Raw genomic sequence first — 288,358 nt, forward strand, 5'->3', positions numbered from 1 at the left:
CTGGCTACCTGTCAAAAAGCGCATTACATTCAAAATACTTACCACCGCCCACAAATGTATCAACCTGTCTGCACCCTCATACCTGTCTGATACGCTAGCCAGATCTCACCAACTAGGCAATGCCACACCAACCAACTTAGGGTCCCACGCATCCAACGAGCTAGAGCAGGTGGAATAAGTTTCCCCTACATTGCCCCTGTGCTATGGAACGCACTACCTAGCACGCTCAGAGCAGAAACCTCTCTCACTGCCTTCTGAAAAAATTGAAAACCACCTTGTTTAACTAATTCCTCTTCCTTTGTGCCGTTTACTCTTTTCTCCTCCTCTCCTGAAGCTACTACTCTTCTCTTGCAATTAAGTAATGACTTCACTGTATGTACAACAAGTCATTTTCATATCTGTAACAAGCGGCATAATGCCCTCTGGGCTGCCTGTGCGCTCAACAAATGCAAATAAATAAATAAATAAATAAATAAATAAATAAATAAATAAATAAATACATACCTCTGGTGCAGGTGGGTTGGACAGAACAGAACCCCTTCCAGAAACACTTACCTGCGACGCCACATAGGTCTCATCATCCGAATCAACACCTGAATAGAGGTCTGGGGAGGTGCACCCAGAGACACCCCTTGACAGAATCGTCTGCAGCAAGAGTGGGTTCTCACCCACCACCACACCACGTCCCCCACTGGTGGCCGGTTGTGCCTCAGGTTCCTCCTGGGTCTGCACCATCTCCTCAACCTCACCAGCATCAAGTGCGTCATCCCCTGCAAAAACATGAAAGACAAAAAATGGAAACAGGCATTATCACCATAGCACACAAATAGGCCTGACAAGCTACATAACCAGTACATGATTTAGACATGTCCCACATGACTATAACCCTCCCATGCATGCACTGTCACAGAGTTGGAAGGGGAGGAAAAAGTCTGACACTGATGACACCAAGATGGAAGAGCAACACATTTGCTGCATGCTGGGTAGCACTGCCATCACACATTGGCCTGTGAGTGGCATGTCCTATACACATAAATGACACATGCCATCACACAGATGGCATGTACCATAACCATGGTACATTCCACAAGTACATCCATATGTCAGTGAATGAGTACTGTCACCCATCCATGTGAGATGGACATGAAGAGATGATAAATGCCACATAGTGTGAAAAGATACGCCATGTGCCACACACTGCAACACATCCAGTGTACAAAGATACAGTGATTGCAGGGCCATGTACACATCAATGGTTGTGCACTTCAACATGACAGGAAACAACTAGCATGTTCCACATTCAAACAGGCCCAAAAACATCATGTGATCAGGACAATACTCATTTAGCCTGAATGGTCAAATCATTCAACTACCAAGGTGACACATGTGGGCCTATGTGGGGTTCTTCACTGATAGAAGCATGTCACATATGTCACAATAGGGCTGAGGAATGTGTTGCAAAAGTGGGAGAATTGAAACAATCCGCCTGAAAGAACACTGAAAAATACAAACAATGTTGTTGCATGATGCCACCTCAAGGGCAACTGCCGTAATGTTGCGCTAAATTACTACTGTGGGCAGAAGGGATAGTGTCACACCCAAATTCAAGGCCGCAGAATGTTTTGGATGAAGCACATGGGTGACTACTACTCAGTCAAACACACCCTCACCTGGCACTCAATCAGAACCCGTCACCCAAACAACATACACATGCATTACACACACACGCATGGGCACTCACCGAACAATGTGTCATAATCGGGTGTTCTCCCACACCTCGGATCTGTTCCTCTGTGACGTAGGTCCCAGCAACAGACTCATGTTCAGTGAGTTTGTTGTCTTCTTGTGGAGACCCACAGAGTCAGAGCTGGGGCGGATGGAGCTGCAGCTGCCCCTGCAGCCTCACCACCCTGCATACTTGGGGCAGCAGATGACATAGCAGCCCCAGATCCACGTGGCTAGGTGACAACTTGCACCACCACACGTGGCTTAGACTTGCTGACCTGGAAGTCAGCCAGGGAGTCATCCTGTGCCAGGTCAGGTGCCATAATGGGCTGGTCCAACAAGGGCTGAGCTGGGATGGTCTCAGCCACGTTTCCCTCAACCATGGGGGGGAGCATGGGTGTCCCTGATTGGTCCTCCACACATGGGGGTCTAGGGGCACCCTGCAAATCCTAGCCACGTCCCCTACCGTGCCCACCATGCCCATCTTTTGAAGGTCGGCCACCTTTGCCTCCCTTACCGCTTGGTCGCCTCCCAACCATGGCACTGATGTTGTTGTGCGTATGGGAGGAGCAGGAAACTATTGTCCTGGGCAATTGTGGGTCAAAGGGGTAGGGTTCTAGATGGAATTCGTACCCTAGTGCTCTAACAAGACAGTCTGTGACCCCTGGGGGAAGATGACGGGTCACGCAACGCACAGGCAGCCCAAAAACAAAAATAAACGTGCACGCAACCCCTCGTAGACCACGTGCGTGGATAAATGAACCCGCACTACGCTGTGCCACCCAGAAACACAAAAATAAGCGTATGCGTAATACTCGCAGCCTACAATGACCTCTGAGGGGGTACGCGACACACAGGGCAAGCACAGTTGCTAAGTACGTGCGGAACTCACCATCTGCCTGGAAAAAGAATGTGAAAAATACGCGCGTGTGTGCGTTGGCAACACCCTCGCCAAAAGAAGAATTGTACGCTGTCTGAGGAGACAGGACAAAAGGAGAAGTGAACACTGTTTGAGGAAACAGGCCCAAAAAAAGTAGAAAAATGAAAGCTGTTAGAGGTAACAGGGAGTACGAACTTGAAACACTGTGAAGCAATCGCGTGTGAACCGACAAGAAGTACAGAATCCACCCACTCGCTCTCCACAAAAAGCACGTACAAGGAAATGGCATCCTACACGTACCTTTTAAACCGGTCCACACGTACACGTCACTTACGCGTGTACGTGCCCTTTCCTCCAATTACACGTGTTGACACTCGGACGTGCAGCTTTTCCACGTGTGCTCTGTCATCACGTGCTATGAGGGAAACACCCGCGCGTGTCACGTCACAGACGCGCTTACACGCTAAGGGCCTTTGGTCCAATGAAATCACGTACGTGCGCTGACGCGCTTACGCGCTAAGGGCCTTTCCTCGATTTACACGCTGACGTGCAAGATTTTCATGTGCCAAATCACTCTGTATCAAGCTGGCCACGCGTTCACACACGGAAGACCACGCTCCTGCCCAGAAGGCCGAATTACTGCCCCCGAGAGCCCCAAGCACGCTCCCACCTGCCATCTGCTGCTGCCTGATTGCCTGCTGCCCACATGCCCTACCATTTGCTGCCTGCACGTCAGCCAGGGGTGCTGTTGCTGTGACCACCCCTGCTGGAACCGAAAACTCCCGACTGGGATTCCATCGCTCCACAGCCCAGCCCCAGGACCCAGTTGCCCACCCACTCCTGCCTCTGGGGTTGCCATGTCCAGTGCTACACCATCTGGCGGCACTGGCAACCCCCAGCCAGAGAGGCAGAGGGCCACCAGCTTCACTGCCACCGAAGTTGGTGTCCTGGTGGAGCAAGTCCTGGGGCAGTATGATGCCCTCTTCGGAAGGTTGCGCGCCGACAAGGAAGGATGGACGAGGATCTGGACGGACATTGTGACTGCCATCAACATGGAGGGGTGGCAGTCTGCAAATTCCATCATGTCAAGAAGCGCTGGGAGGACTTCAGGTCCAGGACCCTCAACAAGGCCCGGCGCCTCTTGAAGGCAGCGGATGCTAAGGGGCGCCAGGGCCACCTGTTGGAAGACCAAATGAGGGTCCTGGAACCTGTATGCCCAGCGCTCAACGTCCAGGTCCTTGAGAGGCAGACCCGTCTGGAGTCGAGCGGTACGTGTACATGCATACTGATTGGAAGCTGTGCGTGTAGTGGTGTGCTAGTAGTGTGCAGGTTGCACATCTGGTTTTGTAGGGCCATATATGGATGTGTATGTACAGGACCGTGAGGCTGACACATGCGAGTCCTTTCATGTGTGAGACACATGGATGGTGTATTTGTGGGTAAACATGCAGGCCAAATGCAGATGTGTGAGCACACATGTTTGAATGACTGTGTATGTCAGTTGTCAAGGTTGTGGTGTCACACATGGATGTTGGTTCCAGCTGCATGCATCTGCACTGTGTACATGTGCATATATGTGTATCTGACAAGTGTGCAACTGTCATGCAACATGGATGCATGTGAGACTGATATGTAGAAGACTGATTGCCAGATTTGACATGGATGCCGATCTCATCACTGCGACACTTGGTGGAGGTGTACACATGCATGTAAGTGTGGTGGCGTGTATGCATGTCTAGTGCACTCCCTGTGTCTCATGTGATGTCTGGCTCACCTTTGCCTGCTCATGCTGTTGTATGTGTATGGATGGTGCTGGCTGTTGGGATATGGCTGTGGAATAGCTTTTGTGTGTGATTTGAAATGACATGTGTGTTGGGGATTGTGATGCCATGTCTGAAGTTTGACAATGACACTCGTGTGCAACTGTCATGTGTGTATGAGTCCATTGTACAGTGCCCTGATGCCTGTGTCCTATCTCTCCCTGTCTGCAGCGTTGACTGATGAAGAGGGCGGAGAGGGTGCTGTGGAGCACAGCGGCAGGGATCGCACCGCCAGCCGGAGACGCAAGGCCCGGCTCCCCTCCCAGGTTGTCATCTCGTTGGGGAGTGAGGAGCCCGGTGCCGTGTCCCAGGTCGCAGCTGCTGAGGGGAGGTCCACGAGGCGGAGGTTGGAGTTGGACGCCTCGGCAGCCGAAGGGGCAGCTGAGACCCCACAGGGCTCGATGGAGGAAGATGGCACGGAGTCATTCAGGTTGGTGGGGGGTTTGGTGGAGGAGGAGGCCGTGCAAGGGACAGAGACTGGGTCTGGGGGTGGGGATTCCACGGTGCTAGTGGTGCAGTGCAGGGGCAGGGACAGGAGGCAGCACAGGCCGCCGCAGAGGTGCCTGTGTGTAATCCTGTCCCTGATCCTGTGACTGCATCATCTTGCACCAGCAGGGATACCTACGTCCAGACCCGTTCTCAGGGACGGGATCGGCTTACACCAACTGGCCTTTCTCTCCCTGCGAATGTGGCTATCCGGCACCGGGTTGAGCCTGTCCTGGGTGGGGTGGCGTTGTGTCAACGTGCCATGCGAGCTGACCTGCAGTCTTTTCATGAGGAGACTGCACGTCTTCTCGCATGGCTCGTTGACCGCGTTGACCCACTGGGACAGCTCACCAGGGCCGGATTCCTCCGTTTTCTGGACCTTGTTCCGACCCCCTCCTCAACTGAACCCCCTATGCGCCAGTCGTCCTCCGTGCCATCTTTCCACCCATGTGTCACCTGGGTGCCCTGTGGAGCTGCCTCTGACCCTGTGGCCAGGCTGGTGGAGGACACATCCCTGCCACAGTCGGGAGTCGGACGTCCAGCAGGGGTGGCCACATCAACAACTGCACCCCAGCTGGAGGAGGATGCGCAGGCAGCAGGAGCCAGGGCACAGGCAGAGGCACAGCAGCAGCAGCAACAAGGTGGGAGCCATGATGGCTCGGGGCCTTCAACATCGGAGGGGCAGGCATCGGCCAAAGGGCAGGAGGACCCAGGACGGGAAGTGTCTTCCATATGGCAGCGGTTGGGCCATGCTATAGATGCGGAGCGGCAGCGGGCGGAAGAGGCGTGGCTCACGATGGTCAAGGCAGAGAACTCCATGCATAGGGCCCTGAGGCGTGCCGAGTGCCTCGAGGCCATTTGCAGGGACCTGGAGGTCCAGATGTCATCGTCCCTGCGAACCCTCGGGGCCATGGAAGAGGAACGCCTCCGGGACGTCGAGCAGGAGTTCTATGTTGCCCTGGCCCGGGAAATCAGAAGGTGAGCCGTTGGACTAGCCCGCTGCCATTGTAAATAGTTATATAGTGTTAGGTTTCCTTTTGTTTTTCTTTTCATTTGGGGCGCTTGGACAATGCCCCACCTTTTTGTATATAGTTGTTCATTATGTAGGGTTTTTGTAGGTTTCCTTTCAATGGTTGGGCTCATGGACCCTGGATTTGTACTTTGTATATAGTTCCACAATGGATTTCACTTCATTTGCCATTTTTTTTAACCATGGATCAATGGATTTTTCTTTTTTTTCACTTTGGATTTGATTTGACGGACAGACTCTTTGGACCCATTTGCTTTTGGATTGATTTTTATTATGGTTTTACACCTCTTCTTTTTCATATTTTGGACATGCAGCTTTTTATTTATTATTTACATTATTGTGTGATTTCATTTCATTCCCTTGTTTTTGTGTCAAATACATTTTTATTTGATACTTCATTGTGTGGTATGCTTTCCTTGGTTTCCTGCATGTCACGATGCATGTTTTCTCATTCACTTGCACCCATTGTGTGTGTGTGATGGACATGTATTGATGTGCATACTTGCCATTTGTGATGTTTCATGTGATGGGGATTTCATTGTGGGGTGTATGTAATACTTGGTAGTGTGTTTTGACTGGGGTGGCGTTGGTTGGGATTTGGGTGGCCATTAGGCCCATGATTGTGGATCGTGATGACATGTTGTGGGGGACATGTTGTGGGGGCCTGCTGGCAGGTGCCCTGCACTGCTGGGGGGTGCAGGGGACATGAGTGGGACATGAGTCGGGGCCTGCTGGCAGGTGCCCCGCACTGCTGGGGGGTGGGGTGCAAGGGGACATGAGTGGGGGCCTGCTGGCAGGTGCCCTGCACTGCTGGGGGGTGGGGTGCAAGGGGACATGAGTGTGACATGAGTGGGGGCCTGCTGGCAGGTGCCCCGCACTGCTGGGCGGTGGTGGTGCAAGGGGACATGAGTGGGGGCCTGCTGGCAGGTGCCCCGCACTGCTGTGCAAGGGGACATGAGTGGGGGCCTGCTGGCAGGTGCCCTGCACTGCTGGGGGTGGGGGTGCAGGGGGACATGAGTGGGGGCCTGCTGGCAGGTGCCCTGCACTGCTGGGGGTGCAGGGGGACATGAGTGGGACATGAGTGGGGGCCTGCTGGCAGGTGCCCTGCACTGCTGGGGGTGGGGGTGCAAGGGGACATGAGTGGGGGCCTGCTGGCAGGTGCCCTGCACTGCTGGGGGGTGGGGGTGCAAGGGGACATGAGTGGGACATGAGTGGGGGCCTGCTGGCAGGTGCCCCTCAGTGCTGGGGGGTGAGGGTGCAGAGGGACATGAGTGGGATATGAGTGGGGGCCTGCTGGCAGGTGCCCTGCACTGCTGGGGGGTGGGGGTGCAAGGGGACATGAGTGGGACATGAGTGGGGGCCTGCTGGCCGGTGCCCCACACTGCTGGGGGGTGGGGGTGCAAGGGGACATGAGTGGGGGCCTTCTGGCAGGTGCCCTGCACTGCTGGGGGGTAGTGGTGCAATGGGACATGAGGGGGGGCCTGCTGGCAGGTGCCCCACACTGCTGGGGGGTGGGGGTGCAAGGGGACATGAGTGGGGGCCTTCTGGCAGGTGCCCTGCACTGCTGGGGGGTGGGGGTGCAAGGGGACATGAGTGGGACATGAGTGGGGGCCTGCTGGCAGGTGCCCCTCAGTGCTGGGGGGTGAGGGTGCAGAGGGACATGAGTGGGACATGAGTGGGGGCCTGCTGGCAGGTGCCCTGCACTGCTGGGGGGTGGGGGTGCAAGGGGACATGAGTGGGATATGAGTGGGGGCCTGCTGGCCGGTGCCCTGCACTGCTGGGGGGTGGTGGTGCAAGGGAACATGAGTGGGGGCCTGCTGGCAGGTGCCCCGCACTGCTGTGGGTGCAAGGGGACATGAGTGGGGGCCTGCTGGCAGGTGCCCCACACTGCTGGGGGGTGGGGGGCAAGGGGACATGAGTGGGGGTCTGCTGGTAGGTGCCCTGCACTGCAGGGGGGTGGCTGTGCAGGGGGACATGAGTTGGTGATCAGTGGTGCAAGCGGACAGGTGGCTTGGCTGGGGTGCATGCCCATGGTGGATGGGCTGCCTGCGGGACGTGACCAGGGGTGCGGGGTAGTCCCCTGTGGTGTTGTCTGCCTGCAGGGGCCGTGGAGGGTGTAGAGGGAACACCTGGGAGGACCCACACTGCCAATTCACGTGTAGGACTCCCCGCGCACCCCCAAAATTCACGTACCCCGCTCTGACAGCTAATTCACGTGTGAAACGTCCCGCGCACCCCTGAAATACACGTACCCCACTCGCACAGGGCCTATCGCGTGTGAAACGTCACGCGAACCCCAGTAATACACGTACCCCACTCGTACAGGGCCTATCGCGTGTGAAACTTCCCGCGAACCCCATTAATACACGTACCCTGCTGAAATCGCATGTTAAACTACCCCGCACCCCAGAAATACACGTACCCTGCTGAAATCGTGTGTGGAACTTCCCGCGCACCCCAGTAATACACGTACCCTGCTGAAATCGCATGTTAAACTTCCCCGCACCCCAGAAATACACGTACCCTGCTGAAATCACGTGTGCAACTTCCCGCGCACCCTAGTAATACACGTACCCTGCTGAAATTGCGTGTTAAACTTCCCCGCACCTCAGAAATACACGTACCCTGCTGAAATCGCGTGTGGAACTTCCCACGCACCCCAGTATTACACGTACCCTGCTGAAATCGCGTGTTAAACTTCCCCGCACCCCAGAAATACACGGCCCCTGCTGAAATCGCGTGTGGAACTTCCCGCGCACCCCGGTAATACATGTACCCTGCTGAAATTGCGTGTTAAACTTCCCCGCACCCTAGAAATACACGTACCCTGCTGAAATCGCGTGTGGAACTTCCCGCGCACCCCAGTAATACACGTACCCTGCTGAAATCGCGTGTTAAACTTCCCCGCACCACAGAAATACACATACCCTGCTGAAATCGCGTGTGGAACTTCCCGCGCCCCCCAGTAATACATGTTCCCCGCTTGGCATTTGCTGTTTGGCAGCCCTGTATACTGGTCCAGGGTTAGCGCAGCCCTTTGCGCTGAATTTGGAATTTTGATGGCTTTTCCTTGCGCGAGGGCGTTCTTGGGGGCGGAACTGGCGCTGCTGCAGGGTCGCTGCGCCACTGTGCGCCACGGCTGGTTTTGGAGGCTAAAATCCATGAATACACTGTGCGCAGAAATCGATTTTAGCGCACGCGGCTGGCACAGACATTCGCACGCGCACACTGTGCGCCATCCGCGTGCGCCACATTTGTGCGAAATTCTATGAATTACCCTGATTGTTTTGTGGTCTCAGCCGTTAGGGCTGTTGGCATGATGAATGTGCTAAACTTTATTAGGTGGGCCTTGCCACCGATAAGTAGTCCATGGAGGACTCTGGGCAACAATATGTGGCACTAAGGCATTTGTTGATGGCAAAGCCCAAAGTCCCTTTAGAGAAAGTGGCAGAAACCATCAGGTTACTGCTGATCCTCGACATTTCAAGGACGTTTATGTCACATGATTAATGGAAAGTGTAGATGTATTGCTAATCAATGATGGACAAGAGACTGCATCTTCCCAGGACTGGTGGTCACTTGAAGACCAAGTAAGCTCAGGGTGGTAAAGAGTTCATTTGTGAGCTCTAAAACTATGTAAAAGTGCGTGATTATGTGGGTTTAATTTGGGTTGCTATTTAGGAGACCTGCTGCCATTTTTTTTTTATTACATTGTTACATAGTAAACTGAGTCTGATCCTTGCTTCTGTTCCAAATTCCATTGTGTGAACTATATTTTCCTTCACAATCATAACTACCCTTATCAGCATTGAGAGGTTTCAATTCAAACACAAGATGTGATTTCAGAAATGTAAGCTAATTTGGCAATTTTTCTTTAAGGTATATGCATGAATTGTCCCCCAAAATGGGTGGTTTATGCTTGTGGCCATAACCAAAGCTTAAAAAATACTCTGCTTCTGTAATTTCGCGTCTCTGACGTGATGACGTCATCACGCGATGGCGTGCACTCTATCTCAGGCATCTGGAACTATCAATGGGTTAGCATATAAGTGCTTCATATCCATATCCATCCTTTGGTGGCATTAACTTTGGGAAAGGAGCATGACTCTTTTCTAGTAATTTCAAACACATGGAATTTGTTTAGGATGAGGACATAGCATTAATGTCAAACAAGGCACATGCTGAGTTATTGTTTTTTGTCTCCTACCTTTTTTTCTTCATAAAAATGTTATGTTATTTTGCATTTATATAGCGCCTTATATACCATTGGTATGGTCTGAAGGCGCTGGTAGGTTGAACGCCCTTGGGAACCGAAGTTCGGGTCAGTAGAGAGAGTAGAGAGAGTTCAAAAGTGCATGTGCACACCAGGTATGTGTGCAGCTGGTGCGGAATTCATATGGTAGCTGCTTCTTAGCGGTAGTTGTGGTGGTTGAGAGATCAGGAGTATGTGTTCGCTCTGGCAGGATTTATCCAGACCGAGTGTGGCTGCGTTAGGCCTGAGGAGAACGCCTTGCTGGGGGGTGTGAAACCAGCAGTGTTTACTTAGAGTGATGGGGAGTGAGCAGTAGATGTTGATATGAGAACAGTTATACCGAATGGTGTCATAGTATCTCTGTGTTCTAGTTGAGTGGTGGTGTAAAGAAGAGAGTAGGCGTGGGGTGTGGTATGATATATGCCCTTTCAAATGTTCCCTGCATTCCAAAGCATATTATGTACGTCACGCAATTCTATGCAATCAGGTCCGTTCTATGCATTTTTATTCATTCCAGGCGTTCAGGATTGCCCTACCCACTCCTGTCTGCTCGACACTCTCACGCACTCTAGTCCGCCTTGCATGCTCTAGTCTATCCCTCATTCTCCAGTGTGCCCCACGCATGCACTCCTGTCTTCCCCGCGCATGCACTCCAGTCTACCCCGCGCATGTACTCCTGTCTGCCTATGCACTCTTAAGCAAAATTAAGCAAGAGTGAATCCATTCCTTACCTATTTCCATTGTGAGAACAGGTATTTTGATTTTGAGACCATTGAAGTACATCATGTTTGTATATGGACACAAATGTACATGATCCTTCCAAGAACATGGTTTATTGATTGTACCTAACGTTGAGCGTGACATCGCTTTCCAACCATTGCTTGTTTGTTTAATGATTCATAGATGTTATCCTAGAAGTGCATATTCTGTAACATGTCTCACTTAGATGTTTTCCATTTCTGCTAGACGACGGGTGTGAAGTTAATATGTGATGTTAGGTTTTCTGTGGTTTATCCTTTTTGTGTTGATTTATCTGCACTCAAGGGTCAACACATAACTGTGTATATTATACCATTTACAGTTTGATACCCTGAAGATGGACAATATTGTCCAAAATGTATTGGCCGACACTGCCAACCTCGCCAGTTTTTAGGGAATGGACACACACTAATGAAGGTGTTTTAGAATTGAGATGAAGCAGTGAAGAAGCTTTGTAAATGTATGTTAAGAAGTAGCCTTTGAGCTACAAGGGTGCAACTGGAACTGGGGGAGGTTCCCTTGGTCTTATCATTACTGACAGTCTGTGTGGTTTATTCAAAAGATGTTAGAAGCTGGAAACAGGTTACAGAATAGTACTTGGCGTCTGACATTGCCCACACAATTTTACTACCATTGTCGCAACAAACTCAACAGTCAATGCTTTTGGTCTAATACGACAAAGATGTTTGCTGTTGCTTGCTTGTAACTTCTTTTGGTATGTCAGTTGAGGTAGTGGCGGTTGCCTGGCCAGTGGGAGGTTCCTTCAGAGAAGCCCAAAGTGCATTGATGCACATACCGGAGCTAATTTTGCTCCATGGTGTAACGTGAATAAGGGCGTAAAAGCCTTCCATAATGACTTTTCGCCTTTCATTCATGCCACACCATATTTGCATTCATTTGTATACCGAAGAGGAGGGGCAGCATGCAAATTATATTTCCGCTGCTCCCTTCCTCTCGGCCATGCAAATACTCCGGCATTTCCACCTGCATGCATTTTCATGCGGGTGAAAATGATGGGGATCCCTATGGAGCCCGCCACTTTTTGCACCTGCAAAAAGGAGGCAGACTCCTTCAGGGCCCATTGTCAATGCTGCCTGCCATGTGTGCATGTTAGGCAGCGTTTACTTCATTTGCACGGCGGAGTGCAAAAGTACATTGCAAAAGGCGGCCTACATGCTTGTATGCTGACTTTTGACCTGCACTTTTGCCGTGCAAATGACTGAAATTTAGCAGCAGGGACCTGTGCACGCCAACGTGCAAACGTACAGGTCCCCACTGTCGAAAATGAGCTCCATACTCTTTTGCCTGTCCATTGGTTCCTATGTCTATTGTCACATCGATGGTGTGCATGGTGGACTCCACCATAGCTTTAGTGCGTGTTGCTATAAGATAAGTGTTCTGCGAAGATCAGGCACAGCAACTATGGAAAATACGTGCATCTGGGTGATGTCATATTTTGAACAATAAACTTGAAAACATTCCCAGAATCCTTAGGTGTCCCTCAAAAAATAGGGCAGACGTTGAACTGCCAACCTTTTGACCAGCTTCCTTTTTTAAAAACACACCAAGTGATAGCTTTGTGGCACTTTGTAGAGTAGACTTGTTTAAGAGACTGGGGGTCATTACGAGTTTGGAGGCAGCCATGGCGCCATGGCTGCCTCCAAACTCGTGTCCGGGTCGGGTTCTCAGAATGGGGACTTACCTTGGTCATTCCAACCTTGGAGAACCCGATAAATCCCCATTCTGAAAACCATTCCCCATTCCCTTTCGAGCCCCCATAGGGCTCAATGGGAATGGGGGGGAGCTAATAACCGGCCCGTAAATTATGGACCCGTTATTAGCTCCCTGGTCCCTTATCGGCTCCCGCTAAGGACGGCTGGTTTTACCAGCCGGCCTTATTGGGACCCGCTATGGGACCCCGGAATGCGGCGGTAAGGGGTTAACGGCACCAGCATCCTTACCGGTGCCATTAACCCCTTACCGCCGCACTCATAATGACCCCCAGTGATTGTAAATGTGTGCTGGCTGAAGCGGCGCCTGGCTCACTCAGTGATGGTGACCACACATGATCTGGGGAGGCAGCTCTGTGATATGCGAAGACTGTCACGTGGTGCATGGAGCTGGATGCCCTGGTCAGTTATTCCGGGTCTGTTCTAACTGCTCCTATGTCCTCATCTTCTTCTGCCTCGGCCTGAAGCACTCTTCCTTCAGAAGAAGCTCCAGCAGCCAATCAACTGTTACTGTTTTTTAGATAAGCACACGTTTTCCAAATGTCTCAAACATGCCTTAGTACGTGTCTGGCTTCCCATGATACACAGCTTATTTTACAGAGTGTGAAGATTACACTGTGGGCATTGTTCTTATCAGTGGTAAAATAATCCCGGCCGGGTGAGGTAACATTTTCAAGCTGGCAATGTCAGTGAGGGAGCTTTGTGTTCAGGTGGCGGTGCTGGCTAACACAGAGTTAGACATTGAAGAACCTCTTTTCCGTAGGGTTGTTCGAGGGATGCCTTTTGCTGCCACTGTGCTTCCACCCTTTCTTGTTTTACTAGCCCAGCTGGGGCTTAATCATGTTTCCTCAGGCTCGCAATTGACGCTGGTGGCTACCACTGATGATGTTTGCTGTTTACTGTGCTTCTGTTGCTACTCCTCGCAGATACACCCACCTCCACGGCTAACAGCATCGCTGGTATCTTTGTCATCGCTGGCACGCGCCATTGATTCTTGAATCATTAAAATGAATGATAAAGATTAATAAGAGACCAACAATACCATCATGACTATTAATCATTAATGAAACATACAATGTTAATATAAACTAAAAATGAATGTTAGAAGAAATAATCAAAATTTATATTTTAATCCAACAAAACAGAAATAACTGAAAAATTAAACTAAAAAACATAATTATTAATCTAAAGTAACAATCAAGATTAAACATGATTTAAATACATATTTATAAAAATGTTAAGTAATATTAATCAAAATTATTAAACGAATAAATAAAAATGAATACATACAAAATGTACTTATCACATGAATGCAAATAAGCTCATTGACAATATAATTACAAAAAACTGTAAAACGCTAGATGTATCATGTATATTTGATCAATTCTTTGAAATTTGCACACAATTTAAAGTAAAAGTAAATGGTTTACATTTTATATTTCATTTATATAATGAAAAATAGTTCTAAAATGTTATTAAAAATGTATTATTGTATCTTTACTTGTTATACACCTCCTAGTGGTGTTAGTTGTGGGCGCATACATAGGTGGTCACTTCTGCTCCTCTCTTTTAGCACCTCCCTTTACTCAACCCTTAATTTATATCTTTGTTTTATTTTGTATTTGACCAAACTGTTCACAAACAATAGCAGGCATTTCCTTCAATGAGTACCTCCGTCAGTTTTGTTGGACTTTTGGTACAGCAGCCTCAACTTATTACTCTGCTAAATGTGTCAGGGGAATGTAGTCCTAAATAAATCCCATGATAGAAATAGAAATAAAAAGGCAATGCTTTGATTTGATTTGATTTGATTTATCTATGTGTAACACGCATACCCAGGAGGGGACCAAGCACGAATGCATGTGGGCGCAGAGATATTTCTTACATAATCCATAGCAGTGTTGCGGAGTTCGGCCAACAGTGAAGTCTACACTATGCAAACAGATGGGTTTTCAGTTTTTTTCAGAAAATTGTCAGAGACTCGAGAAGTCGAAGATTCAGAGGAAGCTCGTTCCACATTCGAGGACATAAACAGAGAACCTTCGCTCACCCCAAGTTTTCGTTCTAACCCTTGGGATCTGTAGAAGACGCTGATCTGAAGAACACAGTTGTCTCAGAGGGCAGTATGGCCGAATTTTTTCACTCGATTTGCCGGTGCCAGTCCACGAATGTACCTAAACACTAGACAAAGCACCTTAAAAAGAATCCTCTGAGAAACTGGCAACCAATGTATCTGGCTTCTAAACTGGGAGATTGGAGCTGTTCTGCTCCATGAAAAAATCAGCCTAACGGCGGAATTATGAGCTACTTGAAGTCTCTTTATCTGAAATGTTTACCCCCCCTTCAGGAGGGCATTGCAGTAGTCCAACCTAGCGATGGTTAGTATTCCAACCATAGTTGGTCGGTCTTTAACTGCAATTAATGGCAGTACCGGTTTCAAGATCCTCAGCTGGCTATATCGATTTTACCATCTGGCTGATCTGTGTCCATTCCAGGAACAACTGCCCCCGGGCTCACCACTTAGCATGTTTGAGTGACAGCTAGGCTGAGTGAATGGGGGTTTGCTGCATAAAAGCAGGGCTTTGGGGACTGGAACTTCAGAAGTCGCCACAGGACCTAAGAATCCGATGAGGGAGAAGCTGAGCCGACCTGCCACGACACCACGACCGGTGGAGCCCTGCTGGACAGTCTCACCGCTTTTCCCAACGACAGAGGAGATCTCCCGCCAGAGAGTCTTCTTCCTTTGACTGGTGGGGATAACCAGTTTCACCGTCTTTTCGCTTTCCCGACGTATCTCGTGGCCGCCTTGCCCGTGCTAAGCACCCCGGCAACCGGGATACCACGTTTTACCACGACTGCGAGATAAGGGTACCACCTTTTACTGGAAAACTCCGCGGCTGGTTTCTGCCCTGGTAGTGCAACGACCTGCATCTTTCCTCCACGTCGAGATCTTCTTTTCCCCTGGACGACGACGCAACTTGCAACCACTACCAGGAACAACTGCCACCGCTGGAGGATCCTTCCCACTTAAGGTACTGTGTCCCGCCTGGCTTCCCTTGCAACCAACTGTACGGGGTAGATTTAGCCCCCAGCTTTCAAACCTGGGTTAGCCTGGGACACCCTGGCTAAACTTTTCTAAAGCCTCTCTAAACTCTTTTCTGAACCCTCTGCAAGACTTTCTAAGCCTAGTGTAACTGTGTGATCTTGGGCGCATTTGTGCTCTGCTCTCTCTAAGAGTGGGCCCAGCCTTTGGACTTTGGCTCACCAGTGACTTTTTGCTCTCTGCCTTGCTAATAATGTTCCTGAATCGTAGAGTGGTGTAATCCTGCATATTCTGCCTTTTTCCCTCCCTTTTTCACAACCTTAGTAGAGTGCAATCTAGTTAAGCACTCACCTCTGTATGAAAATAAGTGGTGTCTTACTGTGATTTTCTAATAAGGGCAAAAGGGATGTATGTATCATAATAGTAACTGTGTTTAGAATATTTTACAATAAGAGTGCTGGAGTGTTTCAACTGTGTGTTTTTAAATAAATAATTATATACTTTGATACCAAAGCTCTGGTCAGTGTTTGCTTGTATTATTGTATATGAGTGCCTATTGAGTATACTTTGCATACTGCCTAACTCTTCTTGAGGGAAGTCTGACTGCTCAGCCACAGCTACCAGGTAAATCTGAGTGGTACAGACTGCTACCAATTGGGTTTACTGTTTACTCCTGTAGTCTTAAACTTTTTGCAGTGGTCCCTAAGGGTACTGCACAGGTTTCTGCCTAACATTGCTTGTCAACCGATATTACAACTGTCAATGAGAATTACTGTAATGAGTTTTCAGATTACCTGGACCTGCTGAGATCATTCTTTGGTCTCATTGATTGTTACGCTTAATTCATATCAAATTTTGTGAACAGAAAAAAGGTATTGAGGGTTTTATTGACAAAGAACATAGAGTTTGAGTGGTCGGATGGGTGCTGGAGAAAGTTCAGGAAATTGGAGGAAGAAATTAACAAAGTATCAACTCTTAAGCCATTTTTTCGATGCATGTGTTAGTATAAAAGTTGAAGCTAGCAGGATTGATCTTGGAGGACTGCTGGATCACGTACAAAATGGGTAAGAAGTTACTAATGCATTTGCCTCGCAGGACCTCAAAGGACCAGGAAATAACTAATCCAGTCACATTAGAAAGGGAAGCTTGTGTTGTCTACCGTTGTGTTAAACATTTTAAGACCCGAATATGGGGTCTTCCCATGATGATACACACTGACCCAAGACCCCTGGTGGTATGTTTTCCACCAAGGGACTATGCATGTTATCACCAGGCATTTACTGATGGATGGTGGAGATCATGGTGTATTATGTGAAGACTATTTTCAAGGCGTTAAAAACAAATGCGTGCACTGCTTGTGAAGGCTAACAGAGTGAGGGGACAAGGAATAACATTGTCAGGTTGGCCATGGCACGGGATGAGTGCCTTGTAGGTATGACCAACCCAGCTATTAGACAGGCAGAATGGGTTCAAAGTAACAAAGAGGAAACCAAATGACATCTCATGTGCAAGGGCCTGAAGGAGGGGAGGGAGGGCGTACAGGAGGGTCTCCTCAAATGCAGTCAAGTTTTCAAAGAAAGGGCCAATAAGGACTACGTTGGCCTGGCTCAGGAGGGCTGCTTAGGCCACAGTGGGGCAAGGAAATGTGTGAGGGAAAATGGCATGCTACAAGGAATGTATGGGAGAATACAAGAAACCATACAGAACTCTAGGCGGCGTAAACAGAGTGACTGGACAAAGCAGCTCACCTGCCTGCCTCTAATTCCATTATCAAAACCCCACAAAGTGCTGTCAAAATAGCATTGGACTTTTGAAACACTGGGGGTCAACCCATGAAAACCGATATGTTAACCGGTTTCCTATACGATTTGAAGGACTACCCCTCAAAATGGTTAAGCCTGTATCTCACGATGCCTATGAACATGATTAACGTCATAGGTAGGACTTGCTGAGGAGGGGCTATTTTATTTGATGTGTCATATTTGCTGTTCCTGAACGACAGTGCATGACGCAGCAGGTTTCTGGTGCGTTGTGCAAGGAGTACTAGAACCCAATGGCCAGCTCCTTGCAACTTGGACAACAGTCCAGGAAGAGGAAGCACCATGCTTGAAGCCCATGGTATTGTATACTTTTGGACTCGTCTGTACGCAACATTAATCATCTCATTGGGAAACACGTTAATCAGGTTGTCTTCAAGTTACCTCGGACTCAATGCCTGACTGCTAAGATGTGCAACATCTCTGACTTATTATTATTTTTATTTTTTGATTATTTTTTTATTAGTGTACATAGTTTATTACAAACATTTCACTGTTTTTATTGTCCAAGAGAAGGAAAACAAAAACAAAAGGGAAAGAAAATGCCTTCAAATACATTAAGAGTAACAAGATTAACAAACTAGATGAAATAAAATAAAATAAACACCGTAAAATAGACGCAGTAAAGATAAGCAAGAAGGTTGAATTAATAAAAAATAAAATAAAATCAGCAATCACAGCTGCTTTAAGCAAGTTTCTCTACTATTGTCGATGTTCATCAACTTTCTTGCAACTTTGATCTCATCTCTTCTAGTTTTCTGAATGCAAACTGGAGGAATTCTGTTGTTGCATGGTTTATTTTCTTGTTTCGACATTCATATATTAGTTCCCACCATTTCTTAGCCTCTAGGCCACATAAGCCCATGATACAATCATGCAGATAAGTGATCCTCTGTTCCTTTAATTCCGGGTAGAATAGGGGCAGATGCCTTAACGTTTCACTTTCCAGTTTACACAGTCGGCATTTTATATAACTCGCTCTTTCCCGTATCTTTCGATGGTGGTCTTGTTGTGTAGTACGTTTAGTCTGAATCGTAACAGCAAATCTCTTTGTTGACAATGCAGAAACTTTCTCAGATATTCCGGGGTTACGCTCATCACTCCCCAATTTGTTTTCAACGAGATGTGTGCCCAAGATTCTGCTCTTATTTCTTCAGTTTTTTGCCAGTCATCGGCCCAAATCACTCTCTTTACCAGTGTTGGATTGTCCGTTAAAGTGTTTACCACAATTCCATGTTTAATTAAGATGGCATCACAGTCTTTTTTCCATTCTTCTGGCTCCCACTCTGTGTTTCCAGGTCTATCCATTCTGAGAACTTCGAATTGTGTTGGGCAGTTACTGAGCATAGCCTTTCTGTATAACATTTACTTGTTATATGATATGTAAGCATACAACGAGGTCTCTTTCATTCTTTTTCCATCTCCTGTCGCCCAGCACTGTGATTTCAGTTTTTGCGGCATTCATTTTCAGTTCCTTTTCCGCTACGTATTCCTCCAGTAGATTCAAGGACCTCTGTAGGCCGATCTTAGTCTGGTCTAAAATGATCAGGTCATCGGTGTATAAGAGTCTTCCTACTGGTGAGCCGTTTATTTTAGGTGCAAAGGAGGTTATATTTTACAGTATTGTTTTCAGGTCCTCTATATGGAAGCAGAATAGAGTACCAGCCAAAAGGCATCCCTGTTTTAAACCTTTAATTGTTACAATTTATTTTTTAAAGATTATCACAATGATCCAGCTTTACCTTCATCGACGTGTTAGAATATAGATCTTTTATTGCTATTAGTAACTCGCTAGGGAATCCCGTCATTTCTAACTTTCTCTATAGCAAGTTTCAATTTATGCTATCGAAGGCCTGTTGAAGGTCAATGCTGGCCATGTATAATCTCTGTTTGTTGTTAAATGCTCTTTTATCAGCAATGCCAGTAACAATAGATTTAAACTGCAGCCCACCTGTTCGATGAAGCCTGACTGTCAGATGTCATACGCTTTGGTCTCCTTAATCAATTTCTTTAGCTGAATCAGTAGCAAGGTAGCAAAGATCTTTCCTACACAGTCTAACAGAGCAATTGGGTGATCATTTGATGGATACATTCGGTCTCCCTTTATTTCCATGACTCTGGGATTCTTCCTACTTTAACTATTCTTCTGAATAGGATCTCGCAGTACTCTGACCATTGTTCTGGATTTGTTTTTAGTACTGTGTTCGACAATCCGCGAGGGCCCGGGGTGCGCAATGCGCTTGCTTTGCTGATCAAGGCCTTGATGTCTTCTTTATCGAACTCTAATTTCCACGGCTCAGGTACAATACTGTACTTGTACATTGAGTCATAATTATTTCCTGTTTTGTCAAACTGTTTCTCAAAATGACTTATCCAGGTGCTTTCTGGAATCGGATTTAGTAAGCATGGATCTTTTGAGCTTTGTATCTCATTTAATAATTCCCATACATTTTTACTGTTGGTGTTATTTAGGGCTCTAAACATGTGTTCTGCATCTCCTCGAAGGAGGATTGTTTTATGTGACATTTGCCAATTCTTATATTGTGGTTTTCTTTTTTGATAAGCTCTTTTTTGCTGTTGTTTAGATGGTTTTATTAACCCTAAATCTTTCCTCAGTTGTTTCTTTTGTTTAGCTACTTCTGTATCGTATGTGTGGTTTGCCATAAAATTGTGGTTTCATTGAACATATAAGATTTTCTTCAAAACTCAATAACGTCTGATTATATTCTACTGAGTTTAGTTCCTTGATTTGCCACAGTTTCAAGTCCTTAAGTAGAATTGGGACATCCTTTTGTTTTATCCTTAATAGATTTTTCATCCCGTTTCAAGTTCTAGTCTTACATTCCATACAGATGTTATCACTTTCTTGCCTCTGGATATCATGGCAATAACGAGATCGTGGTTTCTGTGTGAATCTGGTATCACATTCAACCTCAAAGTTCTTTGAAGTACATTTTCTGAGGTGAATATGTAATCTAGTGTTGCTTTTGTTTTACCATTTGATCAGGTTGTGGCTGGCGGTATGCCACCTCTGGTGTTACCATTCAACCTATGAATTCCTCTCGCCTCCATTTCCTCCATCCACCTTTTTCCCCTGAGACATTGGGCCTCATTACGAGTTTGGAGGTAGCCATGGTGCTATTAGCGCCATAGCTGCCTCCAAAATCGTGTCCGGGTCCGGGTTCCTTGAATGAGGAATTACCGGGTCATTCCAACCTTGGAGGACCCAGTAATTCCTCATTCAAAAAACCAATCCCCATTCCCATTCGAGCCCCCATAGGGCTCAATGGGAATGGGGATGGAGCTAATAACGGGCCAGTTATTAGCTCCCTGGTCCCCTTGCAGGACCCGCAAAGGACGTCTGGTCTGACCAGACGTTCTGAGCGGGTCCCGCACGGGAACCACGTAATAGGACGGAATGGGTTTACCGGCACCATTACCGGTGCCGTTAAACCCATTCCGCCCACCTCGTAATGAGGCCCATTTTCTTCCTTTTTGACTTGTTTTTGACTTTGAGTTATTCCACTAATTTTCTAAGAAATTTGCGTTGACCTCGCCGCAAATTATTATATTGATATTACAATGTTTCTCCCTTATTTGGTCGATCCAATCTGTTATCAGATCTAAAAAGTTCCAATAAACATTCAGCAATAATAACACATCACATGCTTGTGAGCGTCAGGGTCTGTGTGTAGTAAAGTTAACTGAATGTATGGGTTTAGATTTATAGATTCAATTACTAACATACATATCCCGTTTTTGATCAATGTCAACAGCCCAGCTGAAGGTCTTCTGCCAACGCCCCCTTTTGCAGGATTGAATAATACAATGTACCCATCTAGTAGAGGGGGCTCTTTTAGCCATGACTCTTGAATACAAACGATTTCCAGATTGCTTATGGGCTGTTTATCTTCATTGAAGAGATGCTGGTATCCCCTGGTATTCCAGCTTCCGATCTTAAATAATTTCCTCAATTTGGGTCTTCTTATGCTAGTTTCCAGATTTCGTCACTAGAGTTCCTGCCACCCAACTCCAATAATCTGTGTCTGTGTCGTCCAATCATCCTGAGTTAGAGCCAGATTGATGATCTATTGGAAACCTGCCTATTATAGCAATCTGAATTTTATTTTGATGATCTTTTTCCTTGAGCATATTTTGGTACTTGGCACTTTCTGTCTCCAAAGTTATCATAGAGTTTGAGTGGCTTGCTTGGTCTTTATTCGGTGTCGGTATTGTTTTCATCTTGTCCTCTTGCTGTGGACTTTCTATAGGTCTATCTTTCTCAAGCTTCATGTTTGAGACCTGAGGATCATCATCTTAAACACTTCTTCCGATCTTAAAGCCAAGCAATTGAAAGTTCTCTGCTGCTTCGATCATTATGGAAGCTGAGACCACATAGTTGAGAGTTAATTCTGCCACGTCATTTCTGGTTTCATTCGGGAAACTCACGGTCAGTATTTCTTTTGATCGGATAGTTCTCAATTGTGGTATGTATTGCAAGAGTTTCATTATAGATGATCTATTGAAGATGAGACCGACTGTGACTCTCGCAATTCTTTCCAAGGTTATCATAGTATTTAAATCTTGGCTGATCACCTTTTTTTCGTTGGATCGAGTTTTCCCGTTTTTTTGTGACATTCGATCGAGTAGGCTGTTCATTGATTTGATGTTGTTAGCACTTGTTTTTGTTGTGTCCATCATTGATTTAGAGAGGAGAGACTTCGGAACAGTGGAAAAAGAGAAAGGGTGCTATTAGCAAGAGTGTGCTTGAGGTTACATCTGTCTCTTTTTCACTCATTGTCAGAAACTCTGGTTCTTCGTTTATTACTTGGGAAGGTAAACAAACCCCATTTGCTTCGTAGATATTGAAATTGTTTATTCTCCTTTCATATTCAAGATTTTTGATTTGATCTTCTGTTTCATATACGGATAAGTCCAGTAAAACTTGCATACTTTTGTCATTTTCACTATGTGCTTCCTTTGATGTATTTTGAAATGCCTTGGGAAAACACTCAGTTTGACTGTGGCTTTATTTGTAGTGTTTGTTTTCAATTGGGAAGGGCCTGAATTAGGGGTTCCAGCTGGTAGGGACATTTTCCTTAGAAAGCTTCAGGAGCCGCAGAACCTCTTTGCATCCTGCTTCCTAACGTTTTTTGTCTTGCACGTGTGTTTAAATCCACTAGTTTTTGTGTTTTTATCATCAGACTTCTTTTGTTCAAAAATCGAGAACGGATTTGTCATATTTGTTTCCTTTCCAGTGTTGGTATTCTCCTGGGTGAACTTAGTGATTTCCGTGTTAGTTAATACGTCAATGCAATCTGACGATGGAATGCTAACCTGGTGATGTATTTGGGCCAGTTTGACTGGTCGAAGGCGCATTTCCCGGGACTGTGGTTTCTTTTGCCAAGATTCCTGGGATTGAAAGGATAGACACTTTGTTCGTTGTATCTGCTATTTTTCCAGGCATTTTTGGATAATCTGTTAAATTTTCTTTGCCAAAGGATGAATCGGATACAATTTCTCTGATTCCTTCCAAAAATATGCGCTTGTCAGATTTTGCAACTTGTAGGAGGTCAATCAATGATTTAAGGACAATGCCTTCCAATTCTTTTTCTCTACTACGTTTTTCCTTGAGTGCCTCCATATCTGATTCAACATATATCATTTTACTATTCATCAGCGCTATTAAAGTGGCCTGATCTCTATAATTATCACTCAGGTTTTCATACATTTTAAGGAAAGGAGCCAGAGTTATTGATACTGCAGAAGTGATTGCTTCTTGCATTTCTTTCACTCATGTGGGTTCGATCAGATCTGTCTCCAAGTTCCTTGGCTTACTGTTCCATTTATAGGAAGTAGATTGTCTTAAAATGTGTCTTTTAGTTTGTTCTCATCTTGAGCTTTCACTGTCATTTGTTTCAGAGGAATCCGAAGAGTCCTCACAAGTTATGGATTTTCTTGAGAGCGATAGTGGGGCCGTGTTGACCATTTTCTTACTATCGCTCTGATTTGTTTGTAAGTGCGTCCTCTGCTAGCATTCGAGGTTAAATTACCATGCAAGTTAGCAGTGCTCAGCGGTATCTGTTTAGAAAGTATGCTCACATTAGAGGTGCTGGTAATTGTTATCCCTCAGTGTGGTGTTGCTTCACGTCTAGAGGGAATGCAAGGTCTACTATTTACCAGGTTGGGTTACTTTAGATTACTTCCATTAGCATCCTCAGATTCGCAATTACACATCTGAGGATCATACTCAAAGGGCATACTACAAGTGTCCAACCGTCTCAGTCTCTTTACTGCCCAACTTTCTGAATCCAGCTGCAACGGCGACTGCGTCCGTTCTGAGGGGCCACCTAGAAGATCGTTATGTTCCTTTGCTGAAAACTTAGTTGCCGTGTTTTTGCCCACAGGCAAGGATGCTATGAACGAGCCGTGAATTTCGCTATTTTTTTCATTACATTAAGCTGAAGTTCGGGCAGTTCTGATGCCTGTTCTGTTTCAAGATCAATTTCAGGTGTGGATCGCATACTCGGCCTAAAGGGTTTGTTAATGCTGTTTGAGATTTTCGGTAGCTCTTTCATCAGCTCGCCGCGGGTCAATGATTTTGGGCACTACATTTCATTGCATATCAATTGGGTGCAAGATAGCAGATCATCTTCTGTAACTTCAATTGCTTTTGATGTTTTAAGTGAGGTTTCTTCTTGGATATCGCTCTGTTTCGTTGGTAATGCGCTCAATTAACTTTTTTCTTGTAGCTGAGCGACAATAGGGGGTACCTTTGCTTTGAAATGCCATTTCAGAGTACCCACGTCGGAGCTGGAGTAGCTTCTCTTGGTTACAGTCCTTTTTGGAATTTTCGGATCGAGTTTTACAGCAATGTTTTGTCCGGTGTGTGAATTACTGGATCCATCTTGGTTTTGTTCCTTTGAGTTTGCCATTGCATTTTGCTTATTAGTCGCGACGTTTGGCTGTGTAGCAGTGCCATCAGCTTGGTTGCTGGAGGATGCAATAGCCACCACATCGAGCTCAGCTCCCTGCTCAGGTAACAACAATGGGCCTCTCTCTGAGTCCGAGCCTGCATGCGTGGGGGCATCCACAGCCGCATGGTGAGCATTGACCACGTCCGTGTCCTGAGCAGAGCGGGGACGAAGCCCAGCTCTGCCTGGACACACACGTCATCGGCAGCCGGCGTCAGAGAAACCATTGCGGGGGTCGAAGGAGTCCCCCAAGTAAGGCTTATGGGAGTAAGGGTCATAGCTGTATCTGCGGTAGGAGTTGTGGCATAGGCAGCAGCAGGGACAGAGGCGGAAGCGGCGACAAAGACGTGCTGTGGTGATTTTGAACTATCTCGCTCCGATGGAACATCACTCGGCCTCGCTTTTTCAATTACATTATGGGTAGAATTGTTAATATGAAATGGTGTCTTGAGCTTTTTACAATAGCTGTTTGGCAATATAACTTTTGCATGTGCATGTGATTCGTGCGAGTCGTGTAAACTTACCGGACTTCTTGTACGCTGACTGTGATTTTCCGGCTCCATTTGAACAGGAGTGTACTTCGGAGGTTGCGCCCACTCCGGCGAACACTCGGCAAACACTCTGCGATGCTCCACGTTCAGAAGTGTATTTTTAAAGCATGAGGGGTGAAACTTCATTGTCACTGAAGGCAGACTTGAACACAGTCTTTCCTTAGTAAAAAACTGTTCCAGGGAACAGCAAAATGGAAAGCAGCCTTCTGCCTTCAAACACTCAGCAAAAACTCAGCAAAAACTCTGCCAATGGAATACAATGAATCTGTGGCATGGGATGAATGCTGTTTATTCGGTTACTAATCTGAGACAGCATATCAAGTGTGCAGAAGTTCAGAATACATCAAATGTTTGACCTCTCGTTGCCCCTAAACAAGCGCTCATTTTTGATCAGATTAAAAGTTCCTTCACATCTTGGTGTCTGTCAGGATATGGACCAAGTATAAAAATCCAAGTGGCATAAACCTCCGTGACTGATCTGAGGGTCTAGCAAGAGTCGAGGCGAGGTGATCTGGCACTCTTTGGCAAGGTATTGGCGTGCAGGAGTTATGTCACCATCCATCCATCCATCCATCCATCCATCCATCCATCACCATGACAAACACAGGCCCGTGGCAGCATGAGAAAATGTGCAAAGCTCAACCACACTGAAGCATCCATTCACTTCGACATTTTGGAATAGGAACATCTAAACACTTCACTCAGGAAGAAGTCCTCTTTATGGTGCTTAACCATGCACATTGCCACCAATACCCTTTGCAACTTTCTCTAATATGGTGCAACAACTCTATGATGTAATTGTGGCTCTGACATGATTTGCACTCTGCTCCACACTGACCCCATTGCTTCCCCAGACAACTTTTATCCCACGGTCCCCCAAGGCACTGAACCCAAACCACAGGGGGTGGGGGGGTTGTGCGGAGAGAGAGAGAGTGAGAAAGAGAAAGAGAAAGAGAAAGAGAGATAGAGAGAGAGAGAGAGAAAGAGACAGAGACAGAGAGAGAGAGAGAGAGAGAGACATCTCCTTCAAGACACACATAGCTAAGAAAACTCAGACAGCCTGGCATCAGTTCTCCCTCCTGCAGAAAGTCAAGCCCTTCCTCCCTCTGGACAGTTTTAGATCCACCGTTCAAGCACTTGTCCTATCCTACCTGGACGGGGCAATGTCATCCTCGAAGGCCTCCCGTCATCCACACTTGTGACCTTGAGAAGTGTCCAGCACGCGGTTGCATGCCTCATCAAGGCTCTACACAAATACGACCACATCACTGCGGCCCTCATTGACCTTCACTGGCTCCCACTGCATGCACAGATCACCTTCAAGTCTTGCTGCATCATCTATACGGCAGTGGCCATCACCTTGTGGAGACACTCAACATCTCTGATGGACAGAGCACCACCATAAGCAAGAACAAGTGCAGCAAAAAGGGAAAGGACCAGAAAACAAGCCTTCTCTGCCTACACCGCAAGACTGTGGAATCTCCTCCCTGTCAGCATCAGATTCACCCCCATACTCCTACAATTCAGAAAAGAACTCAAGACCAACCTCTTCAGGGAGTCTCTCCTCCTCCTCAGCAGTTAATTAGTCCGTCACATCGGCCCTCGCGCCTTCAGACTCGCTAGTTGTCATGCTCTCCTCTCCTTCCCCACTACCCTGTGCAGCTGTACCCCTCCTCTGTGCCCCTCTGTATCCTACCCCGCTGTATATCTGCTCTGTTGTATACCCCTCTAAAGCACTCCATTGTGTATCTGTATTGTTCTATATGATATGATATGATAGTTTATTTATATAGCGCCTATAATGTGTTTCAAAGCGCTTCAAGGCAGGGAATAAGGGAAAATACAATGACATTGTTACAGGACATGAACAGTAAGGACGTGAAATGAGCTATCATACTCGGCCTGACGACATTTCAGATAGTGCAAGAGCTAAGACATAGATAAGGAAGGGAGGGGGAGAGTGGGAAGGAAATGGAAACAGAAACAGACAGGTGACTACCGTACTAGGCCTGATGACATTTCTGGTAGAGCCAGAGGAAAACAAAAGGTGAGGGAGAGTGGTGTAGAAAGGGGTAGGAACAAAACAGGTGACTATTGTCCTAGGCCTGATGACATTTCAGATAGTGCTGGAGGGGAGGGGCATTAAGCGGCAGGGAGAGAAGACAGACGAGGTTGCTATCTTACTAGGTCCAGAGACAATTCTGATACAGTAAGTGCATAGAAGAAAGTAAGGGGAGGAGGGGAGGAGATGGGAAAAGGGAGAAAGGGAGAGGGCGAGAGAACAGAGAGTAAGCAGTCAAAAAGAGTGGAGAAGCAAGAGGGGAGAGCGAATACAATTGCAGAAGTCAGTAGTAACACATAATGTTGCAAGCCAGGATACAAGATGAAAATGGGAACAGCATGATTCTGGGCCACCATGAGTACAAGCTGCAAAGGAAGTCCAGCATGAGAGTTGAGAACAGAGGACGCACTGTAAAACAATGAAGTCCATAAAAGTCAAGTCCAGTATTGGCCAAAAGACGGTGATGGTCAAACCAGAATGTATCAGGAAAGACTCCCGCAGAAGTAGGCTGGATGGGGAGAGAGGGCGAGCAGGGTGTAATAATCAAGCAAAACAGGCAACACCTGTGTGCGAGAAGGGTGTGGGGCACAAGGGAACATCATGGGGGACCATAGAGGGTGGGGATGGCATGTGGGGACAGAGGGAGTAAACACATGTTGGTGCTTGCTTACCTGCTGTCTCAGCAGGGGTTTGGGCCCTGGGTCCTCCTGGTGGGAACAGGTCCAAACAGGAATTGCCCTTTTCTTCATCTGCCCTTCACTTCGGGTGCACAGGCAAGAGACGACCTTCATCTAAGAGTTAAGAGCAAGAAGGAAGAGGCAGGGCTAAGAAGGTGGGTGGGGCTTAGGCCAGGTGACCAAGATCGACTTGCACCTGCTCCATATCTGCAACGGAAAAGAGGCTGGAGGGCTCCTTCAGTAGGGAAAAAGAGCAGCAAACAGGAAGGCACCAGGTGGGCGGGGCTTGCTAAGTGGTGAAAAAGAGTGGCAACCTGGAAGGCGCCAGGTGGGCGGGGCTTAGGCCTGGTGACCTAGATCCACTTGCACCTGCTCCCCATCTGCAAAGGAAAAGAGGCTGGAGAGCTCCTTAAGTAGAGAAAAGGGACAGCAACCAGGAAGGCACCAGGTGGGCGAGGCTTGCTAAGTGGGGAAAAAGAGCGGCAACCTGGAAGGTTCCCAGTGGGAAGGGCTTAGGCCAGGTGACCTAGATCCACTTGCAACTGCTCCCCATCTACAAAGGAAAAGCGGCTAGAGGGTTCCCTAACTAGGGACAAAGTGCAGCAACCAGGAAGGCACAAGGTGGGCGGGGCTTGCTAATTGGAGAAAAATAGCAGAAACCAGAAAGGCACCAGGTGGGTGGGGCTTAGGCCAGGTGACCTAGACCCACTTGCACCTGCTCCCCATCTGTAAAGGAAAATAGGCTTGAAGGATCGTTAAGTAGAGAAAAAGAGTGGCAACCAGCATGGCACCAGGTGGGTGGGGCTTGCTAAGTGGGGAAAAAGAGCAGCAACCTGAAACGTCCCAGTTGGGCGGGGATTAGGCCAGGTGAACTAGATCCACTTGCACCTGGTCCCCATCAGCCAAGGAAAAGAGGCTGGAGGGCTACTTAAGTAGGAAAAAAGAGCGGCAACCAGGAAGGCACAAGGTGGGCGGGGCTTGCTAATTGGAGAAAAATAGCAGAAACCAGAAAGGCACCAGGTGGGTGGGGCTTAGGCCAGGTGACCTAGATCATCTGGCACCTGCTCCCCATCTGCAAAGGAAAAGAGGCTGGAGGGCTCCTTAAGTAGGGAAAAAGAGCGGCAACCAACTAGGCACCAGGTGGGTGGGGCTTGCTTAGTGGGGAAAAAGAGCAGCAACCTGGAACGTGCCAGGTGGGTGGGGCTTAGGGCAGGTGACCTAGATCCTCTTGCACCTGCTCCCCATCTGCAAAGGAAAAGAGGCTGGAGGGCTCCTTAAGTAAGGAAAAAGAGCGGCAACCAGTGGGTCTTGCTAAGTGGGGAAAAAGAGCAGCAACCAGGAAGGTGCCAGGTGGGCGGGGCTTAGGCCAGGTGACCTAGATCACCTTGCACCTGCTCCCCATCTGTAAAGGAAAAGAGGCTGGTGGGCTTCTTAAGTAGGCGAAAAGAGTGGCAACCAGGAAGGCACCAGGTGGGCGGGGCTTGCTAAGTGTGAAAAAAGAGCATCAACCTGGAAGGTGCCAGGTGGGCAGGGATTAGGCCATGTGACCTAGATCACCTTGCACCTGCTCCCCATCTGCAAAGGAAAAGAGGCTGGTGGGCTTCTTAAGTAGGGCAAAAGAGCAGCAACCAGGAAGGCACCAGGTGGGCGGGGCTTAGGCCAGGTGACCAAGATCCATTTGCACCTGCTCCCCATCACCAAAGCAAAAGAGGCTGGAGGGCTCCTTGAGTAGGGAAAAAGAGCGGCAACCAGCATGGCAGCAGGTGCCGCTCTGTAAACCGCTCCGTTGTGTATCTGAATTGTAGTATAGTTCTGCAAAGTGCTCCATTGCTTCTCAGAGCTAGGTCCACACTCTAGAAACACAATAATAATAATAATAATAATAATAATAATAATAATAATAATAATAATAATAATAATACAAGTTACTTGTGCCGTGTCTATCCCTGAGCCTGTTGCTATGGCTGATTTGGTGATTACTCAACAATATTGTCTGAAGAGGGTGTCGGTGCCAATCAGGCGTCGGGGTGTTTCCTAATCAAGGTGACTCTAGAATGCCCCGGATGGAGGTGAATATGCCTAATGGGTTGACAGTGCCTGATCTGGTGAGAGTGCCTGGCGGATCGCTTATTCCACCCTACAACCGCCTTACCACCTTGAGCTGTTGAAGCACCGGGGGCGTGCCAGGAATGCTCTTAACTGAGGGCCAATTGGTGAAATAGCTTTTATTGGCTGCTACAAAGACTTCACTTTTCGCCTCACCAAGGAAGTGCCCGCACCCCTCTCTCCTCGCCCAGGATGTTCTGAGACATCGCCTCCTAAGAAAAGGGACTTGGCAATTGCGTTTATGAGCCAACGAATGCTGCCCATGTACTTTGGGAAACTGGTGGAAACACTTAGCGAATTCGGGGAAAGGTTTAATGTCCAGCAGGAGGGCACTTGCTTAAATGAGTTTGTGATATCTTTCCAGGAAAACAAATGTAGCTTTAATAGAGGACACATAACACAATGTTAAGCCAAGGAGGCTGGTGCCACGCTATTATCTTCGCTTTTGATAGCGGGCTCTAATCAGCTCTCTGTGTTTCATGCGTAGGCTACAGAGGCTGTTGTTTTTTTTAACTGCTGTTAAATACGGGCAATGAATAATGCAGCGCACGAGCCACGTGTGTGTTGTCCCGTCTCTATTTACATCTGTTGGCTCGCGTGCTGATCTGAAATGTCAAACGACAAAGCCAACGCCCCTATTCCGGGACTTTGCCGTTTCAGTTTCCCATCACACGGCATGCGCGTCCATTTAAAAGGAATGACGTGCCACCTCGCTGCTACTGCTGCCCGCCACTGCAGGGGCCAGTCGAGTCCCAGCAAAATATGTTACCTAGTATTGGAGGAGACAGAGAATTCTCAGAGCCGAGGCAGACTGTAGCTCTGACTTGGCCCTGACAGCCAAACAAGAGCTGCGTTTGCATAAAGCAGATTTAATAAGCAGGTGCTAAAGCCGCAGTTGTTTACCAGGAATCTTCATGACACTTAACCCTGATCGTCCTCCAAGTACTTACACCCCCTCAGCACCCCTCCCCCACCCCCCAACATCGAGCGTTGCTGCTTCGACATGTTGGTATCAGGGGCGGAGCCAGCCACAATATTGGGGGGTGGGGGAGTTGCGCTGAATGGCAGTTTTGAAAGCTGGTAGTGTGTGGGGTCATTAAACCTATTTTGCTGTTGATTCCCACCTGGAGCCCAGTAGGCTTAAAATAAAAGTATAAGAGCAGTGAAACTTAAAAATAAAAAGTATGGGAGCACCGCTCCCGCCCAATTCAACCTCGGCCTGCAACACACCAGAGGTGTATCAAGGATTGTGTTACAAGTGAGGCCTTGAGCTAACGTAGTAGGGCTCCCCATAAGTGGAGCTAAAGAGGCTTGTTCTGCCCCCGACCGAATCTGTAGGCGCTACCAAGGGCAGCGAGGAAAAGAGAACCAACCCAGGGTTCTCTCCCAGAGAAAAATGTTTAAATAAGGGTGTTAGGGAGAATCCTCATTTATGGCTAATTTCCCTTACCTAGTGAGTCCCTCAGCAGCTTTGCTGGATTTCTGGGGTTTATTTTTTCCACCTGGTAAGAGTGTGAACCTTTTTCCCACTCCTACATGTGTTTTGCCATGTGTATTTCTACTTTTTGTGTGATCTTGGGCTCTGGAGCCACATCACTCCATGAGCGCAACGTTTTGTGTGTGTTACACAGCACCTTCAGTGCACTGACACAGGGTTGTCGCTAAGACTTCCAACTGACTCAATTTTTCTGGGGCTGACTACTGTCCCCCAGAAACAGGTAAAGTTGCCATTTACTTTATGTAGTCATTTAACCTACAGACCCAGTACACCCCATCTTATATGGAATATTGGAAAGGGTTAACTCTGATCCCTTTTTGTCTGTATCTCCTGGAGCCTTGTTTCGCTCCCTTAACACTAAGACTTGCCTGGTGGTAGTGGTATCTACCCTAACTTTTCTACCTCAATTATAGTATATAAACGTGGTACTGTTTTAGGCTATTGTGTTAGCCTCGAACATAAACCTGCTTCACCAAATATATTTTATTTTGGCTCCGGTCGGGTTTAGTCACCATTTCTTTGTGTTAACATCCTTCTTGTGTTTTACTTTGCGCGGCAAACCCGGTTTGGCTTCTTTGTTCGCCGTCCTTTGGCGGGCTTCTGCGAAGAAGCCCCCCTTTGGCGTCTGGGTGTCTAGGTGGGCTGAATGTGAGGGAGGGGTTTAGTAACCCCCTGCACAGGGTCTCCTTGGAGACCCAAGTGGCACTTTGGGTCCATTGGCTGAGGTGGTTGTCCGGGCTGAACAACCCCCCTGCTGTGTGATTGACAGCCAGGCTGTGTGAATGGGGGATTTTGCCATAAAAGGCAGGACTCTTGGGCTGGAAGTCAGAGTCGCCACTGGAACTACAAGAACCGAAGAGAAGCGGACAAGCAGATGGCTGCTGCAACTTCTGAGTGCCGGTGAAGCCCTCCTGCATTCCTGAGCTATCTACCCTTCAACGACAGAGAAGATCCAGTCCGGAGTCTTCTTCCCTTGAGCCTGGTGGGATCAACCAGCTCACCCTTCTAAAGCCAGAGAATCCTCTCCTGGGTCGAAATCGCTGCACGAAACTGCAGTGTCCCTGATAGCCATCAGAAGAGCCCTCTCCTGTTTTAAAGGAGCGCACCTTTTTTTCACCGTTGCTTTGCTGCTGCTGGCCTTATCCCTGGGTAGTGCAGATTGCTACAGATGTCCTCCTTCTTGTCCCCACAACTGAAGCTTCAGGAACCGTGAGTCTGCAGGAACTACCAGGAACAACTGCCGTGGCACCAGCTTTCTTCATTCGAATAAGGTACTGTGTCCATTTGGTCGTTCTCTCCGTCCAACCTTGAGGAATCGGGGTGAACCCTTTTCCTTGCCGAAGGCTTGTCTTTTCTTCCTTCCCTCTTATAACTTTTGCCTCCCTCTGACAATATCCAAGTACTCCTGGCAACGTTAATCTTAAACTGTTCTAATCGTGTGATCCTCAACAACAGAGCCCTGCTCCATTTGACACTGGCACAGGCCTATTGACTTTATCTGTCTCTTAGAACACGTCCTCTGATTCGAGTGCCTTGACGAAAGTATTGCCTATGATTTTTATCCCCTATTCCTTGGTTTTTATTCAATGTGCTAAATGTGTTTTGACTACGGTTACAATTCTTCCCGCGAGTACGCTTTTCTTTCGTAAGACAGAACTGTCATTACTGTCAAAAAGTGAGCGCTGCTTAACCCCCGGTAACGTCTTTTGTTTCACAACACCGGTCTGTCAAATCCCAATGAACTTTCCTTGAATTGACCGGAACCAAAGGAATTGGTTGTGTGTGGTATATTTAGAGTGTGGTTTTGTTTAATAGAAGTGAAGTGTTTTGTAAACAGATGGTTTAAAAATAAATGTACTTATATTTTTTAACCAGAAACCTTGAGTCAGCGTTTGTTGGAGTCACAGTAATTGTAGTCCTTTGTGTCATCCCTATTACTGCTCATTTGCTCTTGAGATAAGCCTGGCTGCTCCGCTACTGCTACCACTCTAACTGTGTAGTACAGGCTTGTACCAAAGGTGAAATTGTACTACCACTTGTAGACTTAACTGTCTGTTGTGTTCCCTAAGGGCACTGCACAGGATTCTGCTTAACAAAGGGTTTGGAAAGGGCAATGTTACAGTACACTGTCTGGCATACATTAGGTAAAAAGTCACACAGTTTACAATCGGGTTTGTGTGGTAAGACATGAAAAACGTCCATTAGATGCCAAGTCATGAACTATGCACAGGAGCATTTTGAAACACATTCTCAGAATGACTTTGCCCACTCCACTGTATAGTAAAAAACATGTTCATACCGATTGTGCCCAAACACGTCCATTCTGGTGCTCCTATAGATGCCAGTATTCCCACATCAGAAAATGCTCATGTTTGCTTTTCCCATGGTCTAAAGGATGGTTCATGGGTTGCAATGCCCCAGGAGTTTGGAAGGACCTCTTGTGAGTGACCCACGTGTTTTTGTGCACGCAGTTCTCCATTATTTAAATATTTACAGAACATTTTACAATCATTTCTATGTTCAGTACTCTATTCCTTCATGTGACCTTCGTAGAAACTTCAACAAGGATTTCGTGGAATAGGTATTTATTACAAAGACACCGGCTCCTTTAAAAAGTCCAATATATGCTGTATCCCAATGGAAGAACATGCTCTTGTTGTATTGCCTTAATGCCAATAAAAAAAGCCATGCCACAGTAAGAAAACATGCCTTTGCTGGTTAGCAGGTACAATAGCTCAGCAGGTTAATCCTTTGCTGCTGAAATTTGTGTGTGATCTGCAGGTCACAGGTTCAAATGCCAACAAGGCCCACTCAGCCTTTCATCTTTCTGAGGTCAATAAATGAGTAGCAACTTTGGTTGGGTGATCTTTTTATTTAAATATGTTCTCCATACAGTACTTTGGCAAAAGCGCTATAAAAATAGCAAATCATTATCATAACACAAATCCCCAATATACGAGCATTCATCATGTCGTATTTGCCCCCTAATGCCAGTAGAAAATGTCATGCCACAGTAAGAAAACATTGCTTTACGGGCTGCACAAAGGCCCCTGCCACCCATGAAAGAACACTTATCATGCAGTCATAATCCCTACCCTCACGGATCCAGACCAGGTCCAGCAACCCCGGAAGCAGGCATAAAGTTATTTTGGGCAAGGTCAAAAACCCCTGCTAGGGGCTGTTTGGGTGCGGTCCTGGCGCCCATGCGCCAGGTTCACATGGAGAGTCAGTCCTGGCGCCATAGGTGCCAGGCTCATAGAGTAGAACTTACCTGATGCAGATCATGCTGCAAGAGCTCCAAGCCAAATGAGGCTTGGAAGGGACTATTTTACCTAGGGACTATTTTGTTACTCGGGCGGGGCTGGGGAGGAATACTTACCTGGGACTACTTTGGCGGCTATTTAAACCACGCCCAAAGAGCAGCACATGCTTCGTGTTATTCTGCATCCAGCAGCGTAACGCTCACCGTGCCTGCAAGTCTGCATCCAGCCTTCTGCCACGCCCGCCTCGAGTTTGGAGCTCCTAGAAAAAGGGAGAAAGAAGGAGAAAAGGTTAGAACAAGAGCAACACCTTTGATCCTTACCTGAATTCCCGATCCATCGAGCCATCAAGCTGGAAGAAAGAAGTTATTTTATGCGCGTCGCCTCGCATGCTGCAGCGCCGCGATGAACTCACCGGCCTTCGCAGCATCTTCACATTCCACTGCATCCTCCTGCATGTTCCCGCCGCATTCCGGCACCTAAGGAGTAGACAAGAACAGCAAGGTGAGCCAAGGGAATACACAGAGGAATATTAGTAACCCCCCCATAGACTTACCTGATTTTACCACCGGAGGTAGTATTCCCCGAGACTTCATACTTTCTCTCAGTGCCTGAATAAGGGAGAAAGCAACAGGTTACATATTGACATTATTTATCGAACTGTGTTGGAAATACAAATCCTTACCAGAATATTACCGGTTGCCACGAGGAACTCTTCACTAGGGTCAAGCTGCAATCTGCAAGGAATCGGACAAGAGTGAAAGGCAGGCATTTGAACTCTTACAAACTACATACTTTTCGGAGTCAATATTGTTCTGGAACTCACCAATTCCTTCGAGCCAGTGAAGCAACTGGTTACCAACGCGCCCCTGCGCTCAATGCAGGATGGAGAGCTCATCTTTTCAAACCATCAGGTGAGACTATAAGAGGGGATATCAAAGGTGATCCGTGGGGAGAACAGCAGGGGCGTGGGGGGGATTTACACTCAACTCCATGGGTGGTTAATTCCCTTTCTCCATTTGCAGAAGAATATTCCTACAGGCCAAGCAAACGAAGCTAGATGGGCCAGTCCAGTTCATCATCTCGGCCCTACGGGTCACATTGGTGGAGACCGCAGCTGTCCAGTTCAGATCAACGCCTCTTTGGGAGCCAGGTGAGCATAACAGAACACGAAGCCTACCCACAAATTCCCACCCGGGCGTTATGGATACCTCAGAGACTGACCAATTGGCCCAATTACTAGGGGAATTGAGGGCTGAAGTGCCTTCCGCCTGTCAAGAAACCAATGCTCTTAGGAGAGAACTGATTTTGTCAAAGGAGTGAACTGATGACCTTGCTAGGCAACTATTGCAAAACCAGGCTGGACAAGCACCCCTACCTGGTTCCGGGGGAAATTCAGCTCCTGTGTTATCGGGTAACCCTGTGCAAATAAACCTACCTGGAAATATTCCATTAGCTCCACCCGAACGCTTTGCCAGAGATCCCAAAAGGTTCGCCGTGTTTATGAACCAATGCCGCTTGCACTTTTTATGCAGACCTGAAGCCTTCCCAAACGATCAAGCCAAGGTAGCCTTTGTATTGTCATATCTCAGAGGCAGTGCAGCTGATTGGTCAATTCCACTAGTTACTCAGGATGACCCAATTCTTCGGGATTTTCAGGGCTTTCAAACAAGCATGGAAAGACTATTTGCCCGACACTCCCATGGACAGGCCCTGGATAACGAACTTTTGTCCCTACGACAGGGTAACCAGGACCTTCTATCCTACATCGCGACCTTTAATAGGTTGATAGTGGAAACTGGATGGCCGGAGGTAAAACGAATCACATTATTTCATCAAGGGCTTCGAGGAGAACTCAAGGATGCCTTGGCTCAAGTCGTGAACCCACCTCAAGACTGCGCTGAATATATTGACTTAGTGGTCCAGTTAGATCACAGACTTCAGAACAGAAAGGCTGATCGAGCCAAGTTTGAGAATCGGGTGTTGGTCAAAACCCATGCTAACCCCAAAGGAGCAGATGCTTCAGAACCCATGCAAATCGGAGGGGTTAAAGGACCCTTAACCCAGAAGGAGAGAGAAAGGAGACGTCAAATGCAATTGTGTCTATATTGTGGAACTTCTGGGCATTTTCTACAGGATTGCCAAGTAAAACCACCCAAGAAGGTGGTAGGAGCTGCTGATAAAAGCTATATTGAGTCAGACTCGGGAAACGACCACGCCCGACAAGCGTAGAGGTTCGCTTGCCGAGCTTGAAGAAGGATACTCAGACCTCGCATTTCATCATACCAATGGTCCTCATAGATCCAGGGCAGCCATCGCGTATGCACACAGTAAGGGCATACATTGATAGCGGGGCCATAGGAAACTATGTGGACTATGAATTGGCTTCCAGGATGAATCTACCTCTCTGCCGAAAAACCACCTCAGATGTCATCACCACAGTCGATGGAACTGAAATTGTCTCTGGGCCTGTAACTCATTCCACCGCAGAGATGACACTATTGGGTCAGGATGGGCATCGAGAGACTATTGTGTTTGATCTAATCAAAGCCCCACAGTTCCAAATAATACTGGGGATACCTTGGTTGGAAACACATAATCCTTGTATTGATTGGCGAGAGAAGAGAATAACCTTCCTGGATTGTGCACAAACCTGTTACCCAAAGAAAAATCAGAACAAAGGCCTGGCCACAGTAACCACAGCAGTCATGCAAATACCTCCAGAATACCAAGAATTACAGGATGTCTTCCAAAAAGAACAGGCAAACACCTTACCTCCTCACAGATCATACGATTGTCAAATGGATCTCATACCCGGTGCACAACCCCCTTGTAGCAGGATTTATGCCCTTAAGGAACCTGAGAACCTTCACCTATGACAATACGTAGAGCAGTACCTTGCCAATGGCTTTATTCGCCCATCCAAGTCCCCTGCATCTTCAGCTTTGTTCTTCGTGCCCAAAAAGGAAGGTGACCTCAGAACGTGCATAGACTACCGCGCATTGAACCAGATAACTGTTAAGAACCGATACCCATTGCCTCTGATCCCTGAACTACTGGACCAAGTGAAGGACGCTTGTATATACACTAAATTAGATCTCCGGGGGGCATACCATCTGGTACGTGTAAAAGAGGGTGACGAATGGAAGACTGCTTTTCACACTAAGTATGGGTTATTCGAATACCAAGTGATGCCTTTTGGGTTGTGCAATGCACCAGCAGCCTTTCAATACTTCATGAACGATGTCCTTCGTGAACTCATTGACGTTTGTGTTGTCGTATATATCGATGATATTCTAGTATACTCCTCTTCAGAATCTGACCATGTGAAGCACGTCCGAGCAGTCCTTGAAAAATTGCGCCAGCACAAACTATATGCAAAATTAGAAAAATGCGTTTTTCGTGCCACAGAAGTTGAATTCCTTGGGTTTATCCCCACCCCAAAGGGAGTCCGAATGGACTCACGAAAGGTGGACGCAATCCTTAAGTGGCCATCACCAAGCTCAGTTAAAGGAGTACAAAGCATGCTCGGCTCTGCCAATTTCTACCGCAGATTCATCCCAGATTTTTCACATGTCGTACATCCCATCACGGCACTCTTGCGAAAAAATAAACGCTTTATGTGGACTGAAGAAGCTGAAAATGCCTTCCAAGAGCTGAAAGCGAAATTCACGTCTGCACCTATATTAAAGCACCCGCGCCCTGACCTTCCATACATAGTGGAAACTGATGCATCCAGTCTAGCCATGGGAGCTGTCCTGTCTCAAAAGGACCCTGAAACTGGCCAGCTTCACCCAGTAGTATTTTGGTCCAGAAAGTTCTCGGCACCCGAGTTAAACTATGCCGTTACCGACAAGGAGTTATTAGCCATTAAATCCGCCTTCAAGGCTTGGCGGCACTATCTTCTCGGTTCCAGGCATACCATTACTGTGATCACCGATCACCGGAATTTACAGTATTTAAAAACAGCCAAGGCCCAATCGTCACGTCAACTCCGATGGGCATTGTTCTTTGCCGAGTTTGATTTCGTGATAACCTATCGACCAGGTTGTAAGAATGGTAAAGCAGACGCCTTATCCCGAATAGGGATGGGAGAGGCAGAAGTGAACCCAGAACCAGTACCTATAATTTCCGAACAAAGGATTCTTGGCATGACTACTCTACAGACACTAGAGGACATTCAGGTAAAGATCCAGCAACTATTTGATCCTACAGCCCTGCAGGACTGGGTAAAGAAAGGCCCGGACTACTCTGCTACCAATGATCTGCCTTATTACCAAGGGCGGCTATTTCTGTCACACATGGAACTACAAGAGCTAGTCATTTCCCGTTATCATGATACCCTAATGGAGGGGCACCCAGGTATTGCAAAAACTGAAGCTAAAATAAAAAGACAATTCTGGTGGCCCACCTGGCGAAAGGATATTAAATCATTTGTGATGTCTTGTGGCATTTGGGCCCAAAACAAAAGTCAAAAGAAAAAACCAGCTGAACTCTTACAACCTTTAGACATTCCGCCTACACCATGGCACAGCTTATCGTTAGACTTTATTACTGATATACCTCCTTGTAATGGATTTAACACCATTCTAGTTATTGTGTATCTTTTTTCCAAGATGGCCCACTTTATTCCTTTAAAAGGATTACCTTCAGCCTCAATCCTGGCCAAAGAATTCCTCGAAAACATTGTTCGCATACATGGATTTCCGTCCGTGTTGGTCTCTGACCGGGGCAGTCAATTCATTTCACATTTTTGGAAGAAATGTTGTCAATTGGTGCAAATCGACGTGAGCTTATCGACCAGTCACCACCCCCAGACAGATGGTCAAACGGAGAGGACCAACCAGACTCGTGAACAATACCTGCGTTGTATGTTACATCAAACTGAGAGTAATTGGAAGGACATTCTTTGGATCGCAGAATATGCATACAATAATTCAGTAAATTCTGGAACTGGACAAAGCCCCTTTTATACCCTATATGGGCACCATCCTCGAACCTCAGACCTTGACTCACCCCAACACTTATAAATGCCTGCAGTGGACCATCTACACGCTACGATTACACAAGCCTTTAAGGAGGCAACTGCACATTTAAAACAAGCGAAGGAGAAATATAAGAAAGATGCTGATCAGCATAGAAGTGATACTCCACAGTACCAGATAGGGGACCAAGTATGGTTGGCCACAAAACACATACCTCTCAAGGGAACGCGGACCTTTAACCCTAGATATTTGGGACCTTACTCTATTAAGGCCATTATCAACCCGGTGGCCGTCAAGTTGGACTTACCTGCTAATATGCGAATTCACCCCATCTTTCATGTGTCACTTTTGAAGCCAGTGCAACCAGGGACAAGACTAACCAAGCCACCAGACCCCATCCTTATAGACGGGGAACCCGAATTTGAGGTTAAAGACATCCTGGACTCCAAGATGGTGAAGTCAAAACGTTTTTATTTAATCAACTGGAAAGGTTACGGACCACAGGAAAGGTCTTGGGAACCTAGTGACCACGTGCATGCACCTCGATTGGTGAAACGATTCCACCAAAATTTCCAAGACAAACCAAAACCATAGGGACGAACGACTTTAGGAGGGGCCTTGGGGGGGAGTGCTGTCATGATGCCTACCCCCGGGGATCCAGACCAGGTCCAGCAACCCCGGAAGCAGGCATCAAGTTATTTTGGGCAAGCCCAAAAACCCCTGCTAGGGGCTGTTTGGGTGCGGTCCTGGCGCCTATGGCGCCAGGCTCATATGGAGGTCAGTCCTGGCGCCATAGGCGCCAGGCTCATAGAGTAGAACTTACCTGATGCAGACCATGCTGCAAGCTTACCTGATGCAGACCATGCTGCAAGAGCTCCAAGCCAAATGAGGCTTGGAAGGGACTATTTTACCTAGGGACTATTTTTTACTCAGGCGGGGCTGGGGAGGAATACTTACCTGGGACTACTTTGGAGGCTATTTAAACCACGCCCAAAGAGCAGCACATGCTTTGTGTTATTCTGCATCCAGCAGCGTAACGCTCACCGTGCCTGCAAGTCTGCATCCAGCCTTCTGCCACACCCGCCTCGAGTTTGGAGCTCCTAGAAAAAGGGAGAAAGAAGGAGAAAAGGTTAGAACAAGAGCAACACCTTTGATCTTTACCTGAATTCCCGATCCATCGCGCCTTCGAGCTGGAAGAAAGAAGTTATTTTATTTGCGTCGCCTCGTCTGCTGCAGCGGCGCACTGAACTCACCGGCCTTCGCAGAATCTTTACATTCCACCGCATCCTCCTGCATGTTCTCGCCGCATTCTGGCACCTAAGGAGTAGACAAGAACAGCAAGGTGAGCCAAGGGAATACACAGAGGAATATTAGTAACCCCCCATAGACTTACCTGATTTTACCACCGGGGGTACTATTCCTCTTCACGGGTCGGCGCAGCTTCCACTGCATCTTCGCCGAACCCGGGCCCCTAAGGGGAAACAAAAGGACAGCAAGGTGAAACAAAGGGACTATCAAGCTGAACCCTCCTCACCACATTAGAGTTACCTGATTTTACCGTCTCGGATTCCCCGAGACTTCATACTTTCTCTCAGTGCCTGAATAAGGGAGAAAGCAACAGGTTACATATTGACATTATTTATCGAACTGTGTTGGAAATACAAATCCTTACCAAAATATTACCGGTTGCCACGAGGAACTCTTCACTAGGGTCAAGCTGCAATCTTCAAGGAATCGGACAAGAGTGAAAGTCAGGCATTTGAACTCTTACGAACAACATACTTTTCAGAGTCAATATTGTTCTGTAACTCACCAATTCCTTTGAGCCAGTGAAGCAACTGGTTATCAACGCGCCCCTGCGCTCAGTGCAGGATGGAGAGCTCATCTTTTCAAACCATCAGGTGAGACTATAAGAGGGACACCAAAGGTGATCCATGGGGAGAACAGCGGGGGCGTGGGGGAATTTACATTCAACTCCATGGGTGATTAATTCCCTTTCTCCATTTGCAGAAGAATATTCCTACAGGCCAAGCAAACGAAGCTAGGTGGGCCAGTCCAGTCCGTCATCTTGGCCCTACAGGTCACATTGGTGGAGACCGCAGCTGTCCAGTTCAGATCGACGCCTCTGTGGGAGCCAGGTTAGCGTAACCCATGTTTACTTTGACTTTAACACCAGTACAACATTGCCATGCCACAGTAAGGAAACATGTAAGAACACTCACCATGCTGGCTTTACCCTTAATGTGAGGACACAAGTCAATTCCACAGTAGGACACAGCCAGCCCCATTGCAGCAGCCTTCCCCTACTGCAACCCCTCCTTCACATAAGAACACTCAATGTGGCTTTGCTTTGCCTAAAAATGCCAGTAAAACATGCAATGCTCCTGGCAAAAAATGATCATGCACCAATGCGCGCGCCAGGCTCAGACTGCCTATAGGACAATTGGTCAATAACCAAACCAAAAATGCTAAATTCTAGTGTGGGACAGTTTTTTTAGTCAAAGTGGGCCACATTTTTGGCCAATGTGGCCCAGAAAATGAGTTACTTCACTCTGCGGCTAGTATTTTTGACCAGTGTTGCTGGATAAATATTCTTTAATACACAATTTGCATCACATTTTATCAAAAAACTCCCCCTTGGGTATTATTCGAACAGTCTACTATAAAAGGAATGAATTGCCATTTGCCACTCTGGACCACTTTTTCATTGGTGCTCGAAACAATTGTATACCCCAGTCCGAGCCTGGCATGTGTATGTATGTATGTATGTGTGTGTACACACACACACACACACACGCACGCACGCACGCACGCACGCACGCACGCACACACACACACACACACACACACACACACAGAGCATTCTCATGCACACTTGCACCCATGTATACCATTCACGCTGCATTTATTCATACGCATGCACTTAGACACCCCTTCACATACAAACACACACTGGAGAACACACTTACACACACCTTCACATGCATGCATATATACAAGCATACAATCCACACAAACAAAACCGCTTTTTTTCTTCCCTGTTTCCCTCTGGACCCTGTCGGCCCTTCCCTGTCTGCACCTTTGCATCTCACAGGCGATTTAGTTTAACAAAGGAACGCTAATCATTGGGGGCATAGGCTAACTAAAAGTTAAGCCTTTACCTTCCACTTAGGGGGTCTATTGATATCATGTGAACGGAGGATAGCACAGAGGCAACGCGCTGGTCTTGGAAGCAAGACAACGCAGAGCAATATAGATTTGAATCCCAGATCCGCGCTTAGAAACTGAACTCAGGTATGGTATTAGGTGCGTTATAAAAACCCAATTAAATGAATATATCCCCATGGCAGGTTTTCTCCTCTATTTGCTGAGTCATGGTAAAAGACTATTTTCTCACCTTGGAGGACGGTGTATTTATTTACTTTTAAACTTTAAAAGTTTGTAAATAAACCGCTCTCCGAGGTGATAAATGTGACAGCTTTTTGCCATCCAAGCCGGGGCTGGGCCTCACAGCATATTGATGACTGCTGCATCAAAGTGGGAGGGCTTCAGCCCTCCCAAGCCCATGTCTGGCTCCACCCATGGTTGGTATGTCAGGAAGTGGTGAGGTAAGCAAGCTCATTTGTAGGAGGGAGGGGGTGAAAGGAACATTATGGTATGAATTTTGGTGAATCTCTGTGAGTTGGAGGGTGGCCTTCAGAACTAATGTCTGAAATGAGGCAGAGGGATGTGGGGGTAATAAACAGCATCTAGGTATCAGGCGTCAGTGAGCTGGAACATCACTGGAGAACGAGGAGACAACCAGTGGTCGAAGTGAGCGGGAGCAGTTGGCAGCAGTGCTCCTGTGCATTTTTTTTAAATGAGGTTTTACTGTTCCTATACTTTTATTTTAAAAAGGAACCGTTCCAGAATGGTTTTGTTTTAAAATAAAAGTGTAGGAAGCAGTTTCCCCCCACCCCCTCTTCCTCAAAAACCTCAGTTCTGTGCATATGCGTTACCTAAAGGTACTAGGACCAGTAAGTTTGTATGTCCTGTCTCCCACCTTATTTTTCTGTCCCCCCTCCACCCTAGCTGGTTCGAAACTGTAACACTTCATGCACTTGCACAAGGAGAAACGCTGTCAGGCCCAGTATGCTAGGTAGTTGTTCAGGTCATTCGGAAATTCAAGGCCTTAGAATGATTAATGTGTACCCTTGTTCCCTTCCCGCCTTGAAGCGATTTGAAGCACTGCACCTGTGTAGAAGCGCTGTATAAATAAACAATTACAAAACAATTACAATTACAATTTAAACGTGCACTTCAGTGCATTGCACTGAACGTTCCCTTATACAGCAGGTACATTTGTTTGTGGGTTTGTATTGTGTGTAGGAGGGGGCGTGGCAGCGGGGTTTAAGGGGAGCGGGGCAGGCCAGCAGGGAATATAGTTCCACTGCTTCTTTTCATACACTTCGACCACTGGAGACAACACAAAGCATACTGCAAATCTACCTTCCATGTGAGATGGCAAGTACAACGTCTTGTCCACTACAAATGACCCATTCTGCTGTTAATGTCATCTAGAATTTAGATTTATCCAAATTACCAAAGACCCAGTGTTAATGGAACTTGTGTATATTTGTGTGCCATCACGTGGGGTAGAGAGTGATAGGTAGCACCTGTTATCAGCGGTGTCCAGCTGACCAGGCTCTTCAAGACTAAATAGCTCGACCTCAGTCTAGCCTCCTGCCTCCCAATCACAAAACACAAAATCCATACCCGGCGTCCCCCCTCGCCACCTCCCATCACACAAAACCCATACCTGGGATCGTGCCACCCTCACCAGTACTAGTGTCCTGTCTCCCCACGCCCCAAAATACATACCTGGCATTCTGTCTCCTCAACGCCCCCCACAGCACAAAACACATCTTTTGCATCGTGCCTCCTCACACCACACATGCCCAGTAGCTGGCATCTTGCCTTCTAATCACTCATTACAAAGCATCTCATTTTTGGCAGCTACGGCACAGTGAGATTAGATGATTTACACAGGAATGCACTCTTTATGTAAGCCGTGAAGCTGAGGTTTCAGCCCGGACTGCACTTTGGAGACTTGGGGCTTGATTCATAGAAAAAGCGCAAACATCTGGTTAAGTATTGTGTGTTTAAAACAACTTTGCGCCATCTTGCATGCAAACATTTCTTTGTAGGCTCTGCATATTCATGGAAAAATAACCTCAAAGTAACCTGAGGTGCAAGTAGTGGCCGGAACGCCCGTGACACGCCTAAACGCAACCCAAAACCAGCAAAATATACAAACCTTTGCATCTGCCTGGTCCCCACCCTCAAGCACCCCGGCAATACTGCGGGCTGAACCCGCAACCACAGCAGAACCCCCCCCACCGACACTGCGTACGAACCCTTGTCACCCAAAACCGCACCCCGATAATCTGCATACCATTCATGTAACTCAAGGCAGCAGCCGTAAACCCATGTGCAAAACCCCATAATTCATGGCTGCACCTCGCTAATCTGCATACGGTCACCTCTCAACTATGTGCGGTCACCCCTAAATTTTAACATAAACCAAGCCTTTGCGCGTTGGATCCTAGGTGCACAGTGCTCTACGCCCTCCGTTCGTGAGTGCACGAGGTTTGCGATAACTTTTGCCAAAGTGTAGTTGCGCGTTGGAATCCATGGTTAAGTTTGTGCTTGACTGGATATGTGATTACACTGTGTGACCCATCCCTCAACACACCCTCATTATCCATCGTTTTGCAGGCAGAATCAGGAATATATATGTTCCTCCCCTATTTATTTCTTTGGTAGGCCCGTTCCAAACTTTGTGTGGAGTGTCGCGCAAGGTGCTTGATGGCACGCAAAGAGGTGACAGACCCACGCAAAGTCCCGGAAATACTTGCAAAGTCTGATCCATGAATCGCTGAAAGGAGTTTGCATGCTGCTAAGTCATTTTTTAGCATGCTAAAAATTCTAAAAATCAGGCTTTTAATCACATATCCTCTCAGAGGTAGCTTATGAAAAACATTTAAATATTTGTTTTATAATAGCCGGTTTCAAGAACGATGACTTTACAAGTACACAAATCCCATCATAAACCAACCTAACAAAGATGTGAATTCTTATGCTACGCAAAAGAGTAAGATTCTAGTTTTCTTTCCCCACCCTCTTTGGAAAACGACAACTACTGCGATACAAAGTAATAGTCAAAAAGATCTCCTCTGGGTTTTGCAACTATTATTTCAAAACGCAGACACACAGCAACAGAAAACGGGGACAGAGTTTCTTGCTTGTAGATGGAAACAGGCAAGCAATTTCCACAATGTGAAGACAATGCGAGATTCCAAAAATAGCAAACACAATTTATGTGCTGCACAAGGACAAATGATGGAAATAAAGTAGACAGTTTTAAACGGATAGGTTTCTATCGTGAGTGTAGCTGCGCCTAGTGGCTTTACGTACAAATGCAGTGCTCCTGTACATTTCTAGCCACCCAATGTTCCCACTTGGCTCTGCTCACCCAGTTTCCTAGCGCACACCTGCAGACCCCACTATTGTAACGGGTTGTTGATTACGAGACGCTATAGACTCTAGTATAGAGGATTTGCGAACCTTGCTTGGCTTACCAGCATGGCGACTTTAGAGGCAGTGAGGAAAGATTGCATGCCTCCATGAGCAAGGTTCTGTCCTGAGGGTCTCCCATTGTTTCAACCAAGTACAACTTCGTGGCAATTTACTTCTTTGCAAACCCTTCGAATTACTTTGAATTTGGTACACGTATTTAAGGGTTAAGGGGTAAAACGGGGGTTTCGGGGAGAGATGGTAGGGAAGCCCCGAAATTAAAAAAAAAACAAAAAAAAACAACAAACAAATTAAAAGTGATTGCAATGAAGAAAATTGCCATGAAGTGATTTACTTTGTTGTAATAACGTAGAACCGTGCTGAGGGCTGGACTGACAGTCAGACAGCTGCCGCCCGCCCACCTCCGACTAATGTCCCCCCCACCCCCAGTGCGATCAGTAGGCACAGCTTCCGTTTTCCAGCCAGCAAAACTGGAGTCACGCGTTATCCCTCCATTTAGCCAAACTAGCCCATTCGCGTAGTCTATCTGCACTATTGGGGGCGTGGGGGGGGGGGGACTTTAGGTACAAAAGCACATTTTGAGTTCTTATTACCCGATGTTCACACCTGGCTCTGTTCACCCAGTGTCCAGGCATGCACTTTCAGGCCTTGCAATTGAAATTAGTGTCTGGGAAGACATGCGAAAGGATGCGTAGAACCAGCTCAGTGTGACTCCTCGGCAGCATGACTGCTTCAGAAGCAGCCAGGAAAGACGGCATGCCTCCCAGAGCAAGGCTCTGTCCTGAGAGAAGGACTGAAAGTCAGTCGCAGGGAGCAAGCAAGATTGCCTGTTCTGCATGAGCAGGCAGGCAGGCTCAGTCTGCCAGGTCCGACGACACGGAGCCTGGCGGAATGGAGGAGGCACCCCCGATAATCCGGGCGGCGTCCTTCTCGGTCCCCAGCCCCTTCCCCCTTGGAAAGGGGGGGGTGGGGGTTGCCGGGCCAAGGCGGCAAAATTGGGAAAGCCCGCGAAAGAAATGCGCGGCAAGCAAAAGAAATGCCCGCGAAAGCCAAAGCGCGGCAAATAACGAAGAAAGCCCGCGAAGGGCAACAAAGGGAAAGGGGAGGGGTTTCCCCTTCATAAGGAGCGGGGTTCCCGCTACTGACAAGAAAGCAGCTGCAGCCGAGGGACACCCGTGCACTTCCACGGGACTGCAGCAGAGGGTTTTCTTTTCGTTTGCAGTTGGAGGACGACGACCTGCCCCCCATCACAGAAGGGTTTTTCCTGCTCCCGAGTCGGTTGCTGAGCCCAGGCGCGGAAGGGCCAGGTTCCAGTGGAGGTCATGCTCACTATGGCCAGCGAGCAGTTTCCATTGCGAGTGGCGTTCCCTAGGAGGTTTGCGGTCCCATGGAAGGTGCATCGGGTCGCGGAAAGGGAGAGAGAAGGTATGGCTGGAGGGAAAGTAACTAATCCGGAGTTGGGGGGGCCGGGGAGTGGCGGGGCGCTGGGCCATGTTTAAGTTCAGGAGTCCAGGGTCTCAGGCGGGGCTCGTGCTGGCGGCAATGCAGGACAATATAATCAGGTTGCACTGCAGAAGTGGGCTCAAGCGTTGAAGGGAGTGTAAGGTGCACCACCGGCTAGTTGTGATTGCAATCAGGAAGCGGGCCAAGGGTCCCTAGGCTGGCAGCAGGTCAGGCACATGTCCGTTATCTGCTCGGTGGAACAACGCGCCCCAGCAATGATGGAAAACATGTGGTCAAGGTTCTACGACAACAGGGGTCATTTACATGCGTTTCCCAGGTATGTTGGAACGGGGGTGCAAATGCTACGCATTGGTGGCTGTGCTTTCAAGCAAGTCAACAACGGCGCAGCTTTGTCCTAAAGCTAGAAATACCAGGTTTTCGGCAGGTCAGATAGCTCAGCACGTTACTGTGCCTGCGGGGTAGCCTCAGCGTTTTGGGCAAAAGCGCCACGGCTCATGAAAACATGGCCCAGGTTAAATGGAATTATTGAATATAGCTGTTGCCCTCTGTGGGATAAGTTGGTGTCGATGAAGAAAGGAGGCGGTTTATCGGGAGCACGTAACTTCCACCCTCAGCACTGGATTTAAGATTCTGTCGGGCACCAGGGTTGTTTGGTTGGTACGGATGGCACACAAGTGTTCGCAGGGGTTGCTCTTCAAGGCGGATTATGCAGTGGGAGGAATGTATGCCAGAGTTATGTTTTTATTGGTACTAGCACAATGAGGGGGATTAACATTATGCGTATTGTTGGGTTTGCCGTATGTTGGATGACAGATTTAAAGAGGAAAGAAGGTACGGGTGAGAGTATGGACCCCGGCTCCCGCGAATCCTTGCTTTGGGAGGAAGCCTCTGCTATGTAGTGTAATAATGGTCTAACGTTTGGGGTAAATGCACGTGGAAGGACAGTCGCCGATGGGGGCAGGCCTGGCTCTGGGAAGGGTGTTTTACGCTAATAAATGTTAATGTGCGTTCCAGTGGTATTTCTTTATTTAGTGAACGGCGGGACGGAAGGAAGTGTGCAGGCTTTTCTCAGGGCTGCTTTAACCCCGGGGGCGCAAACTGGTGTGACTTGGCGCAGGATATGGTATCTGCTGAGCCATGTGACATAGGCTTTTCAGAAGGAAAAGCCCCGTTTTCAAAATGTTTTTGCACATGAGGAAGATTAATGTGGCAGGGCGAGCGCCGGATAAGCTTGTATCTTCCGCGATCTTTGTTTTTTGGAGTATGGCGTGGGGCACCATGGCGAGGTGTCGGGAAGTTACATTGGAAAGTAGAAGGATGTTTTGAGTTAAAGGGGCCTTTTGCAGCGGTACATGTCATTAATAGATGAAAGATGCCTAACATGTGCAATGGAGTATTTAAACTGTGTTAGCGGAAGCACAGGGTTTAAAAGGGTAATATGGGAAGGGCTTTACATTCCTTTGGCACGTCAAGGACGGTCATTAATACATGGTTAACAGCTAATAGAAAGAATACGTACATTGGTGTTGTTATTAAGCGCATTGTTTCAAGACTGTTGAACCGCGGATAGGCTGCTCTGGTTTATATAAATGTAAGGTGCATGTTGTCTGTTGCCATACAGAGGGGGCCAAGAGTATAGCAGTAGGCAGCACATTACAGCATGCAGGGAATTGGTTCCTGGGCTGCTCGTTGAGGGATAAGTACGCTGATTAATACTCAGCAGCGTGAGTGCACGGGGACTTAGTGCGGTGGCAGGGGTTTATGAGGAATTGACGGTTGCCTTTGGAGTTTATTTTTGAGTAAGTTCCCTCTGCATGGCTCTGAAAAAGGGGTACCACCCAAAGTGGACTGGTGTTCACTGGGTGTGGTAAAATAAGTTGCGTGGGCGCATATTGCTCCTTTGATTGCCGTGAGTCCATGGGTTGGGCCCCTTGAGCTGCACCGCCGGTGGCGGGCTGAGGGTGACAGTACGACACCAAGGGGCTAAAACAAGCATTGGGGGCTCCGCTGATCCTGTTTAAGGTTGGATCATTTCAAATCTGGTTTCAGTAGATTTTCACCATTGTTGGGATTGGAGGTGATTGGAGGATTGCAGTAGGACGCTGTAGGCTAGGCAGCCAGATCGAAGGGTAAGCTGGTATGACACAGGGTATGATAAATGAGCACCACACACCGTGGGTAATAATAAGCAGCGCTCAGATACCCGAGGGTACGCAGCGCTATATAAAGGCTAAATCATGGACAGCACAGCAGCTCTGACATTAGCATAGCCCGAGGCCTTGTTCCAGACCTAGCAACACCCCTGCTGCCGGCGCCGTTAAAAGGAGCCCGCGGTGGAGAATGGCTAGTCGCCCCTCTGGTTTGAATACTAAGAAAGGGGGTTCTAGGCTAAAGAAAGGGGGGTTGTTTGACGCTAGGAGGAGGCAGATTGTGCATCTAGAAATTCTCCTTACTCGGCAATAATGTGCGGTATCAAATGTGTTCATGTGCAGATACAGGTTGAAGATGCCAGAAAGGGAGAAGATCACTAGGCAAGCAGGTCACTGTACAGGGGTGGAATGGTAAAGTTGACCGGGTAGAAAACTGTTAAACTTGGTTTTACTGGACACCTTCAGTGGAGTAAGCGTTGCTGTGTAAGCAGCTAATCCCCCACCAGTGGGCCACAGTAGCTGCTGCCTAAAATGAACAATTGGCATCGTTTATGCAAGGGGGAGCTGCACCCAGTTAGTGGGCAGCCTGGCATAACCGGCTAAGGGCGACACCAGCGCCTGACTTAGCGGTACACCCAATGTGAACATTGTGAAGACCATGGAGGTGGTTGATGCTCCAAAAGGCGGCTACGCATGGTTTGTGCAGAATTCAACCAGGGTAGCTGGTTCAGACTCTGAAATGCACAAGTGGCAGCTCAGGTCATTGTAATGGGTGCCACTGGTACCAGGTCTTATGGGAAGAAATGGGGTGTAAGAATGGTGCGCCAATTTTGCTGTAAAGTCAGACAACTATGGGGAAGGGTCTGTTTCAGATGGGGCCAGCCCGGTATAATTGCACTGGGGGATCAAGGTCCATTTCAGGGTAATGGGGTAAAGAAAATTCCCTGCCTCAATTAGGTCTGGGTACCTCACCCTTTATTGCCCCAAAGGTCCAGTTCACAGCGGTTCAAGTTACTGCCAGGGTTAGGTTCTACTAATAAAGTGGGGGACTAAGCAACAAACAATGGGAGGTGGACATCGACATTAATGAACAGGTCAAGGGCAAATAGTGTTGGGAAACACCGAAAGGCGGGAATTTGAACTCCGAGCGCGAAGAGTTTAGCACTTCTCGGACCGGCGCCCCTTGGGAGCCTAACAGCAGGGGCATCTTGGTGGTAACAACAAAGGCCCAGCTTCCCTCCAAAAAAAATGGAACGTAGCTCTCCCCGCCCGCGGACACCTGTAAGGGCAGGGTAGGCCCAGGCTCAAAAGGTGGGAGTGTGGGGCCTACTGCACACTTGGTGCAAACAAATAGGGGGAAGCAGGCAACATCTTCTGGGGCGAGCAGAGGTGCCCCGGAGCAGGCCCGCCCTTGTTAGCCCCGGAGTAGAATCCAGCACAAAACTCTGGGAAAAGCAAAAAAGAGGAAAGGCGGCACAAGACCGCGGATTCTAGTGGGGCGAGAGGGCTGGGTAAGGGGATGTAAGGCAAAGATGGTGCCTGAAATTCTAAACAAGAAACAAACACGGCGCACCCCCCCAGCATGGGAACTCCTGCAAGGACAGGCAGAGCAAAGATTATGTTGGCTGGGGTGCTTTAGCCAACTAAAAATGGTGAGGAACCTATTGCAGGTGCAGTAGGACGAACAAGTTGGAAAGGTGGCTGGGGCAGAAGTGTCCCAGAGCAGGCACACCCGGGTGCCGCCGTGGTGGAGGCGGACCATGATGGTAAGGTGGCAGGGACAGAAGGGTCCCCGGGCAGGCTCACTTTGGTTAAGGCAGAACAGGTTGGAAAGGGACAAAGACAAAGTGTCCCGGAGCAGGCCCGCCCTGGTTAAGGCGGGGCAGGATGGAAAGGGGACAGAGGCAGAGTGTCCCAGACCAGGCCCGCCCTGGTTGAGGCGGAGCAGGATGGAAAGGGGACAGAGGCAGAGTGTCCCGGAGCAGGCATGCCCTGGTTAAAGGATAGTTCCGGGACTTTCTTTTTATTGTCCCTACGGTTCGGCCATGTGTTTTTAAGCATAAATCGGTAGATCGTAGAAAACTTTCCTATGGACCTTACCTGACTTTTCGGCCATTAACGCACTCGAAATCAGCTGCCATTTTCTGATAATCCTATCATTTCCCCCCATCGCCCTGGCTCACCTGCTTTTGCGGCACTAAATCAAATCCCCCGCCCCTGAAACAGACTTTATCAAAACATTCATATTCCCCGCCTCTATCCGTGACGTGACCGTGCTGCGTAGGCAAACGCGCCCAGGCGTCTTCTACGCGACTACACACAGAACCCGGAAACCAACACAGATCAGCTCACAACAAGGCGCGCCACAATTGGGAATATGAAACTGTACTTTTAAATCAAACCGCAAGATTGTAAATTTGGTAAAATACATTTATTTGACATCAAATGTTTAGAGAATATTCAGCGATTTGCATTTTTATTTGCTCACGTTCCAAAAAGTTCGTTTTGAGGCACGCGATGTTCCTTTGCTGTACACAGGGTCTTAGATCATCTCACAATACAGCGCCACAATTCGAAATATGAAACTGTGGTTTAAAAGCAAACGGCAAGATTGTCCATTTGGCAAAGTACATTTATTGGACATCAAATGTTTAGAGAATATTCTGCGATTTGCATTTTTCTTTGCTCTCGATCCAAAATAGTTCGTCTTGAGGCAAGCGATGTTCGTGTGCAGTACACAGGGTGTTGGTTTACAATAAAATAAGCTCTTCGGTCGCACTGATAATCGCATGGCTGTTCCAACAACGAGGCACTAGGCCACCACAACGGTCTGTATGTTGCATCTAGCCGTTAGTACCGCGTAAGGGCATACTTGTACTTGGCGATCGTCCCATAAAATGGTCAGGGTGGTAACGTTGTTCACTCGGAGAAGCAACTGGCGGTTATAAAAGCCATCCGCCGGTGTCTGGTACTCGTGACACATAAAATAATGAAGGATGTACCTGTTTTAAAAACATAAAAAATGAAATTAGTCTCACCATCAGATCTTTATTAAAATTATTCATTTTATATATTAGATCGGGAAATTATTTCATAGCTAGGACAGTGCAACTGGGTATTATACGTCAAGGGGGGGCTGTAGGATACTAAGACAGTCCCCCAGTGCAGGGGTTGACAGGGAGGCAGTGCAGGTGGAGAGTGGAAGGGCCCAGGACCGAGGTCGCAGACAGTGGACCAGTTGTAGCAGGGGAGAGGGAGAGAGAAAGCAGAAGCAAAGAGGAAGGTTTTGAGGTGCTTCCGTAAAAGGAGATGGTTCTCCTCAAGATAGTGCGCGGTACAAAACAATATGCCACATAGAACGAACAAGTACAACTTAACCCGTCTTTAAAGCTACTGTATAGTAATTAAATTGCGGTATAAACTCATCTAAAGAGTTACTTACATTATATTTGCATTTTCCATTGTGTCTGTGCGTAGGGCAGCCCCGAAATACCACTCCTTCTATGCCGACGTTATTTCTTCTAATGAACGAACATTAAATGGCTTTCGTTTCTGAAATTATATTCATTATCATTTCTTACGTTATTGCCCCACACCCCCAAAAAGAAGTCTTTCGGGATGGTCCCGGCCTGTCAAGGTCAAATAACAATAGAACCTTATACTGAGTCGTGGGCCATTCCGGCACCCGAGAAAAAAATCAAAGCAGCTGACCTTCACTTTGAACGAGCACACATTCCTAGTTAGCTACATTCAGTGTAAGGCCATCTCACAGGACTCACAGAGCAATCACTTTTATTTACACAATACATAGCTACACATATTCAATGGGCCTGCGACATGAGGAGACTCGAGAGAACAGACAATCAAATTACAATCATTTAAACCGTGATGTGTATTTCTCAATGAGCTCTTCTTTAGGTGGACATGGAACAGAGGCAATGTTGGGTGGCAATGCAGTTGTCCCCTGCACAGGTTCGTTCACAACTCCATGTATGTGCCTATCTAGGACATCAACAATAAGTCTCTCAATAAAGTCATATTGCATATCCTCAAACACTGGTTTGATAACCCATTGTTTACTTCTTTTTGTGAAGGCCTTATTGTAGCGAAGCGTCCCTAAAGTTCCGGTCGTCCTACTTTGTTGACGGCCAACATTATGGTTATGTGCCAAGACCGCTAGAAGAGTCCGATTTATCATTCCCTCCATGCCAAAATGCAATCGTTTTGGCCTGTACTTTAGGCACATATTGTGGAACACCTCCAAATCTCCTGTGTGGCAGAATTCCGTGAGTCCCCTCAAATCTCTTGTTATAGTTTTATCAAATACAATCTTTTCAATGGCTTTGTGAGTGGGTGATGAAGGAATCAACCACTTCTTCTTCCGTGCCTCCTCTGTGGACAAATGGCCATGTTCACAATTGTGGAAATGTTGGTTTGTGGTCCAGCAGTGAACGTTGCTACAGTGTAGCATTACTGACCGCCATTTTTCCAGTAGAATTTCCAACGACCCTCCACATGTTTTTGAGCTCCACCAAAGATGGTTGCTGATTGACTTGGACCACTGTGAAATACCTTGCATATCTTTTTTTCTTACCTGCAGCCGACTTTTTTTTATTGATTGTTTGTGCAAGATGCCAAACGTCAAATTGGTGATTTATATTTTTGTACTCTTCTCTCATTGTCTTGGCAATTGAAACGTGTCTGTCCGTGGCTATCAGGTCGATCACCATTCCCCGCGATTGTAGTTCTTGCAATGATGCTACAAAGCCAACTTTCTCCATGGCCACTGAGGATGTACTTTGTGACACCTGCACGACCACCGAACTCACAATTTTCTTACTTTCCATGTCCTGAAAGTGGTAGGTGCAGTACTTGGCTGAAAATCCTGGGCTGTCGCACTGTCCATCACCGGCTAGCCTTAACCGTTTGCCCGCGAATGTACTATCAATAGACATTTTTTCCATTCTCCAAGCTTCGCTAATGGCTGGAAATAGATAATCTGTTTGGTATTTGTAGAACTGAGTTTTCGCAATGAAATGGATTCCCACAAACTGAAAGAAAGACTCTAACTTTTTAAAACTTGAACCACTAAAAAGTTCAGCCGCTGCACAAAGTAGATTGCCTGCTGGCAGTTGCCCCAGCATGGGTTGTGCAGACCATGAGAAAGGATGATATTTTGTACAGGTGGCATGTATTTTAAGGTTAATGCCTCTAATTGCACGAGTCACATTAATCAATGGCTCCCCACATACTTCCCCACCAACCGAATGCCCACATTTCATCCGAATAATAATATCAATCAAACAACTATCGAATACAATGAATTTGGCCTCTTTCCTTATACTGTCACTCTGCATCCCAGCTGGTTCGGCCTGTAACGTTGAGGACATGTCACTCACATGAAAGGTAGAATCTCTGATATCGTCTTCCGCTATGTTCAGTGATATTGATGGTGTTTCATTGTCGTCCACTTCATTCTCTTCCATTGCAACATCTGTTCCTTCTCCGGCGATGGGTGAATAAAACAATTTCTTCAACTTTCTCGCGGTCTTAGTTTATGCGGGTGTGGATTCTGTGAATTGATCTCCGACTGCATCCGAACTACCAGGAGGACATTCACTATCAATGGCTGGATGTGGTATAGCTCCGTTGTCAATCACTTCATATTCTTCCCATTGGCACGATGCATCTCCAGTCTCAAGTCCCTGCCAAAAGGTTTACAAGCAACATCTCTCGTTCGCTTCACTGTCCGTGTAGATCTAGTTCGTACACCCACTCGCAACTAGAGGACAGATTGGAAAAGGGATGTTCAGTTTAAACACAACTTACAGTATTGAACTATTAACAGTGAAAAACAACATAATATAGTGACCAGGACACTAACCTTCTTTTGCTTTCTTTTCTTTGAAACTTTCTTGCCTCGAACTTCAACATCGGGACGCTGTTGCTCCGACTCGTGTGTGCATGTCTCCACTTCCTCTTGCGCTGCAACGACTATATTTTCATGATAAGCACATCCATCACGCACTGACGCTCCATCGACTCCCTGAAACATAGAACTTTCATTAGTATGTATAATAATATTGAAAACACAAAATGTACTTGGGGACCAATACCCACGTACATCTCAATAGCAAAACACGAATGAACGCTTTGTGTAGAACATTCAAACGACAATTATTCACGCATTGTTGATCTAGTTAGATGGAACTGTCAAGATCCATACCTCGGGCTCCTCATAGACTTCCATTGATGATATTATTGAAGATGATGCTTCAGTAACTCCCTGAAACACAGTAATTGCATTAGTATGGTTTTCTATTTTGTTAAAAAGAACATACACTTTGTGCAGGCGTCAACGGCTCATCTAAATAGACCTGCACAAATGATCAGTTGTCTAAAATAAATAATGGATACCTAAATATGATTCGATTTGCTCGATCGTTGGAAGTGTCACCACCCAGATATCTGCATCAACTACTAGGGGTGATGTTCTTGTAGAAGAAGCTCCGTCATCTCCCTGAAACATAGTACTTGCGTTAATAAAGAAGGAAGTATAGCGGATGTAATCACGTCATATGATTTCGCTTGATCGAACTGTCAGTATCCATACCTCGAAATGCATAAGAACATCAAGGGACGATGTAACTGCGGTGCACACTTCTGCAAGCTGTTGCGCCGACCCGTAACTGCATGCTCCCCCTTCTTCTTGGACTAATGCTCCATCGACTCCCTGAAACATGGGACTTTCATTAGTAATGAACACAATATTGAAAAAAGAAGACACATAGGAGGGCGACGACAGAAGGACATATCAATGGCTAAAAACGAAAGAAACATTGTGTGTAACAATCACGCTACAAGAATGCAAGATCTGATGATCTCCATCGATGGAACTGTCCGGAAACGTACCTCGAGCATCTGAGTGACATCAACGGTTGTCGTCAATACGTTGGACTCCTCAGCATCTCCCTGAAAGACAGTACTTGCATTATTTTGGATAACAATAATTATAACTGAAAACAAAGACTAGAGGACGAGTACAAGGGTGTACCATTAGGTAAAATAATCACACGATAAATTAAAACTATTGATTTACATGCCTAAAACAAGTCAGTGGCAGAATAGCTAAGTAAGATTACCCGATAGGCGCTTGAAGTGGCTGATGACTGCAATAACGACACGGATGGAGAATCTTCCGCCTTCATATTGAGTGGATACATAAATGGGGAAATTATTGTTAGCTAATGCTACACACTACCGCAAGGCCGAGAGATAAATACGTAAACTTGACTCACCAGTGGAGGGATGTGGACGAATAGAGTGGGAATAGCGGTTGAGAGCAATTTTCGCCTCGCTCGCGGTGTGTTCTTCTTTATTAGCAATGATGTGGAGTACATGTCTGAGCTAAAGTGCCTGCTGCAGATGCGGTATCGATCACCCCTCTTGTCCGCAAACACTTCTAGGACTCTACTTTCAAGCTCAGACGGTGGATATCCGCAATATCGGACACATTCACTTATCTGATCTATTGTATTAGGGAAAACATGCATTATAGTACCTTCAGATTTATTATGGGTCTTCGAAGGGCAACCGCCAATGGAACAGGCAGGCATTGTGGAAAGTTCTGAAAAGTAAAGATCAACAATTCTCTATGAATACCAATGTGTTAAAAAAATAAATGACACATAAAAGGTTCAATGCAAGGTTCGTTTTGGTTCTTGGAACTATACACGTTATTCACATGCGGATAAGTATTTGAATAACTTTAAAAAAATAGAAAGATAATTTGACTAAACTCAGAAAATGTGACTAGTTCCTTGCATGTACTGTCTTGAACGAAAAGAAATTGGACGCAAAATGATTATGGTACATGGCCTTACCTTGACGAACAAACAGTTAGATGCAGGGATCAGAGTAGTTTCTTGTCGTAGAACAGGGAGCAGTTCACAGGTTGCAAACTGACGAGTTTCCTCAAAGTGGTCACGGAAGTTCACAGAGACGAAGAGCAGATAACCAGCACCTTCACGGGTTGACTAGCAAAGCGCAAAGAAGTTCTCATTAGAATATGAAGTGGGTTATAAAGAATTCGAAACAGGGGTGTGTTTGTGAATGAATGACGTGTATATGTCGTGGCATTATGCGGTTTGCAGGGGGCCATCCAGCGTGAGGGGGGATGCTTGGCAGGAGACACGGGGTCTGGAGGTAGACATGGGAACAACAACCCATGCTCTATAGACCACTTTGAAGTGTACATGGTCTTTGGCACCTCTTGGCCTTTATCGCTCCCTGACAGCTCCACTTGCCAGCACAAGTACCCCGGTGCGAACTGCCTTTGATAGGGCGGGGGGGGGGTGGATTGGGGCGGTGGTCGTGCAGACAAGACACAGGAAGACTCGTGAATGGAGACACACTTATGTGGATTGCAGGGGGCCGTCCAGCGTGAGGGGGGATGCTTGGCAGGAGACACGGGGTCTGGAGGTAGACATGGGAACAACAACCCATGCTCTATAGACCACTTTGAAGTGTACATGGTCTTTGGCACCTCTTGGCCTTTATCGCTCCCTGACAGCTCCACTTGCCAGCACAAGTACCCCGGTGCGAACTGCCTTTGATAGGGCGGGGGGGTGGATTGGGGCGGTGGTCGTGCAAACAAGACTCGTTTGCCGCAGGGCCTCACCAAGGAGAGGCCATCTAACTGCATGTAAGAGGCAGGCTGCAGGATCTAGTACATGGAAGGCAGGGGGGTGAGCTTATAAATACCTCACCCTCCCAGGAGAATATATGGGTGCAGTTCACCCTGGAGACCCTGGATGCCTAGGCAGTTAGTCAGCAGCAGGCTGGCCTGTGGTGGCAAGGCGGCACGGTCCAGAGGGGGTCATCTCTGTACCCGGTGCCCAAAAGGATGATTTATTATGATCAACCATATGGATTATTTACCTATAACCATGTTTTGTATCAATAAAATCCAACGGCCTTCCTTTTATTGCCAACGCTTGAACAAAGTGGTGTGGTAAGTATTTTTGGGGGAGGAGGCAAGGCCGGGAGGCTTGATGCCAACCCGCAAAATGACATATGTATGTCTGCTGCATATGGGTTCAACGGTTATGTGGATTGAAGGTGGGCGGCCAGCGTGAGGGAGGATGCTGGCCAGAGACATGTGGTGTGACAAGACAAGGCACAGGAAGACTATTCAATGGAGACACACTAGATTCATTTAAAAAATCAAAACAACCATTGTTAAAATATATGTTGGGTTTTATTTTAGATCTTAATTTCAATTGAACATAAATAATAAACATTACACATTGTAAAGTTCCGGTTGCAGCACATCCAGGGAAAATCCGCGGTATTGTCCACTGTCGCTGGGGAAATGTTGTCTAATGGCAAGTACCGCACAGGCAGGTATTACTCTCCGAACGCGGTGTCCGAGCCTCCCGTGAAGCCACCAAGTGAAGCAACGATAGGCCACCAGCCTGTACCACCTGTGAAAATGAAAGATGCAAACTGTATTAAAATGACAAAACTTTCTTATCACTGTCGATTCAGGTAAAAAATGTCATTCTGCTTTGAATAAAATTCTATCTAGAAAATGCACAATATGGAACCAATTTACATGCATTCGAATGATATGTAGATGTAATTTTATATGTGGGAGACGACCATGAAATAGTAGTGGCATCACTGACATCACAACCAGAGTATACTTACTCGTTACTCGGATTACGCGGACGAACAGTGCCGCGAAGTTCGTGCATAAGCACCATCATCATCCTCAACATGGTCCGTGAGAGGCAGGCTTCCCTGAACTCTGGCAGCTCGGTGATGCATTGCGGACTTGGCTCGCCTTCCGAAATGTAGGCCAAGCACCCGGAATTTTCACGGCAGCAGCAGTTCTCCTCCTCAGTTGGCATTAGCTCGCACCGATTGCACGTGCACCAGGTGGAGACGCCGTCCATGCGACATGGTCCAGGCTCTTCATCCGTTGACTGGTCCTCCCAACTGCCGTCCGAATCCCCATCGTTTTCGCGTGCTTGCCTTTCCAGTAGTTCTTCCTCGGTGTACTCGGGCTCGTACATATACGGCATTATTGTAGCCATTGTGTGGTAAAGAAAGTAAAATAATTTACAGAGATGGTACAGGTGTTCACAAGGCCTAGAAGCGGCGAAGGTAGCTGACCAGAGCACAGAAACGAGTCACAGAATACTCAAAGTAACACAGAGAGAGTAATGGAATCGAAAATCTGCTGCTGTGTGTTGTGAAACAGTGTGTTTATACTTATAGAGGAAAGAGGCGTCCTGCCATTTCCATGGCGACACTTCATTAGCTGAGGCGCAGCGATTGTTGACACAAAACGTGCTTTGGCGTTGGGAAATGGGCGGTACGCGTCTGCTGATGTCAGGCTCAGGGGCGGGGGATTTGATTTAGTGCCGCAAAAGCAGGTGAGCCACGGCGATGGGGGGAAATGATAGGATTATCAGAAAATGGCGGCTGATTTCGAGTGCGTTAATGGACGAAAAGTCGGGTAAGGTCCATAGGAAAGTTTTCTACGATCTACCGATTTATGCTTAAAAACACATGGCCGAACCGTAGGGACAATAAAAAAGAAGTCCCGGAACTATCCTTTAAGGCGGAGCAGGATGGAAAGGGGGCAGAGGAAAAAAGGGTCCCAGAGCAGGCACGCCCTGGTGAGGCAGAGCAAGAGGGCAAGGGGGCAAGGGCAGAAGTACGGAAATGGCACTGGCCAAAATTGGGGAGAATGAGGGGTGTTTGGTACACATTCTTTTAGGATAGGGGCTGCTACATCAGCGGCGGCAATGGGAATGAGTGAGGCTACAATCAAGCAGATAGGCAGATGGAAATCAGGCTGCTTTAAGAGGTACAGTAGGCTGGAAAAAATGTAATGGTGACAGGCCTTCTTCTTTCTCCCTCTCTGTAGCACCTGCCCGGAAGAAGAAGGTAGCCGTATGGGTGGTAGGACACTCCTTCGTATCCAGGGCAGGGTCCAGCTGGTCAGTGGAACAGGAAGCTCTGACAGCGGGCGAGTTTAGGATCAGGTGGCACGGGGTGCCTGGCATGAAGTGGGCGCTATTACAGGGTCAAGTGCGCAAGCTCTTGGCCAGCAGAGGGAAGCCCGACATCTTGATCGTTCACCTGGGTGGCAATAATTTAACAAGTTTAGGGAGAGGGGCTCTCCTGCGGGAAATGAGGTACTCTTTACATGAGCTGGCAGGACAGCTAGGTGAAACGGAAATAATATGGTCAGAAATCATTCCAAGAAAGGAAGGGAGGGGTGCTGACAGCCACGCCGCAGTAGAGAAGTCCAGGCGAAAACTGAATTGCGCAATGGCTAAATTCTGCAAGGGCAGGGGTTTAGGTCAGATTAGACACAGGCTCATTAACCTAAAAACTCCAGGGTATTTTTCAAATGACGGGGTGCACCTATCATCTTTGGGTATGGACTTATTTTCTGGGATATCCGCATGAAGATCTTAGAAATGTGAGGAAGGAGCAAAGGGGGGAGCCACGGTGGGCGGAAACCCACACGTGGCGTGGCGGTGTTTGGCCAGACAAACACAGGAAACAGCCTCCGGAAGAGCCAGGAGAATGCAGGAAGGGTCTTCGCTCTTCCCAGACCCAAAGCCCCTTGGGAGCCTAAGCGGCAGGGGCGGCGGGGAAGGACAATTACGGCTCAGCTTCCCCCAAAGAAACAGCACTCTCCCCGCCCAGGAGCACCTGCAAGGGCAGGCAGGCTCGGATACTACCAAGGCTGGGAGAGTTGGGCCTACTAATGGACTCTTGGGAAAGGAAAAGGGGGAAGCAAGTTATTGGGACACGGAGTAGTCGCCGCACCTGGCAGACAAAGTTTTCCACAGATATGTACAGTTTGGTTTTATGATTGTGGAATAAATTCTGCGGCCTTCTTATGCCAACAAACAAACAAGTCTCATTCTGCACTTTCTGGGGGGAAAGGGCAATGAGTTATGATTATATGTTGGTTGTCATATGGACGGATGCCGGGGTTATGTGGGTTTCCAGCCAGAGGCTTGAAAGGCAAGTCGAGCTTGAGCCAGCCACGTGGTCCGAACTGGGCCAATTCCCGGGCTTCTAGATTGACATTTTGCATGTATATGAGGTCAGTCTCAAAACTATTTTCATACACATTCTTTTCATCTTGGGTTCATTTATAATCAGCCAACCAAGTGTCCATTTTTTGAGTGTTCCTGTTCTGGACATATGTACGTATGGCATATTTTATTTTCCATGTGAACGTGTTGTTCAATGCTTAGATTTTCCAACCTGATAAAAATGAATGAATCTCAATGTTGGTCTCTTGCTCGCTACGAGGGTCATCTTATTTACAGAATTTCTCGCTTCCACGGCTCTGATTCTCAGCATGGTGGCTGTGGGTGAAAGATGTGGAAAAGGGTCTCTAGGTTTTCGACCGGGTGTGTTGTGTCTGGCTGTGGTGTGTGTCCACATGCAAAGAGTTACTGTGGCCTTGAGGACACAGCACAGCCAGATCTGCACACACCAAATTCCATCCAATTTTTCTATCAGCAGAATTGCCAAGTACCTACTGGTGTTTGGTGTGCCACCCCAGACCTTTCGTAGTTTACCCTTATCTGGCAGCCAATTACCGTCAAGCTAGAAATACTGGTAGAAATCAAACCGGGGGGCCCACAGAGGGGTCACACACAACGAATTACTTTCTTTGACACTAGCAGGAACTCCTCACAAGGCTCAGATCAAGGCTATAACTTTCCGCCTTACTCCTTTCCCCTTCCCCACGCAGCCCTGCATTCTCAATTTGGGGGAGGTAGGCCTTTTTTAGGCAGAGGTCCTATACGAGGACAAGGATGGGACCAATGCTACCAAACCCCCAACTGGTACCAGACACCATGGCGCCCACGACAGTGACGGAGGACCACCTATTGAGAGCACAACAGCTTTCCCTGTCGGTATTTAACCTATCCGGGAAGCAACTTTTCAAAGCTCAGACCAGCGTTTTGACTAAGGGACTATCTTTTGTCCCTACTACAAACTCTGACTGGGTCTCAGTTCAAACAGATATACGTATATTCCTGAGACAAATCAGACTACGTTCCTTCTTTAAGGACTCAGATCCACCAGAACCTGTCATAGATACAGGTCTGAGGTGCCCCTCTACTTTTACACCCTCTGATAATCAAATCCCTAAAGAAATCATAACATTTGAGAAATGTGTCCTTATGGAAGTAAGTAAACTAGAACAGAACAAGCACTCCTAGAGATATTTATTTTTTATTTTATTTATTTGCATTTATAAAGCGCACATCGGCCCTTGGGCATCGTGGCACTGTTACAGGATACTTGCTTAGGCGAACAGCAGTTTGAATATAGCTTACAACAGTTTACAGAGTGTGTTCTCATACATACAATAGAGAAATGCGTTGGTAATGGCATAACATTTGATTATTCATTCGGATATAATCTAACTAATGCAGAGAGGCATGCAATTAGAACACTATCCAATGACCCCAACTCGTAATAAAACCTGCGGATAAAGGTGGTGGCATAGTGGTGTTCAACCAAACACAATATCAGAGTATGGTGATGGAACTCCTAGATGACAGTGAAAATTATAGAAAATTACGAAAGGACCCCAGTGTCGGTCTAAGGAAAGAGCTATTGGATGTTACATCCTTAGCACAACAGAGAGGCTGGCTCAAAAACAAGGAATTTGATTTTCTTAACACCTCAGAATGCCATACACCTGCATTCAATGCTTTACCTAAGATACATAAGGACGCTATTAAGCCACCGGTTCGCCCTATAGTCGCGGGCTGTGGATTGGTCTTAGAACCAATTTGTACATTTATCGACAAATTTCTACAGCCCTTAAGCCAAAGAACTGATACCTGCATCCGAGACAGCCTGCCATTTATTCAATTATATGAAGGAAGAACTTTCAACTCGACACAGGAAATCTTGGTTACTTTAGACATACAGGTGGTATACACCATTATCCCACAAGAGGAGGCGATCCAGTGTATCCGGGAGATATTCATTCATCCTGGAATTACTACGTATTGCTCTTGAGAAGAACTATTTTAAGTATAGAGATCAATTATTCTTGTAAATACAGTGTTCGGCGATGGGCGCAGCATTTGCGCCTAGTCTAGCTATCCTATATATGGCAATGTGGGACCAACACTTCATACTGACCAACACTAATCCTTTCTACACTCACATGAATATGTGGCGTCGATACACAGACAACATTGTCGTTATATGTCAGGGGCCTGCTAAAAGTCTGAACAATTTATTTTCATGGCTCAACAAACGCCATAGTAAAATACAATTTACTATGAACACCAGCACTATCGAGATTAACTTCTTGGATTTGATTATGCGGGCTAGAGACAACGTATTGGAATGTTCCTTGTATAGGAAGCCGACGGATATTAACATCTTGCTCCACTTCACAAGCTTACATCCCAGGAGCCTGAAGGAATACCTACCACACGGCCAATTTCTCCACCTGAGGAGAAACTGCTCTTCCATCACAGATTACCAAGTTCAAGACGACAATCTCAGAGACCAATTAGTGGCTAGAGGTTATCCCAGAAAACTAATGACAAGAGTTGTTAAAAGAGCTAGATACACACCGACGGAATCTCCCTTTACTCCTAAAGAAGAATGCACACAGGATAAGTTGGTCTGTGTATTGCCGTACACCACACAAACCTTTGCGATTAAGAAAGTTATCAAAACATTCTGGCCCTTGATATGGTTAGAAATGACTGATGAACCATTGCCACTATTCACAATGAAAAGTCAAAAAAACTCAAAGATCTCTTTGTTCACTCCAGACCACAGGAAAACAGGAACACCATGACTGGATGGGATTTGCATCCACTGACTGTCCATTTCCCCTTTGGGGGATGTTCAGTATGCAAATCTAGTAAAAAATTCAAAGGGTTTGAAGTGCAAGGAAGACAATGGAACCTACATCAACACACACACTGCAAGACCCCTAATGTTATTTAGTGTATAGAGTGTCCTTGTGGACTCAAATACGTGGGACAGACTTCAAGACCGGTGCATACCAGAAATGTGGAACACAGGTCTCGGATATGGTGCAAAAATAGAAATGCACCCCTGGTATCACAATATGTGGAGCGCTGCCACTCTATAGATGATATATCCTAGTGGATTCTTGCTGCTTTACCAAGAGTAAATGCACAGCTCACCAGTTAACAACATTGGAAGCAAGATGGATACATTGGCTTGGCACCTTGGAGAATGGCCTTAATGAGGCCACACCACAGTATTGGTAATTGGCGTATGTTCCTGAAGCAAGATGGATAATTGTATTGACATCTCGTAGATAGGCCCTTACCAGGCCGTATCATAACACTGCCAATTGGCCAATGTACTTTTGTAGTAGCCTATCTGCATTATATTTTCTACCATGATACACCTGTAGTGTATGCATCAGGTATCATCTTTCTCCTTGTTCTACTCAGGCATCATCCTTCGTAACCCCACCCCTTTTTTTGCATATGGTTACTTCACTACTATTCACAAGTCTGGTGATTGGCATACGTAGGAACATGTGTCTTGGCTTCCTGTACGAATATGGCGTAATATTGGTCACCCGTGCTTTTGAGCTTAGAGGGGGCACTCCAGACCAGTTCTGCATTGAACCAATTCAGCCATACATTATGGGACCTCTGTATCATGATTGAGGCTGCTTCTGGCTCCAATCTAATTTATCTTACCTCTCTCTAACGCGATTTATATTTCAGGAAACCATATTTCAGGTTCATAGGGGCGGCCTACACTATGTAAGTCACTTTATATAGATGGCCAGCGTCCAGTCTTATTTGTATGTCCATGCAAATACGTGGCTCCTTTACACGTGACAGGACCTTCTGACTTATGGCAAGTCAGATGTTATATGCAGGCTCAGGCCTCCGAACAGCCCACATGGCAGATGTGCGAACTGCGTTGGATTCCAGCTGCCTACCGTGTAATCATTTGTTTCATTGTTTCACGGATACCGCAACAGTCTACCGTAACATCCTAGTGACGTCAAGTACATGCAACTTGATCCTTCTGCACCCCCCCCCCCCCCTCGCATAGATATGAGTCCTCTTAGGTTCGTTATTATTTCGCGCTGGCTCTCCATCCCCTCTGTCCCTGCCCTGCAGTCAGCAATTATGGCTGTAAAGGCCTTTGTCCAATCGTGATATCATTTTTAACTCTTTTTTCACAGTATCCTTGATGCGTAGTGGGACTTGTGCAGAACACACGGTGCCCTATCACTGGAGGTTAACCAGCTACGTATCCAGACGTACAGTGTTACGCTATCTGGAGTGAGTTGTGCGCCATGGTCTGCATGTAGTTATGATAATGCTGGTTTTGTTAGCAGGTACGACGTGGCACGTTACTTATACACATCTGTGTATCCGTGTGCTCTTTCAGCTCCTTCCACAGATCCATTGGAATGCACTTGGATCTCTCTTTTTTTCTGCATGGGACAACTCCTTCTCCATACTAGATGAAATTTGCTGGCTTGCTTACACACAGTGCTTTAAGTGGGCGGGGGGCCTAGCGGGGCCAGGCCGCAGCAGTCTCCTAAAAGTGGGACTGAGACGGGGCCCTGCCGCCCCCCCCCCCACACAACATTGGCGGGCCGCAGCCGCGACGGGCGATGCGCCCGCCAGTTTAACGTCAGGCTAGCTGACAGAAGTGCCAGCCAGACCCAGCAACACTGAGGCTGGCTGCACTTCTGTCAGTCAGTGTAACTACCCCTGCGACCCCTCATCAGGGTCATCAGAGGTAGTTACTGTCCCTTTGTTTGCCCTCCCCAGGTCACTGACCCTCTCAGGCTCTGCGATCTAATATGCAGATTAGGAGGTCGATTCATGGAAATAATGTGCGCCGAAAATTTCCGCACAGAGGTGCCAAAACGTGCGAATCGCAGGAAAAGTGCGAAAATCGCAGTGCAAGTGCGAAAATCGCAGGGAAACCAGCGCACATCGATTCATGGTAGTCCGTGCACGAGAAAAACATTGGAGGTGCGCTAAAAATGTGCGCCTCGCACGCCGGCGCACAGGTCATCCAACAGCGTGCGCCACGGCCACTGCGAAATCGCACATAGCGCGGCGCACATCACAAAAGTAGGCGGAACACGGGGCGTAAGACTCGGAATGGGGAACAACGCGTGAAAATATGGGCTTCACGGGGGAAGTACAGGAGGCAAGTGCGCGGAACGCCCACACGCTCGCCTACAACCCGTATTCATGGAATCGAATAGGGCAAACCAGCGCACGGTCAAAGACGCGCACAGGGCCAAACAAGTACGCCACAAGAAAGCAGGCGGTAGCGCCCCTGCGACTGAAAAAAATGTGCGCCAAAATGTGCGCTAACAAAATGCACCCATATACAGCCATGATGAATGGGCCATACAGTGGCCCTCTAGGACAAATGAGGTGCAAAGGGGCACCGACAAACACGGACACCCGCTGTGTGAAAAATAGCGTGTGCGCGTGTTCCTGGGTGCGCGGGAAATTCCACACGAGATTGGCCTGGGTACGTGTACTTCGGGGTGCGCGGGAAGGTCCACACGCGATTGGCCTGGGTAGGTGTACTTCGGGGTGCGCGGGAAGTTCCACACGCGATTGGCCTGGGTACGTGTACTTCGGGGTGCGCGGGAAGTTCCACACGCGATTAGCCTGGGTACGTGTACTACGGGGTGCGCGGGAAGTTCCACACGCGATTGGCCTGGGTAGGTGTACTTCGGGGTGCGCGGGAAGTTCCACACGCGATTGGCCTGGGTACGTGTACTTCGGGGTGCGCGGGAAGTTCCACACGCGATTGGCCTGGGTACGTGTATTCCGAGGTGCCGGGGAATGCTACACGTGATTTGGCCATGTGGGTCCTCCCAGGTGTTCCCTCTACACCCTCCACGGCCCCTGCAGGCAGCCCACACCACAGGGTACCACCCTGCACCCCTGCTCATGTCCCACAGGCAACCCATCCACCATGGCCATACCCACCAGCCAACCCACATGTCACCTTGCACTACTGATCACCAACACATGTCTCCCATCACCCCCACCCCCCAGCAGTGCAGGGGCAGCCTCCACCAGGCCCCCACTCATGTCTACCACCACCCCCACCCCCCAGCCACCAGGGATGCCTACGTCCAGACCCGTTTTCAGGCAGGGGATGAGCTCACGACAACTGGCCTTCCTCTGCCTGCGGACGTGGATATCCGGGTCCGGGTTGAGCCTGTCCTGACTGGTGTGGCGTTGCGTCAACGGGCCATGCGAGGTGACCTGCAGTCTTTTCATGAGGAGACTGCACGTCATCTCGAATGGCTCGTTGACCGTGTCGGCCTACTGGGACAGGTCACCCAGGCCGGATTCCTCCGTTTGATGGTGCTTGCTCAGACCCCCTCCTCAACTGAACCCCCTATGCGCCAGTCGTCCTCCGTGCCATCTTCCCACCCATCAGTCACCTGGGTGCCCTGTGGAGCTGCCTCTGACGGTGCGGCCAGGCTGGTGGAGGAGGCATCCCTGCCACAGTTGGGAGTCGGACGTCCAGCAGGGGTGGCCACATCAACGATTGCACCCCAGCCAGCGGAGGATGTGCAGGCAGCAGGAGGCAGTGCACGGGCAGAGGCGCAGCAGCAGCAGCAACGTGGTGGGAGCCATGATGGCTCGGGGCCTTCCACATCGGAGGGACAGGCATCGGCCGGAGGGCAGGAGGACCCAGGAAGGGAAGTGTCTTCCGTGTGGCAGCGGTTGGGCCACGCCATAGATGCGGAGCGGCAGCGGGCGGAAGAGGCACGGCTCACGATGGTCAGGGCGGAGAACTCCATGCAGAGGGCCCTGAGGCGGGCCGAGTGCCTCGAGGCAATCCGCAGGGAGTTTGGGGGGAACATGTGGACGGCCCTGCAGACCCTCGGGGCCATGGAGGAGGAGCGCCTCCGGGACATTGAGCAGGAGTTCGATGATGCCCTGGCCCGGAACATCCCGAAGTGAGCCGTCGGACTAGCCCACTGCCCTTGCAAATAGTTATATAGTTAGTGTTAGGTTTCCTTTGGTTTAGCTTTTTTTTTGGACCTTTTGGACAATGGGCCACATTTTTGTATATAGTTATTTTTTTTAGGTAGTGTTATTAGATAGGTTTCATTTCTTCGGTTGGGATCAGGGACCCTGGATTGTTTATCTGTACATAGTTGACTGTTGGATTTTCAATTTTTATTATGATTTCGCCATGGAGCAATGGTTTTCGATTTTAATTTTCAATTGGATTTACTTTTGTGGACTGTGACTTTGGACACCTTTCCTTTGCATTATGATTTGTGGTTTAGCATTATTTCAGGGACCTTCTGTTGTTTTTTTTAAATTTCTATTATTGTTTGTTTATTTTTGATTCAATTTATGTTGCTTTTAATACATATTTTTTCGTCAAAGTTCAATGTGTAGTATCATCTCATTGGTTTCATGCATATCATGATATGGGTTTTGACATTCACTGACACCCATTGGGTGTATGTGAGGGACATGTGTTCATTTCCAAACTTGCAATTGTGCTTCTGTCATGTTTTTGCCATTTCTAAGTGGGTGGATGCAATACTCGGGTGGGTGTTTGCCATTTGGAGGCTGACCATAAGGGCCAGGGATCTACATTGTGGTGACATGTTGGCTGGGAGACCTGAGTGGGGGCCTGGTGGAGGCTGCCCCTGCACTGCTGGGGGGTGGGGGTGGTGGTAGACATGGGTGGGGGCCTGGTGGAGGCTGCCCCTGGTGGCTGGGGGGTGGGGGTGGTGGTAGACATGAGTGGGGGCCTGGTGGAGGCTTCCTTCTGGTGGCTGGGGAGTGGGGGTGCAGGGGGACATGTGTGGGAGCCTGGTGGAGGCTTCCCCTGGTGGCTGGGGGGTGGGGGTGATGGGAGACATGAGTGGGGGCCTGGTGGAGGCTGCCCTGCACTGCTGGGGGTGGGGGTGATGGGAGACATGAGTGGGGGCCTGGTGGAGGCTGCCCCTGGTGGCTGGGGGTGGGGGTGATGGGAGACATGAGTGGGGGCCTGGTGGAGGCTGCCCCTGCACTGCTGGGGGGTGGGGGTGGTGGTAGACATGGGTGGGGGCCTGGTGGAGGCTGCCCCTGCACTGCTGGGGGTGGGGTGGTGGTAGAGAGGGGTGGGGGCCTGGTGGAGGCTGCCCCTGGTGGCTGGGGAGTGGGGGTGCAGGGGGACATGTGTGGGAGCCTGGTGGAGGCTGCCCCAGCACTGCTGGGAGGTGGGGGTGGTGATAGACATGAGTGGGGGCCTGGTGGAAGCTGCCCCTGGTGGCTGGGGGTGGTGGTAGACATGAGTGGGGGCCCTGTGGAGGCTACCCCTGGTGGCTGGGGGGTGGGGGTGCAGGGGGACATGTGTGGGAGCCTGGTGGAGGCTGCCCCTGCACTGCTGGGGGGTGGGGGTGATGGGAGACATGAGTGGGGGCCTGGTGGAGGCTGCCCCTGGTGGCTGGGGGGTGGGGGTGATGGGAGACATGAGTGGGGGCCTGGTGGAGGCTGCCCCTGGTGGCTGGGGGTGCAGGGGGACATGCATTGGTGGGCAGTAGTGCAAGGTGACATGTGGGTTGGCTGGGGGGCATGGCCATGGTGGATGGGGTGCCTGCAGGACATGTGCAGGGTAGGCCCCTGTGGTGTGGGCCACCTGCAGGGGCCGTGGAGGGTGTAGAGGGGACACCTGGGAGGATCCACACGTGCAATTCACGTGTGGTGCTCCCCACGCACCCCTGTAATATACGTACCCTGATGGAATCGCGTGTGATACTTCCTGCGCACCCCTGAAATACACATACCCTGCTGATTTTGCGTGTGATACTTCCCGCGCACCCCTGAAATGCACGTACCCTGCTGCTTTTGCGTGTGATACTTCCCGAGCACCCCTGAAATACACGTACCCTGCTGTTTTTGCATGTGATACTTCCCACGCACCCCTGGAATACAGGTACCCTGATGGAATCGCGTGTGATACTTCCCGCGCACCCCTGAGATACACGTACCCTGCTGCTGTTGCGTGTGATACTTCCCGTGCACCCCTGGAATACACGTACCCTGCTGTTTTTGCGTGTGATACTTCCCGCGCACCCCTGGAATACACGTACCCTGCTGTTTTCGCGTGTGATACTTCCCGCGCACCCCTGAGATACACGTACCCTGCTGCTTTTGCGTGGGATACTTCCCGCGCACCCCTGAAATACACGTACCCTGCTGTTTTTGCGTGTGATACTTCCTGCGCACCCCTGGAATACACGTACCCTGATTGAATCGCATGTGATACTTCCCGCGCACCCCTGAAATACACGTACCCTGCTGCTTTTGCGTGTGATACTTCCCGCGCACCCCTGAAATACACGTACCCTGCTGCTTTTGCGTGTGTTACTTCCCACGCACCCCTGATGCACACGTACACAGGACAATCGCGTGTGGAACTTCCCGCGTACCACTGAAATACACGTTCCCCGCTTGGCGTTTGCTGTTTGCCAGCCCTGTGAACTGGTCCAGGGTTAGCGCAGCCCTCTGCGATTATTTGGGGATTTTGGAGGCTTTTCCTTGTGCGAGGGCGTTCTTGGGGGCCTAACTGGCGCTGCTGCAGGGTCGCTGCGCCACGCTGCGCCACGGCTGGTTTTGGATGCGAAAATCCATGAATACGCTGTGCGCGGAAATCTATTTTAGCGCACGCGGCTGGCGCAGACATTCGCACGGGCACGCTGTGCGCCAGCCGCGTGCGCCACTTTTGTGCGAATTTCTATGAATTACCCTCTAGATCACAGAGCCCGCGGGTTCACAGAGGGTGAAAGACGCCTCGGGCTCTGTGATCTATTGGCTCAGAGCAGAGATCACAGAGCCCGAGGCGCCTTTCTCCGTCGGCAAAGCTTTATAAAAGATGCCTTGAATTGTTTACAAAGAAATATGTTATAATGTCTATGCTTATAAAAGGTGGCTTGAAAAGTACACAAACCATGGTAAGGTAAGCACACAAGGTGTGCGTAAATTACTATGGTTTGTGCACTTTTCATGCCACCTTTTTTATAAACATAGAAATATGTAACATTGGTGTTTATAAGGCTTGAAAAGTACACAAACCATAGTAGTACGCATACAAATATATAAATGCTCACATACATTTATATATTTGTTTGCGCACCTTACAATGATTTGTGCACCTTTTAGGCCACGCCCACAATGGAAGCCACACCACCAAACGAGGACCCCCCTCAATTTCCTACCCCACTTAAAGCACTGCTTACATACCTTCTTCCGCATTGTTGGGGTAAGCCACATTTTGTGCCCTTTATCTTTATATGTGTGCACTGAGTTCAGACATAGGCTATACATGGAATATATGCAATGCTTGTACGTGCTAGATATTTTCCATCCATGCCAGTAGTTGACTGCATGAGGGACATTATGTCCCCCCTTTGGGGACACATTACCTTAGAGGTCCAAGACCTGTAGCAAGTTCTAGTCAATAGTAGCATACAAAGTTTAAATTTGATCAGCAGCCATTAACATGATGGTGTACCTGTTTCACCTTTTGCCTTTATGTAGGAGTGCCACATAGGATATCCTCGACAGGCTGGTATTTATCTACTGCGATCAGCTGGTCCAGTCAGTTGCATTCACATTTCTGGGATTAATAGATCTGAACCGCACAGTAAGTTATCTTTGTTTGGTTCAGACCAGACACTTTGGATTTGGGTGATGGTGTTGAGGCGGGGCACTAACTTCATTTCACACAAGGTGTCATTTTAACGTAGGTGAACAATTATATTCATTTTCTGTCACACAATTTTCTCTAAGGTGTTGGTGATGGCACATACAGTGGGTGGCGGATAATGATTTAGTTTCTATTGTTTTATTGCACCCCATGTTTTTAAATTATTTTCGTTGTTAGTTCATGTTAGGGAGAATTCTCTGTTTAGGCTGAATTTCCTAACCTAGTGAGTCCCCCAGCAGCTTTGCTGGATTTTTGGGGTTTATTCTTTTCTCCTGCCAAGAGTGAGACTCTTTTACCCTCACTCTTGGACATGACTTACATGACTTGAGAGTGTTTCTGTGACTTGCTATGTGCTTTTGGGCTATGGGGTATTTTTTCCCCATAGGCTATCATTGGTTTTTGAATGTGTGTTACACAGCACCCTCAGTGCAGTAACATAGGAGTGTCATAGTGACCCCCGAACATAGACTCCACACCCTGGGACTGACTACTGTCTCCCTGGTTCTGTAAAGTCACCATTGACTTTACTAGTCTTAACTTAGGAACTTAACCAGTACAAACCATCATACTGTGGAAGTACTGGTAGGGGCAATTAGATTGCCCCTGGGTCTGTTGTCGAGGGGGTACTGTCCCGTCCCCCCTCGCCGAGTTCTGGCTGGTGGCAGTGGATACCACGGAAATATTCCACCGGAATATTTCCCAATGGGATTTCCCATTGATTTAAATGCACCACTTTTTGGTGCAATGTTAAAGATACCGCCGGTTTATTTATTTAATATAAATTCACCGGTTGGGATTTTTTGCCAGAACTCGCCGCCAAAATGGCGTCTAGGTTCACTTCAGTAACCCTGAACCCGAGTCAAGCCTTTGTTCCACTTTTGGCGGGCTTCTGCACAGAAGCCCTCCAAAGTGGTGCCATTCTGTCTGGGTACCACAGAGGGTGTGGGAGGGGGTTTAGGCACCCTGGACTGAGTTGCCTTGACAACTCATGTCGCACTCTGGTGTGATTGGCCCAAGTGGTGAGCCGCCCCGCTCATCACTTAGCATGTTTGAGTGACAGCTAGGCTGTATGAATGGGGGTTTGCTGCATAAAAGCAGGGTTTTTGGGACTGGTTCTTCAGAAGTCGCCACAGGACCTAGGAAGCTGAAGAGGGAGAAGCCGAGCCGACCTACCAAGACGACACCACCGGTGGAGCCCTGCGGAACCGTCTCACCACTTTTCCCAACGACAGAGGAGATCTCCAGCCGGGAGAGTCTCCTTCCCTTGAATGGTGGGGACAACCAGTTTCTGCCTTCTTTTCGCCTCCCTGAAGCATCTCGTGGCCGCCTTGCCTGTGCCAAGCACCCCGGCAACCGGGATACCACTTTTTACCTCAACCGCGAAAGAGGGGTAACATCCTTTTAACCAGAAAACTCCACGGCTGGTTTCTTCCCTGGTAGTGCAACAACCTTCAGCTTTCCTCCATGTCAAGATCTTCTCTTCCTCTGGATGACGCCACGACTTACACCCACTACCAGGAACAACTGCCACCGTTGGAGGATCCTTTCCATTTTAAAAGGTACCGTGTTCCGCCCGGCTTCCCTTGCCACCGATTGTACGGGGTAGATTTAGCCCTCGGCTCTCGAACCTGGGTAAGCCTGGGACACCCGAACTAAACTTTTCTAAACTTGGTAAAACCTTTTCTACTCACCTGTAAAGACTTGTGACATTGTGTGATCTTGGACATCTTTTCGCCTGGCTTTCCCTAGAATGGGCCTGTCAACCAAACTTCCTTGCTCCGCAATAGACTGCCTTTCTAAACTTACTGTGAATCTCTGAAAAGTGTTTTACCTTGCTGTTTTCATTACTTCTGCCTTTTCCCTCCCTTTTTAACTAACTTGTTGGAGTGCCATCTAACGTTAAGCGCTCACCGCTGTTTGGAAATAAGTGGTGTTAACTTAGACTTGTCCAACATATAACTAGGGATGTACATATAAGTAATAGTGACTGTGTTTTGACTTACTTACCTTTTCTGTGCTAGTGTAATTTATGAGTGTGTCTTTTAAATAAATAATTATATACTTTTACACCTAGCTCTGGTCAGTGTTTGCTTGTACTACTGTGCCTCTGTACCTATTATGTATGCTCTATACACTGCCTAACTCTTCTTGAGGGAAGTCTGACTGCTCAGCCAAAGCTTCCAGGTAAATCTGGGTGGTACAGACTGCTACCAAGTGGGTTACTGCCAAACACCTGTAGTCTTAAATCTTTTGCAGTGGTCCCAGAGGGAACTGCACAGGTTTCTGCCTAACAGTTCAATTTTAACTTTTTTAGTAAAATTTGCTTTTCACATCCACAGTGCTCCAACCTTCCGTTGGGGACCTGAAGAAGGCAGTTATTTCCACTCTCTGCCGAAACGTCCCGATTGTACAAACTCGACATCTTGGAGTGTCTTAAATCTTTCTGGGACGTAGACCTGGGATGTGTCTCTAGATCTAATTACAACTTTATATTTATACTCTATGAAGTATTGGCTTTCAGCTAACCTTGCTTGATTTAGTTACACAGGGGCAGTAGCCACAGATTTAGTCCTTTTTTGCTAATACTTTGGTTTGCATGGAATCATAATCAAACATTTACTTTTGTATTTACCCCTTGACCTATTGTAAACCCTATTTGATAAAGGCCTATAAGTGATGTATATGTTTCATTCTTTGCATTATAGGCCACACAACATGTAATATCTGTTTTAGCACATTGCTATATTTGCTTTGGTTTACCATTGTTTGCAAACACACATGTAGGTCTAAAGGGTTTTTCAGTTTTTTTGTTCTATATGTCTACTTTAAAACAGATTTTATGGAATTTAAATATGTCTAATTTCTGTAGTACCCATGGGTCTACTAAAGAAATAATTAAAAAAAATATATGTCATTCATGTGTGTACCTTCTATCAGATGTATTTTGATAGAGTCCACTATAGCCACCTGTTTTATCTGAGAGTGTGGCTCTTTAGAATTGGTTTTCCAATTGGTTCATTTAGGGGACCACCCCGCTCTTTGTGATATCTTTATAACTCATGTGTCTCCTTCATGCCTTTGAGTCTTTCCGTGTGGTTAAGCGTAGTCTACCCCCAGGAGCATCACAGAGGTTCCTACCTGGAGTCAACAGAACAATTGCACTTGCCATTATTTTCCCCTGCTGACTGTGATGCCTGGAATAACTATTCTGACCTTCCTTCCTTTCATTCTTCCTTTGTTTTCTTTTTTTTACTACCAGTGGTTTATATGATCTTGGAATTTGGTGATGATGGCCTTTTATCCCCTTGTTTATGCATAAGGTTGTAGAGTTGAGTATCATTGGAAAACATCCAAACCTATAGCTGATGTTGTTTAATTATTTGGCGGGTGGATGCATATAGGTTTTGAAAATGGGGTGTGACAGGGATGACTTGAAGGCTGCACCATTTGGGACCCTCACTGTGGAAGACTTGATGGACTCCCACCTGTTTTTATGGGTTTGATATTAGAGAAATGATTGCATGCCCTCCAAGGTGGTCCTCCACAGACCACCCCATTCATTTAGTCATTTAGCCAGTATTGAATGATCTACTACAGTGTTGTAATACATTAAAAGGTCAGAGAGGAGAAAGGCTTCCTAATTACCTTGATCTGTGGTCATGAGGAGGTTCTCTCGCTTCAGTTTCTCTCATGGACCTGAACCCAGACCAGCGTTCACATGCTAATACGTGGACTTCTGTTTACATTACCTCCAGCAGCCTGCAGACCTCCAAATCTGCATATGCAGAGTCCAGCAAGCTCGATTTAGCATTTCATACAGGAAGTGTCCCCATCCGGTCACAACACAAAATCTGCTTTGTTCAGTCTGTACCATTCCCCAAGATCAGCAAACTCCATGATGTGCCCCCTTGTCATGCCAGACTTTACACCAAATCATGTCCAACATATTGTGTTAACCCGAATTCCTCCAAACCATTGATCCTGACATGTCCTGATGATTTTGGTCCCACAAAGAGTGAGACTTAAGCATAGATCCTTTGCAGTAATTAAACTGGGCTTATCATCCAGTGAAGGTGCCCCTCACGGCTATAGATGTATTCATTTTTGTGAAATGGGCCATCATTTTCTTTTCCAACTTTCAAGTCTCTCATCCTATCCTCCCTTCATCGTAGCCTTGTGAGCCGGCTGGACGGCCCAGGCATATCATGTGGGGTTGTGTAGTGAAGCCCACCAACAAGTCAAGTGCTCTGAAGGCCCAGCTTAATGAGGATCTCTTCCTGGGCCAAAGGAACTGTGCATCCTGCTTTGAAAAGTATTTCCCTAGAAAGGAAAGGGATATTGAATAGAACAAAAAAATTTCACTGTACCCCACAAATCTGTTTAATCAAGGCAAAGTTCCTCGCAGGTGTCAAGAAGAGTCTACTCCTTCTTCATAGAGTTCTCAGAATTGTATCCATCGGCAGATCCTAACCTAACCTAGATGACCTAAGTAAGCCATCCTCTTTCATGGGTAACTCTGCATCACCAAGTCTCCATCATGGACCATCAAGGTGATCACATGAAAGACTGGGGGGCCCAACATCGCAGACGTTCCTGGAGTCCTCTTGTTTGCACACTTCCCATTTAACTCTATCCCATCTCACAGCACGTCCACCTCAACCCACAGACACACAAACACACACGGTCCTGTAACAACGGTGCCGGTAAGCTACTGGTACTGTTGTTACCAGACTGGCATACTCCGAGTTCTGCGGGAGGGTGCTTTCCCTCCCGCCATGTCAGACCTGGCAGGCGGAACGGAACCCACTTGCAGACTTTGACGGAAGCATCGGCACCGTTATCAATGGTACCGGTGCTATCCCTCTCATCAGATCAAGTAAGCCAGGACCTTCAGTTCGATCTTATAAGTGATTAGTACTTGAAATACTGGCATTAACTTCCCCCGTATTTATATATGCAGAATCTTTTGGGAAACCATACTCGAGTGCTCGATCGTATTGTATCTCGTGAAGAGATTACCCAGCCATTTTACTTTGCACTATGGCGCTACAGAGAAAAGAGGTCTGTTTCTATTAGATCCTTTTAGTCTACTAGTATTCTTTATATTGTAGAACGATGATTTATTTTCATGTATTTTTTTGTTTATGTCTTTATTTCTCCGCGCTCCACATTATCCAAAATACACCAACACCAAACCCGTATGTATTTTATTTTTTATGAATGTCTACTTCACCACTGGTTTTAAAATGGTGGCACATCGTGATTTACGATACGCATTGATACATTGACATATTGGACTAATGCATATGATTATCTGGATGGAATGAATCTGGTTGACATTATTTATGTGCTTAATGGACTTGGAAAATATGGTTATAATCTTGTTGTTTTTAACTTGGTGTCTTTTGAACATGGCGTTCTTTGGTAATGTTTGAATTAGAATTTGTGTCTGTACCTACTGCTACTAGGCCCTGATGAAGGAAGTCTATTCCGAAATGCATTGGCCATCCCAATAAGCACCTGCTTTGAGAAATTGCACTTAGTGCAGAATCATGTGAATAAAACTCAATTATATTTGAGACAAGCACTGAGTTTGAGAATTTTTACATCTGAAATACTAGATTTACTTCTGATTTAAAGGAACCACACAACAGTGGATATAGAAGTGCAGCCCGAACCGCTGGCCTCACGGCCAAGGTCTTTGAACATTGGTGCTTCCATCCTCCCCATTTCCAGGACTCAATGGGAATGAGGAGTAATTTTTACTGGCGCCTGGCTTTGGGGAATTATCGGGCTGTAATGCCCTGGTGATTCCCCAAAGTCAGGTGCCGGTAAAAAACACAACTCCGGCAGCATATGTTTTTACCAGCACGGCTACCGCCAGGGTCGTAATGAGGCCAGTTGTCTGCAAAGTAATCTACATGCAGTGTTAGTTTCATGCAGGACTTTACAGCAACCATAAAATAAATACAAATACAAATACATTTTAGCAGTACCTCCTCTACTATTGTTGCTTTCATTTATTTATGCAGTATTTGGGGAGCCCTCCTGCTGAGGCGGTTGGAAATGGCCATAGCATTAGCAGTGCCCTTACAGTCAGTGCTTAAGTAATTCACACAGGACAGATCAAGCAGAGGTTTCCTGGGACGTTAGCAGCTTCTGGCCCAATCAGCGTTCTTTGCAGCGCAACCAGATGACTAATGATGCTAACTGTCTGACATCATACACCCACCAGCACTCATCTTACTAGCATAGGTTAACAGTATCTGGCATGTAACCTAAAAAGGGAAACTAGACACGTTCTACGCTCAACCTGTATGTGCAGGTTAGCCACATTCGGCATCGGGTATAATAACATAACTAAGCCTTAAACTCCCAGCTGGGCCCTGAGACAAGACAGGCACTATGTAACATCTGTAGTGTGCAGGGTTCGGTTTCCCAAGACGGATTCTTGGGATGATAAAATACATTGCATTGCACTTTGATAAACTGTTGGGGCAGGAAATATATTGAACCTAGATGGATTAGTTTAGAGATGGGAAGTGTTTCGCATTGGGATGGATTGCGGGAGTGGGAAGATGCGTCACACTTGGATGGGCAGTTTGGGCCGGGAAGTGTACCGCACTTGGGTAAAGTGTAGGGGATTGGAAGTGTGTCACACTTGGATGGACGGTTCTGAGTGGGAGATGCATCTCGCCTAAATGGACTGAAGACTGAAGGCGTGAAATGGTTTGCCTTGGCAGAGAAACTGAGCAGCACTTGGATTTGAATGTTGGGGACAGGGAATGTGTCTCACTTGAATGGACTGTGCGGGGGGGGTGGAGGGAAAGGCATCACACTTGTATGAACTGTTGAGGGTGCGAATTGTATCACACATGGGGGACTGTTGGGTGCAAGAAATGTATTACCACTAACCAACCGTACTAAAAACCCACCATTCTCCATACGCACCCTAAAACTCTGAACTAAACCCAACCACTCCTCTACCGCAACACAAACCGCACTCACTTCACAACACCTGACACGTAAACAAAACATACATAATCACTCTTCAACACCATATGACGGCTACCGACCGAAAATGCACCTATGCTCAATGTTCGATTTTGCTGAACCGAAGCTGCCAACAGCATATCAAAGCTCTCTTGCTCTCTCCCTCTCAATCCCAATAACAAAACCAGAAATCCCTCTTTCTTTTCAGACCCACCAGAAAACCAAGAGACCACGCAAGTGGCAACAGTACAAGACCCATTAACATTAACCATCTCCTGCCAGAGGGTGCCAGTGAACACCCTTCTTCCGAAGACCTGTAGGTCTGCTAATCCCCAGATTCCCATGGGTAATTATTAAGAGATTTTAGAGTTATCTCAGGCAAGCTGTGCTGTCACACATAGATAGGACTTTCTGAACTTTGAAGCAGCAACATTCAAGGTCTTCCACTGACAGGCGCAGCAATCACTTTTCTGCATGCTCCTTTGTGTGCCAGTTCAAAGGTTTATTATTCACGCCAGGACCAAAACAACTCCAGGGATGGAAGGATCCTTCACCTGGATTGATTTTATTGAACTTATTGTTTATTTTATGATGCCTCACTGGGCCGCTAAAATGCCTCTTAAACGGGACACATTGCGGGACAGAACATATATTTGCCTTTCATGCTCATTGAATTGTATTGCCTGAATCGGATTGTTGCCGAAGAAATTTCACTCTGGAATTATTTTACGGATTTTCTTTTACTGATTATTTTACAACAACATGTCCTTCAACCCCCACTCCCTCCACACCATGCCTGCATCCCATATTGCCTCAACCAAACATCCTACACCATCCCTGCTTTTTAAAATACAAGTTAGATAAAAATATTGTGATGAAAAAATCTGCAGAGAAAATTCCTTGGTAAAAAGACTGGATAATCCTGAAACTTTCATATTTCCACTGGGTTATTGAGCACACAGGATTCTCGTAAAGAATAAGTTGCACCATGTGGTAAATTCAAACTATCATCACCCACGGTCCAGCATACGCAGTTACAATAATAAGGTGATACATGCTGTAGAAAGAGGAACTAAAACACTGGGCATCTCAGATGTGCCCTGCTAGCTTATGCCTATACCTGTCTGGAGCTTTACACTCATGCTGCTGTGGCTCAACTGGAAAAGCAGCAGTCAAACCTTGACGGGAATGGAGGTAGAGAGGAGACTATATTTAACAAGCGCAATGACAAACAGAGGGTGGGAGGAAAACATACTGAAAACGAACAACAAAGAAGGTGGCTACAGTGAGATCCAAAGAGTTGAGATTAGGGGGCAGAGGATGGTGGAAGCCTGGAGCGACACTCTTTTACATTAATGAGTAACATGACTGACTAAATCACGTCATCGGGCCCCATGTACTCAATCAGGGCATCTTAGCATTTTTGGGGCCCTGGGCATGGACATCTTTGGGGCCCCCTCCACCAAACCAAAGGAATTAAGTGATCAAGGATATCTGGTGGTACCCCCACTCTCTCTCCCCCACCGTGAGCATAACCCATAGGTAGATATGCCACCTCGCAGCATTAAAAATAAGCATGTTTACTCCCTTTAAGTCCCCTTACCCTCTTCATTCTTGCTCTAATCAGAATGATAAACAAGGAACATTTGAAGGCCAACATTAGCAATCTACGAAGAGGTTACTTCTCTTCTAGTATAGAAACAGGATACTTTTTATCAATATCATCTGGGAAGGTATGCAGCCTGTAATATTAATGCAGGACTGTATGTAAAAGGTACATGTAACCCAGAATAGGCAGAAAACTCGTATTAGCTGCCTCAGAGAATGCAAAAGTGCTCAAGCATGGATAGAGTAGACCAATTGTGATGAAGGAGAAAGCTACAAATAGCTTAGCATAGCATGGATAGTGAATGCAGATTAGAAGCTACCAGGAAGGTGTCTCTATCCACACAGACTGAGATTAGAAGTGGGGCATGGTTTTCAAATAGTGTTGTCATTAGAGATCAAGGGAACACGTGCCTGTGTTGTGTGGTATCAATGCTCACTAGTATAGTGGAAGCAACCCTATAGCCAGTGAAACCATGAGTGAGGCTTTTATGAAGATCTTACCCTGAGAAGGAAATCACTCTGAAGGGATGACAATTTTTAAAGGTTTAGGGACTGGCAATTCTGAGAGGTTAGGCAATACAAGATTAAATGAGATGCCCAGTTTCACACGTTGCTTAAGGGGTGAAGCTGGGATGTGTGCCAACTCTGCAATTTCTGCATTTGAACACTTTCTTTTCCAGCTCTTACCACTGACTTGCAAAGTACACAAATCACATTTCCAGACCTGACAATTTTTAAAACCAAGATATTATAGAAGGGTGTTACGCAAAATGGGAATTATTTATCAATCAATGTGATTTAACAGATTTATTCCAGGTATGTATTTTGTATTTTTAAGCTTGAAATACTTACAAAACAATGGCTTGTGAAATTGCCATTCATAAATGTGCAAAAAAACATTTGACTTTTATACAAAAAGCAAAATGTTTTTTGTGTCAAACGAGCAGACCTTAAAATATGCTTGCCCAAGGCCTACAACATCTGGTCCGCTCTCTCCTGTCTACCACCCCTTCAACTCAAATGACCTACAGAAGAAGAAAGATCAAGTAATGAGCTTAACGATGCCACCAGCATGCAAGAAGGAAAACCTCACAGAAGACAGCACAGTAATGCTTGAGATATATCATTTGACCATGATCACTGTATCGTCTGCTGGCAAAGCCAGGATACAAGCATGAACACTTTGGTTCCACAGTCTTGTATTCAACTCTTGGATTAATAGTTTATGCTCATTTTTGTAGGGGATTGCCTAGCTTTTAGAACGCCCCATCTGAGCAAACCAATTTCTAGACCTTCACCATATGAATGGCATGTTACTTTTTATAGCAACCCCTATCTGGTGCAGGAAAATTGTTGATAATAGCACTTCTTATGCTGCAAAACCAATTACATATGCAGGTAGGTTTATAAACTTCAGACATCAGAAAGCTTCAGCCAGCCTTGCTGGAGTGCTCTTCTAATCTTTCAGATGAACACATATCTCTGCAATGAGTGCTTACCACACTGTGCTAACCTGTGAACCATTGTGGCACTCAATATATCAATATGGATTTCAACTTTGGCTATTGCACATGATCAACATAATTCCCACAAGAATGGAAGAATGCCACAGAAGCTGTGCCATACGGAACACACAAACTATGTATTCCACAGTGAACACAGAAAGAATTACATGATTAATTGATCAAGGCAGAATGTACTTGTCAAAACAGACAGGCAATAGGTTTAGCACTTTAGCAGCATGCCATAAAATCTCTTGGCGTGTGCTATTTAAGTCTGGTAAACAATAGAATCTCACTTTAGATCAGGCAGCCTTGTGGGGGCCCCTCCAAGGTGGGGGCCCTGGGCAAGTGCCCCTTTTGCCCCCCCCCCCATAAAGACGTCTCTGTTATATCAGCAAAATAAATGTTGCCCCTGCGGGAAGAGGCATGTGCTTTGCCAAACTCCTTCATTTCCAAAACAATCGAAATATTTAAACAAGGCAGCCAATCCATTAACACAAAAGTGCAGTCCCTTCTCATTTTCTGGGAGATGGAGGTTGATACAGGAGATGAGCATGCCAGCGAGAAAGGATGAAGCAGGGTGGGGAATTGGGTATTTCAGCAGAAGACACCAGCAGTGGCTGTGGAATCCGGAGTGGGACTCATTGGTTTTGTTGTCTCAGTGTGCAAACCAGTTCTTGTGCAAGTCACTGGTTTCATTTGTATCCTGTTTTAGCGTATAGGTGGTTAGTAGGTGAGCATTATTGCCTGTTGCAGTGGGAAATACAGGCAGTTTTGTGACCGGATGCCCAACGCATGCACTGTCTGTAGACAGATCTACACTACAAGGAGCCTCTGCTGGTCCAAAGGCCACTTGGCCTTGACCAAAAGTGTTCCTCTTGCTTGAGGTTCAGCGATGGTTTCAGGAGGTGTGTCCAGGCAGGGATTTCAGACAACAGGCATGGTACATTGGCCCTGGAAAGAAGACAAGAGGCTGGTTGTTTCCCAAACTGGTGGGGAGTCTCTGGGTGTGTCCAGTAGCAAGCAGCTTCTTGTCTAGTTGCTTAGCAGTGGGGAGACGTGTACTTCCAAAGATACAACAGTTGCTCTTCATTTTCAACTTGGACACACAAACCCACACACGCACACCCTTTCTGATTGGAGAACGGTTTGATCCCCACCCACATTTCACCAAGCACCATTTCAGTCAACCCCTAAACTTTATAGCAGTGAGCGATACCCACACGTTGTAGGTTGCTTGATGAAGTCACATTGAGGAGCTTAGACGGAGCCTCAATGACTCTGGAGACTGTGGGGTGAAACCTGCCCTGTGATGCGACACCTGGGGAGGGTGTAGGGGGCACCTATAGAGTTCATCCAACCCCAGCCCCGTTACATTGCCCTTGCAGACACACTGATAGACAAAACCAAATCCTTTGAATACCTCTGACACGTGTTATGCAGGGAGACATCTTGACAGGCCGGCCCAGGAAGTGTGAGATATCAGGGGTCCTCAAACCATGTATTTGCCGAAAGGGTGAATTCTATCTAGTATTCCAGGCGGAACATAATCCTGCTGCATGTTTAGGTTGTTTGAAGCAATGTTACCAGAGGGTCAAAAAAGTCTTGCGATGCTGTCATACATGCGGTTATGATGGGGAAGCCTGAAGTGGAGCCCATACTGCAACATGAAGAGAAAGGAAAACATGTGAACCCCCTGCATTCGAGCGGGCAACATACGAGCTGTGTGCAGGGAGAGAGGAGGGACAGAGACACGCCAAACGCCAGAACTGCCGGAGTGCACATCCCACCATCACGCTGGATTTGCCTCACTCTGTGCTCTTTTGGGCCCTCAACCTAATGCCGGCAACCAATAGAAGGACACTCTCTTCAGCAATACAATAGTGGTTAGTGGGTCCATGGATCACCAGCCAAAACCCATACCCTTGCATTAATGAGAGAAGGCGACAGCCAATCACTGCCATTAATGCGCCACTTCTGTCAAGGCCTGCAGCATATTCATTGGCACAAAGAAGCCCGTGATGTGGGAGTTGTGTTGGTGCAGAAATAGGAGCACGAGAAGTCGAAGGGGGGAACAGTAATTGGCTAAGCCAAATGGGCCCAACATTCAGAAAGTTAAGCGCTGCCGGAGAGAGAAGAGAGCAAGGAGCCTGCTGAAGGCCATCCCCCAGAAGCTGGTAGGGGCCACGTGCTACTGAAGGGAAGGAGCAAGACACTAGCCTGTTGCAGGCTCTAATCCAGATCCTGTTGGTAGCTCAAATCCACTACAGCCTGAAGGAGGGTTTCCAAACATGTGAACCTGAGAAGAGCTTGTGACTCACGCCCGGGAGGCCAACCCTTGGCTAAGGGTTTATTCTTACTGTAGCCTGAAAAAGACCCAGAAAGGAGGGATGGACCCCTAAAACGAGAGAGCGGTCCCAAAGCTCAGGAGACTTCTAGGGTAAGAGCGGTAATCTGAACAGTCTTTGCACCAGTAGCAGTGTGTTACAAATCCACAGAGTTCTGGAGTGCAGGGTATCACCGCCAAGGTTAATTAAAGATGTGTGCACGGGCACCTGAATATCCTCGAGACTGTGGGCCTGATTCATGGAACTGTTTTATAATGGTGCAATCCCATAGGAAAACGTTCCATTAATCAGGTGTGAGTTCACTGAAGGACACGTTCCTGATAATGGACACTACAGAACTCCACACAGATTAGATTAGGGATTGGACATTGCACTGGGGACATTAGGTCATTTTAGCTTAGGTTCCTTTCACTTTATCTGATTCATCCCTCCATTCTGACTCTGTTACAATAGTGACTGTTCCCTGTGTGCTTCTCCCACCATCCAGGCATTGCTTCCATCTGTCTCCACAAAGGAAATAAGAGTGTTCAACTGACACATGTGTGTAAGGTGTATCTGACTTTATTTGCAACGGAAAGAAACTAGATGTACATGCATCCTTCTATATTAAACACACGGAAGGAACAGGAGGACGGGTCATGCACCTTACCGCACACAATGAGCCTGTTTGAAAATCGGGGGAGAGGCCAGGAGAAAACACAATAATACTGCATTATAAACAAAATACATTAGTGCAAAACCACCACCTTCCTGTCATTTCATATTTTTCCAAATTAACAAGGGGGGTCCTGGGAGTCCCTCTGCCAGACATTAGTCCTGGTTACGAGAGACTTACCCAGAGTCTTTAGCTCATTATCTTCACAGAGAAGAAATATCCCAAACATATCAGTCTTTGTCCTGCCCTGGGGCAGTCCAGCACCGAAATGCTAGGCAATTCTCCTCTGAACAAGAGTACCAACAGCATCCCCAGACAAGTGTTTCGGTCTGGTTGGACCTCATCAGTAGGGAGGAGCTGTGCCTCTCTAAGAATAGTGAGCAAGGGGTGGTCACAGTTTGTCTCACTATGTGAGAGAGGGTATGCCCAGATGTGGGTCCCTTGCTCGCTGCGCCATAGGTGACAGTACCAGACTGATTTGGATATGGCTGGACCCCTTTTGCAATGGCGCAGACGGGCTAAAAAACTGTGGTGTGTAAGGTTGCCCAGAGCAACGCCAGTGGTACAGATTCATTCAAAACCTTCCACCCATCACTTTTGTGGTCACGGTTTGTCTCACTATGTGAGAGAGGGTATGCCCAGACGTGGGTCCCTTGCTCGCTGCGCCATAGGGAACCAAGATGCACCTCACTGAGGAGGCCCAAAAAGGCCGAAACATGTCTGGGGTTGCTTGTGTTTCCGTGCAGAGGGGACCTGGCCTAGCAGTTCGGGCTAGGCTGCTACCATTGGTGACAGTACCAGACTGATTTGCATATGGCTGGACCCCTTTTGCAATGGCGCAGATGGGCTAAAAAACGGTGGTGTGGAAGGTCGCCCAGAGCAATGCCAGTGGTAAAGATTCATTCAAAACCTTCCACCCATCACTTTTGTGGTCACATTTCATATTTTTCCTACACAAGCCAGAAACGAAATATAGGTTAGCATATTTCTAGGAGACTTAAGTTATCTATACATATAAATAAATAAACATGAGAGCAGTAAGTATAGAATTTCTGGTACGAATAAATAGTTGCCTAAGAATAGAATTCTTTGAAATAGTTCAAAACAACAAGTTTTCAGTGGCTTAAACCAATGGTAAAGCTAGAATGTCATGAATTGTTTTAATACGCTGTAGAACAAGGTAACATCATCTCTCCATTGTTTTGCCATATAGTTTGTACAAACAATAACGTATCCACACAGATGTTGCCTATACTAGAGTAATGAAATGTATATCTTACCTTGAATTCCTGAGGCCCAGGGTGAACCCAGGGCTTTGTTAGGACACTCTAGCAACATACAGTGATAGCTGCAGTCTACCACACAACATGCATAGCTTTACACATGCACACGGACAAAGGGAAAGAAAGGGAACGAAATAAAACAACAACACGGCTTTTCTCTAGCCTCCAGGTCCCACCTAAACAGGCAAGGATGACCTTCAGAGCATTTTCGAAAAAAAGGATATGTGTGCTGCAGACAATGTCAACTCCTTCATCCAACACATCCGTGAGCGCAGGAAAACTTAAGACAAAACACGTCAATACAGCTCGGCTACTTGGGAGTACTCTTCCCCTGTGGTGTAAGCGAGGATTTGCTGAAATGTGTATAACCCAACTGGGTCAAGTTGCATACGTTAAGAGTCCGCGAAAATCCCCGGTTTGGCCACATGGAATTGCGTCAGCCTTGCAGTATCTATTTTCCTTTGACAGTACTGTAATACGGGCTCACCGTTCCAACACAGTTTTTAATTTTTTCCTGTGACGAGTAAACTGAGGAGAACCCAATGTTTACCGAGGGCTGATGCCACTTTTCACTTGGTTGCATTGCGTTGCTCCAAACCGTTTACCACAGCACTACCAATTTAGCGAGGCAGCCCCAAAGCCTTTTATACTGACAAAGTGAAAGGACCACCATGTCCCTGACCCAGGAGATTGGTGGTCCCAGTACCAGAAAGACAAATAAGAACCTCAGCTTGCACCCACACTTTCTTTGGCAGGCGTGTCCCCTTCAGCTCCACTGGCTTTTCTTTGAATTCAGCAGTTGCACCAGTTGGCCAAACTGTTCCTGGGCCTAAACCCAAGGTCCATGCCCCACCACTGGGAACATTACAATCATTTCAAAAAGCCAGGGAAGGACATTTGGCGCTGTGATGGCCTTCAAATTACTACAGACAAAGCAAAGGGAACTTTTGGGGAAAGCAGGGTTATGTGTCCAAACCATTTAGTGGGTGGAGCTTAGGGTGGACATTTATACACTGGGTTAATATCTTTACAATTAAAAGAGGGTGCCTGTGGGGAGGCTTGAACCCTCATTTATGTAAGGACAGGGACAAGGAAGGAGATGTGAATGTAGTGCGCGCACTTTGAGGTCGGATTGGTGTAGTTCTCTTTTAACAATCATTTTCAGCACTGTTTAACTGTACAGGTTTCAACATGCCATAAAAAGCACTGATACAAGTTCCCAAACTCATGCTTTTGCAACTATGGATTTAAAAATATTAAGGGCTGTGGCATGTGGCACAAAGAAGGAGTGACAGCGCAGTTAGGGTCTGAACAGTTAGTGTTGGGAAAATTGACTCCCTGTTCCAATATGCAACAGGTGGCCTTTCTCGGTTTGTTTTCTGGGTTCTGTACTCCATGTCCCAACATGCATCTATGGTTCACTAATGGACTGTCTCAGTTCACGCGCGGTATCGGGATGCAATATTCCATCAGCCAACAGTTTCTCAATCACTAGTTCTCTCAACCCGCTCTGGGAATTTGCTGTTGCTATCTCAGTCGGTGGTGTTTTCCCCACGGTTATTTCAGTTTGCTCCGGCAACTAGCCCAGCAGACATTCCCGTGTTCCTTCCATAATATCCCAGTGTGCCAACTGTTTTCACTAGTTTCAGTTTGTTCTGGCCACTTGGACTCGGTGTCCCAGTATGCTGTGGTTTGTCAGCGTTTCATTCTCTCCGGGTTGTTCGGGGAACGTAGACGTGGGCCTAATTAGATGTTTGGAGGTATTTCCCAGTGACTGATCGAGTCAGGTGGACTCTTCAGTTAGTCCTCTTTTTAGAGTCCCACTGGACTCCATTGTGGAATACTACATACTTGTCTTCTGTGGTGTCACGTGCAGTGACACATTTGTCTGGCAGTATTTTCCTCAACTCAAAAACAAGCAGGTTTTTATAAAACTCTAACGCATAACTGACCAGAGCGATAAAACATACAGTAGTCAGAAATACGCCATGTTTTAACAATAACGCCAATCTCATGATTTACTTGTTTATTTATTGGTAATTTATATAGCGCCTATACACTTAACAGGAGTTTCAAAGCACTCCAACGCAGGGAGGGAGAGTAGATAGGCAAACAGAATTGACATTCTTAATAGGCATTGGAACATTCAGAATTGACAAATGCTATGTTTTCGGAGTTACAACATAGAACAAAGAGGAATACAATACAACACTGAATATGACGTATGACATAATTATTGTATGTTCCTGATGGGTCGTTGCAATAATGCAAGAGCTATGCATAAAAAAGAGGGGAGGGGAGAGGATAGGGTAAGAAGAACAAGGCAAATAATCCAACATATGTGCCTGACAGAGTTTTCGATTGAGATAAGTGCAAGAGATATTTAGCAGGAGAGGAGTGGTGGTGGCATGGACAGGCATACTAGGCACAAAGAGCAGAGAGGTTGCAGATGTAAGAGGAAAGTTGAAAAAGGGGGGCTGAGCTACATCGTCCTGGCCAGTGACTAGGAGGCCTAGCAAATAAGGAGGCCACAACTGAAGAGTAATAGGTGGGGTGCCAGGAATGAATACAAAGAGGACCACAAAGAGTGCAGTGCATATAAAAGATGTAAACATCCACACCATCAAAAAACGATTATAAACAGAGCACAAAGCAATGTAAAATGGATGCAGTGATGTAAAAGGCACAACCACCTAGATTCGAATTTAAACAGAGCACAAAGCAATGCAAAATGGATGCACAAATTTAAACAGAGCACAAAGCAATGCAAAATGGATGTAGTGATGTAAAAGGCATAACCAGCTAGATTCGAATTTAAACAGAGCACAAAGCAATGCAAACCTGATGCAGTGATGTAAAAGGCACAACCACCTAGATTCGAATTTAAACAGAGCACAAAGCAATGCAAAATGGATGCACAAATTTAAATAGAGCACAATGCAATGCAAGGTTCAGGTGTTAGTGGACAAGGTAGTAGGGAAATAAGTTTAGCCAACAATCACGTGACCCACAGGGTGTGTGGAGCCAAGTACTTTCTAGAGCAGGGTGTACCAAGCGGCCGCCGCATGGTGTGATGGAGCATGATGAAAGGGGGGGGTCACAAAGCACACATGTGAGTTACAGATGGATGGAGGGTGCAGAGATGTAAAAACAACATGATGCAAAATCCCAATGAGACAGGGGACCAAGGAATGTGGAACGACGGCCCGAACATCAGAGCAGGGTGGAACAGGGAAACCAGCCAGCGGCCTGGGGCGAAGATCACACAAGTGCTCTTACCTTAGGCAGTACGTGAATAGGTGGAAATACGTTAAGGAGTGCAATGGAGTTGCTGATAGAGGCCGGATCAGGAAATTATTTTAGCACAAGGGATACAAAGGGCCCACAGGTCTCCTAGGACCAGACAGGAAGAGATGCGGCCCTTAGAAGGAGGCCCTTGATGGGGCTGGTGATCACCTGCCGGCAAAGGTCCCGGAGAAATATAATAGTGCCCAGACAATCAGGGCACAAGTCAGTTGTCACGTGGGCTGAGAAGCTCAGCTGATGATGTTCGCCACGCGGGGCGGATATCCTGGAATAGGCCCAGGCAGTGTAAGCAGTGCAGAAAATCTCCAGTCCTGGGGGGAGTGCGGGTGGGGAGATGGTGTTGCTCTCAGAAGCCTCGAGTGGAAAAAGGAAAAGGCGCGGCAGCAACACGCCATAAATACGTAGTCCTTTGATGGGGCTGGCAATCACCTGCCGGCGAAGGTCCAGTAGAAATATAATGGCGCTCAGCCAATCAGGGCGCCGCAAGTCGGGAGTCATGTGGGATGAGAAGTTCAGCTGATGCTTTTAGCTGTGCGGGCGGCCATCCTGGAATACACTGTGGCAGTGCAGGCAGTGTGGGAAATCTCTCATTCTGGGGAGGGGGTGCGGGTGGAGAGCTGTTGTTGATCTCAGCAGCTTTGAGTGGAAAAAGGAAAAGATGCAGGAGCAACACGTCTTAAATACCTCAGCCCTTGATGGGGGCGACGATCACCTGCGGCAAAGGTGATATTTCCCGGAGAAATATCATGGTGCCCAGCAAGTCGGGAGTCAAGTGGGCTGAGAACCTCAGCTGATGTTGTTCGCTGCGTGGGGCGGCCATCGTGGAATAGGCCCAGGCAGTGTAGGAAATCTCCCATCCTGGGGAATTAATGCGGGTGGGGAGATGGTGTTGCTCTCAGCAGCCATGAGGGCACAAAGATGCCCTCAGTGTGCCTGAATGCTGTGGGTTCTGGGCTTGCACATTGTTCAGTTTGCTCCTTTCGTTCCCTGTCTTCAGTATGCAATGGTTTCTCGATGTTTGCATTCTTCAGTTTGCGCTGGGAATTTCGACTCAATTGGGGCTCATTATAAGTTCCACGGTCTGGAAGAAATGCTGGTAATTCCGGCATGGGCATTTTTTTCCAGACTGGGGAAACACAAGTTTGCCAGTGGGGGCAGTGATCTACTGGTAGGCCTGACCTGCCGGGAGTTCAGGCCCCCTACCAGTAATTAAATGCCAGAATCACTGGCACTGGTACTACCGGTGCCAGTAATTCTGGCAATCCCAGCCCATGGAGTCCTACGGGATTCCATGGAATGGGAACATAGAGGCGGCTCAACCAACCAGAATATCCTGGTAATACCAGGATATTGGGCAGCAGAAACAGTAAGGCAGTTTAGCCAGTATCCCAATGGGATACTGGCAAAACTGTCTTAGTAACAGTTTTCTGATCGTGTATTTTCGTCTGTCTGCTCTGTCTCAGAGTTCCAGTTTTCATTGGTGTCTCCATACTTGGCTTCCACTCAACCTGTTTTCATTTCTCTATTCCTGCACTCCCTCCTCTTTCCCCGCTCCATTCCTGCACTCGCTAAATAATGCTGGCTCCATCCATGCAGCTGGCCAGTACTATGAATATATTAATGCTGGGCACATAGTTAGGTGCCAGGTAAGACATCCTATTTACTTTGCCTACCATGACTGCTGTGCCCGGCAGGGTCAGACCTGTCGGGCACAGTGGCTCTGGCAGGCAAACCGGTAGGGTGCCGGTAGGCTTACCGGCACCATTTTTTCCAGACCAGCACACTTATAATGAGGCCCAGTGTACCACTTAAAGGATGAACGCCAAACTCTACCCTCACCCAACTCCATGACTCACAGGCGCCACTTTGATATCTTGCTCCCCTGTGCCTCAGATCATGTATAATGGGACGTACAATGACCACTTAATTTAACTCAAGTATTCTTCTCTGCATTGGTGGAGGCTCAGAGACAATGTCGCCAGCCCAGTTTCAGATTTGGGTATGAAGTCAATTGAAGCTCAGCTGTAAAAGATAAAGGTTAGAGTGAGTGAAAACGAATGCAAACTGAGCTCCACTACTTGTATTTCTACTGTCAATAGCTGCATTGCCTTGTGTTACTTGTTAGTACCTTTGAGGCATATCACTTCACTCAGCTCCTGCAGAGCTTGCGTTGGGTGTAGACTGTGACCAGTGCCCTGGGAGGTTCCTCACAAACCTAAGCAGGCTTCGGTCACCCCAGCATAGCTCTGGTCGAGCACACAAGGCAGGCACAACTCTCAAGAGCGTATGTGGGGTGTCAGAAAACACATTTATAAACGGAAACGTCAAAACAGAGCTTGCGCATTTTGTGTATCTTTGTTGTAGGAGGTTACACAAAGGGGACGTACAGAAGCAGGTAAGTACATTTACTGTGCAACGTAAAGATATATTAAGGAACAGTCTGTTGTTTGTTCGAGGTCAAAAAGGGTTAACTGAACAAGTGATGTCGGTAGAAGGCCAGAGTTGACATGTGCGGCTTATAGATAAGGGTCGGGAAGATGTGTGATCCGTGCTAAGCGTTTCGTTTCCTGAAAGTCTGTGTATTCTATAGTGTACAGCCGTGACAGCAAGATCTTTGCTGCAGCTTCCCAGTTGCTACGATTCGGAATTGCACAGTCAGACAGTCATAGTTGTTTGGGTTGCGCTTTAGCCAAAAAGTTCAAAAGTGCCAGCAGTGGCTTATTGAAGGTTCTCGCCACAGTTTAATGGATGAGCCTATTCAGAGAAAAGGCTGTGGGATTCCCTCTGTGAACTAATGGTCAGACTTTCTCTTCAGTTTTGTACAGTGCTTTTGATGCAAGTTCAAATGGACTGGCCTATTGTCCACGAGAGGCCCATTACTATAGTTCGGTACCTCACAATTTGAATGTTCTCTGATGTTCCATGTCTGTGGTGGGTGTACTGTCATATGAAGTCTCTGGTTGTGATGACTGTAGCGGCATATGTAGTCTCTGGTTGTGATGGCTGTAGCGGCATATGTAGTCTCTGGTTGTGATGGCTCTAGCGGCATATGTAGTCTCTGATTGTGATGGCTGTAGCGGCATATGTAGTCTCTGGTTGTGATGGCTGTAGCGGCATATGTAGTCTCTGGCTGTGTGGGAGTACTGTCAAGTTGGGAAGCCCGAGAGGGCCGCGTACCTGATGTCTTGGCGGTCGATCTCGCAGAGGTCGCCAGTCTGGAGCCCGTGAAAAGATGAACTAGTGGCACGAAGAACCAGCCTCTCCACCACCCAAAATAGGAACTGGGTGGAGGATGGACCGACTCCCAATGTCACGAAAGGCACTCTCCTGATTAACGTGACAAAGGGACTGTGCAAGCACAGACAGGTGAGGCCACTGTCCTAGTGAAGATCGGTGGCAAGAAGAAGTCCGATGACAATTACTCCGAGAGCTCAAGTACAGCAGCAGTAGTCAAAATGTCCGGCGCGGCAAGAAAGGTCTACACCGCAGAAAGAAGAAATCTTGGCAGGTGCTGGTGTTTCCGACAGTCCACAGGATCAGATCCAGGAGTAGGCCAGACAGGAATGAGGGAGACCAGATATAGCTTGCAGACTGGCCCTATAAGGAGTGAGTAGGCTGACCCAGGGTGGACCCAGGTAGGGGTATGCAAGTAGGCCCAAGGAGGGACCCAGGTAAGAAGCTGATATTCCCTGGACAGGACCCAGGTAAGTAACTGGTAAGCCCAAGACAGGACCCAAGTAGGGGTAAGCAGGCAGGCCCAGGGCAGGACCCAAGTAGGGGTAAGCAGGCAGGCCCAGGGCAGGACCCAAGTAGGGGTAAGCAGGCAGGCCCAGGGCAGGACCCAGGTAAGTATCAGGCTGGCCCAGGACAGGACCCAAGTAGGGGTAAGCAGGCAGGCCCAGGACAGGACCCAGGTAAGTAGCAGGCTGGCCCAGGACAGGACCCAAGTAGGGATAAGCAGGCAGACCCAGGACCGGACCCAGGTAAATAACAGGCTGGCCCAGGACAGGATCCAGGTAAGTAGCTGGTAAACAGGACAACGAAGCGAAGCAAACCGCGTTGAGACGCGCTTGCATCGATTCGCGGCCTCTTTTATGGGTCGCCGGCGCCCGAGAGGCTTGGAACGCAAGCCGCTTCGTCTCCGGGCACCGGCGAACCCACAACGAGGCCTGGAAGGCAAGCTCTTCCGAGGAGGCGAGCCCAGTCCACGGCGCATGCGCGGAACCGAGACAGAGGTCTCCCGCGCATGCGCCGTAGACCGCCGGCCCCAACACCAAACGCTCCTCCCCTGGCGAGTCCCCAGACGCGAATGCGCGGGTAGACTCGCCAGGAGGAAAAGGGAGCGGCAGACCCCGGTCTCCCACGTGACATGACACTATGCCCCCTCCCAGGAAGACCCGGGGCCCCAGGTTTCCAAGGAAACCGTCTATAGAACTCACGTACCAGACGGGGGGCATGCACGTGCTGATGTGGTTCCCATGTACGATCACAGGCCGGGTACCCTTTCCAATCCACTAAATAGTGGAGTACCCCCCAGCGATAACGGGCATCACAAATCTCGTGAACCTCAAACTCCGGAACGCCTTGCACTAGGACAGAGGCCGGGTGAGGACAGGTGCGGCCGTAGGTATCGACCACATAAGGTTTCAACAAGGACACATGGAAAACGGGGTGTATACGCCAAGAAGGGGGTAATCGGAGACGCAAAGCTACAGAGGACAGCCGCTTGGTAATAACGAATGGCCCAAAATATCTGGGAGCCAGTTTGACGGGCAAGTTGTGAAGCGGCAGGTTCTTTGAGGATAACCACACCCTGTCTCCCTCCTGAAAATCTGGTTCTACACTCCTCTTCCTGTCTGCCTGTATCTTCATCCGATCCTTGGCTTCTCTCAGGATCTTGCGTGCTAGTTCCTGTTGTTTCTGAATGTGAGTGACTAGGCCATCAGCGGATGGGATAGTACTGGAAGGAACCGGATGAAAAGGCATCAATCGGGGATGTAGACCAGTAGAGCAGAAGACCGGACTGACTCCAATGGAAGCGTGAACAGTATTGTTGTAAGACGCTTCTGCAAGATCCAAACCAGCTTTCCAGTTGGACTGAGTAGCATTAGCAAAACAGCGGAGGTACTCTTCCAAAGTTTGATTGGTCCTTTCGGTGAGCCCATTGGTCTGTGGGTGATAGCCCGAGCTTAGAGCTCTATGAATTCCCAGATGACCACACACCTTGCTCCAGAACGATGAGAGGAACTGGGTCCCTCGATCCGAAATGATCTTCTCAGGTAGGCCATGTAACCGGTAGATTTCATGCAGAAATGCTGAAGCCATCTGGGTCGCTTTAGGGATCTTCCGAAATGGGATGAAATGGGCTAGTTTAGTGAAACTGTCCACAACTACCATTATGCAAGTAAACCCTTCTGAAGGAGGCAAATCCACAATGAAGTCGGTGGCGATGGTATGCCATGGGTAAGGTGCTATTTCAGTAAGTACCAGTAATCCCAACGGTCGTTTTCTAGGAACCTTGCACTGGGCACAAAAAGGACAACTTTCGATGTACTTCTGGACTTCGGTAGCCCAACCAGGCCACCAAAACTGTCGGGATATCAACTCCCGTGTGGCTCTTATCCCACGATGTCCTCCAATAGGCGAATCGTGGAATCCATGCAAAATGCCATTCCGAATAGCTCCTCTAGGAATGTACAGCCTTTTTCGAAAAAACAAAAGCCAATCTTGTTCAGATACAAATTGACGACTAAGAAGGGTCGCTCTTTCGGGATCCGTCCGAGTGGCGTCCACGATGGACTCAAGGTGAGGAGACAAAGTCAGCAAGAAATGTTGAGGGGATATAAGTGGCTGAGCTGGGCAGGATGCCTCTTCCACATTCTCCAGGGACCTGGAGAGTGCATCCGCTTTCAAATTGGAGGTTCCCGGAATGTAAGTAACATGAAACTCAAACGGAGAGAAGAAGAAGGCCCATCTGGCCTGACGAGGAGTTCGACATTGCAAGGAGCGAAGGTATTGCAGATTGCGATGATCTGTCCGCACTTCCACGGAAAAGCGAGCTCCGAGAAGGAAATGTCTCCATTCCTCAAATGCGGTCTTAATAGCCAACAGTTCTTTTTCAATCACCGCGTAGTTTCTTTCGCTGGGATTCAGCTTGCGAGAAAAATAGGCCACTGGATGTTCTACCAACGTAGTCGGGTCTTTCTGTAGGAGAACGGCTCCGACCGCGAAGCTGGAAGCGTCGGCCTCCACAATGTAGGGTAACTCCTCCTGTGGATGTCGCAGAATCGGGGCTGCCATAAAAGCTGACTTCAATGTGTCGAAAGCCTGAGAAGCCACGGAATCCCACTTGAAAGCGATTTTGCTGCTGGTTAGCCTGGTGAGGGGCACAGAGATCTGAGAAAACTGTGGAATGAAGCGCCTGTAGAAATTAGCGAATCCCAGAAAGCGTTGAAGAGACTTGATATCATGAGGATGTTTCCACTCTTGTATGGCTTGCACTTTCTTGGGATCCATCCCAATCCCTTCCTGATTAATCACAAACCCCAAAAACTTGATGCTGGGTTGGTGAAAGCAGCATTTCTCAGCCTTAGCGAATAGATTATTAATGGACAACCAACGAAGGACCTCACGAACATGTTCCACGTGCTTGTCTCGGGATTTGGAAAAAACCAGGATGTCATCCAAATACACCCAGATGGATAAGCCAACCAGATCACCAAAGATGTGGTCCATAAATCGTTGGAAAACAGCGGGGGCATTGCATAAGCCGAAAGGCATGACTCTATACTCAAAATGCCCAAAAGGTGTCTTGAAGGCTGTCTTCCACTCATCCCCACTCTTGATACGTACCAAATGGTAGGCTCCGCGTAAGTCCAATTTGGAGAAGACCCGAGCAGTATGCAAGGTTTCAAGAATACTGTGAATCAGAGGTAAAGGATAACGGTCTTTTGCTGTTATGTCGTTCAGTTGCCGGTAGTCCACACAGGGTCTCAAAGTACCTTCCTTCTTCTTTACAAAAAACATGGGGAATCCTGCGGGCGACTTAGACGGCACTTTGTATCCTTTTTGTAGACTCTCCGACAAGTACTCCTGAAGCACCTGCTTCTCGTCCCGTGTTAGGGCATACAATTTCCCATGGGGAATGTCACAGTCCGGCAACAATTCGATGGAGCAGTCAAAGGAACGATGTGGAGGAAGAGGTATATCGCCAGGTTCAGAGAATACCTGTTTGAAGTCGGTGTACTCCTGTGGGATCAGAGACGTAGAACATAGACTGACCCCTCTGCCGAATGTTTCCAGGGAGGTCGAAACGGCCAGGGTAGGAGCCGGTAGCTTGCATTCCTGGGCGCAAATGGCGGATGAAAAGGTCAAAGTCTGGGTTCTCCAGTCTATCACTGGGTTATGATATTGCAGCCAAGGTAACCCCAAGATCACTTTGTAGGTGGGGGACTTGATTACATCCAAGGCGAGTTCTTCGAAATGGTCAGCAATCTGGAGGGCTAGACCTACTGTGAACTGACGGACGGGCCCGGAAGACAAGGGAGTTCTGTCTATGAGCTCCACGGTTAGAGGTGTGTGTCTGGAAATGAGTGGTATCATGTGTCTGGAGGCGAATGTCTCGTCGATGTAATTGCCGGAAGCCCCACTGTCCAACAGACCAAATACTTCCAGGTTCTTGTCAGGTAACTTAATCTGGATCTTCAAGGTCTGTAACACTGCTGGTTGCATGGGAAGACGAATCGCACATATAACTGAAGGGTCTGAAGATGGAATGAGACCTGTCGTTGCCCTTCCAGTACACGACAGGTCTCCTAGTTTCCCGACTTCTTCTTCTGCGGACGCAAAGCGCACGTACCCAGATAATGCCCGGCTGCTCCACAGTAAAGACATAAACGTAAGGACCTCCTCCGTTTCTTCTCTTCCTCAGATAATGGACCTCTCATGGCTCCTAATTGCATAGGCTCCGATCCAGATTCAGTAGGACCGAATGAACCTGCGGGTAAACTGGTCGTCCTGGGATTGTTTCTTTCGAGTCGACGTCTCTCAACCTTTCGTTCGGCTAACCTCTGGTCAATACGGAGCACCTGATCAATCAAAAGTTGGAGGCTCTCAGGTTCGGGGATATGGAGTAACTCATCCTTGTACTCCTCTCTCAGGCCTCGGCGAAACAGAGTCTTCTGTGTAATTTCTGGCCATTGGGAGTCGGTAGCCAAAAGTCGGAAACGGCTGATGTAAGTGATGTCAGCGCTTCCCTGCTTGTAATCCATCAATTGATTCTGTGCAACGGAGGCCAGATTAGGCGTCTGGAACACCTCAAGGAATGCTTTTTCAAAGGCAGCAAAATCATTCAAAATGGGACTGTTTGTAACCACAACCGGAGTTGCCCAGGTTAACGCGTTCCCAATTAGGTTCCCCAGGATGTACCCGATCTTGGCCCTATCGTTGTTGAAGTAAGTAGATCTGAAAAGGAAATGAATCCGGCAGTGATTACAAAATTCAGCCACCCGTCTCGGGTCTCCATCAAACTTGATAGGTGTTGTGTGAGCCAAAGATCCCTCCACCTGAGAGGTACTGGGCGCTCCTTGGGTTATCATCTGGCGTAACGTCTGATTCTCCTGACGCAGGGCGGTCATCTCAGCCCTGAGTGCTAGTAACTCATTCCGAATGTCTTGCGAATCCTCCATTTCCAGGTCTGAAGGCAGGCGTCTCAATCTGTCAAGTTGGGAAGCCCGAGAGGGCCGCGTACCTGATGTCTTCGCGGTCGATCTCGCAGAGGTCGCTAGTCTGGAGCCCGTGAAAAGATGAACTAGTGTCATGAAGAACCAGCCTCTCCACCACCCAAAATAGGAACTGGGTGGAGGATGGACCGACTCCCAATGTCACGAAAGGCACTCTCCTGATTAACGTGACAAAGGGACTGTGCAAGCACAGACAGGTGAGGCCATTGTCCTAGTGAAGATCGCTGGCAAGAAGAAGTCCGATGACAATTACTCCGAGAGCTCAAATACAGCAGCAGTAGTCAAAATGTCCGGCGCGGCAAGAAAGGTCTACAGCGCAGAAAGAAGAAATTTTGGCAGGTGCTGGTGTTTCCGACAGTCCACAGGATCAGATTCAGGAGTAGGCCAGACAGGAATGAGGGAGACCAGATATAGCTTGCAGACTGGCCCTATAAGGAGCGAGTAGGCTGACCCAGGGTGGACCCAGGTAGGGGTATGCAAGTAGGCCCAAGGAGGGACCCAGGTAAGAAGCTGATAGGCCCTGGACAAGACCCAGGTAAGTAACTGGTAAGCCCAAGACAGGACCCAAGTAGGGGTAAGGAGGCAGGCCCAGGGCAGGACCCAAGTAGGGGTAAGCAGGCAGGCCCAGGGCAGGACCCAGGTAAGTAGCAGGCTGGCCCAGCACAGGACCGAAGTAGGGGTAAGCAGGCAGGCCCAGGACAGGACCCAGGTAAGTAGCAGGCGGGCCCAGGACAGGACCCAAGTAGGGGTAAGCAGGCAGACCCAGGACCGGACCCAGGTAAATAACAGGCTGGCCCAGGACAGGATCCAGGTAAGTAGCTGGTAAACAGGACAACGAAGCGAAGCGAAGCAAACCGCGTTGAGACGCGGCTTGCATCGATTCGTGGCCTCTTTTATGGGTCGCCGGCGCCCGAGAGGCTTGGAACGCAAGCCGCTTCGTCTCCGGGCACCGGCGAACCCACAACGAGGCCTGGAAGGCAAGCTCTTCCGAGGAGGCGAGCCCAGTCCACGGCGCATGCGCGGAACCAAGACAGAGGTCTCCCGCGCATGCGCTGTAGACCGCCGGCCCCAACACCAAACGCTCCTCCCCTGGCGAGTCCCCAGACGCGAATGCGCGGGTAGACTCGCCAGGAGGAAAAGGGAGCGGCAGACCCCGGTCTCCCACGTGACATGACAAGTACCGGCATATGTAGTCTCTCGTTGTGATGGGCGTACTGGCATATGTAGTCTTTGGCTGTGATGGGAGTACCGGCATATGTAGTCTCTGATTGTGATGGGTGTAGCAGCATATGTAGTCTCTGGTTGTAGGATGGCTGTAGCAGCAAATGTAGTGTCTGGTTGTAGGATGGCTGTAGCAACAAATGTAGTCTCTGGTTGTGATGGCTCTAGCGGCATATGTAGTCTCTGGTTGTGATGGGTGTAGCAGCATATGTAGTGTCTGGTTGTGATGGGTGTAGCAGCATATCTAGTGTCTGGTTGTGATGGGTGTAGCAGCATATGTAGTCTCTGGCTGAGATGGGAGTAGCAGCATATGTAGTCTCTGGTTGTGATGGGTGTAGCAGCATATGTAGTCTATTGTTGTAGGATGGGTGTAGCGCCATATGTAGTCTATTGTTGTGATGGCTCTAGCAGTATAAGCATATGTAGTCTCTGGTTGTGATGGGTGTAGCAGTATATGTAGACTATTGTTGTAGGATTGGTGCAGCAGCATATGTAGTCTCTGGTTGTGATGTCTCTAGCGTCATTTGTAGTCTCTGGTTGTGATGGCTGAAGCAGCAAATGTAGTCTCTGGTTGTGATGGGTGTAGCAGCATATCTAGTGTCTGGTTGTGATGGGTGTAGCAGCATATGTAGTCTCTGGTTGAGATGGGTGTAGCGCCATATGTAGTCTCTTGTTGTGATGGCTCTAGCAGTATAAGCATATGTAGTCTCTGGTTGTGATGGGTGTAGCAGTATATGTAGACTATTGCTGTAGGATTAGTGTAGCAGCATATGTAGTCTCTGGTTGTGATGGCTCTAGCGTCATATGTAGTCTCTGGTTGTGATGGCTGAAGCAGCAAATGCAGTCTCTGGTTCTGATGGGTGTAGCAGCATCTGTAGTCTCAGGTTGTGATGGCTGTAGTAGTATATGCATTGTCTGGTTGTAGGGTGGCAATGCAGCAGGCCAGAAGGATGTAGCGGAAGCTACAAGATGCACCATTCAAGCTCTTTAAGACCTCAACATCTTTTTAGAAAATTCGCTCCCAGGTTGTCAGTGCTCTTAGTTTTCCGGCGTGTTCACCTGGGGTCAGAATCTCTGCAGACAGGTGTCTTGGGGAAGGGTGTTTCATGGTCTTGTGAATTAGTTAGTCCTGCCGGGTCAAGGAAGAATGCAGTGGGATCGTCTCCCTCCGGTCTCTGAAGAAAGTCGCTGTCTGCGGAGATTGGCAGAGCTTCCCACTAAGAAGGAGGTCTTGGAGTTGCAAGATTGATCTTTGGGCCTCTTTTCCTTCTGTTCTGCATGACTCATCCCATTTCAGGAATGTATGGGTGCAGATCCTCTAGTTAAAAAGTAATCTTGGGAACTAAGTGTAGACTCAGAGCCCAATCACAGAGTTGCATACATTGGGCCTCATTACAGGTTTGGTGGTAGCCTTTCCGGTAAAACCGGCAGGCTGCTGCCAAACTTGCGAAATTTTCTGGCGCCTGCGAATGGGCAATTACCGGGTCATTACGGCCCTTCTGGACCCGGTAATTGCCCATTCGCGGGCGCCGGAATGAAATGCTCCCCATTCCCATTGTGCGGCTCAATGGGAATGGGGAGGTTGGATGCATCAGCACCAGCCGGTGCATCCGACATGCTCAGCTCGGGGGTACCGATACGCCCGCCAGGTCAGACCTGGTGGGCGGGAAGGCACCTGCGAGCAGAACTCGTAGTTTGCCGGTCCGGTAACATAGGTACTAGCAACTTACCGGTACCATTGTTACTGGACTGGCAAATTTATAATGAGGCCCAACCTTTGAAGTTACTCACCCACTGAAGGAGGTCATTTTTTCCGACCTTTCCTGGGATCTTCCCAGGCTTTCACTACTGGAGTAGTTAAAAGGCTGCATTCAGGCCAAGCTTCAAGATACAACTGATTCTGGGCAACGAAGGTGAGTGGGATGGCCTCCGCCTACCTGGAGGCCATGACCAGAAATGCCAACATCCGTATCCCACTCACCCTAGTGGGACTCGTTGTTTGACAGTTGGACTCCATACGAGATTTTCCACTAGAGTGAGCTCAACTCATTGATACAGTAGGAGGTACTCTACTAAACCTTAAAAACGTCTGCTGGAGAAGGTCACATGTCCACTTTGCAAGGAGACACACAAAATGAACAGGTTGCTTTTGAACACCTTAGTCCTGAGATGCCTTAAGGAGTACATTAGTAACGCATATCCCTGAGGAATCCTTAAATGAGCACCAGTGGTCGAAGTGTACGAAAAGAAGTAGTGGAACTATGTTCCCCGCTGGCCCGCCTCCATTACCCCATCCCCACACCTTCTGCCACACCCAATACTAACCCCACGCCTGGGTCCCGCCTTTCCTCAATTCTACCCCCACCACTGTATAAAAGCGGAAAGAAACAGCAAAATGAATTTTCAAAAACCCCATTAACTTTATTTGTTGCCCCCACAGCATGCAGCTTTATGCACCCTGACCTTTTCAATCACCCACCATTTGCACTTCTGAAGGGGCACGCTAAAGATTAAGGCCACCCCTCCCACCTTCCCCTGATGCAGTGCACTGAAGTGTACGTTTTAACTTATTCTGACACTTTTCCTTTCAAATGAAACCGTTCCGGAACGATTTCTTTTTAAAATAAAAGTATAGGAACAGTGAAGCTTAATAAAAATAAAGTAGAGGAGCACCGCTCCCTACCGCTCACGTCCACTTTGACCACTGATGAGGACTCATCACCTAAAAGGTCAGGTTAACTACTCAGGACAAAAACGAAAAAAACAGAGGCCTCTTGTGGGATTGGAGAGGACCGCCTGGTCTGCTTCAAGAGCCACAGTTTATGAAGTATTCTGTACAAGTAGATAGGTACCTTGATAGACAAAAGAAATAGCTTGTGCCCACGCATCCTTTTGGAATGAATGTGTGCCCACTTGCTATTTTGTGCTGACTCAAGGGGCACATTTATGGTTCAAATATGCACAATTGCCCCAGGACCACTTTAGAACATCATCTATAGCATACACTCTGAGAGGCTGCACATAGTCTATAGCATACACTCTGAGAGGCTGTACAGAGTCTATGGCTGTACAGAGTCTATAGAATACACTCTGAGAGGCTGTACAGAGTCTATGGCTGTACAGAGTCTATAGAATACACTCTGAGAGGCTGTACAGAGTCTATAGCATACACTCTGAGAGGCTGTACATAGTCTATAGCATACACTCTGAGAGGCTGTGCAGAGTCTATAGCATACACTCTGAGAGGCTGTACATAGTCTATAGCATACACTCTGAGAGGCTGTACAGAGTCTATGGCTGTACAGAGTCTATAGAATACACTCTGAGAGGCTGTACAGAGTCTATAGCATACACTCTGAGAGGCTGTACATAGTCTATAGCATACACTCTGAGAGGCTGTGCAGAGTCTATAGCATACACTCTGAGAGGCTGTACAGAGTCTATAGCATACACTCTGAGAGGCTGTACAGAGTCTATAGCATACACTCTGAGAGGCTGTACATAGTCTATAGCATACACTCTGAGAGGCTGTGCAGAGTCTATAGCATACACTCTGAGAGGCTGTACAGAGTCTATAGCATACACTCTGAGAGGCTGTACAGAGTCTATAGCATACACTCTGAGAGGCTGTGCAGAGTCTATAGCATACACTCTGAGAGGCTGTGCAGAGTCTATAGAGTCTATAGCATACACTCTGAGAGGCTGTACATAGTCTATAGCATACACTCTGAGAGGCTGTGCAGAGTCTATAGCATACACTCTGAGAGGCTGTACAGAGTCTATAGCATACACTCTGAGAGGCTGTACAGAGTCTATAGCATACACTCTGAGAGGCTGTGCAGAGTCTATAGCATACACTCTGAGAGGCTGTGCAGAGTCTATAGCATTCACTGAGAGGCTGTGCAGAGTCTATAGCATACACTCTGAGAGGCTGTGCAGAGTCTATAGCATACACTCTGAGAGGCTGTACATAATCTATAGCATACACTCTGAGAGGCTGTGCAGAGTCTATAGCATACACTCTGAGAGGCTGTACATAGTCTATAGCATACACTCTGAGAGGCTGTGCAGAGTCTATAGCATACACTCTGAGAGGCTGTACATAGTCTATAGCATACACTCTGAGAGGCTGTGCAGAGTCAGGGGGTTAGATTTGGCCGAATGATTGTGCTACAGTAAAACGTCTGGACTTGCACTCCTCCACTTCAGTTTAATTTTTTGGAAACATCTCCATGCCACTACTTTTCTGCCTACTTTAATCTTTGTAAATTGAGTGTGAAACCTTTGTGCAGCAAGATAAACAGCATTATTTGACAAGAGGTCGGCAATTGCATGCAGAGGACCACTAACGCTAGCACTTACCTGCTGTGGGGTCCCCTGCATTCAAACGTCTTGAAGGTGGAGTGGACAAGGAAAGAGTAAAAGGGATGAACCTCAATGTTACTCTTCCATTTTCCACTCTGGCTCCAGGAAAAGAAAACACCACCTGCAAATGTGCGTCGCCGTGGAGTTTCAAAATGGATTCCTATGAAATCCACCTGCTTTTTACCAGGTGCAAAACCGAGGCGAACGCCATAGGAATCCATGCATTATATGCCTGCAGGCAAATCTCAGGCAGACGTAAAATTAAGGCGTCACCTGAGACGGCGATGGTGAGCACGGCACTGAATGATCTCCTCTCCTGTCCGTGCTCCTCTGCCGTGTGTCAGCAGGAAAATAGGGGGGAACAGGAAATGGAGGGGCACACGCATTTACGTTTTCATTCCTGGCTCTCCCCCGTTTAAAATACGGGTGAAAATGGGCACGATCCACCGGCTTTTCGTAGAATGGCTAAAATATGCAGTAACAAAATGCCCCCCCCCTCACACTCCCCCCCTTAGCCCTTTAGCATATGAATGGTTGCATGCTGTCACGCAAACCCCTGCTCCCAGTTGCGATTACAGTGCCACCGCTTTCTCTTAACACTTCTATGTATGGTTAAAGGACAACTCGTCTGGAACAGCGTAGGGCACGGGTCAGGTTTCTCCGATGCAGTTCACCAAGCAAAGATGACCTCTTGTAATATTTACAAAGGGTGCTGGCGTCACTCTCGCGGGAGGCCATCTCCAAACAGGAGGCGGTTTCACCTGACTTTGAACTTGGAGGAGCATCGTGCCTGTTGGGGGTCGGTCGGGGCCCCCATGCGGTCCCGTAAGCCCCCGCACTGCACAGACACATACACACATGTCTTGGCAGTGCAGGCTTCCCGGTCGCTCTGACGCAGCCGGGAACGCCCCGTTTATTTATGCAGCATGCGATGGCGTGCAACATCACGCCACTGCGTGCGTGTTACAGCACGGGGCAGCGCCACACTCCTCCTTTTTCGGGAGAACACAGAAACACTTTTAACACACACTGCAAGTCACACAAACACATAAACCGTTTTACTTAACAACACAACTTGCCCAAACCCCTTTATTGTCAACCACCCAGATCCCCTTACTCAGGTTGGTTAACCAACAGTCCCAAAATATAATCGCTTAGGTAAACGGGTTTCCCCTCGCCCAGCCCTCTGGGGGTACCTCCCGCTCCCCTCCGGCACGTGAAGTCTTTCAGCAGGCGTCTCCCGGGCAGGGGACGCAGGGGTGCTGGAGGGACCTCCTCCATCCTCCGGTATCTCCACCAATTCCGGTTCCAGCGGCAGTTCAGTTCTTGAATCACCCAGTTTCTTGAAGAAGCTGGCATTCCGGGTGACAGCGGACCTTCCGTCGGATGCCGTTACCATGGATCCCTTTACGGCTACCACATCCAACGGCTCCGGCTCGTAGGGGAGCAACAGCTTTCCGTGGGGGTGTCGATTACGGATGAGGACTTCGTCCCCCGGTTCCAGCCGCTGGAGCCGGAGCCCTCTTCGCAGGTTTTCCTGCTCAATCCTTACCCGCCGGTCTGCCTTGACCTGTTGACTGTCAATCACCCTGGGTTCCTTCTCCCCGACCTCGGGTAATAGGCCCCGGGGGCATCGCTTGAACAGGGCCTCTGCCAGAGCGACCCCGTGGATGCATGAGGGGTGTTGCGGTACACCCTTAGAAACTGATATAGGGCTAGCTGGAGTGACTGTCCTTGTCCCTGTGCGATCCTGAAAGTCTTGTTGAGTGTCCGCATCAGTCTCTCAGCATCTCCGTTTGCCCTGGGCCACAATGGGGACACCTTTCGGTGCTGGACCCGCAGCTCTACATCAGTTCTGCAAAACGCTCACTCTGGAACGGCGATCCGTTGTCTGAGCACAAGGTGTGGGGAAAACCATGAGCTGCGAACACCTTCTCCACAGCCACGACCACATGCTCGAAGGCCACCGATTCGACAAACTCCACCTCCGGATATTGTGAATATTCGTCCACGATTGCCAGAAAATGGGTGCCCACAGATGTCGACCCAAAGTCCGCATGGACGACCTCCCACGGCCGCGTGCCCCGGGGCATCGCTTCAATGGCGGGCTCTCGCTGTAATGGAGACGCTGCCTGGCACCATATGCAGGCCGCCACAAAGTCATCGACCCTCCGCTCCAGTTCAGGAAACCAAACCTTCAGACGCAGCCTGGCCTTAGTCTTGGCAGCGCCCTGGTGTCCATGGTGAGCCAGAGCGATCACGTCCTTTACCTTGGACTGGGGGACCACGATCCGGTCACCTCGCAGCAGCAGGCCAGACGCTGAGAATGAGAGTTCTTCCTTAACCTTTCACAGCTGCTCGAGTCCGGTCTTGGCCTCCAGGGTCCGCCCCGCCAGGGATTCTAGGACAGACTTCCAGGAGCCGTGCCGCATGGAGTGCTGGAGGATCTTGAAGCACTCGTCCTCGGCAGCTGCCACCTCCAGCTCTGAGAGAGGCATGGCGTTCGGCGTGGCCACCTCCACCACCATTCGGACGTGATCGTCGGCATCCTCCTCGCAGGTGTCATACTCCTCTCCCCCATGCACTCCCGGATGTCGGGAGAGATAGTCTGCTGCATTGTTGGCCCCTGGCCGATACACCAGTGCCACTCCGTATTCGAGAAGGGCGAGCATCCACCTCTCGATTCTGGCCGGTGGCTTGGAGGATGACCCTGCCAGAATGGTCAGCAGGGGCTTGTGGTCCGTCACCACCGTCACTGGATGCCCCAAGACGTAGAGCCGAAAGTGTCTGCAGCCACAGAGGACCGCCAGAGCCTCACCCTCAATCTGCAAATATCTTTGTTCAGTTTCAGAGAGCGCTTTGCTGGCATAGGCCACTGGCTGGATGCTCCTGTCCCAGTCCACCTGTGTTAATACGGCCCCTAGACCAAATGGACTGGCGTCCACAACGATCGCCGATGTCAGCGCTGGATCGAAGAACGCCATGGTGTCCTCTGCTGCCAGGGTGCTTTTGATGTCTTCAAAGGCCGCCTGCTCAAGCGGGCCCCAGTGCCAGACTGACTCCTTTTTTTCGTCAGAGCCCTGAGTGGTTCCGACCTTGAGGCAAGGTTCTGGATGAAACGCCCACAGTATGTCACCATGCCAAGGAAACTCCTAATGTCAGACGCTGACTCTGGAGGCTGCGCCTTCTTAATGTCCTGGACTTTCCTCGGGTCTGGTGACACACCCCCTTCTTTAAAAACAAATCAGAAGAATTCGATGGAAGGGCGCAGGAACTCACACTTGTCCCTGTGGAAGGTGAGACCTAGCGATTGCAGTCTCTCAAAGGTCTTCCCCAGCTTTCTCAGATGGTCCACCTCGGTCTTCGCGAACACCAGAATATCATCGCTGATGTTTAAGACACCCTCCAGATCTGCGAGGGCACCCTGAATAATGTTCTGAAAAACCTCTGCAGCTGAGTCTCTTGTATCGGTAGAGCCCCCGGTGAGTGGTGAAAGTGGTGATATACTGAGACTCCGGATGGAGAACGACCTGGTGATATCCTGCTCTGAGATCTAATTTGGAGAAGAACCGAGCTCCTTGCACTTCCGCAATAATGTCATCGATGGTGGGGGTGAGATGCTGCTCCCTCTTAATGGCCTTGTTGGGGAATCTCATGTCTGCCCCCACACTGCACAGACACACACACACACGTCTTGGCAGTTCGGGCTTCCCGGTCGCTCTGACGCGGCCGGGAACGCCCCGTTTATTTATACAGCACGCGGCGGCATGCAACGTCATGCCGCCGCGTGCGTGTTACATCACGGGGCAGCGCCACAGTGCCAACTGCCAGTCATGCACTTGCGGGTAGTTGACTCAAGTTCGGCTGCGGATAGTGTGTCTGTCTGGCAATCTGCTGTGTCTGGCAATCTGCTGTGCCTGGCACCAGGCACTCACTGCTGGTGTTCCTTTCGATAGGGACCTGAGACCCAATTCCGATCAAATTTGCTGTCAGCTGTAATAAAATGCGCCACTTATGACTTCAAGTCACATGATTCCTTTTGTTATTTCCCTTAGACACATGAGTTGCACTGTGGTACTCCTTGGCCTGACTCAAAGATGTCTATCAATACTGAACGTACCAGGGGCTGCATTAACAAATGGCAGCCCTGCTCAAATGACACATGGCGCTCCTTTGGGCTAACTGCACAAAAATACTCAGACTTGCTTTTAAGTGGAAAAGGTCGCTTTAATGTGACAGGCCACAGCTCACAAAGAAACACTAAACTGGCCTTACAGACTAACATATCGTTTTTTTAACAAATTTCCAAACAATTAAATAAATACATTTCCATTCCCCCACAATTAAATAATTAAAACATTTCAAATTCCTCCCTTCCTATCCCTTGATCCCTTCCGTCTCCTTAAAATCCTCTCAACCTTCATTCCCGCCTTTTCCCATCTTCTCCCCTAGGCCACACCCCTCCTTTTTCAATACCTGTTCCCCCTCTTTGTACCCTCGGGGTAGCCCGTTTGTGCAAACAGCACCACCACCTTCCTTTACCGTGCTAGTACCTCATTGTGCACCCCCACCCTTCCTCCAAGGGCCATGTCATCGGGACAAGAAAACCCCTCCCCTAAGTGTTCTTTCTGCCCCACACCCCTAACCTAGGTTTTCCTCTATTTCCAACTCTGTATTATGTCTTGCACTGCCAACGTGGCGTCCAATAAGTAATAACTGTTTCCGTATACCGAGAGATGCACTCCGTCCTCCCGAAAAACTGAAAAATCCTCATAAATTATTTCCCTATGCTCCAGCACTTGCAACCCCACCGCACTACAAAACTTCCCCCTCTCCCTGTTAATCTTCTTCCTTGTCCTTTCCACTGCCCCTTCATTCACCGCACCCCTCCAAACTCTTCTCAGCAATAACTTTGTCCAAACCAACCTAACCCTAGGCCATATCTCTCGTAACCAGCTAAGGTCCCTTTTCATCTTCCTTAACAATGATACTCCTGAGTCTCTAAATAAGTCATTCTCCCCTGCGTGTACAATTATCCCCTCCGGAACCCCATGGTGCTCCCTCAATCCCGCTAACCTGGGCAGCAGTTTGTCCCACCTGAGCCCCCCTATCCCTGACTATCTCAATGAATCAATGTTGTAGCTGCAATCCAGTTGTGTTCCAAAAATCAATTTTTCCGCCTCTCTCCCTGCCCAAAAACTATATCTGCAGCAACTCACCACTCCACCGTGCCACATCTGCAAAATAAAAATTGGTGTGTGCTCTCTCTGCCACTCCCAAAACACTCCCCCTGTCCCCCTGCACCTGTCATAAATTCCAGAAACCTCTGCTCTCTCCCCCAATGCCACCAAGCCCTCCTCATAAACCCCAAGACTTGTGCTGCCGACACAACAGCCCGTCCTCATGCTGAAAGACCAACCCTTCTTTTCCCACACCTGTCTCCTTCCCAGGTAATCCCATCCTCAATGGGCACAAATCCTTACTACCCCTATCCAGAAACACCCCCACAGCCCTTTCCTTTCCGGTCCGTCTTCGATATGCATATCTTTATCCACCTAATTCTGATAACTGGACACCTCCCCACCTTAGACCTCCTTCCTCTGCTATCCTGTTCCCCTCCTGTTCTCCTTTGTCCAACCCTGCCACACCTTACCTCCCTAACATCCTGTTTCCGCCACTGCACCAGGGGCCATCCTTCCACCCCCGTCCATGCTGTCCCATCTCGTCGCTGTTCCCCCCCCACTTCACCAAGGGCCAACATGCACCCATGCAGCTCCTTCTTATTGCTGCTCCCCCTCTCTGCACCAGGGGCCAACAAGCACCCCCGTCCATGCAGTTCAATCCATGGAACCTGCCACTTCACGTAGCATCTCTGCGCACTTATCCCTTTGAGTGCTTCTCTTCGTCTGCTCCTTCCCTGAGCACAAAAACTCTGATGCAACCCCTTTTTTTGCCCCCGTAAATACTTCCAATAATCCTAGACAAACTCGCAATTCTCCTTGACCGCACCTGCCAACTTCACCTTGTGATGTGGGTACTGCGCTTGCGCCATGTCTTCTACCAGAATGTGAACCGGGGCCACTACCAGACACTCAAAATTGAAATACCCAATTTAACCTCTGTATGTCTCTCAGTATTATTTTCTGGGCTGCAATCCCCTCTCACGCCACCCTACAAGCCTACTTACCTTGTCGTGCAGCAAGCATGAGGGCCCTGCTACCACATTCAACTCCCTGCCTATAAAGGTCAACACCCCCCCCACCGGCTCTCCAGTTATATCATACCACCACGGCACTCCCCATTCCTGCATTAATGTCTGGCGACTCGACATCCTTCGACATTCCTGTTCGCTGTCCGCTCCCCTGTGATCATCCCGCTAATGCCCCCTCCTACACAACCCAACTGCAAGTAAAAACGCTGCTGCACCTCCCGAGCTAATGCGCGCAACCATGCACCTGAAAATACCCAGCCCTTTGGCAACACTTTGTCCACATAACTTTGGCCTATGCACTGCATCCCCCTCCTCCTTGGACCGTGATAACTTGCTTAAAAACCTATGTGAAAACCTTTCCCCAAACTCTTGGCCCCCTCCCTTTCTGGGGAAACTGAGCCATTCCTCTAGAACCACAACTTTAACCTTTAACTGGCATGCATGCCTTCCCCCCAATCCTTGCCCTGCACCTTGCCCTCCCCCTCTGTCCCCTGATTGGAAACATTGTGTAATCGGATGCCGTCCCGCGCATTTTCTGCACTCGTGCTTGAACTTGCACACCGTGCTGGGGCAGCCTTCCTTATTGAAAACCCAACATGCTGCTGAGGGCTGAACTCTGCCTCCTCCCCCTACCTTCTCCGGGCGGGGCGACCATTAAAGGGCTGGTAAGGCACAGGTAAACCGCTCGCTGTATGCAACGTTGGTGCGTGCCTCGTAGGCGCCATCCATTGCAGCCAGAGATCCATGTCAATCTATTGCCACACAGCCTGGCTATCCTCTGCCATCTTCACCCTAAACTCTTCATCGTATCTCACCCAAGCGAAACCCCCAAAAGTCATAAACACCTTCCTTATTACATCCATGTATTTCAACAGCGCTACCCACCACTCTGGAAACTTGTTGCAGTAAACACTTGCACATATAATAAAAACTGCCATCCAATTAACAATCGTGACTGGCACCTTTGGTCTTGTGGCCAACTCCCTCTCCTCCTCCTTAGTCCCTTCTTTCGCTCTCACCTCCCTGAGCAGAAGTTTAAAAACGTCCACAAGTTCCCCAGCCCATATCTTTACTTTTGTCGCCCCCATGAAATTGTCCTTCCCTATACCTTCTGCAGCCTTCTCCTTAGGAACCTGTATTACCTCTGGAGCCACGGGCTCCTCCACCTTGTTAGTTTGTACTTTCACTGAGGATACACTCTTCTCCTTTTTTGAGGCCCCTGTGGTCCGAAGCCACATTTCTCTGCCTAACCCCATGCCCTAGCTCCCTCCCTGCATGTCCCCCATCTCGTGCCTGACCTGTGCCAAGCCGTTGACCACTCCCGTTCCTGCTCACCTCTTTCTGCCCGCCGTCACTTAGCTGCGGCATCCTGGCCTCCACTCCGACACTCTTCATCTCTTTTCTCACTGGGCTTCTGCATTGTTGTTGCGAGCGCACGCTCGGGCCAGGCAGCTCCTCTTCGGGTGAGCCCGGGGCATACGCCCCGCCGCTCCATTGACGTCTTCTCAGTGGGGCTGTGCCGACCCCTCCAGGCTCCTCTCTTATTGGGCGAGGGGTTCTCTCCTCCACCCTCTGCTACTCCATGCTAGGGACTGTGCTGCGCCTTCTAGTCTGTCCTCTGCATTCCTCCAGAGGGGCCGTTCTCAAACCCTCTCCTACCTCCTCCTCAGGAACCACGGGGGCCATACTATGCCCTCCAACTAAAATCCCCCTAGACGGGGAGGTCATTCTGCACCATCCCCTTTCCTCGTTAACCAACGGGGACTGCTTCCTTCTCCTCCCACCTGCACTCTTTTGCAGGTATTTCCCCCCTCTCCCCCTCCACACAGCTGCCCCTCTTGGGTCTTAGACACCCCTAACCTCACCCCTAGCCTGTTTTGTGGCCGCCTCTGGCCCCACACCACTAGAGGTCTCCCCCAGACCTTTGGCTTCCAACCCGCTGCCCGCCCCTTCCTCTACAGTTCCTCCACTCCTGGTCGCTCTCGTAGGTACCTCCCTCCTGCTCCTTCTGGCCCCTTTATCCCATACTCCCCCCTACCTGCTGATGGGCTACAAGCCACCACTGCGGCAAGGGCACCATCAGCCACCGCTCTGCGCTGTGGCCTACCCTCTCCGGGCCCCTTTTCCCCTGTAACCTTCCCCACTGCCCCTTCCAGCTGGGATTTGTTTGCCCTGCTAATAATATTTAACGCCTCCCTCAATGCCTGGGAATCCAACAAGCCCTTCTTTCCATCTCCCTGTCCTGCCATCCTGTCGCACCTGAAATAATTCAACTGAATGCTGCTGCCCCTTGCTGCCCTAAATTCCCCTAGCAGCCGAGCCAGAATAATATCTCCCAGCGGGGCTTGCCTGGCTATATCTGTAGTATGCAAATACCAGGTTTATTACCTGAAAATTGCATAAATCCCCTACAATTCTACTATCCGCATTGGCTGGCAGATACTAACCCTATAACCGGGAAATGCTCTTTGCTGCGGAAAAATTGGCAGGGGGCGGACCCCAGAACTTTCTGCTAATAAATACTGGCCCCCAATTTTAACTAGATGCTCTTGTTTATTTTATTATTATTATTATTATTTTTTTTGTATAAATTCCTCTTGACCCTAAAAACACGTACTCCTTGCTAATTACCTCCTAGCAGGGAAGGACAGAAGAAAACCCCAATGATGAAACACTATAGTGGCTGCTAAGACACACGGGATTCCCAGCAGGTGTGTGTTGCCCTTTAAGAGCTCTGTATTGCCCCCTGGTGGCCAACGAACATCACTGTGCTACTTTGCCCACTTCCCATGCAACAGCCTGCTGAGGAGCCGTTTGCCGAAAAGCCTCCTCTAATGCTCTTTTCGACCCGACTGCCGTCCCTCCCACTGGCCGGGAAGAACGTGAGGAGATTCTCCTCGCCCCTCTCCTGAAAGCAAGACGACATGGCAGGTCAAACTGGACCCGCTGATGTCGCATTGCCCGCCGCCAACCCGGATCTTCCTAAGGCACTCCTGCGTGGGTGCGCGGAGTGTGCCGGGCCCAGAGATGTCTCTCCTGACGGCGGTAAGGGGAGGTGCTTTATCTACAGCACTGCCAGCTAAGAATATATATAAAATGTTCGTAACATCAAATACTCTCTGCCCGCCCACTATTCTGCATTTAATAAATATATGACCAGCCCTAACGCCCTACCTCAACTGCAGCTAACACAAGGTCCTGATGCAGGAAAGGCTCAGGAGCAGCAACCTGGGACAAACACTCATCCCAACTGTTGCTTGCTCCAGAACCTTCCCTGCCCCCCTTTTACAGCCTCCCTGAGGCGCTCTATGCGCATACCAGCTCGCTTGCCTGAGCAGCGCCCAAAATTACCCCGGAGAAATGATTTGCGTTCCCCCTGGGACTCCCCCTTTCCCTCAAGTGGCAAAAGTCTGTCATTCCATGCTCTGTGAAACTAAAAGCATGCCCTAATTTGCTGATAATGCACATTTAAAAGTGGACCTTGACCCTCTTGTTCCCAACTAACATACCCCTCTCTACAACATCGTACCACCACTCTACATTGCCCACCAAATACCCACATACGTTCCCCCAAGCCTCTCATTTGCTAGATCAATTCTAATTCTGTTATTTCGACGCTCACTTCTTTAGCTCTACCAGCCCCAGCTCACGAATCATGGCTAACACAGACCAGTAGGGTTGTAATTTATCTGCCACCATGGACTCTCGTCTCCAGTTAAACACATTCTCAAGTGTCATTGCCAAGCACATAGTACATGAGCCGTTTACTCCCGACCTGCACCCATCAACACTGCAGGGCCCTTCTGTCTCTCCTTCTTGCATGGCCATGTGTAGTGACGCCACCAAAAAAGGAAGAAAGGTTCTACCACTTTTGCATAGGGGTCTGCCCTCATGGCAATAGGACAATCCCATCGGCCTGCGTTCATGTCCATATTACTGAATCTTGTGTACAGGTTAGGATGATTCAAGGGTGCTCTTATGTCTGGACACCCGAGTGCCAAATGGAATGTGGGAGTCCCCTCCGGTGGCACTCATTAAGGTGAATTCAGAGTCTGCGCCAGGGGTGTTGCTGCGTCTGGAAAAGATCCGGGGCCAGGTTAATCTCGGGACCGTCAGGACTCTGGGCTAGCTAAACTTTTAATTGTATCCCCCGAGTTTCTATTCAGGGCTAAAACCCAAAGACGTGGGGCTATAGCCTCCATACCCAACCAGCCCCTCCCTAGAAATGCCAGTGCAATTTAATTGCTTTGTAGGGGGTATTCTACTGCTTCCAAACCAGGTTTGCTTTTATATATGAACCGAATAGTTTGTCAACTATTCGGCCAAAGCCGAATATGAAGCCGAATAGTTGCTTTATTTAATAAATCATGTACCAAACTTCAAAAAACACACTTATTAAAAAAAAAAACAATAAAGCACCATTTAAAATGCATTCTAGACTTTTATTTGTCTTCATTGTAATTAATGCAGCATCTTTATTTAAAGCATAAAAGCCAGAAATAATGCCGATTTAACCAAAATGTAGGGACCAAATGTACAGAAGAGTGTTGCATATTCAGTGCCAGTTGAGTAGGAGGCTTCACAAATGCAAAAGGACTGCCTTTGTGAATCAGATGCATTGCATTTGCTATACAGTTTGCAAAGTCGATGTGGTAGAGTTTCAAAACTTCTCTGTAGCTCACATAGAAATGTATTAAATGGTTCATGTTGGCTCATGCAGGACACAAGTCAAGAGGAAATCTGAAATGCGTGAAATCCATCTCACAACTATTCACCCCAACCAAACAAATGCTGCTCACATTTCACTTATCTTAGCCACTCCTTCTCGCCAAAACTCAAACATATGCAACTTATCATTCCTGACAAAATATCAGATAATGTTAAACTCAGGACTCAAGTCCTTAAAAAAATAATAGGGGGGACCATGACGTACACAATGGGAAGTGACATGACAGGAACTGAAAGTATCTATGCACACTTCTTTCAGTTTGTCTTTTCCAACTGAAAAAAGTGCACATTGCATATAAACATTCACCAAAAGAAAAGCTGTTCCTGTATTGTTGCAGGCTTAGTATAAAAGATGAGCACCTTTTATGTCTTAAGAATATGTAACAAAACATGCCCTAAAAGCAGATTACAATATAAGATATTTTTCAGCTGTGTGAAAGCAATTTGTCTGGTCTAATTCTATTCAGTTTTGCAAACTGAAGTCTATATTTGCCTTTCTGAGTTCATGTTGCATTGTATTGAAATGAGAAGGTCAAAGTATTTGGCAAGAGCTGAATAGCAAGAAACTATTCGGCTGGAGCCGAATAGCTTTTTTTCAGCCGGAATTCAGCCGAATACTTACTCAAAGCCGAAGTTCGGAACACCCCTAATGAAAACCAGTCAGATAGCACAGCGAGTAGGGCGCTCACTTTGACATCTGTTTAGAGCCTGTGGACGCAGGTTCGAATCCCGACAGGGCTAAACTCAGCATTTCATCTTTCCGAGGTCGATAAATGAGCACCACACACACAGTGGGTAAGCAGCGCTCAGATGCCTGAGGGTTTGTGGCGCTATATAAATGCAAGAAAAAAACACTGGCTGTGGCAGGGGAAGTCAAGCTGACAGTATTTGCAAAAGGCCCACACAGCACCAGGTTTTTGAGAAGGAGTGGCCTTCCCATTTCACCACGAGTGCAGGGGCGTAGGAGACACATAAAATCTGGTGGGGGGTGGACTCCTTGGGGACTTTGCTACAGACACAAACCATAGAGTAAAATCTGCAAATTTATTGTAGTCAGTGATGATCATCCACATTTGTTCAAAAAAACTAATATTGTATTCCAATGGAGCAATTCCATTAAAAAAACCTTTGTAAATCAGACCAAAAGAGTGCTGAACAATATAGGCTGGTTCTTGTGTAGGTAACACATGTAAGCGTATTTGAGAATTCAATTACCATATGGAGCAGGACCCCTGACAATGGCACATTTAACATGTCAGTGACTGCAACCTGGTCAATTTGCACAATGCTCGGAATTATAGCAACCGCTGGGGACATTAACAGATGGGCAACTCGGAAAAACCCCTTCAAGACACTGTTACCAAAAAGAAAGGAACCTGTGACAATGTAATAACACGATGTACACACCCCAAAACAAATAAAAACCGTTCATCACCTGAAATACAGGCAGCGCAAATGATAGTTCCTTGGCAGTGGTCAAAGTGTATGAAAAGAAGTAGTGGAACTATGTTCCCTGTGGGCCTGCCCCGCTCACCACAAATCCCATCACCCACCCCCTCCCGCACATAATACAAACCCCCTAACAAATGTGCCTGCTGTTAATGGGGTCCTTCAGTGCAGTGCACTGAAGTGCAAGTTTCAACTGCTTCCTACACTTTTATTTTAAAACAAAACCATTCCAGAAAGGTTTATTTTAAAAATAAAGTATGGGAACAGTAAAATGTAATAATAAAAAGTAGAGGAGTACCACTCCTAACCGCTGGTTACCAGACATTTGGTCGAATGCATTTGATCGAATTACAATATGGTCGAATCAATTTGGTCGAAAAAATGGTCGAATTTTTTTTTTTTTTGGGGGGGTCCCCCCAACCCCCGTTTTTGGTGTTAAAACAACTTTTTTTTTACCTATACTAGAGCAAAAAAAAAAATATACTTTTAAAAATAAATTCGACCTTTTTTTATTCTACCAAATTGATTCGACCAATTTGTCATTCGATCAAATATATTCGACCATTTGACTGGACAGCCTAACCGCTCCCACCCACTTCGACCACTGTTCCTTGATAAGTCAAGTGCCCTGCACTGTTAGTCTGTAACGTCCCATAATTTCATCAAGTTTTTGCTCCTTGTAGCAATGCGTAATAATTGACTGGTAGGCCGAAACACAGTCTCCAACTCCTTACGATTACTGCATATCAAAGCAAATATTATCCCTTCATCATCACATAAAATACAACAACTGCAAAGCTGCAGTCCACAGGGCAATGAAGGAATTGGGAAACACTACGAACGCGCCAGTACTATTGTGGGTATACCTTTATGCAGACTTATACATATGGGCTGGCTGCTGGCCTCTTTCTGAAAAAAGTGCCAGAAGCTGCACAAGCACCAATTGTAGGGGGGGATTTGTCCCCCCTGACCTCCATGTCCTACGCCCATGCACGAGTGTCAAAGAAGCCTTAATTCACACCCCATGGAAGAGGCGGTCATATATACAAATTGACAGAACGTGCATTTTTTTTCAAAATAAGCACACGGATATTAGCAATGCATGGTGCTGCAGATGTAAATGCCCAGGTCCACATGTATGCATCAGTACCGTGTTTCTTCTCAATAATAGAGCCCCATGTCAACATTAAAACTATCTTGAGAACTTGGTTAGAGCGTGGCATTCCGAAATTCTGTTGATATTCACATTGCTCAGTGAGGCAAGGCAGTTTAGTGGGGTATGATAGCAACCCTATTGTCCATTTTGTGATAAAAGCACAAAATCTGGCATACATGTACCTGGATATATACTGAAACGATTCAGATTACAAGCCGCTGCATAGTTGCTCTAAAACAGCTATGGTGGGCATTTCCAAAATGGCTGCCAGATAGGCAAATCCACCATTACAACTGCCAACTGCAGATCACCTGTGCAACTTCAGGTTGGGATAGCTGAACTCAAATGCTATCAGGAGGTTGTCTCAAAATGGATAGGGAATTATTGCACTTGTTTTCACTTTTAATGGTTACATTTAGGATACAATGCAATTATATGCACACAACTATGGGTTGTTCACAGATATTTGACAATGTTTTAATAAAACATACAAATAAATGGTTAGCCAATTTATTATAGGTGATTATTATAGCCAGTCAACAAAATATAATTTTTAATACCTAAATTGCAATATCTTCCTTCGCAGGCCCAGACGAGCAGTTAGATGACCCCAAATTCCCATAAGCAAATGCATGTTATCAAATTGAACTAAAACACAGGGCTGGGGATAATGTGATGCTCATTAAAATATCAATGGAACGAAACAATAAAAATGAAGAAGACAGAGGTTCAGTCAAAAAATTTGTAATTTTCAGCACAACAGGTTTTTCCAATAGGTCTTGTGAGTAAGCACTATTCTCCCAGTTAGTAACCCGGAAGTTATTTTTGTGAACACTCGCCTTCGCAGACACATAGAGCTGTGCAGGCAACCACAGCCTATTTGCTTAGCCATTCAACCACCAAATGTGTCCAGTGTCGGACTGGGGCATAAAATTGTCTCGGGCACCAATGAAAGAGTTGCCCAGTTGCAAATGGCGATTCATTCCTTTTGTGACCGACTGTTTGAATAGTACCCAAGGGGGAGGTAACCTATCAAACCGGCCCAATTTGACCAAATAAACGAGCCCACACTAGCATTTTGTGTTTTTGTGTTTTTGGTCCGAGCATTGGCCTGTTGTCAAATAGGACAGTTCAAATCTGACTGTGTCTACTGCTGGCACTCCTGCAAGGCCTACTGCTCGGGGAAGTACCAAAGCATTACACTCTCATCCTTTGACGTTTAACTGAAGCTGAGGATGAAACTCTGATTCTCCAGAAGACCAGAAGAAACCAAATGTGACACTCCTTGTCCCTTAGCCAGTGTGGACAGCTGGATCAATGCTCCTGCTAAAAGGCCTAGTCTTGCTGAAGCTCTTGACCGTGCTTGTATCCCCTGATCCAGAATTGGGAGTCCTTTCTTGCCAGGATCCTGAAGGCTGTCCGTGACAAGCCCACCAGAGTTTCTCTTGCACAGCCGCTAAACTTTGGAACTCCCTTCCGAGAGAAAAACAAACCATGAAGGGACATCTAAAATTCAGAAAACTCCTAAAAATCTGGCTCTTCAACTCAGAACTGGACGAAAACAAATGACCAACACCCACACCCAACGGAATGTACACACAAATGGCAAGACAGGTGATTAGGCCAGACCACAGCGTAGTGCAGGGAAGTAGAGAGGCCTCCAAAGGGGAGGGAGACCCAGGTGCACCTGTTCCCATAGAGGGCCCTAACGGAAAAAGGAAAGAGATAGGACCGACCTAAGTTGAACCACAGACAAGACAGAGGGCATTAGAATTAAAGGGCAAAGAGTGGAGCCCAAACAGATAAATGACAGTGCCCAGGCAGCTCAAGGGGGCACAGGGAAGAGGTCCCCCCACCCTCAACGGACCCCAGGGAGGCGAGGTGGCTGCACGCCAGGATGTGCCAGGGGACAAATCAATGTAGACATTCATTAGTCTGAACACGGGGTGGGGGTGGAAGAGGTATCACCACTTAATAGCCCTACTAACAACCCACAACTCTGCACAGAAAATAGGAGTGAGACCCCTAGCACACCATAATGCATGACACTGGCTGGGATATGTGCCACAGGAGGCCATAACAGAGGGGGCACAATAAAGTATCAGCACTAACCAACCCCACTAAAAAACTCTGCTTACACCTCTCAAACGCTAAAATGAACAGAACCATAGCTCTACAGCACACCAAACCACATGCACTTCACTACACCACAACACCGAAATAAACCACACATAGCCTTGCACAACAGCACATGACATTTACAGACCAAAAATTCACGCCTACGCTCAGCGAACAGTGTAAAGCATACTGAATTTGCCAAGAGCACATCACAGCTCTCTTGCGCTTTTTTCCCCGCTCAGTCCTACGAACTTAACCCCATACCTTACTCTCTTGCTTTTCAGATCCGCTAGTGCGCCAAGCGACCACTCAGGTTGTGATAGTGCACGGTATAAATATCCTTTGACATAGCCTAACATACCAGGCAAGCGCCCTAGTTCCATCTGGGAAACACCAGGTGCCACTTGTCATACAATCATACCGCCAAATTAGGCGCCATCCTTCTTCCAGTGCTGGCCCCCTCTAGTATGACTTCTCCAGAATACATTCAATCATTGTTCTTCCCTGGGGGTATTCTCAATGCTACCCCAGACTCAGATGCTGAATGCTGTACCCGGGAATAACAGAGGAACTCTGCATCATGTCCTACAACTACTTTGCTGCTGCCGAGTCATTTTTTGTTGAAATATTCCTCCCTGGGCCTCCATCTTTATCACCAGTGGCTTAAAACTCCACTGGAACGCCAAGACTGCTTTTTTAGCACTTTTGTTGAAATCTACCCAACTGGTCTCCGTTGGTTTCTCCCCAAATTTTCTGTCCTCAATAGGAAAAAAGTGTTTTACTTACCTTTTATTGCATTTTCTCCCTAAGGGAAAGACTCTTTGTTTAGCTTGTAAGTAGTCTTCGCAATTGCTGCTACCCTATTATAGTGTTGAATTTATCTTAGAATGTGCAATTACCTGTTACTGTAGTGTTTTATCTCTTGCCATTTTGTATCTAAATATAATATTTTTACAAACGACGGCACCCCCACCTTCTGAGAGTGAGGCCCGGGCTGCTCCTCCACACTGCCATTCAGAGCACCTGCTGAGCTTGAGGAAAGCCAAGGGGACTTACCTACAACAATGCCTTCATAATGAGAACATAGTACATCCCTACACATTATGTGTAGGTCTTCTTCTGTACACTTCTTCCATAGGGTTATCTAATTAGGGCTCTCCCTCACCCCTCTATTACCAAGGAGCGTATCTATCTCCCACCTAGCAAAGAGCGCGTAGTAAGTTCGTTCTTGCATTTTAGGGCCTCAGGGGTTCAGAAGGATCAGCTCCATGGCTATTTTCGATAAGCTACTATGGTTATGAATATCACATATAATTATCAGATATCTTCCCCTTAGCATATTGCTTATTGATCAGAACTAGTTCCATCAGCACATGAAAGAGTGCTAGATTACATTCATAATATTCTTGATATCTCACAGTGTATACCCAAACCAAACTGTGAAATATCTGGGCAGGTCAGAATTAGAGGTGAGGGAGCCAGAGAGTTCATGGCTAGAGTCGCGCCCTAGCTGAGCATAGGGGCTGGCTTGTCTCTACGAGCCAAACATTAACTGAGCCATACAAAGCCCCCCAACATTTCACGTTCTGGCTTCACACATGCCACAACACAAAATCCAGTCCTGACGTCCTGTCTCCCCAGCTCTCCAGCACTCAACGCAAAACCCACACTTGGAGTTCTCTCTCCCCACCTGACAACACAAAACCTGTGTCCTACCTGAACCTCACCAAACAGAAACACTATAAGCGTCATCCTGCTTCCCCGCACCCCAACACACACAACCATTAACGAGGGTCCTGGCTCCCCACAACGCGAAACGTGGCCTTGAAGGCCTGCCTCCCACATTATCAGGGCACTGACATGTGCATTAAACGTTCAAACAGTAACATTTCTATCTCACCACCAAGAGTTGAAGGACAAGATTTGGAGACAAAACAAGCTTGAATGATAATATTTGGTGAGCATTTGTGTATACAATTTGACATACATACATATTGTATATGTGAGGAGAGCGATGAGGGTAAGACGTCCAGCATGGCATCCAGAGGATTATTGCAGCTTTTCACTCTGACCTGACCCACCCAATGTGCATGTTGCTTGCATATAATGCTTGCAAATCACACGTTTATATATTTATTTATTTATAAATCAATGATAAAGAACATAGAGTTGTAAAGAGAAAAGCATTCGAACATTTGCTTGGCTTGCTTCTTCGGGCAGGTCGTCTTCTATGCATTTGGTGGTGCAAACAGGTAAAAAAGTACACAAAACGTAAACAAAAACTTTGCTGGCAAGAATGCTCAGCGAATCAAAAGAAAGCTCACGTTTTGGGTGTATTTGTCCTGCATGACTAAAGTAACTGGGTAGTACAAACAAGATAGGAGTCCCAGGAACGTGATCCATGTTGTTTTTTTCCCACATCTTAAATGACATATTCAGGTTGCAGAAATTAGGATCAGTGCATAGGGAACAGAGACACCAGGCACACCATCTCATCCAGCTCGCAGGCACAAAGTGGGTCATATAGAACACACACCACACAAAACGGACTCATGCAGAACACACACAGCATCCCCACAACATGCCACTCAGCTCAATACAAGCCTGACAATCATGTACAGCACCTCCTTACACACGAGCAAGGCCACATAAAGATACAACACCTCCCTCATGCATGCACGTAACACAGGAAAAGAGAAGGAAAGTACAAAGAGCCTCATTACGAGTTCGTTGGTGGTCACTTTTTTTGGTGTTAATGTTACTGCTGTTTGAATGTTTGGTGATTTAATTATTTTTTAATTACTGTTTACATTTAATAAAATACTGTTGATTTTAATGAACGTTTGCTATTAATTGACACTTTAGTCAGTACAACCTGTTACCTACAACTCTATCTCATTTATAATTATTGTCTACCCACCCCGGACCTAGGTAGAGTGCACACTCCAAACGTATGTTTGCATAGTACTAACCGGGATTCCTCCTATATTTAGAGTTAATGTCACTGCACCACCGAATTCCAGGTTTGACCTTGAAATTGAGGATTTACCCTCCAGCAAAATGCTGAAAGTATATCCTCCTCTTTAAGGTTAAACATCACCAAATGTATCATTTGGAATTACTGCTGGTTGTAAATCTGCCGAAAATCCCCATGGACTCTTATGGGCTCCAACAATGGGGACTAACACCACCGTGCCACCACTCGTAATCCCCTGGTAAACCCACAGGACCAGTGGTAGTAACGATAAAGGAATCGGGAGGCGCAAATACTCAACAGAGTAAGGCATATGCAAGCCCCCACTCACCCAGGAAATGCAAGACTGGCAGCAAGTGAGAAAAGCAGGCAATGTAGGGCCCTCAACAATGTTATGGAACTTCTGAAGCAGAGCACCCACTGCTTCAGAACAGAAGTGGTGGGGGAACCTCAACAACCTTTTGGTCAAACGAATAGAGTGAAAATAGATAAGACTATAACCAAGCTGGAATTACTCTGGTGTCAGAAGGTCTCTACACAACTAAACACACAAGACCAACTGAAATTACATTTCACGAGGAAGTCACCTCCAATTATGCTTGGCCAAAACATGGGGTGGAACTACACCAATCGGGATGGTGGCACCCCCCAGCAAAAAGAAGAACACCACCTGGAATGGAATCCTCACCCGGCACATATCAAACAATGAACACCCTGGGGGAAGAACATAAACTCACATTTTGCAAAGATAGTGGGGTTATTTTTGTAAAATTGTTTTAACATTTTTTTATTTATTGGTTTGCATAAACCTTTAAATATTATTTACATTACATCATGAGTTAATTACATTATCATTAAAAAATCATTTTTTCCATAAATCAGAGTTCTTACACATCATTTTTAGAGAGTTCCTCATCAAGTATTTCTAACATAAATGTTAAAGCATAAGTACATTTTTTGTTAGAATCATTATAACATTCCTGCCACCAATCTTCTGACTTTAGTGATTGTCTGATATCTACTACTGGCCCCAAAATATTTGTCCTTTGGTTTTTAAAAGCATTACAAAACAGGATTAGATGTTTAATGTTCTCCTCATGATTGCCACAAAATCTACATTTTGAGCTTATCTTCGCATACTTAGGCCATCGCATGATCACTTCTTTAGTCTTGAATTGATTTAGCCTAAATTTCATCAATACATTTCTTTTTTGTTTATTGGGAAATGTTTCCTGATTATGCAGAGTATTCTATAGTGGGGTTATTCATGTGACTGAAAGGCATCACCCCAGTTGGACAAGAGAACCATTCACTGTGGGCACAAAAGAGGGCATTAACAGAAAATATTAAATAGAGGCAGTCCACTGTTCCCCTCTCCGTAGTACAATTTGTTGTCACAAATATGGTGACTATGACTATGGTATATGCAAAAATAACGTACAAATGTTCAATAAAATAAACCTTCCCATTTCAGTGTCCTCACTTTCACGATATATGTTGTCAGTGTTCTGCGTTGATCAGAATCAGAGAAATGAAAATCTGCTGCTGTGAGGCTTGCAGGCAACATGTCCAAGGGTGGTGGGCCAGGGCACGTGACACGTGTGTGTACAAAACTACCTTGAACCAAGGCTGAAAATCCTGGAATGAAGTAAAGGTGAACATTACTTAATTACAATATTTTGCTGACAAGGTTTTCAGCTGTCGGGCCCTGGTGCTGATGGACCCCCTTAGTCCACAGACCATTGTCTCATGTGCGACCCATTCAATTTATGCACAGGACGCAGCGGGTTCTACGGTGTTGGCCCTGCCTTTTGTCCCCATGCGCACCTGTCTTTACTTTAAACCTAATGACGACTCTCCCACGTCCCTGGGGCTCCACCAAAAAGAACTGCTGTTCCCATGAGCCAGTCCTTGTGAGCCAACCAGAGCACTCGTAGGGCCTACAGTTGAACATGCACCATGATTTATAATATATTTAATACCCTGAGTTGAGGTGTGCTACCTTTCGAATAATGCTCCTTGTTAGAGCTTTGGTCTCTGGAATAATGCCAGCAAGGGAGTAAGCAGGTTCTAATAGTGTGGATCTCCTCTACGCAAAGACATTTTAAGTGCAGCAGCAGTATGTGTGAGCAGGTGAAATCTCCACCTTCCCTCCCTGGCATCCACCTTACATCTGGGAATATGTGCCAGCATAGACCATCTGGGAATATGTGCCAGCATAGAACATCTGGGACTATGTGCCAACATAGAACATCTGGGACTATGTGCCAGCATAGAACATCTGGGAATATGTGCCAACATAGAACATCTGGGACTATGTGCCAGCATAGAACATCTGGGACTATGTGCCAGCATAGAACATCTGGGAATATGTGCCAGCATAGACCATCTGGGAATATGTGCCAGCATAGAACATCTGGGACTATGTGCCAACATAGAACATCTGGGACTATGTGCCAGCATAGAACATCTGGGACTATGTGCCAGCATAGAACATCTGGGACTATGTGCCAGCATAGACCATCTGGGAATATGTGCCAGCATAGAACATCTGGGACTATGTGCTAGCATAGGGCAGGGTTGCTGCACATAGCAATCCTGGTTGGTTGCTCCCTACTCATGGATCTGCAAAAAGTGCAGGTCACATCTAAATATGGTAAATAATCAACTCACTAGTCTTCAATGAAGTCAAAGAGAGTCACATGCAGAGACCCGACGTTCCTTGACCTCACAAGCTATAGGGTTCCTCTGCTTTATGAATGGTGGGTGTGCCCTGTCCTCACCACTTCAGAGTGTCCCTTTTGCACGTGGAGTGGATTTCCGCTGTCCTTGTCCCTTGATGTTGCCTTTTTGTATATGAGATAGACGTTCCATGGCATTGCCAATTGAGGTTCACCTTTTTGTATGTGAACTGGATGGTTCCTGTCCTCACTACTTGAGTTTTTCAATGTTGTGTGTGGCTGAATACCCCATACCTCGTCATTTGAGGATATTTTCCTGATCACAGCAAAAAGGCAGTTGCTCTGTGGTTCTTGGGGTGTAGGCGTCCCTGTCCCTCACACCTCTGATGGGCTGCCTCTACATCCTGGCAGGCCTTTCCCTCTCTCTTGTAGCTATGAGTGCTCTCCTCCATATACAGAGGTTTACTTTTGAACAATTAATGTTGGCTCTGTGGACCTTGGGGAAAATGCACCTCTATCCCTCACATCCTTTGAGGGTCCCTACAGCATAGCAGACACCTCCATCACACTTATAGCTCAGGGGGCTCTAGCCCCGTCCCCTTTCTCTTGGAAGCAGGCACATCAGATTTGGGGGTGAACTCTTCCCTGGGCCCTTACAGGAAAACAGCTCCACAGCATAGACAGAGTTGGTGCAAAATACTTCTTGATGTTGTAGTCCAGAGCTGCCCCACATTAGCTGTATAGTGATCATGGATGTAGACCTATGTGATAGACAAGTTGATGGCCTATAATCTATTCCAGGGCATTATCAAAAGCTTAATAACCACCCCATATCAGCGATAAAAACCTTGATCCAAGATCTAACAATGCAGGGCATAGAAAGAGACATATTGTCTAAAAAAGAATTTGATTTTCTCAATTCTTCAGAATATAGGACCTCCTTGTTCTACATTCTCCCAACAATGCACAAGGACGTGGTGAACCCTCCGAGTCGACCCATTGTCTCTAAAGGCGGCTCTATCTTGGAACCTTTGTCTGTCTATGTAGACTTTTTCATGAAACCCTTGGCAATGCTCACCCCAGCACATTTGAAGGATTCCAGGGATGTGATTGGCCAAATTGAAGGACACATGTTTGATCCTCAATGACATCTTTTACTAACTATTGGCATACAATCTCTTTATGCTAACATTCTCCAAGAGAGAGGTGTTGCCATGTTACAAGAGGCCCGTGACAGTCAACTAAGACCCCATGTGGTCCCAACTGAATTCTTTATGGAATCTATCTCATTAGTTCTCAAGAATAGTTTTTTGTGTTTAAAGATGACGACTATGCACAATGTAAAGGCACTGCCTTGAGCTGCACTTTTGCGCCAAACTTGGTGAGCCTATCCATGTCGGCATTTGTGGAGAAAAGTATTCTTTGCATGAACAATCCCTTTCGCTAATAGATCCTTTTTTTACAAGAGATATATCAATGATGTATTAACAATTTGGATGAAAACGTACATTTTTCATGTGAGCATAGTGCCGATTGCATTGCGTTCCTGGATTTGCAGGTCATGGACTTGTTTCGGAAAAAAAACAGACCGGAACGCGACAATGCCTTTCTCCAGTCATCACCCTAAGGCTTTGCTACGGAATCTACCACGAAGCATGTCCCTTTGAATTAGGAGAAATTGCACTCAGGTGGAACACTTTAATAACCAAGCAGACATTTTACAACACAGGTTGTCTTTGTGTGGTTACCCTTCTAAATTGATTCGGCAAAGCCGCAAGTGAGCATGTTTTACTCACCGTGAATCTCTGCTTGAGACTACCCCTAAAACCAAAAAAGATCCTAAAGGATTGATCTGTGCTATCAGGTTTTGACAAACTATTGATGCATTAAAAGGAGACATTCGAAAAAGCCGGCATGTTTTACACACTTATGATCCCACTTTTGAGAAACCCTTGTTTGCATTAAAAAAAGGAAGGAGTCTCAAACAGTAATTGGTTAAATCATCTAGAAATACCACCAAATACTCATCCTTTTCAATCCGAAATATGTGGAATCTCTCTTTGACTGGCCATGCTCCATGTGGATTTTGTATGGCATGTACATTTTTGAAGCGATTGACCTCTTTCACTCATGAATGAAAAACATGTCCACTTCGGACCTTTACCACGTGTAAAACCAAAAACGTAATCTATGTTGTCTGTGCCAGAAGCTATGCGTAGGTAACTCCACTCGTGCTGTGCACCTTTGAATTAATGAACATCGCAAAAACATTCAAACACATACATTAAATTCCCCATTGTTTTCACATTACATTGGGGCGATATAACCTGAGGGGGCTGGCCGACCCAGCTGGTAATGGCCCGCCACCCAAGTTAAGCGGAAGAGCAAAGCGAGGGTCCCTTAAGGGGGCTGTTAGGCCATTACCAATGACAGTCAGGCCGTCCCGAGGGTTATATCGCCAATAGCACTTGTGTAGATCGTACACGGGGGCAAATGGTGTTTATATAAAAAAAAAGAAAACGTACCTTGTGGTGCGGAGCAGCGATGCTCTGTAGTACCCGAGATCCGTTTTCTATGTTGATGACCGTGATGTCATCAACTAGAAAACTGACCCCGGGAACTACGGGGCATGGCTGCGCTGCAACACAAGGTATGCTTAAAAAAAATAAAAAATAAAATACCATTAGCCCCCACATAGGATCTGCATGGGTGCTAGGAGGTGAGGGTGGGCGGGAGAAGGGAAGGAGGAGCGGGGAAGAGAGTGCTGGCTAGCAGCACCCAGGCTGCTTAGAACACAGGCTTGCACCATACAATATAACACACTTCTGAGCATCCTGTCCAGGGTGCTAATAAATATGGACAGGAGCTCAAGAATTGGCCAACAAACTTTCTTACAAAGAACACATGTGGATCTTCAATTTACATACAATTGAAAGTGGCCTTTACTGAAAGAAGAAGAAGGTAATAATTCACTTGTGCCGAAAATGAGGTCATAAAATCATTACCTTATGAAGGATCTGGCCGCTGCAACACCCGGGCATGGGTGGAGCGGCCTCGTAACTGTCAGACTGTTTGCACTGACACCTGCACAGCTCCTCGTCGCCAAATGAAGTGCCCGAACGTGGGTAAATAAAGGATCACGAAGGGGAAACGTATAATGCCTTTAACTAGTTTATTATATATTGAAAAGTATGCATCTATATAAGGAGGAGGGAGAAGGTGTATTCATCCGTAGCTGTGGCTGTTGACTCTCAACCCGCATTCCACATTCCGTCACGTCACTTCTTCCCTGCATCTCGCTGTAGCACGCTCTCCGCTGGCCGCTGCATTCCAAAGAATGTTTTCTCCTTTAGACAGCGCAGATGCTACACATCTACCTTCCTTTATATGTAAACAAAAAAAACTCAACTAACAACCAGAAATAAAGTCTATGTACACAAACACACAAAGTCTTCCATCCTTCTTGGCCTGCGATGTACTCTCCCGGATCTAGAACAACGAGGCATCTCGCTGATGTGACTTGGCAAGGAAATCACTTCCGATTTGTTGGACCTTACATCCCGCACGTCTTTCATTCTACACGCAGCACCCTGATTGGACCTTTCATCCCACACATCTTTCATTCTACATACAGCACCCTGATCTTTCCAACTACTTACATCACCTTGGTCTTTCTTTTTCTCATTCCCATGTCTCACCATCGCTCTATCACTGTTGTCAGCAGAGTTTTTGCTATCACCGCATATCCATATTCTTTCAACATTCCAGATTCTACCATCTTCCGTTCTAACCGAATGTTTAAAAGCCTCCAGTACTCTGATGGGTTTGGACCACTTGCAGGGACCTTCTCTGAGAACAGGGGGTAAATTAACTCTTACCATCTTCCCCACTACAGTTTCTTTATCGAATCTGCCTATGGGTCTCTTCTCATCATATACAGATTTGTTTTTCAACTGCGTACTCCTGATATTGTCACACACCACCCCGAAGTCCTTGTTGACTCCATTGTTCTTATTGTTTAACCACATTGGCGCTAATTTAGTGCATGCTTTCCTACCCCAGCTCAACTCAAACGGGGAAAGTCCCGTAATGGAATGGGGTGAGAAACGATGTGCAATAATTCTTTCCTTAACAGCTGTTTCCCAATCTATGCCGTTGGACCATGCCAACCTAATGGTCTGTTTCAACACTTTGTTAAAGCGTTCCACAGTGCCGTTAGTTTGGGGGTGGTAAATGGCACTTTTTTGTGTAATATAGAATATTTTTTACAAAATTCTCTCATTTCTTTGGATCTAAATTGAGTGCCATTGTCCGTCAAAATACTATTAGGATAGCCTTCTCTCTCACATATGTTAGATAGGAAGTTTATTACAATATTTCCAGTAACATTAGGTGCTATAAGTACTTCAACCTATCTAGTGAGTAGATCAATCACTACCAGGCAATACTTTTGTATCCCCACACTGCACACTGGGCCCAACACATCCATTCCCAAATCTTTCCATGCTTTATCAGGAATTTCAGTCACAACCATGGTTTGTTTCACTCCCACACAACTCTTGTCATTATTGTTGCAAAGGATACAATCCCTGATATATCGCTCTATTTGCAGGTCGCATCCTGGCCACCAGTAATCATTTCTTATGCGTTGCTTGGTTTTCACCATCCCTTGGTGACCTCCATGACCTAATTCGATGACTCTTCGTCGCAAACTACTAGGTGGAATGATCTTGTCTCCTCTCATTACTATATCATTCTGAATATGTAATTCATCAGCAATAAGCCAATATTCCGAAAGATTGGCTTTCTCAAACTTGGCCTTATTCCATGAATCTTGATTGCATATAAGTTCCTTAAGACTGTTCATAGTATTGTCATCTTTCACAGCATCACTCCATTCCATCCTTGAAATAGAAGTGGACTCAATATTTAGAACATTTTCTGCATTATCATCTTCATCTATAATTTCTGAAACGTTGGTCAGCCGTGACAAACAATCTGCTGTAATGTTTATTTTTCCTGGTACATATCGCACATTACAAGTAAATTCCTGAAGAAGTATCACCCATCTTCTGATTCGGTTGGACACCTTGTCCAACCCTTTGGACATTATAACATGAACCAATGGTTTGTGGTCTGTTCGGAACTCTACTTCACGGCCCCAAATAAAACTCCTGAACTTTTCTGCCGACCACTTTATTGCCAATGCTTCTTTCTCTATGGCTGCATACGATTTTTCGGCCCCTTTCAGAAGTCTTGAAGCGAATGCGATCACCATCTCTTGCCCATTATGTTCTTGCGTGACGACAGCTCCTAACCCAACATTGCTGGCATCTGTGGTGATGATGACTTTCTTATCACTAATGAAATTCTTCAAGGCAGGAGCCTTATCAATTGCAGATTTGATGAATTCAAACTCCTCCTCACATTCGTTGTTCCATGTAAAATTCTTCTTCTTATTGATTTCACGAAGAGGAATGGTATGTACAGCAAAATCACGAACAAATTTTGAATAATATTCTGCCATCCCTAAAAACGTACGTACTTCTTCTTTAGTACTCGGTCTGGGCATCTTCTTTATGGCATTAACTAATTGTTCTTTTGGAGATATTCCTTCAGCCGAAATCTTATGTCCTAGATATTCAATTTCAGAGCAATCAATTTTGCATTTTTCTTTGCTTAGGGTCATTCCTGCTCCCCAGAGTTTTCTACACACATATTTTAACCTTTCATCATGAAGTCTCTTACTATCAGCATGAATCAATATATCATCCTGGAAACATATCACTCCTGGCACCCCTTCAAAAAGTTTGTGCATAATCTTCTGAAAGACAGATGCTGCCGTCACAAGACCAAATGGCATCCTCTTGAACTGATATAATCCATCTGGTGTAATAAAGGCCGTAAGATGTTTCGACTTCTCGTGCAACTTGACTTGGTGATAAGCTGATGTAAGATCTAGGGTGGAGAAATGACTTGAAGGCCCAATGGTAGATATTAACTCTTGAACATTGGGCAGAGGATGCCTGTCCGGTATAACACATTTATTGAGTTCTCTCATATCAATACATATTCTCAGCTTTCCCGACTTTTTCCTGAGAACTACCAATGGCGACACCCATTCACTAGCGTCAATGCTTTCAATTATGCCTTGACTTTCCATGAGTTTGATTTCCCTCTTGACTTCATCTCTCATGGATATCGGAACACTCCTTAATTTCTGAACTACAGGCGTGTGATTGGCTCTCAGCTTTATTTCATGCACATATCCTCGAAGACATCCAATGCCCTCATGAAACACTTCTGCCATGACATCCTCAGGAGTGTGATTCTTCACTTTGGAATCATTCTTCTGTTTATTTGGTTTATTTTGAACAGCAAACACAGATTCCTTAGCAATTGAATCTATTTTAACTTGTAGTTTGCTTTGATGAGTCCAGCTTAATAGGGGAGTTTGACCTGAGTTCGTGATGTACATCTTCCCATTGGCTTTCCTTCCTTTGAATTTCAAACTGCCCCAAAACCACCCTATGGTATTTATTCTCACACCACCATATGCTCTGGGTTTTATATCTGTCTCATGTAGATATTCATGTCTTTTCTTATCCCATAGTTGTTGTGGTACCAATGTATATTTTGCTCCTGTATCAATCATCATGTCTATTTCAACACCATCAATGTAGACCTTGGCTTTGGGACTATCTAATACTTCTTCATCTTCATCATCCATGACCATGAATACACATTCTTCACCATCATCTTGATCGCTGCGATCACTACTTGAATTCCCACCTATCCAGTTGGTGGACATGCTGCGTACTCTGCAACACTTTGAATAGTGTCCCTTTCCTTTACATCTACTACATATGATTTTCAATGCTGGACATTCGGGATCATCTGCCCAATGATTTACACTGTCGCATCTGTAACATCTGCTTTGACGTTTTTTCCTTGAATTGGGAATGAAACCTTCTTTCTTGCAGTAATTACCTGGATTGCTTTTCTGATTGAATTTATATTTCCCTCTGTCTGGCTGTGGTTGATGTGACTTATTGGGCATTTTCTTTTTTATATTGGTGTTAGTTACCATAGCGATGGATTCTCTTTCATCAGTATTGTCACTTGTCAATCTGACAAGTTTTACGTTATTTGACTCTAATTGGACAGATTTCATCTTGTTCTCTAATTCTTTCACACACTCCTCGGTGTGCTCCACTTCTTTTGCCACTCTAAGTACGATATCTAATGAAGGATCATTTTCAGACCATAACTTCTCCCTTACTTTAGCACGTCTGCATTCTAACATGAATTGGTCCCTTATCCTTTCGTCTAATTGTTCATTAAAATTACATGTTTTGGCAAGTTTGCGTAAAGCGGTCACATATTTCTCAACACTTTCTCCCTCCTCTTGTGTCCTCTTGCCAAACTTGTATCTCTCCAGAATGATACTCACTTTCTTTTCATAATGTTTGTTTATTTTCTTTACAGTGCGTTCATATTCATTAATGTCTGTGTCCTCATCCGTTGGAAGTTCAGGTAAGGATTCATATTTTTCCTGACCAGCAGGCCCCAAGCAATGTAATAATAATGACTTCCTCTTCTCTGCACTGCAATTCGGGCCACAGACTACTCCTGCATAATGTTCAAAAGATCTTATCCACCTCTTCCAAGGAATGGCAGGTTCATCTGCATCAGGCATAAATAATGCCGGCGGAGGTACACTGCTGAATGCCATCGCCACAGGAATGAAACAGTTTATGTCAATGTCCAGATGACAATAATTTCCTTATGCAGTGCACAATGGTAAATGTAATATTTATCTTGTGAAGTATAAGCCAACTTGCAACATGTTTTATATGAGTTCCACAGAAGCTTCTGTAATTCCTGTGTATGCTGGCAATTTTAGGAATATATTCTACTCATGAGGGTCACCCTGAAAAAAATATTTTAACGAAATGCGGCACTGTAAGCATAATACTGATATAAGGTAATATGTGTGCACTTAAAGAAGTTCCATATGAATCGTGCGTCACTCCTCCTAATAAACACAGAACGTGCGTGTCACTTTAAATGATCTCATGCCGGAAATTCTTCCTATGTGCTTTCTTTAGGCATATCTGCAACATGCATGCATGCGGATAGATGGATGGAGAATGTGAGAACCACGCGATATGGAGATCTCAGTGCGTCTGTGTGCCGTAGAATGAATCGTATTGAGTCGTAGCAAAATGAGACGGCAGAAGGGTTTGCAGCACGGTATCAAATCAGGAAGAGAAGGAGGTAATAATTCACTTGTGCCGAAAATGAGGTCATAAAATCATTACCTTATGAAGGATCGGGCCGCTGCAACACCCGGGCATGGGTGGAGCGGCCTCGTAACTGTCAGACTGTTTGCACTGACAGCTGCACAGCTCCTCGTCGCCAAATGAAGTGCCCGAACGTGGGTAAATAAAGGATCACGAAGGGAAAACGTATAATGCCTTTAACTAGTTTATTATATATTGAAAAGTATGCATCTATATAAGGAGGAGGGAGAAGGTGTATTCATCCGTAGCTGTGGCTGTTGACTCTCAACCCGCATTCCACATTCCGTCACGTCACTTCTTCCCTGCATCTCGCTGTAGCACGCTCTCCGCTGGCTGCTGCATTCCAAAGAATGTTTTCTCCTTTAGACAGCGCAGATGCTACAAGTTTTAGCGATGCTTCCGGGAGCAGTGCTTTTTTATTTGTGCTTGTGGGCGCGGGGTTGCAGTCTCTTTTTAATGGTTCGCAGTGTGCTTTTTTTTTTAAATCAAACATAGTTTTCCCACTATTCTTTCTATACAGGTCGAATAATTCATCGCTCTGGATAAAAATGATCAAAATGTTGTTGGTATGTCAAATGTGCAAGCTGAAATGTTTGCGGCAGCAACATTACGCAAGAGATGTATTCATAGGATTTACTTAATTCTTCATATAATCTGTTTATTTAGTTCATTTCACAGATTGGAAGCGATGCTTCTTCAGCATATATGTCGAAACCGGCTGATGATGGCGCCAAAAAATCCCCAAAACAAAGTCATGATGATGAAAAGTAATTTAATCCGTAGCCTTTCTTTGAGACGTTGTAGATTTAAATGTCAGGTTGTTCATGACTAAAAGTTATCGGCCTTCAGTTGGTCTATAGACCTCGATTTCACTGTTGGTTGTCAATGGTTTTCCATCTTTTCACTTTTCACACTTTGTCTTTGCACTTTTCGTACTTTCAGCTTCTTGGGTGTATGCACATGTGAATGCATGCTTTTACTTTTTTGTATGTATTTCTATCAAATTATGTACTTTTAATGATGACAATATGTAGATTCGACCATTTGTATTGGTATTAAGTGAACTAATAGTTTTAATTATTTTTAAAAAAAGATCGATTTAGAAAGACAGCTCTGTGACCGCACACAGAGCAGTCTTTCTAAATCAAACTGTCAGTAGGGGCTGATAGGCATGGCACGACCCAGAGGAGGAGCTGCGGGAGTGTCAGGTGAGTGTCTGTCTGTCTGTATGTGTTAGAGAAAAGGAATGTTTGAGAAAGGGAGGGGCAGTGGGAAATTAAACTGGGTGTGTGTTTGTGTGTGCATGTGGTAGGGGAACTGAGGAGCAAGGAGGAAAGGGGTACTCAGGGGTGAAAGAACCCCTCAGCCATGTACTTTTTTGGGCAGTTGAGGGCCGCACAAAATTGACCAAAATAAAGTGGTCTTTTTTTATGTGCGGCCTTCAAAAAGTGGAAAACTCACATAGAACCATTGTATTATGTGAATTTTGTATTAGTTTATTTGCTGTCCTTTGCCATGAATTGTGTGAATGTTTATTGGTCTATGAATTAAACTATGTTTCATTGATTGTTAATGAAATTGGTATACAGATATGTTTCTGCATATAATGGGTTTATCCCGTGTATCTTGTGGGTTAGGGGAAAACTGCATTTCAGTTTTTACCACATTAGCTATCGCAGGTGCTGTACTTTTCGTGAGGTTGGTGTGTCTCACTACCACCTTCCTAATGAGGGGGAAGTCTGCAATTTAAAATGTTATGCATTCCCCTAGCATCCTGCTGCATTATAATATTCAGTAGTCACTGCAGACTGCCATGTTTAAACACTCTTGCCCGTGTGTGGTGAGGCTTAGGCTTTACTGTGCATGTCCTAGCGATGAACGCTCTTTGCTTAGTGTGTAGGTATGCTCAACTTCACATCTCTTGCTTCTGACGTGTTTGCCTTTTGGCATGTGTAGCTTGATTTAGGCTCCCGCTTTCGTAGGAAAAGCGGCATTAGCAGGCAGAAGTTATCATACTGTTATCATGCTCGCCTGCCTCAAAATGTGTGTGAACCTTTCAGGATTACATTCAGCTCAACTAAATGCATCATATCACTTTATACTGATCCCCCTGACAACACATTCTGAGCATGTAAGAACGCAGCTGGTGTCAGAGACTTATATAGTAAGGCTTTGTTCCCTGCTTGTAACATTGCTTCAGTATAATTCATTGCCCTGCTCTGTCTCCCTTTTCCATTGAAATGCATGTGTTCCTTTGGGTATAAGAGAACGGTGCATGGAGTGAGGGGGTTCTCAATTGCGTCAAAGTTTTATATTGACGTTGGTTTGTGCTGTCCTGTGGCTTTGCTTCTTACTAATAAAATGTTCACCAAGCCACCGGAATAGTCAGTTGTAATTTTTTCACAACATGTTTGGTGCCTTGCACCCATGTCCAAAGGTCACTGGGTGCACCTCCTGGTGACCCCATGGGCCCAGGAGAGATGATTCTGTTGAAGGGGAGAGCGAGACGGTTCGCTCAGAGACTCGGCAAAGGTGGAAAGAGCAGATACCGAAGAAAAGCTGACCGAGAATCGTGCGTTGGTGAACACAGGTAATAGCATCAGGGTATTGTCATTGTCAGGAGGGAAGGTACCCTGCATACAGAACCGTTTACCTGAATAAGAAAAAGAAAAAGTAAAAGCAGTTGGCCACTGCAGCTTTGAATAAACGAAACATTAAAAAGCAATGCATCCTTGCTCCTGACTGATTTAAGAGGACATGAGACCACTGAGCCGGTTAGAGTAGTGTACTATGGATCAGGGACTAGGATGAATGTGTTCTGTATGAGTGTTTAGAAAATATTTTGGATCAGAGTCCCATGATTGTCTTGTCGAAACCAGTACTTTGATACTTGAAACCTTAAATGTGCAACTCAGTTGTGACCCTGATTTATATTTCACACTCTATTCTAGCACGGGAGCTGTTACAGGCTTTGTTTCTACCGAATATGTGTCTTGTCTTTGACTCTCACCTACAGAATTCTCAGAAACAAGCTAAAATACCACTCTGCATTGTCAGCAGCGTAACGGGGGATATGGGCTGTGAACCATCTGAATCTGCCCAACACCTGCTGGTGTCACTACAATTTCTGTATGGGGGGGAATGGAGGTCAGGTGGTGATACCTTAGCCCCCGAATAGCCGTAACAGAGCAGTCAGCTATGAGCTGTATCAACTTCGCGGGCTACAGGACAGGATAGTGTCCGGATGCAGTTGGAGTTAGGAACAGTCCTGGCTGCCTATTAAGTCATACCTTGTCTTACCCCTGTGAGAATGGGTTCTCGTCAGTTTAGACAAGTGTTACTTCCTCCTCAACAAAGTCTAGCACACTGCATGTTTATTCACTACTCGGCCTAAGCATGTAAGTACCTGGATAAATGGCACGAATATACACAGAGTGTGTCACGTAGACACTTCCCACAGGAAGGCACACTTGACTTAAATAAGATAATGAACCTATGTAAGGTGTTAGAAAAGAAAGGTGCACGTGTACACCAACGTCAATGGGAGAGCTATCTAGATTGGCATACAAAAGCTACTAAGAGACAGACTGAGTCCAAGGCACGGACATTGAAAGACATCCAAGAAAAGCTCCAGGAGCAAGTGAAATCCTTGAAAACCGAGTATTCGAATCGGCAGGGAAAACACATTTATATCGCATAGTGCAAGGGGACCCCCCCCGCACCAAAAGAAAACTCTTGAAGACATTCTGGACACTTGCAACCCTGCCCTTTTAAATGTTGCACCAGAACATCAGGAAGCAAGCCCAGACTCTACCCAACCACCAACCAATCATCAGTCCACCCTATGGTTGGTGCATTCAACCCTGAATTATGAGCCAAGATCACCACACCCTTTTCCCCCTCCACAGCCACATTTGAAGAGTTCCCAAATGTAACACCTAATACCAGTACTGGTGTATTCTTGCTCAGACACCTTCCTGGAGGAGCTGATACCTTTGTTACTGCACATGCTCCCTGTAGCACTACTGATATGTTCAATATGGTGTAGGGATGAGCAAAGATATGAGAAAATCCCTTTAAATTCCAAGAAGAGCTTTAAGTTATAATATACTGTTAACACCCCCTGTGTGTTGATCCAAATCAATCTTTTCAAGCAGTGCTGCCCACAGACACAGTTACTTTTCTAAATGTCCACTTCAACTGGCCAGCTGAAGACCCTGCTACTGCCAGGGACATGGAAATATTTACTGATAGACTGGTGTAAACTATTCTTGAAATGGGTCCAAAATAAATGCATGTAAGCAAGTGAAGTGTTAACATCCTGCGTAATATCTGGAATGTTTGAAACAATGTTTTGAACAGTATTCTGGAATCTTTGTTGCAGCCACTATAGCACCTCAAGCTGTGGTGGCACGGTTTGTTATGGGTTTTCAACACAAGGTATCTGCGGGAATGAAGGCATTACTAATAGGATGGGAAGGCAAGGGTTTGGTAAAGGTTCTATTGGCTGCACAGCACTTCCATGAAAAGGTCAAAAGACAGAAAGAAACTACTGAAGCCAAACGTATGGCTTTGCAGATACAGAGTTCACATCCTTACCAGAGAAGGGCAGGGTTCCGCCCTACGCCAGGGGGGCGCAGGCGAGGATAGGGAAGAGGCAGAGGAGCACCCCAATCACATGAACCTGGGCAAACTGCTTAGATGTATTACATGAACATGTTCAGTGATTGGCGTAATTACTGCAAAGAGTTTGGACACTGGAAAGCCGAGTGTCCACATTGGCCTCAGTATGGCAGTAGAAGCAGGCAGTCAACCTTGTCAAGTGGAGTTACTAGGTCCCAGCGTCCACTGGCATCACTTCAGACCGATGGTTAGGATTGCCAAGAAGTCTCTGAACTTGTTGCACAGCTCACTGATTCTATGGTCCTGTACATTGATTGTGTTATTGCTGGTCAAATGATTTCATGTTTGCTTGACACTGTAGCATTACGCTCCACACTAATAGCTTCTTAGTTTCCACGAATGATGCATTCTGATGAAATTGTTAATGCTGTAGGTATTGGGGGGACATCAATACCCCATCCCGTGCCTACTCCACTCATGGTGACACTAGGTCTAATTTCTGACTTGCATGCATTCTTGTTGAGTCCCTGTTTGCCCTTGAATTTGTTAGGATCAGATTTATTGTGTAAGCTAAGTTGTTCTATTCACGGTTCCCCTGGTGGTGTATACCTTGACATCCCTGCTCACAGAGAGCCCGAGGTGTTGGCAGTATTACAGAAAAGTACCCATTCGAACCATGAAGAATGGGCTGACACTCCCTGCTTGTTTCAACCCTTGCAAATGATGCAGGCTATATGGCCGATATAGAACCAGTCAAAATTACTCTCAATCCTGCCAAACCCCTGTCATAGTATCCTATTTCCTGACAAGCTGAAGAAGGCATTTGTCCTATAATAGAATCCCTTCTCCAAAAAGGTATTATCGTACCACCTCGTAGTCCTTCCAATATTACGATTTTGCCTATAAAGCTACCAGGTAAAGATGTTTAGCATTTTATTCAGAACGTCGGCGCAGTTAGTGCAGCCGTGTTACCAGCTTTTCCTGTTGTGCCTAACCCAGCTACAATTCTGTCATGCATTCCCTACGCAGCCAAGTATTTCACTGTTGCAGAACTGTATTCAGCATTTCTCTGCATACCTATAAATCTTGACAGCCATTATCTGCCGTCATTTACCCATAAATCCACTGCTCACCCATTTTCCAATGGAATATATAGAGAGAGCCCTATCCTATTCTCCCAAATGTTAAAGAAAGATCTTGACTAAGTTCAGTTCCCAGGTGGGTCATTGCTGGTGCAACACATAGACAATCTGCTCCTAGCTTCCCCCTCCTTGGAAGCATGTGATTCTGTTGACAGCGCTTGCTGAACAGGGTCACAAGGCATCTAAATACAAGTTACATTTGTGTCTGCCCTGAGTGCGATACCTGGGCAATGAGATTTCAGCTGGGGAAAGACATCTATCTCAAGATCAGAGTACAGCCATCCAGAAAGTCCATAAGCCCTAGACCAGAAAGCTGAATTGAGCGTTCCTCTGGATGGTCACTTACTGTAGACAGTGTGTCCCGGGACATGAACCTATTGTAAAGCACCATTCAAAATATCACATATGATTCAACCCCCAAGCCTCTGCTATAGCATCAGGAAGCAGAAGATGTTTTTGTCACCATTAAGTAAAAACTCGCAACAGCTCTGGGTTTAGGTTTGCCTAATTATAGTAAACTCTTGTACTGTACTGTGACGAGAGCAACGGGTTTGCTCAAGGTGTGTTACACGGTGACAAGCAGCGGCCCATATCCTACAATAGCGTAGCATTGGAACCAGTAGCCACATGACTACCAGCTTGTCTGCAAGCCGCCGCCACTGCTGCTTGTTGACAGAAAAGACTGACTCACTGGTAAAAGGTCATACTGTCACGATTGGAGTCCCCCATGCGGTATTGTCATTATTGCTTAAAGGAAAGACACAGCATGTATTTAACTCCCGTCTCACCTGATATGAAAAGTTACTAATTTCTGTAACTTTGAACCGATTTTCTGTACTGAATCCCGCTTCTTTGTTCCCAACCCACAGGCTGGGGAACCGCATGACTGTCAGGTTGTTGTTGAAACACATCCTGAGCTGGTTTAAAAGATGTGCCCCTGTTGAACCCCAATCTAATCCTCTTCATGGATTGTTCTTGCATCCATGTTCCAGAAACTTAGGAATTGGTCTCTGGTTATTCTGTATGTACCCCCATGCCATCTTAGAAGCATATCAGTTTCCCTTGGCCCAATCTGCACAGGTCGCCAAACTCAGATATAGGTCACAATCTATAACAATGGGTTAGGTCTACTTGATCGAAAATATTTACCTTTTCCAATTTGACCTAATTTTTTGGGGTTATTTTTTGGGCTGAGAAAGCAGGGTAGGGGGTACCCCTGCATGCCATTCCCACCTCCCCCTACCTTAACCTATTCCCTTACCCCTCTCCATATATGTATTTAATTTCATTTGACCGAAAAAATGATAAAGAAAAATTGGGTCAAATTGAAAAGGTCAAATCAAGTATTCTAATACCATACTAAAACTAGGTATGTTCACGTAGTTGTGCACAACTTCTGTGTCCTTTGGAAGCAATGTGAGTATTAAACATCCACAGGCGCCTCAATGTAGAATAGAAAATATAGGTCAGCTTTATTGAATGTATTGTTATTCTCTGCTGCTGTAGCCATTGTTAAATGTAAAGGACATGATCCCTCCCAGTCAAGTACAGCCCAAGGAAATAAACTAGCAGCTTGTTCAGCATCCTTAAACGGGCCCCTGGCTCCTAATGATATTCTTGTCTGTGTTATAGTCCTACGGTCACTGATCGCCTGGAAATTCTCCAGTACCAAGCCCCGGAAGATGAAAAGGTGTCCTGGACCCAACTTTACAGTACATTGGGAGTAGATTCCCTGTGGCATTCCCCAGACAGCCGCCTCAAGCCACAGGACAAGGAACGCAAAAGGGCAGAACCAGGCTGCACAAAGCAGGAAGGCCAGACTCACAGCCATGGTCAGAGATAAATAGCACATTCCAAACTCAGGAATATAAGGAGCCACCTGGAGAAAATTAGAATAAATCCTCATATTTGCAGGCGAGAAGAGCTCAATTTTATGGTGCACAACCACGTGATGCGGCTGAGGTAGACAATGGGTATTCACCCGTGGTGGGAAGACAAACAGTTCTCAGTGACCCAGACGAGAAGTGAAACATATGTTGCAACGTGGAAAGCACTCCAGTAGGCAAAGGTGGTGTTGCTACTAGATACATTGGGAACACATAATCATTTCACATCACCTTCAAGAGGTGCACAGAGGGCTAAGAACCAAACTGGGTCCCGGGTCTGGGGAGACCAGTTCTAGCCAGTCAGGGGACAGAAATCCAGTGATGGATGGCTGGGGGCAAGGGCCAATAAGCGTGAACGATATTTTTTGGGGGGAGGGCCCAGGTGCTGATGCAATTTTACCTCAAAACAGTGAGACACGTCTTGATGAATTGGAGATTTCGGAGATCTGTGATTGTCCTGTACTATCCTTGTCGGTTTTTGTAATAAACAGTTCTCATTTGCCCTTGACTGAGTCCTCTGTTTCTTCTGGAGAAAGGGTTGTTGAGCCCTTGGGAGCTGATCGGGTGAGCTCGTAGCAATCCTCAGATCTCTGGTATACCATGTCCCCTCCAACAAGAGAGTCCACATAAAGTGGGGGAAGAAATGTGTTGGAGGAGGTGATAAGTGGAACGCACATAACAAATCCCCTCTGAATATTAGGCTTTGAGGACAGGGAGGATGATGAAGGAGATGAGAGTGACAATACTATGTTTGAAGATAATGAAAGAGAGGAAAGTGGAGAGGAAGAAGCTGCACAAGCCCCTTCTACAGGTATGGGGCTAGGCAGAGAGATAGCGTGGCTAGACTTGGAAGAACCAGTGAGGAGGCCATAGCCCAGTCAGTACCCTAAACACACTAAGAAGAGATTAAGTAGCTCAGAGGATAAAACACCATACGTAAATAAGTTGAGAAATATACCAGGTTGAAAGAAAAAAGTATGACAGACGTAGTGACCAAAATGAAGGGCGTGGCTGCGCTCAGACAGGGCACTGGTTTTATACAGTTCCCTTTATTAGAGATGGGGAGGAGTACCGCAATATGTACAATAGCCACAAATGGATACAAATAATTTTGTTTGTCAACTTCCAACACTGACCCCTCCTGCCCGGCTAACTATCGCCCAATCTCCATCACTCCCTTCCTGGGCAAGCTCCTGGAGAAACTGGCCGTCTCCCAGCTTATCCTCCATGCTGATTCTGTTGGTAGTCTTCATGACCATCAATCTGGCTTCAGAGCGGCCAGAAGCACGGAAACTGCTCTCCTGAACATCCGTGAGGACCTGCTCTTGAAACTCGACTCCAACACTCCGTGTGTTCTAATTCTGCTCGATCTCTCTTCTGCCTTTGACACTGTCAACCATGCCATCCTGCTCAACCGTCTCCGTGATAACCTGGGTATCACTGGTCAGGCTCTGGCGTGGCTGACCTCTTTCCTTTCCAATCGAGCCTCCCAGGTCAAACTTGGGTCCTTCCTCTCTGACATCTTTTTCTCCACCTGTGGTGTTCCCAGGGATTTAATCTCTCTCCCTGGCTGTTCAACCAGTATCTGGCACTCCTTGCCCACCGCATCGCCGGCCTCTGCCTCAACTTTCAGTGCTATGTGGACGATACCCAGCTCATTTTCAAGCTACCCTCGGCCTCCTCCTCTCCTTCCCTCATCTCTGACTGTCTGTCTGCTATCCAGGAATGGTGTGCCGCCAATGACCTCTGCCTTAATGCCAGTAAGACTGAGATTCTACTCATCGGCACACCCACTCCCACCTTCCCTGCAGCTCTCTGGCCAGCCTCTCTTGGCCCTCTTCCTGCTCCTACCTGCAAGGCAATAAAACTTGGGGGCATCTTCGACTCCACACTCTCCTTCTCTCCTCATATATCTGACGTCTCTAAGAAGTCACACTACCAGCTGCACCTCCTCAGAGGTATTATTCCCTTCCTCTCCTTCACCCAGAAGCTCACTGTCTCCCGAGCCCTGGTTCTCTTGAAGCTGGACTACTGTAACAGCCTCTATCTAAATCTGCCTGCCTCCACTCTCTGCCCTCTGCAACTCATCCAGAACAGAACTGCGAGATTTGTCCTTGGCCTCAAGCCCAGGGACCGTATCTCTCCAGGACTGAAATCTCTACATTGGCTCCCAGTGGCTGCGAGGATTAAGTTCAAAACCCTCTGCATTGTCCACAAGGCCTTCTGGGGCCTAGGGCCTAAATACCTTCAACTCTCTCTTCCTAAATATCTTGCTTCCCGAGCCCTTCGCTCATCCGTCTCCAACTCCCTCAGGGTCAGCTGCTTCTCGAAGCAACGAGCTGGGGGTAGATCTCTCTCCGCGGCAGGGGGCTCCCTCTGGAACAGTCTTCCTGCCTCCCTGGAACTTGAGGAGAACCATCTCCGGTTCCAGAAGCACCTCAAAACCTTCCTCTTTGCCTCTGCTTTCTCTCTACCTCTCCCCTGCTAAATTCTTCACTGAAACTGCACTGAATCTGCAACTGGGCCACCCTCACCGACCTCGGTCCTGGGCCCAGCCACTCTCCACTTGCACTCTCTCCCTGGCAACCCCTGCACTGTGGGACTGTCTCTGTATCCCTACAGCCTCCCCTTCCCAGCACTTGTCTGCACTTACCACCAGCTGGCCCTATTTATTATTTTTTTTTTTCTACTTACTTTGTACTGCACTTCCCCTCCCCTTCGCCTTGCACTTTTTCCCTTCCCCCTACCCCTGCACTTGCGCGGTCTGAATGACACCTGGCCTATTAGGATCGTTGTCTGTCTTCCCCGTGTTCCCCCCTCCCTGCCTCGTCGCGCCTTGAAACACTTGTGTATAGGCGTGTTACAAATGCCATATCATATCATATATCATATCATATGACCTCAGGAGCAGGTAAATGGATTCATGAAGTGAAGAGAATGACAGCTGGGATGATCTTAACAGCAGGGGACATAAAAAGCTTGCTATCAGCTACAATAGGGGAGAGGTCAGATGACATTTGGACATGAGTGGCCTATCCTGGAGTGACTGCACAAAACACTGACCATGATGGAGCACTCATTATTCATTGTCAAGCTAATGTGTGGAGGGCCCTTAGAGTTCAGTACCCAGACTCATCAGATATGAGCGCTAGTAAGACATGCAAAATGAGAGCAGATGAAGACCCAACGTTGCATATTCAGGACTTTCAGGGAGAGAAGAGCATAATTATTTCCCACAAAGGCTAGGGGTGTCACCCAGAGGTAGAGGGTATGTATTTCAGTCTCCATAGGGAGGGGGCTTTAATGGCGGACAACTGAGGGCAGAGAGAGCAATGTAGGACTTGTGGTAAAATGGGGCACATTTTGCACGTGTGCAGAAGCAGAGGAGGGATGCAGCAGAATTGGCTAGTAGCTGATCCAAGAGAGGGGAAAAATATCCCCTACCATATAGCACAGAGCCACCTGAATATTATGCCCAAGATCACAGACAGTCTCAGACACAAGCGCCACAAATACAACCCACACAACAAGGAGTGCCAACCCAAATGCAACAAGCACCAATGCAAACACAGCAAGTTCCAATGTAGGCACAGCAGAAACCGATGCACACGCAAGCACCTGCACAACCGAATGCAGTGAGGCTGTGGGACGAAAACATATTGCCACAGGCACCCACACCAGAATTGGGGGTATGACAGTAGCTGAGGGAATCCTTTCACTGGCACAGGTCTGGAATTATTCGCCACAACAGAACAGCCCACAGAGTGACTTGATGTGTTACATCCTATCAGTTACACCAGACCCCCAAGAGAAACTGAGGGTTGGAGTGACCATAGGTGACAAACATTCTTCTTCCTAGTAGACACATGGCTGACTCTGTCTTGTGATAGAGGGGGAAAATACCCAATATCAGGCATTGCCATGAATACACAAGGTCTCTCTGGGGCGACAAGTACAGTTACTTTTACTGATGACTTACCTGTCACTATAGGAGAACATGATCTTTCCATGCCACTATTATGTTCCCGCAAGACACCAGTTAACATATTGGGAAGGGATTTGATGCGCAAACTGAACATGACAATATCATTCACTGACCAAGGAATAATATGTTCTACTCCAGGGATTCATTATGTGAATGCACAACATTTTATGGTCATAAAGTACAAAGCGGTGTGCCACTTTACCCGGAAGTATTTCTTTATGTGGTACACACAGTATTAGCATGGCTTTTGAGAAAACAGGGCAGTCTATTATGGCTACCTACAGAATTCCTTTTAGACCAGAAATACCCATGGATGAGGAGGAAGGGCAGATCATTGCACTAGAACTAGAAGCAGCAATAGTAAGGGAAGACTGAGTAATTCTGCACCAATTTGACGGGAAAGGGATAAACTGGAGAACAGTAATAGCTCTTGATGAAGGATCTAGGCTGACTGACTTAACAGATGAAGACTTATTTACAGGCGTTCACTCAGAGGATGAAGTGATGTTTAATATAATTCTTACATGTCGGCTAACAATTGAAAACAGTGAATGGCAATAGTAAAAAAGACACTCTTTCCTTCATGAATGATTTGGCACAGGTACCAAATACATTGTGGACCAACAGCCCATATATTGGTTTAGTGAAAGGAGTGGGGGCAGTCAAAACTAAAATAATGCAATTAGTTATTTGACCACAGCTGAGGCAGTACCCAATGTCAAAAGAAGCAGACAAAGGCATGTATGACACTATTGTTGCCCTGATGAGACAAGGGATGTTGGTGCCATCAGAGTCCCCATGTAACACTGTGTCCCCATTGAAAAAAGCGACACAGCGGCCATGGAGATTTATTCAGGATTTACATGCTCTGAACAATATTGTTGAGGCTGAGTTTGCATTGGTCCCGAACCATGGCATGAACTTATGAAATATCCCGTTCAAAGCCAAATATTTTACAGTGATTGATTTAAAGAATGCTTTCTTCTTGATCCCACTCCATGAAGAGTCCCAAGATTTGACCTTGTTTACCTATCATGGGATCAATCTAAACATACTCATTTACCTCAGGGGTACTGCGAGCTACCTTCGGTCTTTAACTAAGTACTCCAGATGGATCTGGGGAACATACAGACTGACAGCACAGTAGTACTACACGTAGATGACATTTTAGTGTGCAGCAAAATGGAGGAACAATGCAGAAATGGCTCAGTATATCTGATGACATTGCTAGCAGAGAAATGCTACAAGGTTGACAAAGAGACAATGCAATATTGTCAGGGAGAAGTCCTATACATAAGCCAGCTGATATCATGGGAAGGAAGAAATGTAACCCCTAGAAGAGCAGTAGCAATTATGAAGACACCCAGGCCAGTCACAGTCAAAGGATTACATCAATTCTTAGGAATTTGTAATTACTGCAGGGCATTGGTCTTTTATTACAGCACATATGTGAGGCCACTTTTAAAAGCACTTAAAAAAGTGCAGAAAAAAAACATTGACATTGCCTGGACAAGCAAAATGATAGATGCTTTTGACGAATTGAAATTATCCATAAGCACAGCACCCGTATTAGGGATCCCTGATTACAGTGCAAAATTGGTTCTATTCTCGCATTCAAATAGGGTAGTGATGACAGCTGTCCTCACACAAAAACCATGAAGGCAATCCATGGACTTCTCTTGCCCTACTCCCGTTTTGGTTAATGTTTTGAAGACTTGTGGGTGTCCAAGGTTGGTTAGTAGAATGCCAACCAATCAGGACCATCAGGATAGGCTGCTCAGTAGGTTTTGCGCCAACCAATTGAGATTGCATGTATTTACTATGATTAATTGTTAGGAAAGATTTCATAGTTGTATGCGATTTCCCTCCACATGTCAACCCCCAAACCTTTGCCCTTAAGACAGTCAGTACTGGGAGACTTTGTTTCCCTTAGCCCTTTTCTCATGTTGCAACTTTTGTGCAACATGTAACAAGTGTGCAATGTATCTTACCATACAGCACACTTGGGTCTATAGTCATTTCTAAAGGCCCTAGATACTCTCACTGGACTTTTTATGAACTGTGCAGATGTGTCATGAACAGAACGTTTGGCAGCTATTGTTTCACATTATTTTTAACCCTTTTCTGGCATGTTAACCGTGTTAACCACGTTTGGCAAGAATTGGTGGCCTGTCTCCAAAATGGCCATGCCATGAGGATCTCTGTCCAGTCTTTTGGCCACCTTGCCTCTTCACCTTTCCCAGGTTGAGTCAACCCAGGCCAGTCCTTATTTGGTCATGCACATTCCCGCGAATCCCAATGCTTTCGCTGGCTTCTGCATGCCTTGTGTGTGTGCATCCAGGATATGGGCTGGGATGTCTGGTCCCAATACACATCCTGGGTGCCAGAGAGTCTGGAGTGTCCTAAATGCCTGAGACCACCGTGGTCTGTGATTGGTCCACGTATAGAGTGTGTGTTTGTGAGCAGATCTCCCATTGGGTCCTCTCCATTTTGGCGCGAAGGGAACTTTGGATAGGAGGAGGCTGAAAACACCAATACCAGGTCGATCTCCTGAAGTCTCACTGAACACAGGATAGGATCCAAGTATCCTGCAACTACGAAGCTGAGTCGAGGAACCGCTGGTGACCCGCTGGAAGGTTTGACACCCTGAGCCTGCTGTCGTCCCGTGGGACCCCACTGCATCTGGTCGTCCTAGAATGGCTGCGAAGATGCTTCGACCCATTGGAATAGTGGGACCAACTATTCTCGGCACCTTCTCCCTTCTCCAAAACCTGAAAGTAAGCTTTCTCAGAAGTGTCCCTGGGCCAACCACTGGGCTGACCAGCTTAGACGGGACCTTTGCTCTGTCTCCGCCATCGTTTCGAGGAGGCCCTCGAAACTTGGTATACTGCTAGCTCTTTGTCCACGGCATCCTCACACTGAATTTCGTACACTTGGCATTCCCAGGTCTGTAGTGAGACGAGTGCGCCCAGACCGGAGTAAACGCGGTTACCATATTGCCCTGCTGCAGCAACGTCCTTTGCAAGTCCACTGCATTTGTGACCCTCTTGCCCTTGAAGCCTGCTGTAGTGAAACTGGGGCGATTCATCTACCTGGAGCGGAGATATCGCCACTGTCCTGTTTGGGAATCATCGCTGGATCTCAGGAACTAAAAGGTGCTGAGACGTCTTTTTGCCGCACTCGAGCCTGCAAGCGAATTGGCTGACCTGCTGAAGTTTGGGTTTCCTTGCCTCAGGGACCGGTGAGTAATCAATACCCCAACCGGTGGCCCCTAGCGCAAGAGCCCACTTTTATGCACAAGTGGCCCCTGGGGGCCCCTCTCCTGTCCACCGCTATTGCGCAATAGCAACTCCATCCGAACTCTTGAACTGCCTCTGCCTTCAAGTGGAGGTCCTTTTTGAATAGTGGGAACTTATTCTTCATCGCTTTATCCACCTTCCCGAGCTGCTAGAGACCCCTGAAGAGACCCTGTTTTGCCCATTGGAACAACCGTGTGTGTTTGCATTACATGTACTATTGAGCACAAGGCTCCCCTCTTCTTAGGGCTTGAACTGTCTCTTAGTTAAGTGAATAACTGATGTCAAACTGGGCTAAAGATTAACTGCACCGCCTGTTTCCTTCCCATCTAGGTTGTCAACATATTTCATGCAGTCACCCCTTTAGACCCCCCCTGGTCTTGTATATATAATGTATTGAGTGTGATGTATTGGTTTACTTAGTGTTACTGTGATTCTTTGCTATGGTCTATGTTACAAAGGCCTTGTAGAAAATGTGTCTATATTTTTAATATAATACCTTTCTGGAGTAATTTGTAATTGTCCTTGCTCTGTGTGCTCATTGAGGTCCTTAAGTCACCCTCACCCCTCCCGAGACTTAGGGCCTCATTACAACCTTGGTGCTAAGTGCACCAACTTTACCACCATGGTGTAAACTCTGTTTACACCATGGTGGATGGCGGATTTACCGCCCCATTCCAAGGTGAGTGGGGTGGTAAATCCCCATTTCCCATTTTCCCTTCCCCATTCCCATTTTTGCCCCATAGGGCATAATGGGAGTGGGGAAGGCGCTAATTACACCGCCGTAAATTACGGCGGCGTAATTAGCACCATGGCAGGTTAGCGCCATGGATTTTAACGCCTGCTAAAAGCAGGCGTTAAAATCAGAATCAGGCGTTAAGGGTTAACGGTGGCGTTAACCCTTAACGCCTGAGTTGTAATGAGGCCCTTAGTCTTGACCGCCTCCCATAGCTACCCCGATTGGTCTGGCTTTTCCAGAGGTTACCTTGTTCCAAGAAACTAGGTTGGCCTTCTGAACCTCTGCCCCTCCTGGACAGAGTTCAGAAATCCTTCTTAACATCAATTCAGAGGTAGTTCCATGTGGAGCTATCAGATATGTGTAACCCAATCAAACATTTAACACCTATGGACTCTATGAGGCTCAATACAAGTGTGCCGGTCCAGACAAAATGCTGGCATACATGCTGGTAAGTCAGGCTCCAGCATTTTTTCCAGACCGGCACACTTCAGGTTTGTAAGTGGGGGCCCCAGGATCTCCCGGCAGGCCTGACCTGCCAGTAGATCAGGCCATTACCACCGAAGAAATGCTGCAATCACCAGCACCAGAAATACTGGTGCCGGTAAATGCAGCAATCCCATCCCATAGAGTCCTCTTGGACTCCATGGGAATTTGCTGCCACTATGGCTCCTGTAATATCTCGGTAATGCTGGGATAACAGGCTACAGAGATAGCAAGGGCAGTTTCCCATTATCCAGACAGAATTACTGCTGGGATACCTGGAAACTCTTAATGTGGCCCTATATGATGTCAATTCCCCTACCCTATCCCATTCCCCCTTTAGTATGATGTCATCATTATGATGTGTTTTTGATTCATAAGGTACTGTTTTGTATGAGAGCTCTGAGAGCTGTAACCCTGTCGCTTGTATATATTTCCGTCATTGAGTCTGGTTCCACTTGATCCACACCCACTGCCTAAATCTGGGGGTTTCCAAACTATCATTATAATGCAGAGGAATGTGTTTCTGTTGCCTCCATGTCTGCTTCTGAATCCAGAATGTCTGGAATGCAGTCAATGCCAGAAGCTGTTGACTGCATTCTGAACATTTTGATTGGATTACAGTAGGACAAAAATGACTACAATGTGCTAATAATTATCAACCTAGTATACCTTCAAGCATTTTATTTCTTACCAATGCAGTACACTGAACAGAGGTATGTGGCTTGTCGCCCTTTTTCTTTTTTGTCTTGACCCCCTATACACTCGAGAAGCCTTCTTGGACACAATAACCATGCTGATCTTGACCATGGAGAGGTGAGTGCACCAAGGTGCAGTGGCATTGGAGAAGAGCCTGAGACTTGCCACTTCCTATAATTGAACTGCCAGGACCATAGCACCATGCCCAGTGGCCTTTACTCTTAGAAGATCCCCCTTACCTGTTTTGCGCCATTGGACGTACGGAGCAACCCTTACCCCATTGACTGTGAAAGCTTGACCGTTAAGGTCAACAACCCCACTGTACACCAATAAACCCAATATTTACACAATCTCCCACTCAGGCAATGAAGCACTGCCTGACTACAACCCTGTATCCTCGGGTGTCCCTATATATAGCAACTGAAAGGAGTCTGGTCTAATATCAACACTTTTGTTAAAAGTGATAAGGATATCATAGCGTTTCTCGTCTGCCTCGCTCCCCTCCTGAGAGTTGGATCTTGATCACTCAACCATGTCTATCCAAGGTGGGCTAAAGAAGCTTGGAGAAAGTTTGTCTTGAGATCATGATGTGAATCCAATTTCTAAACATAAGACATAGGAAAAACATTTCATACTTTGTCACACATAGTACCTGGACTTTTTTTACATGCATGAATTAGCAAAATAAAGTACTGTTTTCGGAATATACAGTGATGGCCACAGATCTGCGAGCGCCCTGTGTGATATTTTTCGGTGCACCCCCCTTCCGGCCCCAACATTCTGACAGCACTGGTCAGGGGCGGCCTGAGTCGAATGGCTGCCAAATGCGCCGGCAGCAGCCACCAGTTTACGGATCACTGACCTTATCTTCTTTGTTCCCTCTTTTTTAATATAAAATGTGCCTGGGGGGTGTGTGGCTGCTGGCTGCCTGGGATGCAGCAGGGTACGTTATCTCGGGCCCTGGCTGCAACAGGCATGGACTGGAGAGTCACCACCGTCAAGGCCTCACTGAACCCTGCCTGAGACTCCTTTCCGACTCAAAGCGCTCACCTGCGTCATTGCTAATGCTTTTCACTGCTTTTCTGGCACGATTAGGGACGCATCAGGGACCCCTCGGTGTGGAGTCCTGGGCCTGTGTCTAAGTGCGTCAACCCACCACAAATGCCTATCAAGAACAAGTATCAGCCGAACAACAGAACGGAGCCCCCTGCTGTTGTTGTAAAGTGTGCTCGAAGGCCGCACCGGTGCTGCGCGATTCTCTATTAGCCGCTGAGCTAGACCGATAGTTAAGTTTAAATGACACTGGGCCTCATTCCGAGTATGGCGGTAAGGGATAGCGGCCACCGCTAATGAGAGCGGTGGCGGTAATCCCTTACCGCCATACTCCGAGTTCCCTTTGCGCCATGGAGGTTTTAACACCTGCTTTTAGCAGGTGTTAAAAACCATGGCGCTAAGGGACCTTGATGTTAATTACGCCACCGTAATTTACGGTGGCGTAATTGACGCCTTCCCCACTCCCATTATGCCCTATGGGGCAAGAATGGGAATGGGGAAGGGTAAATGGGGATTGGGGAATTACCGCCCCGCCAACCTTGGAATGGGGCGGTAATTCCGCCATCCACCAAGGCGCTGCCGGTCCGGGTACGGCGTCAACCAAGGCGTTAATAGCGCCATTGGTTAGCGCCGTACTTGGAATGAGGCCCACAGGGCCAAAGGGAACTCGGAGTATGGCGGTAAGGGATTACCGCCACCGCTCTCGTTAGCGGTGGCCGCTATCCCTTACCGCCATACTCGGAATGAGGCCCACTGAGCTGGAGGCAAGGCACCCTTTATTTGCTGCACGGGGGGGTGGGTGCCATTCTGCAGCCACACCCCCTGAGTGCACCTTGAGCCGACACTGCCAATATACAAATATGTTCCACTGAAATTCACAATATGTGCATTTATTTCAGACATGTGACTATTTGGTCGTCAGTGAGCCTAACCATAGGTTTTATATTGAACTACTAGCTGTACCCGGCATATCATATGCCAATCTTGTAGGCTCTCTCTCACTCTATATCAGCACTCTCTTACTCTTTCTGTCTCACTCTAGGGTGCTCATTCTAAGTATGGCAGAGCAGGAAAAAAGTTATGGCAACGGAATTACCGCCACTTTTCCCGCTGTGCCAAATCACAGGTTCAGGGGCTTTTCCTCTAACAAAATGTTGGATGTAAATCCTCCACCTTAATGCCGAAAAGTCGGCACAATTACTGCCGGGGGCAGTACTGCCAGCTGTAGTTCTGCTGAAATCCTCATGGAATCTTATGGACTCCAGAAAATGGGGATTTACATTGCCTATCGCCACTTGGTGATTCCGTTTGGTTGTAGTTTAGCAGTAATTCTGCCGAACCACCAACATACTCGGAATGAGGGCCTAGCTCTCTCTCTCTCTCTCTCTCTCTCTCTCTCTCTCTCTCTCTCTCTCTCTCTCTCTCTCTCTCTCTCTGTCTCTCTCTCTCTCTCTCTCTCTCTCTCTCAGAGTCATGTTGTTAGGTGTTTGAAGAGATATCACCACCACACTGAGGAGGCGTTGTTCAAACGGGAGGAGGTGAGAGGGATGGGGATATATTTTGAGTCTTATGCACCACTATTGTACTCTTTCAGAATAAATTTATGAACAAGGTGAAGAGGACAAATAACACCATTGAGGGTTCCTGTCTGCTTTGCATAACATCAAAGAGCAGAATGAGAACATAAGAATTACTAAGTATTTTAATATTCAACAAAACGGTCTGTGGTAAAAGGGTGGTAGACGTGAACCTCTAAGTAACTGTACAGACATCCTTTGAGAATTATGTATAAAAGATAGGCAGGGGCGTAGGAAGCACATAAAATCTGGGGGGGACAGGGGACACTATGTGGACTTTTAGACTGTGTTCCCCTCCCGCCCCGAATCCCACTCAGCTATTCTTGGGTAAATAAATTGGTCTTGTAATGATTTGTTGTTAATTGGCTCGCCAGTTTTTACCAACATTGCACTTGCTAGTAAGTTGCTACGAATGCAGCATCATAATGACACTTTGTAACGTGAGCGGCGAGCATATATATTAAAAAGCTCCACCGGGCAGCAGCCGCAGAACCAAATGCGCTACTATACTTTACTGCACCTACATTGCCTTTACAATTTCTCTAGCTCATAATCAGTACTGAACATTAAACACAATCTGCATGGATGATGCCGATGGTTTAATTTTTATCGTGGCACTAAAAGCCAAAGTGCTGCTAATAATATGCATCATGCCCGGGTCAGGACATCGGTCGCCTGTTAGGCAAGATTGTATGTAGTAACCCTGTGGGAGATTACACCAGCCTTGTCCTCTTGGCAATAGGTAACCCAACCTTTGGTATAGGCCTGCACTACACAAGTTGGTAGAGTGACTGAGCAGCCAGGCTTATCTCAAGAGGGGTCAAAATGAGCTGTCGGGTTGTAACATAGAGATTCACAGTGACATGTATTCAAATAACACATACTCAAGGTTTCCTGATAAAATAATTATTTATTAATGTAACAGTCAGTTTTAAAATAAGCCTTCTTTATAAGGGAGCAAATATGCAACATTTAAATATACTTAAAAAATACAGATTCTCAGTTTTAATAAATAAGTAGATACCCTTTTGGGATGGTACACAGACACTTCCTACACCCTGAGGTGCCTTCAATTGTTAGGACACTGTGGACATTGATATATCACTTGTACATTTAAAGCAATACTGAGATTTGTGGCAAAAGGGAAAGGTTAGGGAGGGAAGCAATGGTTAACAAGTTTCTCACACAGGAAAGCACTTTTCATTCCCCCAATTCAGTGTAGGTTAACCCTTTCCCAGCTATACAAGTAAAGCATGTATGACTTTTTGGAGGGACAGTTAAACACAAAGTCAGAGGGTAAGAAGAGTCTTCAGGGAGCCAGGACAGCCAATGTCAATTGAGCAAAGTCTAGGGGAGCTGAGGCACTTCTTTAAGATTAGCACACAAGTCTTGCACAATGTTACAGAGAGTTTGTTGCAAAAGATATCACTGTTGGGCCACAAGCTGGGAGGCTTGTGAAGGGCAAAGCTGCAAGCAACTCTGCAAAAGGCAGCAAATGCATGTCTCAACTGAAAGATAGCAAGCTACACGCAAGAGGTAAGTACCCCTAGTTAACAGTACCTTGAGTCTGAAGAAAAGGTTCCAGCTCGCTTCTGTTTCTGTTGTAGTTCCTGCAGATCCTGCAGATGCTGTTGTTCCTGGGCCTCAGCTGTGGGGACAAGAGGGAGGACATCTGGGGGCCCCTGCACTACGGTTCGAAGGTCGGTGTCAGCAATGGGTGCAATTCAGATCAGCGGCACTTTGCGGTTTCAGCTACCCGCAAATAGCACCACTGCGGTTCTTGGACACCTTGTGGGCTTCCTTCGCTTCTGGGGTCTAGCACTCTGTTGGGGTGGCTCAGGCTTGGGAAGTCCTGCTTCGAGGAAGTCTGCAGGATCATCCTGGAGCTCGGGTCCGACTTAAAATTGATAACCTCGTTTCTGGAGGTTCTGTCCCCTGGCACTCGGTTCCAGCATCTGCGAAGAAGGACAGTCAGCAGGGTGAGGGTTTCCAGGCAAGTTTGTCTTGGGTCACCAACCCAAGGGGAGAAGTCGTCCTATGCAGGGCTTCTCTAGTCGATCAGAATTCAGAGCTTCAGCAATGCAGCAAAGCTTCACCGGGCAAACCAACGGCCCAGGAGGTTACAGCAAGCTTCTCTTCCAATTTCTTCTTCGGGTCCTTCGTCCAGGGGTCACCTCAGCCTTCTTTGCAAAAGACCTCACCTTTTATGCAGGTTTCTCCCATTCATTCGCAACCTAGCTGTCACTCACACAGCAGGGTAGCTGTCCTCCAAGGACAGCCAGCCAGCCAATCACCTTCGGGTGCATTCTAGTAACAAAGGAGACTAAGCACAGGGAGTTTCGGGCACCTCCCTTGCTTCTTGCCCCTGCCAGACATGCTGAAGCCAGAGGCAGGCTTCACTGGTGAATCCTGCCAAAGACAAAATGAACAAAGGGACCCAACCTGGTTTGGCACGCAGAGTAAATCTCAAGAATGACCTTTCCAACAAGAAATGGCAAAAAAAGAATACCGGGGCCATTTTGACCAAATGGGCCACCATGGGTGCAATAGTGCAGCTGAGGATTCAGCCTGCAGTAAACACGCACAAAGGTTGGAAAAATAAACTACTGCCACCAGCCATTAATTGTAGAAAGGGTAACATAAAAATGTTACATGAGAAAGTAGACAAAGGGGATACTAAGTAACCTCTACCGCACTCCAAATAAAATTGTGTTTGCTGGGTCTGCAAAGTAACAAAAGGTAAGTAAAGTCAATTTCACTTTACTGCTCTTGGAAATAGTAGTTTATCCAAGAGAAGGTATTTTAACCCTTAGAGAAATCCAAAGGACTTCTCAGTGACACTGCACTGAAGGTGCTGTGTGTCACAATACAAAAAGTGATGCCTATGGAGTTTGTCAGACTGTAAAAAACAAAGAGAATGCAGAATCCAAATCAAATAACAACGCGTCGGTGAGTGAGAAAAAGAGCTCACTCTCTCCAAGGTTAAAATTAAAAAGTCCCAAAGTCCAGCAAAAGAGCTGGGGGTCTCTAAGGTAGAAGGGAAATAACACATTTCTGAGAATTCTCCCTAACATCGCCAGAGCGAAGGAGCAGCACTTGTTTCTTGTGTGGCGACAGCCGGGCGCGGGTGCCACACCATTCAGCCCATGTGGGCCCTCCAAGAGCAGATAAACAATGATTTTAACCAGGCAATGCAGCGTTAACGACTAGTTTGAAATATGCACATGTAGTTGCAAGCCCATAGCTTCTGGCCACCTCTGCCAGGAAATCATTGTGATGGTAATGGACGGCCGCTCACCAACAGAGGCATCTTCAGGCTAAAACTTAACAAAACGCAGTGAGTGTACACTGAAAGCAAATACAAGCCCAAAACTAATTGCTAATAATGTGGTTTAGCTTGCCTCACAACGATCAGGTACTATGATAAAGTTGTTTAAATGCAATTTCAACTGTAATGCTTCAAACATTCAAAACTACAGTTGTCTGCGCTCCATAGAAAATCATTTATTTGCCCATCAAGGACTGGACTGCTTTAGGTATAGGTATCACCTCCAGCCTGCCCATTAAGCAAAAAGCTGGTCAGATAGCACAGCGAGTAGAGCGCTCGCTTTGACATCCATGCAGAGCCCGCCGATGCAGGTTCGAATCCCAGCTTTGACATCTATGCAAAGCCTGCTGACGTAGATTCGAATCCCGACAGGGCCAAACTCAGCCTTTCATCCTTCTGAGGTCTATACATGAGCACCGCACACTGTGGCTAATAATAAGCAGCTATCAGAAGCCTGATGGTTTGTAGCGCTATATAAATGTGAATTATTATTATGATCAGTTTATATAAAGTCTCTCTTAAAGCTTGCAGCATCAAAAGGACATCAACATTATATAAGAGTTAGGGATTTCACACATTGTCAATCTAGGGGTTGAATCTGGATAAAGATGTTTAAATGTAATTTCAACAGTAATGGTTCATACTTTCAAAGCTACAAGCTCAGTTGTCTGCGTGCCATAAAAAATAATTTATTTCGCCATCAATGCCGGACTGCTTTAGGTATAGGTGCCACCTCCAGCCTGCCCATTAAGCAAAATGCCTAGAATTTCATCCAATCAAAAGGGGTGGGAACTGTTATGCTCACAAGCAGAAAATCCCCAGGAGCGCGAGCTGATAGAAAACAATTATGTGCATGCTCCGGACCGGTGCACCAGGCAGTCACCCACATACAGCCAGCCAGTATGACTGTCTCTGAGCAAGAGACACTGCATGAGCAGAGCAGAGCGAACATCCGCTCATACAGTGTCCATCCAGCTCTAGCCCTGATTTTAACACAAGCAGTCTTGCTAACATTAAACCCCTGCTCCTCGCCTTGCTTCTGATTGTGGGGGGGATAAATGGCATTATATCCCCCCGCCTAAAATTGTGGGGGGGGTTTGTCACCCCATCCCTCTATGTCCTACGCCCATAAAGACAGGCTTTAGTGTGTCTTTAATGGTTGCATTATCCTTTCATCCAATGATGAGTTAAGAAGTGTGCTATACAGACCACATTACATTACAGTGCATAATTCATTCTAATATTGGGAGTTGTGGCATTCAATTAAGAGTATTCCCAATCTAAACTTCATTCCATTAACATTGCAGCAGCATATTCTCTGTCATTCATGTTTCTAAATGTAGCCTCTCTGTCCTGTGAAGACACGAAGAACGGCCATATACTCTTACATATTAGGTAGCGAGTACACATTTAACACGAGGCAGGAGAATTACATCTAGTGCATGAAAGGAGATAGTGTACGTCATTTCAGACAAAAATGCAGCTGCTTGGCATGAGAGTCTCATTACGGGTGTTGGTGGAATCTGGCTGGTAAATCCGCCTGGATACCACCAAACTGTACTACCGTTACTGGCACTCATTCCGGTGGTATCACTGCTGGATTACCAGCGCTGGCAACAGTTGTAAATCCCCAGTCCCATTGGACTCCCTGGGGGATTGGCCGGTATTACCGGCAGTGGTAATACCGGCGATTTTTGCCAGTGATTTTTTCCCGCCTTCAAACTTGGACTTTGCCAGCGAGCTATCGTGCCGGTAAACAGAATTACTGACACGTTATTACTGCACCAGCAAAGTCATAATAAGGCCCGACTTTTTGACCTTCACAGTAAGTGAATGGTTCTGACTCAAAGGAGTTATCTTTGTCTGGGGGAAGTGATATTGAGATTCTGCTAGTTTGAGTGATCTGACACTCTCTAATCGGAGGACTCTGACTCAGAGACCCGTCTAGTCAAATGGATTCGGACACCCCTCGGCTCTGCCCATGTGAGGCAATAGCTCTCGACACTGTTGCAGTCTGTGAGTGTCGTTCTCTGAGACCCTTTTTTTAATTGGTGCTGAAATAGAGGCAATACTAGTGTTAGGGTCTCAGACTATCGACCCCACTGACTCTCAAGAGCTCAGTCACCCTCCTGAAAAGGTTGTGTTTTAAGAGACACTGTTTAAGAATCTGACTATGAATTTTTGAATCCCAACCTTTATAGCTAAAAAAAATAATGGACGTAAATTAGGCCCTCATTATGGGATTGTTGATAAAACCCACATGTAGGCGGCGGTTTACCGGCAACCCCGTAACACCGTTTCCGCCGCCTGACATCCCCTTGCCGCTGGGATATTATGGCAGCGCGTCTAACAGTGAATCCCAATTTTCGTGGAGTCCCATAGGATTCCATGGGAATGGGGTCACTGAAGCACCGGCACTGTTAATAACGGTGCCGGAGCTTCAGTGAAAACACTGCTGGTAGGGGTCTGAATTCCCAGCAGGTTAGGCATGCCGGGAGTTCCATGCCCCTACTGGCAGTCTCTTAGTTTGGTGGTCCAGAAAGGGTGCCGGTACGTTGCTAACAGCACCCTTATTTCCAGACCATCAAACTTGAAATAAGGCCCAATACAGCGTCAGTCTACAGAGATTTCAAATCATCCTGGGTGAGGTGGGAGTATTTCACGCAGAGTTGCATTTCCTCTCTGCAGCCAGACACCAGCAATTGTGAGGTTTCCTTCAATGAATGCTAGGCTACAAGCAGAATGGAGGGAGAAATTGAAGACTGGAGGCTGACAACGGGCAGCTTGCATCCTCTCTCTACTTGTGCCTTGAATCTAGTGCAACATAATTCTTAGGCAAAGACCTTTGGAGCTACGGTACCTGTCTGGTGGCTTGATTATAAGGAAACAAGTTGCTTCCTAATGAAATTTGAAATGGCTGATGTCCCTGGTTTTACTTTGACAGTGCATGACACTTTGGACTCCATTCATCTCCAAGAATATTCACTGCCCCACATCAGAAGTCTGAAAGCAGGGTGACGCATGTATGTGATTATCGGACACTGTTTGCAGAGTGACACTGTCTCGAGTTTATGGCATTGACTGAGCGTTTGCCTGGAAACAGTGAACCTGCAAAGCCTGGCTTCCTTGGCGAAAATGTGCATGATTTACGCAGGCTCAGCTTGCACCATGATTCTGTGGCAAAATCAGTATGACGTACGCTACTTCTAGAAACCAATCAAGGTTTATATAAGATAAGGAACAATTGAATACAGAAGATCATTAATAATCATGACATTGATCCTTGATAGGAGATACAAATTGCAGAATTAATAACTCGCTTTGATGGCTCAATAGCCAATTAAACGAGTACAGAACCTTCAGCCTTGACGGTGAAACACGTGTAGGCTTACATTGCCTCAATAAGGCACATAACAATTGCTATGTATTAAATAAATAATTACAGTGTATAATGGACTACAGTAATTATTGATTTTGAAAAAGAAATTGGAAGGATGAACAAGGACTAAAAAAATGTCAGTGTTGGTCACATATTCAAACAATTTTGGCCTCATTACAAGTATGCCGGTCTGGAAAGAGCGGTACCAGCACTGTTTTCCGACCCGGCACATTCAGAGTCACAAGTGCAGAAACACTGTCACCGCAAAGTGACACCCATGGTTCTACCGCACCTGGTAGCACCGTGACTGTAAACAGCGGAAATAGCTGCTGGATGTAGCTGAATTACCGGCACGGTGGTAGTACAGGCACATTCAGAGTTCCATCTACATGGAAACACTGCCATAAAATTATCGGTGGCACTGTGACCACCGCACCTGTAATACTGGCACCACGGACCAGGTGTTAAACAGAGCTAGGTGAGCAGCAACTGGCCCCAGTTGTTCAAAACTGGCACAGCTGCACACCATTGACCACTGTGAATGCGCAAAAAGACAACACCCACACCTAACCCACCTCCCAACACAACCATGCTGGGAAACAGGCCACAGGTGTTCAAAATTATCCCAACTGCACACCATTGACCACTGGGAATGTACAAAAGGACCATACCAACACCCAACCCACCTCCCAACACAACCATGCTGGCAGTCGCTGTAGCAGCAATTGGGCTTGGGAACCTGCAAGGAGGTATTGAGGATGAAGCAGCTGAGAGGCAGAGGAGGTGGCGTAGGCGCAGGAGGTGAATGAGGAACCAGTTGGCCATGCCTAACATCAATGTCCAGCAGGTAGCACCCCACAGGCAGCCACCAATACCCTGCATCAGGGCCTCGCCCTGGAGCCTGACCCCAAGCCAAATCCACACCTTGTAGCAGCTTGACAGGGAGACCATAACATCAATAGTCACCCTCATTCATGATGACATCAGCAGCCTGATAAACATATGGACTGCAATCACCCCTTGCTGAATGTAACATCGGTACTGCACTTCCTTGCAACCGGCACATACCAGCACACCGTGGGTGAGCTGCATGGGCTGTCACAACCCTGTTTTTTCAGGGTCTTGTTCCAGGTACTGGATACACTGCTGTGCCATGTGGCAGACCACATCGCCCTACCCCGAACCCCTGTCCAGGTTAATGCCACCAAAGTGGCCTTCCATGCCATGGCAGGTATGTCCAATTGCATTGGTGCATTAGATTGCACCGATGTGGAGTTGGTGGCCAGACATGCCATTGAGGCAGTGTATAGAAACCACAAACAATTCCACTCCCTCAATATGCAGATGGTCTGTGATGCTGAACACCTCATCACCCATTGCTGTGCACGGTTTCCGGGATCCACTTACAACTCAATGGTCTTGCGGAACTCCACGTTGCCAGGGTACATGGCATGGCACATCAGAGAGTGCACCTGGCTGTTGGGTGAGTAGAATGACCAATGCATGACCTCTGTGTAGGGGGAGGTAAATAGACACTCACTATATTGCACCTTGCTGTTGGATGAGTAGAATGACCACTGAATGACCTCTGTGTATTGGGGGTAAGGGGTAAATAGGCACTCACCAGAGTGCACCTGGCTGTTGGGTGAGTAGAATGACCACCAATGCATGACCTCTGTGTATTAGGGAAGGGGGTAAATAGGCACTCACCAGAGTGCACCTGGCTGTTGGGTGAGTAGAATGACCAATGCCTGACCTCAGGGGGGTGGGGGGGTAGAGGCACAGTCAGCAGAGCATGTGGCAAAAGCAACCTCACACAGATACATTGCATCCCTTATTCCACAGGCATGGAACTCATGTACCATACGGCCATATGGATCACACACAATACCTAACAATTATAAGTCAAATGAGGCAACACAAAACTATCACATGTACCAGAATACATCAAACAACCTACAAATGTGCCTGCTAAAAGACTGTGCACCTCTTCCACTGCTTGCTTCATAGACAAATCAAATTAATGCAAACCTACACACCATCAGCATTGAACCCCACAGCATGTATCCAGTACACATGCCTACATAACAGGTCAGCAAGCACCAAGTGCTTATTACAGGGAATACACCCACTTCAAATTGACATATGAGCACTCAGAAGATGTTGAGTAGCATGGTGAAGCAGGCAAAACACATAACATGAAAGAACAATGCAGTCGGATTGGGCATCAATATGTGAGAGACATCAATACCAACACGCACATGGGCCTCATCCATAGGCGTTTGGGAAGCTCGATCTTGCCCCTGTTGGGGTTGTGCCGGACACCACACACCTTACCTGCATCTGGCTTACTGGTGCCACAGAGCCATTATAGGTTTCTGTGGCACAGGAAGCCAGGTGCCGGTAAACTGCAAGTTCCCCTAACAATGGAGTGCCACAGTACACAATGGGGATATGTACATGGGAGTATTATCACCATTGATAAAGTAGCTAGTGCTCCCCTGAACACACTGTCTACCGGGCCAGCTGCGCACAACAGTGTCAGGCCTCTTGGGTGCTGTGGGTGCAGTAGGCAATTGTTAGCACCGTACAAGATACTAGTAGGCACTCACGCACCCTTGTTACTATATAAGCAAAAAACATGTAGAAGCATCGAAGGTCATATCATAGTATGACTGCTGACGGTGAGCCTGCCAAACAGTCTCAAATCGAATGAGTGACCAAACATTTGATTATGGCCATGGCATTACATGTGACATTGCCAAAATCAATAGGGTCATCTGTGGCATGTGCTACGTCTTGTGCTAATTAAATGTGGGAAATGTGTACATGCACAAATCACTGACATGAGATTGACACCACAATGATTCAATCCCCATTCTGTCACTCCCATGCAGGTGATGCCGGATACCCCGTCACGCCATGGCTGATGACACCCGTTAGACAGCCACGAAACATGCATGAACTGTGCACATATCTGTACACAGGGCACTATAGAACGGACATTTGGACTACTCAAGGCAAGGTTCCACTGCCTCAGCAGATCCGGCGGTGCACTTTTGTATAGCCCCATTAAGGTTGGCATGATTGTCCTGGCCTGTGCAATGTTGCACAATATGGATATTTGATGCAACATTGCACTGCCCCCGGACTTGGACCCTGCTGAGGAGGAAGATGGGGATGACAGCGATGACGGGATACTAGTGTGACCCTGGCGGGCGGTCATGGATGGGAAACAGGCACGGGATGCATTGATAGACAACTTATTTTGAACACTACTCACAAGAATTTGGTGCACAACTAGTGGCATGTGTTTTTGAGCACTTCTATTAAACACTTAATAATCCTATCAAACACTTAATAATCACGCAGAAACAGATTGTCCATTCGTGATTGATATGCAGAACCCAGTGTTTTGTAAATTAGAAATTTGAAAAATAGGTGCAACATCAATACCCGCCTCACCTTACCCTCCCCCTTCGACTCCCCAACTATCTCTCCCAACTACGAACCCCCTCCCCAACTTACCCTCCCCCACTCCCCAACTATCTCCCCCAACTATGAACCCCCCTCCAGCTCACCAACTTACCCTCCCACTCCCCAACTAATCGCACGTGGAGCAAGTGTCCATGGTTCTGCCCTACTTGTGGCCACGCATGGCGGCATGTGTGTGCTTCTGTGAGGAGCTAGACAGGCGCATGGATCTCATACTAGGGCTGGCTGCCTGAGAGCTTGCAGGCGTGGAGCTGGTGGTGGGCAATGTTGTGTTTCTGCAGGAGATTCGGGACATGCATGTCTGGAGGGCCAGTGCCATTGTCTTGGCAATAGTGGACTGAATGCTATTGCCCTCACGGACCCTCATAGCCAAAAGTACGGTGGCACAAGCTGACCACCCAATAGCACAGGCAACCCGCCATCCAATTGCCTGGTTACTTTCCCCCATGAGATGGGACTCTTCCAAGTGCTGCTGCACCAGGGCAGTGAGAGTGTCCCACCGCTCCTCCTTGCGTCTGAGACGCACATTCATCTCACGTACAGAGGGGTAGGGTGAGCGCTGTGGACTTTTTAGGCTTATGGTGCTGAAGGTGCCTAACATGTCCAGGGTGTGATCAGTCTTGGTGCCGGTGTTAAGGCCAGCCTCTACAACTGCAGCCCCATCACTGCTGTCAGTGGCATAGGAGTTGGGCTGCTGGGGTGGGGGTGGTGCACGCCCCCATGGCATTCCACTTGTGTGTACCTGTGGCACTACAGATACTGGCAGGTGGTCCGTCGCAGCAAGTGTATCTTCTGGAGCTGCCTGGGTCACAGGAGCAGCTGGGGTATCCATCGAAGCTGCCTGGGTCACAGGGGCAGCAGGTGTATCTGCCAGGGTTGCCTGGGTCACAGGGGCAGCTGGGGTATCCACTGAGGCTGCCTGGGTCACAGGGGCACCAGGTGTATCCGCCAGGGTTGCCTGGGTCACAGGGGCAGCTGGGGTATCCACCGAAGCTGCCTGGGTCACAGGGGCGAAACCAATGGGGTCCACACTGCTATAAGTTCAATTGGAAAAATGCTTGTATAATGAGTTATCTAATTGGTGTACCAAAAAGGTATCACTGAACCACTCAAATTAGGCTACTGCAGACTCAGAAAGCAATCAGGGTAGTCTCTAGCTAAAAACAGTAAACATATTTATTTTGCAAAAAAGCAACATAGAGAAAAAATGCATGAATAACTAAAAATGGATATAATGATCTGGATATATTGATCTGTTGGTTGAACAGTTGGAAATTGAAAACACAAAAACAAAAACAGAAATAGTAATCTTACTTCAAGAATTGCAAGAAATGAGACAGAAATTATAAAAACTAAGTGGTGGCCTAAAACTGAGCCAACCCACTCACATGTGGCTTGTATTCCGCCAGTACAAAAACATTTTTTAAATTGACATAATTGAATTATTCAATATAATGATCAAAAAATGTTTTAGATTGACAAAATTAAATTATTCAAAATAATATTGAATAATTCAATTTTGTCAATCTAAAAAAATGTTTTGTACTGGCTGAATACAAGCCACATGTGAGTGTGTTGGCCCAGTTTTAGGCCACCACTTAGTTTTTATAATTTCTGTTTATAGTTTCTTAGTTTAACATTTTTTTAGATTGACATAATTGAATTATTCAATATAGTATTGAATAATTCAATTTTGTCAATCTAAAAATGTTTTTTGTACCGGCTGAATACAAGCCACATTTGAGTGTGTTGGCTCAGTTTTAGGCCACCACTTAGTTTTTATAATTTCTGTCTGATTTCTTGCAATTCTTGAAGTAAGACCACTATTTCTGTTTTTGTTTTTGTGTTTTCAATTTCCAACTGTTCAACCAACAGATCAATATATCCAGAACAGTATATCCATTTTTAGTTATTCATGCATTTTTTGTCTATGATGCTTTTTTGCAAAATAAATATGTTTACTGCTTGTAGCTAGAGACTACCCTGATTGCTTTCCGAGTCTGCAGTAGCCTAATTTGAGTGGTTCAGTGATACCTTTTTGGTACACCAATTAAATAATTCATTATACAAGCGGTACACCAATTAAATAATTCATTATACAAGCATTTTTCCAATTGAACTTATAGCAGTATGGACCCCATTGGTTTCGCTTAGTTTACAGTCCCTCTCCATTACTGCTTTTGGGACACTTCCCCCTCTCTTTGTGTCGAATGGGTCACAGGGGCAGCAGGTGTATCCACCAGGGCTGCCTGGTCACAGGGGCAGCAGGTGTATCCACCGGGGCTGCCTGGTGCACAGTGGCAGTTGTGCTGGCACGGGACGTTGATGGGCCTTGTGATGTGCCCCTTATAGGTCCGCTGGTTGGCCGCGTCTGTGTCAGATGATGTTCCTTTGGGTGAATGAAAGACATGTCAGATTCCTGCCTGGCTAACAATTGTACAGTTACATGCAACATGGTGATCATGCACAATTACATTGTGGGGGCTTGCAGTGCTGCATGGTATGTCTAACTCATTCATGTGTTGTGTGGCCACAGAAGCAGGCACTGTGCAGGCGGCACATGAAACACAGCTGTGCTGTGACTGCTCAAATGTACGCCTGCGTTTGTCTGTGAGTAGTGGCATGCCGGCCTGCCTGTGTGCAGGTAGTTGGGATGTGTGGTGGGGGTTGTTCGGGGATGTGTGCCTGGTGTCGATGCGTGACCTGGTTGCATGCCCAGGATGTGGGTGGGGTTTTCGTGGTAGAACTGGCAGGGTCATGTAAGGGACATGTACTCCCCATTGGGTGGATGGGTACCCATGTGTACGTGCAGGTGAGGGCCTACCAGTGTTGTGCTGTGGTGGCAGTGGCAGCAATGGCAGAGACACATTCAGTACTCGTGGCCAGGATGCACAGTGTCTGCGTCCTCGATTCAGTATTTTTCAATTGTCAGTGGAGCCCGACTATGAGTTGATCATCAGCGTTTTCAGCTGCTGGTTATGCAGGGGGCTGTGTGCGTGGTCAACGCTGTAACCATGTTGTCCATGCAGGTTTGTATGCGTGTCCCTGCAGGGGGGGTGTGATGCAGCATGCATGTGACACTGGGCATCATTATGGATCTGGGGTTAACCCTGCCAGTGCAAACGGTGGGTTGATGTTGGACCGCTTAACAATGACCAGTTCCTGACTTCCTGGTGCCACTGGCCTATTACAAGTCCAGTGGCCGTGAAGTCAGGTGGCAGAAAGTTTCTTGATAAACATTCCCATGGAGTCCCATGGGAGTGGTTATACGGAAGCAGCGGCAATGTTGTTGACAGTGCTGGTGCTTCCATTGTAACTCAGCATGCCAGGGCCACAGCACCCGCCAGGGACAGGCCTGTTGGGCACTGCAGCCCTGGCAGCCACTGTAATGGGGCATCATCATGTGTGTGCCGGTCCTGTTACATGTGTGCCGGACAACTTACAGGCACCCTTGTTTCTGTACACACACAGTGTGGTGCCTTGTCATGTGGTTGGGTATGGAACATGCATGGTGGCAGGGCATTTGAATTGCTTTGCGCAACATTCACAAGGTGGGGGGCCAACGGAGTGTTGGGTTAGTTTGGTGGGGGAAGTGGCCAGTGCTATGGCCATTCATGTGCAATGGTGGTACGTGGCGAAGGGTGTTCAGGTGTGAGCTTGATAATTGTGCAGTTTCTGTACTCACCAGCCTCAACAGGTGTCCCCGCTCCCACCTCCGGTGCACCGACTCCTTCAATACCTTCCAAATGCAGCACACTGCTGACTTCGCCTCACATGGCAGCAGCTTGATGGGTGAGGGTGGTCCGCCACCTGTAGCCGTGCAGCGCCTGCGGTGGGCAGCAAGAAGGTTGCGCACCCTCAGCTGCAGGTCGTCCCACCACTTATGGCAGTCTTTATCACTGCGTGGTGTCACTCCCACAGCAGCCACCTTCTGGGCTGCTTCCGCCCAGGTTGCCTTCCTCCAGAGTTATATGCTGCAGCGCTAATCTGCTGAGAAAAGCTCCCCGGCATTATCGACAATGTGGTCGACCAGCATGTTCAGCTCGTCCTCAATGAAGCGTGGCTTTCGCTGGCGGGTTTGGGGAATCCTGGATGACATGTCCCTAGATAGGTTGAGGCACTCAGAAGGGCTCGATGGCTCCAGGCACCGGGAGACTGCAGTGGGTTGTGATTTTTGTAATGGCCGCTGGGCTCTTTCCGATTCAAACGATCTCGTTACAGGGAGTGTGTTTTAAGGGGGTTTGGGAAGGGTTTAATGTGCTGGGGGCAGCTGCTTGCAATGCTGAGTGCATTAAAGGAGGGCCCCCTGGTGTCGGGGATGATTGTAATACACTTGGAGGTGAATGACTTGGTCAAAGATCCAGGCGTGGCCCAATTAAGAGTATGGAACGGGATCTTATACAGGTGAGGGTAGAATGGACTAGGACCCAGTTAGCACAGGGTTGTTGGGTAGGAGGTTTGGGACAGGACTCGCACGCCACCGGCAGTGGACCATGAAACAAGGAAGTTGAACAGGAAAATGTGTACGTTTTGTAGGTCAAGTAACCTAAAGGTGGTGGCCCACAAAGAGATACATCATGTGGAGGCAGACATGTTGTGAGAGGATCGGATACATTTGTCCATGAGGGGGCGCGAGGTGTATAACCTTTCTGAGGTTTATGGCACTAGGACATTATGTGAGGGCAGGACAGGGGTCGCTTGGGGCAGCAGTCATGCTTCTGGGGAACGTTTTGTGGTTAGCAAGGACTTGGAATTTGGGAGTTGTGATACTTTTGATTTTACAAAATGAGTAAGGCTAAAGTTAGAGAATGATTGGCCAGCCCTTTTCTCCCAGACAGGTTAGCCCGATGTAGAGGCGTGGAATGGCAGCCATGGACGTACATTTAGAATTAGGGCCTTTAGGGGCAACAGAGCAAATTAACAGCACTCATTTGGGCTGTTGCGAGGGAAGCGATTTGTGAAAGGTTGGGGGCACTCAAAGGGTGGAGACAGTGGGTTGGGTGGCATTTAACAAGTGATTGAATGATTGATTTTTAGCACTTTGTTAGGATGGGCTGTAAAGCACAGAGCAAGGTTAGCATTTGATGCAAGCTTAGACCTGTTACATTAACAAATACATCCTTTCTATTAGTGTAAATCTAATCACTTGCCAACAAGTAAAATCCGGCAAAGTTTGCAGAATAACTACAACATTTGCAAATAATCTCTGTTGCAATTAATTATTTCTATATTTTTCACATACATATTAATTTTTGCTGTCCTGAAAACCTGACTTGATTTGACTCTTCTGGTTAAGGACGGCATTACCGCAGGCACACTTGCCTTAACCACCTCCTATGCATAAACCGTACCTTTAATTGCTTCAGCATCGGTTATGGGCAGGCATGCTGTGTTGTGGACAGGCATGCTGTGCTATGAGCAGTCCTGCTGTTTTATGAGCAGGCATGCTGTGTTATGGGCACACATGCTGTAGGCAGGCATGCTGTTTTATGAGCAGGCATGGCGTGGAGAGGCGTGCTGTGGCGTGGGCAGGCATGCTGTGGTGTTGGCATGCATGCTGTGGTGTTGGCATGCATGGTGTTGTGTGGGAAGGCATGTTGTGGTATGGACCGGCATGCTGAGTTATGGGCAGAAATGCTAGTGTAGAGGAGGAGCCGAGTAACTCTACCGGAGGTCCCACCCCATTCTGCCTATATGTTTGCAGCCGTAAATTGCAACATGTGCAAAGCCAGTAATGGTACTTATGCCGTAAAGAATCCTCAAAAAAAGGTATCCATTGAGAAAACCCTATATGATGTATCCCCGAAGAAATGACGGTCTTCAGAAGGAAGTTCTGGAAGAAGTGTGCAGGTGAGTGAAAGAGGAGACTGGTGACGTCACATGAAGCAGAAATGACACACCCAGAAGAGATACTAATGAAGAAAGTATATAGACCTTATAGAATATGATTGCAAAATATTGAATTAAGCAACATTTGGGGAGCAAAATGAAGACTGCATGTGCAGAGAAGCACTGAAGAAAATGCAAAGCCATTTCACAAATATACAGATGCATTAAGGCAAGTAGATGAAGTAATCATAAGGCTGGCTATACGTAGTGAATAGACTGCAGGCAGTGCTGCTAATACATATATATGTATGTATAGAATCTGGATGTTCCACGACGCATTTTAACAAAATTGGACCCAGTGAATGAAAGGGCTGAAAGTGTGGTGTCTCAGAATAAAACAGTTGACGGCGAGGAAGCTTCGACAAGGCTTGCCTGGCCCATTGTCAAGAGTCAGGGCTGCCAAGAGCATGGTTATCTACTCGAGAAGATACAATAAACGGGAGAAGGAGCCGAGCTCCTGTTTGAGGTGTAATGGAAAAACACTAGAAGTGCCAGGTTTTCTTCATTTAATAGTATTAAACACAAAGAAGGAGCTCAAAACGTGGTCTCGAGTCACATGGTCAGATGAAAATAGACTTTGGGGCGAGCTACGCTGAGACCAGAAGATAAGGTTATGCCTTCACTCCCTTTTATTCTCAGGCACAGTGAGCCTTTGCAAGTATGAGTTCAAAGACTAGTTGACTGGCAGACAGCAGGAGTGAGGATGGATGTGGGGCTAATTGGGTGGGGAGGAATGACCAGGCCAACCCCCCTAGCACCTGGGGTACCAGCTTGCGTGCTACTAGCGAGTGGAATATTCCAGAAGGGTACAAGTGTACCAACCAATTATAGAAGGCCACGTAGCAAGGAGCCCTATAGTTTGAAAAGCCAATAGAACATTGTGTATTAGTCTGACACGGAAGATGACTTGCACTTGGGGTGGGCTTAGTTGTCCACCTGACATTAGAGACCCAATCAAGATCCCTGCCCTTATAGAAAGTATAGTTAGATTTTCTCTTTAAACCTATCACAAACCCCCGTAGGTTTTCTTATTTTGCCACGTAGTATGATGTCACTCATGCCAAAAATTTTATATAAAGTTGTGCTTTTTCATGAAATGTTTGAGAACTCTTGAGAGAGAATACTGTGCGGCGTCCGTTCATATCCTTGTACTTCCTGTTTTAACAAATGTAATTAAAACAGTTGTGTTTTTGCCAAACTTCCTGAATCGGTCTGATTATTGATGTATGAGTAAAATCTGCATCCCCATCCATCTCAGATACTGTTACCTCATCTTAAAGGACCTCCGGGTTCACTTGGTAGCAGAAACTGGATGGTTACATACCCATCGACCAGTAGGCTTTTAGAATTTTCAGAAAATCGGGCGTCCTCTGTCATTTAGCTGGAGGATCGCGAGGCTTCCGGTGGAGAGCGGCCCATATAGAACTCTTGCAAGAAAAGACAATTCAGGTGGGACAGGTCCCTCTTTCATGAAATCCCTCCTGGTTTCTACAGGGGCTAAGCGGACTGAAGGCGACAGTGGCTCATTGGAGGAAGAGACGATCCCGAGGGTCAGGAGCTGAAAGGCAAATGGTGAGTAGCTTAAGAGGACTGGCAAAATAGGACAATGGGGATTGTGGTAAAAGAATAAAGTAACAGGGGGTTGATTTATATATGACGAAGAGTGTCAGAGATATATGACGAGGAGCAATGATGGTCCATGTCACATCGAGGAAGTTAGGCAAAGAGAAGATAAGGACGAACAAGATAGAAGGGATAACGGAGTGTCATGACGAGGTATATTTAAAGTCGACTAGTCTGCTTTGTTTGTGTAGTTTGAAATTTAATATAGGTGTCGAGGAGCGACAAAAGTAAAATTGTGAGGTTAAAGGAAAGGAAAAGGTTGTTATCTATCTTTTTAGTCATTGTCAGTGCTGACTGAACAGGTAGATTGGAGTAATTGAGAAGTAGACGCTTTGAGCGGCGAGGGTGGTGCGCGCTCATATTTGTTATTTTTCTGAAACGTAATTTGTGTAAATCAATGGTAAGTATCGACAGTCAATTAAGACTTGTCAAAATGGTAGATGTTACTCCACTGATGCACCTTTCCAAAACCCTTTCAAAACATGCATCGAAGCTCAAACAGTATAGTGCGGGATGGGTAAAGAGTACAGCAGATAACATTTTCATGCCATGGCCACAAGGGGGATCGCTGTCAAAATCGGTTTTACAGCATATGACCACATACTTGCATGCTGCCTACACAGGGAAGAAAGTGGAGAAAAGGCTAGCTAGTTTAGAGCTCTGGAAAATGTACCAGGTAGAAAGGGAAGATCTGCCTCCTTAGGACTGGATGCTTAACCAGTGTTAGGAGGAAGGAGCTGAGCCTTCTGCTACCCTTACCTCACCCAAAGTAAATGATGATAGTATACAAGATGAAGGATTGTATCCATTAAGGGAATTAAAGGCGGCGACAGGATATAGTCGTCCGATACATGAACCGCCTGCTTATAGCAGTGATGATAGCTCAGGAAAAACTAAAGGAAAAGAGGAGACCGTTAAGGTCTTGCAAGACAAAGAGGAGAAAAGTGAACAACCAAATGTGACTTTAGATATGGAATGAGAGATTAAGAGATGGAAAGGAGAAAAGGATAAAGCTGACAAGGTTATGCTCGTGCAGAACGAATGGATGGGTGGACAGATATCGCATAAACTTGATGGTAAAGGTATCAAGGAAGTAAGGCATAGGGAAGATCAAGATGAACAGGATAGAAAAGAAAGGGAACGAGAGAAAAGATTGAAAGAGGATGCGCACAAGAGAAAGGATAGACAAAGGTGAGAACAAATATACCAAGAGGAGCAGCAAAAGAAAGAAGAAAGACCAGAGGAGCAAAGGAAATATGACAACAGTCAGAGAGCAATTGAAGAAGGAGATAGGCTAGAAAAGAAGAGAGAAGAGGAAGAAGCTGATAGATTACAGGATAAAAGAAAGAAAAGACGAAGGGAAGAGGAAGTTTGAAAGAAGGGAGGAGAAAAGACAAGAGGAAAGAGTTAGACTGGAAGCGAGGAAGGGAAGAGAATTAGAAGAAGAAATTGAGCGAAAAAGGAGACCGAGAGAACGCAATATCAATCGTATTGAGAAAGAGTTAATGGAATCAAGTCCAGTAATATCGTGGAGCCACATAGAGAAGTTCCTCCTGTCACAGGGTGGAATGTCAGGGCCATCTAGGATAACCTTAGAGGAGAATTTCGACACAGGGGGCATCAGAGATAGGATCGATGGAGCCTAGCAAGATATGAGAACAAAAGGTGAATCAGGAAGCAGAGGGAATGAAGATCGATCTATAGTCGCCCAAGCACAAGGCGAAGAAGGAAGCCCATTTAGTCTAGAGCATAGAGCCATGTCTTTGGAGAGACTGACCTTAAATAGGGATGAAAGAAAGGAGAGTCATACTAGAAGGGGACTAGATATGTCAGAAGAAGAAAGGGAAACCTTCCATGGGGAGGAGGAAGAAAGTGAATGCGGTCCTGAGGGATGTCTGCAGACAGACAAGGAAGTGAGATGGTCTGACCTAGAGCAACCTAAAGATCAGACTCCAGATCTGGCATACCCAGAGTGACTTAAAGGGTGGTTGCATAGTGAAAAGGGAGAATCACCACCATATGTACACAGGCTGAGGTTATTGCCAGGTAGAAGGCAATCAGGAAACATTGTCCCCACTATGGATAGGCTGACAGGGATGCTGGAAATGCATTGGAGGGAAAGGGCCTCCATCTCCTTGTCCTATAGTCCTTTTTCGTGTATGCTCTGTATTGTGTTCTGCACAGGAGTCCATGTGAGACTCCTGGCAGTGCAGCTCTTCCTCTTTTTAGTTTGGTGAACAGACCCTTGGGATACCCTTAAGGCACCCGTGGGTGAGGTAAAACCCTGTACCCCTAGAGTATGTTTTTGGGCACCTGTGTGTGGCCCACAGAGCAGGGTATGGGCTGGTGGCAGCTCCATGCTGAATTTGACAGGTGCTCTGAATATCCTCCATTTTGGGATACCCAGGCCCGGCCATTGGAATCAGTTGATTCCTGATAGAAGACAAGATGACCCCCATGGCCTCTTGCTTTCTATTGCCTGTTACCTTGTTTTAACAAAGTCCTGGGAAGCCCTGACTCTGTCCCTTCCCCCTGACTGGCTGTTGGGTGAAAGTTCCATATATGGTATTGTGGGGAAGTCCAGGGCAAACTTGCTGGATCCTTCCCAGTGACTGTATGTTTTAGGTAAACCCTTGGGCTGGGACCTTGGTGAATGGAGTGTGTGACCAATATGCACTTCTTGTTATGGGTGTCTGGTTTCTGGTATGTGACACAAAGACTGAGACAGTCCTGCCCGAAACTGGTATGAATGCAGTGTGGAGTGCTGAATGGCTGGCTACGTGTCCCAATACACATTCCTTTTTGTGAGTGTCTGGAGGGAGGAGAATGGTCTGAACACACTGTGAGCCTGATTGGTTGCCTGCCTGCATGACTGCCCTTCTGGATTATTGGTTGCCTGAGTGTGACCCAGCAGATTGAATGAGAGACAAAACAATATATCTGGGGACCTCTCACTGATGGAAATCGTTCAGCTGGAAGAAGTAGACTTGCTGCTGCATTTGCTTTGACCCAGTCCGAAAGCTGTTGAGTTTGTCGAGGACTGATCCGAGAGAGTACCTGGCTAGGAGACCTCTCCCCGAGCTCCTTGGAAGCCAGCCTTTGACAGACTGTCGACCGGAGATAGGGACAGCCGAGGAATCCTAAGAGAAGCACCCGGACATCCGTCCATTGGCGTCGACCAGGGTTTGGAGTATTGCCGTAACCGCTCGAAGCCCATAGAAGCCGTGTTGCCCAGAAGCGGGGACAGCTTCACACCGTTCCGTCGCCGATCGGAGCAGCAACACTCCATTGCCTAAGACATTCGAATCCAAGGACTCTCTCGCCAGCACCGCCAACCACTTTGTCCTGCCAGAGAAAGCCGAGGCCGCTGATGCACCCTGGAGAATCCGCTGGTGGGTTTCCCGCCACCTGAAGACCACAAAGACCCGACGACCCAACGTCCTTGCTGGCCCAATGTTCTTCAGTGACTCTTTACAGCAATTAACTATCGTCGTCAGGGTGCACGGCACACCTCGTCTTCGGAGGACGTCCACAACCGATCGTCGACGAGCGCTGCCAGGACCAAAGCTGCTTCCTCGACACCATCGAACCTTTTCATTGACGACTCTCGATGCCAAGGTTCACCTTCTTCGAGGACTATCGACAATCCGGGGCTCCTGTCTTAAAGGGAGACATTCAAGAAGGATCTGTGGACGTCCCATCTGGGCTTGTATTATATCTTTATTTACAGGTTGCCTGGGTGGGGGGGATCCTCACACAGGAGTGTGCCTACTAGTAGGGGCCCAGTGTCACGATGCCTGCCCCTGGAAAGCCAGACCAGGCCCAGCAACCCCGGAAGCAGGCATCATGCCACTTGAAGCATGCCCAAAAACCCCAGTTAGGGGCTATTTGGCTACAGTCCTGGCGCCTATGGCGCCAGGCTCATAAGAATAAAGTCAGTCCTGGCGCCATGGGCGCCAGGCTCATTACAGAAAACTTACCTGATGCAGACCATGCTGCATACCTACTTGATGCAGACCATGCTGCACGAAGCCACAAGCCAAATGAGGCTTAGAGGGACTATTTTACTTCAGGGACTCCTTTCCTCTCGGGTGGGGCTGTGGAAGAATACTTACCTGGAACTTCTTCCAAGGCTATTTAAGCCACACCCGGACAGCCACACGTGCTTCGCGTTATTCTGCGTGCTGCAGCGTAACGCTCACCGTGTCTTCAGCAGCTCCAGTCTTCAGCCACGCCCGCTTCAGCCCTGGAACACCTGGAACAAGAAAAGGAGAAAGAGAAGAGATCAGAACAAAACCCTTACCTGAATCCTTGATCCAGCACATCGTCGATCTGGAAGAGAGAAGCCTTCACAGTGCCTCGCAGCGCCGCGCTGAACTCACCATCCGGGGCTGCATTCCTTTACTCCATCGCGAACCCAGCATCTCCAGGCCATTCTTCAGCATCTGGGGGAGACAAGAACAAATAGGTGAGCAAGGGCAATACAAACCACCCCCAAAGACTTACCTGATTACCACAGGGGGGTACTCACCTCATCTCGGGTCAGTGCAGTCAATCCTGCATCACCGCCACACCCCGGCCCCTAAGGGGAAAACAAGGACAAAACAAACTACCCCCAAAGACTTACCTGATTACCACAGGGGGGTACTCACCTCATCTCGGGTCGGCGCAGTCAATCCTGCATCACCGCCGCACCCCGGCCCCTAAGGGGAAAACAAGGACAATACAACCTAACCCCAAAGACTTACCTGATTTACCACAGGGGGGTACTCGCCTCATTTTGGGTCGGCGCAGTTAATTCTGCATCATCGCTGTACCCCGGCCCCAAAGGGGAGAACCACAATAGACTTACCAGGATCTTACCAATTGCCACTTGGAACTCTTCTAGTGGTTTAAATCTGCAACCTGCAAGGAATCTGGCAGAGTGAAGATCAGACTTTTGAACTCTTACGAACGATTGGACTTTAGAGTCAATACTGGAACTCGCCAATTCCTCCACGCCAGTGAAGTAACTGGTCGTCTACGCGCCCCTGCGCTCGATGCAGGATGGAGAGCTCATCTTTCCAAATCATCAGGTGAGATTAAGAGGGGACTTCAGGAGTGTTCTGTGGGCAGACAAGGGGAGTGGGAAGGAGGGTTAACGCTCAGATTACGGGAGGTTAATTCCCCTTCTCCATTGCAGAAAGATATTCGTACGAGTCCAACAAACGAAGCTAAGTGGGTCTGTCCAGTCTGTCATCTCGGCTCTACATGTTACTCTGGTGGAAGCAACAGCGGGCCAGTCCAGATCAACGCCCCCGTGGGAATCAGGTGAGCGTAACAGAACGCAAAGCCAACCCACAAATACCCACCTGGGCGTCATGGAGACCTCGGAAACTGATCAGTTGGCCCAATTATTAGGGGAACTAAGGGCCGAAGTGCATTCCACCCGCCAGGAAACCAATGCCCTCAGGAGGGAATTGATAGTATCAAAAGAACGAACAGATGATTTGGCCAGACAGCTATTACAAAGCCAGGCTGGACAAACACCTCTACCTGGACTCGGGGCCAGCCCAGCTCCGGTGCCACCGAGTAACCCGGTGCAGATAAACCTTCCTGGAGCCGTTCCCTTGGCTCCACCTGAACGCTTTGCCGGAGACCCAAAAAGGTTTGCTATATTCATGAATCAATGTCGCTTACACTTTTTATGTAGACCTGGAGCTTTCCCAAACGATCAAGCCAAGGTAGCTTTTGTACTGTCATATCTCAGCGGCAGTGCAGCGGACTGGTCCATTCCGCTAGTAAATCAGGATGACCCGATTCTTCGAGATTTCCAAGGTTTTCGAACAAGCATGGAAAGACTGTTCGCCCGACATTCCCAAGGACAGGCTTTGGATAACAAACTTTTATCCTTACGGCAAGGTAATCAGGATCTTTTATCTTACATTGCAACTTTCAATCGATTAGTTGTGGAAACCGAATGGCCTGAAGCCAAGCGAATTACATTATTCCATCGAGGGCTTCGGGGAGAACTCAAGGATGTTTTAGCCCAAGTCGTGAACCCGCCTCTAGACTGTGCTGAATATATAGATTTTGTGGTCCAGTTAGATCACAGACTTCAAACCAGAAAGGCTGATCGATCCAAGTTTGAAAACAGGGTCTTGGTTAAAACCTACGTAAGCTCTAAGGGGGTAGATGCCTCAGAACCCATGCAAATCGGGGGGGTTAGAGGACCCTTAACCCAAAAGGAAAGAGAAAGAAGATGGCAACAGCAATTATGTCTATATTGCGGGGCTACTGGTCATTTCCTTCGGAACTGCCCTGTAAAACCACCCAAGAAAACTATAGGAGCAGCAGACGAAAACCACTTGAAACCTGACTCGGGAAACGACCACGCCCGGCAAGCGTAGAGGTCAGCTTGCCGAGCTTAAAGAAGGACACTCTGACCTCGCATTTCACCATACCCATGGTCCTTATAGATCCAGAGCAGCCATCACGCATGCACGCGGTAAAGGCGTACGTAGATAGTGGAGCCTTAGGAAACTATTTGGACTGCGGATTGGCTTCCAGGATGAATCTATCTCTCACCCGAAAGACCACTGCCGATGTTGTCACCACTGTTGATGGAACTGAAATTGCCTCTGGGCCCGTAGCTCATTCCACTGCAGAGATGACATTGCTGGGTCAGGATGGACACCAAGAGGTTATGGTGTTTGATTTAATCAAGGCTCCACAGTTTCAACTGATAATGGGAATCCCTTGGTTGGAAAAACACAATCCCTGTATTGATTGGTGAGAGAAGAGACTAACCTTCCCAGAATGTGCTAACACCTGTTACCCAAAGAGAACTTTAAATTCAGTACTGGCCCCAATAATCCCAGCTGCCATACAATTACCTGCTGAATACCAAGACTTTCAGGATGTCTTTCAAAAGCAGCAGGCAAACACCTTACCACCGCACAGATCGTATGATTGTCAAATAGATCTCATACCAGGAGCACAACCACCTTGCAGCAGAATCTATGCCCTCACGGAACCTGAGAATCTCCACTTGCGCCAGTACCTAGACCAGTATCTTGCTAATGGCTTCATCCCCCCGTCCAAGTCCCCTGCATCTTCCGCTTTGTTCTTTGTGCCTAAAAAGGAAGGCGACCTTAGAACATGCATTGACTACCGCGCGCTGAATCAGATAACTATCAAGAATCGATACCCATTGCCTTTGATCCCTGAACTACTAGACCAGGTAAAGAACGCTTGTATATACACAAAACTAGACCTTCGGGGGGCATATCATCTGGTATGCGTCAAAGAGGGTGACGAATGGAAGGCTGCTTTTCGCACCAAGTACGGATTATTTGAGTACCAGGTGATGCCTTTCGGACTGTGTAACGCACCAGCGGCCTTCCAGTTCTTCATGAACGATGTCTTCCGAGAGCTCATCGATGTTTGTGTAGTCGTTTACATCGACGATATCTTAGTATACTCCCTATCAGAATCCGATCATGTAAAGCACGTCCGAGCAGTCCTAGAGAAGTTATGCCAGTATAAATTATATGCTAAACTGGAAAAGTGCATCTTGCACACTACGGAAGTAGAGTTCCTTGGATTTATTCTGACCCCGAAAGGAATCCGGATGGATACACGTAAGGTGGACGCAATTCTTAATTGGCCTTCGCCAAGCTCAATCAAAGGAGTTCAAAGCATGCTCGGCTTTGCCAATTTCTACCGCAGGTTCATCCCGGACTTCTCACACATTGTACATCCCATTACAACACTATTGCGAAAGAATAAACGCTTTGCATGGACAGAAGAAGCCGAGAACGCCTTCCAAGAGTTAAAAAAGAAATTCACGTCCGCTCCTGTATTACGACACCCGCGCCCAGAGCTTCCCTACATAGTGGAAACAGATGCATCCAGTTCAGCTATGGGAGCAGTGCTCTCCCAAAAGGATCCCGAAACTAACCGGCTGCACCCAGTGGCATTTTGGTCAAGAAGGTTTTCGGCTCCCGAATTAAATTATGCCATAACCGACAAGGAGCTGTTGGCCATCAAGTCCGCCTTCAAGGCTTGCCGGCACTATCTGCTGGGCGCCAGACATACCATTACGGTCATCACTGATCACCGCAACTTACAATACCTAAAGGTAGCCAAGGCCCAATCTTCACGCCAACTCCGTTGGGCATTGTTCTTCGCCGAGTTTGATTTTGTAATAACCTATCGACCAGGTTGTAAAAATGGAAAAGCTGACGCCCTGTCCCGAATTGGAATGGGAGAAACAGAAAGAGCTTTAGAACCTGTACCCATAATTCCCAAACAGAGGATCCTTGGTCTGACATCCATACACTCTCTGGAGGACATTCAAGAAAGGGTCCATCAACTCTTTGATTCCGATGCCTTACAGGGCTGGGCAAGGAAAGGTCCAGAGTATTCTGTCACCAACAATCTACCTTATTACCAAGGCCGGCTATTTCTGCCACTGGAGGAACTAAAGAAACTTGTCATTTCTCATTACCACGACACCTTGATGGAAGGGCATCCTGGCATTGCAAAAACTGAAGCCAAAATCAAGAAACAGTTTTGGTGGCCCACCTGGCGAAAAGATGTCAAGTTGTTTGTCATGTCTTGTGGCATTTGCGCTCAAAATAAAGGGGAAAAGAAAAAACCAGCTGGATTATTACAACCATTAGACATACCACCTACTCCTTGGCATACCTTGTCATTAGACTTTATCACAGATTTATCCCCGTGCAACGTTTATAACACCATTCCAGTTATTGTAGATCTTTTTTCTAAAATGGCCCATTTCATTCCTTTAAAAGGAATACCTTCAGCTTCAATCCTGGCCAAGGAGTTCCTTGAAAATGTTATCCGCCTACATGGCTTTCCTTCCGTGTTAATTTGGGACCGGGGAAGTCAATGTATTTCACATTTTTGGAGGAAGTGCTGCCAGCTGGCACAAATTGATGTTAGGCTTTCAACCAGCCACCATCCCCAGACCGACGGTCAAACAGAGAGAACCAACCAGACTCTTGAGCAATACCTACGTTGTATGCTACATCAATCTGAGGGGGATTGGAAAGAAATTCTTTGGATCGCTGAGTATGCATACAATAATTCTGTACACTCAGGAACTAAACAAAGCCCTTTTTTTTACCATATACGGTCACCATCCTCGAACCTCAGATTTAGATTCTCCCCAGCATTTAGAGATGCCCGCGGTGGACCATCTCCACGCTGTTATCACACAAGCCTTTAAAGAGGCGACTGCACATTTACAAAAGGATAAGGATAAATACAAGAAGGATGCTGATCAACACAGGAGTGAAGCACCACAATACCAAGTAGGGAACCAAGTATGGTTAGCCACCAAGTACTTACCACTCAAGGGAACACGGACTTTTAACCCCAGGTATTTGGGACCTTATTCTATTAAGGCTATAATTAACCCAGTGGCCGTCAAGTTGGACCTGCCTGGTCATATGCGTGTTCATCCTGTTTTTCACGTGTCTCTTTTGAAGCCTGTGCAACCAGGAACTAGGCTAACCACCCCACCTGTACCTATCCTCATAGACGGAGAACCTGAATTCGAAGTCAAGAATATCTTGGACTCTAAAAGGGTGAGATCAAAACTCTTCTATCTCATTGATTGGAAAGGTTATGGTCCACAAGAAAGATTTTGGGAGCCTAGTGACCATGTGCATACACCTCAATTAGTGAAAAGGTTCCACCAAGAATTTCCAGACAAACCTAGGCCGAGAGGGAGAACAGCTTTAGGAGGGGCCTTGAGGGGGAGTGCTGTCACGATGCCTGCCCCCGGAAAGCCAGATCAGGCCCAGCAACCCCGGAAGCAGGCATCATGCCACTTGAAGCATGCCCAAAAACCCCAGTTAGGGGCTATTTGGCTACAGTCCTGGCGCCTATGGCGCCACGCTCATAAGAATAAAGTCAGTCCTGGTGCCATGGGCGCCAGGCTCATTACAGAAAACTTACCTGATGCAGACCATGCTGCATACCTACCTGATGCAGACCATGCTGCACGAAGCCACAAGCCAAATGAGGCTTAGAGGGACTATTTTACCTCAGGGACTCCTTTCCTCTCGGGTGGGGCTGTGGAAGAATACTTACCTGGAACTTCTTCCAAGGCTATTTAAGCCACACCCGGACAGCCACACGTGCTTCGCGTTATTCTGCGTGCTGCAGCGTAACGCTCACCGTTTCTTCAGCAGCTCCAGTCTTCAGCCACGCCTGCTTCAGCCCTGGAACAAGAAAAGGAGAAGGAGAAGAGATCAGAACAACACCCTTACCTGAATCCTTGATCCAGCACATCATCGATCTGGAAGAGAGAAGCCTTCACAGTGCCTCGCAGCGCTGCGCTGAACTCACCATCCGGGGCTGCATTCCTTTACTCCATCGCGAACCCAGCATCTCCAGGCCATTCTTCAACACCTGGGGGAGACAAGAACAAATAGGTGAGCAAGGGCAATACAAACCACCCCCAAAGACTTACCTGATTACCACAGGGGGGTACTCACCTCATCTCGGGTCGGCACAGTCAATCCTGCATCACCGCCGCACCCCGGCCCCTAAGGGGAAAACAAGGACAATACAACCTACCCCCAAAGACTTACCTGATTACCACAGGGGGGTACTCACCTCATCTCGGGTCGGCGCAGTCAATTCTACATCACCGCCGCACCCCGGCCCCTAAGGGGAAAACAAGGACAATACAACCTAACCCCAAAGACTTACCTGATTTACCACAGGGGGGTACTCACCTCATTTCGGGTCGGCGCAGTAATTCTGCATCATCGCTGTACCCCGGCCCCAAAGGGGAGAACCACAATAGACTTACCAGGATCTTACCAATTGCCACTTGGAACTCTTCTAGTGGTTTAAATCTGCAACCTGCAAGGAATCTGGCAGAGTGAAGATCAGACTTTTGAACTCTTACAAACGATTGGACTTTAGAGTCAATACTGGAACTTGCCAATTCCTCCACGCCAGTGAAGTAACTGGTCGTCTACGCGCCCCTGCGCTCGACGCAGGATGGAGAGCTCATCTTTCCAAATCATCAGGTGAGATTAAGAGGGGACTTCAGGAGTGTTCTGTGGGCAGACAAGGGGAGTGGGAAGGCGGGTTAACGCTCAGATTACGGGAGGTTAATTCCCCTTCTCCATTGCAGAAAGATATTCGTACGAGTCCAACAAACGAAGCTAAGTGGCTCTGTCCAGTCTGTCATCTCGGCTCTACGTGTTACTCTGGTGGAAGCAACAGCGGGCCAGTCCAGATCGACGCCCCCGTGGGAATCAGGTGAGCGTAACACCCAGTGTTCTGCCTATTGTTTTCACCAACCTGCTTTCCTCCTATGTCTATTGTTGGTTCACTTTATTAACTGATTTGGATGACCTTTGAACTGAGTACAGTTCATGCATTTTAATGGAATCAAAGAGTAATTGTGGTATTACATAGAAACTGTATATATTCACCATTTTAGATTAACTTGAGCATAAAGTGTGTTATTGCATGTGTACATAATCAAAGCCTTATTTATATAAAGAACCGTGTTTTCACTAACATAGTGTGTGGACATTTCTTTGTGGGTCCTTGGGGACTACACTTTATTAACTGCCACTTTATTTAGAACCAGCCTGTATCACATCCAGAGCACTTAATCCTTGATTGCGCGTCCATGTTTAACAAATAGAGAATCTTGGCTGGGGTGTTCTATGCCTCAACTCTCCCAAATAGAGAGCAGGAGTACAGATACCTCCCTCCAGTCTCTACACAGATGATGGGAGCTGATTGCGAATTTGGGTACATGCAGTTTCCCTTATTGGAGAAAGGAGGGGCCAGGCCACAGTATATCCTCTGGCCTCAAATGGACAAGGATAATTTAAGATGTAAACTCCCAAGTTTAACGGCCGGCACGGGAAAATGGATTTATGAGCTAGAAAAAATGACAGGAGGAAATACTCTAGCCATAGGAGTCATTAAAGGTCTCCTAGCAGCTATTCTTGGGGAAAGGGCGGATGACATTTGGACGAGAGCAGGTAATTCAAGTGTCACAGAACAGAACACAGCTCATGAAGGAGCACCATTTAATAATTGCTGAACAGATGTTTGGAGAGCACTCAAGCTAAAGTATCCTGATATGTGATATATGTGTGCAATTATGGCATGTAAAATGAAGGATGACGAAGATCTGCTTGCTTACATTCCAGGTATTCAGGAACGGTGGACTTTAGAAATAAGGGAACCGTGGGGGAAATCAAATTCAGTTTTTTACCACATTGTGTGTCAGGGATTACTGGAGCAGGTACAGAGGCAGCTCAAGAAGTTAGTGGGAATGGAAGCAAAGCCATTGGCAGAGGTACAGTTGACTATCGCGCATCGCAGCCTACTGCTACAAGAGTAAAATAAGAAGAAGGAACATGTTAGGAAACTTGAGGAGGCTGAGTTAGTTAGAAGAAATTGTCAAAGTACGCCATAGAAGGGGCGGTACTGACAAGCAGAGAAGGGCTGGGAACGCAGCAAGTGGTGGGTACATAACAGGCAAATAGTCAATGCCAAACAGATCAAGGAGGGAATGGGTTCACGCCGCGGGGCAGAGGAATGGGTTCCGGAGGAAGAGGCGGTTTCCAGAATAATCAGGGTGGGTTTCAGAATATGCAGAATGATAACCAAAATGTGCAAGGAGGTTTTAATCAAGGGGGGGGCTAGCCACAAGAACTCCTCCTATATGTTGGACATGTGGCATGATAGGGCACATCATGCGAACATCTGGAAGCTAAAGCGATGTACAGAATGGGCAATTCTCAAGAGGGGGGCAGTTTATCCTCCAGCATATCGGTCACAAAATAGGGATGGGTTTGCCCAAGATCAGACAGTGTACCAAGCACAAGCGCCACAAATGCAGCAGGCACTGTAACCACAGCAAGCACCATTGAATTCACCGCAAGGGCAGTCACAGCATGCGCCCATGCAGATACAACAGAGTGCAAACACGGGACAGTTATTGACACCTGGAGTAGGGGGTGTCACTGTTGTGCGAGGAAGTCCTTTTACAGGTATGGGATAAGCATGTACCCACAATAGGACAGCTTACAGGGTGACTTGATGTGTTCAGTACTATCAGTGACATTGATCCCCCAAGAGAGACCAAGGGTTGATGTTACCATCGGAGGCAAATCTTTTTCTTTTTTTAGTAGGCACCGAGGTAACACCATCATGTATACAAGAGGGAAAATATCCGTTATCGGGAAATGCCATGAATGCTCAGGGCTTCTCTGGGGCTACAAGTAGAGTTCCTTTTAGAAATGAATTACCAGTCTCTATAGGAGAGTGTGACATGTCTGTGACATAATTGTGCTCAAGGCAGACACTGGTTAATATTTTGGGCCAAGATTTAATGACAAAGTTAAATATGACAATTTCCTTTACTGATGAAGGCATGGTGTGTTCCACTCCAGGGATACATTTTCTAAATGTAGGCAAATTTATAATGACGTTTACAGGACAACTGGCTCTGCGAGGAATGCCATTAGAGCCACAAGTCTTTCTTTATGAGGTACGCATTTTGTTGACATGGCTGCCTGGCCTAGTTGGAAAGATTATGATGATACCTGATGAGTTCTTGTTCAGGGCATAGGTACCTATGGATGAAGAGGGGGACAGACAATTCCCCTAGAGTTACATGCAGCTATAGTGCGAGGGGAATTGGCCATGCTCAAAGGAACCGATGATGAGGGCAGGCCATGGAGAACAGTAATTGCCATTGGGGAAGGGTATAGGTTGACTGACGTCACAGGCGAAGATATGTTTAGAGATGATCCATCAAATGAGGAAGTAGTACTCGAGATGAGTATTACATATTGGATCAGAATAGAGAGAAGGGAAATTCCATAGTGAATGGTGATAGTACAGCTGCGCCAAGCAGTTATTTATGAGGATTTGGAAAAAGTGGCAACCTCTTTATGGATACAGTCCTCTATGACATAGGCCTATTGGGGGGGGGGGTGAGAAATTATGATCCAGCTGAAACGAGGAGCAATTTTACCTCGAGTAAGATAGTACCCGATGTCTCGAGAGGCGGATGAGGGTATTTTTAAGACTATGGGCCTCATTACGACCCAGGCGGTAACCATGGCGCTATTAGTGCCATGGTTGCCGCCGGAACCTTACCGATTCCGCCATTGTGAATGGAGCAATTACCGCCCCATTCCAAGGTTGACGGGGGCGGTAATTCCCCATTCACCATGGCCCTTCCCCATTCCCATTTTTGCCCCCATAGCGGTACTGTTATTACCTCCAAAGTCCCTTTGCGGGTCCTGTCCTTAACACCTGGTAAAACCAGGCGTTAACGGAGGACCTGCAAAGGGACCTCGGAATAGGGCGGTAAGGGATTACCAGCACCAGTGCCCTTAACGGTACCGGTAATCCCTTACCGCCTGGTTCGTAATGAGGCCCTATATCATCCATGATGGAACAGAGTATCTTGGTGACTTCAGAGTCACTGTGTAATACTGCTCTGTTTCCTGTGAAGAAATCGAAAGGGGAAGTCGTGGAGATTAATTCGGGATATAAGACCAATTAACCAGATTGTAGAGGCAGAGTTTCCTTTAGTTCCGAATCCTGCAAAGATTTTATGTAGTATCCACACAGAGGCACGATATTTCACGTGATTGACTTGAAAAATGTGTTTTTCTCAATCCCCTTGCATAACGACTCCCAAGACCTTACATCATTTATGTTTCATCAGACTAAGCTAAAGAGCACTCTTTTGCCCCAAGGGTACTGTGAGTCTCCATCGATCTTTAATAGGGTCCTGCAGATGGACATAAGCAATATTGATTTGCAAAATGTTCTGCTGCAATACGTTGATGACATTGTAGTTTCTAGCATGAAAAAAGAAGTGTAGGGAAGATTCAATTTAGTTGATGACTATCATAGCAGACACGGGATATAAAGTAGACAAAGAGAAGTTGCAATATTACCAGGAGGAGGTGTTGTACATAGGGCAGTTAATCTCACATGAAGGAAAGAAAGTCACACCTGAAAGAGCTTAGGTGATTATGAAGACACCAAAACCACACATGATAAAGCAAATACAGCAGTTTTTGGGATTGTGTAACTATGTTAGAGCATGGGTATCTGATTATAGTTCATACAAGAGACCTCATTTGCAGGCTTTGAAGAAAGCACAAGTGGCCAAGGAAAATATATAATGGACTGAGGAAATGAAGGGAGGGTTTGAGGAATTGAAAAAAGCAATTTGTACAGCTCCAGTTTTACGAATTACAAATTATTCTGAGGAGTTTTATTTATTTTTGCCTTTGAATGGGACAGTTATGACAGCCGTGCTTTCACAGAGGGCTAAACTAGGGTACAAACCTCTGGCATATTATAGTGGGATTCTAGATCCAGTTATGAGAGGACACTTTCCTTGCGAGCAATCGCTGGCAGCAGCCACATTCGCCATTGAGAAATCTACAAGCATTGTGATGGGGTGTTGCATGACATTATTTGTTGAGCATGCTTTGTTTGCTGTTTTGGAGAAACCTAAGGGTACACTGACATTTGAGTGGCTTCTGCATATGAGGTAGTTATATCGAATCCAGCGATCAAATAAGTCAGGTGTAAAATAATGAAACATGCCATGGTTGTAGCCGAGCCTGTGACAGAGGATGAGCAAGTGCATGATTGCTCCAACTATGAGGAGTTCTATGACGCGATCCCAAGGGTGAAGGAGAATGCTCAAGCAGGGGGGGAGGTTATCATCATTGACAGATCTTCAAAAATGTATCAAACTGATGGGGAAAGGCATTCAGGTTCAGCTGTGGTAAGGCACAGAGCTAAGGGGGAATTTGAAGTGGTAGCAAGTGCAAGACTACTGTCTCAGATTTCGGCACAAGCTGCAGAATTGGTGGCGCTTATTGTCACGCTCTTGAAACACGCAGGGAAGGAAGTAACACAGTACAGTGACACTGCCTGCGTGATGTCAACCATGCACACAGGGCTAGCACGTTGGAAAAGGAGGAACTACCTCCAAGCGGATGGCACTCCAGTGCAGCATGTAGCATTATTGAACAGGCTTATTAAGGCACTACATCTCCCAGTAGCCATTGCAATAGTTAAATGCGCAACGCATGCTAAGAGAACTGACTTTATCTCTTGCGTGTACAAAGCCGCAGATCAAGAGGCCAAAAGGGTTGCATATTTCCCAGATATCTCTAGTTTTGTTACTCCAGATGTAAAAGGAAATGTGGTCATGATTATGATTGTAAATGAAGGGTTTAATCATTTGTCTAGAACACAGTTGATGGAAGTTCAAGACAGTGACCCACAGGAAGAGAAAGAATTATGGAAACAGAGGGGTTGTTCTTTATCCCCCTCTGAAGCATTGTGGTGACAGGAAAGTACTGGCAAACCGGCGATGCCTGTAGCCTTATTAAGGGTAGCGCTTGAACGCTGTACTACCCTGTGCATGTAACTAGGGAAAGCCTCGCAGCAGCTATTGCAGGGGACTGGTTTGTACTGTACCTGTTAGAACACGTTGGGCCTCATTACACGGTAGGCGGTGAGCCATGGCGCTATTAGCGCCATGGCTCATGCCGGTAAAATACCGGCACCGCCTTGGCGGAAAGGGGATTTACCGCCCCATTCCAAGGTTGGAGGGGCGGTAAATCCCCTTTCCGCCATTGCCCTTCCCCATTCCCATTTCTGCCCCATAGGGCTCTATGGAAATGGGAAAGGCGCTAATTACGCCACTGCAATTTTGCGGTGCCGTAATTAGCTCCGAGGTCCCTTAGCGGGTTGGATTTTAACGTCTGCAAGAAGCAGGCGTTAAATCCTCCAACCCGCAAAGGGACCTCGTAGTACGGCGGTAAGGGTTAACGTTCACCGTTGCCATTAACGGTGACCGTTAACCCTTACCGCCGTCCGTGTAATGAGGCCCGTTGCCTTTTATGTAGTAAATTGCATCGTATGTCAAAAGTTTATCACTGGGCACACACTGCAAACAATTAGAGAAGTGATTACTCGACTGAACAGTCCCTTTCAGCATTTACATATCGTCTATGTTGATATGCTGCAAGTATATAGTGGATATTTGTATATGATGGTGGTGGTGTGCCCTTTTTGGGGATGGATTGAAGTTGGTCCATTTTCACACCCTGATGCCACTTTTGATGCCAAGTTTTTAGTCTGAAAAGTCTTTCCTGGATGCAGAGTATGTGAGGTGCTGAGATCCAACAATGGGCCTCATTTTGTTAATGAAGAATTCAAACAGATCAGCATTAAGGAATATGCCTGGGTTGGACCACCACCTCACACGCCATGAGTTAGTGACAGGAAGGAGAATGAGAATGCCCCTGTCCCCTCCATCGAGGAGTAGAAGTGATGCCCAGATGACTGCAGAATTGTTAGGAAATTAGTAATGTACATATTTGACATGTATGAACGCTAGTATCTCTGTCATTTCAACTCAAGTGTAAGGTGTGTAGGTCTCAGGACACAGATGAAGACCATTCAGCAACCGGATGTGAAAAACTACTATCTGTACCCAAGTTGTTTATTGGAGAACCCGTTTTAGTGCGCAACTACACAAGGAAGTGGCATGAGCCCCATGTAGTGGACCATTTATCGTTGAAAATATCACTCTCTCAGCAGTAAAAGTCTAAGAAAGGCGTGCCTGGATTCACTTGGGTGACATGAAGCCATATGCTGGTGAGACCTATACAGCCCCACCTGTTGATTTGGAAGCAACACAAGAAGAAGAAGTTCAGCACATGCAGACTCGATCGATGACGCGGAAGAAGGTTGCTAAAATTGCTGATTAAATAAATGCAAATGTGCATTTGGATTGTGGATCACCCCAGACACTCTTTATAGATATTTTAGCAGGAGTGCAAAAATCAATGTTCTAGAGCCACAGGAATCTTTTTAATTGGACTTTAGAAAGTGCTCATGTGCTGAAAAATGACAGACCTTGATTTCATAAATGATGACTGGAAAAGAGAGCAGTTCCCTGATTCATTCCTCACTGAGTTTCTCTTTGGGTAGATCCATATGGAGAATCATGTTGCATATTCATACCTTCTCACAATGATGAAAATGAGACCTTAACAGAGGCCATAACGATGCTTACAAATGTACAAATTTACATGTCAAAATGGAAGATGAAGTAGAAGACATTGCTGATGACAGCTGGTTTGCCTCAATCTTCTCATATGTTCCACAGTGGATGGCAAATATCTTCAAGCTTCTTGGAGGGTTGTTGGTGATGATCATGTTTGGATTCTGTGTGATCAGAATATTAATTGCACAATGCAAGAAGACAGCAAAGAAAGCAACAGGAATGAAGATCATGATTGATGTCGAGCCAGGGTTTGGACCCAAAGAGCTGACAGATGAAGAAATCAGACACTATTTAAAGGCCAGTATTCATGCACCTGAGGGAACAAAATTCCTGTATCTGAGAAACCTCAAGAAGTATGTGGGAAGATAGATCTACTGCAGCCCGAATGGACAGTGCAGTCTTATGACCTGGAGTGTTGATGAACATGTGAAATCAGCAGGATGTCTGAAAGGAGTAATAAAGATATGGGGCCCCATTACGAGTCCGGCGGTAACCGAGGCGGTAAAAACGCCTGGTTACCACCGGACTCGTATTACGATTCCGCCTCCATGACTCCCGGAAATACCAGGGCATTACGACCCTGGTGTCCCGGGAATTCCGGAGGAGGAATTCGGTAAATCCCCATTCCCATTGAGTCCCATAGGACTCAATGGGAATGGGGAAGTGGAAACACTGGCACCATCTTGTGATGGTGCTGGTGTTTCCACGTCCGCCTGCAGGTGGTCGGTGTTAAACCCACCAGGTCAGACCTGGTGGGAACATCACCTCCTGCCTGCAGGAGTCGGGATCGGGCGGTCCGGAATTAACAGTGGCAGCGGGTTTACCGCCACTGTTATTTCCGGACCGCCCGACCTGTAATGAGGCCCAGGGACTCCAAAGAAGCACTTCTTCAGACGAGGATGTCTAGATGTGAAGACAGATTGGAGAGTGGCCGATAAATCAACCAGAGGGGGGAGTGTAGAGGAGGAGCCAAGTACCACTACTGGAAGTACCGCCTCCATTCTGCCTATATGTTTGCAGCCGGAAATTGCGACACGTGCAAAGCCAGTGATGATACCTATACCGAGAAGAGTCCTTGAAACAAGGTATCCATTGAGGAAGCCCTATATGATGCTTCCCCGAAGAAATGACGGTCTTCAAAAGGAAGTTCCAGAAGAAGTGTGAAAATGAGCGAAAGTGGAGACTGGTGACGTCACATGAAGCAGAAATGATGCACCCAGAAGAGATACTGATGCAGAAAGTATATAGACCTTATAGAATCTGAAGGCGAAATGGCAAATTAAGCAAGATTTTGTGAGAAAATGCAAAGCTATTTCACAAATGTACAGATGCAGTAACGCAAGTAGACAAAGTAATCATAAGGCTGGCTGTATGTAGTGAATAGACTGCAGGCGGTGCCGCCAATATATATATGTGTGTGTATAGAATCTGAACAAAAAACAAAATCTGTATTTTTGAAATGGCGCCTTTATTTAGCATTTACTTTATCTATTTGTTGCAGTGTTTGTCTTGCAATAATTTTGTCCGATGGTATCTAATTCCACGTTCTTCTTAGTTTGGTTCCTCAGTTCCTTGACACGTGTTTCCCCGTCTGTGTGTCTGACGGTTCTTCAGGAGGTTCCTTTTTTGCCTTGGATTCTGTTAATAGTCACAGAAATCTGATTTGAATTGATGTGTAAAATGTCCTTAGTTAGGTTCTGTTATTAATCACAGTTCCACTTTAAGAGTTCTTTTGTTCTTCCTGGATTATGTTAATGGTCACAGTTCCACTATGAGAATTCGTATTTCTTATTTAATTTAATTTAGAAGTCACAACATTTCTTGTTTCAGTTCTATTCTGTTGATAGTCACATAATTGTTTGAATGGGTAAGTTGCTTCTGGAAAAGAAACCCACATTGAGGTTTTTTAGCAGTTGTTATTCATGAAAATGCTCTCACATTTTTAGCTGGTAGCATGTTAATTTTATAACTGTCTGAGCATTTCTTTTTACAAGAGAAGGGCGGGAAAAAACTCTGTATACTGTTTTGCACAATAGCTTGATAGTACAACACAACTACGTGTTTAATTTTAGAGCGTTGTTGTTAGCAACAATTTTTTAATTTTGTTGAAGTTAAAAGGTACCTTGTATCTCTTTGTATTCGCAACAGGAAATGTTTGCTCAGTTCATTCGAAGCAGCCTTGGTCTAAGCCCGAATCTTGTCTCAGTTGCCTAGATACAGAGAGCGCAGTGTATTGAGACTGATTCTTTTTTAGCATAAATTCTGAGTTAACTCACATGAATTGGTTAAAAAAAACGCTGGTGCTAGAAAACGAACATTGTTTTTAACTTTTGCATTCCTTTTCTGAGTTTGCTGTTGCCTCTGCTGTTCGCCGATCCGTATCGATGTTCCTTGTTGTAGTTCAGAGCTCCGCTCACGTGATTATGTGTCTGTGTGTCCGATGGTGTTCTTTCACGCTACGTACGAATACTATCCGCCATTATGGTTTGGGAACAGATTTTTTTATAAATCTGCCATAGTTTTGTGCATTTTACGTTTTTACTTTCTGCTTTGTGTTGAAGTAAAACATTTTTAGAGATCTTCTATTTTTCAGACAATTGCATTAATGTACATTTTTGGTGTACTTTTATGGATCTTTGTTTTAAAAAAAAAATAATTCTCAATTGTGTTTCGATTAGTTGTTAAATCTGTTTGTACTGTGGTTTTATTTTCCTTTTTTGTAACTAAGGTTACTTTCTTGTTTCTACTCCTTTCTATTTCCAGACCATTGTGTTTTTTGGTATTCTGTGATTTTGTTACTTGTCCTAATGGTAGGCATGCCCAATGATAATATTCCGGGAGTTTCTTTTTATAGGAAATGGTACATCTCCTGATCTTTATTCAGTCCGGTGTGGAAAGTATCCAAATAGCAAATCCAAAAAGCTTCTCTTTTTCTCAGAATTTTCTCTAAATTGCCTCCTCTTGGTGGAGGTATTATTTTCTCAATTCCAAAAAATCTTAGTTTTCCGATGTCATTTTGTGGGTGATTAATTTGGTAATGATGGGCCAAATGTGTTTGTGGTACTTTGTTTGAAATGGATCTTATGTGTTCTCCAATTCTAGTTTTCAAAGTGCGTATGGTGCTCCCAATGTATATTTTTGTACAGATGCATTGGATTGCATAAATTACATATTTGCTATTGCAATTTATAAACTGTTGAGTTTTCTTAGTTTGTCCATTGGGAAGTTTGATTGTAGTTCTTGCATTGTCCGAAAATTTGCATTGGTGGCAGGATCCACATTTGTAGTTCCCTTCTAATGGTGGTCTGAGCCACATAGATTCTGGTATAGTGTTTGTTGTACTTTTGTTGATTAAATGAGATGGGCTCAGTATGTTTTTAAGATTTTTAGCTCTTCGAAAGGTTATACTTGGTTGTGAATCTAGTAAGGAATCCAGATCGTTGTCTGTTTGTAATATATTCCAATTCTTTCTGAGAATGTTAGTAAATATTTTGTTGTTGCTGTTGTATGTTGTAATGAATCTTATTTTTTCATTTGTCGAAGATCCCTTGGGTTTGTTCATTATAAGGTAATTTCTTGTTCTTTGATTTGTTTTAATATAGCTTTTTGTTAGAAGGTTATGATTGTAACCTCTATTGAGAAATTTTCTAATTCTTTCCTTTGCGTGGTATTCGAAGTCTTGAGTTTTTGTGCAGTTTCGTTTGATCCTAAGTAGTTCTCCTTATGGTATATTTTTGGTAGTATGATGAGGGTGGTTACTTGTAGCATGTAATATGCTATTGACTGCTGTTTCTTTGATGAAAAGTGTGGTATGGATTGTATTGTCTTCTATATATAGTTTTAGATCCAAGAAGTTAATGTTGCTTTGCTATATTGAATTGTTAGTTTAAGGTTATAACCATTGGAGTTCAGGTATTGGTGGTACTCTTTAAGCTCATTTTCTTTTCCATTCCATATCATGATAATATCGTCGATATGCCTGCCCCAATATGTTACTTGGTTGGTTTTGCTGAAAAATGGGTGAATCCATGCATGTTCTGCTTCAAAATGCCCCATATAGAGGTTGGCATATGGGGGGTGTATTTTGCCCCCATCGCTGTTCCTTGAATTTGTTTGAATATTTCCTGGTTGAAAGAAAAGATGTTGTTGCGAAGTGTAAAATCTACCATCTCTAGGAACATCTGGTTTTGGTCTAAGTATGATATGGATCTTGTTTTTAAGAAATATTCAGTAGTGAGCAAGCCCTTTTCATGGAGGATGGTAGTATAAAGACTTGATACGTCTAGAGTTACTAGCCAAGCCAGAAGTTAGATTCCCACTCTATATTTTGAAATTGTTGTATTATATGTTTGGTGTCTTTTATATATGAAGTGAGTCCTGCTGCTAATGGTGTAATTGGTAATCAATATACTCTGAAATCTGCTCTGTTAGAGACCCAATGCTGTTGATTATGGTTCTACATTGTTGTAGTCCTTCAAATGCTTTATGTATCTTGGGCATAAAGTAAATTGTGGGCATGATGGGGTGAGAGATATTCATGTACTGGTATTCTTCATCTGTTAATAATCCAATGCTGTTCCAATATTCACTCATCATTTGCCAATCTTCCTTAAGTTTGAAAGTAGAGTTAGTGGTTAGTTTTGTATAGCATTGTGTATTTCCCAAGTGTTGGTTTGTTATTGTTATGTAATCTGATGTTCTTAGTAGAACTATATTTCCACCTTTATCTGCCATTTTCACCGTTATGTCTGGATTGCTTTTGAGATTTTTTATTGCCACTTTTTCTGCCATGGTTAGATTATACCGTATTTTAGGTTGTTGTTTTTTCAGATAAACTTGTCTCAGATCTTTTTGTACTGCTTTATAGAAGGTATCTACCACATTGCCTTCCTGTAGTTGTGGGGTGAATGTGGATTGGGGTTTCAAATGCGTGTTGGCTGATAATCCAAGGATTATGTTCAGTTCTTCTGAAAAAGATTGTACTGTATGGATATCTTCTGATTCTGGTAGATTAAGAAGCTCCACAGTTTATAAAACATGGTCCACTGATAGTTTTCGATATTGGTTGTGTTGGCCATTTTTGATTGGAATTTGTACAGTTGAGAAAATGTAGTTTTAGTTTCAATTTCCTGCAAAAACGGAAAAGATCTGTATTTGTGTCAAAATAATCCCAGTTGTTTGAGGGACAAAATGAAAGTCCCTTATTAAGTGCTTGAACTAGTTCTGGTGAGAGATCTTTGTCAAATTCACAGTTAGGTTTTCCTCTGTAGCTGCTGGTTTTGCGACCTTGTTTGCACTCCCTCTATGTTGTCTTTTCGATTGCTTTTGTACATACGATCTGCGTCCCCTTGGGCCCCTCCACCTGTATTTAGTTGTGTGTTGGGTATCTTGGCCCAACTTGGATAACTTCTCATATTTTTGTATTGTTGGTATTCTTCTGAAAAAGTAGTAGACGGTGGGATTTCTTGAGTATCCAAAGTTATTTTTTTCTGCTATTGATTGAATTTGGTCCAAGTCCGTGTCACTAACGGAATCTGTATCTGTTGTTGGCGGTGTCTGTTGTGGTGTTGCTTTTTTGGGTTTATTTGTAAAAGGTCTTGGCAATGATTTGACTGCTGGTTTCTGGAATGTATAAACCATCTTAAATGTATAATCCATTTCATCTCTTATAAATTGACGTTGCTTTTTCAATTTAGTTGCTTCCATATGTTGATCTATAATTTTGTCCAAAATTTCGTAATTTTTAAATGTTTTTTCCGGAATGTTAAGAGTTTCAATTTGTTCTTTGTTTATTGCAATTTCCTTAAGTAATTTGTCATGCCCTTTTTTTGCATTTATAATTAGTTTGAGAATCATTTCTCTGGATGTATTCGTAAGTAATTCCTCCCAATCTTTTCAGATGTCTATGTCATCTTCTTCAAAAGAAGGGAAGACACATATTCTAAGTCCTGTTGGAATTCTTCCTACTTGTAAATATTTTTCTGAAGTCTTAATATCCCACCATCTTGACATCTCTTTTTCAAAAGTCTTTCTTGTTCAATAAACAATTGTCTAAGTGACTTGGTGTTGTTCCCATTGCTTTTTGCTGTTTTGTCCGTCTGGCTAGAAAACAGTAATTCTGCTTCTTTGTCCCGGTTTGCAAAATACTTCAACATTTTTGTTAATGGGAAGATGATTTTATTTTATTTTTGTTGCTGTGGTCTAACTTTGCCGCATTGTACTGCTAAAGTCTAAAAACTATTTGTCAGCCTTTAAGCAGCTACTGGCGCCCAGTGGTATTAGAGATGATAGTACATTGAAATGGCAGCTCTAATTCAAAATACAGATACCCTCAGGCTGACCAGGGTGCGAAAGTAATGAAAACAAAAAACAAATTCTGTATTTTTGAAATGCCGCCTTTATTTAGCATTTACGTTATCTATTTGTTGCAATGTTTGTCTTGCAATAATTTTGTCCAATGGTATCTAATTCCATATTCTTCTTAGTTTGGTTCCTCGACACATGTTTCCCCGTCTGTGTGTCTGACGGTTCTTCAGGAGGTTCCTTTTTTTGCCTTGGATTCTGTTAATAGTCACTGAAATCTGATTTGAATTGATGTGAAAATTTTCCTTATTTAGGTTCTCTTATTAATCACAGTTCCACTTTAAGAGTTCTTTTGTTCTTCCTGGATTCTGTTAATGGTCACATTTCCACTTTGAGAATTCGTATTTCTTATTTAATTTAATTTAGAAGTCACAACATTTCTTGTTTCAGTTCTATTCTGTTGATAGTCACAGAATTGTTTGAATGGGTAAGTTGCTTCTGGAAAAGAAACCCACATTGAGGTTTTTTAGCAGTTGTTATTCATGAAAATGCTCTCACATTTCTAACTGGTAGCATGTTAATTTTATAACTGTCTGAGCATTTCTTTTTACAAGAGAAGGGCGGGAAAAAACTCTGTATACTGTTTTGCACAATAGCGTGATAGTACAACAAAACTACGTGTTTAATTTTAGAGCGTTGTTGTTAGCAACAATTTTTTAATTTTGTTGAAGTTAAAAGGTACCTTGTATCTCTTTGTATTCGCAACATGAAATGTTTGCTCAGTTTATCCGAAGCAGCCTTGGTCTAAGCCGGAATCTTGTCTCAGTTGCCTAGATACAGAGAGCGCAGTGTATTGAGACCGATTCTTTTTTAGCATAAATTCTGAGTTAACTCATATGAATTGGTTAAAAAAACATTGGTGCTGGAAAACGAACATTGATTTTACCTTTTGCATTCCTTTTCTGAATTCGCTGTTGCCTCCGCTGTTCGCCGATCCGTATAGATGTTCCTTGTTGTAGTTCAGAGCTCCGGTCACGTGATTATGTGTCTGTATGTCCGATGGCATTCTTTCACGCTACGTACGAATACTATCCGCCATTTTGGTTTCTGAACGGCTTTATTTATAAATCTGCCGTAGTTTTGTGCATTTTACGTTTTCACTTTCTGCTTTGTGTTGAAGTAAAAAATGTTTAGAGATCTTCTATTTTTCAAACAATTTCATTAATGTACATTTTTGGTGTACTTTTATGGATCTTTGTGTTTTTTATAGAATCTGAATGTTCTACGACGCATTTTAGCAAAATTGGACCGCGTGAATGAAAGGGCTGAAAGTGTGGCGCAGCAGAATAAAACAGTTGACGGCAAAGGAAGATTTAAGAAGGCTTGCCTGGCCCATTGTCAAGAGTCAGGGCCGCCAAGAGCCTGGTTATCTACTTGAGAAGATACAATAAATGTGAGAAGCAAGATGAGCTCTAGTTTGAGGTGTAATGGAAAAACACTAGAAGTGCCAGGTTTTCTTCATTTAATAGTATTAAATACAATGAAGGAGCTCAAAACGTGGGTTCGAGTCACATGGTCAGATGAAAATAGACTTTGGGGCAAGCTACACTGAGACCAGAAGATAAGGCCATGCCTTCAGCCCCTTTTATTTTCGCCGGCACAGTGAGCCTTTGCAAGGCTGAGTTCAAAGACTAATTGACTGACAGACAGCAGGAGTGACAGGGATGTAATTTAGGGGTCACCAGGGGTCGCAACTGCGACCGCTGAGGTCTCCCTTGCTATCACTGTGGTCTCCCTTGCTACACCTAAAAGAAAAATCTGAAAAAAAATTGCAAGCTCCTGGGCTGTGGCCAGCACCATGTGGTTCTTTTTTGCTTCTGGAGTGGCTGGTGTTCTTGTTCAGGCCTCTTATAAAAAAATAAAAAAAAGACAAAAAAGAACAGTGGTTCCACAAGTCTAACACTTTCAGCAGTGACCCTAAATAAGAAAGAATAGGAATACCAAATAATGTGTCTTTCTGGAATTCTATACAATAATTGCTAGACTCATTAAAGGTTTATTTCAGGCACACTTCAGGGGGTGAGTCACTGATGTAGTCTGTTCTTAAATACCGCAACTCAGCCTTTCATCCTTCTGAGGTCGATAAATGAGTACCGACACAGGTTGGGTGATATTGTATGTATTCTATATAAAGCGCTTAAGCGTAAATGCTATATAATAAAACATCATTATCATTTGGCCATGGGAGTCTGCTTGCATTCACTGTAGTTTGATAATATGGGCCTATACACACTGATCTTAACGATACATATGGCGATCCATTCTTGTGTGAAATGTATATCACATTATAGTGATATCTAAACCATATTTTTCGTACTGTACTTAGGAACAATGCTATGTGATACCACTTCCTGTTTTGCAAAGGGGTGAAAGGTCATGTTCAATCACTTCCCGTGATATCACTTTGGCGTGAGGCCAAATGACATCACTTCCTTTGATGTCATGAGAGGTCAAGGGTCGTATATCACTTGCGCTACCCCTGGCATTTTGGTGAAATGACGTCCCTGAGAAGTGATGATGGATGTGGGCTAATGGGGTAGGGAAGCATGGCCAGGCCAACCCCCTAGCACCTGGGGTACCAGCTTGCGTGCTGCTAGCGAGTGGAATATTCCACAAGGGTACAAGCGTGGCAACCAATTATCGAGGGCCACGTAGCAAGGAGCCCTTTAGTTTGAGAAGCCAATAGACACGGAAGATGACTTGCTCTTGGGGTGGGCTTAGTTGTTCACCTGACTTTAGAGACCCAATCAAGATCCCTGCCCTTATAGAAAGTATACTAAGATGTTCTCTTTAAGCCTATCACAAACCCCTGTAGGTTTTCTTATTTTGCCAAGTAGCATGACATCACATCATGACATGATGAATTTTTAGTATAAAGCTGTGCTTTTTCATGAAATGTTTGAGAACTCTTGAGAGAGAATACTGTGCGGCGTCCATTGATGTCTATTGTACTCCCTGTTTTAACAAATGTAATTAAAACAGTCTTGTTTTTGCCAAACTTCCTGAGTCAGTCTGATTATTGATGTATGAGTAAGATCTGCATCCCATCCATCTCAGACACTGTTACCTCGTCTTAACAGACCTCCAGGTCCACTGTGCTATGGACAGGTCTACTGTTTAATGGGCAGGTTGGCTGTGTTATGGGCAGGCATGCTGTGTTACAGACCTGAATGCTGTGTTATGGAAAAGCATGTAGTGCTATGGGCAGGCATTATGTTTTATGAGCAGATATTCTGGGTTATGGGCACACATGCTGTGTTGTGGGCAGGCATGCTGTTTTATGAGCATGCATGCTGTGTTATGAGCAGGCGTGGTTTGGACAGGCATTCTGTGGTTTGGGCCGACATGCTGTGGTGTAGGCAGGCATGCTGTGCTATGGGCAGGCATGCTGTTTTATGAGAATGCATGGTGTTTCATGAGCAGGCGTAGTTTGGACAGGCATGCTGTGTTGTGGGCAGGCATGCTGTGGTGTTGGCAGTCATGCTGTGGTGTCGCCAAGCATTCTGTGCAATGGGTAGACATGCTGTGTTATGGGCAGGCCTGCTACACTATGGGCAGGCCTGCTGTGTTATGGACAGGCCTGCTGTGTTATGGGTAGGCGTGCTGTGTTCTGGACAGGCATGCTGTGCAATGGGCGGACGTGCTGTGTTATGGACAGGCATTCTGTGTAGTGCACTGAGGGTGAGTGAAGGGCCGCACACAAAGCAGTAGGATCAAAGACTAAACATTCCCTACTCACTGCATACAAGAGACTCATGAACTCTGCACAGTGCTAGTGACGAGGCATTCTTTTGCTAGAACATCTGCTGCTTGATGCAAGGCCCGGTCTGTTGACAGGCACCCTAGCAACACAAGGCAACACAAGGCCAATGATAACAGGATGTTCATTAACCAGAAATAAACAAAGAGGCGCCCGCAGCAGGAGGGAACCGGATCGCTTTTCTTTCGCATCCGCTCCAAGCGATCTACACATTACAGATAATGCATCAAAACAGAAGAAAGATCTTTTTTCGTTCAACGTTTCTCCTCCTTCCCATTCTCTCCCTATATATGGCACTGCTTGCTCGCACTCACTACTATGAACTGCACTGTTATTATCCTTCGTTCTCATGTTTTATTCATGCATTCTTTCGTTGACCAACTTCTGCTGTATTCTGTTCTGCGACACTGGGAAGCTGGCAATGTTCTCTGCTCGTGCTTTCGTTCGCTCCTTCTTTCATTCGTTCCTTCGTTTTCTCAAAATATGCTGTCGCAAAAATAGCAATACTCTCTTTCACCGGGAGGATAGCTCAGAGGCAACTCGCTCGCCTTGGAAGCAAGAGGGCGTGGAGTAACACAGGTTCAATCCCTCCGGACTAGGAAACCTCTGGGTTTGAAGCGCGATATAAAAAAAACAATTTAATATAACATACAGTGAAATTCGGAACATACACCAAAAAAATATCAAACCACGCTTTGTTCTGCCTAACATACACCATGGAAAGGCATTCTATACCCCAAATTCTATTACCTGGACTTTTGTCATGTAATGCTGCAATTAAGTAACCTGTCACCCAACAAATCTCACCTGGGTTTAAACATTTGTATTAATGTAACATTTCAAAAAAGGTAGCAGGCGCTCCTCTACAGAAAGAACATGGCATGATAACCTGTTCTGACATGAGAGTTTGCAGCAGAACAGGTTATCATGCCATGTTCTTTCTGGAGAGGAGCGCCTGCCACCTTTTTCGGAATGAATGTAACATTTGCAATGATTCCCCGACCCCATGCCTGGCTTACAGATAAGTACCCTGTCTAAGCCAATACGAAGTAGAGAATCATGTTTCTGGGAAGGTAGGAGGCCCATCGCAGGAACATGAGATAATGTTTCTTCGTCATTAGTATTAGAGCAAGTCTTGTTGCTGGAATAGTCATCCTCTGGCCTTCAGTGATATTTGCCAACAAAGTGGGCAACCCTCTTAGGAGCAATCGAATCCAAATATCATGGCACACACAGATGTTCCACCGATCCTAATCCTGGGGGCCTCTGTTTTTAAACCTCTTCGTTTTATTCTTGATTCCCATGTGCACTTTGAATCACATTCCTCACGCCTCTTTTTCGTCTCTCTTTACCTTGCTAAATTAATTCTTTTATTCCTCCTGCAGACTTTCGAACCACCCCCCGGCATCAGTTCTTTGTTGCCTGGCCGGCAGAAGGGAACCTTCATGGGTCTTTCTACTCCCACTGTGGCACTCTCAGGACTATTTTTCATGACACTGCTTGTTTCTGGTGTAAGCAGGTGTATGCAAATTACTGCCACACTAATTTATCTTCCTTGCTTCCCAGTTCTCTCTAGATCAATTTTCAAGCGGTGTCACATCACATATAAAGCCGTGGTCTCGGACTGGCTGGACTATCTGATAAATTGACAATTTCCGATGGATCAAGGCCCAGCAGGAGCACTGAAAATTTGCATTAAAACAGTTCCTATTCAGCATCCATTCTCTACAATGTCAATAGTTGGTTTGTAACAGCCAATTACTACCCATGCTCTGCAGACTGAACCACTCCTACTTTCCGTCCATCTGGAGAAAGTACTGATCCCGAAATCTGCATTGGACCTCTGTTCTTCCATCTTCGAATGTCTTCTGTTGATTTTCCTGGACTCTCAAGCCTTCTGTTCACTTGATTAGGTTTGATGGGAGCAGAGGAAGACTGAACCCTTCTGGGCTGCCAAGTGAATGGTAATGGGCATGGGCCACTGGATCACTCGGCAGGACTCCATCTCAGATCTGTTAAGGGAAAGGTGGTTAACGTCCATTCAAACCTGGATGTTTTAGAAAGCATTCTGACACTTCTTGACTACATCCATCCCATTCTTGTAGTTGGAGGTGTGTCTGAATGTCCAGCAACTTTGTGGGAATCAATTCAGCAGTGGTTGAAGCTACGGGATACAGGGGTGCGCATATATGTTGTACAGTATACATGACATGGTTGAGCCCTAGGGAATAGTACAAGGAAACCTGGTGGTAGGGTTGGGCCAGGAAGGAGGATTAAGATGTGGTGTTTTGGCAACTGTATTATTTTAGTAGTCAGTCAGTAGTAGTCACACAATAAGCAACCACAACGTGCACTAGCCACACCTCTTTGATATCCCGCCCAGGCGCAGCTGTGCTAGTTACCCATTTTCACGAATTTCAATGAGTTGGAAGTTGATAATACTCGGTGCTTGTGCTGGCCATGCCCACATACTGCTCCATGCAGCCTGCATGCTACTGGTGCAGCTCCTCTACTGGAATAACGGGCAGCAGTGCCACAGCATGGTGGGTTGACAACAGCAGAACAATCTGCAGCACAAACATGGGGGAAAGGCCAGTGCCGAGGGGTGGGCCATCTATTATCAGTGCCAACCTACAAAAGCAGAAATTGCTGCTGTGTTTGACAGTAAAGTTCATCAGTTCAGTAATGATTTTTACTGCATTTGTCCATCAATTGACTAATAGAAGAAAGAATGTTTGCTGTATTTTCTGTGGCTAGACAGTCAATCATTTTCATTTGACACCTATAGAATCAGAGCAAAATGGTAACAAAGATTGTGTTTAAAGAAGTACTTAAACCTTTGTCTCATTTTAAGACAACACTAGTGTGTTATGCTTCTATGTTATGTTGATTGGTATTTGTAAATCACACATGTGGCTTATTGCATCCACAAACCTCGAAGAGCTCCTACACGTTCTGCTTTAAGACCAAGTATGTTGACTTGGTGGGAAGCAGCCATTAGTGGTTCCAAAAGTGATTGCAGTTGCCTGCCACCTTGTGTCACAGTAGTGCTAGAAAACATTTGGGTCCTGGCACTTCATAGTTTTTTTGGACAAATTAAGCACTTACCACCACACACACACACAGTGTGTTCTGTTTCTATGGAATGATATCATCTACTTGAGAAAGACCCTGAAATTACCATATCCTCCTTAAGATAGAACTGCACCTCACTGGTTCTTCAGAGATGTCCATAAGAGCGGCGTTGGTGCCTCTGAGGAGTGAAACCAGCACTAGTAATCACTCCTCAGGCTGTGGAGTAGGGAGAAGAAGGGAGAGAGTTGCTTTTTTTCAATGTTTTGACAAAACAGGGGAGGATGGATATAGGTTGCCCTGGGCTTCCTGATACTAGGTCCAATGACTGTGCGTATGAATGCAGGAGACACTAGAACAGGACTGAGGGAGAGGTTGATAAGGTTGGTCATCAGTGGGCATGATTCTTCAATTGCAGATGTCTGAGCCAAATGTAAAGGATTTATGAGATTTCCAGGTCTGTGTGATGTCATGCAGAAGGACTTGTGTGAAGTCGGATAGCACTGTATTTCAATTCCAAGGGATGGTTATACCTAGTTGGGGAGCAGAGACAGGGATGCAGTGTTGCCTCAGAGGGGCTCACTCTTCATCTCGAAGAATGGCTGCTTTGGAAAGAGAAAAGGGTCTACTTTATATACGCCTGTTTCCTTGTTTCCATGGTTGCTATCTTTTTTGAGTTTCCCCTCATGACTGGATGTTTGACTCTAAGTGCATTTAAATTTGAATATTTTTTTTAAAACACCCATAGCAGCTTCAATTATTTACTCATGGGTGCCAATGGTGAAATTAACTGGAGGTAAATTCTATAAATCCAAAGTGGTTGTTATTCCCCATGATGGAATACCATAGGAATGCAATGGCAATGAACACATTACCTCTGGAGAAAATGTCACTGGCAATCATTCCTCGATTTTTCTGGAGGAAATATGTATTTCTTCCAATTTCCCACAATATTCATAATTTGTCAGGGTGGTAAAATAGTGGTAATTCCATCCCTGTTTCCTTTTACTACTACCACCCGTGAGATATAGTTTGATTAATTTATTGTGTTTGCGTTTGGTGGACATGGCTAATCTCATGCCCCCTACCTATGCAGGTTTACCAACAATTCGGGGCAAGAAAAAGGCAATGTTGTGAAAACTTGAATTTATTCAAATTCCCATTAAAATCAGATTCCGATAAAGTGGTCTCCAGCTTTATGCCAATTGAGTCACCACACTAATACTCAATCACAGACAGCTTGTCTACAAAAACTAAATTAACATGCCTGAATTAATCTCACTGTTTTTTTACACAAAAACACTAATTTCCCTAATCAATTCTATGTAGATATTAAGTTCTGAATAATACTAGACATTCTACTTTTGCGGCTTGTCAGTACATATCTCTCAAAATCCTTGACTTCATAAAAGCATCTCAATACTATGTACAAAGTCAGATTTGAAAATGCATCAAAATTAATTTTTGCTTTGCCCAATGACATCCAGCATTTACAGAATTAGAAAATTGCTACACATTTCACAACTTCTCACATACATGTGGTGCAGGGGCTTCCTAACGTGTGTGTGTAATTTCCAATCTTCATAAAATAACTCGCATTAATATCTGCAAAGTTTTGTATTGAGGAAGTGATTTTCGTCATTCAAAATGTACACAATTGGCCTCATTACGAGGTGGGCGCAAAGGGATACCGGGCAGGGTTAAGGACATCGGTGCCTGCAATCCCTTTGCGCCCTATTCCGAGGTCCCTTAGTGGGTCCCTTCCGTAACGCCTGGTTTTACCAGGCGTTACGGAAGGGACCCCCCATTGTTAGAATAGCAAACCTGTCTGTGTCACTTTCGTGCTTATCAAAACTAATGTAAATACCTAAAACAGTGTGTGTGAAAAAATTGTTTTGAGATTAAATACATTTTTCCAAAACTCTTTAGCTGTATGGTGATCTCACCTCCTGATTCCTTTGATATTCATATATGGCAATGTCTCCTACTGGCAGCAGGTTATTAATAATTTTCTATCAGGTTACAAAACTTCATTACTGCTTCATAGCCTGAACCAATCATTGGGGCCAGTAGGTGCACACCAATTCTATTTTAATTTGGCTTAATTTTACATGAATACAACTGTACTTAAATTGCACAAAAGCGCTGTCGTTTTACACTGATTTCTCACTTTGCATTTAATTGCAATCAAGAACACAGTGCATGTTACCTTATGCTTATTCCCTGTCCCTTTTAAAACTAGACTCCCCTTTTTATTCTGAGGCCACCCAATCCTGGAAATTATCATATGCAGGACTAAGAGGCAATCAGGATTTACATTGGGGATTAATTAACTTACTTTAGATCTTGTTTTCCATTTTTTAAATCAGCCAGGACCCTCTCAGTTCATCATCTCTCAATCAGCAACTTCCCCAAACTTCTCTGGACCAGTTCCCAAAAAGATTGCTCCATTCCCTAGAATAGAGCTCATCCTTTCTGCAGCCTCTTTTGAATCCAAGTTCTCCAGTTGATATCTCTTCTCAATCCATAGTCATATCCAACTCCGATATGTTCATTATTTTCTTTTCTCTGTGTGCAGCCTTTTTAATAATTAAAATATCCAAGCCCTGTCCTTCTAATGCTGCACATTTTCCATTGGTTTACATTCTAGTATTGGCTGGCTTCCTAATCAGACTCTCCGTTTTAACACCTCTCAATCTTCATTGAATGCTTATGAATTCAGAACTTGTGATTAGAAACATTCTGGGGACATCCTTCTCTTCAGGCTGTTGGCATCAAATTCGTTTTTACCGTATCATTTTTTTACAGGAATGTGGTAACTTAACAAAACACAATTATTGAGATCTATGCTTCAATATTCATGATTCCACATCTGGCACAATTTGGTGGAATAATTCTTTAAGAAGTTATTCATTTTCATAATTGTATTCATTCCAATAATTGTGGGAAATTGCGAATTTGGAGTCAATTTAAAGAGGAGTTTTTAATCTAAAAAAAGACAATTGGGTTCAGGTTCCTACCATTTTTCAATAACAATAAAAAAATATACATTATTTTCAGTTTCACCCTTTATGTTAATAGCAAGACATGAGTTTTTTTTTAACTTAATATTATGGGAAATGCACCCAACTGAAATGCCATTTATTTCCACCCGGTGTCCTTGGTGTTCCAGCATAAGTGATTAATAAAAGCCACAACATGCATAATATTTACTGTGAATACATCTCGTGACTATAATCTCATGGCTCAAGTATACATATTATAATGAAGGGTTTGGAGTGATTGATGTGACATCTCTTCTTTTGTACTTATTTGAGCAGATAGCTCGGATTATCACCACTTAAAGGTCACACTGTCATTTTTGATGTATGACTCTTCTTTTGAACTTCGCAGTTAATGCATTCCTGTATTTGTTCATGAGCATAGAAGCCTGAACTTGAGTGTCAAGCCTTATTTTGTTAAAATATCCTTTTAGCCACTCTGTGGGTGGATGCTGGCTTACTCTGAGGTGAATACATTTAAAATGGATTACAGTGTTATTTAAATCAATAGAACAAACAGTTCTTTCTGTTCTTCATTTATATTTGTATACTTTTTTACATTCAACATTATTTCACATGATTTAAATAAAATGCATTGCAGGATGTGGTCCACTTATCATTTTTTAGTTGTGTTCCATTTGAAAGCCAGTAACCTATTTCATTAGAAATCATAAGCACATTCTGTGCCTAGTATGGCCTCTGAAAGAATGGAAACCTCTTATAACATCACAGCATGATTTATATCAATCTTCTTGTCTCAGTTTATTTCTTGGAATACACGCTCTATTATTTAAGTAGTTAAATAATCTTTCTCATCCATTCAGGCCTTTTTGCATTTTTAAACAAAGAATCCCATTTTAAATTGGTGTTTTCTGCATGTCCTGTTTTCCCTGGCCTTAGTAAAAGCCAGTCTCTGGAAATCATGTAAGTAAAGACCCTTGGAATTGTCATAGTTCATAATGCTTTTTCCCATTTGTTGAATGATATTTCTCTGTTGCAGAGGGGGTTACACTTATGCAAGAATGTGACTCCAAAATTCAAGGCAAAAAACTAACAGGTAGATGGATTTAGTTAGCCTCTTGAACCTGAAAACGAAGGGTTCCTTTAAGTGCTCAACAACATTGCATCTTTTTTACACTTTGAAACAATGTACATAATGACACATATTTTGTCACAAAGTCATCCCTCAAAATCCCACTGGCTAACCCTGTATAAGGAAATCTAATCCCCCTACTTTCGCTAACCGCATGGGACACGCTGAAATAACACAATTCCCTTCCCCATGTGCTCTCTTTCCATTATCTTTCATGAAATTTTAAACATAATCTCCTTATTAACTAGAAACAATTACATTTAGGACTTATCACATTTGGTAGGAAAACTTTAACCAAGTACATGATGTGAAAGGCTTTTACAAGAACCCTTCAAACAAGAATGTTAAATGTTAAATGTTAAAGGTATTTGTACCGCGCACTGTCACCAATGGAATTGGTCCCCAGGCGCTCAGGCGGATCTGTAACCAATAAAGGTGGGATGGGTTAGTAAGGTGAAGAAGGGAGTAGGATAGTGAGAGGAGTGGTGTTCTGTGGCAGCTTCAACTCAGTATACACCGGGTGCTGAGCTTTGGTGCGGGTATCGGATCAGAGTGGGTCCGCGTGTGCTGTTGTTCCGGCTTATGTGTTGTTGCAGTGTTGTGAAGTGCGTGCGGCTTGTTGTGCGAGAGATGGTTGTCTGAGCTTTGATAAGTATGCAGAGTTTGAGCTTATATTGGTTAGTGGGTTACCTGACCTTTACCATGCCAACATTCACAGTTCCGTCCGAGTGTGGCACCCGCTGGCCCCCACACTCCCATCTAGATGCGGCGCAGGCCAATGTACAGGACCCCATCCAGGTGTGGGCATGCCAACATTCACAACTCCATCTGAGCGCCACGCAGGCTGGTGTTCACAACTCTAGGTGTGGCACATGTTAGCATTCATGTTTTTCTAGGCACGGGTATGTTATCCTTCAATTGATCCTATCCAGATGTGACGCGGGCCAGTGTCTATCTAGATGCGTCTGCCGGTCTGGGTATGTTCGTCCGGTATGTACGAGTGGGAGAGTCACTTGAGGCTTTTGTCTGGGTCTAGGTATGTGGTCAGTCTCTGCAGCCTTCCTTTGTGGCTATTTTCCATGTCGTTTTATGCTCTGTCGAGTGGTTGGTTCTTTGGTTTGAGTGTTTGTCCAATTTGAGAGTGGTCGAGGTTGGAGTTATTTTCGTCATTGTTTTAATGTCTGGGCATTCTAGCGCGTCTTTGTTGTAGTTACGCTTTGAAGAGCCATGATTTGAGGAGTTTCCTGAATGCTAGGTGGTTTGTTGTATTCTGTATATTCTTAGGTAGGTCATTCCAGGTTTTGGGTGCCTGGTGAGAGAAAAACGATCCTCCGAATTTTTTCCTGTTGTAGGGTTTTGGTTCCAGGCGTAGGTCTGTGCTTGATCTTAGTGTTCTTGTCGGTTGGTGTAGGCGTAGTTTGTCGCTTAGGAAGTCTGCGCCTTGTTTGTGTATTGCTCTGTGCGTGATGCACATGACCTTGAACTTTATTCGTTGTTTCAGTGGTAGCCAGTGTAGTATTTTTAGCGTGGGTGTGATGTGTTCTCTTCTGGGTAGCTTGAGGAGGAGTCTGGCTGCTGCAATTTGTATGTGTTGCAGTTTTTTTAGAAGTCGTTCGGGCATGCCCAGGTATAGGCTATTGGCATAGTCTACTCTGGACATGATTAGAAGAGGGAGAGAAACAAATAAACATGATTTTAATCAAGCAATAAGCATCTTATTGTCCCAGATGTGCTGGCGTCCATTGTTACTCCTTTGGTATTCCTTCACGTCCCTTATTTGTGACTACCATCTCAGATCATTCAGCCACCAGCCCACATCCTGCTTGTCTTCCTACAAGCCCAAACGAAACCCATAAAACACTTGCAAACTCTGCCCTCCAGCACCCCATCCATGTGTTTTATTAACTAACCCAAATTCAACCCACCATCTGGCCCACCATTTACCGCCCAACTCAAATATCATTACTGCAGCTCAGTATGGTGCTATTAGCACCAGATCCCATGTTGCGGTAAGGCTGTAAGTCCCCATCTTTTTGTAAGAGTTCATAGAACTCTATGGGGCATTTTGGGTGCTGTTAACGCTGGCGCTAATAGTGCCACAGTAACAGCCCTGCAAATGGGTGGAAAGTGTCAAGGTTTACCTCCAGCTGAAAGGATTGGGCAGAGCGGTAATGCGGCAGTAATAGCATTACCACTCCAATTTTAACACTCCGATCAACCCGTGTTGAGGCCTGAGGTATCTCCCTATGCTCTATCATTATCTAGCAAGGTACACCAATCGCAAAAACCATCTCTCCTGTTTCTCAGCATTCTCAAACAAGTGTTCATCAGATGCCCCCACTTAGCGATAGCGTTGGATCTATGCAAAGAACTGTACGCCACTCCTCTCCTTCCTCACCAGTGCATGAGAGAGCCACTTTGTCCTTTCTGATGACCATTGCTTCTAAAAGTATGCTAACTATGGTGCCTGGTGCAACCTCTTGTGGAACTGTGGTATGAAATAAAAATTCAGCTGACACCCACCATGCTCTGTTTCTAATCCGAGACACCCATCCCAGCACCACCATTACCCCATAGAGGAACACATCTGAATATACAGGCCCACACCTAGCTGTGCTGTCACTATAGCATGCTCGCAAAAGCGCCATTGTCCTGGGTAGATACAAACCTGGCGGGGAGCATACTATACCTTCTTCTGTGAATGAGATTATCATATTGAACTTGCTTGAAAAATCCTCATCCAAGAGATTAACTGGGGTATCTGTACAATACAACAAAGAAGCTGATACATCCTGTGTACCTACCCTAATAGGTAAATCCTCCATGTAGGGAACTGACAGGATAGCCCAAGAGAATCCCTGCATGTGCATCATTTTTACTGAGAGGGGAAACTTACCTTCCTTAATGCAAGATTTAGTTGCCCTTGTGTTGACCATGAATGAAAAAGTTTGGTCACCTATCATCACACCTACCTGGAGTTCCTCTTCTGGATTGGTGGTAAAAGACAGGACCGGACTTGTCAGAACTCTCTGTTTGCTGTCCTAGTCAGGATATGGGCTTGTACCCCACAGCGGGAAATGACTTCATCCCAAAACACATGCTCCAGTATAATGTGTGGCTGTACTCCGAGGCAATGGATTCCTATCCCATGGCTGTACAATGGCTGTACATGGCTTTATGATGGCCCAATTCTGCAATCTCATGACAAATGTCCCATCCTCCCACAGGACCAACACTGGACTCATACAGGACTGCCACTGGACTCCATATGGTCCTGCAAACTGACCTCCCATCTTCCCGCCAAACAGAGGCCTCATTCCCCAAATCCACCAAATGCACCGCCTCCCCCTCTCATAAAGCCTCCTCTTACCCTCAGAAAATCTTCCATTTCCGTATGATCGGGAGTATACCCATCTATCCATCCTGGTGCAAAACTTGATTCAAATTGCCCTGTTGTCCCTGTAGTCCTTCGGTGGGGCTTGTGATTATTGTCCCTTCTACACTTATTTTCACCAGTTTCTTTTGAAAAAGCTTCAGTTCGGCTCTCTGTGCCTACTCTGCTGCTTCCTTTCCCTTCTCCTGCCTCCTTTTACAATGATGCACTATGTGTGCTTGAATTTCTGGCCAACCCATCACTTCTATCCCCACGACTTTCTCCAAATCATGTTGTACCTCATAGGGGAGTCCCGTCTTTAGCATATAATAATATATAGCCACATTTTAATCCGTGCCTCCTCTGTCTTTGCTATCCACATCTCCTGAATCTGCTGTATGTATGTGGCAGGATCATCATCCGCCTTCATGGTGTTAGCCATAATTGAATTAATATCTGGCGTATCTGGATACATGACTCTCAAGGCTTCCCAAACATTTTCCTTGCAGTTATCTTGATTCCCTGCTTTTTCCCAAAAATGCATCCACTCATTCCCCAATAAGAGCACTAAATACATTTGTCATATCTCTGATGGCCAACATATTGCCTGCTGTTTGTTTTTCAAATGCGTAAATCCACTTCCTTGCCCCTGCAGTGAGTGAGGGTAGCTATTTCATTAGATTATTCCGATCCATATGTGAACATGGGACATAATGTTCTCTTTCTAACCCCATCTGAAGGAACAGTGACTGCATCCCTTTTAACCTAGTCAGAATTTTCCCATTTTCCCCTTACACTTTATTACTGCTACACGACCATTGGAGCGTGTCCTACAACCCCATGGTTTGATGATTTTCCTAATGGCTGTTTCTGGCGTTACTCCCTCTTCTCCATCCGATTCCAATTCTTCCTCTTCTTCTACCTCTATTGCATCCCTTACCCAGTCTGAGCGTACCGAATCGTAGCCTATGCTACTATGCAGCACCGGTTCTCTTGCTGATGGTTCAAGGCCTGCTTTTAAAGCAACACTTCCCTCTGCAAGGTCCAACTTGATATCTCTGATGGCCGCACTATCTACTTTAAAGGTAAACTGTCCTGACTTTCACTGATCCAACCTGTCTCTGCTACTAGCCTGTTTTCTTCTTCCTGCTCCACTCTTCTTCGCTGCCTTACTTGTGCCAATTCTTCCTCTGCCTTCTGCAGTGTTTCCTGTAGACATCTACGTGCTTGATTTTCTACCTCCATTCTCAACCATTCCTCTATCCTGGCCGTTGGAGGCATTATTCTATCTGCTGCTTCCATTCTTAACAGTTCTGATATCCTAACCATTGGGAGTATTGTCTGTTTCCTCCTCACAACTGCTGGGGTGGAGGATTGAGATGATGGAGGCTCATCCTGGGGATTAGTATTTCCCACAGCGGGTGATAAAGGAAAACACTCATAAGGTGGTGGGTGGTATGGGTCTCCATAGTCTCCCTGCACTGCCCTATTTCCCCAACCTTAACTCCAGGGGCTTTCTCTGCCTCCTCAAACAACCTCCACAGCTCTAAGATGTTTTGCCTTTTCTCCCATTCCTTTTCCTTGTACCTTGTTGATAAAAAGATATGCATATGTTCCAACACCCCTTTTGGGCTAAGAAATGATCATCCTATCCTGAGTCTCTTTCATCCACTATTTGTGATATTTCAGAATCTTTTCCTTGTACCTTGGAAGCAGTTGGCATATATGATCCTTTGGAGTCTCCATACTCCAAAACAACCCTTATCTAACAAAACCCCCAAAACCAACATTTTAACAAAAAAAGATCCTGCGGCCCTCAAAAAATTACTAAAATTCCAGAACAAAAGTTAATGCTTCTCCCCAAATTCTTTTAAACTTCTCAATAATTGCTAATCTCGTTCTCACTCACACCACAATTGCCTGTTTCAAAACAAAGGCACATAAACATGTTTACAGATAAAACAGCATAATATCAATGAAACACAATCATCATGGTCCCTCATTAATATATCTCCTTCACTCAAGCACAAATGAGTGCAATGTTTGCCACTATAACACCACTATCTCTCTCTTCTTTATCACAAGTACAGCACTTTTTACTACAATGATGTCTTTTCCCGACTTTGAATACCAAAAATAATCAACAAAGTAAATACATGGAAAAGGGAATAAAAAAACTATTCACCATAAGTCAAATATCTCACTTTCATTCAGTTTCAATTAACCTCCTGACTCCAAACGAAACTCAACAACCTCTCTGAGTCCATGCACCTCCCAGAAATTAAAAAATAACCTTTTCCCTGTATCCCCCTTGGTTTTCTCATAAAGTGCATTCACACAAATAGATGTCATTCGAAGCGCTCCGAAGTGGCGCCTCATTAAAATAGCCTATACATCTGGGCCACGACCCCTTGGCTGAGCAAACTGGCAGGTCTTCAATCAATACAGCACCTGCAGGCCATTCTATGATGTGCATGTAAGCTGATAACTTGCAAATAGGAGTCGTAGCCTAGCATATGTGGCCACGAAAAGCCCAGCAGAGGGCCTGAAGATCACGTTGCATGGTCACCGAATGTAGGAATGTGACTTCAAAATCCAATGTGAAAAAAACAAATCCAACAGTGGATAAATGCAGTTTGTCAGAAAAGCAAGTTTATAGCCTGCGAACGTCTGGGACGATTTAGTCAGCCTCTTGAAGCTGAAAACTAACATTTCCTACCAGTGCTCAACAAAGTTGCAGCTTTTATACACATTTACATAATCACACATATTTTGTCACAGAGTCACCCTCAAAATTCCATTGGCTAACCCTGTACAAGGAAATCGAATCCCCCTTCATTCTCAAACCCATTGGACACATTGACAAAACACAATCCCCTTCCCTACGTGCTCTCTTTCCATAATCAGTCATTACATTCTAAACATAATCTCCTTATTATCTAAAAACTATTCAATTTATAGCGGTCCCATTTGGTAGGAAACCTTTAACCCAGTACATGATGTGTAAGGCTTTTACAAGAACACTTAAAACAAGAGGGAAACAAAAAATGTTTTTAATCAAGCAATAAACATCTCATTTTCCCAGTCGCACTGGCGTGCCAGGTTATTCTTCTGCATTCGCACACATCACCTTATTTGTGACTACAATCTCAGATCATTCACCCATCTGCAGACATTCTGCCTGTCTTCTTACGAGCCGAAATGAAACCCATAAAACACTGGCAATCTCTGCCATCCAGGACCCCTTGCATGTGTTTTATTAAATAAACCCAATTCTACAAACCATTTGGCTGGACTTAACAACAAGACTCTATTCTCCCAGGAAGATGTGTTCCCTATATCCACAAACCCATCTATTCTTAAACCCAAGACCCAATGGCACTTCATTTACTCTTTGTATCAAGTAACCATTTATTGCTATTGACAGCTCCCCACATGTGTTTTGCTTCATTCCTCCTTCTTTGACCTGGTCATTCAACCCTTCAGACCATGCAAAGTTCACCTGCGCAAACCAAACTCTTTGCTGCCTACACGAAACCCAGCTATGGGGGAAGAGTGATCTGTGATATTTCCATGTAGTCGCAATAAACCCCATATTACCCTAATATCCCAGAACATGTGTCCCATCTGAACCATTATCAAATCCCACATGTACATTGTTCAGCACTACCACATCCCTCACAGTGACTTTCCTCCCGCAGACTTCTCTTTCTCTCATGCATCAAGCTCCTCGCTTCCCACTTTAAGCACTACACGTACATTGCACAGTTACATTGTGTCCCGAAAAGTTCTATTATGTTGCTAGTGATGGAAATCTAAAATGTATTCAAACTAAACACAATGTTAAATGTATAGGAACAGTTATCCCAATCCATTTATGTACACTGAACACAAGTTAAATTGCAACATCATGTCTAACCTGGCCAAACCTTTGTTCTAATATGATGTGCTCAGCGTGACCCTCTTCCCCACACTGGCACATGAAACATGCATCCCAACACTGATCTTGCCGAAGCACCCTTTCTCATGGTAGCGAGTAAGAGGTGGAATTCATGTGTAAAATATAACCTTTTTTACTAAGTAAGTATTAATTAAGTGTTGTTTATTAAATGTACAAAATGCTATGTTAATCTTCTTTTAAGAAGAAAATGTGATACTTTGAACATTTTTCTTTTTTGTAAAGATTCTTTAGAATCATATGCAATTAAAGAATAATACTAATAATAACATATAACCTTTTTCTTCAGCACCTCCCTCATTTAAACTTTTCCAGCACTGAGCCATCTTCCTCACACTTGCAGGAAACAGTGCCACTCACAGTTTTTCAGCTTCAGTTTATTCTAGCAAAACAATCTTGAGTCCCTTTAACTCCAACACACCATACTCACAATGCACATAATGTGATGGGGTTGATAATAAGTCACAAAGTCAATCTGCGTCTGGTCTGTTTTTCGCAATTAGATATTCTGAGATGGCAGAGCAAACTTCGGAACAATTGATAACAGACATCTCTACTTATGTGGGTGATCTCTTTGTACTCTTTAATGTAACTGGCTCAGTCCCCCATACTAGGGGAATAGAATATGGGAAGCAACCTCCACTTGGAGGTGAGTGTTCTCGTCCTAATGGTAATACGGGCACTGCAGAGGTATGCATTGTTTTGAGATAAGGCCATGAAAGGTATCATTTGTTCTTGCTCCTCATGTCTTTTCCCTGGTATATTGGGTCTTTCTGTGGAAGAACAAATTGCTATTTGTTGTTCTGAGATTTACCTTGTACTAGTTGTGGTTGCCTTGGGAAGTGTTAGCACCCAGGATGAATTTGTCCCTAGCATTTCTTACAATTACACAGCACAGAGGTATCCTTACATATATATCTTTTTAACACGTTTATTAGCATTTCTGTAATAACATAAAAACACTAACATAGAGATGCAATGAATCCTCCAATAACAACGATTATATGAGCAGTCTCCCCATCCTACTCATAAGAAAGAAATATTTGCCCTCCACCCACAAGAACAGACCACCCAACAACCAGTACGAGTAATATCCCATTGGACCCAGTAGTTATCACGTCATTAAATATCATGCATCCACAAATAAGCCTGTACTGCCCATTACCCATAACCACAGGTAGTAGAGTTCTATGCCCCCTCACCAATACTCCCTGAGAGTTCAACAGAATTGAAGGTGGGTACAAGTCTGAGTGTTTGTTCAATAGATCATGAACTTCATGCCATACAGTGTAATTGACTGCGTCCTCCCCCATCCGCAGCCTGTCATCCCTGATATCCAGGTCAGCCCTGATCCATTTTTTAACATCTGCCAACCATGCCACGTATCCCAGTCCAATAGTAGATTTCCAAGCCATCACGATACAGTTATTAGTTAATAGTAGCCCCAAAGCCACAAGCGTGGCCGCTGCGATACCTCTTTTCTTCATAACATGCGTTAGACACAATAGACAGGGTCTAATTGATAACTGAGCATCCATAAATGTGAGTCCACCAATTTTGTCCACCACATTTTCCCAAAAAGGAATAACTTTGCAGAAACCCCACCACATATGTATATAGGAACCACCTTCTTACCCGCATCTCCAACATTCAGGTTCGGTGTCCCCCGCCATCATCGCCACTACGATGGGCATGATATATGACCTCATTACACATTTATACTGTATCCAACAAAATCTTACATTCTTGGAAACCTCCATTGTGTGCCTTAGTGCTCTTGCCCATTCTTCATCGATAAGCTGAGTATCTGCATCTACCTCCCCTGCATGCCTAATGTTTTACTGTTTCCCATCTTCTTTCCTTGGAATTGTCCTGTAGAGCTCAGAGACCTTTCTTCCACCTGTTACCAAGCTCATCAATGCCTGATTCACCTGATGAAGATGCGGTTTCTTTGGAAACCCCGGGCAGAGCCTCCTCAATGTCGCCATCAACCTGGCATTTTCCAAGAAATTCATCTGCACCATTGGATTTAACAATTTAAATTCCTGGTATGTGGCAACCCTGTCTCCAGATACAAATCTTCAACCTTTCCCCTGAACCTGCCGCCAGGAACACCTGCCCGTATGCACTTGATAGAGGTATGTCACATAGAGCTTCTACTCACTGCATCTTAGATAAATACGCCAACTTGTGTGATTGTGCCCTTCTCGTTTGTCTTGAATCAGTTAACAAGACAGACATAGGAGCTGGCACAGTTTTCAATTCCCTCTCTGTGGCTCCAATGATTTTGAACAACTGTAAGTGATGGCACAATCCCTCTATCAGCTACAAGCTACTAGATGCTGTACTATCATCGCCCAATAAAAGTCCCTAAAATCAGGAACACCCACACCACCTTGGCCAGCTGGCAGTTGTAATGTTCACATTGCAACTCTTGGGGCCCTGTTCCTCCAAAAGAGTTTCTCTAATACCATGTTGAGCTTCCGGAAGAAATCAGTGGGTATAATCATGTGCATATATTGAAAAATATACAATAACATCGGCAATGTGATCATCTTTGCCAATCCCACTTGTCCAATTACTAACAACCGGAACTTCACCCAGAAATCTCCAGACTTATTAAATGTTATCAATATTTCCTCAACACCCATATTCCATTGATACACCCATTGCAGATCCTGACTCACTTGTATGCCCAGGTATTGGAAACCCTCAGTAGCAATGTCCATATGTAAACCCAGTAGATCAGCCCCCAGTGAGTCTGGTCTAATGTACACCACAGCTTTAGACCTATTCAGCATAACTGCCCAAATTCTTCCACCATTTCCAACAACAAGCCTAGCATACACGTGGGGTATGTAGTATACCACAAAATATTGTCTGCATATAATGCAATGCAGTGAGAGATTTGTCCCACCTTGACCCCCAGATCATTATACCTACCCCTAATCATCCTGGCCAGTGGCTCGTTCGCTAACATGAATACCAACAGTGACTGAGGACAGCCCTGCCTAGTACCCCTACACACTCCCCATGCCCGTGACATTGCCCTATTAACCCTTACTCTGTAAGTAGGGCGATTATACAGCAACTTAACCCACCCTACAAACGGGTCCCCCACCCCATCTTTTCCAACACAAGTCCATGCTAGCAATCTCCAGTTTTTCCCATACATGTTTACATTTATCCACTATCAAAAACAGTTTCCTTAAGGTATGAAGACTGCTTGATCTTAGTGGGCAGTGTGGTCATTACTTTACTCAACCTATCTGCTAATATCTAGCTGAAAATGTTCAGATCAACATTAATTAGGGACATTGGTCTGTATGAGCCACACTCCCTCACACCCTTTCCTAGTTTGGGTAGCAGTACCACCAATGCCTCAAACATGGAACTCAGGAATGTACCTCTAGTTGGTACCTCCTGCAACACCTCCAACAATTTAGGAGTCAACAGGTGTTTATAGGTTCGATAGAAATAGACGTCCATCCTTCAACGCCTAGCATTTTATTGCTCCCCAAGTTGTCTACAGCCCATTCCACCTCTAAGGCATCTATCAGTGTGCTAAGCACTGCACATTCCCCTTCGATGAGCGACTGAAACTGCGCCTCCTCAACCATGCTGAGATCTGGCTCGGGTGTACCCTAGGTTGTGCCTCATACAGCTCAGCAAAAAAATCATAAAACACCTCACAAATTTCTTCCTGATCCGTAACAACATTACCACCCTTATCTTTAATGCTCGTAATCACCTGACCAATCACCTGACCGCTCTTCTCTCTGTTCACCAACCAGCTAAAAGCCGGCCAGGTCTATCCCCCTCAATGTGTAGTTTCACCAAAGGTGCAGATTAATGAAACCTCCCCAATCTCGCCTGCACAGTCAATACGTCATTTTGAATATTCTGAGCTTGTGTCGGTGAGCTGTCCCCTGCCCCAATACCCCTGTCCAAGTCAGTGAAGCATTTCTCAAACTGCAGCACTGTATTATTAAGATCCATACGCACCTCGTGAGAGACACACATATGTCCCTAATATAGACCTTTATTAATACCCATTCCATAGCTCTGGAGACTCTAGACCCACAATTAAATTCAAACTAACATGACAGTCCAGACCCCAATTTATCTTCCTAAACTAAATCCTTAACATTTATGAACCTTCACGTCAGAACCGGGGTGCACCTCAAGATTGTATGAAGGACCATGCAAAGAGGTGCATGATCCTATAACATCCTATCCTAATATTCCACAGTGCCCAGACGTTCCATATGTTCCTCCCCTATGAAGATACAATCTATCCTTGAATGAGAACCATGAAACCCTGAGTAGGAGGAATAACCCACTGCAGTTCCATGTTTCAGCCTCCATCCTTCAACTACCCCCAAATCGTGCGTCACTCTCAGTAGAGTCTTTGCTGTTGACCCAATCTATGCACACCCATATTGGACGTATCAAAATGTCCAAATGTCCGTCCAATATGCAGTTAAAATCCCTGGCCCAAATTATCCATCTCTTTGTGCTATAATTTCCACCATATTCTCGACGTAACCTGCCTGATCCACATTAGGTGCATATACGTCCCCAGTATCAACGCATCCTTGCCCAGAAGCTTGCCTGTCACACCTATGTAACGTCCCTTGTCATCTTCCATCACACAGTTCATCTCAAATAAAGTTGTATCCCTTACCCGGATTTGAATCCTCCTGGCGTATGCCAAGAACCCTGATCCTATGACTCGCCCTTTCCAACGGGCCAGGCTCTGCATCTCTGTACCTCATCCCTCTTTAAGTGTGTTTCCTGGAGAATACCAATTGTGACGCCATGCCTGACCAAGGAGGAATTTATTCTGCTTCTTTGACCACCCAAGTCATTCCTCAAACATTCCAAGGTACGATTCTTAAGTCACATTCCATTGCCAGATTTTGCCCACAGTAAAGTCGTATCACCATCATTACATACCAAACCTATTCACTGTATCTCAAACCCCTCAAAGCTCCTCCATGCCCGAACACAAACTGTAAGAACGTGTCGTAACCTCCTCCCTAAAACAATTGAACTTAGAACTTGAAATCAAAGACAAGCCTACCCACTATTCCACCATGTCCCACTCTATAATTATTCTTTTATAACGTGCTTAATACCAGCGAGTGGTCCGAAGCACGGGATCGTCGGGATTCAGACCTGTGTTGTGCTGCATTGTCTTGCTAACAAGACAAACACATTGCCCCTGAGCTATCCTTCCTTCCTTCATAGTAGAGTCTGACACAACAGCAATGGAACAGACCCTATCGGGAACATAGCCTTGGGCCGATTCTGCTTGCTGTATCACTTAACACCATACACTCTTCAGCTCCCAGTTCTAAGCAACTATTATCCATAATCAACATCATCAAGGTCTCACATAGCCAACACTCCATCGCCAATATACGTTGTTAGAGTGCATTTAAAAAACCACAGTCGTATAGTATTACAGGCGCCTCCTCCGCAACGCCTTATGAAATATCCACTCATCCCAACTGCAGACATGGTTGGCATGGTCACGGATCTGCACTTCCACCACCATCCAACCCCTATTCCTCCAGAGCTAGAGTGCCATATTCGGTTACCCAAACTTTACTCCAGCCACTAGCGATGCACTGCGAGCATCAGTCTCTGCTCCTTCCTTGTTGACACTCTTCAATGGACCATTATCTAGCCAATCCCACACATCCTTAGCTGATTCGTAGAAATGCACTTTTCCATCCAATAGCACTTTTAACTTTGCTGGGAGGAACTTCATATATATACAACCCAAGTAACACAGCCTTCCCCGCACCACATAAAATGACTTGCTTTGCCTCAAAACCTACTGCGTGAAGTCCAAAAAAACCCTTATTTGATCCCCCCAACCTGGTAGGCATCTTTACACCATGCACCCTGTAAGATAGCATCCCTGTCTCTGAAATTCAAAAATGTCACCACAATCGACATATAGGAAGTGCCAGGAGGCGGCCTCCTACCAGCAACCCTGTAGGCTCGCCCCACTGTAAACAGATTGCACAGCACTTTTATCACACAGGTGTTCATGAACAATCGTTCCAGGAATACCTATGTGCTGTGGCTCTCTTCACAGTTCATCTCAAATAAAGTTGTATCCCTTACCCGGATTTGAATCCTCCTGGCGTATGCCAAGAACCCTGATCCTATGACTCGCCCTTTCCAACGGGCCAGGCTCTGCATCTCTGTACCTCATCCCTCTTTAAGTGTGTTTCCTGGAGAATACCAATTGTGACGCCATGCCTGACCAAGGAGGAATTTATTCTGCTTCTTTGACCACCCAAGTCATTCCTCAAACATTCCAAGGTACGATTCTTAAGTCACATTCCATTGCCAGATTTTGCCCACAGTAAAGTCGTATCACCATCATTACATACCGAACCTATTCACTGTATCTCAAACCCCTCAAAGCTCCTCCATGCCCGAACACAAACTGTAAGAACGTGTCGTAACCTCCTCCCTAAAACAATTGAACTTAGAACTTGAAATCAAAGACAAGCCTACCCACTATTCCACCATGTCCCACTCTATAATTATTCTTTTATAACGTGCTTAATACCAGCGAGTGGTCCGAAGCACGGGATCGTCGGGATTCAGACCTGTGTTGTGCTGCATTGTCTTGCTAACAAGACAAACACATTGCCCCTGAGCTATCCTTCCTTCCTTCATAGTAGAGTCTGACACAACAGCAATGGAACAGACCCTATCGGGAACATAGCCTTGGGCCGATTCTGCTTGCTGTATCACTTAACACCATACACTCTTCAGCTCCCAGTTCTAAGCAACTATTATCCATAATCAACATCATCAAGGTCTCACATAGCCAACACTCCATCGCCAATATACGTTGTTAGAGTGCATTTAAAAAACCACAGTCGTATAGTATTACAGGCGCCTCCTCCGCAACGCCTTATGAAATATCCACTCATCCCAACTGCAGACATGGTTGGCATGGTCACGGATCTGCACTTCCACCACCATCCAACCCCTATTCCTCCAGAGCTAGAGTGCCATATTCGGTTACCCAAACTTTACTCCAGCCACTAGCGATGCACTGCGAGCATCAGTCTCTGCTCCTTCCTTGTTGACACTCTTCAATGGACCATTATCTAGCCAATCCCACACATCCTTAGCTGATTCGTAGAAATGCACTTTTCCATCCAATAGCACTTTTAACTTTGCTGGGAGGAACTTCATATATATACAACCCAAGTAACACAGCCTTCCCCGCACCACATAAAATGACTTGCTTTGCCTCAAAACCTACTGCGTGAAGTCCAAAAAAACCCTTATTTGATCCCCCCAACCTGGTAGGCATCTTTACACCATGCACCCTGTAAGATAGCATCCCTGTCTCTGAAATTCAAAAATGTCACCACAATCGACATATAGGAAGTGCCAGGAGGCGGCCTCCTACCAGCAACCCTGTAGGCTCGCCCCACTGTAAACAGATTGCACAGCACTTTTATCACACAGGTGTTCATGAACAATCGTTCCAGGAATACCTATGTGCTGTGGCTCTCTTCACCTTCCGGCAGTCTTGCAATCCTCACATTACATCTATGAGAGTGCCCCGCCGGATCCTCGCCCTGTCCTCCGTCTCTCTTGTGGCCGTAGCAAGGCCCCTGATCTTGGAGTGTAAAAGCTTCACAGTATCTTCCAATGCGCCCAATCTCTGCTCCACCTCAGTGACACAGTTGCTTACCATCCAGAGGTCCACCTTGACCAATGAAACATCCGCCCCCATCGCTTGGCCCTTACTTTCCAAGAATCACCTGGATTCCTGAATAGCAGAAAGTAGACCCTCCCACGTAACATGCGTGGCAGGGAATTTCTGCCGAGCATCCGCCCCAACTTCCAAGTTTAAGTGTTTGCCATGCTTGCCCTTGGCACCAACAAATTGATCCGCCCTCTGCTGCATGCCTATGCCTTTAACCAAAGTCTTTCTCCATTGAGCCCCCATCAAGGAGCGTTCTAGCAGACCCCTTTCCAACACTACCAGGACCAGAACCAGTACCCTAAGTCACTGTTTCTATGTTCTGAATCAGGGCACTTATTTCAGTATTACCATGTCTGGCACACCTTGCCCTCCCAAACACCACACCACCATCTATAGCAATGGGCGGAGCAACAGCCACGTTGCCTGCCAATCCAGACAGGAAAGTTCAGTAGGCACAGACCCCACGTCTCACAGGTATGATTGGCCGTTCCCCGCTATAATTGCTCCCCCTCAGTGTGGCACAATCGACTCAAGGGATCTCTGTTCCAGCACCCAGTCTGATAGCGCTCTTCGTCTATCCACAAATCACCAGCACAGGGCACTGTAGGAAAGGCATGGTATCACAAGTATGATGCTGACACAATGGACACAATTTGTAAAACCTTTATTGAAATTGTTGGGGTTGGAGAAACTCCTATTCTGCCTTATAACTAAGATGGGAGTAGTCATGACAATAAAATAATAAATAATGCAGTCCTAGTGGAGTCTGTCAAATCAAAATGGCCTATGCTAACAAAATCTAATGCCTGCCCTATCTCTTGTACAAAAAAGTGTAAAAAGGAGAAATATATGAAAAACGAAAAATCAGTGTTCAAATGATAATGTGGCTGAACCAGCTCTCCTCCCACGTTAGGTCTCTGGGAGTTAGGCGATCCTTGCAGGCAGGATGACACACTCTGGCTCGGTTTCTAACACGATAAACAGTTCAAATCCGTGGATCGAGGTCGCCTGGCCGTTCAGATTAAAGTCTCTTTCTTTGACTTCCAAAATACTGTTTCAACCAAAATGTTCACAAAAGTTCCCCCTCTGCCAAGCTAAGACCTTTACCACACAGTTCTCGTATGTCCCCCTCTGTCGGGCTCAGACCTCTAATGATAAAGTTCAACACAAACTTGCAAGGGGGGCTCCCTTCCCCAAGCTTATTTTATTTCGGGTCTCCCTCTGTCAGGCTCGACCCACTTTCAGATGTCGAAGACTTTCGAATGTGTGTGGTTTACATTTTAGACCACTGCAGGACCACTTTGACTCAAAGTTCACTGTTTTACTTTCACTCTTCCCTTCTCTGGGAATTGATCTTCTTTATTTCACTTTTGCTGTTCATTCATTCTTTCACTTTAAACAAAGTACCTTTCACAGAGACTTTTGAGTGGGCTACTTCTTTTCACCGGACCACTCCGTTACTTAGTGTTGCTGATTTCACAGCTGTCCTTTACATCAAAGTTCACTCACAGGTCTGCCTTACTTCGTCTCATCCACATGCATGCAATCTTCAATTGCAATATAATGTTTCTATTTCAAACTTTAACAAACACCGGTCTCTCAGGTCACTTGCCAACTCACTGGCTGTGTGTGTCTTTTCCTGGGTTTTTCGATTTGTAATTCACAAGTCAAGGTTAGTACCACAGGTGTGGCCTCGCCTCCCCAACTCTGCCGTTCACCCGGGAGGGTCGATGGCCTCCTTGAAACAAAATGCAGTCTTCATTTGTCAGATCTGGCCTTCTCCACATGTCTTTCGTGGCCTGTCGGAGGCAATAACCTCTAGTAGGAAACTCCTGTGGTTTTCTACGCACAGCTCTCGTCCCTTGGTCCTTCGCTTTGCTCCAGTGGGTTTGCCTTTGTCCCGGAAGTTCTGCTCATACTCGTGTTTCACCTTGCTCAGAATGTGTCTTTAGGTGTTGCCTTTTATCCGTGTGAGGAGAGCTAATTGGTATCAGGTGCATGCACTTGAAGTCAAGTCCCTACTCTGCCTGACCCGACTAACGGGACATGTCCAGTACTATGTATGAGAGTTAGTCTTGTTACTCTCAGTCACCCTCTTCCTCAGCTCAGTGTTTGTGTAAAAAAGGGGCGAGGGGTTGGGATCTTGGAGTATCCGAAAAAATAGGATGGTGTAGATGAACAAAAAGAGGAAGAATACCACATCCTGCCCTCGGCTATCTCACCCCAACTCCCTGAAGACTCCTCACCCAGGTGATCCTCCCACACTGGTCCACCCCCAGGGTCTGGATCCAAAGGCTATGGCCGTACCCTGGCCACCTGAGAGAGAGCCCCCTGGGGACTAGCGGGTGAGACACCCTTTGGTTTCTCACAGCACCCACAATAATGTTCACCTCCTGGAGAGCCCTGCTCCCGCGATCTCATGTCCGATCCAAGTGCGGCTTCCAACGACACTATTGGCGCTCCGAAGTGCACAGAGAATAGAATGTGAGAAGCTTCCTCCGGCAAGCTGCGCTTCTGTGCTGTCGCTGCTTCACTCCATGTTCCGGTCACGTATTCAAGGAGAAACGCTGAGAAGTTCAGAATAATCGTTGGATATCACGGGGCGTTTACACAGAGCTCCGCGAGGTTACATCTGCTTCATGTGGCTGTCGGCCACGAACCTCCAGGTATCCTTATATTTAAAACACTTTGACCGCTGAATATTCATTTCTGTTAGAAGACCAATGACTGTTCAAATGTGTCATTGCAGAAAATGCTACTATTTGAGGTAAGTTTCCATTTTGTCACTCTACATTGACAGTACATTATTATTATTATTACTATTATTATTATCAGTATTATTATTATTATTTTCTCCAGGGTACTTATAGAGTGCTTTACAAATTACAGGAGGAAGTGCATGGCGATGGAAGGAGATTGCAAAGGATCAATGCAAAGGAGCGCAGAGATAACAACGGGGGAGAGGGGGGTGGTTAGTTGTTAGCAAGGTATCTATAAGCAACCAGGGAGGAAACAAGAGGGAGCAGATTGCCCAGTCTCATGTTAGGTGTGGAGTGGAAGGGTGTTCACCCTGGTGTTAGGGAGTACCTCTTTCTCCATTGTCTTTTTCTGTGCAATGCTATCCCATTTTTTGTTTTGTACTATGTTAGTTAGTACCTATACATACTTGAATAAAATGTGCTTTATAAGCCATAAAACACAAAACAGGCCCTCATAGGAAGGACGGCGTGATGAAATGAGTAGGGACAATTTGATGGCACCAATTGTAAAATGAGCACAAAAGAATTCTTAGAAAATGCAAATATTGCACACCTCCAAAAATCCGAAAATGTGAAGGCTAACACCAGCAGTCTGGAAACGTGGATGAAAATGCTTCTGGACCCAGTTTTTGGATTCTAATGTTAAAAAAGTGTAAAACAAATCCACTAAATGAAAAATGGTATGGACGTTTCTGATTCCATACATGCACAATGCAAGAACAGGTGCTTTTCAATCTACCAGACGCAATTAAATGTGTTTTATTTAGCAAAGGCAAGCACGCGTTACTGCATTTCACGTTCCTAAGGAGTACTCCAGACATTTGTAATACTTATAGATTAGTTGTTATATTTAAGTCATGGAGTTTGGGATTGTTGGAGATGACTGAGCTCATTGTGTGCCAAAGACAGACCTAAGTCATTGTAACACGTAGGAGGAGCTCATTTTGCTTAATTTCGTGATTTGGTGGCTGGGAGCCCTTATGTGTAGACATACATGTAAGTGGCTCCCCGCCTCGAAAGTTTGGTCATTGGCACGGCAGAGTGCAAAAGTGCAGGGCAAAATGCGGCGTTCACATGTGCACGCTGCCTTTTGCCCTGCACATTTGCACATCAATGTGCACATGAGTAAACGCTGCCTGCCATGTGCGCATAGTAGTCAGTGTTTCATTGTAATTGCAAACGTTGTCTACAATGCAGGCATGGTAGGACGCGTTTACAATGGATCTCTATGGAGTCTGCCTGCTTTGTGCTGGTCCATAAAGCTTGCGGGCACTATAGGGTACCCTAGCATTTGCAGAGGCATTAAAATGCATGCCTGTGCAAATGCTGGGGCATTTGTATGGCAGCGAGGAAGGGAGGCAGCCGAAATGCAAGTTGCGTTCCACCCTTCTTCTCCGCCATACAAATGAATAAAAATGGGGTCTGACGTAACAAACATGAGTAAAAGACTTATGCAAGGTTTTCACTCATGTTTCTTACATTACGCCCCAACGTACGAACCAAACTAAAGTTAAATAAAATGTTAACCAACTTTCACATGAGTGAAATTGCATACAAATTTACACACAATTTGAATATGAATCAGCACATAAAATGAGTAAGGTCTGCTGTGAATTTTCTGAAGAGGTAGAGTTCCAAGGGCTCATTTGAAAGAAAGGGCTCTCATACATTGCACTTCTACACAGGGTGTCCATTTTTACCATCACAAACCTTCAACTGTATCGATTTTTCTTGAAGAGGACACAGATCATTTGAGGGTGCCCATGCGTCCACCGAGCTTTCCTGCCCATCAAGCCTGTCAGATTGGGTCTTACGGAGTGAAACACAGGGTATTTACTCTCTGTGGGGCGTTGACAGACCCCCTTTTCTCCAGGCTGCGCTAATAGAGGCACATAGCAATGCATGGTGAGGTATGTAGCGCTTTCACATTGCCCTTTTCTGCTTGGACTAGAACCCGTCCTCTGACTAAGAGTGCCTAGTTTTTTATGTCAGGGCGCGCGCAGCATAGGTTATCACCTCATAGCTGTCCAGAATACCTCCTTGACCAAGGGACCGGGCCCATTCAATTGGTGAACACTCCGCTGGTTGCTCTTCTTGAAATTCCCAATGGATCACGTCAACAATTATTCATGGTGTTGAAGTAGAGGGCCCGGTGCGTTCTCTGGCATTGGCACTTGTGGATCAGGCAGCAGAGACTGGAGACAAAGCAAAGAGGCAGACAGGTACCTGGGCTGGTTTCAAAAGTCATCTTTAATGCATCACAGGACAGCAGAAAACCAACAGCAATGAGCTCCCAAATTCACCTCCTTTTATACTGTTTTACGGCTGGTGCAATACTTAATTTTATTATGCAATACATACTGATCGGTCAATACAGCTAAAAGCAAACCCCTTACTTGCCAGTGATTTGCTGGCTTAACTGCCACTCACCAGGTCCACAGGACGTAAGTTGGCATGCCTTACTTGACTGGTATATAGACTAATTACATTTCTGTAAGATCCTGCTGACCGTTATTATAAATTCTTTGATGTCTTGAAAGGAGCCGTTTTTTTTTCAGATCACCAGAGTCTTTTTGGCAGGCTATACCATATTTTTCTGCCAAGAAATTCTAAATATAAACATCAACTGCAGCGAACTGCATATTGTTATGTCTTGACTGTCGTGTAGAACGAGGATACCTCCGTCCACAAGTGCCGCACAGGGAGACTACAAAGGTCACTCCCTGTACAGCCCTTGAGGCCACAGGTGGGAGATGATCTTCCGGAGCCACGGACTTCTGGGAACCCCTGGGACACTGCAAATAAACACTGGTTAAGTAACTAGCCACAACAATAATCACAAACCAAACAACAAGAAAGGAGCGGTTTTACCAATGGCTGATAGATGCGGTTCAGTTGAACCTAGTGAGGGGTTCCGGGACCCACCAGTGTCTTGCCTCCGATGCAGGTTGTTCCTCCCAAAAAGGGGGGTGAAGTCCTCGAAGGCACCGGGCCCCACCTGTTGATGGAGTCCACCAAGAAGTCCAGAAAAAGCAAAACCAAGACGAGTATCAGAATGGAAGACCAAAGGCAGTCCGTGAGTTGTAACCAGAGTTCCAATATCCAAGAGCCAGAACACAGGCCAATCCAAAACACAGTCCGTGAAACAATCCAAGGTCGAATTCCAAGTGAGCCAAAACAAGATGAACGTAGCGCCAAACAGTAGTCACGAAAACAGCTGGGAAGGACTGAACACTCGTATCCGAGCATTTAAGTAGCAGCGCTACGTTTGTCTTCCGGTCACGTGGTCCGCACCCGCATCACGTGATCGTGTTGTTGTTACACGTGAGCGGGAGATGTCGGCCACGTGACGCGGAAGCAGGAAACGAGGCCGATCCCACAGCTGCCACGGAATACGCTAATGGAGCGGGCATCCGCGGCGGTGAGCTGGCCTTTGGCGCTGCTGCCCTTGAACACGGGAGGAAGGCAGTGGTGGGTCCCAGATCCGAGCCTGCGGATGGGGAATAGTGGAGGTATGGGGTCTGGGGCTTTGGGGGATGACATCGGGAACAACAGGAACTCCTAGGGACGTGACAGAGCCCCCATCCAAAGGCCCACGACCCCATGGGCACGAAGGATTGTCCCTATGGAAACGTGTCACCAAGCGCGGAGTGCAAACATCCACAGCGGGAACCCAGGACCTCTCCTCAGGCCCAAACCCAGACCAGTCCACCAGATAATGAAGGTGACCCCTACAAAAGCGCGAACCCAGGATACCAGCGACCTCAAAAACATCAGGGGAGGACAAGGACACTGGAGCCACAAGCGCCCGAAGCCGAGTCGGACCAGGGCAAGGTTTGAGGAGGGAGACATGGAAGACCGGGTGAATCCGCCAGGATTTGGGAGCGCAAGCCGGAAGGCCACAGGGTTGATGATCTGGGTGATTACATAAGGACCCACAAAGCGAGGGAGGAGCTTACGGCATCCCGCCAGCCGCAAGTGTCGGGTGGACAACCAGAAACGAGAACCCACTGTATAAAACGGGGCCACCGCCCGTTTCCTATCCGCCTGAGCCTTCATGGACACCTGAGCCTCGAGTAGATGAGTTGTGGTATGGGCGTGGATGGAGGACAGGTCCCTAGCACAAGCGGCGACAGCAGGGGTGACCGAGGAAGGCATGGCGAGGAAATGCAGAACCCGGGGATGCTGGCCATACAAGACATAGAACGGGGAGAACCCAGTGGAAGAATGTTCTGCATTGTTATAGGCGAACTCAGCAATGTGGGTAACTTTTAGCCAGGAAGTTTGTTGCTGCAGGGTCAGGCAACGCAAGAACTGTTTCAAGGTCTGATTGAGTCTCTCCGTCTGACCATCCGACTCGGGGTGGTAAGCTGAAGAGAAATGTACGTCAATGCCAAGCAGTTTGGTCAATGCACGCCAGAAGCATGACGTGAATTGGGGACCCCTATCTGAGACAATGACCGTGGATAAACCAAAGAGACAAAAAACCCCTTCAAAGAACAGTCTGGCTAATGCCGGAGTGGAGGGAACGCCCTTGCAGGGGATAAAACGAGCCATCTTAGAGAAGGAATCAATGACCACCCACAGAGTGTCAAACCCCTGGACCCGGGGCAGGTCGGTGATAAAATCCATAGTAACAGTGTGCCAGGGCCTGGGAGGAACAGGTAATGGAAGCAGGAGACCAACAGGGTGACCCCTGCGATGTTTACATTACGCACACACCCCACAGGTATTAACATAGCATTCTACGTCCCTTTTCATAGAAGGCCACCAGCACCAGCGTTTCAACAGCGTTGGAGTACGCTTCTGACCGGGGTGTCCATGTATAGGGGCATCATGAGACCACACAAGGGCCATGTTGCGGGTTTTGGTAGTGGGTAGAAAAAGTCGGTCGGCAATAAATGGTAACCCGTCATGAAGCGTGGGATCCCACTCAGATAATTGGTCAGGGTGCAGGGAGACCCAATCCCGAACAGCTTCTAGCAAAGGCGGTGACGGGGTACATAGACAAACCACCTTGCCGCAGTCCAGGAGAGTGTCGGGATATTTCGGTAGTGTGACCCCCCCAGGGGAGCGAGACAGAGCATCGGCCTTCCCGTGAGCCGAACCCAAGCGATGTTTGATAACAAAGTCAAAGGCTGCAAAAAACAAATGCCATCTGACCTGTCTACTCTTGATGCACTTTAGAGAAGCCAGATCCTGCAGGTTTTGGTGATCGTTGTACACGGTGACCTGATGTTTAGCACCCAAGAGGTGGTGTCGCCAAACACGGAAGGCATCCATGACTGCCAACAATTCTTTTTTGGTCACCGTGTAATGGGATTCTGCGTCCGTGAATTTGCGGGAGTGAAAGGCCACGGGGTGAAGCTGACCGGTAGCAGGACAGACCTGTGACAAGACCGCCCCCAAGGCGAAGGAGGAAGCGTCAGCCTCCACGATGAATGGCAATTCCGTGTCCGGGTGTTGCAGAACCGGGGCGTTAGTAAACGCCGTCTTGAGGGAGTCAAAGGCCTCTTGGTGTGTTTTGGCCCATAGAAAGGGAACACGAGAACTTGTCAAAGAAGTAAGAGGAGCCACTAGAGAAGAGAAGCCGGAGATAAACCGTGGGTAAAAGTTTGCAAAGCCAAGGAATGACTGAATCGCTTTTAGGGTTTTTGGAGCCGGCCAGTCTAATACGGCCCTTACTTTGGAGGAGTTCATGGCTAAGCCTCCAGGCATGATATGAAAACCGAGAAATTGGCATTTCTCTGGTTTCGCGAAGAGTGAGTGTCTTTGTAAATGCGAGAGTACCTCCTGTACATGGGGTACGTGTTCTTTCAGGGTTCGGGAATAAATCAGGATGTCATCCAAATAGACGACAACAAACACATCCAGAATATCGGAGAAAATATCATTCATGAATCTTTGAAATGTGGCTGGGGCATTGCATAGACCAAATGGCATGACCGTATACTCATACAACCCATATCGAGTGCAAAAGGCGGTTTTCTATTCGTCCCCAGGACAAACGCAGACTAGGTTATAAGCCCCACGAAGATCTAATTTCGTGAATACAGAAGCATGAGAGAGACGGGTCAAGCAGTGGCGTAATCAGGGGAATGGGATATCGGTTTTTTTCTGTGATAGAATTAAGTCGTCTGTAGTCTACACATGGGCGGAGGTCGCCCTCCTTCTTGGGGATGAAAAAGATGGGACTGGCTGCAGGCGAAGTAGACGGACGGATATGGCCTAACCGGAGGGACTTTTGGATGTACTCCTTGAGTGCTGTTTCTTCAGTAGGGGAAAGGGAATAAATCCGGCCTGTGGGTACTGTACTGTCCGGAATCAGATCTATTGGGCAGTAGTAGGGACGGTGCGGAGGAAGCACTTTGGAAGAACCATGGTCAAATACGCCTGCAAAATCCTGGTATTGAGCAGGAATGAGTGCAGAAATCAGTCCCACCATGTGGTGTTCTGTTGGCGAACTCATGGTGTCCTCTATGGTTAAATGGGCTATAGCCCCTAGGGCCTGAGTAGGAGTGTGATCGTTGGTGTTTGCAGGACGACAGAAGGATTGGCATAACTCTGACTCTAACTCAAAGTGAACTGAGCCCGTCTTCCAGTTTATCAGCGGGTTATGCTCATGGAGCCAGGGGATCCCCAATATTAGGCTGAACTGGGGCATGGCAATGAGGTCGAAACTTATGGTTTCTTTGTGTGTGTCTTGAATAGTAAGAAGCATAGGAGCCGTCTGCTGTTTAATGGGCCCGGATATCAGGAATGTACCATCCACCGCCTGAACCGGTTCCGGCCTGGTCTTAGTCAAAAGGGGCAGGTTGAGTGCGTGGGCAAGCGTAATATCGATGTAATTACCTGTAGCCCCAGAGTCAAGGATGATCGTGACTGGGTGTGAGACCTCAGGTGTGGGTTGGAGCGTGGCCTGTAAACGTATGGGCCGGATACGGCCAAAGGCAGGTATCGGATCCGGGGTGAGAGGGACGGTGCTCGACCCAGTCCCCGGGTCTAGGGTCGAGCATTCCAAAAACCCGGCGTTTTCAGTTTTGGCCAGCTGGGGCATTCCTTAACAGAGTGGCCAGTCTGACCACAGTAATAGCACGCATTTTCCACCCTCCTGCGCTCCCTCTCTGATGGTGTGATTGGACTACTTATGCCCCCTACTTGCATAGGTTACTGATTGGGGCTGGAGGCAGTAGAGGTAGAGGATGGCACTGACGCGGAAGCAAAACCGGCCTCGGCTCTGCGTTCTGAACGTCTAGCATCCAGCTGTAATGCCAGATCCACCAGATCATGGTATGCCATGGGCAAAGCAGGGACTACGGCAAGTGCTTCTTTCATGACATTGTTCAGACCCCTGTGAAAAACAACAGCCTTTTTACTTTCAGGCCATGAAGTTTCTGCTGCAAGTTGGTTGAACTTGGTAATGTACTCAATCAAAGACCCCCTAACTTGTCCCAGATCCAATAGTTCCAAGTCTCGGGACTGCACCTTATGGCGGGTAACCAATACTCGGGCCATCTCTGTGATCAGCAAGTCGAAATCATAAAGCACCGGGCTATTGCTTTCCATGAGGGGATTAGCCCAAGTGGCAGCTATGCCTGCCAAATGTGATAGGGTGAAGGTGGCTTTTGCAGTTGAATCTAGGAAGGCCTGGGGTCTACACAAAAAGTGCAGTTTGCACTGATTGACGAACGTCCTAAACTTGCCGGGGTCCCCATGATACCTTTCTGGGGCGGCCAAAGGGAAAGGAGCGGGAAGTACCATAGGCGTGGAATTCTGAGGGATTGGAACCGAAAGGGGGGCTATCGGTGGAGTGGAAGGGGCACCCCCGAATTCCAAATCAGGAGGCAGAGGGTGTCTGATACTCTGGAGGTAGTCTAACTGTTGGTGAATGGCAGTGTTTGCTGCGGCCATGTCTGCACGTAACACGGTTATGGCTAGGACCATAGTAGCCAAGGGTTCTTCCGCGGCCCCCTCCATCGCCTACACGACAGGGTGGCTTCACAGTCTGTTGTGTCTTGACTGTCGTGTAGAACGAGGATACCTCCGTCCACAAGTGCCGCACAGGGAGACTATAAAGGTCACTCCCTGTACAGCCCTTGAGGCCACAGGTGGGAGATGATCTTCCGGAGCCACGGACTTCTGGGAACGCCTGGGCCACTGCAAATAAACACCGGTTAAGTAACTAGCCACAACAATAATCACAAACCAAACAACAAAGGAACGGTCTTACCAATGGCGTATAGATGCGGTTCAGTTGAACCTAGTGAGGGGTTCCGGGACCCACCAGTGTCTTGCCTCCGATGCAGGTTGTTCCTCCCAAGAAGGGAGGTGAAGTCCTCGAAGGCACCGGGCCCCACCGATTAGTAGATGGAGTCCACCAAGAAGTCCAGAAAAAGCAAAACCAAGACGAGTATTAGAATGGAAGACCAAAGGCAGTCCGTGAGTCGTAACCAGAGTTCCAATATCCAAGAGCCAGAACACAGGGCAATCCAAAAAACAGTCCGTGAAACAATCCAAGGTCGAATTCCAAGTGAGCCAAAACAAGATGAACGTAGCGCCAAACAGTAGTCACGAAAACAGCTGTGAAGCACTGAACACTCGTATCCGAGCGTTTAAGTAGCGGTGCTACGTTTGTCTTCCGGTCACGTGTTCGGCACCCGCATCACGTGATCGTGTTGTTGTTACACGTGAGCGGGAGATGTCGGCCACGTGATGCGGAAGCTGGAACGAGACCGATCCCTCAGCCGCCACGGAATATGCCAATGGAGCGGGCGTCCGCGGCGGTGGGCTGGCCGTTGGCGCTGCCGCCCTGGAACACGGGAGGAAGGCAGCGGTGGGTCCCGGATCCGAGCCTGCGGATGGGGCATAGTGGAGGTATGGGGTATGGGGCTTTGGGGGGTGACATCGGGAACAACGGGAACTCCTAGGGACGTGACACATATGAATGCAACACATTTGTTGCTATTTTAACCGCTGTTCTGTTTAATGGGTACTTTCCCAGACCGTAACTAGCCTCCTTCAACCCATAAATGTCAAAATTGCTGCCAAGGAGTCCGCCATAGCTGCATTGGACTATCCATGAACTGTTGTTAGAGAATTGTTTAATTATCTTTGGATGACTATGGATCTTTCTTCCCACCATCTTGTTTTTTGGCAGCCATTTTGAATTTGAGTTGACTTTTACTCTAGCTGAATGTTTTGTGCTGCTACCAATGGTATTCATGATATATATGTACTACTTGAGATACCCTCCGCTGCGTAAGGCATTCTGACCCTAAAAAAATATGTTGCCCTAAAATGTGCTATCAGGCCTAAAAAGCTCTGCAATTCTGATTTTTGCAATACTGGAACTGTTGATCAGCCTGATAAGTATCTACATTCAATTTGAGCAAGGGGTTAGGGTCTAGCAAGTCTAGCACCCCCTCTACTGTGTCAAAGCAACATAAGCCCAGACTTCCATCAAGATGCTATCTGCATCATGAACAAAGTGCTTTGAAGTGACTGCAATGCAACATTTAGCTCGATGCAACGTACAAAAACACTTCGTAATGATTTAGAAAACAAATACTACTCAGTCTTCAAGAACAAACTTTGCAAAAGTTCCTCTTGAAACGGGATCTTCATTTTTGCAAACGTAACACTTCTGACTGGGCAGTCTTTCTGGGAGCTGAGATTGTGGAACATGGAGACCATCTCTCTGATTGGTGCTGGATCCGGATGTGAGGGCAATGGGCCCAGGGTAACCTTGTTCTGGTGAGGGGCTGGAAACAGGCTTTCTATATGAGAGAGGTGGCAGTGCCAGCCGGAGTCATCTTAGTAGTATAGCGGTATGAATGGAATAAAGGTCCTCATTACGAGTTTGTCAGCATTCAGCAATAAATACGCTGAAATACAACTAAATGGAATTATTGTTAATGCCACTTGGTCCTGCAGATTTACAGCAGGATTACAAATCAATAAACACACATACAAACAAACAAGTGGTTGTACGGTGGTGTAAGTCTCTATTTTTGGAGTCCGCAGGACTCAATTGGGATTTCAGTGGAATTTCCGCTGGTGGTAATTCTTCTGATTTTGCCGTTATTTGGCAGTAAGGTGGTGGATTTACTTCCAGCATATTGCTGGAGTAAAATCCTCCACCTTACCACCAAACCTTTAGTATGGCAGCGCTGTAATGCAGCGTTAATTTAGCAGTAAAGGAATTACCACCGCATCACCGCCATTTTTATTGCACTGCCGTAATTATTTTAAAAAGTACAAAGTCTTTGCAAAATCAAAAATAAATTGAAATCAACATTTGAGTTAAACTGTTTAGTGGAGCTGAAGAGGCAGGACTGGAATCCATGCATCACCTCAGTAACAGCCGAAGTTATACACAAGGTCCTTCTCTAATAATATGAATAGCATCACTACAATGGTGTAAACTAAGGGTGAATTGCCCTTTTGTTACAATACTAATGTATACAATTTTCTAGATGTAACTACAGTATTTCTAGTGGGTTTTGTTTTATTTAGAGATTGTGTGTGACGCCGCCACCGGTAGTAATCAGTAGCATTCCAAGTTCACTTGTTTGGGCAATGATCAACCACGGACAGCATTCACTAGAAAAACACAATATGACTCCTCCTGGCCTTTCTCTTCCACTTTTTACACCAGTCAGTGTTCCATTATTTATGTAGTTATTTATTTATATAGCACATAAGCACAAGCCCACCAGAATGGTAGAGCAAAATGGACGCTGCACACAACAAAAAACTAGAAATCAGAGATACAGCACCAGATTCAGAGTTAGGCTAGCGGTCAGTAGGACACAGTTGTTTGTGGGCTGTGTATAAATTTAGAGAGGGACTGACACAGTCTCAGGTCGGTGGGAAGTGCATTGCAACTCTTGGGGGCAGCATAGCTAAAAGAGCCCTGAACCACAACATCCAGCTTAGCCATAGGGACTTGCAGGAGGCCCAAATTATTGGACCTCAACGTCCTTTGTGCCGACAACCACGAAAGATGATTGTAAAGATATTCTGGGCTTGTGCCATACATGCACTTGTGCGTGATGCAGAAGATGCCTTGATCCTCTCTTTATTCGTTCCTCATAAACACAGGAAAATTGCACAGGTGGGGGAATATGAACATTTTCACTGATGTGCAAAAGGTCCCTTCCCAGAAAATGTCTGCATTTCCAAAATGGAGTGGAAATGTAAAGAGTGAAAACAAGCACATTTGCATTGCTTCTTCAATTTCCCACTGCATGTTGGAGAAATTGTAAATGCCTCTTGCAAGTAACAATTGCAGAGTTATTTCCAAACAGTTCCTATGGAATCTGCCGGCTTTGTATGGGTGGTAAATTCAAGAAGATCCCATGACTGTGGTAATGCTATGGGATTTGCAGGGTGGATGGTAAAGCTAGCCAATATGCTAAATCCGCTCCGCCTTACCAATCCCCTTCACGAAATCATCTGAATTCATGCATTGGTTAGAATGGTGGGAAACGTGGTGATAACCATTACCACCAGATAACACTTATTAGCAATCCAGTGGTTTAAAAAATTACCCCCGGTGTCTTTCTCCTCATCAGAGTGATGGCTTGGAACCACGACTGTGCGAAACATAGGTTTTGCTGGTGATGTTTTGGGAAGATGGCTTTTCTATAACTTTGCATAACTTTGGGCATGTCCCTACTTCGAGTTATTGTGAAATATGCCCTTCATCCTATGTTTGTTCACAAACTCTACCTGCATTGTGAATTGTCTGCAACTGCATTTTCGAAATTATTCTCCTCTGTGTCACTACATATGCAGAGTTCTTAACACTATGTGGCAGACTTCATGAAAGTGAAGTTCCCCATATGCTGTCTTGCTGTTGTCCTTCATGACATGGGTGTGTGGGTAGTGCAGGCCGGGTAAACGAACAACAGTATTTCTTTGTGTTTTTTTCTGCAGAGGAGTCAGGGTGAGCGATAGGTATTTGTGATAAAAGTATATTAGACGCTTTACTTGGAAGTTGGGGTAAAAGCATGTTTAGGAAGTTAAAAAATAGTACTCATTCTGGTGTAGTTTATAGGTATGTAAAACTATGTTTTCATTCTCCACCTTCCTCTCTATAAGAACCCTCAGATGAGGGAGGAATATTATGACGGCTTGCCACCCATACAATAGTGGGGAATCTGTCTTGACCACAAGGCGTTGCTAAGGGGGAAGGTCAGAGGGCAATAGCCCCAGTTCTTTTGGTTGTAGCCCCGAATAGAAGTACAGGGTCTACAACCAAAAGGCTAGCTGGCACCGAGTCCTGACAGTGCCGACATTAGCGTAGCGTAGACCCAGATCTATTACAAACCTACCAACACCCATGCATGACCACCAGAGATTTACCCATACACCAGACAAAATAATACTTAACCCAGGAAGTCCCACACGAAAAAGAAGGGTCCCAAGAAGAAAACCCCAGAATTATATGAGCCCCTTGGCAAGACCCAAAGAAGATTTCTGATTCCAGTAAATGTAAACAGGCGGAACATTATTGCCATGAGAATGCTTTACACGCAGAAATCCTAACTCCAGAAACTAGGCTGGGGAAAACCATAATACCAAATTTCTGTTTGCATGTTTGTAGGGAGTATTATTGTACAGCCAAGGTGTTAGTGGAGAAAGGATACACTCATGGGAGGTGCAGGCAAGAGCAATCCTGGGATTACCAGAAGCCCTGCTGTGGCAGACGGACTTCCCTGTATTCAATCAGTGGTTTGGTTTTGTGTGCCACAAGAAGCCTTTGAAGAGGAGAGGCCCCACAATAAAAATACATGCTATTAGTGAAAACCTCCCACGGAGGCAGAACAGGCATTTAGTCACCCTACTGGAAAATCAAGGAAAAGTAGGTGTTGGGATGCATGTACAGCATCCCAGTCAGGCACAAAGATTCAGGCTGAGAAAAATCTATTACCACATATTAATCTGAGGGCAGGGTGAGGTTTGAGCGGCAGAAGGCAAACGTAGTATTTGTAGTTAGATTTGAAACATATTAGATACCCACATAGAGCAATAAAGAAAGAACAACAAATGTATTGTTGTAGTTGCAGAGGTCAGGGATAGGGCAGTGTATAGGCCTGTGTTTTATAGTAGCATACAGAGATGTGTTCTTTAGTGAGGTGTGATGCAAGAGTTGAAGTATGTGGAAGATGGAGTCAGAAAGGTATTGTGGTAGGAGCGAGGTCAGTGTGTTAACATGGCAGGAGTGCCGCCATATTGGATTTTAAGGCCTAGTACAACATAAACAGAATGAAATGCAAGCCTTGATGTGGAGCTGTGGCTCTGTTTAGCTGAGTCCCAAGACAAATCCCTTTTCCATCCCCAGAGAGAAGTCGAGGTCAGAGGCACCCGTGGTGCACAGATAAATGCTAATTTTACCTATCCAGCTGCATGGCCTGAACATGGTGCGAACAGAATGTTAGCTGGTGGGAGAGCAATCAAGGTTGCTCCCTTTTGAAAGACAAATTCATGAGAAAAAAGGGCATGAGGTTTTGTGATGTCAATAGGGTCAGCAAAGATTTAGAGCACTACTTCCTTACCCAATGAGCGGTCATCCCATTTGAATTATGAGTAGACCCCCAACCAGAGCAAATACATCCCAGAAATTCGGACTCGAGAGTGGTGCCCTGGTCATGTCATTACTGGGCACCTGGGATCCAAAGGAAGTAAGGAGGGAGCCGTGCCTGGAATGTTCTGTGATTTGGGATAGGAGGAGCAGAGGTGATGGCAATAAATTTAGTACAAGGTCGGGGGTGCAGCATGTGTGCGCCGTGGTGTCTGGGTTAATGAGAAGGCTTATTGTTTTATCAAAGCAGAGTTGTGCTTGCCAGTTCACTTTGAACATGTCTTTATCGGAGGGGTACACATCACTTGATGGTCACAATGTATTATTTCAACAATGTATTTATTAGCCAATCCCATATCTGGATTTAGTAGTGACGATGTAGTGAAGCAAGTGTATAGGGGAGTGCTCTTTAATAAGGTGTGGCCAATCGGTCCAATGACTATAGGGGGGATTAGGATGTCATATAGGTGGTAGCCAATGAGGGTGGCGAGAAGACTTTGTAACCTATGTATTCAAATGTGCAGTTTTCTGCTAGATAACCTGTAACTTCCTGTGACGAGATGAGCTGTGTGTCAGTTTGGTTCTACGTATACGTCTGAGACCAGTTTTCCCTTGCAAATCAGTGCAGTGGTTATTTGGCCTTTAGATTATTTTTCTTGCACAGGTTTTGGGATTTGGTGACCCAGATGTGATCCCAGACTCTCTGTAAGGTCAGGGGTGTCCCAGCCACGCATCCTGGGGTGCAGCGGCCATTAGCAGTGAGCAGTCCTCCTGCACGAATTGAAGAGGTTCTCAGGTGCTGTGTTGCCAGGAGGCCTCCCAATTATGCAGACCATCGACGGGTCCCTGAATCGGAGGAACGCGGGAGAACGCATAGATGTAAGTGCACCTTTGTGGGAGAAAACAAAGATAAGTGTGTGTGTGGAGTGAGCTGATAGGGAGTGTGTGGAGTGTAAAAGACCACATGGCAATTTATAGTGGTTTTTATATTTATAGAGGTGGCCAGAGGGATCTCCTCTGTTAAGAGGAAAGGTCACGTCACAACATAGTGTGAGGTAAAACAGAACAGAGAGGAAACAGGATCTTCTCCAATGTGGAGGAATGACAGTGCTGCAAATAAAGGTAGAGGTCCAATATATGGAGGACCTGGGATCCCTCCGCTCAGCAAAAAGGGAGCATGAGGAGGTGAAATTCCCTCGCCTCAAAGAAGAGGTTGAGAAAGGGTCTAAACCATTGTGTAAATAAGTGTGATTGTTGTTCTGTAGGTCGATTATATGGCAGACCTGGGATCCCTTTGGCTGGCATAAGGGGGGTAATGATGTAAATTCCCTCATCTCGAGGAAGGCTCTAAACCATTGTGTGCATAATTGAATTTTTTATGTGGCTTATTGTGTTTATGGATTTCGTGTAATGTGGAGTGATAATTGTTGAGTTGTGTGGAAAAAGGTGTGGTGTGACTGGTGTGTGGGGTGGTGAGAAGAATAGGGAGGGAGAATGGGGAGTGTGGGCAGTGTTGGGAGGGCGTGGTAGATTGGCACCCTGGATCAGTGTCTAGGAAATATAAGATTATTGTGAGTGCATAATCAAGCGTAAATATGTGTGCTCTTACCCTACTTGAATAGATGTACCACGCTTCCATTGTATCGGGGAAAAATAATGAAGTACCATTGCAAGTGGTTTGCCAACACAAGAGGAGGGATGTATAAACCTTGGCCCGGAGTGGAAACACTTAATAAGGAGGTTTTAGTCCACATGTATACCTTTTTAGCTGAAAAATATAAAGGGAGGGAGCTGAAGACTAGGAAGGGCATCCTTGAGCTTTGGAGAATGGTTGAGGATTTGGAAGACATTCCTGAGGATCCTAAAGGCAGAGAAATGATAACACCTGCATCTTGTGTAACCCCGGTATCCTGTTATGCCCCAACAATCCTCACAGTCCCACCCCCCGGCCCCAGGGTGTTATCCCATGGAAGCAGCAGCTGGGTATACTAACCCACGTATGTGCCTCATGCAGCCCCACAACAGAGAACCCCTGCCACCTATGAGAATGTCCCACAACTGTCAGCAGTAAAAGCAATGCATGCCGCGTTATTGATGGAGACTGAGAACAAGGCACACTAACAGTTAGAAATGGTACTTCAAAGGACAGAGGCAGAGCTTGTATGAGTAAAGTTAGAGTGGTGCAAAGGGTGCCTATAGGTACTGAGAAATGCAAAGCAGGTGATATTTTGTTTCAAAATAGACAGTACCGCGATTGGGGACATACATGTTGAGATAAAAGATGATGAGAGGCGGTCGAGTGGAGCCACAGCACACTGATAGTTTAGATTATGAGGCAATTAGATCAGATACAGATGCAGAACTAGCAGAAGAGGAGGAATGGGGAATCGATGAGGAACAGGGGGAAGAGATGTGATGCTGGAAATGCATTGGAGGGACAGGGCCTCCATGTCCTTGTCCTGTACTCCCTTATTATGTATGTTCTGTGTTGTTTTCTGCACAGGAGTCCATGTGGGACTCCTGGCAGTGCAGCTCTTCCTCTTTTTGGTTGTGGTGAACAGACCCTTGGGATACCCTTATGACACCCCTGGATGGGGGTACAACCATGCAACCGGAGTGTATGTTTTTGGGCACCTGTGTGTGGCCCCTAGAGCAGTGTATGGGCTGGTGGCAGCTCCATGCTGAATTTTACAGGTGCTCGGAGTATCCTCCATTTGGGATACCCAGGCCCTGCCATTGGAATCAGTTGATTCCTGATAGCAGGCAAGATGGCCCCTGTCATCTTGCTTTCTATTGCCTGTTACCTTGTTTTCCCAAAGTCCTGGAAAGCCCTGACTCTGTCCCTTCCCCTGACTGGCTGTTGGGTGTAAGTTCCATATATGATATTGTGGGGAAGTCCAGGCCAGACTGGCTGGAGCCTTCTCAATGACTGTATGTTGTGGGTACACCCTTGGGATGGAACCTGGGTGAATGGTGTTTGTGACCAATATGCACTTCATGTTATAGGTGTCTGCTTTCTGGTGTGTTACACAAACAATGAGACAGCCCACCCCAAAACTGGTATGAATGCAGTGTGGTGTGCTGAAAGGCTGGGTGCTTGTCCCAATCCACATTTCTTGTTGTGAGTGTCTGGATGGAAGAAAATGGCCTGAATGTACTGTGAGCCTGATTGGCTGCCTGCCTGCATGAATGCCCTTCTGATTGATTGGCTGCCTGAGCCTGGTTCGGCAGTGTGAAGGAGAGACAGAACAGTATATCTGCGGACCTCTCACTGACTAGAATCGTTCAGAAGCTGAAGTAGAAACTTGATGCTTAATCTTGACGCCCAGCTGGAAGAAGGCGGCTCTGCTCCTGCTTTCCTTCGACGCAATCCAAAAGCTGTTGTGTCTCCAAGAACTGATCCAAGAGAGGACCTGGCTAGGAAGACCTCTTCCTGAGCTACGAGGGAACATCATGCAAAGCTGATTTTCTTTGAGGCGCCTTGGAAGTCAGTTCTCAAAAGGCTGCCGACTGGAGACGGGGTCTGCCAAGAACCTGAAGTAAAGCACTAGGATGTCGAGGCCACCAACGACCATCACTGTCGACTGAGGTTCAGAGCAACGCTCCATTACCTAAGACACTTTGAAATCAAGGACTCCCTTGTCATCATCGTCGACCACTTTTGTCCTGCCGGAGAAAGCTGCGGTTGTTGACGAACCGAGGAGAATCCACCGGTGGGTTTCCCACCACCCGAAGTCCACAAAGACGCAGGCGATGATCCGAAAGCCAGACATGGTTGAATCCTGATCATTGACAGCCAACACCGACGACCCAACGCCCTTGCTGGGCCTACGTTCTTCATCAATCTGCTTTGTGTCAACAAACTCTCGTCATCCGTGTGTACCGCACTTCCATCTTCACAGGATGTCCACGACCGATCGTTGACGAGCACCGTGAAGGCCGAAGCTGCTCCCTCGACAACAGTGTTGAAATTTCTTCGTAGGAATCTCGACGACCTGTGTCTACTGCTTTAAAGTGAGTTCACCAATGAGGGATCCGTCGACAAACCATGAAAGAAACTCTCCCAAACCAGGTACATTGGGTTAGTAGAACATTTCTAGCAGGAAACAAGACTATTTTAAAAACATATGCACTGGGCTTGTTGATACACTTTATTTACAGGTTGCCCAGGTGGGGGGATCCTCACACAGAACTGTGTCTTGGGTAGGGACAAAGTATTTTGCCATTGTTTAACCTAATTTATCTTCCTTCCTATGTCTATTATTGATTCATATTACCGTTTGATGTGTTTGCCATTGAGACTGTCAGCAGTTGGTGCATTTTAAATGAGTCAAGAGTGAATTGTGGTAACACATAGACATGGTACATATTTACCATATTAGAATTGCCGGAGTACAAAGTGTGTTATTGATTGATGGTGTATACATTCTGAACCTTGTTTATATAAAGAACTGTGTTATCTCCTAACAGTGTGTGGACATTCCTTTGTAGGGGCTTGGGGACTACACTGTACTTAAGAACCAGCCTGCATCACCTCCTGAGAGCTTAAGCCTTGATTGCTCATCCATTGCTACAACATAGAGAATCTTGGCTGTGGTGCTCTGTGCTTCTACTCTGCCATATAAAGGGTAGGAGTACAGAACCCCCCCCCCAGTCTTTACAAGAGATACCACCCAAGGTAACACCAATAGTAGAGAGTTAATGGGGTCTGAGACTCAGAGCGTAACCAGGCCACATGATGGTGGTAAAAGGGAAGAGAGGGGGGAAGGATGTTATCAGCCAAATCAGTGGGCCCACAACTTCCATTACTACACAAATGCCCTGGACCAGCACAATATGTGCTGTGGCCACATGTGGATAGAAACAATTTCATGAAGGCACTGCCATCACTCACAGCAGCAGCAGGCAAATGGATGTATGCACCTGAAGAGCAGACTGCAGGTATTACGCTAGCAGTAGGTGATATGAGAAGCTTATTTTCTGCATTGTTAGGAGACTAAGCGGATGATATTTGGAGAAAAGTAGGTTATCCAGAGGTAGCAATGGGGTAGGATAAGCATGATGGAGCACACTTTACTGAATGCTGGGCAAAGGTGTGGCTGCCTTAAGGGTGGCATACCCAGACACACTGGACATACATTCTTTTATGGCACATATGATAAAAGAAGATGAAGACCCAGCACAATATATTATTCAAATTCAGGAGATGTGGAGGGCAGAGACAGGAGAACCATGGGACAAGAATATAGCAATATGTTGTCATGTGCTAATGAACAGGCTCCCAAAGGAGGTACAGAAATAATTGAATAAAGTAGTAGGGATTCAAGCAAAAGGGATAGGCAGAGATTCAGGCCATTACAGTACACCAATGCAGGTGATGGCAGGGGAAAGAAAGGGAAGTGTTAGATAACACTCAGAAGGGTGAAGCAAAGCTAGTGTAGAAGTTAGAGCAAAGTTGAGCAATGAAGGGGCAGTGATTATGGCCTCACCTGGAGAGCAGGTTGAAAAGAGTGTAACTCAAGTAGAACAGAGAATGGTACCAGAGCGGACAGAAGGGTAACAAGGGTACCCAGATAACGGAGGTTATCAGGGAAGTTATCAATGAGGGAGAAGGGGATTCCAGCAAGAACTAGGGGGCAGAGGAAGTGGGTTTGGAGGGATGGGGCTGAGATTTGGGACCGCGATTTGGGGCACCAGGACTGTGTTGGTCATATGGAACAATAGGCAATTTTGCGCAAGAATGTGAGAGCAGGCAAGCGCATGCATATGACCCTTGCATTTTTCTCAGGTGACAGGGAACCCCAATTACATACCAACAGCAGTACAGGATGATGCCCCCAGGTGCCCCATATGGTGCTGTCCCTGCAAAGGTGACCCAGCAGCAGCAGTAGTCCCAGTGTCAGTATCAAGCGCAAGCACCAGTACAGATGCTGCCCCCAGTTCCTAACAGCACGCCTGGGAATGCGCAGCAACAGCCGCAACAACCAGCACCACAATTATGGGACCAAAATGCAGTGCTGCATGGCACAGTGAAGCAGTATAATCGGGCAAGTGTGCTGGGTGTTTACCCTTCCTAATTCCAAGGGTCGAACAAATATCCAAATTATGACGTGCCCAGTCCTGTCAATCACTGCCAACCTGGAAGAGGATACCCTGGTAGGTGTGGACAAATCATTTGTTTTTATTGTCGATACAGGTGCAACAAAAAATCATGCATAAAGGAAGGGTGCCTCCCCTTATCAGGAAAGGTAATGGACATGCAGGGGTTCTCTGGGGCAATAAAATCAGTTCCATGTTTAGAAGACTTACCTATTAAGGTAGGTACTAAAGAGGTACTAGCTCTGTTGTTCTTTTCATCGAAAACACCAGTGAACTTGTTAGCTAGGGACCTGTTAAGTAAATGAAATATGCCAATGGGCCTCATTACGAGTTTGGAGGTAGCCATGCTGTTTTTAGCGGCATGGCTACCTCCAAACTCGGGTCCAGGCCCCGCAAAAGGGGACTTACCGGGCCATTCCAACCTTGGAGGGCCCGGTAATTCCCTTTCGCGGGACCCAGACCCAGTACGTCCCCATTCCCATTTGAGCCCTTATAGGGCTCAATGGGAATGGGAATGGGGAGGATGCACCCTGTACTGATAGCAGGTCCAGCTTTGCATGTCTGGTCTACCCAGGCGTCCAGAGCGGGACCCGCTGCAGGACCCGTAATGTGGCGGCCCGGTATGAACAGTGCCGGTCCCTTACCGGCACCGTTCATACAGTGGCTGCACATGTTGTAATGAGGCCCAATGACATTTACGGAAGGAGGGGTAGGATGTTCCACACCAGGAATTTGTTATGCTAAGGTCCTGACAATAACACAAGCATTGTACAGAGACAGCGCTACCAGAGGGGTAAGATTGCATCTGGATTTGGTCATGCATGCAGCAACAGTGTTGTTGAGTTGGGTGCCAAGCATCAGAAATAAACCATGGAGAGTACCAGCTGAATTTCTGTTTAGGGCAGCAGTCCCCCACGATCATGCTCCAGGTACTGTTATCATGCTGGAGCGGGTACCGATTGCTGACTTAAAGGTAATGTGAATAGGGACGAGGAGGGAGATGAGTGGCATACAGTTCTTTGTATTGACCCGGCACAACCTTTGAGTGGGGTGTCAGATGGACAGCTGCTTGAAGATTCTGATAGTGATGGTGAAGTGATATTGGAGGTTTGTACTCCATGTCAAATAATGATCCAGCATAGGCATGTACATTGTCCTATCCTAATTGCTAACTCTATGCTAACATATTTACAGGAGGATTTGGTACCCAGTACCTTAAGGGCTGACAACCCTCATGATGTAGAGCTCCTGAATAGCATAGGAGCAGTATGTATCAAGTTGAAGCAGGGAGTAGTGTTACCCAGAGTGAGACTGTATGCATTGTCGAGAGAAGCAGATGAGGGCACACACGACACAATTGTAGCATTATGGCAGCGCGGCATCATAGTGTTGCACGGGGACTCAGAGGGCTGAGTCCCTGTGCAACACAGCGATTTATCATGTCAAAAAGGCAAAAGGGTCAAGTTGGAGGATGGTACATGATTTACGCTCATTGAAAAATATTGTAGAAGATGAGATCTCAGTAAAACCAAACCCTTCCATGATCTTTTGCAACATACCCAATGAGGCTACACATTTCACTGTTATTGATTTTAAAAATACATTTTTCTTCACATTCCACTGCACCCTGATTCTCAATACCTCACCACGTTTACCTATTGCGAGCAAAGTTCCAACACACTAGCTCTGACTGTATCAGAAATGTCACTTGACCTGTATGATAGCATCTTGTTTGTCTCCCCCCCTCCTTCATTTGTTATTCCTCCATCTACCCCTCCAGCACTATCTGAAATGTCACCAGGCCTAGTACGATTGCTGCTTGTTTTGTCCTTCTCCTTCTCTCTGCTCCCCCACCCACTTATTATTAAATTCCCACAATACCTCAATTCTCGTCTGGCATAGTAATGTAGCCGCTTGTCTATCTCATGCTCCTTCCCACCCCTCTCCACTCCTTTTTTATTGTCAAATGCTCTTGCACTATCAAAAATGTCACTAGGCTGAGAATGAGAGTTAATTTCTCATTCTTACTGTATCAAGGACCTCTAAGAATGTCCCTGTATTCCCCCCTTTTCCCTCCCTGCCTTGAAGCGTGTTGAAACACATTATGTATAGGCACTATATAAATAAACAATCAATTAAATTCCATTCAATTCTGTTCTCTCTAACAGCAGAATACACCTTGCTGTAACTCATGTTGATCCATTGACACCTATCAAAATGAAGAGTCAGTTTATTGTGGAAGAGTATGGAGTAACACCCCACCCAGAGCCAACACAGCAGGGCTTTGCTTTTACAAAGTGCCTGAATATATTACAGAGAACTCTTAGCTGTTTTCTCCCCCAGTGCACTGAATTAAAACCTTGGACGCTGGAGAGAAATTATTCACGCAGCCAACTGCACTGCTAAATGGCTCTTCACTGCCCCTTTATTCATACCATCGACAAAAACAATAAATGAATGGATAAATGCAACCAAAATACTAAATTGATAAGTGCATTCTACTCATGCAAAGAATAAAAGAAGTCCAAATTAACCATCCTCACCCCGCCAGAAGTCACTGAAAAGCCCCCAAACAGTCAAGGAGAGAGATCTCAGCATCAACGGACCTGGAGCAATGCGTCCATCCTCTAAGTGTAGCTTTCTACTTGATTGCCTTGGCGCCCCTTGTTTTAAGCCCTCCACAATAGCAGGGTGGCACCTTCTAGAACCTGGCTGAAAACAACTCCATAACCAACACTCGGTTTTGACAATATCCATGGTAACGTTATCAGGTACCAGCCGGCACTGGCTTATTGTAGCCTATTCACACATCTTCTTCCAGAAGTGTCCTTGGATAAGCAATGTAGACTAACATAAGCAATACATAATGTTGAAAATTGGTTTACCAGTGGAATAATACGAGCAACGTTCAAAACATGTTTATCTGTCGAACAATTCACATCAAGTGCATATTCCACTGAGGCATGAAGCAAATGTCCACTATGGCTTCAAGTGCACCAGAATGCACTGCGCACAAGCTCCATGTTTTATTTAAAAGCATTACAATGAGCTTGCATTATGACGATGATGATTTTGTACCAGGTACATGTCAAACACAGAAACGTGGAGTGTGATTGTTTTGTGGTGCATTTGGTTGAGAAACAGATAGCAGTAGTAGTGACTGAGAGGCCTTGACAAGTTGCTATCTTACTCATGCCATTGCCTCTTGTGCGAGTGATGTTTTGTAATCTGTATCCCACACCTGTACCCTTTCTACTAAGTCCCTTTCCATTCTCCACTTTCCCTGTGGGCTACCTGGTTTATTCCCTCACCCTTGGGAAGAAAACCTGGCCCTCTTGACATTCCAATAGACAGTGGTCAAACAGGGGGAAATCAGTGCCAATCAATGCTTCCTCATGGAGTCCAGGCATAACTATATTTGGCATGTCTATTTTCCTTTCCAAGAGGGGATGGCCACTTGGGGATACAGATCTGCAGCCCTATGAACACAGATGATAGTTATCAGAGAGTTAGGGTGGTGTTCTTCTGCTCTTATGAAGTCTGCACAAAAAGATGTCTTTTTACTCTGTGAATCCAGGGACTTTTGTGAGGCCGTGGCCCAGCACTGGGAAGTAACATGAGTGGTGTGTTTTCTCCATGGTGCAAACTGTCCAAGATCCCTCTATTTTCTTTCCTCCTTTTCTTGAAACAGGTCTGCTAAATATACAGGCCAAGCCACTGTATTCTTCTTCCTCATCTGGCTTGTGTCTGGGTCTTTTATGTTGGAGCTCAATTTCCATCGGATCCTTGGGGTTTTCAGGGCAGAACCTTGCTAACTAGCCCTGCTTCCGACAGGTACAATACCTTGTGGGTTCTGGGCGAGACAAGGATCCTGATTTCTGTCCTTCTGGAAGAGTCGCTGTCCTGGGTCTGTTCTCTGATGGAGGTGGGATGTTGGGGCTGGGTCTTCTCGTTGCTGGACTCTCTTCTCTCTTTCATTGAAAAGGATTTGGATCACTTGTTTTCTTTCACTCTCCTAACCGCGCTGCTCTCTTGGGCATACATGTCCCTTTGGTGGGCATTAGCCATTTGCGTGGGTTTCTCTAGAGTTGGCCCATGTAACTACTAGAGTACACTCTGAGGTAAAGGCAGTAGTGCATTAATAAACTACTTGAGGACATGCATATAATTCACCTCTTTATGGGTTTTCTTGGATGACCATTTGCTGAGGAGATCCTTCACCCTATAGGATAGCTGTTTCTGTGTTTCTCCTTGTTGTAGGAAAAGGTGGTAGCGTTTGAAGTGGTAATGTTCGCGGTCCTGTCCAAACCATTCGAAGATACCTCTTTCCAAATCTTCATGGAGGGACTGTCCACCAGCGCTACAGGCTTGAAATGCTTGTTTCGCTTTCGCAGTTTATTTTTTATTTTTTTTGTTTTTTTTATTTCGTTTATTTCGTTTAGTTTATTACAAACTTTTGAAAAGAAAAAAAGACAAACATAGAATATAAAATTTGCTCTAGTACGCAGAGACCTACCACTTCCACTAGCTAATGTGCTACATATGCCAGGTCATGTTGCCACTTGTGATTTCTGAAACTGCGTGACTTTTACCAGCGCTGTTGGTGGCAGTTTTCATGCTACAGGTTTCTTTCAGGTTATACATTATAGCACTTCTGACAGTCTACTTTCAAGTTGTTTCAGGAATAGCGTGAGTGCAATTGTCCATTTTTTGTTTGTACTACAGTGCATTTTTGCCCACCATTCGTCAGCACTTAATGTCAACGCCATGCTCAATTCTCAGGCAAAATGTTTAGATCTGTTTATTTTTAGGTTGTGGCAAAACAAAACCAAATGTTTCAACGCGTCCTCTTCTTTACCACAAAACGGACACATTCTCGCATTCAAAGTTGACATGCTCACTTCGTATAGGACACAAGCGGTGGGACAGCTTTGGGGAATTTGAAGGATTTGCTTCCAAAACGTTCCTTCACACCGGGACCATATCTTGCTTGAGCAACCGAAAATACATTCATCCCCAAAAGTTAGTACTGGAATTACCTTGCTTTTGTAAAAGTTTAACACAGGTTTATACAAGAATTTTCCATATCTTCTCTGTATGAAGGTTGCTTTTGCTGTTAGTTATTTACACTTGCTTAAGATTATGGTTACCATGAGCTCGTCTCTTATACTTGGACTAATGTGTATTCCCAAGTATTTACAAGAGTCGATTTGCCTTAGGTTGTGGCCTCCCAAGGTCCAATGAAATGTATTCTTCTTCGAGGACCTGCCTTTCAGATTTTCGAGGATCAAGATTTCTGATTTTGTTGAATTGATTTCTAGCCCTATTTCATCGATGTATGTTTTCAGGGTGTTTAATTTACGTTGCAGTCCTATTGGGGACAAATCCAGTAATACTATGTCATCCACGTAGAGTATCCAGCTTATGTGCCTGCCGTTCATCTTGGGTGGTGCTGATCTCACTCCATCTATTGCGTCTCCAACCTCTGAAATATAGAAGTTGAACTATGCGGCACCCAAGGTGCACCCTTGTTTCACACCGCTTGCCGTTGGAATTGCCTTGGAAAGATGACCCTCGTTGTCTAGGCAGATCTTCACCTTTGTTTCGGAGTATAGTTCTTTAATAGCCAAGATTAAAGTTACTGAACAGCCCTTTTTTAGTAGTTTTGCCCATAGGATTTCTCAATCCACGCCATCAAAGGCGTACATTTTTTGACCGGTGCTGATGGTGTCTATTTTTATAATATTAAGCAGGAACAGGTTCAAGCTGCACCCAACTCCTTTTATAAAGCCAGTTTGTCTTTCATCCAAGGCCTTTTCTGAGTTTACCCAGTCGGATAATTTCTTCAAGAGCAAGCATGCAAAAATGTTACCCACCACATCGAGCAAGGCGATCGGCCTATAATTAGTTGGCTCCATTCGGCACCCTTTTTTGAATATTGGGAATATGATCCCTTCCTTCCATGTGGTGGGAATTTCAGCCTCCTGCTTTATGTTCTGGAACAAAATGTAACAGAACTCCAACCATTCGTCAATGTTACTTTTCAGCATGAAATTCAACGGGCCCTGCAGCCGACGAGAAACTGCAGTTTTGGATACATTTCTTAATATCATCGCATTCAAAAGTTAAATCCCATGATTGTAGAATAGGGATTTGTGGGCTGCCGGAACATATTTTCTTCTAATAAATTTGGTTGTAGTGTTCGACCCACTGGGTTTCCTTGACCATGTTCTTCATCACGGCCCCCGTTGGATTTTCAAATTCATTAATCAGTGACCAGAAGCCTCCGGAGTTCTTTTGAGCTAATGTCTTTAGAATGACTTCGGCCTCATTTTGTTCCATTATGATTCTGTGTGATTTTAACCAATTTTTGTAAGCATTTTTAAGGGACCTTATCCGTTGGTTTTGATTTGCTTGCTTATCTCTTTGTATTTTCCTACAAGATTTTCGTAGTTCCCGTTTCTTTTGGGCCACTTGGTCATTAAATATGTGTTTTCTATATAGCGGTTTGCCCAGACCAGCTACCTTGATCCTGTATATTTCCATAAAATCTTTGTATTCCGTCACCGGAACCATGCCTCTACCCGGCTGAGATCTGATTTGTTCAGCTAAGGACATTATGGCCTTCATTCCGAGGTTGGTGGTAGTCATGGTGCTATTTGCGCCATGACCGCCACCAATAACGGTACCGTGTCCAGTTTGGTGCAAATGGGGACTTACCCATTTAGTCAGACCTTGGTGGGACCGGTAAGTCCCCATTCACCAAACCATTCCCCATTCCCATTTGAGTCCCCATAGGGCTCAATGGGAATGGGGAGGGAGCAAATAATGGGCCGGTGTATGCCAAGCCCGTTATTTGCGCCCAGGTCCCTTAACGGGTCCCGTCCATAACACCTGGTCAGACCAGGCGTTAAGGAAGGGACCCGCTAAGGGACCTCGTAGTAGGGCGGTAAAGGATTACCGGCACCGGTCTCCTTACCAATGCCCAGTATCCCTGACCGCCCTACTCGGAATGAGGGCCTATGTCTTGATTATTCATTCGCAGACGGTTCTTGCCAGGTTCATGCGCAAAGTCTTGGTTCCAGACTTGGTTGGTTGAGAACTTCGCTTGACTCCATGTGAGCCTTAGTAGATTGTGGTTGCTTTGAGGTGTCTTTAGGACTTTTAAGGTGGTAATCTCTGCGGACATCGCCTCGGACATAAAGAAATAGTCGAGTATCGACCTTTGGTTTCCCCTCTCCCATGTCTCAACTGGAGGCATGTCTCCACTTAGGTTCCCATTCAGCATGTTCATAGAACGATCACTCATTTCGTCTAACCAACGTTTCACCATTTTGGACTCTTTCTTCGAGGATTTAACTTTTTTTTTTTTAGTTGGATTGATCTCAATGAGTTTCAAGTTAAAATCTCCACAAATCACGATGTTGGCAAATGTCGACTCAACCTGCACAAGGTCAACAAGGTCCAGCAATTCCTCCATTGGCGTTTCATGATTAGGATCCAAGTGGTTCCAATATAAGTTGAAAATGTGAACCTCCTTTGTTTGTTGGTTTCTCGAGCCGACGGCCTCTAGCTTCACATACTCGATGTAAGGTGAGTGGTTCTTGTTTGTTTTGATGCAGAAACCACCTGTTCTCTTTACTAAGATTAGTTGGCCCGACATGGGGCGTCCTTTCTTTGGGACCACTGCAGGATTCATTGTGACCTCAAAACCTTCTATACAGGGACAATGTGCGAGCCATGTCTCCTGGAGGCATATTATATCACAGGATCGAAGCTTTTCAGCCAGCTGCGCTATTAAGTGAGCATGACCGCGGGTGTTCCAAGTTGCCAAAGAGACGTGTGTACTGTCCTTTTGGCATTAGCTTTCGTGTGGGCAGTTTATGGCCTTTTCTAACCAGGACAGCTGCCTTCAGCATCATTGTTGGATCACGCTTTTGCTGTTGATCCAATTGCTGATGCAGATGCCAATGAATTTGTAAAAGTAATTTTTATTTTTTTTATTTTCATATCCGCGCTTGATGTGGCTTCGACCTTCGTGGATGTATTTTTCTCTGTTGCGATCACTAATGCGTTGTCTGTTTTTCTGCTCGATTGGTTAGATGTCTGGTTAACTGCAGATGTAGAGTGAGGTGTTAAGACATTGTCGACTTCATACACTTGGAAACCCTCATCCATTAACGATCTTTCGCACATCATGATTTCTGAACACCTTTTAACGAGTCGATGTGCAGCAGAGCTCGTGCTTGACCAGATTTATCAATAAGTTCAACTCTTTTAATTTCACTGCTTTGCACTGCCCTTACGGCAGGAATTACTTTAAAAAGCTGTAGTATCAGATGCCAGTTTATCATTGAGTTGTACTTTTTTTACCTCGATTCTTTCTATCAAGATTCTGTAGTTTGAATTTGTGGTCATTGCACGCTGCGCTGTACAGTCCTTGCCTGACACCTTGCTTCTCATATTCCCAGTTGGTCTGGTTGCTAGAGCTTGAGCTCTTGGTCTAACTTGCCAGCTGTCTTCGTTCAGCCCTTTAACGCATGTTGGTGTAAGGTCAGAGGCTATGTTCCACAATGGCATGGTGCATTACAGTTTTTTTTTCGCTAGACTTTGCTTCAGTTTTTCTTCCATCGTGTAGAATCTTTTAGCCTCAGAACTGGAGCACGTGGGATTGTTATTGTGGGCCTCAGTTTTTCTCTCAGGTGACTCTATTATTCTAATTACTCTTTTGACCGGTTTTCCATCCTTTGAGACAGCATTCAAGGGGGTCAACGACTACTTGCCAAGCTCTTTCCCCAACTCTTGATCTTCTGAGTCCTCCTTTGAGTTTTTTGTTTCGTCCGGATTTTCCTCAGGCATACTGTATGTCGACAAGTTCATCAGATCTGCAGGAGCGAATTCTTCATCACTACACACCTCGACCACATGGTCTATGTCCAAGGGTGGTGCTACATCGTTTGGCTTTGGAGAGCTGTTTTTCTTTTGCTCTTTTTGGATACTCTTTGGAGATGTTTCCTTATTTCTTTCTCCATTATTGATTGTTACACTTAGCGCTTTTGGATTTCTAAAAAAGTTTGCTGAGTTTTTTGCATTTTTCTTTTTTGGAGCAACCATATTTTTTGTTTTCTGTTTACATTTCCCTTGCTTGGCGATCTCTCCAGCAGGATTTTTGCTTTTTTTTTAGTCTGTTTGAAGACTCCTGTTTTTCGAAAATCTCAAACCAGTCCTGCTCATTCGATTTATCCTTGTTTGATGGTAGCTTTGTCTGGAGTTTATTTTTTTCGTTTTCCTCAACATGGGCATTTGGGGTCGCTAATGGAGCAAGTGGCATTTGGATTACAGAGGGGGAGATAGGAGTCTGTAAAATCTTATTGATCTCACACTCTATAAGAGTGTGAGGCCAGCTGGCTAAAGCCTGTCCCCCCTCTATTTTCGTCACTGGATCTTCTTGGGTCTGGACCATCACCTTGTCACTGTGGGTGCTGCTGAGACTGTTAACTTGATCCATCGCTTTCTCATTAGGGCTGGTGCTGACAATGGGTCCATGTTCTATATTCGACGCTTGTTGTGGAGGATCGCTTACTTCGCACGTTATAGATTGCTGGTTCTATTGCACGCTCTTTTGTCTCAACAATCCTGGTAACTTTTGAGGGTTTGTTAGGTCGATCAGGAGCGACGGATGAAGTGTCGGACCCGATTCACCTTGGGATTTACGAGTACTCACTCTACGGTCTTGTTCCTTGTTTAAGACACTCAAGGCTTGTTTTGAGACATCAGCAAAAAGACATTTGTCGTCGGTGTTGCTTTTTAGCGCTTCTTTCAGAATGGATATTGACAGGTTCATCATTTGATTTTGGGCAGCCATTTCTGACAAATCTCCTTCCAATTTTATCATTTTTACGTTGAGTAGGGCAATCAGGGTATTTTGGTCTTTACAGGACTCATTTAATTGTTCGTATAATTTTGTTAAGGGTGCCACTGCAATTGTGGTTGCTGACATTAGAATGGGGCGTAGATTGTTGACCACTTTTTCGATTATCATGGCACTAGTCGCGGGCAGTTTGCGTCCTTTGTATGAATGGCAATGTGTGACTTTATCTTTCCTGTTGCGAAAGACTACTCTTTCGGAGTCAGATTCAGTGGTGGTTTTGCAGGATGTTGACTTGGGGTGAAGGCACCCAGCAACCTCCGCCTGTTGATGGTTACAAGCTTGTGATGCTTGAATCTCCATGGGCACAGCGCGTTAAGCTCGTTTCTGTGAGTGGCTGAACTCGCTCTCAGAGCTAGCATCCTTTCGTGTCCTTTTCAGGCTATCAAGTTCTCGCACATCTTGGTACCTCCGGATCGATTGGCTTTCGCTAGAGCATTTGGCATTCCCCATTCGCCATTCCTTCACCGTAGGCATCTTCTCATAGTTCACTGGCTTACGTCCATTGTCAGGCCGTGGCATCGCCAGTATTGCGTTCAACTATGACAGTTCTAGTATCACCTGGTCCACTATTACAAAGGAGTTACGGCGTGAGTGATTTGGGCTCTGGCCCGACTTATTGCATAGTTGGTCCATGGAGGTTGCTGGCACCAAATTTGAGACTGCTATGGTTTCCTTTATTGATGCCTTTTTGTGGGTCATATCAGTGTTCAGCAACAGATCACTTTTAAGTGATAAAACCTCTTGTGAAGAATGGTTCGATGTCACAGGCCAGGTGGACTGAGCTGGGCTGCCCTCAACCCAGTTCTCATTTGCTCAGGTCGGAGGGCCCGTGCTTTGCTGTTTTTCTGACAACATATTTTGTACAACCGTCCCTTTCTCCCTCGTCGGCTCTGCAGCCATAAGGCTTATTATAGCTTCACAGTCCTGATACGCGGGAGACTGGACGGGCGGGTGGCAGTTGTGCTCTGGGAACTTATAACCGGAGTGCTCGACTTTAGCACCTCGTTGGTTATTAGGCACCCCATTTGCAAGGGCTAAGGCAGTTTTACCTGCTTTTTCCACGGTCTTCCATGCCAGAAATTTCAACGTGTTTATCTTCTCTTTATGTTGCACTACTGAAGAATGAACCATGACTTGTATTGTGCGCTTTTCTGAATTCATGGGCGCGCTATGCCCTATCGTGTCCTTGTCCTTTAAGTACAGGTCGGGGTTCTGAGGCTCCAGGGGGGTAACCATGCTGTCTTTTGGCGTTGAATCGCCTGGTATATTTATTGGCTGTATTCTCTTGTTTTTGTCGAAGCTGTGCTGCTCCCCTCCCCAACGTTCCTCTCGTAGTCTTTGCTGAAGTTTTCTCTCTCTGCAGATGCGGCAGAATCTTATACCCACTTCGATGGGGGCGGGTCCTCACTTATTGGTACTAGTTCCTGGTTGCCTTCAAGATATGCCGTGCCTCGCTGACCTACAAGTTCAGGATCGTGGAGGGGGGCACTGAGAGTTGACGCGCTGCTGCACGCAGGCAGGATGGATCGACCTTCACTTGTTGAATTCAGAGTGCGAGGTAGGAACTGGTGTGTGTCTATTTCAGCGGGGACCTGGCGGGTTGCTTCACATCTGAGCCTGCGATCGCTCGGTCGCACCACACAACAAGAGCCAGAGCAGCTACAGTCAGGCGACGCTAAATTCGCTTCCTCAGCCCCCACCCTCACCTTCAGAGAGTCCACAGAGCCCACATCGCCCACATCACAAGCAATACAGTAAATTACTTCTGTTGTTCGACTCTGACTCTGATCTGTGTAACTGCATGCTGCTTCTTGGTCGGGGCTTGGGGAGGAGATGGCTGAAGACGTTGCACTTGGGGGCAGACACAGGGCCTCATCACGACTTGGGCGGTAACGGTAATGGTAACGCTATTATCACGGGCGGTATTGGCCCTACCGCCGAACTCCCCGGCGCTAATAGCGCCGGATCACGAGTTTGGCGGTAATGTAAGTCCCCATTCCCCACTGAGCCCATTCGGGAATGCCCCATTCCCCATTGAGGCCAATGGGGAATCTTCGCGCTAATACCGCCGGCGGATTTCCCGCCGGCGGTAATAGCGCGAATTTTCGGCGGATTTTCCCCCCAGCTCAGAGCTGGGGCGAAATCCGCCAAAGCCCTGATTCGGCGGACCCTTAAATCCGGCGGTAATAGCGCTACCACCGGATTTAAGGGTTACCGCCGAAGTCGTGATGAGGCCCACAGTCTTTTCCCGGCTATGATTTCAGAACGCTCCGCACGTCTGAGTTGAGCCCGCGTCAGCGGGAAACCTGTTCTTCCGGCCATGCTGGCAAAGCCTTCTTCCTACCACGACATCCAGGGAACACAGGAAACACACTCCTGGTACATTCCGCGACACTCCATGTGTGGCAGGGGTTTTTAGCAAAAATTCTCTGCCTTGCAATGGAGCTAGAAATACTTCAAATCTCAGAGAACCCCACAGGAAACACACTCCTGCCACACTCTGCCTTTTATAATGGAGCAATATAATTGGGCCACCAATCCCGGTATAATCCTGATGTTTCAGATCCTCGCTCAAAGTTTGTGAAGAAAGTGAAAGGGTCTTCTCCTGTTTCCAGTTTTGGTAGGATGGCAGGAGGAATGGATGGCTGGTTTCAGTGTTCCCTGATGCACCCGGTAATCCTGACAATGGTTCATGATACTGTCGGCTGATGGAGACAGCCTTCCACTAAGGCACTCAAGAGGTCTTCAATTTTGTATTTGTCTTGGTCTTGGGTGTTGGCTTGCCTTTAAGGACTATGGAGGAATTAATACTTCCTCTTCGCCATCAGAATTTGTAGGTTTCCTTCACAATCTGAAGGTGCTGGCCCCTGGAAGATCCTAAAGACACTTCCACTAGTTTGACTTCTTCTCCACTGGCTGATCTTTTCTCAGGGTTCTAAGATCTGGTTGGTTAAGCTTCTGTTGGATCCTCCTGCCAGGTTGGAGTTTTCTTCAGCCACACTGACCTTATTGGGATGGATCCCTGAGAATGTTCCCTTGGAGGGGTTTTCTGCTTCTTCATGTACCATATCCAATTCCACCCCTATTTACCAAACCTCACTGTTCCAAGGTTCAGTGCTGTTGGTAACCCAAGAATCTCCTGCGTCTGAAATCTCATTTGTGTTCTTTTGGTGAGGTCTGACCTCTTTATTGGGTCTTTTGATCTCACTTCTGACACCACGTGCCACAGATGACACAATAAACACTTGGAGTCTTTTCAAGTCGATTCAAGGGTTTTTATTTTCTCTGTGGGGCCTCAGGCCATCAGGCCATCAGTCTCTTATATTGTAATAAATCTCCTCCCTAGCCCTGGCAGCAGTAACCCTTGATTAGTGCTACTGAATGTTGACTCCCAACTTTCCAAACACAGTCTTCTACTATGGATGATTCCCTAAATGCTGGCTGTCTAAGCACATCCCCCATGAATTCCCAACTCTCCTTACTCTAACCAAATGTTAGCGTTCTACTGGGCATTAGGATAGTGTCTTGCAGTTACGCTGTTGGATTTAGGCTGGTTCAATCACACCCTCGCTCAGCTTTTCCCTTTATGCTTACTACCACACCCCACATTCTTACTTTTACTGCCAATCTTCTGTACCTTAAATGTTTCACTCCTCCTAGTAATTGCCTTTACCCTTTGATGCTACTTCTTCCCCACTTGCTACTCCTCTTAAATAGTACTTCACTCCTCCTCACTAGCACTTCTTCGCCTCCTGCTACTACTCTCCTCTTCCCACTGCTAATCCCCTCCTCCCACTACTACTCTGCTCCCTCCAACTACTACTCTCCTCCCAATACTACTATCTGCCCCACCTACTACTCTTCTCCTCCCAGTACTACTTCCCTTCTCCCACTCTACTGCTCCTCCCTCAAACTACAACTCCCCTCCTTCCACTCTGCTACTCTTCCCTCAGCTAAACAAGCACCCTTCAGTCCTTTCATCCAATAGCATTAATTTTACAACCACTCTTTATGCTAACTTCACTAATCAGTTACCACACAAACACGAACAAACTGTACAACTACTTGCAATACTAAGCCAGTTGCCTGCTCCACGAATCTCATCCATAAGCCACCGCAATCTCCTTCCCCCTAATGTTTTTTTTGTCATCCTCCACCTATACCTCTGACCTCACCCGTAGAACCCACACTTCCTACTTCCTGTCCGCTGCTTAAATCCCCCTCTCCCTTTGAGGATTGGCCACCTTTCCCTGGCCAATCTGGCCCTGTCTTTTCCACTCTGTGTGTGTATGTGCAAAGGAGAATATTGAAAAGGGGGCTAGGTCACTTTTCCTCTGGGAGCTCACTACATACCAATGACGACGACATATACAGTCCAGTGTTCCAGTTCATGTTCTGGGTCCCCATTTGATGGACTTTCCCAGCAAGTCTCTCTAGAAAAGGTGGGGTTTGCTCTGTGTTTGTTCTCTGGTGGTCCAGGAGTTTTCCTTCCTGTGTGCAGGCTCACCAGCTCCATCCAGCAGCTCAGTGACATCTTCCGGGCTACCACATAGGACTCCGCCTTCTCACATTCTGGGTCATTCAGTGCTGGTGCCTCTGGCATTCTTCGGTGACTGCGCTTTGGGTCTCATAGGATGTTCTTTCTTCTTCTTGAATGACTTTGTCTCTATTGTTATTGTTATTTGGCATTTATATAGCGCTCTATAAATCATTGGTATGATCTCAAAACGCTTGTGGGTTGAACACCCTTGGGGACCGTAGTCCAGGTCAGTCGAGAGAGTACGGTAGTATAGAGTGATTGGGTGCACTCAACATGTGTGCAGCTAGTGAGATTTGCTAGATGGTATCTGCATCCTAACATTAGGTGCGGAGGTAGTGAGAGATCAGTCGAATGTGTGCAGTCAGGTGGTTGGTCTCCGGGACTGCATTCTGGCGGCATTAGGCCTGTGTAGGACATTTATCTGTGCATCTAGGCTGATATTTTTGTGGGCTATAGCTGCGTTCTAGGAGGATGCTAAGGTGTTCATGGAGTGTGCGCATGGAGTGTTCGCCTGTGCAGCTAGGACGATATTTTGTGGGGTGTAGCTGCATTCTAGCAGGATGTTGAGGTGTTCATGGGGTATTGTTCGTATGTGTGCAGCTAGGCCGAAATTGATCGAGGGGTATAGCTGCCGCGCTATTGTGTGTTGGTGTAAAGTAGAGAGTGAGCATAGCAGTAGGAGAGATGAGTGTCTGGAGTGGATGATTTACTCTTAGGAGCTCACTGTTCCTGGATTACATTCTGGATCTGGATGAGCTGGCAGTGGTCATCCTCATGTTTCGCGGTAGTTAAATTCACAGGTAGGACTGGAGTAAGTTATATTTTGCTCGGTCAGAGGGTCATTATTCTTAGGCTCAGCACCATGTGGCTCAGGAGCCAATTTTCTGGGTCTCTGGCTGTGGTTTATGGTGGGTTGCAGGGTAGGTCTAGGCAGGATACTTGGTTATAGGACAGGAGATATGTCGCACCAACATAGTCACACATAGGCACTGATGCTAAAGGACAGGCTGGACATTTGTCAGCCGTCTGTAAATGCTTTCCAAAGTAGTGTAGTTGAAGTCATGATTCCCGATGTGGGTGGGTTTCAGTGGCCCTAAATGGTCCTAATCATGGATTACGGAAAGAGCCAGGTTTTTAGAGCTTTGCGGAAGGCCATGTAGTCTTGTCTCTGTTGAATTTGTGGAGGGAGCGAGTTTCACAGAGTTGGAGCCAAGGCAGAGAAGGTGGTCCCTCCAAACCTGGCTGAATTGGAGACTGGAATCACTAGTAAGAGGGCAGTGCTTGCCCCTAGGGTGGATGATGGGTGGTGGGGTGTAATCTTCTCTTGTAGGTAAGCTGGGCCGGTCTTGTGCACTGGTCTGTGGGTAATTAATAGGACTTTGAAAGTGGCCCTCCGTCCAACAGGGAGTCAGTGAAGGGAGCAGAGAGTCGGGGAGATGTGATCCCTGTGTCCCAGAGCCAGAAGCAGTCTGGCAGCAGCGTTTTGGGCTCTTTGGAGTTTTTTAAGTTGGTATGCCGGTGCACCTAGGTATGAGGAGTGGCACAGTCCAGTCTCGACATAACAATGAACATAATAGCGGCAAGTCTGTGGGGTTAGGTGATATAAGGGGAAATGCATTTTAGGAGTTTGAGGTGGCAGTGACACGATTTTGATGCATTATTTATCTGATAGGAGAGGGTTAAGCCCGAGTCCATAGTGCAGCCAATGATTTTGTCTATATTGGAGGTAGGAGGGATGGTGCCTAGGGAGGATGGCCTTGGGAGTGGTTGCAGGAGAAGGGCAGTGTTGCCGCACAACATGATCTCAGTTTTATCTGGGTTCAGAAGGAGGTGGTTTCTTGTAACCCATTGGTCAATATCTCTGAGGCAAGCTTCAAGGTCAGGACGTGGGTTGGAGCTTGTTTTGGGACTTTTCAGGATAATTTGGGTATTGTCAGCGTAGTTTATTTATTTTATTTATTTATTTATATAGCGCTAAATCCCACAGGCATCGGAGTGCTTTCCAAAAAAGACAAGACATATAGGTGCAAAGACGGGACAACTGTGTGGGCAAAGCAGTCATTTCTTAGTTCTAGACTTGTCGTAATTCAAAGATTTATTTGAATAACAGTGTTTTCAATTTCTTTCTGAATTGAATATAGTTGGTTTCAAGTTTCAGTGATATGGGTAGTTCATTCCATTTTTGGATACTTCTAGTCGGAAATGCCTTGCCTAAGCCATTTTGCTTTTTTGTTCATATATTTTGTAGTAGTCCTTTATTGGATGATCTTAGGCATCTAGGTGACACGTGCCACTTGAACTGTTTCTTTAGGTAAACTGGGGCTTTGCCATATAGGCATCGATGGACCATGGTGAGGGACTTAAAGATAATTCTCTCTTCCATGGCCAACTAGTGTAGATCTTTTCTGTCTCCTGTGATGTGTTCCCTTCTTGACCTCCTGTGATTGTCCTGATGGCATTATTTTGGATCACCTGGCATTGTTTCAGACATTTACTGTTTGCTCCTAGAAGCAGGGAGTTTCCGTAATCAAGTCTGGATAGTATGGTTGCTCTGGCTATGATGGTACTGTTCTTGTGATCGAGCAAATGTCTAGTTTTTTTCAAGAGTATTTGATGGTACTGGCAATTTCTTTTTAAGTAGGCTGTGTGTGCCTCTGCTCCTAAGGAGGCTTGTAGGTAGACTCCCAGAGTCTTCACTTTCTCAGATATTAGGATTTGGGTGTTTTTGATGCTGAATGAGGAGTATGGAGAATTCAATTTTTTTTCTGGCATGTGGGGATCCAAAGATCATCAGCTCGGTCTTAGTGCTGTTGAGACACATCCAGTTGTCCTTCATCCAACTCTCGATGATGTTATATATGGTTGGTAATTTGTCGCTGTCTTGTTTATAATCTCCACTAAGCTCGAAGACCAGCTGGGTATCATCGGCGAAGTTGGTGAAAGATATTCCCATTTGGCACAGCATGGTACAAAGGCAACGCATATACAAGTTGAATAGTAGTGGGGAGAAGCTAGCTCCCTGTGGAACTCCACAGTCAACAGGTTTAGTGTTGGAGGCCTTATTTCCCCAGACAATCCTGGATTGCCTGTCATGTAGAAACGAGGCTATCCACTCATTTGCCTCTGATGAGCAGTTTCCTGAGATTTCGAGGGCCTCTCGCAGTCTTGTGTGTTCTAGCAGATCAAATGCTGCTGAGAGGTCCAATAAAATTAATAAGCCTGATTTGCCCTTGTCCAAAATGGATAACATTTCAGTCTGAAGGTCTAAGAGGGCCGACTCGGTACTATGACCGGTCCTAAAGCCGGACTGTTGGGGATGTAGTAGGTTATTGTCATCTACGTAGTTTTGGAGTTGTTCGGTGGCTATTTTGTATTGAATTTTCAACAGAAAATTGCAGTTTGTTATAGGTCTTAAGTTAGCAGGGGTCTTGTTGATCTAGGTCGGGTTTCTTAGGTTGAGGAGTGATCATAACTGTTTTGATTATGGTGGGTACAGTTTTGTCCCTAAATGAAGCATTAACCATTCTTCTAAAGAGAGGAGCAAAGATGTCAGGGTTTTCTAAGATATGTTTTGGTGATAGTACATTTTTTGAGCATTAAGTGCATCTCATGTTTAAGAGTGTTTTCTTCATTTCTTCTAGTGTTATGGGCCTGAATTGAAATTCAGTAGTTGTAGAAGGTGAGGTTGTGCTCACGGATGATCCCTGGTATAGTGATCAGATAGAGGTTAAAAAGGAGAGCAGAGAGGCAGGCGCGTTGGGGTACTCCAGTATACACAGTGCGATCGTTAGAGACAAAAGTGGAGAGGAAAGCAATTTGATTCCTGTTGTTGAGGAAGGAGGCAATCCATTTGAGTGCAGAGCCTCGGATTCCTAGGGAGAGGAGTCGGTCAAGGAGGATGGAATGGTTAACAGTGTCAAAGGATGCTGACAGATCAAGGCGAACCAGTGCTGCACAACCCTCCGAGTCTCCTGCGACCTTGATATCTTCCCAGATCGAGATCAGAGTGGTTTCTGTTCCATGGCGCGGCCTGAAGCCTGATTGTGTGGGGTTGAGTAGTTTGTTAGATTCTACAAAGCGGTTGAGCAGAGAGTACGCAGCACGGTCAATGAGTTGCACCAGGAATCAGGTGTTGGAGTTCGGTTGTAATTCTTACGGTTAAGGGAATGCGGATGGTGTTGCCTTCTCTTCTGTTGGGGATTCGTTCTTGACTTCAGACATAGGCATTCTAAAAGTGACAGAAAGAAACTGGCAAGTATATAAGACATGAGGTAAGGCCGGAGAAAGGGTCTTCATACAAACATGCTGGCACAAGTGGGGGAACCAGGAATTGGAGCTTTCTCTGCTGTCAATGCTCTTAGGTTTAGGGGAGGCTGTGGATCTTACCCTAACCCTCCTACCCTCTGCTGACCATCCGCTGACGAAGGCCACTGTAGTGGTTTCTCACAAAGGGCACAGGAACCCACTAATGTTACCTGCTTTTTCACAGGGTAGTGCTACCAACATAAGTTCTCAAGCTGTCTCACAGGGCAGAGCCATCCGTTAAGGTTCTCAGATTTTTTCACAGCGCACAGGCACCCATTCAAATTCTTGTTTTTTCACAATGAACACCCATTCCGTAAGGTTTCACAGAGCAAAGCCACTCCTTCAGGGTCTCAGGTTTTTTCAGAGGGCAGAGACACCCACTAAAGTTTGCTGGGTCCCTTACAATGCAGAACCACCTGCTAATGATTTTTGTTTTATTCACTGGATATACCTGCCCACTAACGTTCCCAAGCTCTCCCACAGAGGGTTTCCTAAATGTTTCCTGCCCTCCCACAGACCACTGCCACTCTTGTGGGTGTATTGTCATCCTATGAAGCCAGCCATTCCCCACTTGCACAATTCCCTACAGGGAGAAAGTGTGGTGGAGCTCCATGTGCCTCCTCAGGTTGGCTGCCACCACTATGTGGTCAAGGACCCCGGCTAACATAGTTCCCACATTAAAGGCAGAAGGTGCTTCCAGTCTTCATAATATCGTCCCGGTGTACTCCCCAACGACAAATGTGCACTGTCGGTGGCACACTGCCTCCAAAGGCTTGTTGAGGCAGCACCGGCAATAGGAGACTTCTGCTGGCCACCACTGCAGATGCCACTGCCATCCCATGGACAAAATCTACTGGTTCAGGGGTTTATGAATGGCATGTGTGATGTTGGTGCTGTGCTTCACTTTGGTCCTGGCAACTGCTATTACCCTCTCCCACTCTTCATCCCCACTGAAGGGCATAGTGGTGGCAGACCGCTTGCTTGCCAGGTAGACCTGCTTGTTCCAACGGCAAACATTCATCCTTATGGCCGTTTCTCCTTCGATCCCCGCTTGACCTTCTTCCATTAGCCCTCCATCAGGATCAAGTAGAAGACCTCATGCTCTCTCCCCCAGTTGTCAACTCTGGTCACATGGCAAAATGGTCCCACACCTACGACTGTGTGGGTATTCTAGAGAGTGGAGGGCTCAGCTCCTGGGGGCTCACCCTGTGCTCTGGGTTGCCTACTCTGTAATGGCAGGTTCAGGAGGAGTTCCCTCCACAACCCCTTTAAGCCTCTCCTCTACTTCCTCCTCCCCATCAGACAGTGTCCCCAATTGCTGCAGCATCACCATAGAGTGCCCCCCCACCGATCTTCCTCTTTATGGCCTTCCCATCACCCTCAGCAGCACCCTTGCCCTGCTGGGTGGAGAAAACGTCCTCATCAATGCCATCTAACCAGTCACCCCATATTCACCCTCCAGGGTGCTTGCTGTGGACACCCCTGCCCTCCACATTTCCATCTGTTTCTCTGCTTGCAATGCCTCTATGGGGGCATCAACAAGATGCCCTGACACTGCAGCTACCGTACCAGTAGTCGGGCCTCTGATGGACCTGTCTCCTCCTTCTCCTTCTCCCCGGCCCCCCCAATGCCTCATCCTCCACCGTCAACTTAGAGGATTGCTGGTGCTGTATGGCCCAGTCCTATTCAATATGGCCGACATACAGAATGTGTACTCCCTCACATCCATCATGGCAGAGTCCTCTTCCTCCTGTGAGGAGAAACAGAGCTAATCTTCCACTTCCCCTCACAGCATTGCCACAAGAACCTGAAATGGGAGTTGGCAAAGCAGTTTGAGAATCATGTGTGAGCACACCCGGATAACCCCAAAACAACGAGAAAACAAATTCTACACTATGCCAACACTATAACACTACATGACAAACCAGCAACTGGGGAGACAACAACAAACATGCAAAGCCAAACTGACTACGGGTGAACAATTTTGTTTGTTTTATAGTGTTTTTTTTAGGGATGGGAGTTTGGGGCAGGAAAGATTTAAATTTTTTTTTACATTTTAAAAAGGGCCACAAAAGGCAAAAGAGGTTAGGGCATTTCTTTTTTAGATAGGGGAGCAAATAACGCATTGAACAAACACTAAAACAAAGGGGCAAAACACATGAAACACCAAGAAAATAGGCAATCGTCCAAGACCAAACAGCTAAGGTCCCTCAAAAATCCTCAACACCCTGCTCTTTAGTTCCACAATTCCTGCACACTCCAAGTGTTAGCCTGCCTTTGTACTCCTTCACAGCCTACCAAACCCCACAAAAGATTGGGATTTCACCTGAACCTTATATAGAGGGTTGAACTACCTTCAGGAGAGTCTAGGACTCTGATTGGCTGAACAAACTCAAATCAATGTGCTTCAACAGCCCAAGAGGGCTCTTATTGGCTGGATGAAATCGGCGTAGAAACACATGGTTTCACCCAAAATCCATGGTTCGTGATTGGATGACGGATCATTCTGCGAGAGCCGGAAGTTCGCTACAAGTTCATTGAGCATTTGTCACCACCAAAAAAAACATCCCATTCCTGCAGTAGGCCAAATACAAAAAGGTTGGTGGGCAGGCAGATCACGTTACAGAAAGTTCATCCAGGATAAAACTGTGTCATTAGAACATACATTATGTTATTATCTGTTATTTGAAACACAGTCTCTATTCAATTTCTAGAAACCCTTCTGCTACCACAAAAGTGTACAGAAGGAATTCCAGGGTCAACATTCTGATCACCTTAAAATAATAATAGCAGGCCATAGGGTCTTTCAAGACATATTTTGCAGCCAATGCAAAAAGTATAAAAGAGCGAGCTTTGCTTCAGGCCCTGGCTGCAACTGCCATGTTGGGGACCAGATTGTCATTGAAGAAGCTGTTGATGACCGTAACTAGCAGTCATATATACACTAGAATAAGGTCTGTGGGAATATCAGAGTGAGCAGGCAATTCAGCGTGAAGTAATTGTTCATTTGTAGATGTTTATACTGAACCAGCGGTCCTTGCCTGGTTATAATTTCAAAATGCTACTTTGTGAGTTCTGATATGTTTCCTTTCCCGCAGTGCTCCTAAGGCTGTCATCCTTCCCATGAATGAGTCATAATTTTTCCACAGATTTGATAGACCGCAGCGTGCAGTTAGACAGATTTGGTGTGGTAGAAATCTCAGAAAGGTGGTGACAGACATTCTCCTACAAGGAGTCAAGTATGTACTTGCTGATGATGAGCAGGTGGTGCCGGCCAGGAAGGGACTTAGTTCATATAGAACTTACTGAAACTGGAATGTTGGCGGTAGTTGTGACTATAACTTCTGTAGCTGTGTTAACTGGACTTGTGTTATGCATTTTTGATGCAAGAAGAAGGGGCATGGCTTTGGTTCTGGCAATTGCACTGTCTCCATCAATGTCATGTTTCCGTGTTCTTCATCATCAGGCTTGAAAATCCTGCCCCTCACTTGGAAAATTCCCTCAACCGCTAATGCTCAGTTTGTTTGGGAATCTTCTTCCATATCACTGCTCCATCATAAGATTGAGATGATTGGTTGGTCATCGCTTCACCTGCTTTGCCCGGTACTTCAGATTTGGAGTCTGTGGGTGCTCCAGCAGTCTGTTAACTTGCTTTTCTGGTTTGGGCTCTGGCTAACCGCCACTGTTCTGCTTTCCTGAAGCGTTGAGTCGAGCTCTTCTCTTGCCTGCTACCTTTTAAGTCGAGGAAAGGCAGCTCCTGGAGGTGGGTGGTGCTTGTTAGGCAGAAACCTGTGCAGTTCCCTCTGGGACCACTGCAAAAGATTTAAGACTACAGGTGGTTGGCAGTAAACCCAATTGGTAGCAGTCTGTACCACCCAGATTTACCTGGTAGCTGTGGCTGAGCAGTCAGACTTCTCTCAAGAAGAGTTAGGCAGTATACAGAGTATTCACAATAGGTCAAAAGAACACCGTAGAACAAGCAAACACTGACCAGAGCTTGGTGTAAAAGAGATATAATTATTTATTTAAAAACACATCTAGTTAAACGCACTGGCACCAATTTTAAGCAGTTCAAAAACACGGTCACTAAAAGATATACACTCCCTTCAACAATTATTAGACAAGTCTAAAGTAAAGCAACACTTATTTTCAGACAGCGGTGAGCGCTTAACGAGGATGGCACTCTAATCACTCGGTTAAAAAGGGAGAGAAAGGCAGAGCAAAGATAGAAACAGATCCCAACACTTTCGGAAGAACACAGTAGGAGAAGAAGGCAGATTAAAACCGTAAAGTCAAAGTTAACAAGGCCGGACCCACTTTAAGAGGCTCCGGACAAAATGTGTCCAAGGTCACATGGTTGAAAGTGCCCAAAAGTCTCGCAAGGGTTTCAGAACGAGTTGGACCAATAGAAAGGGACCAGTTAGATGGTCAAGGCCGCCAGCCCAGTGCAGAAGGTTAAGGGATTATTGTTACCTTGTAGCAATCTTTAGAAAGGGAGGCCTGGCGGACACAGTACCTTAAAAATGGTGAGAACGCTCTAGCGGGGGCAGTTGTTCCTGGCAGCGGGTGCAAGTCGGTGCTTCATCTGGGGAAGAGAGGATCTCGTTGTGGAGGAAAACAGGAGTCTGTTGCACTGCCAGGGAAGAAACCAGCCGCGGAGTTCTCAATTAAAAGGAGTGGCCCTTGGCACGGGCAATTCGACCACAAGACGTCCTGGGATGCGAGCAAAGAAGGTAAACTGGTTGTGCCCACCAGTCAAGGGAAGAAGACTCTCCAGCCGGGAGATCTCCTCTGTCGTCGGGAAGGGGTGAGTCGGTTCAGCAGGGCTCCACCGGTGGTGTCATCGTAGCAGGTCGGCTCAGCTTCTCCCTCGTCAGATTTTCAGGTCCTGTGGTGACTTCTAAAGTTCCAGTCCCAAAAGCCCTGCTTTTATGCAAGAAACCCCCATACATTCAGCCTAGCTGTCAATCAAACATGCTAAGTGGTGAGCCGGCCGGCTCACCACTTGGGCCAATCACACAAGAGTGCAACTTGAGTTGCGAAGGCAACTCAGTCCAGGGTGCCTAAACCCCCTCCGACACCCCCTGTGGTACCCAGACATAGTGGCACCACTTTGGAGGGCTTCTGTGTAGAAGCCCGCCAAAAGTGGAACAAAGGGCTCGACCTTTGGTTTGGAGTTACAGAGGCGAACACAAACGCCATTTTAAAACCGAGTTCTGGCAGAAAATACCAACCGGTGAATTAATATTAAATAAATAAACCGGCGCTTTGTTAGAGACTATGTTAAAAAACTATTAGCCTCGAACAATGGGAAAATCCGATAGAGATATATTTGTGGTTGAATATAAAAAGTAGTATCCACTGCCACCAGCCAAAACTCGACGAGGGGGGACGGGACAGTACCCCCTCGAACAACAGACCCAGGGGCGATCAAATTGCCCCTACGAGTATGTCCACAATATGATGGTTTGTACTGGTTCTGTTAGTAATTTGGGACTAGTAAAGCCAATGGTGATTTTACATGCCCTGGGGGACAGAAGTCAGTCCCAGGGTATGGAGTCTATGGTGGGGGGGGTCACTATGACACCCCGGTGTTACTGCACGGAGGGTGCAGTGTAACACACATAGGGCCTCATTACGACCCAGGTGGTAAGTTACCGCCTGGGTCGTACCCTTACCACCATGGTGTAAACTACGTTTACACCATGATGGATGGCGGATTTACCGCCCCATTCCAAGGTGAGTGGGGCGGTAAATCCCCATTTCCCATTTTACCCTTCCCCATTCCCATTTTTGCCCCATAGGGCATAATGGGAGTGGGGAAGGCGCTAATTACGCCACAGTAAATTACGGTGGCGTAATTAGCACCATGGTCCCTTAGCGCCATGGATTTTAACGCCTGCAAAAAGTAGGCGTTAAAATCACCATGGCGCTGAGGGACCTTGTAATCAGGCGTTAAGAGTCGGCGCCGTTTACGGCGCCGTTAACCCCTTAACGCCTGACTCGTAATGAGGCCCATAGAAAAAACATATGAGACCCTATGGAGTAAAAGACCCCAGAGCCCATGAAACACATTAACATTCAAAGGAACACCACACATCATGTCCAAGAGTGGGAGAAAAAGAGTCTCACTCTTGGCAGGAGAAAAAAACAAACTCCAGAAATCCAGAAAAGCTGATGGGGGACTCACTAGGTTAGGAAATTCAGCCTAAACAGAGAATTCTCCCTAACAGTGCTGGGATTGGTTTGGACAGCAACAGCTAGTCCACACTCACACTCTGAGAACATTTTTAACATGTGTTACTGAAGTCTTCATGCTGGTGCCATGCCCGCAACCATATTTGGGCTGCATTATGCCTTTTACTCCCTTCACAATTGTATGCTGGCTTTCTTCTCTGCTGCCAAGAAGAAAAGTGGAAAATGTAACAATGTTTCGAGGACTACTAGATTGCTCCTCTGGCAGATTAATCACTGATTAATAAGGTTCCTGAACATTTTTCTGAATCAAGCATCACTCACTATTTCCCAAACAAAGCAAACGTGATGAACAATGCTACCAAATTTACTAGCAATGTAAACCTTGCCCAGTTCAGTATTGCATAGTGCACTAGCAAAGCAATCCTGAATGGTGAATGAATGTGCAGTCGTGGTTTACCCACAGTTTACTAATGATTACAAATTAAACAAAGGCGTAAGAACACTTTAGCATTCTGAAATGAATTGCTCACTATTGTGTAATGTGCACATGATGGCTGGTCCTAAGTAGTTAAGGCGGGCCCCTTTTTTCCAATGTACAATTTTTGACAGGTGGGAATGCCCCCTGGTTATCCTTAGTTCTGCCCCCTTTTGATATGGGTTTGATTTCTTTTTGATATGGAATTTGATATCAATTCATTTTTTATATCAAAATGTTTCGATATCAAATTTTATATCGATTTGATACCCGTTTTACAGACATCATTTTATATAGATTTGATATAATTGTACAACAGATTTTGTATAAACTTTACATTATTTTTATATATCAAAAATATCAACAAAAAGGTCTGATACTAAAATATCAGACATTTTTTATCTCTTTTTTTATATCAACATTATTTGATATAAAAAATATCACTGTTTATATATTTTAAAAAAAGGATATAAAAATTATATTGGTAATTTTTTTGTATTGTAATTTGTTTTTGATATCAAAATGTTTTGATATCAAAAATATAAATTTTTATATCTCCAAACAAAAATATATCAAAATTATTATCGGGCATTTTTATATCAAATTTCTTTTTTATACAAAAATTGCTCGATATCAAAATAATACCTTTTATAAAACTTTATATAATGTTAATATACATTTTGATTGAATGGGCCGGCTTAAGACTGCGATGGTGACACGGGGGTGGGAGGGCGTGGCGGACACCTCGGATATATCCCGCTCTGCGATGGGCTGAAAAACAAAGCACTTTTTGAGCTTTTTAGGGACTATTCTGGAAGCAGCTATTATGAATAGCTACAGTCACAACGAGGGGTGAACACCCCCGGGAAGTCCTGTGGATTTGTTGGTGTACGAAGGGATGGAGGATGCACCGGATCTTATGCTCGGCTATGACCCCGAAGAGTTTTGGGACAATGAAAAGGCTGTTTTGGAGCAACCATTTGCTGTTGACGCAAACCGTGAAGATTTGGACTGCAAAGCTACGGCGATGATGGCGGGCGCGGTGATGATGACGGAGACCGCTTCCAGCCCCTGGAATCTTGATGAAAACAAGGCCAAGTGTGCGGGGGTGGGGTGAACCAGACTACGGCAGAGACTATTAATATTTATTGTCCTTGCTGTTCCAACTGGTTTGAAACCCCTGGGTATTTTGAAAGTAGCATGTGTAAGGCCTGTCTTTCGCTGCTGGAGACCAATAGCCTTAAAGACAATGGGCCTCATTCCGAGTATGGTGGTAGTCATGGCGTTATTTGCGCCATGACTACCTCCCATAACGGTACCTACTCCGACCTGGTTCAATGGGGACTTACCGGTATAGTCCGATCTTTGCGGGACTGGTAAGTCCCCATTGAAAAATCCCTTCCCCATTCCCATCTGTTTATAAAAACTGACTGTGTCTTTATGTTGCATTGTTACGGGGAGACATGTCTGCCCCGAAGCTGTCAAAATATATTACGATTAAGGAGGTGTCGGCAGTTATGGTGGGGTTGACAGCCTGTATTGTAAAATGTGAGCCAATGGTGAGAAGGTGTCACGGGGGGCTGTTAAGACGTGGCTTTCAGGGCAGGAGGCCTACGTGGTGCATAAGCCGGCCCAAAAACATTTTAAAAGCCGAATGACTGTGGTATGTGATGTCAATCAAGAATGGCAGGCAGATATTATGGATTTGAGTAATTTATGAATTTTTGTCGACCGTCTCTATTATGTATGTCTGCTTATCGACACAGTGAAAGACAATCTGTGTATGAAGTAACTGTTGATACAGCGAGATTAGTATCCGAGAAGATCATTGTGCAACATGTGATAACACGAGTTATTTAATGTGAATGAAATCTGAATAAAAATACATGTTTTAAATATGAATACACATCTGTTGTTTTATAAAACCTGGGTGTGCTTTTTATGTTGAACGGGTATGCAGGGCAAACACAGCTTGTATAAAACTGGCAGAAATATATGACATGAAGATGTCAAGAGTTTATAACAATGCATGTGAAAATAAAAAAGTCAACATTTGAAAACAACAGAATTCTACAGCTCAATTAAAACCAGTCTCTCTAAAGGTTGATGGCCCCAATCACAACATAGGGTTATATGTATGAACTAAATAAACTTTTAAAAGTGATGTGTGTTATAATACATATAGTAAATAGGACCAAGTAATAAAGAACAAGATCAGTTTATGGATTGTAAAAATATTTTATTTATAAAAAACATATACTTAATGCAGAAAGGAAAAATACATGTGTAAAAACATTTAGTGTAATAGATAAAATAATCATAAAGATGCAAATATACAAAACCTCAGACACGCAGTGTGAAGGGACACAGCCCAATTACAACTACAGAAGCGCTGTGAAAAAGCTTGGGGTTTGTAGAGGTTCTTGTTAAAATATTTAATAGCCATAGGCGTGTGTCAACCCATCTGCCACCAGGGTTCTTTTATCAAACACAACCCTGCGCGTCTTTTGTAGAGTGACAGTGCTAATTTCCCACTGTTTTTTATTGCGCACTATACACAGCTGTGTAACGACGATAGACTGTGGGGTGTCACACGCATCTCCCTGTGAAAAGGACTGCACCAGATCTTCTAAACTGTCAAAATGTATTTGGGCCGAGTTATTAACATTTAACGTTGTACCTTTTACTTTCATGTTGATGGTTCCTAGGGATGTGCGATAGGCAGATGTCTTGGGCACCGCATATATGAACTTCACAGTGTATTTTTCAGGATCTAACTCAGAAGTTAGATCCCCTAAATGATTGACAGTGGGTGGGTTGGCAACCCCAGGGCATCTGACAAAAAAGTGTGTTGTGTGCACTTGTTGGGGTATTCCATGGCATAGCTCCAGCACAGACAAGCCGTTTCATCATCATCTTTGAACATGCAGCTGCTCACGTCATAAGAATGATCAAATGTATAGGCATGAAGCATTTAAGGGTCTGTGATGATGAATGTGTTGGGCAAATTAACTATTTGCGCAAACTTAGCCCACAAAGAATTAAGACATAATTTTGCCAACAGCCGCCGAGTGACCTTGTCCGCAATGTGTTGCATATGCAAGCATATGCCCTGTTTATAGTAATCATCAATGTAACCCCACTTCCTGAACCACTGCCTAGCTGTCCGACCAAGACTGTCCTTATCGTTTTTCACCACCTCCAGTTAGGGGGTGTGTATAGAGATGTTGTCTGTTTTTGAGCTGTATAAGAGCCACTGAATAGACGGCATTGAATAATGTTTTTGCCAGCCGTGATATGAATCATGGAGTAGTAGCGACTGTTTCAGGTTTTAGACATAGCTGTCTGTAGATCTGAATACAACAACTGTACTCATCATCCGGGCAGTAGCCCTGCAGGAGCTCTGCACCTTCCCCTCACCCGATCGTGCTCTGAGGCCTGACGCCGCTCCCATGCTGCAGGAGCAGCTGGGACACGGACCAGCCATCCCATCCCTCCGACCTGCCTGATCTGAAAGTGGCAGTACTGGAGTGCCTGCACCTGTAGTGCACTGTGCACCGTTGGCCAAATATCTGGCTAAATACATTTGAAGCAGCCTGAATCCGCCGAGGTTCCCAGCCACAAGATGGCCGCCACGAGGATCGTCATGCCGACGCTCACTTCGGTTGCCTAGCAACCACATCAGCATAACTATTGAGCCAAAGGACCGGAGGCGGAAGCCGGCCCTAGCAGCCTAAGGCCCGTGAGCCAAAGGCCCCTCCTGCCTGCCCCTTAGCCCACTCATCATCCGGGCAGGAGCCCTGCAGGAGCTCTGCACCTTCCCCTCACCTGATCGTGCTATGAGGCCTGACGCCGCTCCCATGCTGCAGGAACAGCTGGGACACGGACCCGCCATCCCATCCCTCTGACCTGCCTGATCTGAAAGTGGCAGTACTGGAGTGCCTGCACCTGTAGTGCACTGTGCACCGTTGGCCAAATATCTGGCTAAATACCTTGAAGCAGCCTGAATCCGCCGAGGTTCCCAGCCACAAGATGGCCACCACGAGGATCGTCATGCCGACGCTCACTTCGGTTGCCTAGCAACCACATCAACATAACTATTGAGCCGAAGGACCGGAGGCGGAAGCCGGTCCTAGCAGCCTAAGGCCCGTGAGCCAAAGGCCCCTCCTGTCTGCCCCTGTCCGCACCGGTCTGCTACGGCACTGGACACTGCTCCACAGCACCCTCTACTCGCTTTCCGGACTACCAACCACACGCTCGATCTGATCGCATACAAAGTAACGTGGTAAGAATCTCCGCTGCACTAACCCAGCTGCACCCAATTAGATAGAAGTCTCCTTGTCTTACGCCCTTGTCGCCTAGACCGGCGATTGAAAACACTCACCCCTTTTCGCTTGGGAGCGCACTCACAAATCAAGTTTCACTTACTTACTAACATCCTCATTCACTGCCTACTCTAATGGCTCATATTTACGCACACCGTCCTCTCTGCTCAGTACTTGCACAGAGCCTGTCGCTAACCCAATTGTTCGCTATGTGTTGCACCAACCAGTCAGATTAACTGAACCTCTGCCTTTTGAGTCACTGATTGCATTTTGCACTTGTACTTAACTTGCCAGACTAGCTGAACCTCTGCCTTTTGAGTCACTGATTGCATTTTGCACTTGTACCTAACTTGCCAGACTAGCTGAACCTCTGCCTTTTGAGTCTCCGGCGCATGCACATGTATTCACCTAGCAAACTGTACGCGGATTGCCATCTCCTGGCGGATCCCACCCCTGCCCAGCGCAGAACCCCTCCACATACCTCCCAGTGCTCCCCCACTCCATTGCACAGACGGTTAGGACACCTGGCCCACGATAGGCGGCCACTGCCATCGGATAGCCACCCTATTCTTGCCACCATCGTAGGGTTCATCATTGCCACATTGCTCTGCCCCACCATCCCTAGCACTGTTAAATCCAACCCCCATTACGCCACCCCATTCTCTCTCACCATGCCCCTTAGCAACCCATACCTTAATGACCCTGCCCTATGACTCCAACACTATGCCACGAATCCTACACCCAATCAACTGTGCACGCTCCAAATTAGGAATCTTAGATTGGGATCCAGATTGCCTCGTGCTCCTCGTGCCACTGGCACTCAGCACACTCATAACACCTCCACTACACAGTCCCTTGGCACCTTCTCTGCCAAAGAACTCAAGGGTGCCCTCATCAATGCCAGATCTATCACGGCCCACGCGTTGGACATCTCTGACCTTATTACCACTCAAAACCTTGATTTCATAGCCGTAACGGAAACTTGGTTACACGCAGCCTCTGGCCCACTCCTTGCCCTCGCCATCCCCAACGGTTACTCTATCCCTAGAGCGGACCGTCAAACAACATCCAAAGGAGGTGGAGTCGCATTTATACACAGAAATAACATTACACTCAGAATCATCCCCAACATTGAGCTCAGTTCCGCAGAATCCCTCTCTGTGAAACTCACCCTATCTGCAACTAACACTGCTACCATCCACCTTATCTATAGACCCCCAGGACCACTTGGTTCCTTCATAGATGAGCTCACGGCCATTCTGACCGTCAATACCAAACCTAACTCTAAGGTATTGCTTCTAGATGACCTTAACTTGGGCCTTCTCGACACCAAGGATCACCTGGCCTCTGAAGTACCTACCACATTAGCTAATTTAGGCTTCCAACAACGCATTGACGAACCTACCCATATTAAGGGCAGGACACTCAATTGGATTACTGACCTTAACTGCAACACATCCATAAGTTCCAACCACGCTTGCGCCTGGTCCGACCACCACATTATCATCTTCCACTTACCAGCGACAAACCCCCAAACAACTCCTACGATAGCTCCAGCCATTCCCACAAGGAACAAAAAAGACATCACCAAGGATAAACTCCTCCCCCTCATCCTTCCTATCCTGAACAAATGTGTGCCCCAACATAATGACCCCACAGTCCTAGTAGATATCTTTAATCAAACACTGCTCAAATCCATTAACAATATAGCACCGCTCAAACGACGGAAAGCCAAACAACAGGCCCACCTGAACTCCTGGTTCACCCCGCAGCTAAGAACTTTACGCAAAGAAAAACGTAAGGCTGAATCACTTTGGAAGAGCCACCCATGTGACCTAACAAAGATCACCTCATCATTACTACCCACAACTACAAGGAAGCGATTTTACAAGCCAAAAAGGAGACCTATAACCAACGCATCGTTCAAGCGGAATCTAACACTAAGGAGCTATTTAACATCCTTAAAGAATTGGAATCTCCATCCCCTGCACCTGACACCTGCACTAAAGACAGTAAATAGTGCAACAACATCCAAAACGCTCTGCTCAACAAGATCACCACTTTACAATCTAAAATGAACGCCAAACAAACTACCCTACTCACCAACCTCCCCACTAAACCCTCCTACACTCCGACGGCTTCATTTACTCACACCCCTTTTAGTTTCACCCCACTCACCATCCCTGAGGTCGAAAACATCATTTGCAATCTAAAACCCTCCAATTGCCAAGGTGACTCCTGCCCAGCACCCATCATCAAGGAAGCAGCTCATGACCTCGCTCCTTTTATAACCGCCTTCATCAACTCCTCATTCCTAACGGGCACGGTACCTAACAACTTAAAGGATGCGTGGGTTATCCCCCTCCTAAAAAAACCGACTCTAGACCCTGAAATACCAACTAACTATAGACCAATTACCACCGTACCGTTCCTACTTAAAATACTTGACAGAGCAGCTTACCTGCAGATTCAGAACTACTTAGAAACCAATAACCTCCTTGGCCCAAGACAATCTGGCTTCAGACCTAAGCACGGGACTGAAACAGCTTTACTTGATCTCAAAACTCAAATTGAGGACCTTAAAGACAACGGTAAATTGGCCCTTCTACTATTACTGGATCTATCAGCTGCCTTTGATTTGGTCAATCACCAAATACTATGCAGGCACCTGAAGTTAGCTGCCCACTTCTCTGACAATGCATCCAACTGGATCAGGTCATTCCTTGACAACAGGCACATGCAAGTTTTCTCCCCTACTGCGTCGGCCGATCCCACACCAGTCCCTTGTGGAGTCCCGCAGGGATCCTGCGTTTCCCCAACTCTCTACAATGTCTTCACCAAACCTCTTTTTGACGTGCTTGACTATCTGGGTGTCACCTACACTTAACTACGCTGAATAGACCAGATACTCATATCCATCACTGGTGACTACATTGCTGAGGACATTTACCTTGTTATACAAGCCTGGATGGCCCAGCATGAACTATGCCTCAACGATGACAAGACTGAGCTTCTCATTTTAGGCACACAACAGAGACTTAACAAACTAAGTCACTTGTTTGACTCCTTTAACATTGATGGTAATCTGATTAAAGTATCCAAAGACACCAAAACTTGGGTATATACTTGGATGCCTCCTTAACACTCACTAGACAAACCAATGCAGTGGCCTCTGCGTCCGCTTACACCTGAAAATTGATGTCAGCCTGCCGCCCTTTCCTCACTGCCCAGAACTGCATCACCCTGGCCCGGACCTTGGTCATGTCCAAACTGGACTACTGCAATGCATTGTACCAGGGCACCAACCAGGGTAATCTTAACAAACTCCAAACGACCCAAAACAATGCCATTAGAGCAGCCCTCAACATTCCCCGATCTGCCCACATTTCAGAAACAAGGAAGAACCTCAACTGGCTCTCAGTCGCCCAAAGGATCTTCGTGAAAGCTCTGGCCCTCACTTACAAATGCATTAACCACCAGGCTCCCTCATACCTAGCCTCGCGCTTCACTCAATATGCACCAGCACGAGCACTCAGATCTACACAAAACCAAGGCCTTGCGATCCCTAGATTCAAGCTCCACTCTGCTGGAGGCGCTAGCTTCCCTGTCCTGGCAGCCAAGCTCTGGAACACTGTACCACTCCTGATCAGAACGCTACCTTCATTCAACCAATTCAAACACAAAGCCAAGCTCTGGTTAGCTACATCCTACTAATAACTGCTCCTCTGTATTGGACGGGCCATCCGGGACCCTGCTTTATTCTGATGATAGATGCCTGATTTGTAACGTCTATTGTTTACTCTGTTGCAATCTGCTGGGACCTTTGTGATGACATGCCCCACATGTAATGTACTGCTCCTTTACTTGTAATGTACTAAGATATGCGCCCGGTTGCCCCTGGGCCTGGCCTGCGCTACACAAATAAAATAAATACAAATACAGTGTGATATTTTGAAAAGTGTCGATGTATGACACATGCACCCCACCCTTCATAGGAGTTTCACAACACATCATCTGAATGATGCAGTCCCTAAACAAATTACAAGCTTGTCTTAAAATGTTGACATCTTCTTGACAGTAGGCCGGTAAGTCCTGGCAAAAATCAAAGACACTGTGATCATTCTCTTTGTACCAGGTCATAAACTGTTCTTTCTCGCTAGGCATCATGTAATGAATGCTGTATTGTGCCAGGGTTTGAATCGGTCCCAGGTAGTTTTTGTTAGTGGCTGTGTTTAAACAATGGGGGAAAGAGACCCTTTGAACCGGGAAATATAAATGTCTTTGGAAGTTTGCTGAGTTTCATGAGTAAAAATTCAAAGAATCAATTAAACGTATTTGTAACGGTACCACACAGATAGCCATTCGCTTAGCACCTTGGGTAATACGCTTTATTTTAATATTTCTGAACTGCCTCAACACAAAGCATGAATCATATCCTATGAATTTATGTGCTAGAAAGGTGTAGCCTGTGAATTTGCTCATTACAAAAGTGCTTACAAAGGCAGCCACAAATTAGTCTTTTGTAAATTCCCAACAGCTGTCTCCTGTTAGATGTCAGGCATAGATATAGTTCGGTTGATGGGTTATATTCTCTTAGCGACCCGCTATCTCATATACTATGTAGTTCTCGGTTTTATTTTGAAGTTGCCCGCTTGTTATGTAACACAAGTGTTCAGCCGTTTTGGCAATGGAAATTTTATACATCGTACAGATTATTCCAGTAGAGCTGTGCCTCGCAGGAAGACATTTTTGACTCGAGGGACAGTCAATGACTGGTTTACACACTGGACTGCCCCGAAGGCAGCTTTCTGAATGTACGTGTCTAGACAGCGCCGGGACCTCGCAAACGTGTGACACTTAGGACATTTTTCAGGTTTTTCCTTAAGCATTTGACATTCTTCTCTTAAACACAGACAACAGAAATATTGACAACTGTGTCTATGTTTGTTTTTGGAAATGTGATGACAATGCTGACAGAGATGTTTAGCTCTCAGAAAACCTTTTAGATTCAATACACCGTAGAAATAGTTGTCGTGGTGTAAAACAAATGAAGTGTTTCTGGCTGTTTTAGCCAGTAAGGGAAATATTGCCACATGCCGTTGTTAAAATAGAGTGTTTTGATGGGTCTATTAAAATACTTGTCAAAGAGATTAAGCTGTCCGAACCCTACCGCAGTGCCTGTTGGTAGTTTAACTCTTTGTGCACTTGCAAAGCTTTTGCACATATATCGGCGTCTGTTATGCTTCGCAGTTCGATTAAACCTATAACACTAGATGCCAGTCAGAGATTTAGGGGGCTGTGATCGAAATGTAGTAACCAACGGCCTTTAGATTTTATGATGTAACTGTGCAGAATCTTACTCAAAGGCTTATAAGCACGGCCTGAGCGTGGTCTGAAAACTAACGCAACGATGTTCAGTGGTGCAAAACACAAAATCTCAGTCTTACTCTGCAGAAGTTAAAAAAAAAATGCAAAACGCAGAAAGTATCACAATGTGATTGCCTTGTAAACAATGGTCTGTTTAAACCCACAGCCTCCATTCTTATTTGACCAAAATCATTGGGACCAACAGTCTCCAATATTTGGCAAACTAGTGTTTCCACTGCCTCCGTTATTACCGTTATTCTGTGTCCTAGAGATCATAAGTGGTTCAGGTTTACAAAACCGAAATTCCTCGTAATGCTCCACAGCTGCAAATGTTTTATAACTTCTTTGATAAGTTTTCACCCTTGCCAAATAAACTAGGGCATCCGGTGTCTGGGGCTAGATTAGTGCGGTGTGGTAGCTTGATCACATCTGGATATAATCAAGCAAGGGTTTTTCAAGATTTTAAATAGGTGCCTTTTCTGAGCTCGAGATCTGACTCATTTTAAGTTGGCCGCCACCACTTTGAACAATCGCTTTCTCTGTAACAAGGACTCTGGGCCTCATTCCGAGTTGGGCGGTAGCCATGGCGCTATTAGCGCCATGGCTCCCTCACACACCGGGTCTGGGTCCGGTCTGGTTGAATGGGGACTTACCGGGACATTCCGACCTAGGCGGGCTCGGTAAGTCCCCATTCAACCAACCATTCCCCATTCCCATTTGAGCCCACATAGGGCTCAATGGGAATGGGGAAGGCGCTAATAACGGGCCCGCGAATAGCAGGCCCGTTATTAGCGCCCTGGTCCCTTAGTGGGACCCGTAAAGAATGTGTGGTCCGACCACACGTCCCGCTAAGGGACCTCGGAATTGGGCGGTAAGGGATTACTGGCACCGGTCTCCTTACCGGTGCCCGGTATCCCTTACCGCCCAACTCGGAATGAGGGCCTCTGACACTGGCTGTGTTTTTAATTTGACTTAACCTCCCAGAGCAGCAGGCTGTGTGGGCTTGTTCTTGAGCCATTTTTTTAAAGTTTCTTTCCTTATATGGGGGAGTCATTAGTTGCTACTCGTGTGCTAGTCTGATATGTGTGACATCTGGGATATTTCAGGAGTCGGTGCGGACGGAGATCTGGATATATTAGACCCTGCAAATGTTTGTGGAATAGCGGCTAAACAATCGGCTGAAAAAGCACTGAAGGCTGGTGCACTGTGTTCAGCAGCAGGGGCCTTGTTTAGTGCTGGAGCAAGCTGCTTCTCTATGAATCTTTCATGAAATGCATTATAAGACCCTCCTATAGCGATGGAGTTGTGTTGAACAACCGGACCATTGTTTATCGTAATATCTGCCTGCAACCAGTTGCTAATTCATAAGCCTCCATCGCTAAGGTGCTAGTATCACCCCTTAGATGCTTTAGTAGTATCAAAACAGCTGATTCTGCATTTTCAAAAGTGCTTTGAAACATAGATTGTAAAATCTGCTTCTTTTTACAGTAGGGCTTTTACACATTCCTCAATAATTTCTTATAATTTTGTTTTAAATTGGGCTTCCACATCTGATTTTATGTGACTTTACCCGATTCTGTTGGGGGTCTGTTAGAGCTATGCAGTGTGTTAACTCGATGCATGCTCCGACTGGTCTTTTACATAGAAAAAACTCCAGCAAAACAAATTTTAACTCTTACTTAACCCCTTAAGTGCCATGGGTATTTCTCCCCAGTGCCAGGGCCTTTTTTGGTGATTTCGGTATGTGGCCATTCAATGGCTTGTAAATTTTTTGTTACATGAGGTATCTCGGCCAAATTTGGCTCTTTTTTTCCCACATGTAGGCGGTCGTAACGCCACCCAGGAATCCTAGTTTGCTGTAGGGGGGTGAGAGAAAATAAGCAAAAAGGGCAAAAATGTTGGGTTTTTTCAAGAAATGCCAATAAAATGATGTACAAAGAAGCCTGTGGTTTTTTCCTTGTAAGAGCTAGGAACGAATGGTTTGCTGTGCTGAATTCCCCAATTTCCTGGCTTTCAGGAACAGGTTGAGTAGAAACAAAAAAAAAAATATTTTGATGTGGTTATCAACCATGTTGTGAGAGGTAGGCGATTTTGGCCATTTTTGCCAATTGGACATGCATGGACGGAATGGAAGAAAAGGGTAGGAAAGCCGAATTGGAGGACAGAAAGGCAAGTATTTCTGAAAAGTAGACAAAATTCCAAGTTTCACAAGGGGTGATTTGCATAGGTCAGGCAACAACTAGGTAGGGGAAACTGCCATAGATTGGGGGAAAAGCGGGAAAATGACAGAAAAAAAAGGTATGTGTTGGACATGGTTGGCTTGGTACGGCAATGGCTTCTATGAATTTTGAGAAAAGCAATGCTCCGCTACATTCCCCCGACTCTTGCAGTTATGAGAGCACACATTTTTTGCAGTGTTTTACAAAACAAGCAATACCACAAGCCAAACACTGAGCCATGGTACACAGGCGTTTTACGCTCACGGCCTGAACAGACACACTTAGCATGTGTAAATCAAGAAAACCAATGTGGTGAGGAACGGCAAGCATACATTTTTTGAAAGAGCACAGGCAGACGTTTTCAATGGTAGGTGACTTGTGCAGGTTGCAAAAGTGTATGGGGCCTAAAGCAGCGACTAAATGTAGGTCACATTTGGGAAATTAAAGTGTTGTGTGACAAAGGCCACCAGCAAATGGGTCAAAACGTTAGGAAAACCACACAAACACAACACATGGCCTACCGTCCCGCGTTCCCACAGGTATCCTGATGAAAATGATACCTCACATGTGTGGGTGCACCTACCTGGCCGCCAAGGGGAAAGCCTAAAACACAAGTTAACCCCAGGTCTGTTTTCTGACCGGAATTTGAGACGCTCTGCCGACCGGCACAACATACAGATATGGGCCTCGGGTGTCCAAGCCATGCAAAACAGGGAACCCCATGCATTTCCGAAAAGTGGACACCCCTGGGAATCCGCAGAGGTATGATATGCCCATATCGCCCCAGAATTTATTACCCAGACACCCCGGCAAAATCCGAAATGTGGGGGAAAAAACGCATTTTCCGCACATTTCGCTCGGTTCACCCATCGAAACATGCCCCCAACAACACATGGCCTACCGTCCCGCATTCCCACAGGTGTCGCAATGAAAACGATACCTCACATGTGTGGGTGCACCTACCTGGCCGCCAATGCGAAAGCCTAAAACACAAGTAACCCCAAGTCTGTTTTCTGACCGGAATTTGAGACGCTCTGCCGACCGGCACAACATACAGATATGGGCCTCGGCTGTCCAAGCCACCGGGGAAAACAGGGAACCCCATGCATTTCCGAAAAGAGGACACCCTTGGGAATCCGCAGAGGTATGATATGCCCATATTGCCCCAGAATGTATTACCCAGACACCCCCACAAAGTCTGAAATGTGGGAAAAAAAGGCATTTTCCACAAATTTCGCTCGGCTCACCCATCGAAACACGCCCCCAACAGCACATGGCCTACCGTCCCGCGTACCCACGGGTGTTCCGATGAAAACGGTACCTCACATGTGTGGGTGCGCCTACCTGGCCGCCAAGGGGACAGCCTAAAACACAAGTAACCCCAAGTCTGTTTTCTGACCGGAATTTGAGACGCTCTGCCGACCGGCACAACATACAGATATGGGCCTCGGGTGTCCAAGCCACCGGGGAAAACAGGGAACCCCATGCATTTCCGAAAAGAGGACACCCGTGGGAATCCGCAGAGGTATGATATGCCCAAATCGCCCCAGAATGTATTACCCAGACACCCCTGCGAATTCGGAAATGTGGGGAAAAAAAAGGCATTTTCCGCACATTTCGCTCGGCTCACCCATCGAAACACGCCCATAACAACACATGGCCTACCGTCCCGCGTTCCCACATGTGTCCCAATGAAAATGGTACCTCACATGTGTGGGTGAACCTACCTGGCCGCCAAGGGGAAAGCCTAAAACACAAGTAACCCCAAGTCTGTTTTCTGACTGGAATTTGAGACGCTCTGCCGACCGGCACAACATACAGATATGGGCCTCGGGTGTCCAAGCCACCGGGGAAAACAGGGAACCCCATGCACTTCCGAAAAGAGGACACCTGTGGGAATCCGCAGAGGTATGATATGCCCAAATCGCCCCAGAATATATTACCCAGACACCCCCGCAAAGTCCAAAATGTGAGAAAAAAACGCATTTTCCGCACATTTTGCTCGGCTCACCCATCGAAACACGCCCCCAACAACACATGGCCTACCGTCCCGCGTTCCCACAGGTGTCCCGATGAAAACGGTACCTCACATGTGTGGGTGCACCTACCTGGCCGCCAAGGGGAAAGCCTAAAACACAAGTAACCCCAAGTCTGTTTTCTGACCGGAATTTGAGACGCTCTGCCGACCGGCACAACATACGGATATGAGCCTTGGGTGTCCAAGCCACCGGGGAAAACAGGGAACACCATGCATTTCCTAAAAGAGGACACCCGTGGGAATCCGCAGAGGTATGATATGCCCAAATTGCCCCAGAATTTATTACCCAGATACCCCAGCAAAGTCCAAAATGTGGGGGAAGAAAATGCATTTTCCGCACATTTCGCTCGGCTCACCCTTCGAAACACGCCCCCAACAGCACATGGCCTATCGTCCCGCGTTCCCACAGGTGTCCCGATGAAAATGGTACCTCACATGTGTGGGTGCACCTACCTGGCCGCCAAGGGGAAAGCCTAAAACACAAGTAACCCCAAGTCTGTTTTCTGACCGGAATTTGAGACGCTCTGCCGACCGGCACAACATACAGATATGGGCCTCGGGTGTCCAAGCCACCGGGGAAAACAGGGAACCCCATGCATTTCTGAAAAGAGGACACCCGTGAGAATCCGCAGAGGTATGATTTGCGCACATCGCCCCAGAATTTATTACGCAGACACCCCCGCAAAGTCCGAAATGTGGGGAAAAAAACGCATTTTCCGCACATTTCGCTCGGCTCACCCATCGAAACACGCCCCCAACAACACATGGTCAACCGTCCCACGGTCCCATAGGTGTCCCGATGAAAACGGTACCTCACATGTGTGGGTGCACCTACCGGGGGCGCAAAAGGAAAAGGGTAACCCACTGGTAACCCCAGGCCTTTCGCCACTGCCCATTTGTTCATGTGGGCAACCTACAGATTTGGGCCTAGGGTGTCGAAGCCAGCAAGGGAAACAGGGAACCCCATGCATTTCCCAAAAGAGGACACCCGTGGGAATGCACAGAGGTCTGGCTTGCGCAAATTGCCCCAGTTTTTATTAGCCACAATCCCCGACAAAGTGTGATATTTGGTGGGGAAAAAACACAATGTTCACTTTGTCTGGGGTCTGGGTAATAAATTCTGGGCCGCTTCGCGCAAGTCAGACCTCTGCGCATTCCCACGGGTGTCCTCTTTTGGGAAATGCATTAATGTGCCATTCTGCCCCCAGGGTGCCCAAACCCTACTGCCCCATCTATTGGGGGTCCTGCCCCACATTTTGTGGTGGGCCTCTCCTCACCCACACCGAACGGAGGGGGGGGGACATCATGCAGTCCTTCCTACGAGGCTCAGGGAGGGCTGCATGAGGTGTCCCCCCCAGCCATTTGGGAGGGGGAGAGGGCCACCACAAAAGGTGGGGCAGGACCCCCAATAGATGGGGCAGTAGGGTTTGGGCACCATGGGGCCAGATTGGCACACTAATGTGGCCATCTCGCCAACCGAACTTGGGTAAACAAATAAAATAATACAAAATAATACAAAATCGTAGGCTGCTTTTTAGGGGGGGCTGAAGGGCACCCTACATTGGCAGCGAATGTTGTACTGCAATGGGGGGGGGGCACACACAACATAGCTTTAGAAGTTATAATAAATCATTCAGCATATAGCGTTCCATCCATCACTCCTGAGAAAACACATTAGATTGGCATTTGTTAGCAGTGTCATGACACATGTTTTCAAAAATAATAGAACAACTCTGCTCGTTGGGACCCTGGGCAATTCATCGACCCATTAGTAAATCAGAACTTTGATCATCGGGGGCCCCCCAGATACTCCTCGGGTCCCTTTGGATGAATCAAAACCATCAAGAAAAAAAAAGAACTCCAGATTTCAGGGGGCCCCCAGACACTCCTCGGGCCCCAATCGGCGAACCATAAACAACTTTGATCCTAGGGGCTTCCTGACACTCATCAGGCCTGATGGGTGAACTAGAAACAACTTTGATCCTAGCCCCCCCCAGATTCCTTGGGGCCCAATGAGTGTTGGGGAGAATTCTCATTTTATGGCTAATTTTCCTTACGTATAGAGTCCACCAGCAGCTTTGCTGGATTTGAAGGGTTTGTTTCTTTTTTCCTGCTAAGAGTGAGACTCTTTTTTTCCCCACTCTTAGGCATTTTTGCTATGTGTGTTCTAGGCTATTTTTGTGCTTAATGCCTATGGGATCTTTCTCAACCCCATAGTGTGGAATCAGAAAATACAATATTAAAGCTTTTACACCATGCAAAGAGAAATACACTGACACGGGCTTGTAAAGATTCCCAGAATCTTTATTGCAATTCTGTACAGTTTACAAAACAAAGTACACAAATAGCTATTTGGCCGTCAATACATCACAGAGACCACCAGCAGGGTTCAATGTGAGCAGTGAACAGGGATTGCTAGGTGGACATCAGCGTATTTATACAGTTTCTTTATAACGATGTCCAGCCTCCTACAACTTAATCATGTACTGGGCTAGGGTCGCGCCAGGTTCGTTCCTAATTTACATATCTCGTGCATGCGGTTTACTTTTTAATACATTTGCTAACAAACACTATTATTCTCTAGGTATAACTTTACACTCTTTACACATTGCTTTAATACAGGTAAAACAGATGTTTCGCATGTCGTGTTTAGATAGCATTATTGTTCTTGTATACTTGTAGGCTAACATCGCCGATTCAAGTAATCCCCTGATCCCGAGGTCAACAAAGGACAAGGTCTACATGACCCTAACATGTAGCCTGCAGGCAGGTTGGACATTAACTCTCCTACAGAGGTTGAAGAGGTTAAAGCAAGAACAAGAGAACACAGGTCGACCATTTTAGGCCACAGGGTGACTTTGCACAATAAACTAAAATGGCGGCTTTAACCTAAAATGGAGGCTTGATTCACTTATGGTCACGACCTTGCGATACGGATTTCCTCGCAAAGCGACTGGGCATAGGCCAACATATACAATGAGGAAGAAACAATATTATATCAGTTTTAACAAACTCTCTTTTTGGCCTATGCCAAGCGCTAAACTACCTTTAATTACTTTGCGATTAACTCATTTTTCAACGTCTATACACCCAGAATCATTGTCAGATATATCTATTGCCATTAGATCAGATACTAGAGTTTCTTTTAACACATACTCCTTGGAAACCTTATCTGGGGCGTATATTTCATGCCCTAATACACTTGTTGCTTGCACGCAACACCCCCCTAATACTGAACATATACCAGGGAGACACTGTATACAACAACAAAGGGACAGAAAACTACCCAAGATAATCAGCAGGGCCGAAAACAACTTCCATCCCCACGACCGTAGGAGGTCCCAAAACCATGCACTAAGTTCCCAGTTTCCCTCAGGAACATGCACTTCTGAACTAAGAACATGTAGATTTTGGATAGCCCTAAAGATCGTTGGGGAGGAGTCTGGTGCGTAAATGCAGCAAGCGGACCCCACTAATTTACATACTCCTCCACGCTCAGCCAGAATGACATCTAATGCCATCTGGTTCTGAAGAGCTACTAATCTTATCGTTTTCTGTTCTAACGTCATATTATATAGTATGTCAGTGGTCCGGTTGATGGTTCTCTCCAATACTCTCGCTAGTCCCCTGATATCTTCTGAATTCTTAATTGGCCCAAAAAATGGCATAAAGGATTTCATGATGTCTCCTAGAGTTTGCGCTGGAGTATACCTTTCACACCTCGTCGTGGACGAGTCTTTGAAATTTCTGCAGTACTGGCAATAAATATCCCTGGTAATAGAATCCTTAAATAGCAGGTTCCTTGCCAATCCCTGGGCAACCATGGAAATGCCACATTACCGCAAACAAAATAGACAGGTTCACCTACGTACAGAGGTCTGTTCTCACTAGTCAAATTCGCAACGTTGGCACATTTTCTAAAATTACCCATTGACTGTGTTCCATTCCTCTGTATGCAGAAGGATACTGAATCGGGGCTATGGTTAACAGAATAAGATGGAGGCGTGTCATCCTTATTGCCTATAGGAGCCATTTTGAAAGAGATCAAAGAGTGAAAAGGACGAGACAATCTATCAGAGGGCCTAACAGAAGCAACGTTTGGCTTACTCCTATTTGCAAAAAGCGAGCATCCCAGGGGCATCAAAACATGTTTTTCAAAACTATTCAAATTTGTACCATCAAAGTTCCCTGAGATGCTGTCATTCCATCGCCAAAGAATAGTGCTCTAAGAGAAGCATAACAAGCAGTTGTCAACGGTAAAGGATGAATATACCAACCGAGCCCCTTATCCCCATGTTGCGGTACATGTGAGCAGATCCAGCAATTGGTCCTATTTAAAATTGCATGAATGGCATTCATTATTAACAAAAGAGTATTATTCTGATAGTTCCGTCTATGTGAAGAATCTCTAGGCGACAAGGTATGCAATTGCACGGAAGGAGTGGGGAAAACAGATACATTTTCAACAGGTAAAAAGTCCTCTAGCGGATATGCTTCCTCCAGATACCATA

General features: G+C 46.3%; 1 long non-coding RNA gene across 1 annotated transcript; it reads left to right on the forward strand.

The window, feature by feature from the left end:
* Positions 1 to 47,363: 47,363 nt before the first annotated feature.
* Positions 47,364 to 206,426, forward strand: LOC138516058 (uncharacterized). Its single transcript, XR_011282215.1, has 2 exons — positions 47,364 to 47,656; positions 201,277 to 206,426. It is a non-coding gene; the product is annotated as an uncharacterized lncRNA (long non-coding RNA).
* The last annotated feature ends 81,932 nt before the right edge of the window (positions 206,427 to 288,358 follow it).

This window comes from Ambystoma mexicanum, chromosome 6q (genome assembly GCF_040938575.1).
Source record: "Ambystoma mexicanum isolate Mex_15411 chromosome 6q, UKY_AmexF1_1, whole genome shotgun sequence".
In the NCBI taxonomy this organism is placed as follows: domain Eukaryota; kingdom Metazoa; phylum Chordata; class Amphibia; order Caudata; family Ambystomatidae; genus Ambystoma; species Ambystoma mexicanum.